The sequence below is a fragment of the Macrotis lagotis genome, chromosome X, assembly GCF_037893015.1.
Source record: "Macrotis lagotis isolate mMagLag1 chromosome X, bilby.v1.9.chrom.fasta, whole genome shotgun sequence".
In the NCBI taxonomy this organism is placed as follows: Eukaryota; Metazoa; Chordata; class Mammalia; order Peramelemorphia; family Peramelidae; genus Macrotis; species Macrotis lagotis.
Window position 1 is genome coordinate 632,277,543 of NC_133666.1, and position 243,793 is coordinate 632,521,335.

Sequence of the window (243,793 nt, forward strand, 5' to 3'; positions counted from 1 at the left end):
AAAGGAGGAATTAGAAGAAATCTTCTCTAAGTGACCTTCAAACAGTAGAAGAGATACATCCCATTCCCTTGAGTTCTTCTCTTCTTTTTACATCTTCAGTTGTCAAATGAGGCTTGAATGGCCAGTCGTCCCTATCTTGGTTACTCCCAGTTGGACTCACTCCAGCTGAATCAACACCGTTCCTAAAATATGGCACCCAGAACTGAACACAATACACCAGGTGCATTGCTCAGTCAGGAGACCCGGATGTACAGCACAGCATTGACAATTGGGTGACCTGAAATAAGTCTTTGCCTCTTTTGAACTCAGTTTTTTTGATCTGTAAAATGGGAGTCTTGATCAGACTTGTCTTCCATGAACTCATGAGGAAAGCATTTTTGTGAATCTTAAAGCACTAGAGAAAGGTCAGTTATTATTCTGGGACTCAATGATCTCCAAGGTCTCTCTTAGCTGTCGCTTCTGTGATCCTGTGATGCCCTTGCTTCCTTGGGTCTTCCCATTGCCCTTGGTCCAGTATAGTTTTCTATAGCACTGAAGTCACATGGTGGCTTTCCACAGCTGCCAGCCCTAGACAGCTCTGCCGGCTACAGGAAGCATCTATCTTTATGCTTCAGCATTAATGGGACCAAATCCTGTTGGAAATGAGCTGTTCTGTCCCAATAAATTGCAATTCTCTCTCTCTCTCTCTCTCTCTCTGTCTTTATTTCGCTCTTTCACTCTCTCTGTCAGTTTCTGTCTCAGTATCTGTCTTATGCTCTCTCTCTTTCTTCTTCTTCTTCTTCTTCTTCTTCTTCTTCTTCTTCTTCTTCTTCTCTGTCTTTCTGCCTCTCTATCTTTCTATCTCTTTCACTGTCTCTCTGTCTCTCTCTCTCCTACCATCCCTTTGTTCTCAGTCTTTAATTGCTTGGATCACAAAACCTGCCTCCTTTTCCTGGCCCTTTTTTCCATTTGTGCTTTGGCTAGACTATTTCCCCTGACAAAAATGAAACAAAGTAATGGAAATCTCAATCTGCATCCATAAAGGTCTAGTGACTACACAAAGAAGGGAATAGTTCTGATGTCTTGTGTCCTGGGAACACCCTACCTGAAGTACTGGATTCGATATTTTAAAAGGACATTATCATACTTGAACATGGAGTAGTCACTTAATTGATTCTTCTTTTTGAACCTCAGTTTTCCCATCTGTAAAATGTTAGGGTTATACTAGAGATATATGTATCCTTTTCCACTGCCATTCTTTGTTCTAAGATCCCTCCCATCTCTGCCATTGATTTTTGTGAGAAAAAAGATATCATGGGGAATGGAAGGAAATGGTCACTAGATATAAAAGTGATAGGTGATCATAAATTTAGAGAAAGAAGCAACTTCAAAGATCATCTAGTCTAATCCTCTCATTTAATAGATGAGGGAACTGAGGCTGAGAAAGAAGTTGTGACTTGCTCATGGTAACAAAAATACTAAAATGTCATAACCAGGATTTGAAACTTCCATCAACTCCAGACCCAGCATTCTATACATAGAGTCATGTTGTCATCTTTTTCTTCCTGACCCCAGAGAGGAAAAGGAAGAGCAAAGGATGGAAGTGATCATATGAGAATGTCCAAATAATGTGAACTGCCCAACAGTAGAATGTAATGCTTGGTGTTCCTACTGAGACCCAATGACCTTCCATCAGAGATGCTGCAGAGAGGATTTTGGTAGGGTAGGAGGCTGGACTAGATGACTTCTAAGGTCCCTTCTGCCTCTGGAACCCCTGAAATTCTCTAAGTTTGAGAAGACTGCCAGCAGGAGCCTGCTCTCTGGGGTGACCTCAAACTGCCTCCATCCCTAGCCTGCAGGGAAGTATATTTGTGAGTGTTGGGGCCGGGCGTGGGGGGAGTATGAATGAGTCCATTGGCCCACAAAATTCTTTCTACCAGTTCTAGCCCGGCAATTTCCTAGGCTTTTTATATGATTACAGACCAATTTCCCCGCGCCACTTTTCGAAAGCAGAAATAGAAACCGAGCTTCTGTACTAATCGAAAAGTATTTCTCCTGGTGGGACTGGAAGAGACACATACAAAAAGAACTGTTCAAGCATGTAATCTGCACCACAGAAAGCACACAGAGAGCTTCATCTCTTATCCATCTTAATGGCATCAGGTGGTGATATGACGTCCCTACCTCTCCCCACCATTGAATGCACAAAATCTGATAACCTTGAATCACCTTTGGAGTTGGAGGTTATTATGTTATTTGCCAAATCTTATCTCCCACCTACAAACCATTTTATTTCCAGGTAGCCAGAAAGCTTATCAGTTCTGGGGCACCCTAAATAATCAGGGGACATTATCTGATGTTAGGGGAGATAATGTTCCATGACACAGATCCCTGGGGCACTCTACTAGAGACCTTCCAAGTTGACATTGGATCATTTATAAATATGCCTTGGGTCTAACTAAAAAGGAGAGGATTGTATGATCATCTCTATAGTCCCTTGTCCCTCTAAGGTTCTGTGATATCCTTCCTTTATTGGGGTACCCTTCCTTTCCTAAAGGACCCTACTTTGGGTCCTCAGTTGTGGGCTAGGTCTGACTTAGGCCTCATAGTTTAAGGCTCAATATTGTAATGAAATGAGACACTAATAGGTCATTCAACAGTTTATAAAAGGAGACTTACTTGACCCCATAAAAGGAAGGACATTCATCAAAGATATTCAGTGAGGACACCATGTTGATTCAGCTTCCCAATGTTTGCTACAACAGCAATCTTAGGGAGTTCTACATTTTTTTTTGTATTCCAGAGAATAGAAAGAGGAATCAACAACCTGAGCCAGTCTCCTGAGTCAATCAAGTCTCAAGGTGAGTATCAATACCTCTTAAAGAAAAAATAACAACAAAAAACTATCCTAACCTGTGTGGTTAAGGCCTGAGGTAAAGCTACCCCAGATTATATGACAAGGCCCTCCACTCACTGGCAAAGGGATTCTAAAGGCCATTTAGAGGATCTTCTACCACTTAAGTGGTTTTTGAAGTTGTTAATGGACAACCTTGATGATACAAGAAAGCTGACCAAGAAAACCTTGGGAAAAGAAAACTAAAGCAAAGAAATTGTTTTAGCAAGATAATTCATCTCTGAAGGAAAGAGATTGAATATGTGAATATGAGAGAACAATGATCAGAAAGCCCAGGTGCTGGTTCTCTTGCTTTGGAAGGTCTGAATCCCAGATCTCAATGATTTGATCAGTGTGGCTGGTCCTGTTACAGTTCATAGGAGGTCTTCTGATACAAAGAAGTAACCATTAGCAAGAAAAATATTAGAAATAGTAGGTTGACAGTGAAGATAACTATCCTTCCACACAGATTCTAACTCTTATTATGGGTCAAGATCATCTGTTATAAGGTAACTAAGAGATGGGGCAGCTAGGTGGTACATTGGACTCCTAACCAGGTCTGAAATCAAGGACACCTTAGTTCAAAATCTGTTTCAGACATTTGCTAGCATATATTTCCTTGGGTAAGTCACTTCATCCTGTTTGCCTCAGTTTCCTCATCTACAAAATAAGGCACTCCAATATCTTTGACAAGAAAATCCTAAATGGAGTATAGAAAGTTGGATACAACTGAAAATAACTGAAGTACAAGTGATCTGTTCACTGGAGATGAAACCTTTAGTAATCTGACTCCCATCTCAACAGAGCTGTTATGAGAAGATAAATAATAGTTTGTATTTATATAATCTTTGAGATGATGCTTAAAACATCTCATTGAGTGCAAGGGCCATTATTACCTCCATTTTATGGATAAGAAATTGAGTAAGGTTAAGTAACTTGCCCCAGGATCATACCACAAATAAGAATCTAAGGTGGGTCTTGAACTTAGAATTAATCTGCTCTCCAAGAGGGTAATCTGCATAAAACACTTTGTAAATCTTTAAATGCAATGTAAATGTCAATCATTGTTCTATAACTTATAGCTTTGGAAACAGCCCTATGTCAGGTCATGTAAAGGAGCCAAGGGAAACCAGGGACTCTATCTCTAGAGACCCTTGGGCAGCTCCTGGCTTAATTGGAACTAGAGAGTAAGCTATAGAAGAACTGCTAAAACTATACAACACACCCCATGGGGCTAAGAGGCCTTGAGCAAATCATTTTCCTTCTCTAGACAAAAAAAATCATGAAAAGCATCAAATGAGTCTTAGGAGTTTAGAGGGGGAAAAACTATGGGAGGTAAGGCTTGAACTAGGCAATGTAGGAGAGAGAAGATTCAGATAGGAAAAAGGAGACTCTTCCTGTTACACAGCAGGAGCAATGGTGAGAAGTTAGTTCTGGGTCAATGGCTTTTACTCCTTCAAGACAAGAAAGTGAAATGAAAAAGAAAAAGAAAGTGAAATGGCCTGCCTTTTTGAAAGATAGTGAACTCCTTGTTACTAGAGGTATTCAAGAAGAGGCAAAATGATTGTCAAAGAGATTGTATTCTAATTAGTATGACACTTTTATTTATAGGTTTTTTTTCCTCTTTTCAACCTTGAATGACCCTGACACAGAAGGAAAATGGGTGGGTGAGGGAGGAATGGAGGGCAATGGAAAAATTGTTAAGATCATTTCCACAAACTTTTTTTCATGGAGAATGGTTGATTCATTACACTTGGATCCTAGAATCCCTGGGATGCTTACAAAGGAAGTAGAAATGGCATTAAGAAGAATAATGATGAAAAAAGCAGCAAGACTGGTCCAAGTTTACATGGAGAGATCTTTGCTGGAGTTGTTACCATGGAGAAGACATTGAGGGACTGATATATGAGTTAGAACTGAGGAAAGAGATGACACCAAAGATGTGGGGAAAAAAAAACCTCAAAACCTTATTAATACCCAAAGAAGATGCCCAAAAGACCAATAATACCAATCTATATGCCTGCTCTTCCATTTATGCACAATCTTCACCTGAATCAGCTATATAGGAATGGAGAACATCTTTGATGAAGTCTTAGTAGGAAACAAACAAGCCTTCACAAGTGTTTTTCCACAATGCACCACAACTTTCATCTCATAATGTACTAAAAAATGGAGGGATTATAAGACTCCGTTGTGTTTATTGTTTGTTGATTTTAAAAAAATTGACTCACATTATAGACTCTTTAATTTTTTAAATTCAATTTGTTTTTCAATTAGCATACATTTCTTTTTCTATCTCATTCTTCACCCTTCATCCAAAAAGAAAAACAAAAACAAAACATTTATAACAGATGTACAGTTAAGACAAATAATTCCCACATTAAATGTGTCCAAAAATATGACCCTTTGGAATGAGGTTGGTCATTAGGTTGATTAGAGGTCTTACATCATTTAAAGTTGCATGTTTTTACAATAATTCTGTTACTACGTACATTGTTTTCCTGATTCTTCACTCTGAATGAATTCATGTAAATTTTCCCAGGTTTCTCTGAAATGCTCTCCTTCATCATTTCTTAACAGTTCAATTCCATCATGTTCATATACCACACTTTGTTCAACCATTCCCCAGTTGGTGGTCACTTTCTTAGTCTCCAGTTCTCTGCCAACAAAAAAAGAGTATCATAAATATTTTTGTACATTTTTTTGATCTCTGTGTCAAAAAGGATACACAGTTTTATTACCTTTTGGGCATAATTCCAACTTTTTTTTCCAGAATGGTTGGACTAGTTCACAATTCCACCAGCAGTGCATTAATGTCCCAATTTTTCCATATCCCCTCCAGTATTTGTCATGTTAGTCAATCTAATAGATATGAGACTACCTCGAGCTATTTTTATTTTAATTTCTCTATTAATAGTGATTTAGAGAACTACTTTCTATGACTTTAACTATCTCTTTTTTCTTTTAAAAAACTCACTTTTCAAAGATTCACTATTTCTTTCTTCCATTCCTCCCACTATCACTAAGAAAGCAGAAAAACAAAATCTGTCACAAACTGGTATAATGAAGAAAAAAATCCTCACATTTCAGTGTCATATAGATTATAGATAACTTTGACTTGTTTTTCTGAAAATTACTTTTTCAAGTCCTTTGAACATTTCTCAACTGGAGAATGGCTCTTGTTTTTATAGATTTGGCTCAGTTCCATGCACATGTGTGGTGTGTGTGTGTGTGTGTGTGTGTGTGTGTGTGTGTGTGTGTGCAAAATAAGATCTTTATCAGCAAATCTTGCTGTAAATTTTCCCATTTCATGTTTTCTTTTTAATTTTGTCTGCAATAGTTTTATTTGTGCAAAAGTTTTTTAGTTTCATGCAATTAAAATTATCTATCTTATTTTGTATGATCTGGTATATCTCTTATTTGGTCATAAACTTTCCCTTATTTATAGATCTGATGTTTTTCGGTGCACGTTTAATTTACTTACAATATCACCCTGTACATTTAAATCATTCATACATTTTGACCTTCTTTAGGTATATAGTGTGAGATCAAACCCAGAATTTTTGACTCCAGGTCTAGTATTCACTATACTAACTATATCATGTTGCTTTAATATGTGCAAAAGACTGATCCTATACCAGTTCTATAAGGCAAATAATAAAAGCCACATTGTTCTCATTTTGGAGCTAAGGAAGTAAAGTCAGAAAAGTGGGCATTACTAGATAGGTATCAAAAACAAGACCCAAATCAGATGTACACTATGTTTTTTGGGTTTATGGAGCAGTGGGTACCAAATAACTTTTTGTGATCTTTATAGTTCTGAGTTTCTATGAGAGATAACCAGAACTTCCATCGGGACTGTCTAGTCATTCAGTCAACAAACATTTACTAAGAGCATACTCTGACCTAAGCACTGTGTTAAGTACTGGAGATGCAAAGAAAAGCAAAACAGTAGTCCCTGCTCTCAAGGAGCTCCCTCACAGTCTAATGAGGGTGCTGAACTTGTGGTTAAAGGACTTACATTTGAAAGTCATTTCTGGTACTTATTAACTCTGGTTGTGCAAAAGTCACCTCTCTCTAGACCTTAATTTTTTCCATCTTTCAAATAAAGGGGTTGAACTAGATACTTGGCATTCTTATGCTGAACTCCCAAAAGCAAAATATATCCAATAATTAGACCTGTTCCAAAGTGGGATGGGCTGCTTAGTAAGCTCTCCTTCGCTATCTCCTTTATCTGGTACTACATACCAAATCATGTACCTGTTGAGTTGTGGTTGTTGTTATTGTTGGTGTTTGTCCTTCATGACATCAGGGAGGTGATACCATGACATGCAAGTGAATTGGATTTAAGTGAGGGGGGACTGTGAAAAGTCACAAGCCTCACCTCCTCCAGAGCCACCTAGGTCCAGGCATGAAAACAAAAAGAACACAACAAGGTTAAAGGAGAGACAAGACACACATATCTAAAATAGATACAAGGTGATTGTAGCAGGGAACCCTAGCAGCTTGGGGAAAGGTTTCATATAAGAGATTTGAGCCTAGCTTTAAAAGGAAACTATGGCTTCTGTGAGGAGATGAGAAGGAAGTACATCAAAGGCCTGGAGACAGAAGATGAAGGAGCAGAAAGGAGGCCAGTTTTACTGGACAGAAGAGTGTGTGAAGGGTTGGAATAGACCTGGAAAGGCAGGTTTGATTCAAGGTTGTGATGGGCTTTAAATAGCAGACCAAGTAGTTTGTACTTGACCTTAGAGGTAAGAGGAAGTCGTTGGAGTTTATTGAGTAGGGAGGTGACATGACTGGACTGTACTTTAGGAAAATCACTTTTTGGCAGCTATATGGGGGAATGGAGTGGGGAAAGACTCTTTATCCCTTTCATGCCCTACCTTGTAGTATACAGGACGTCCCCAAAATCTTCATGCAGTTTTAAGATTTAGCAGCTTATAAGCTTTTTACTTGCTTTAAATTGCACTAAGATTTTAGGAATACCTAGAACTTATCTATATTTCATATTTCTCTTTGAAGACCATAATCTTTTTTTCAGATCTGAACCCAGGTCTTCCTGACTCCAGACCCATCTCTATCCACTGAGCCACCTAGCGACCTCTTTTCCCTTTTGTCCATCCCATCCCCTTTACAATATAGTCAACAGGAGTGATAGGTCCACTCAAAGTCACCCTGCAAATCAGCCCAAAGGTGGACTCCAATTGCCAGGATATTTCTCCTTTGGGTAAGTGTAAATATTTCCCTTTGAAACTTCAAACCCCTATTCTCATCTGCTGCCAGGGACCATAAAGAAAAAGCCTGATGCCTTTCCCTTAGAGCAGAACTTCAAATACTTAGAAGACCATAATCACATCTCTAAGTCTTTTCTTCTAAGTTAAAAATCCCTAAATTCCTTTCTTCTGTCCCCTACATCACAATCCCAAAGCCCTTTCTCTCCTGGTTGTCTTTCTCTGGACAATCTCTTGCTTATCAATATCATCCCTAAAATGTGGCATCCAGACCTGAATGTTTTATTCCCAATATGGTCCAATCAGGACAGGAAACAGCAAGATTATCACCTTCCTAGCCCTAAAGCTATTACTAGGACACTCTACCTCTCAGTAAAGATTAAGAATATATCATTTTGCTAGCTGTTACATCATAATTTAGACAGATGCATATTGAATTCATTAAAATTCCCAAATCTTTCTTCAGATAATTGTGACTATCTTACTACATCTTTTCTGTCTTGTGCTTATGATCTTGAATTTTTGAACCCTAGGATAAGACTTTACATTTATCCCTATTAAATTCAGTTTTGTTCAATTTGACCCACCATTCTAGCTTATTAAGCTCTTTGTGAATGATGATGCTATCCATTGTATTAGCTTACTCTTCTAGCTTTGTATCAACTGTAAACCTGTCCAAGTCATTGGTAAAAGAAAGTTGACCAGTACAGGGGCCAAGAACTGATCCCCATAAACTTCTTTTAAGCCTACCTCGACCTGAAGACTGTTCTTTGGGTCTAGTCATCAACAAGTACCTAGAGCATAAGGCCAACTCTGAAACAAAACTAAGCCCTCAAAACTGAGGACAACAAATGGTTTGCTAGTGCATAATTTCTTTGAAGGGACCTGAGAAATGTAGAAATTATTTTCCTATTCTCTTTTATTTTCATGATGTTCTTGTGAGTAAAATCTGGGTAAACTTTGAAGAATTAGAGAAATGGAAGATATTGGACCGTTTTTTGGAAATAGAATCACCGAATCTAGAGCTTCAAAAAACTTCCAATGGCAGTTGGTCCACACCAGATTGGAACAAGAATCTCTTTCAACAAATCCCTGTCAAAAAAATTGTTCAGGCTCTACCTGAACACTTTTAGTTGCAAAGGACTTCCTACTTTAGGACTGTTCATTTCAATTCCCCATTGTAGAAAAGGGTTTGGCTCCCCCTTCATTTCTCTTAGATTTTATCTAAGCATCTTTTCATCACTGTCCTGATTCTACCCCCTGGGGCCAAATATAACAATTGTAATCCCTCTTCCATCTACTTCAAACACTTGAAAGAGACTCTCATGGACTCCTTGAACCTGTTTTTTACAAGTTAAGCATCCCCAGTTCATTTAACTGATCCTCCTGTGGCCTGGCCTCAAAATCTCTTGCCATCTTGGTCTCCAGGCTTCTTAGGCATCCTGACTTGTCAACATCCTTCCTAAAAATATACTGCCAAGAACTGGACCTGGCATTTAATGCTATTGCCGAGAGTGATGAAGCCACTCTTTTATTAACTGAAGAGACCTCCTCTCTCTGCAGCACTGGAATACCCTAAGTTACTAAGAAATAGTCAGGGGTTGAGCAGCTATGACCCCCATCGCCTGACTCTAGGGAGGATGTCAGAGGAGACAATCAGGGAAGCTTGACTCCCAGACAGTCAGATTGTATAGATTCTCATCTGTCCCCTTTCAGGGCTTGGAGATTTGGGTAGCATTGATTTTCCACTTGGCTTGTGCTTTAACTTACTGTTCTGACTAGTTTAAGTGAAGAAGTGAATCCAGATGTTCTGCAGATCCATAAAGGTTGGGCCAATAATATTGAAAAAATCTATTAGCTAGACTGATGTGGGCAGGATGGTAACAACATAGAATTGCAAAATGTCAGAGTTAGAAAGGCCCTTAGGATGAGTCAATCAATGAGAATTTTTTAAACTTTTCTTATATGCCAAAGATTGTAAAGCACTGAGGATACAAAGAAAGGCTTGCAGTCTAAAGTGGGGGAATCAGGTAAATAAATGGGTACATACAAGATGTGTATAGATAGGTGAAGGGAATCTTGGAGGGAAAGGCTCTTTTTCTATGATAAAGGAGTGATGGGATGGATTTAAAAGATCTCCAGAAAATGATGGGATTTGGACTGAGTATTAAAAGAAATAAGGGAAATTAAAAGGCCAAGGTTGTAGGACATCTCAAGGAAGGAGGAAGTGAAAAGTGTGAGGAATAGCAAGGACAGTGATTGTACCATGGGTGGAAGAGAGTAAAGTATAAGAAGTCTGGAAAGGAAGGAAGTGGCCAGGTGATGAAAAGCTTTTAATCTCAGAGGAGTATGTATTTGATTCTGGAATTTTTTCTTCACCATGTTAACCATCGTTATCTCATTCAACTGATCTTTATATGGCAAAAGCTTGAAGTCTTTGAATACTGAGTCTGTGGAACCCTAAACCAAATATATAATATCCTAAAAATGGTCTATAGAAAAACCAACCCCTTTCTATTCCTAGATGCTATACTTCTCAATCTAACATCAAATAGATGTGGGGGTTTGGGGGGGGATGGAGTTGGCTCCTGTTCATATCACACTTGTGTTTGTTGACTCATATTTATCAGGTATTCACTATAACCCTGAAGCTATATCTCCCCCTTACCCTTTGTACTTCCAAAGTTGTTTTTTTCCCAACCCAAGGGTAAGACTTCTGGTCTATACTTATCAAATTCAACCTTATTATACTTGAGTAACCATTCTAACCTACTTAGGTCTTTGTGGAATGCCTTTTGTTACCTAATGTGTTAGATGTCCCTCCCAGTTATACCTTTCAACAAGTCATATTATATTAATCATATTTCCAAATTAGTCATATTGTGAAAGAAGAATCAGAACAAAAGGTAAAAGGTTTATGGAAGAAAAAAATAAAAAAGCAATAAAAAAGCGAAAACTGGATGCTTCACTTTGCATTCAGATTCCATAGTTCTTTCTCTGGATATGGATAGCATTTTCAATCATGAATGTTTTGTAATTGTTTTTGAACACTGGATTGCTGAGAAGAGCTAAATCTATCATATTTGATCATGGCACAATGTTGCTGTTACTATGTATAATGTTCTCCTGTATCTACCCACTTCACTCAGTATCAGTTCATGTAAGTCTTTCCAGATATTTCTGAAATCCTCCTGCTCATCATTTCATATAGTATAATAGTGTTCCATTTGTTTAGCCATTCCCCAATTGATGGACATCATCCCCTCAATTTCTAATTCTTTTTTTCCACCACCAAAAAAAAGCTGCTATAAATGATTTTTACATGTAGGTCCCTTTTCCTTTTTTAAGATTTCTTTGAGGGCAGCTAGGCGACAAAGTGGCTAGAACACTGGCCCTGGAATCAGAAGGACTTGAGTACAAATCCAGCCTCAGACATTTAATCATTACCTAGCTGTGTAACCTTGGGCAAGTCACTTAAACACCCCAAAATTTCTTTGAGATGCATGTCTCTTAGTGGTATTTCTGGATCTGATGCCATTGAAATTTTAGTAGAAAGCAAATGGTTAAATTCTGTGCCTTTCTATTGGAGACTATATCATGAGCTAAGCTGACCTTGTGAAAAGTAGATTATAGAAAAATGATGTTAACCTCATGGGAAAAGTTTGTTACCAGTCCCTGAGAACAGTTCTCCCTTATACCAGACCTTGAATTCATAGCAACCATCTGTGTACCTCTATATTCTGCCAACGACCAACTGGGAGGATCCTACAAGGACAGGGAAACAGAGGAAGGAGCCCAATCTAACAAACTGTTAGATCTTTGTTTCCCAAAATGAACCTTTGTTACCCCCTGAATACCCTGACATAATCCTCTTCACTACATCTGCACTGACCTTTATAACTTCACAACAAGTAGACCTTCCTTCCCCATACCCCTATATAAACTCTAGCCTTTTCCCCCTGCTAGTTCCTTATTCATAAGGCATAAAGCCCATATGCACAACCTTGCACTTGTAAAATAAATCTTATCTGTGAATAAAATAAATCTTATCACCCTGAATTGTGAGCTGTTGAAAAATTCTTACACTATTTGAACCCTAGCTCATCATCTGTGTCCCAAACTGCATTAGATCAAAGGGTATGCATCATTTTATAGCCCTTTTAGCTATAATTCAAATAATTGATAAACATATGAACCAAACTAGGTTTGTTTGATCATTGATCCTTGGGTCACTCAATTGGAGGCCTCCTTTCATGTTGGCACTGAACATTGAGAACTATTCTTTGGGTCTGGCTATTCAATCCATTTCAAATTCACCTAACCATATTATAATCTAGTCCATAACTTTTCCAAAAGAATTAAGATGAGAGATTTCTCAGATAGTTTGTTAAAATCTAGTTAAACTTTATAGCATTTTCTTCCAATCAAAAAAGTAATCTGGCATGCCCTGTTCTTGCTGATGTTTTGTAATAGTAATGCTAATTATATAGCACCCAATAATTAATAATAATACTAACTTTATTTTTACTTCTTTTTTCTGAATGTTCATTATCCCTTAAACAGTTTTATTGATGCCTTCTGTTTTTATATCACATTCCTTGCCCTATCCCCCTAAAACCTTCTATTTTAACTTTAAAAGTTAAGCAAAACCAAGGAATTCAGTAATCACCACAGACAGTGACAACCTGCATTCATAGTGTCTCATCTCTCTATGGAAAGGAGGAAATGATATTACATTATTTTTCCTCTGGTATAAGTTTATAGTTATCTTGTTATTATTATGTTCTAGAATATTTTTTCCAAGAGTCCAAGACAAACCTATAGTCTATAGGGTCCACTGTCATCTCTTTTTTGAAAATCAGGACATTTTATCTTTTCTTGCCCAGCTATATCTCTGTTCTTCCACAAGATCACCAACAGTAACTCAATAATCCATCTGCCTTTGGGGGGGCGTACCCCAGGGTATAGTTAGTTCACTTGTGCTTGATATTTGAACTTATCTAGGATTAGGGGAAAAGCTTGCTATCTCCCTTCTATACCTTATGATCTTGGTCCCTAAGTGATACCCAAGGCCGGAGGCTGCCTTAGAGGATCAGCACAGTGGTCCATACAAAAGGTAAAGATGGTCCAAACTAGATTGGACCTTGTATTTGTTAAGAAGCGAATAGGTAAGAAACAGTTTGAAGGCAGAATCAAGAAGACTTTGACAGCTAAGTAAAGTGTTGGAAATAGAGTCAGGATAAATCTGAGTTAAAATTCTTTACTAATTCTCTGTGACACTGGACAAGTCACTTTAACTTTTCTCACCCTCAGTTTCCACATTTTTAAAATATAAATAATAATAATAGCACTTGTATCAATGGTTGGGAGGAGCAAGTAGATAATCTGTGTAAAACATTATATAAATGCTGGTTAATTGTTGCCATTGTTTTTGGCAACTGATTAAGTCAAGGACTCCAAGATATGAGACTGGGTAGTTAAGATGATAGTAAGACTCAGTGCAGAAACAGGGAATTTTGGAGAAAGGATGGGTAGAAAGACAAAAGGGTAATTGTCATATTCCATCATTGATTCATGCAGTCTCTCAAATCTCCTAGGACATTGATTGGGAATGTTTTTAGAGTGATTCCTATCCAGGTACAGATTAGACCAAATGACTTTTGAATCTTATACTTATATGGATGGTCAGAGAGTGAGACCATCCTCTTTTTTAACTGATGGAAAAAAAGGAAAAGGGAAATGACTCACTCAGGGTCATATAGCCAGTGAATGGAAATGGAGGATTTCAAAGTCTTGTCTCCTGCCTACAAGTTCAAGACTCTTTTTTACATACTCTCTCTGGGCTTTGGATTTTTGTGTCTTTCTAGTTCTTACATTCTTTGATTCTTGGATTCATATAGTATGACTTGCATGTTTCACATAATCCCAAGAATGACCAAACAGAAAAGGGATTTTGACCTGATGAGAGAATAATGGCAAGTTGCTGAGCCCAGGGAAATCAAAGTGAAAGGTCAGAGGTGAGGATCAGAAAGTTGCACTGTAATGTCCTTCCTTTTGGTGATTTTACCCCAGAGTTGCCATTGTTCTTCCAAACTCCCAAGAATTATGGAATCATAGAATGTCAGAAATAAAATAGCCCTTAGTTGTCCTTTTATCAAACCCCAATACCTCCCACTCTCCAGAAGAGAAACTAAGGCATTTGAAAAATATAAGAGACTCAGATGAAGTTACATAGTCAGGATTCAAAAAAGGATCTTTTGACTCTCACTCAGTCCATCTCCCAAGCAGAGAGATGCAATGAAAATTGCACTTTTTCTGGACAGGACCTGGATTCAAATCTCATCTCTGGTGCTTACTATTCATATCACTCAATTTCTCATGGCCTCAGTTTCTTCACCTCTAAAATTTGGGGTCTGGATGAGTTAACCTCTGATATCCCTTCCAACTCTAGATCTCAGATTCTTTGACTATATATATATATATATATATATATATAGAGAGAGAGAGAGAGAGAGAGAGAGAGAGACAGACAGACAGACAGACAGACAGACAGACAGATAGACAAGATCTGATTTAGACTTTACACTCCTTAGGAAAAAACAGGATAATTCTTTTTCCACCAGTGAGCACAGCCTCAGGCTTTGCAAATGTTGCTGATTGCAGACTGTTTGTAGAGACTGTAACAGGCTACACTGTTCTCTCCAGTCATAGTTCACATCCCAACACAGCATCACTTCATCATTCCTTTGGAATTGGGATTCTGTCTTCCAGTGTTTCTGGGCTGAGGACAGCTATGCAATGACTGATAGTCTTCCAGTTAACTGAAGCCTTCCCACTTAGCACAGGTTTATGGAGTAAATAGATAGAGTAAAAGGTTTGACATCATAGACATGCTCCTCCTCCAGCAGCTGAAAAATTAGACAACCAGGTGAGGGGCTGGTGCTGATGGAGAGCTCCAGGCTAGGTACCGCTAGAGTTTGATTGAAATACTATCTAGAATGATTCCCTTGGCCACTTAGCCTTTCTTGAGCTTCTGTAAAATGGGGAGGATGTTTGTATTGCTGTAATTACAGTGTAGATGTAAGGAAAGTGCTGTATAAATCCTAACCGACTTCAGAATTGTGAATTAGGAGCTGGAGTCAGAAAGATCTGAATTTGAATTATGCTCTTCTTCCTCCCAGAAACTTATTAGTTGGTTGACTGAGAAAGCTACCTATCCTTTCTCATATTCAGTGTCTTCATCTGTAAAAAGAAGACAATAATAGTGTTTCCCTATCAGGATTGTTGTGAGGAGAAAATAATCTAGTGAAAGGACTTTGGAAAACTTTAAAATCTATATAAATGCTAGCTATTATCAATATTTGCTTAGTTCTCATTTTATTAAATGGGAAACTGAGGAGTGAGGAGGGGAAGGGATTTAATCCAAGGACACACAATAAGTAAATGGCAGAGGTGTAGTTAGACCCAGATCTCCCAACTTCTAATCCTCAACCCTTCCACGGCAGATTCCCACAAGTCTCTCTAGCCTGAGCTTCATTCTGTCCAACCATCTATAAAATGAGTATGCCAATCCCTACTTCCTAAGGATGTTTGCTGAACTGTCAGGATCCAGGGAGACAATTTCACGGACTGTCAGAGCTAGAAGGGACCTTAGAACATAGACTATAGAATACTGACAATGAAAGGAATTTACATAGAACATTGTAATTAGAAGAATTTTTTTTTTTGAGATTAAATCTCACTACCTGGCCTCAAATATGTACCAGCTGTGTGATCCTGGGAAATCACTTAGGTCTGTTTGCCTCAGTTTCCTCATTTGTAAAATGATCAAGAGAAGTAAATGTCAAACTACTCCATTATCTTTGCCAAGAAAACCCCAAATGGGGTCACATAGTTGGGCAGAACTGAAACAACAGAACAACATCAAGAACTCACTATCTTGCCTAGGCTAGGAGTACAGCAGTGATTGAGGAGCTTAATTGCAATTCTGATTGACATTTAACTTACTTCATTTGTCTTGGGTCAGTTCTCTACTTTCTTAGGTAGCCTGGTGATCCTCCACTCCTGGGGGGTTTATCATATAGGTACTGGACTTAATGTGAACACCAAATTGACTTGAATCCTGCAGCAGCTCCAAGCTCCTGAGTTCAAGGGATTCACCATCCTCAGTCTCCACAGCATCAGGGACTTACAGGCATTCATTTCCATGCCCAGCCAAAAGGAATCTAAGAATTCTGATTGGAGAAGGTAAGAGCTGGAAGATGTCTTAGCAGATGAGAGTTAGAAAGGACCTTCCGAACTACTGAGTCTAGCCCCCTCACTTTACCAAGGAGAAAACCGAAATCCACAGAAGTGAAATGATTTGGCCAAAGCCACCCAGGGGAGTCAATGACAGAGCCAGGTGTTACAGGCTCAATATCAATCCAAAGGGGTAATTGCCATGAGGAAGGACTAAGTGATGCCAAATGGAAGCCTCAATATAGTTGATCAGATCTGCTGCAGTGGACAATTGGACCCAGGATATGGAAAAGATGATGCCAACCCTCTTTTCTACATTAGATGTTTTAGCTAAGTGATCCTGGCCATAGTAATGTTTGGCTAGTGAATGATGTACACATCTGTAGACCAGTAAAAGCCAATTCTGAGAGCACACTCTCCCTTCCTATCCTGGTCCACTGAATTCCTATCTGTGATTTAAAATCCAAAAGCAATACCATCTTCTCCTGGATGCTTCCTATGATGCTCCAAGTCAATAATGACTATCCTTCTCAGTTCTCATTGTATTTTGTTCCAATATTCTTATTCTGTCAAAGTGTATATTGAACTTATCTGTGTTTGGGTCATAGATTTGATCTCTATAATGGTAGGAATATTTTCCAAAACTCTGTTCTGGAATCTCTTATCTTTTCCCATCTTCTTTCTTCAGTTGTCACCACTCTTTAGATAACTCCAAAATGTATATATCTAGTTCCAATGTTCCTGTATTTCCAATTGCTGATGGAAATCTCCACTTAACTGTTCTACCTACACATTAAATTCAATACATACACAACAGAATTCTTTTTGTCTTCCCCTAAATCCATCTATTCTCCAAATCTCCCTTCTCTATCAAACACCATTTCAGTCCCTCAAGGTTGTAGTTTAAAGCTATCCTGCAGTCTTTTCCCCTGCCTTATGCACCATATCCAATCAATTGCAAAGTCCTATGAATGACACTTTTATAATCTCCCCTTCCTTCTTTCTAGTCACAAAGTCACTACCAAAATCCAGGACCACGTCACCTCTGGAAGAGACTAAATTCTAACTGGTTTCCCAACCTCAGTGATTTCCATTCTTCACTCTATTCACTATACAAAAGGTCAATATAACTTTCCTAAAGTATATGACTATGAAACCAGATGGTTCAATGGATAGAGAACTGAATCTAGAGTTAGGAGGATCTGAGTTCAAATCTTGCTTCAGATTCTAGGTGACTCACTTAACTTTTGTTTTTCTCAGTTTCCTCATCTATAAAATTAGGATAATAATAATAGGCCCAATCTCCCAGGGCTGTTATGAGATCAAATGTGATCATATTTGTAAGGTACTTTGCATCAAGGTGCTCTAAAAATGCTAGTTACTATTACTAAAATCTTCAGTGATTCTCTGCCTGCCTCTGGAATAAAATACAAACTTCTCAGTCTAAGGTTTAAGACCTTCACAAGCTTTCTCTGAGCGATATTTTTAGATTTTTATGACATACAGGCAAATTGGTCAACTAACTATTCCTTAATTTAACATTCTATTTCCTACTTCCATTAATTTCACTAGCTGTTTCCTATGCCTATATAAGAGATTCCCTTCTCATCTTCTAGTTCAAAATTCTTACCTTCCTTCAGGCTCAAGTTGAGTTGCCATCTCATCTGGGGTGCTTTCTTTGATCTCACAGATATTAGTGCTCACTCTTTGCCTCCCTAAATATTCCTAGAAAACTTGGTCTGATCTTTCCCTTTACTTATCTTACACTTAGATGAGCCAATGTTATCCTTCAAATAGAATATAAACTCCATGAGAATAGGGAATATTTTGTACTTAACTCTGTATACCAAAATTTAGAGTGTTGACTTCACATATTAGGCAGATTTATAGGATTTCATTTGGTGAGTGCTATATCATTATATATTAAAAAAATATATCCTCATGTGAGAAAATCCAGGAACTGGGGACAGAGTAGGAGCATGGTGAAGAACATTTGTATAAATATCAATGGAAGAAGAAACAGATGTAATATTGTTATCTGAGTGTGTTACAGACCACCTGAACAGGGAAGAAAATAGCTGAGGATTTTGGAAAACTAATCACAAGCCTGGCATGATGGTATAATATGGTAGTGATGGGAGGGGGCAGGGTTTCAATTGTTGGAACTTTTGTTGCAGTTCTCTCAGCCCAAGGCAAAAGAGGTTTATAAATTTCCTTTTTACTTTGCCTAAATGATAATTTCGGTCTTCACAATATGGATGAAACAAAGAGGAGATTGGCTATTTGGGATCTGATTCCCGCAATAAAAGTTGTAAATGGTTTCTGGAGTAGGAATGATGGAAACCTTGATGGAATGTGCCAATCCAAGGCTGTGATGCTTTCCACAAAGTTTAATCGATCCGGAAGTAAAGAGTAGGGGCTTGTGTTCCATCTCTTCTGACCCAAATCCCCAGACTTCTTATCAGCACTTCTAGACAAATGAAATCAAGGAGACACTCTATCTCCTGATTCTGGGCATTTTCACTAACTGCCCTCCATGCTTGGAATGCTCTCCCTCCTCATCTCTGTCTCCTGCTTCTTTCCTAGCTTCTTTCAAGTTTCAGCTACAGTCCCACCTTATTAGGAAGCCTAACCTAATCCTCTTTAATTGTAGGGCTTTCCCCTCTAAGGTTATCTCCAATTGAACCTGTTTATATTTTGTTTGTATCTACTTGGTTGCATGTTGTCTTCCCCATGAGACTGTGAGCTCCTCGAGGGCAGGGATTGGTTTTTGCCTTTTCTTGTATCTCTGGAACTTAGGACCCATAGTAGATACTTCATAAACATTAATTTATTTCCTTCATTCTTCTCTGAGCTCCACCCTTGACTGTCTAGACTTCTTTCTCCACTAACCTCCTCATCCAGAAAGATCACTAGCAAGCTCCACTGGGCTGCCTTCCTCTCATGGCTCAGTTTCTATAATCACCATTTTAAAAATTCACCCAAGATCTATTCCTTATTCCTCTTCGACCTCCATTCCTGACTTTCTGGGCTTTTTCCTCTAACATGCCTCCTTAACCAGGAGGATCAATTCATATGTGCTCTTTTCCACCCCCTTCCTCTCTTTGCTTGCATTTTTATTCCCCCCTGCTTATCCCATTGCCAGCAAGCACATAATATGTGCTTAACAATATTAATTCAATAATAATATTGAATCAACTTGATGAAAGTCAAAAAAATTGACCTTGAATAGGGAAATTATAATAATAACAATAAACTTGTAGTAAACACAGAATCTATTTAATTAATGTTTATTGATCTAATTAAGCACCTAGTGTATGCAGATTCCTGTGCTAGGTACTGGGTCCGGTATAAAGTTTAGATAAGATATTGGCCCTACTCTCATGAGGTCTAATCTTATAGGGGAAGATTAGATACAAACTTGGATAATAATAATAATAATAATAATAATACATTAATGTTACTCTGAGGGTAGCAGGATGCAATAGAAAGAACTCTAGAACTCTGAATTTAGAGTTAGGAGTACTGAGTTCAAAATCTCAACTCTGGGGCTGCTAGATGGTGCAGTGGATAGAGCACTGGCCCTGGAGTCAGGAGTACCTGAGTTCAAATCCGGCCTCAGACACTTAATAATTACCTAGCTGTGTGGCCTTGGGCAAGCCACTTAACCCCATTTGCCCTGCAAAAAACCTAAAAAAAAAAACCCAAACAAAATCTCAACCCTGTCACTTAGCAGAAGCAGAGTTTCCTCAATCACTGGATTAGCTAAACTCTGAGGAAGATTGTTATTGATGGGAGAAGGCTGAATTGGGTAGGTCAAAGGAAAAAGAAGGAAAGAAAGGACAATTCCTGGGAACTTTGTTGGCAAAAGTAGAAAGGCAGAAGAGTGAAGGCTATGTTTAGGTGGAGAGTAATCCAGTTTGACTGGAATAAAATAGGATGTGAGGAGGTACCTAATATAAAGTGAATCCAGAAGAATAGCAGTCCTGTATGGGGATTGGAGGGGAGAGTCATGACTTGAAGACTAAATATTAGAACTTAAATCCCATTCAGTAGACAAGAGGTGATCACTGAAGAATCTTGAGCAGAGGAATGATCTATAAAACCTATGCAAAATGATAAGGACACCAAGAGATTATAGGTAACCAGAGTCCACCAAAAGAGAAAATCTCTGCTGATTGGAGTGGGTGGATGAAATATGTATGCTGGGGGTTTAGGGAACCGAGGCAAACTGCAATTGCATTTTGATTATATGTTTCTGAGGATCAGGTAGAAAAAGCAGTTCATCCATCCATCCGTCCATCCATCCATCCATCCATCCATCCATCCATCCATCCATCCATCCATCAAACTGTTCAACATTATTGCATACAGAACTCAAGGCCAGGCATTGGGGAAAATTCAAAATTTAGACAAGATTTGGTCCCTGATTCAAAGAAGTTCCTTATGAATAGTATATCTATGACTCTGACTTTATCCCAGGTCACATAGCTAAAAACTTAACTAAGTTTCAGAGTCAGATTTTTAATGCAAATCTTCAAACCTCCAAGTCCTCTAATTTTTTAGGACAGCTGTGACTACCTGTCTCCTTGAAGAACTTCCCAACTATTTTATAGAAACTTAGTAATCTATGAAGAATTTATTTTAACTCTTTAAAATTGTAGTCTTATAAAGATGTCTAGGGCATAGAGAAGGAATGAGGGCAATATACCTTCTTTTGTATATGGAGATGGGGGGCTATGGGTAAGGAATACTGTCAGAGTTGGTGAGTTGGGTAGTTTTCTGAACTGTTTTTTTTTCTTTTTTTAAACTTTTGTTTAAAAGGAGGGCAGATTGGATAGGGAATAGGGAAAGAGACATATACAGAAATTAAGGTGAAATGAAAACAAAATATTCCAATAAATTTTTTTCTAAAAGAAAGAGATTTAGGGCAATTTGGCTCAGCAGCTAGATTTGGAGTCAGAAGACTTACTTGAATCAGCCATGCTACTTGATACTTAATGATCTTGGGCAAGTCACTTCCCCCCCAATCCAGACCTTAATTTACTCATTTGGAAAATGAGATTAGCCTAGATCTCTAAGGTTTTTTGACCCTCTGATAATGTGTAAATTTATAAGGTGAAATAAAATTTAAAGTTAGTATCCTGAGTTGCAAAAGCATCTGGTTTTCATTTCGGGCTTCAGGTAATGCATTAAATTACCTAAAATGATTAAACTGTAAATATGTCCTGGACATCATAGCCCCAAATTTCCTTTCTGATTTTAGTGCAAATTGTTCTTTCCTAAATAGTCACACTGGACTAGTCTCCATTCTCCAGTCTTCTCAGCCTTCTTCTGTTTCCTTGCCGTTGCTCCCTTTTGGAGTTTCTGGCCCCAACCTATCATCCATCTTTTGAAGTTCCTCTGATTTCATCTCTTTTGTATCAGATACCTCCTTCTGGTTAATTTGTGCTTTCTCACTCCAAATTATTCATAGGCCTTTGTTTGGATGGCTCTTTGCCCAATGTTACCCTGAATTTTCAACATATTATGAGTGCAGTTTGCCATCCATGCAAAACTATAGCTTGTAAGCTTTCATTGATGAGTTTCTTTTACCAGACAATTGGAGGACAAGTTAGTACAAAGCAAAAGACATTTAATTAAATAGCATAAGGAAAAAAAATAAGAAAAAATTTCCCCAAATGTAGAAGACTCATGGAGTGAATGTTTTTAGCAGGGAACATAGGTGCAGCAATACATGTTCAGGGCAGCTTACACCTTTGACTGTACACAATTGACAACATTCTCTGGTAATGAAATTGAGTGAGTTACTTTGTTCATTAAGCTGTGTTCCTTGGTTTCTTTGTTTTCTTCACCACCATATGCCTACACTGCTGCTGCTATTCTCTGGTATAATCTATTCATCTCTGGCTATTAGTTGGATTCAAGAGAACGAATCCACCATCTTTTTACCTTGATAACCCCAAGGGTCATCTTACACTCTTTAATGACACAACCATTCCACCTTAACCAGCTGTACCCAGTCAGTTAGTTAGAAAAGTCTTTACATGATTTGCAATCTGCCTTTAGAATCGGTTTTTCCCCTCTCCTGCCTCTTTTGTCTCTTTCATTTTAGCTAATCATTGTCCATCTTCAGAGCTTATTCTAAGTACTCATTTAAATGGATGAACTGAGTTGACTAGGCTAGAATAGTGCTCTTTTTGATTATACATCTTTATCAGTAAATATTTATATTTTATATATATTTAATATATCTATACACACATGCATTTATACATATATACACTTGGAACACATTTCCAATTTACACATATATATTTATCAATTAAAGATTCTTTTACATATATGTGCCATTGCACTAATAATTATTGAATAGGGGACTGATATGATCAAAGAGTATTTTAGGAAGGTCATGTGGCAACTGTTCAGAGGGCAACTTGAAAATGAGGCAAGGACATGAATTAAGCTCTTCTACAATCAAACCAGCAAAGGGTTTCTTTATAGGATTAGAAAAAATAATATCAAACTATCTGGAGGAACAAAAGGCCAAGAATCTCAAGGGAAATAATGGGGAAAAGTGAGAAGAAAGGAAGCTCATCAGTTCTAAATCTCAAACTATTCTACAAAGTAGTAATCATCAATATGATTTGGTCCTTACTGGCAAATAAAAAAATTGTTAATAAGATATACAAGAAACAGAAGCAAATGAATATGATAGCAAACATAATAGCAAAATGTTCAACAAACTAACAATAGAGGAAAGTACTCACTCTATTAAAAATAACTGTTAAGAAGTCATTCCCCAATTCATAAATGTTCAAAAGATATGAGTAGGCACTTTTCAGATAAAGAAATTAAAACTTTCTATAGTCATGTGAAAATGCCATAAATTATCATTGATTAGAGAAATGCAAATTAAAACAATTCTGAGGTACCACCTCATACCTATCAACTTGGCCAATTTGTTTAAAAGGGAAAATGAAAAAAAAAACTGTTGAGAAAACTGGAAGACAGTCTGGTAAAAAACAGATTTAGACCAACATCTCAAAGAATTTTCTTAATATCAAAAGGAATACATGGTTTGGATATAAATGGCCATAACCTAAGAAACCAATAGAGAAGCAGAGATGGAGATGCTTTTCAGAGTTATGGATAGAGGAAAGAATACCAATCATTGAAATGATCATGATATAAAAATGGACAATTTTGATTCCATAAAATTGAAAGTCCTCTATACAAACAAAATTAATGTAGGTAAAATTAGAAGAGAAATAGTTAACTGGGAAAATAATAAAAAATAGGATTCTCCTATAAAGAAAAGTCTGATATTCAAAAATTATAGAAGACTGATTCAAAATACAAGAACAAGATTGGTTTCCTAAAAATAAATAGCAAAGGTTATGAACAGCTAGATCAAAAAAGGAGAAAATCTAAACAATCTATAAACATATGAGAAAATGCTTCAAATCACCAATAGTGAGAGAAATGCACATTAAAACAGCTCTGATGATCAAGAATGACAAAAAAGGGGAAATTATAATTGTTGGAGGAAATATGAGATAATAGGCTTTTGGTGGAGCTTGGAAATGGGTTAACCATTCTGAAAAGCAATGTGGAGATGAACTCAGAAAGTTATTAAATTGTGCATACTCTTTGATACCCCAGTTAGGCACATACTCAAAGGGCCTGTAGACAAAAGGGAGGTCATATATGTATACTTTTGTTCCAACTATAGTTAGAAATGAAAACTAAGGAGATATTCATCAATTACGGAAAGGATGAACAAATTATAGTATAGGAATGGAATAGAATATTATAGCAACATAAGAAACAGAAAGGATGCCTTTACCAAGACATGGGAAGATACACATAAACTGATGCAGAGTTAAATGAGCAGACGTATGGGGATCAATTTATATGACTACAGCACTGCAAAGAAAAATCATTTTGAAAAACTAAAGAATTCTAATCAATGTGAAAACTAATAAAAATTCCAGAAGACTTACAAGTTGTGCTATCAGTCCTCTGGCAGATGGACTTAAGATTTAGAATGTTATATTCATTTTCAAACCTGGCCAATGGGTGAATTTCTTTCCTATGTAAGGGCTTATTTGACCCAAGGGAAGTGCTTTTTTGTTGGTTTGTTTTTAAATTCAAGGTAGGAATTTGGAGACAATTAAATTTGGACAACAATTAAAATTAATAGATAGATGTTTGAACATTGTCTAAAAATGTACATATTTTTAAATCCTTAGATATTATCTAGATTCTGGTCCATCACTGTACAGAGTGGGACTATACCAGCACTGACAGAAGTATATTTAAGGGAGATCTTGGACTCTAAAACCTGAGTGATCTCTCCTCTAGTCTTCAGGAAAAATGTCAAGTTAGAGTTTTGAATATATCTATATCTATATCTCTATATTTATATGCATGTATGTAAATATGTGTATATGTGTGTATGTTCACCAAAACTCAAATATATTTGGTTGAGAATACAAGTCTGAGCTCTTAATAAAAGCTGTTTCTCTGATTGCTCAAGAGGGAGGGTAGCTTTTAACAACATCAACTTCTATTTATTGAAGACTTCCTAAGCTCTTTACAATTATTATCTCATTTGATCCTTACTACTACCCTGAGAAATAAGTGCTATTATTATACCCATTTTATAGTAAGGAAAACTAAGGCAAGCAGAAGTTAAATGACTTTGCCAGAATCACATAGCTATGAAGTATCTGAGACTGGATTTGAATTCCAAGCCCAGAGCTCTGTCCATTGTACACTTGCCAATTTAACCCCTTTCCCACCAAACATGGGTTACACAAAAACTTGAAACCTCTTTATCAAAGAAAGCAACTAACATAAATTGGAGGTTGTGTTGATTGCAATATACCCTTAATACCAAGTTTAGGTCATTTTCACAAAGATTTTATAGATATGAGAAAACAGTGGCATAGTGAAAAGAGCATGGGACTTGTTCATGAAGTCCAAAATGCAATACTGCTTCTCTATGGTGCTGTACAAGTCAGCTTCCTTATATATAAAATGAGAATGACCCATCTCATAGTATGTAGTGAAGAATAATTAATAAATGTAAAGCTCTTTACAAACATTAAAGTCAAACTAAGCTCTAGTTAGTTGTTACTATTATTGGTGTCTTCTTGATTCCCTTTTTTGAGTAATACTATTTTCCAGATTCTATTCATTCCTTCTGAATTTTCCTCACTCTGAGCTACATCATAAAATGTATCCCCCCCCCCCCGCCTTAAGTCTTTTAAAATTGAGCCCCATCCAATATGGTTTGTTTTGTAATTTTTTTTAGAATATACTTAGCTTGGTCCAATTTTTTTTTAACCAACTGCATCTTCTTAAATGCTGTTTCTTTTTTGTCATATAGTACATCAAGTATAAAGTGGTTGGAGTCCAAATGTGTTGATTTTGCTCTCAACAATGATGAAAATAGATCCATTGTAGAAACAATGACAAATCTGTTCCCATTTATCATTTATTTGTTGTTCGCTTTCCAGTTTCTTCTATAAGTGCTCTTGAGATGATCTGGCTTAGTCATGGCTCCTGCCAAGCTTTCTATAGATGTATTTTTGCTTTGTATATGAAGTTCTGACTTATAAACTCCTCCTATCCTTCAAAATGTAATACAAATGTGATTGTACTATAAACCAGTGATGTCCTTTGCATCTGTTGGATGCAAATCTAGTATTTGCTGGCTAAGACAATCTTAAGTCTTTGTTGTCTCTTTGTTAAACTAATTGATTGGACCCATGAACTTATTGGTAAGGAGACTCCAGGAAATGAAACTCTATTCACCAATGCAGATCATGCTTTTTTACAACATATTCTTGGGGTGGCTAGGTGGTGCAGTGGATAGGGCACTGACCCTGGAGTCAGGAGGATCTGAGTTCAAATGTGGCCTCAGACACAATAAGCATGGCCTTGGGCAAGTCACAACCCCATTGCCTTGCAAAAAAAAAAAACCCTAAAAAAACCCCATATTCTTAAGAGAGTTAACTGAGTGTTTGAGGGATGGTTCAGGATCATGCAGTCAATATATGTCAGAGGTGACATTTCACCCCAGGTTTTCTTGCCTCTGTGGCCAGTTTCCTATCCAGGATACTATGATGCCTCTCATCAGTGCACATGAACTGCTTATTCAGACTTCTGGGGAAATAGTAATTATCAAATTCTGTATGACCTTTATCCATTTCTTATTTTCCAGTGTCAATATTTTGTTTGAATAGTTCAGGTTGAAGCTATTATAATTTGATCCTGTACTATAGACAGCACTATTGTATTTCTCATTCTCCAGTATCAGTATTATCCTCAGTCTTTCCACATTTATCATACTTTCTTCTGATTCATGACTGGTTTTAACTGAATGCATATAGATAGTTGATTCTGAAGTGATTCCCATGTCAATAACTAGTCATCACTTTTCTGTTCTTACATCGTTGTCATAGTTTTGTAAGTGTGAGGTTGTATGTATGAGTCAGTCAACAAGCATTTATTAAGCTCTTATATACCAGAACTGTTCTCTATGCTTGAGGAAAGGCAAAAAAAAAACAACCCCAAAACAGGCCTTATCTTCGATGTTACCCTGTTACCTTCTAATCCTGTTTTTAGTTGGTCCCTACTGGATAGAATGTTGGGCTTGAAGTCATGAAACCCAAATCCCACTTATGGTAAGTAATTGAATAACCTTAGAGAAGAGATTTAATCTCTGAGCCTCAATTTCCTCATCTGTGAAAGGGAAATACTATTGTAATTCCTGCCTCAAGAGGGTTATTACAAAAGTCAATGGATATCATACAATGGAGACAACCTTGAAAACTCTAGACTCTAGGTCTTAGAGTGCTATATCTATGACGTAATAAGAGATTGTTATGGGAAAAAAGGATTCACAAAAACTATCATGAATTTATTTGAGGTCAAGAACTGTCTTACTTTTAATCTTTGTATCTCCATTGAATTGAAATTCCTTTATGTCTATCTGTCTTCTAGTTTGATTTCTCTCAAGAACCTCCCTACTGATATGGTCGTTCATTGAACCAAGATCTCCCCTTTAGAGATGGCCCTAGGAGATGCTGTGAGTCTCAACACCCTCTTCCTTCCTTCCTTTTGGGCTATCCCAGCACCGTTACCATGGAAGTAAATAGGGGCTATCCTTTTATTTTCTTTGTCTCTCAAGCTGCAAGGGTTAAGGGTGATGATGGTGAGCCTTTTCCCACTTGGCAAACTTGGCCTGCCCCCAGAAAAGCACCTGTTGGAGGACACCCCGGGGAGGGGGAGCAAATTGGGCAGCACCCTTTTTACCCACAACTCCATTTCTGGGAGCGCCTGTAGGTTTATATTTCTTCACAATAATCCAGGGAGGCCAGGGCTGCGGGCAGAAACCCCCCACCCTGGACAGTGTTGGCCACATGGGTAAGTGTAATGTGTGCGTGATTTTTTCTTTTTTTAAGTTTAAAACTAGGGGGCAGCTGGGTGGTGCAGCGGATGGAGGCGGGCCCTGGAGTCGGGACCTGAGTTGGAGCCTCAGACGCTTCCTGATGACCTAGCTGGGTGGCCTTGGGCAGCCCACTTAACCCTCCTGCCTTGTAAGAAATAAAAACCTAAAGAACAAGGATTGAAGCTAGCCCAAAGGGACGAGGGGAAAGCTGGTTCCAGGGCAACGAGGCCCGAGCCTGGGCAGCGGGGCGCTTCGCGGGCCCTCGCGCAGCGCCGGCACGTGCTCCCGCAGCCCCGCGCGGAGCACCACGTGCTGCCGAGCCCTTTAACTCCGAGGTCGGCCCCGTCGCCGCCACGTGACGGCAGCCGCCCTCGCCATTGGCTGCCGGGCAGGGGGCGGGGGCGGGCCGGCGGCGGGCGCCGCGCGGTGACGCAGCGCGGCCCGGCTCCTCCCCGCCCCGGGCTCCTTCCCCGCTCCCTCCCCGGAGCCGCGGAGCCCTCCCTGCCCCCAGCTCCTGGCCGGCGGCGGCGGCGGCAGCGGCGGCGGCGGAGGCAGCGGCTCTTGGAATGGAATGACATCACCGGCTGTGGGGAGCCGGAGCTGCTGGGAGAGCGCGAGCCGCAGTGTCTGTCCTCGCGCCGCCCGCGCGGTCCCCGCCAGCCCCGGCCGGCGCGCGCCCGGGAGAGCGCCGGGGCCGGACGGATCCCATGCTCCGCCGCCGCCTCTCCGCGCGAGGATGTGAGGGCGGCGGGAGCCGGGGGAGCCCAGCCCAGCGCGCCGCCAGGTACGGATGGGGAGCGCGGCCGGAGCCGGGTGGGGGCGGGGGAGGCCGCGGAGCCGCCGCGCCGCGGGGCAGATGCACGCGGGCATTGTGTGGCGGGGCCGGCAGCGGCGGCGGCGGGCGGCGGCGGGCAGCGGCGGCGCGGGGCCGGGCAGCGGCGGCGCGGGGCCGGGCAGCGGCGGCGCGGGGCCGGGCAGCGGCGGTGGTGGGGCCGGGCAGCGGGGCCGGGCAGCGGCGGCGGGGCCGGGCAGCGGGGCCGGGCAGCGGCGGCAGCGGCGGGGCCGGGCAGCGGCGGCGGCGCGGGGCCGGGCAGCGGCGGCGGCGCGGGGCCGGGCAGCGGCGGCGGCGCGGGGCCGGGCAGCGAGGATGCTCCGCCGGCCGGGAGCCCGGGGCGGGGGGCGGCCTGCCCTTCACCACACCCCTCTCCCCGACGGGGCTCCCCCGCACAAGCCGGGCGCCGCCGCGCGGGGGGCGCCCCGGACCCGCCTCTGGGAGTCCCCGCGCCGCGCGGCCCGGCCGGCCCGGGGGAGCGGACCCGGGTCTCGGCGCGGCCCCCGGGGGGCCGGGCCCCCGCCCCTGCCTCCCTCCGGGACCGCGGTCCGCGAGCTCCGCGCGGGGGGAGGGGCGGGGCGGGGGGCGAGGGCGGCGGCTGCCCCGCACGTGGCGCCCCCCCCCCCCCCGGCTGCGCGGCCCCTCTCGGCCCGGCGGGGGGCGAGGGGCGGGGCGGGCGGAGGACAGTGACGTCATCCCCCCCCCCCCCGCTCCGGCCGTCGGGCCCCGCGTTCCCACTGTGACCGGCGGGGGGGGGGGGGGGCGCGCCTGCGCAGTGCCCCCCGGACTGTCCCCCGAGCCCCTCCGAGGGCCGGGGGGCAGTGAAAGACGAGCGGCCGCCGGGAAGTGGGCAGCCCGGCCGGCCCTCCCTCAAGGCCGGTGCATCGTTGGGGGGCTGAGGGATCCCCGAACCCGGCCGCCCCTCGGCCCGCGGGGTTCCCCTTTCTGTGGGCTGGGGAGCTGTCCCCCCAGAGGGGGCGGCGGGGCTCCTGTAGCCCGAAGGAGCACAGCCTGGGAATTCATTAATTCATTCCTTCGGTAACTGGCTCGTCCTCAGCCCTGTCGGGGGTGCCGGCTGCTGGGGGGCCCGAGCTCCGGCCCCCCGGGGTAGGGGGGTCCCGGGGAGCCGCAACGACCACCCCTCGCATTGCAAAGAAAACACAAACGCAAGCTTGGCCCTAAGGGAGAGGAGGTGGAAGTGGCTCCTGTGAGGGTCCCCCGGGCTCCGGGGCATCTCCTGTTGCTGAATTACAGTCTTGGGAGCCCTCCTCGCCGCCCCCAGCTGTTGTTAGTGCCCAGTGAAAAAGGCACCTGGCCGGTTCCGGGGAGTGGGAGCCGGGCAGGGAGAAACGCGTGTGTTTTCTCCTTTTCCCTGAATTGTTCCCTTCACCCTTCTGGAAAAGCTGGCCGCTTGCCTCGGATGAGACGCCAGCTGCTTCTGCTCAGGGCCTTATTAATGGGTTGAGGGATTCGAGGCGACTCGGCATTTGCATTTCTCCCCCTCTCTCCCTTTCCCAGGGTCTGGTGTGGCTTCCTCTTCTGCCTCCCCCCACCATCTCGCCTTCTGGGTCTCTTGCTCTGCCAACTAGACCTTCATGGTTGCCGCTGGGGGTGCATTGGCAGCTTTGAAAAGGGAGTTTGTGGAGTGGGAATAGTAGGTTGGAGGGGAAGGCTGGGGCTGGGATGTGTCCTTGTCTGTGGTGGAGATATACAAAGGACTGGGTCTGCGCCTGCTGGCGAGGGCTTTCAAGTCAAAGGAGACCGCACCGCGCTCATTCTTTCATATTCGGGAGAATGATTTTTCTAAGCAAGAGGCTTGGATCGACTAAGAGATCCTTCAGTCCCAAAATGGACTCTGAAAACCTGATAAATGAAACAATCTTATCCTTCAGGATAGCCTAGATTCCCACCCTAATGTTATTTAGGGTCAATAGCGGAACATCAGATTTTGAATATGAAAGAGAATTTTGAGATTTTTCTAGTTAACTCCCCCTCCCTAATGTCACAGTTGAGGAAACTGAGGACTAACAAATTGACTTGCTCAAGGTCACCCAAACTTGTTCATCGCAGCGCTGTGAATCAAAGTCAGATACACCGCCTCCAAATTCAGCATTTTATCTATGAAACACCAAAGGAGAGGATTTCCCCTCCTGCCTTGACTTCCCCTCTTATTCTAGGAAGAAAGGACAATTAAAAGGGATCCGAAGTTTGACTTTCTGTGAAGACCTTAATTCATTTTCTTGAGTATTGAATGGGCAGGGTCTGAATTTCTTCCCCCGGTTAGCTGGCACAGCCAAAGGTCCTGGGTAGGTCTGGCTTCATAGCCTTGCGATGCTTTGCACTTAGTAGGCCCTTCAGAAATGTTTAGCTTCCGCTAACTTACTATTAACCCAGCATCCAAGAGGATGACAATGCACTTTTGGTGGGGGTGGAGATGGGAGGAGTTCCCCCCTCATGGGAATTTCCACCTGCCCTGCCTAACGATGGCTTAATCGTGTGGAGAATTGATATAATTGGGCACAATATGCACAGTGAGCCAGGAGCAAACAAGGTTGTGCCTGGAGAGATGCTACAACCTTAGTGAGCTAATGGGTCTTTTCCATCCCTTACCTCTCAGTCGATGACATCTGGGTGTCTGGGGAAATCACCGAGAGCTCCTGATGCCGTCATCCTGAAAAGTACCTTCTCCCCCCCCCCCCCCCCCCAACACTCTCTTTTTCTCTCTCTCTCACACACATATTCCTTGGGATCCCAGGAGTTTTCTAGGAGTGGAAATATTGACTCTTGGGCTCCAATCAGAGGTATGTGCTTCTAATCTGAAACTTTTGTTTCCACTCTGCAGGTCCAATGACCTGGATCTGTGGGGATGCTCCTCCATGAAAAGAGCAGCCTGTTCGCCGGGCCCACATGGGAGATGGGCCCTGGCAGCCCCTTGCCCCCCTCTTTCACTTTAATCTTCCCTCTCTTATTTGTCCAATAAGACATAAGATGGAGCTTCCATAGCTGTGTTTTGATCTTCAGTTTGATGCCAAGATTTTTGAGTGTCCTTTCTCAGCCCTCATTCTTCTCAACCCCACTGCAGCATTTTGAGCATCTCCTGGATATTTCTCATCCAATTTTCTGCTCTCTCGGTCCTCCTCCTCCTCCTCCTCTCTTTAATTCCTCTTCAGTCTCCTTTGCTGGCTCATTGGTGTCACATCCCCTCACCATGGATGTTTCCCAGAATTCTGTCTTGAACCCCCTTCTCTACTCTAGACTGCACGGATAGCTTATCAGATCCCTTGGGTTCATTTATGTCTAAGCAGATCATTCTCAGGTCTCCATATTCAGTCCTAGACTCTTCTGAGTTCTAGGCTCATATCCTTCTGTAACTGCTTTCTGTAACTCTCCGATCAGAGGTTCCGTAGACATCCCAAACTTGATTTCCCCCAAACTGAGCTCACTGTCCTTTGCCCACACCCTCCCCGCTTCCTGTCAAGGGCATCACCATCCTCCCATCATCTAGAGGTCCTCCCCAACTCCTCCACTACCTCAGCAAAACCTAACTGTTGCCGAGTCTGGCGGTTTCTGCCCTCTCAGCATCTCTTATGTAGGCACTCCTCGCCGCTTATGTAGCTGCCACCTTGGTACAGGCCTTTACCACCTCGTGCCTGGACTCCTGCAGGAGCCTGCTGGCACCTGGTCTCCCTGCCTCGGTCTGTGCTCATTCTAAGCCATGCTCAGCTCTCCTCAAGCTCCAGTGGCTCCCTGTTACCTCCAGAGTCCTATAGATAATCTTCTTTTCAGAATTTTTAAGCTCCATATTCTCTGTTTTTAACAACATTGGCTTACTTGCCATTCCTCAAACATGGTTGTCCCCATGCCTGGGATAGTCTCCTTCCCCATCTCAGCCTCCTGTTTTCCTGGAGGACTCAGTTCCAACCCAGCTTGGTTCTGCAGGAGACCTTTTTCCTCCTCTTCCCCAGCCTTCATGTTAGTTCTTTCCCCCCACTGGGGTTTTCCTTTTATGCTGAACAGATTTTGTTGTCTTCCCTTTAAGAGCTGGAGCAGTGAATAGATCTCTGCAGGCATAGTCAAGAAGATCTAAGTTCAAGTCCACTTTCTAATACTTAGTAGCTGTAGGCTGTTGTTGAGTTGTTTCAGTTGTGTCTGATTCTTTGTGATCCAATTTGAGGTTTCTTAGCAAAGCTATTGAAATGGTTTGACATTTTATAGATGAGTAAACTGAGGCAAACAGGGTGAAGTGACTTGCCCAGGGCCACACATCTAGGAAGGTCAGATTTGAAGGAGCCCCCTGACCAAAGGGCTCCACATGCCACTAGTTGTGTGACCCTGGGCTTAACTGCTCTCTGCCTCAGTTCTCATATCTGTAAGTACTTACCTCTCAGGGTTGTTGTGAGCCCCTTAATGAGATATTTGTAAAAAGAAACAATTATCATATTGCCTATTGTAAGCCAGTAGAAATGCTTCCTCCCTTCTCTTCCTCTTCCCTATTATTATATGTGTTCCCTGTGGAGGGTTGTACACTGACCTCAGAATCCCTCAGAGGGGCTGCCTCTTTTCTTTCCACATTGTCCTGGTTCTTTTTTTTTTTTTTTTGCTAGTTTTTGCAAGGTGATGGGGTTGTGACTTGCCTAAAGTTACACAGCTAAGTAAGCATTAAGTGTCTGAGGTCAGATTTGAGCTCAGTTCTTCCTGACTTCAGGGCTGGTGCTCTATCCACTGTACCACCTAATTGCCCCCAGGTCTCTTTTAAAAACAATTTTCCAAACAAATCTTTTACCTCCCATCCCCACCCCACCCCCACATTCCCATCTTTTCCTAGAAAGAACTTATCCAATGTTCACACAGTGCTTGGGGTTTGGGATTCCAAGCCCCAAGATGCCTTGGTGAGAGGCAGAGTTGCCCTCAAGCTTTGGACATTTAGATCTGACTTGGAAAAAAAATATTCAGGAAAAAAAATCAGGCCCCTTCTTCTGATTAATCTGCCCTTCACTCCCAGTGTAGCCTTCCTGTCCCTGGGCTTGGCTTCTTTCTGATTGATCCTTGTTCCAGGGGAATGTGCAGAATCTACATGGGCAAGCCCATTAGGTAGTTTTGGAATTGAGAGGTGGGACCAAATTGGCAATTAACTCCTTTTTCTTTTTTTGAGAAATTATTTGATTCTCTTCCCACCCCTTTGTGTGCTATAGTTACCAGATTCGTAAATGGTGGTGGGTATGCAAGGGGCAGCCAGATGGCACAGTGGGTAGAGCACCAGCACTGAGTTCAAAAGTGACCTAGTCTCTGTGATCCTGGGCAAGTCACTTAATTCTGCTTCACATCTGGGGCTACCTCCCACTCATCCTGATTCCTATCTGGCCACTGGACCCAGATGACTCTAGAAAAGAAAATGAGGCTGGTGACTTTACACAGTCCTCTCACTCACTTTTCACAGTCTCCTCACTCAGATCCAGTTCATGTGCATGTCATGGCATCATCTCCCTGATAACATGGTTTGATTTGAGAAAGACGGACAGACATCGTCATCATCATCATCATCATCATCATCATCATGGGTATGCAACTCACTTTGCTGGGAGTACAGGGGCTTGCTTTAAAATCTGGAAACTTTATATGTACGGTATGGGTTGTTACAGGCCAGACAAAGTATTACCAAACTGGAGGGAGGTGCTTGGGTCCCTTTGGGACAGTTGGGGATAGGAAATGATTTTTAAAGCAGAAATTGTCCTTAGAGTTGGAAATGAAATGTAGCCCCCCCTCCAATCCACTAACTGCAACCCAATCATTCACTTTTCTAGTGGACAAAAGTACTGAGACCCCTTCCAGGATGGCTCAGTGAGGGCAGCTGCTGCCCCAGGAGGTGTAGCTCTGGAAAGAGAGGTTTTGAAGACTCCCCCCCTTCTCTCTCACACGAAGTGAGCTGTAGGACAGTAAGTGGCCAATGCCAGTCATCCTACCAAGTACAACGTTTGGCTAAAAGGCAGAATCCAGAGACTGTACTCTCTGATTCTGTCCCCCCACCCACAAACACACACACACACACTCACCCAGTGGCAGACCAGAGAGCTGGAAGATGCTAAAAATAAAACCATATATACACACATCTACGTGTGGAGATACATATGTATATGTGGCTTTATTACACACACAGACACACACACTCCCTTCGCATATTTGGGGGATAATTGACAAAGCTTAATGTTTTCAGCTGAGAGCAATTTTCTCCTGACTGCATCAGACACAATTTACAGAATCCATCACAGTGACTTGAAAATATGAGGGCTACGGGTGTCAGCAGAACTTGGGGGCTCCCAGGCCCTTGAGCAGGTGAGTAGTTCTTGTTTGTAGCGACCTGGAGAGAAAGCCCCAAAGCAGGAGCAGCTGTTTCCAACCTGGAAGCAGTTCTCAGTCCGCAAAGACATGGGTGCTTTTTTTTTTTAACAGCTGGGGTGCCTACACCTGCTTTTCTCTGTTCCAACTCTTTGCAGAGAGTCAGGGTATGGTGGCTTTTATCAGAGGGCCCAGGTTAAAATAATTGCCCAACCCCCTACTTATTGTGTGGCCAGTGTTGTCTTACTTACCCCTCCCCCAACCAGCCCCCAGTGCTGCCTCTCCAGCTGGCTGGGCTGCAAGGTGCCCCTCCCTGTCCTCTCTGCTGCCCACCTAGACTCCAAGCATAGGGCTGGGGTGGGGGCTCCCTCCAGAGCATAGGAGTGAGAGCTAGACAGGCTGCATGCCAGGACAACATATTGGAACAGGGTGGAGAGAACTCCCCAGGCGGGGGGTGGGGGGGTGGGAGCTGGGCGCTGGGCTCTGGGCTTCTCGCTGGCCACCTGCCTGGCTCTCTCCCTCCTTACTTTCTGTCTTTATACTGAAGCTCTTTGTCAGCATCTCAAATTTGCTCTATATCATATAGAAGACAGCTTAAAGCCTTGGCTGGAAGGGACCTCAGAACATGGGATTTCTGAAACGCTAAGGAGCATTGGAAATGATCTTGTCCAGACTGAGGAGCACCGTGAGGGCTGAAGAGGGGAAATGACGTGTCCAGCAACAGGCTGCTAGTAGCATTCAGGGCTGTAAAACCAGGTCCTGTGGTTTCTGCCCAGGGCTGTTTACATTATGCTGTGTTGTCTAAGAAATCATTTTGGGGAGGGGGGGATCAATTGTAAGGGAGTTGTGACCTAAGTCCAGGATTTGATGTGGTCATGGTTGTCCTTGATGATAACTTTAAACTGAAATCTTATCTTTTTAGACATCAGGAATCATTTCTCTTAAGTAGCAATTCTTTGTTTTTGTTTTTTAGGCTTTTGCAAGGCAAACGGGGTTCAGTGGCTTGCCCAAGACCACACAGTTAGGTAATTTCTAAGTAGCAATTCTAAGCTGAATTTTCAGAGTTGAGGGGAGAGGAAAGAGATAAAATCCATAACCATACCTCCTATGACCCATGAGTGTTTGCAATAGAGTGGCCAGGACTTAAAGGAGCACATGCTGTCCCTAAAGAAAGAATCTGTGGGTGCTGGGGAAGATTCGTGTAGTTGTGTGTGCAAAGGGTTGGAGATGTGTATGGGGGTTTTTAAAATATATATATAATTTGAAGGTGTTAGTTCTGCTCATTTCCCCCTGCTGGTTTATTAAAAAAAGAAAAGTGGCTATTTGCTTTGAGAATAGGAATGAAAGACAGCAGACACAGAGGTGACTGCTAGGTGGTTACAAGAGGCGATTGGGTATCGGGTCTAGGGATACTAGACTCTTAGATTGGATTGATTGTTGAACAAGAAAATTCTAGAATTAGAGAACCTCAGAGCCATAAGAGAGACCATAGAGAATCTAGAGCCTTTACTTTATGGATGAAGACATTGGCGTTTATGGAAGAGACTTGATGCAGTTTATGCAGAGAGGTTTGTAGCAAAGCTCTGGAAGCTCTCAGGGCATCTTCCCTGGCTGGCTTCTTGATGTTTCTTGGCCCATCTGGTTCTGAAAAGGACTAGAGCATCTCTGAGAAATTCAGGCAGTGGGAAAAAGAATGCTTAGTACATTCTGGGAGGGGAAATTATTTTTTTGGGAAATGTTAACATTTTTCTTGTCTCTTGGCTGATATTTTCAGGAGTGTTGCAGAAGAAGTGTGTGGGGATTATGAAAAATCAATTGCTTTACACTTTTGGAAGGGTGCAAATTAAGGAGAGGATAAGAGTGACTAATTTGGCTGGACTTAGCTTTTACATCTTTTTCCTTCCCTGGACTTAGCCCAAAAAGGAGGGGCCAGGCCACCAGCAATGGGCTTAGAAATCTGAGATTATTGTGGACTCTGGTTCTGGTGATATGGTCATAACCTCTCCTCTTCCTCCCTCCCTTTCTCTACTCCCTGCTTGTCCTTAGCCACAGCTAGGCCCCTTGGTCAAATGCAATTCAGCTTAAACATTGATTGGAGTGATTTACCACTCTGCTGGCCCCTGATACCCTCAGTTGGAGAAGTCGAGAGATGTCCTGATTAGAGCCACCAAGGAAATGGACCTTCTTCCATCTTTAAGGAATTTTCTGTGGAACCTGATGTAGTATAAATGACTTCTTTGAGCTGAAGTTCATGTGTGGAATTTAGGCTAAAAAGATGGTGTTTCAGGATAGCAGACCTGGGACCTGGCCCTGGATGCTGCTACTGCTGTCCGTCATTGAGCCTCTGGGTGTGGGAGTGAGAGGACTCTGATGGACAGTGGGCCCTTGGCGCTCCCCTTTCCATTAGCAGAGAAGGTCGTGGTGAAGAGTGGAGAGAGTCCCTGGAGACTCTGTGACTGTGACTTCTCTAAGCCTCAGTTTCCTAATCAGTAAAACAGGGGCTATCCTTGTGGTGAGACAAGACCCTTGTCATCTTAAAAAGCAATTTGAGGTTTGGTTATTTAGGACCTGGGACTTCATCATTTTTAGAGAAGTGCTAGTGAAGAAGCTAATTAACTCCACCAGGACAAGAAGACTTAGGCTCCAGGCTCTGCTGCCACTCACTTGTTCCTGTTATAGGAGAGAGGAGGGGAGAAAGGAGGCACCTGGGGAGCTGATTGGAAAGCTGGAGCTGGTGGTAGCCATGTTGCTCCTATGATGTGATCATTATTGGTCTGTGCTCAGTTTGGTTTGGGAAAAAATTGGAATTGTAGATAGCAGATAGATACTTTATGACTTAAAAATGGATGGAATGTTGGGGGAGGGAATTTGGTAAGTCCTCAGTGCCTCATACAGGTAAGGGATTGTTTTATACTGTTCATGTATTTCTGATTTCAGTGGTTGCAGAGGTACCTGTCCTTAGGCACTCACTAAGGGTTAAATGACTTGCCCAGGGCAATATAGCCAATTTGTGTCTGGGTAGTTTAAAGTAGTGGGTAAAGATCCAGTTTACAGTCAGGCAGACCTGGGTTATGATTACAGTATTGGTATTAGTGTTAATGTTACTATCAACCTCATTTCCATTGGCCAGGTCTGTCATTTCCATTGGCCACAGTCTCTTTGACCGAGATGTGTGCTCTGTTATTTTGTCTACAGTTAATTAGTGGCTGACATACAACTGGAACCCAGGTATCCTTACTCCTTTCCAGTGCTGAGAGAAACAGTGGGAAAAAAAATGGAACAGGCAAGGGGTGAGGGTAGGTTACTGCCATGTTATAGTGTCTGTTTTTGTCTCGGAGGTTAGCTGTTTGAATTTGACTAGATCTGGGGCAGGTAGGTTCTCCTGTTAGATAAAAAGTGGCAAGCTTGATGAACACCTGGCATAGTCCTGGCAGCTCCCAGCCCAGTCTTTCTCATCATTACTGGCCTCATCAGGACAATTACACTGGTTTGTTAGAGAAGTCAAGACTCCTTTGTAGGAGCGAGCCCCCACCCCAGAGTCAGCGGTTTGGAGTGGTGCAATGACTGGAGTGTGCTGTTTGAAGGCCATATGAAATGTCACAGCAGAGATCTCTTTGGACTCTCAAAACTGGTGCTGGGGATTGGAACAGATCTTTGGCTTCTCAAGGAAGATAAGAAGTGTTTATTGAGGTACTTCAACCTCTGTGTCCCCTTCTTACTACATTTACAGTGGTAGCCTTTTAGGGGGTGAGTCTTGCATTCCATTGCTTACATGTCGAGGGTTGGAAGTGAGTTGAGACAATTGGTGTGGGGGGAGGATTGTTTTCATTGAACCCTGTGATCCTAGACTTAGAGCTTTTGTGAGAATGAGCTATACAAATGTTTATTGGAAAGACCTTCTTACTTAGAAGCAAGAGCTCTAGATTTCAGTCCCAGGCCTGGACAAAGTTCTTCACTTTGATGAGCCTCATCTTTCTCATCTGTAAAATTGGGGCCAGACTTGCCTTACAAGACTGATAAGAGGACAGGTACAATGGAAACCATCAGTGTGAACTGCTAGAATAATTGCCTCTTGGAAACCTGATCCTCAAGGAAAGCATATTTCAGAGAGCATTCGGGCACTCCTTTGAACCCTCCCTTAAGTCAAGAGTTCTTTTGTGTCTTGGGCTTCTTTGGCCAATTATGAGAATCCTCAGAATAGTGTTTTTAAGGGCATAAAATAAATAGGATTATCTAGGAAACCAATTGTAGTGAAATGTATTTTCTACATATCTGTCTCCATGTGTTTGTGTGTATGTGTATCTCCAAGGACCCTTCTTTTAAAGTCCAACTTAAATACCATTTCCTTGAAATTTTCCTGAGATCTATCCTCATGTAAGACTTCATTTGCATTTCTCTGTGGCATGTTTATGTAGGTGGTTCCCCTCCCTAGACGTGCACACACAAGACTGTTAAGTCCATGAAGGTAGGTCCTTGTCTAAACTCTGGACCTCCCCTCACATCTGACACATCACCCCATGCACAGACTCGGATTGTTGAAGCTAGAAAGACCCTCAGAGATACAGCCTTCCTTCTTTTTGACAGAGAAGAACTTTTCCAGAGGCACACGACCACATATGGAGCCGAGAATCCAAACCTGCTCTCCTGGCTTCATTTCTGGGTCCTTTTTTTTTTAAGCCATGCTACTCTACCTGTCACTTTGGCAGGCATGTGCCACAGACTTCAGGGCACTGGTGGCCTTTGGTGAGGCTTTGTTTCAACCTTGAGGTTACACTGAGAAAAAGTAGTTTTAAAGGAAATGCTCTTTTCTTTGTGAGACCATGTAAGATCCAGACTTAGTGAAAGAGTACACATTGACTGTCATTTAAATTCTTTTTTTCCCCACCTGACTATTCAACATGACTCTGTACTTGAGAAATAACCTTAAGTTAAAAGGCTGACCGAATCCTGCATAAGGGTAAGTAATACTTGACACTGGAAAGGGGGCAACAAGTAGCAGATAGTCCCCTTGAGCATCAATATGTATGGCTAATCTGGGGGCTAATTAGGCTATCATGACCACTTGGGCCTATCTGGGAGCAGTATGTAATTTAAAAATGGGCTGCATTTCGTAGATCCATCATGGAGCAGAGAGCTTATCATTCCTGTGGTCCAATTGATTATTGGAAATGGTTAATTGTCTTATGCCAGACTGATTTATAAATTAATGAATTTGCTGGCATGTTCATCTGCCACCTCCTTCCCTTGTGTAGAAAGGACCCATATTTCAGAAAGGAACAGAAGGGAGTAAATAGTCATCCACAGGAGAGTGGGAGCCACAAATTGAAATAACATTTTTATTTTGCTCAGCAAAGGCAGCCGTGTTAATCTCTCTGGAGCAGAGGGAAGGGACTCTGTGGATCACTATTAATGACCGAGGTATTTAAGACGATACTTTGCACCATGCCTGTGTGCTTCATCTTCATGATGGGTTGCCTTGTGACACCCTGTTGGACCAGGGAAATATATAGTTGTCCTAAATGTTGAGAAAGGACATCATGGAAGGTGTTGCTTTCTGGTTATAAGGATATTCAGCTGGACTCATTGTGCTCTGCTTTAAAGCTTTTTAAAGTAAAAGATGTAGAGGGGCCAAAAATCAGATTGGCCACAATTTAAGAAAAGTAACCCCTTCCTCCCCTGAGGTTTAAAATCCACCTTAGGGATCCATGAAATTTGTCAGTCTTTGTCAGTCTGGGAGTGTTCTGTGAAAGGCCCCAGCTTCTCCCATGCTTTCCACATTCCCTTGGATGCAGCAAAGTCTGGTGCTGCTCCTAAGTCTTCAGTATGCTTGATCATATACTGATTTCTTACAGGACCTGGCTAAATTATGATTGTCAGTTTGATGCTTTAGAATTTCCAAACCAAGAAAAATATGTCAGAGTCAGCCTTAGAGCTGGTGTTCCTTCTTAATTGGAATTAATGCTTCACCCCAGAGCCGACATTTGTCTTCTGCTGAGGAAGCTAACCCGGAGATTGTTCTAGGCTCCAGAGCCAAGGGGTATTTCTTACCCTTTTTTTGTGATGTGGATCTCTTTGCCATTCAGTCTGGTGAGGCCTAGGAACAAAGTCCATAATCATGTTTTTAAATAATTGAAGGAAATACTAAATTTCAGTTAGGTACTTTGAATTAAAGATTTTTTTTTCTCATTCAAGAGACCCCTGAAATCTACTCATAGCCCCTTGGGGGGTTAAGAATTTCTGTTAAGAAACTCATTCTAGGAGTTTAGGAATAGGGTTTTTTTGGTAAGCATCAGAATAGCTTTTTCCATCTTCTCTCAAATGGGGCCCTGGATGCTTCTCTGAAGAGGCAAATGTGCTATAGTTGAGCTTAGCCTTTGAGATCTGATTCTGATTCTGTAATATTCACAACTTGAATTTGACATTTAGACAAGCCACTCTGTGTTAGGCCTAGAGATACAAAGGAAACCCCCCCAAAATCCATCCCTACTCTCAAGGAATTTATACTCTAAAGGGGGATAAACATGTATCTCTCATCGATTTGAGAAAGGGAAGAGCACCAGCCACTAAGGACATCAAGAAAAGCTGCCTCGAGGAGGCTGCTTTGGAGAAGAACTGGGAAGGAGCAAAACCTTCTCAAGAGGCAGAGGCAAGGAGACAAAGACTTGGGAGATGGAGGATCTGAGGGACTGTGGACTAGTCCTCTGTAAAACAGGGATAATCCTCATCCTATGGACTCTGTGCTTCAGTCTTTATCTTGAGCAAAGCACTTTGTAAATAAATGTCTTCCTATCTTCAGGTCATCCCCATTCTAATGCATTTTCCACACAGCTACTTAGGTTGTCTTTCTTTTTGTTTGTTTTTGCAAGGCAAATGGAGTTAAGTGGCTTGCCCAAGGCCACACCGCTAGGTAATTAATTATTAAGTGTTTGAGACCGGATTTGAACCCAAGGTACTCCTGACTCCAGGGCTGGTGCTTTATCCACTGCACCACCTAGCCACCCTTAGGTTGTCTTTCTAAAGCAGTACCCAGCTGCTGTTACTCCCCTGTTGCAACCTTAGCCTGGCATCTGAGGACCTCCCCAATATGACTCCAGTCTACCTTTCCCAGATCTCTCCTCTTGCTTCCTTTAGCATGCCTTCACTCCAGCTAAACTGGACAACTCCTGTTCTTGATCTGCCCTCTTAAAAGTTCTTCCTTTTGAGGGAGGCTAGGACCTGAGTTCAAATCCGGCCTCAGACACTTAATAATTACCTAGCGGTGTGGCCTTGGGCAAGCCACTTAACCCCATTGCCTTGCAAAAAAAAAAGTTCTTTTTGCTTATGATATGCCCATGTCTGGAACGGACTTACTCCTGTCATCTCTGCCTTTTGAAAATCTTTCTTCCTACTTTCCTCCTTTAAGTCTCCCCTCAGCCTCCCCCTCCCTCTAGTCCTTTCTCTTTCCCTTCATTCCTCCCTCTTCTTTCACCTTCTCTTCCTTCCCCCATGAAACCTTTCCTGATCCCTCTCCCACAACTGACAGTGATAACTCTCTTGGCACTCCTACTCTCAGATTTCTTTTAGGACATTGCCAAGACCTTTATTAGAATGTGAGTTGGAAGGGATCTCAGAGGCTTCCAGTCAACATTTATTGACTACTGTGTGCTAGTCACTGGGATATGAAGACAAAAGTGGAGGGACTTTCCCTGGTCATACTGCTCTTAGTGCAAGAGCACTAAGGTCTGAGGCCACTTCTGATGCCTTTTCTGCTTGACCGCAGCATCCTCAAATGGGAGCTTTCAGGCTCTTGCAGATTTCCAGATTTCCTTCATCTCTTCCTGCAGGCCCAGCCAGTAAAGCTTCTTCCTTTTCAGAAGTGAACTGCTCCAGAGAGGTGCTTTTTGCACAGAAGCATTTTGGTCTCCACAGGGCCCTTCAAATTGAGGACAGAAAAGAAAGCCTACAAAGAAATTACCCCCCCCCCCCCAGCCCTGCTCTCCCTGTGCTTCAGTTCCTGCCAGGTGATCCAACTCTAGCAATTGGAAAGTGTAATTGTCCTGATTAGGCAGGTAATGATGGGGAAAGCCCTGGTTCGGAGCTGCTAGCCATTCCCACAGCTCATCAAGCTCATCTCAGTGGGGACCTCCTCATTTTGGAGCTGGTAAAGCCCCAAATGTTTGACCTTGGAGCTAAGGTGGGCAGGGGCCTGCTCAAGGTGCTTATCCTCCATCTGTTCCCCTTTCTCTCAGCACAGGCCTGAGAGGCAGGAGACCTGGGCTCTCATTTAGACTCTGGAATCTCTTTTTCTATGACATCTATTAAATAGGGATATGACTTGAATTACCTGCCTCCCTATGTTGCTGTGACAAAAGCCTATATACATCATCAATATTAGATAAATTTCTGTTTCATTTCAGCTTTGTCTCTATTTTGCTCTGTCCTTTGGGTACAAATCTCTACCTCTTTCCAGACCTCCATTTCCCATCTGGTAAAGGAGAGACTTGGACTGGAGCTTGTTGGGCCCTTCCAGGTTCATGTTTTGTGATTTCACGATAGCTTCTTTTTAAGGTTTGTTCTTGCTAGTTGGTTAGATACTTTTTATTATTCCAGTTTTATAGAGGAGAAAGCACTCTGATGAAGTGACTTGACTGATGACACTGTTGGGTAAGTCAGTGGCAGAGCTGGAATTCAAGACTAATTCTTTTGACCTTTCACTGTTTAACTTAACAGGTCAAACATTCTTTAAAGGGTTATCTTGAAAGCTTTCTATGGGGCTTGAGCCTGGGCATGTCATTGGAATCCTTCATTTTGTTGGCAGAGAACTGCCTCACAATCACGCATGATCCAAAGTGGATGGCCTTCCCAAAAGGTGTGTGTAGAGGGTGGGGAGGGAGCATCTTCAAACAGAGGTTGGATGACCACTCGCTATGTATGCATCCTTCCTCACAGGATGGACATGATAGCTCATAAAGTCTTCAAGTTCTGTGATTTTGTGATCTGGGAGAAAGTAGTGTTTTGTATGAGGAATTTCCTAGAGTGCACATTCTTTCTGGGGTCCAGAGGATGGTGGCTCTTCTCATGTGATCAGATGGACTTGGGAGGCCTGAGTTTCTAAGTATATAGTAGAGCTTCACCCTTGGAAAAGTTAAGCTTCTCATCAGAACAAAGTGTGATAGAGCCTCATCAGCTCCTTAGTCTTTTCTTGAAGCATAAAGAAATGAGGCCTGGGAGAGGCCTCTGGGTTCAGCTGAACAGTTAAAAGTGATGTGAAGTGGCAAACCACAAGGGCGTTGACTTCTGTCCTGACCCCTGGTGATTGCCACTCCAACAAAAAACAAGGATTTTCAGCAATCTTGTGCAAAAGTAACCAAGGGATAACATTAAGAACTAAAATAGAATATTAAGTCACACATACACAGATCATTAGAGGCATGAGAGCAGAGATAGAGATGGGGGAATTTTTTTGGTGATACTAATGATGAAGTTCCAAGCCCTCTTTTTGGGGGGACATTTCCCAGAGCACCATAAACAGCATTTTAAAACACTCTTCTATGGTCTTGATTAGGGGATATAGCCTAAGGAGATCTTCTTCACCGCTGCCCCCACCTTTTGAACAGCAGAGAGAATCCCAGAAAATACCAAAGTATTTTCTCTTTTTGTGTGTGGACAAGGACAATTTGTATTTGGCACTTTGGGGCTTCAGGTTTATCCTATATACAATAAGATTGGACTAGAAGAGCTCTAGGCACCTTTTCACTTATGATTTGTTGGTGGTGAATGTCTATATTATCTCTTTTGGCCTTTGATTGGCAGTCATATGCAGCTGGCTAGAGTGAAAGGCAACCAGTCAATAATAGTCAATATTAAGTGCCTACTATGTGCTCTCTCCTCTAGCTTTTCAGGGCACTGCTCTCTGCTAGTTCTTCTCCTGCCTGTCTTAATGGCTCCTCCCATCAGGCTGGTTCATAATCCAGGTCGTGTCCCATAACTGTAGAATTGTGACCCAGACTCTTCTTTCTCTACCCTCCTTCTCATGACAACCTCTTTGGCTCCCATGGATTTCATGATCTTCTCGAAGGATGACAAGACATATAAATCTAGATGTGACCCCAGGCTCCTTCTTATGCTTCAGCCCTGAATCACCAGTTGCCTGTTGGATATTTGAAACTGGATGTCCAAAGACATCTCAAACTCCATATATCCAAATAGCTTAGTAACTTCCTTTAAAACTCAACTCTCTTCCAAATTCCCTCATTTCTTTTAAAGAAACCACCATTCCCTAATCTCTGAGGTTCGTTATTTTGGTATTATCCTTGACTCTTTATTTTATATATTTAATTAATCACCAAATCTTGCCATTGTTACCTCTAAAACATTGTTCCACTCACAGCCACCATCTTTCTTCAGATCCTCACCACCTGGGTCATTGCAACAGCCTCCTTTCTGCCTTGAGTCCCTTCCCATTCCAGTGCACCCCACCCCACATACTGCCACCAAAACCAAAGTTGACCCTGTGACTCCTCCATCAACACCAGGGACTTTCTTTTGCATTCAGAATAAACTATAAACTACTCCATCTTTTCAAGATCCTGGCTGTGTATCCTGCTTTCCTCATTGGATAGTACTGCTCCTGGCTGAGAACACTTCAGCTCTCACCTCCATCTCACAGGGATTCCTTGCCTTCCTCCAGACATCCCTCAAGCCTTTCTTGATGTCCTCATCTCCCCTTTACTGAATTGCTCTGTATTTGTTTATTTTTTTATATTTGGCATATACTGAAATGTTCTTGCCTCCTCCATTAGAATATAAGTTCCCTAGGTGTAGGGAGGATTGTTCCTTACTCTATTTAGACCCTCCACAGCTCCCACCTGCCAGGCCCATAGAAAGGCACTTGATAAATGTGTGTTTGGTTGAGTCTGGGTGCTGCAGCAAGACCCCTAGGGTTCAGCATAAGAAAGGACACCTGTCCCAAGGTGAGCTCAGCTCTCTAGGTGAGGTGGGGAATGTCTCATCCCTGGCAGCATTCACGGGAAGGCTGGATGACCATTGTTGGGGATGTTTCAGATTCTGGTGTTGGGAGGGACTGGATGAAGTCACCTTTACCTAGATGGTTGCCTTTTCCAGCCCCCCCTCCTTTTTTGCGTGACAGAGTCGATGCCTGGAAAGCCTGAGCAATAGACCTAGGGCCAGAGTTTGCACCCACATTCTCTGACTCCAAATCCAGTGCTCTTACACTTTGTTCCATCTGCTTCCACTCTGAAATGCTATGGTCAGTGGTCAGTGGTGCCTGATTGATGTGCTGGGGGAAAAGCAATGGATTTGGTTTGAATCCTGGCTCAGCCACGCTGCATAGGGTGATCTTGGAGAAGTCACTTGCCTTCTCTTGGCCCAAGCTACTCATCTGGATAATGTATGGTTTGGATGAGGTCTCTCCAAGGTCCTTTCCAGCTCCATAATTCTCTTATCATTTTTTTTTCTAAAAACTCCCCTGCCTAGCCTATCTATGAGTGAATAGGTGGTCTGACTTGGGAAAACTGGGAACCAAGGAGGCTCTTGGTGGGGGGGGAGATTTCAGCTTCTTTTGGGTGGTTCCACACTGCAGGTCTTGGATTTTGTTTTTCTTCCCTCCACCAGCGAGCCAAAAGAAGTGAGGCTTCTTTGAGCCTCAGGGTTAGGATCACGCTGCCTTTTTTGTCTTGAAAGATATGGGTTTGAATACTGGTTCTTCTGACTTTGAGCAAGTCTCTTCCATTTTCCAATTTCCTCCTCTGCAAAATGGGTGATTCAACTATATGATTGCTAGGCTCTTTGAATATGGAATTATGGTATCAGCTAGCATGGGCCAAGGATTTTGCTTTTTAAAAATCTTTGTAACAGACCACAGAGATGCTCAGGACAGGGGTTTTGTGTTCTCTAGTGTTCAAAGGTAAAAACAGTCAAATGGCTTTCTGTAGGTCACACAAGTTAATGACAGACCTGGAGCTGGAGTCCAGATTTCCATAAAACCCCATTGGAACAGTAGGATCTCCCTAAGATTCATGGAGTTTCTACGACACATGGTGCTCTGGACTTCAGTTTCTATCAGTAAAATGTGGATACCTTTGAGCTATCTATTTTAGTGTTGTGATGAAGTTTCCTCTGTAAACTTTGGGTCACTATAAATGCTCACTTTGTCTTCTAAGAGATCTGACTAGGGCTGGATGGATAGCTGGGATGATGGGAAGAGATGGACAAGAAGGTACTCTCCTTTCCTCATTCTTCCTCCTCACTTAAATGGCTTAAGTATTTGTTGATCAGCTTGGTCATTTCATTCGAGACTTGCCTCTAAATTGCCCTGGAAAGTTATTTCTCCCTGAATTCAATTAATGAGCCTGTTAAAAACTATTTATTTTCCTTGACAGTTTGTTTACCAAGGAGAAGGAGATAAATGGGGCTAGAATCTCCCACTAGGAAAGCATGAGGAAAGACTGGCAAAGCCCATCACCCTCAGCTGTGGGAGCCCTGGTGTCTACTCTGAGAAATGGAGTGTTGGGCAAGGGGAGCGACCTCTGACAGTCGGCCTTCGGCTATGCCAGCTGCGCTTTGCAGCAGGAGCAGCCCTGGATTGGGAGGGTGCAGACTGAGTTTCAATGCCAACTCTGGACATGTGGTGGTCAGATCACCCTAGACGAATCACTAAATCACCTGAAGATTCAGTTTCCTTCTCTTTAAAATGAGGGAAGTGACATTGAAACAACTCTCAAGGGTTGTTGAGGAAAAGAGAGGGCAAACAGATCATTATAGTTTACTTAGGAAGGCTCACTCTTCAGGCCATCCTGCAGAGCACAGACTCATCTTCCTCAAATCCTGCTTTCTTTCTTTCCCTGTCCTGCTCAAATATTTTTAGGGATTCCTCAGTGTCCAAAGGATTTAGTCCAGACTCCCCAGCTTGACAGTTCTTGTCCTAGACTTTACCTCATTCAGCAAATATGTACCTGGAGGTCCTCCCTGGCAGACCCTTATGGCAGGACAGGGTTCTGCAGTCCTCTCTCTGCTCAGTGACCCATTCATGCCATGAAAGTACAGTGAGAACTTCAGTATTGAGTGCAAAGAAAATCATCTGGCAAAGTTGGTCTCAGGCTTTGGTCAAGTTGGCAGAACTGGCAGGTCTTTAATGGAAGAATAACTTGGTTCCCTGTCTGAGTTAGGATGGGGCTGCATTGGTCTTTGTTGGGAAAGGGGAGGAACAACACTCACATCACTCTTTGGGCCTCGGTTTTCTCTCCTCTAAAGTGGGGTGAAGTGAATGACATCCAAGTGCTGGGAGTTCCTGCAGCCACAATCTCCAGAAATACCCCTTTAAAAATAAAGTGAGCAGGGGAGGCTAGGTGGTTCAGTGGATAGAGCACTGGCCTTGGATTCGGGAGTACCTGAGTTCAAATGTGACCTCAGACACTTAATAATAATTACCTAGCTGTGTGGCCTTGGGCAAGCCACTTAACCCCATTGCCTTGCAAAAAAAAAAAAACCTAAAGAAAGAAGAAAAAAAATACAGTGAGCAAATGATTATTCTGGTGAATATATTCTTCCCACAGAACTTTCCTTCCCCCAAAGGGTTCATAGAGCTGCTGGGATTTTGTTTTTTGTTAAATTCAGTGTCAGATTTTTATTTTAAGTCTCAAGAAATCTAGCCTTTCTGAAGGGCCAATTTGTCATTTTTAGACAATCAGGATCAGAGTAATTATTTTTAGAATTCCTTGCCTGGTGCACCTTAGGTTATTTAAATGAGAGCCATTTGTAATCTGTGAATTTCACCCTTCATGGGGTTTGCCCTTTTCCCCTCCAGTGCAGTTAAGCCAAATAGGGCTAGAATCCCTCCTTTGAGTGGAGAATACTTCCCTCAGTGGGTGAACCTGTTTGCTGGGTGGCCTTGAGCCATCGATCTCCCTCTGTGTAAAATGGACCTCATTCTGTTCTTCCTAAAGCCTGGGAAATGAAATAGGTGACAACTCCCATATCTAGAGGGCTTCAGGGTGTATGACATGTCTTACAGTAACCCATTGAGGTCTGTGTATGATCAATATTGTCCCCATTTTACAGATAGGGAGCTCCAGGCCCAAGACAGGTGCTGACTTGCCTGAAGTCATTTGGGTAGTAAGTAATAACAAAACCAAGATTAGAACCCAGGCCCTGACTCAAACTGACTCAAACATTGATTGCACATATTACATTAATTTGATTTAATTAAACTAAATTAATGCACAATTCCCTGTATGGAGAGGGCCCCTTCCCTTCAGTAAATTTACATGAGTACATAGAAGCATGAGACGGTGGAGCTGGAAAGAGATCCTTAGATGTTAACAAGGCCCACCACCTTATTTTACCAAAATAAAAACTGAGTCCCAGAGAGGGAAAGGACTTGTCCAAGGTTATAAAGTATATTGGTGACAGGACTGAGTCCATTACCTCTGTAGTTTTAGCACGGGAGAGAAGGCTGTGGTCTCCAGGGGGTCCTTGGAAGCCAGCCCATAGCCGATGTGTACGGGGGGGGGGGGGGGGGGTTAGGGAACCAGGGCTTCCCCTCCCTGGGTCTCTGCTTTTCCTCTGTAAAAGAAAAGACTTGGCTGCTCTAGTCTGGACATTCTGAGATTCTGTGAGTCCAGAGGAAAGAGGCCATGATGTGGTGGGAGTTGGGAGTGGGCAGGAAATGCTTCCCAGAGGAGAGAGATGAAGTCTTTTTGTTCCTCAGTCACTTGAATGTCTCAGACTGTAATGTAACCTCTTTTCTTCCTGCTGACAGGTGATGATATGCCTTAAAATAAACCTCCTCACATCAGAAGGCCTCAGAAGCTAATTTTAAATGAACTTGTCTGCCTCAGGAAGTGAGGGGGCTGCAGAGCCTCGGGCCCCACAGGTGTTCGAGGGGAATCAAGGGCCAGAGGGAGGAAAAGCCTTGTGATTCTCCTAAGCCCAGTCCCCTGGGCCCTGGCCCACTCAGATCCCACAGTGACCCTTCCAGAAAGGGCCAGTGACTCCAATGCTCTTTCCTCTTTTGTAGGCCTCCTGTCCAGGAGGGCAGAAATCCCCACCTGAGGGATATTCAGATTAAAACCATGACTACTGCCAAACATCAGGGTGTTTTAAGCTTTACAGGGTGTAGTTTCTTATTTTTTTACTTGTATTTTCTTAATTTGACATTGTTAACAAACCTGTTATCCCCATTTTGCACATGAGGAAACCAAGCCTCAAAGAAATGAAGTGACTTTTCTGGGATGATATTTCTTTTGAGCACGAGAGATGGGATTCTTGACCACAACCTGCCTCAACATCCCCTTGACCACACTGTCTCTGACTTGTTGGCTTCTAGGGCTCAATGTACATCAGTTTTTTTATGTAGCATTTGGTACTTCTGCCAAGTAGAAGTAGTCAGACTTGTTTTGTCCACCTCACAAAGTGATGAGGAAAGTGCTTTGTGAACAGTCCTATAAAATGAGAGCTTTTTTATCCTTACAGCCTATTGGACAGTCATCTCTGCTTCCTGACAGTTCTCCTATGGGCTTTCTCTTGTGTGGTTTAACTTTTAATTTCTTGCCTCCCAAATTATCCTGCCCAACTCTCTAGGGCCACAATTTCCACAATTCTTCAGGGCCCTGGATGAGCTCTAGGGGGACTCTGCCCTGGTGGAGCTTGTGAGGTGATGGGGATGAGAGAGAATAAAGAGAATGTCCTCTTATGGTGAAGTTTAAAGTTTGCCTTACAACAACCCTGTGAGCAAAAAGTTCTTGTTCCCACTTTACCGATGAGGAAATGGAGGCTGAGAGGTTGGTTCTTGCCCAGAGTCACAGAGTTAGGAAGCATCCAAGGCTAGATCCTTGGCTGCAGGTCCAGGGTTTATCCCCTATGCCCAGTACTTTGGGATTCATTGGTTATGAATTGCTGGGTGAGTCCTCAAGTTGCTGATATCATGGTTGGGGGAAGGAGAAATCAAGGAAGTCCTTCTGGAAGGAATTTTTGAGTTGACTTAAGAAAATAGGAACTTAGCTGACAAAAAGGGAGAGGGTATCCCTGGACAGAGGCTGGTGGAGAAAACGTTTGGGCCAGAGGAGGGAATAGTGGAAAGCTGCAAAGGTAGGAGGATGCACTCTCTTCTGCTCCCCAAGGAGCCCAGCCTTGAATGCTGGGCAGAAGAGTGAACTTTGCTTGGGAAGCTGCTTCTGAGCAGAGGAGCTAACTCCCCAGTGCAGAAGGTTCTCTAATTATGCTGACATGGATTTGTCCTTTGATGCTCCTCCCTGCGGCCCTCCCAGATTGCGTTTTACTGTGGATTGTCATAAATGGCTCATGGTTCCATGGATCTGCGCCAGCAGGGAAGAGAAGAAAGTGGCAGGAAATCTGGTTTTCAGCTCTGGGTCCAGAAGACCTTGGGAAGTAATGATTGGTCCTTTTCTAAGATTTAGTGCCCTCCTCTTGGAGATGAGATAATGCTCATCCTTTTTTACCTCCTAGAGATGTTGTGAAGAAAGTCTTAATAAACCATGAAATGCTCTACAAGTGTGAGCTGCTCTTTGGACCTACACTATGAGGGTTGGAGCTGCCAGAAGGGAAGACGACCCTGATCTCATAGGACTGTCATTTAACACCTCTGTGTTAGAGGTGATTCAGCCTTGGGACCCCCTTCTCCCCAACATCTTCATTAGTTCTCCCCATCACAAAGATGTGTTCAATTAGATATAACTTCTCTTTCTACTTTCTTCTATTTTCCTGTTACTCCCAATTCTGTCCCTACTGTTATTGCCTTTTGGGGCTTGGTCAGGTTCTCTCACACAATCAACTGAAAGCTCCCTGAGAGCTCAGACCATGTCATAATGGTCTCTACATATCCAGTACTGCTACCCAGTGAAGTGAGCTTAGAAATCAGAAGACCCTGGGAACCCTGGGCCCTGAGGCAAGCCATGGAGTCCTAGGCAAAGCATTTGAAATAGCATTGTCTCTGTAGTACCTACTGCACGTGGGTGATGGAGGAAAAGAGTTTGTAAACATTGCTCTCTACCCAAGCCCAGTGTGTTTGGCTAAATGGTTATTGAGTGAATAGGAATCATGGAAAGATAAGATCTTAGAATTAGAAGAGACTTTAGAGATTATTTAGACCATTGCTTTTATTTTACAACTAAAGAATGAGCTCAGAGAGAAAGTGACTTCCTTTGGGTGACCTGGCAGCCTCCGGATAGAGTCTGCACAAAAATATTAACTCTTTTCCCACCACTCCCAAGCTGCTAATTTGTTTCCTTATCAATCATTAGTATCAGTCATCGGTAACATTAATCAAGTAATTACAAGTTTGCTAAACATCTAACATACAGTAGGTTCAGCTGAAAAGAGCCTCAAAAAGCATAGTCCAACACCCCTCATTTTATAAAAGGGGAAACAAAGACCTCGAACTCTTGCCTGGGACTCAAGTCCTGATCTCCTGATTTTCAGTCTACTTTCTGTGACCTCCTTCCCTTAATTCCTTCAGTGGCATTCTAACACTAGAAAAACAAAATATAACAGCTGAGATCTTTTGAGGAAGTCACAACATTACTGCACCTCTGTCTTCTTAACTATAGTAAGAGTAGATATAACTTGGCGGTCTCTAGTTCAAAATCTGAGTGCTTTGTGTGTTTAATGTGAACCTTGAGTTCTAGGAGCAGAGGGAGGTGAGAAATAGATGACAGACCAGAAAACTCCAAAATCAATCAGGAAAAGTTTTGAAAGGTTTTTTTTTTTACCTTAACCTTATCTCTTGAACCCCAGCTCAGATGAGAGCAGGGACAGACTATAAGGTGTAGGGAGGGTCAGGGTAGAATGAGTGGGAGACCTGTAACCAGCCCCTTTCATGGTTCTTGATGCAAGCTCATAGAAAATGAAGGCAGAGAGGAGACCTGAGCCCCGCTACCAGGGGTTCCACCTGGGAGAAAAGAGGAAATTATAGGCCAGTCAACTTGACATTGATATCTGGAAAGAAAGAAAAAAACCGGGACAAATGATCAAACAATCAATTTGCAAACACCTTGAAAATCACAGGGCAGTGGGTAATAACCTGGATGCCATTGTGAGCAGTGATCATGTCAGACCAATCTAATTTCCTTCTGTGACAGTGACAGGCAGAGTTGGGGGCAGGGGAGGGGAGGCCTTTGTCTCCTACGACATGTTCATAAAGACCTCTAGGAAGAAACATGGTTGAGGGCCGTCTGGCTAACACCAAGTGTAACACAGTATTAGCTCCAAGGTCCTGTCATGATGTGGTGGGTGCTCTGCATGGCCTTTGAGTCAGAGGACCTGGGATTGAATCCCAATGGGTTCACTTTTGTCTCAGTTTCTCTTCTCCTCTGAGGAATTGGACTAGAGGATCTCCAAAAGCCTGTCCAACCCTAGTCTTAGGATTCTTACCTAATTAGAAGTAATCTGATATGATTCCCTCATTTTATAAATAAGAAACTTGAAAATCTAGGAAGATCATGCAGCCGTTTTCAAATAATCCCCTCTTCCCTTATCCCACTTCACTGCTGCCAATGCTAACGGCTTCTTGCTACCTCTAGGTTAAAATAAACTAGTTTTTCTCTAGCTTTTAGAGCTCTGCATAGCCTGGCCCCTACCTCTCTTTGCAGCTTCATCCAGGTTAACTGCATCTACCCTTTATGAACAGCTTTTCCTCCTGCCTCCAAGACTTGGCACTGACTGACCCCATGCCGAGGATTCCTTCTCTCTTTTTGAACCTCTTAAAATTTCTTTTCCAATTACAGGCAGAGATAGTTTTCAATATTTATCATATTGCAAGCTTCTGAGTTCTGCATTTCTACCCCCCCTTCCCCCACTCCCTCCCCATGGCAGTGAACAATTTGATATAGGTTGTACATGTATGTTGTGTTTAAATAATATTTCCATATTAGTTGTATTGCAAAAGAAGAAGTAGAACTAAGGAGAAAAAAATATGAGAAAGAAAGAAAAAACAAAAGAAGTTTTAAAAAGTGAACGTAGTATGCTGTGCTCTGCATTCAAAATCCAGTTTCTTCTCTGGATGTGAATGGCATTTTTCTTAACAGGTCTCTCGGGATTATCCTTGACCACTGAACTGCTGAGAGATGTTGCTTCTGTTAGAGTTGACCATCTCACAATGTTACTATTTATGTGGACAGTCCTGGTTCTGTTCACTTTACTCAGCATCAGGTCATGCAAGTCTTTTCAGGCTTTTTCAAAATCTGCCCACTCATGATTTCTTATAGAAAAAATAATACTTACAGAAAAATAATATTCATTATACCATAGCTTATTCAACATTCCCCAGTTGGGTGGGCATTATAAGGAGTATTTCACAAATGCATTTTTTAACCTTAGTCTTACAATGTCTTTCTCCCTTTTAATTATTTTTATTTTTGCTTTGTTTGATATCAGGATTGCTACCCCTGCCTTTTTTTTTTTTTAACCTCAGCTGAGGTTAAAAGGCTCCAGGCTTTTACCTTTATCCTGTGTGCATCTCTCTGCTACAAATGTGTTTTTTGTAAACAACATATTGTAAGATTCTGGTTTTTAATCCACTCTGCTATCCAGCCCTCTTCCTTTTTCTTCTGACTTTCCCCTTTTATACTTTACTTTAAAACTCTTACTTTTAACTTCATCTTTACTCTTACTTTCTCCTTCCTTTTTATCAGCCTCATTTTCCCTTTTCTTTCCCCTTCCCCTCTACTTCCCTGTAGAATAAATTTCTAATCTCATTTGGGGATGTATGTTATTTCCTCTTTGAGCCAAATCTTTTGAGAGTAAGATTTATTTAGTGCTCATACCCTCCCTTCTTTCTCTTTACCATTATTAAGTAGTTTTTGGCTCATCATTTGGTGTTATTTATTCTCTAATGCCTTCTTCTCCTGGTATAAAACTCTTTTTCATGTCTTAATTGTTTTATACCTGTCTTGTACTACCCACACCCTTTCTCAAAGTATACTCCTTTTATCTCTTCTGTAGAAGTACAGTTCTCAAGAGTTGACTGTTGATAGGAAGTGATGACTTCATACCAACACTCTGTCCAAGTACCTTCCACTCAGTTGTCCCATTAGAAATACAACAATTCTCTAGACTCATAAGCATCATGAAATTGTAATTAATTTTACCCTCTTTATAATTACCCTCCCTTTAACTATTTCAATAGAAATACAAATAAATGTTTGGTCACATTGCAGTCAATTTCTTCCCATACCCTCTGTCTAATTATGCTCCTTTCATCTGTTCTAAGAGAAATACAGTTCTTAAGATTTAAAAGTATTGTCTTCCCATGTAAGGATGTAGACAATTTTGTCTTATTGACTAATATTTTCTTCTTCTTTCTTTACCTTTTTATGTATCTGTTGAGTCTTACATTTGAAGATCAACTTTTCTATTTAGTTCTGGTCTTATCCGGAAGTTCAGAAGTCCTCTATTTTGTTAAAAGTCCATCTTTTCCCCTAAAGAATATGCTGAATTTTGCAGGGTAGTTGATTCTTGGTTGTAATCCAAGTTTCTTTGTCCAGACCTTCCAGTCCTTTAATGTTGAAGTTGATGAGTCCTATGTAATCCTGACTGTGGCTCCCTGGTATTTAAATTGTTTCTTTTGGCTGCTTGTACCATTTTCTCCTTTATCTGGGAATTCTGAAATTTGACTATAATAACCTTAGAGTTTTTATTTTAGGGTCTCTTTGTAGGGATGATGAATTTTTTCAAGGATTATTTTATTTTCTTGTTCTAGAAAATTAGGGAAATTGTCCATGATAGTTTCCTATAAGACATTGTCCAAGCTTGTTTTTTGATCATGGCTTTCAGATAGACCAATAATTTGTAAATTATCTCTCTTGGATCTATTTTTCAGGTTGGTTGTTTTTCCTAAGAATACTATTTTCTTCTATTTTTTCAGCCTTTTGGTTTTGTTTAATGGAGTCTTGCTGTCCCATAGAGTCATTAGTTTCCATTTGTCCAATTCTAATTTTTAGGCTTTTATTTTCCTTAGTTAGCTTTTGTGTTTTCTTTTCCAGTTGGTTAATTTTTACTTTTAGAGGAGTTATTTTCCTCTTGCAGTTGGTTAATTTTAGTTTTTGTGAGTTATATTCCTTTTCCAATTAATTAATTTTACTTTTAGATGAGTTTCATTCCTTTTCCAGTTGGACAATTTTAGTTTTTGGTGAGTTACACTCCTTTACCAATTGGTTAATTTTATACTTCTTGATGAGTTCATTCATTTTCTAGCTGTTTATTTTTATTATTAGAGGAGTTATTTTCCTTTTCTAGTTGATCAATTTTAGTTTTTGATGGATGAGTTATATATTCGTTTTCCAGTTGGTCAGTTTTACTTTTTTTATTCCTTTTTCAGTTGGCAATTTTCACTTTTAAAGGAATTGAATGCTTTTTCCATTTGGTCAATTTTACTTTTAAAAAGTGTTTTCTTCAGTCAATTTTTCAGAATTCTCCTGAGTGACTCTCATTTATTTTTTCATTTTTTCTTATTGCTTTCTTCTTTGTTTCTTAAAATTCTTTTTGAGTTCTTCCAATAGGTCTTTTTGAATTTGTGACCTATGTGTAAACCCCTTTGAGGCTTCACATGGAGGCATTTTGTCACTGCTTTCCTATTCTGAGATGATGTTTTGATCATCTCTGACAGAATACTAGCTTTTCTATGGTTAACGCTTGTTTTTTGTCTTTTGGGTTTTTTTTGGGGGGGTGGCTCATTTTGATAGTTGAGTTCTGCTCCTAGGGAACAGTGGGTATAGCTCCAAGCTTTTTGTGCTGAGGTCTGGTCCCTGTTTTACCACTTATCTAGAATGTTGCCTATGTTTCTGTTGCTAGTGGTTTTTTAGGTACCCGACACAGTCCTGCCTGTTGCACCAGTGTTCCTGGGGCTTGAACTTTGTCTTCCAAACTGGGGTTGGGACCGTCACCACTGGCCTGCTGCACCTCTGGCCTGCTGCACCTCTGGCTTGCTGAACCTCTGGCTTGCTGAACCTGGACCTGAACTGTGCTGTGACTAAGGGCTGCCCACTTATGCTGGCCTATACTTTCCCTTTTACTCTGTGAGGCAGACCTTTATAAATCCTCCATAATATTTTGATTTTCACTACTGTTTATGTGTGTTTATAGTTTTAGGATCTGTTTAGAGATTTCATTTAAAATTGGTTCAAGAGAAGCTCTGAGAGCTTCCTGGCTTTGCACCATCATCATGGTTCCACCCTATAAGTCCACCAGCACTCTCCCTCTTCACCACCATCTCTTTCTTCTTGTCTTGCTCAGTCACCACCTTCTACAGTCTACACAAACCCTGTTCTGATCACCTCAAGTACCCTCCTTCCAAATGACCTTGTATTTAACTACTGGGTGTAGTTAACTTTCCAGTCTGTGTTTATTTTTATATGTATTCAGTGCTTCCCCATTAGAACATAAGCTCTTTGCAATTAGGAATCATTTTATTCTTGGTACTGGTATCTCTAGGACCCAGCCCAGAGCCTGGCACATAGTAAACCAATAATAATTATTTGTTGATTAATCATAGAGCCCTGGTTTGCTTCTTCTCCCTGCTTTCAGCATGTTCAGAATGCCCAATTAGAATCCACTCCTGCAAGGCAGAGAAGGAGACAGGGCTGGAAAGGACCTTGCTGGCCCTCAATCTACCTTTCAGATGCCTTTGATGCCCTAACACAACCCTTTGACTTCCAGTTCAACAAAAGAACTTAAATTTACAGGTATTTAGCAAGAATTGGTGCTAAGCTCTGACCTTCCCTTATTGGGAGAACAGAGACCCAACACAGGAGGGGGTCTCTGATCCTAGACCCTATTCTAACCTGATTCTTTTTATGACTGGTCAAGTCACTTGGCCTCTCTGGACCTGTTTCCTTGGAGCTGTTTTCTGCCCTGCTCCTAGCTACTTCAGTGGAGTATTGGACCATTTATCTGTGAAAATGGGTTGCTCTCTGCATCCGTGAAGGGAACTGCCTAAATCCCTTTGAGAACTTTTGAATATACACATGTAATGTGTATAATGCACATTTAGAACACACAGGTAGACTGAGTTTCTGTCCTAAGGATCATATGCAAAAGTGATTTATCTGCCTTAAGAATCTGACCTGAGATGAAAACCATTTATTATCACCTGAAGGAGAAGGTCATACTGAGGTACTCAAAGGTTATGCTAATACCTGCAGCCTCTGGCACATCTTACAAACCTGGAAAGATTTCGAGAAACAGCTGGCACAGAAAAGTATGTCTGTTGTCTGAAGACCAGCCCAGCTAGCTAAGTATAGAGAGGCACGTACCAGGGTTGGCTGGCAGGAGATAAATTTTGGCCACAGCAAATGATCCAAGTCAGAGTTGTTATGTTCTGCATTGGTTAAAGGCATATCTATATTGAGGAAATCCTTGAAGTCTTGCATTAGGAAGTCATGAATGGGGGTACCTGGCACGGGGAACTCATTTCTAAGGACATTATATTCCGTAAGTGAGGAGAATAGAGATAGTACCTTGGAGGAAGGGATTTAAATTTCCCCCAATAAATAAGTATACATTGAGCTCTGGCTGTTGAGGGCATTTCTCTCCAGACTCCTACCACTTCTTAAACAAGCCACGAAATGCCTTAGAAACCAACTCACTTCTTTCATTGGATAGGGAATAAAACTGAGACCTAAAGGGGAGGGAGAACTTGTTCAGAAAGTAAAAGGGCTAGAATCCAAGAGACCCAGAACCTCTGATCACCACCCTATGCTGTTTTTCAAAGCCGTCTCTCAGCTGCTAAGGTGTGGCATCTCTTAGGAAATCTCAGGTCTTTGGTAACCAACCATTCTGGGCTGTAATCCTTTTCATTTCTACCTGAGGGACTAGCAGAGTTGTCTCACCTAACTTTGAAGGGTTTATTTATCTATTCTCTCAGAAGGCATTCCATTTTCTTCTTCTATTGTATGTAGTCTGAGGTTGTGGCCTACCACATCATTTGGAACTCTGGGGTGTGCCCAGTATTCCCTTGGAGAAAGAAGGCCCTCAGAATCAGAAACCTTTTACCTTGGCATTGATTTGTGCCAATATGAATGGTCTCAGTTGCTGCTGAGTGTTGGGAATCCCAGTGAGACCTGGGAAAACTAAAGGCAAGTGAGAAGGTAGACTTGAATCTTTTCCTGAAGTCTGAGAGTTAGTTTGGGGTTTGTTTGGTTTTTGGTGGATTTTTATCTTCTGTCACATTCCTATGTGTTTGTCATAGCCTGAATTGAGTGAGTCCAACTTGAAAATTTTTTAATCTGATTGAAGGAGGATTTAGATATGTCCTTTGGGATTAATCACTGAATAATTCTTTGTTCTTGTATAGGTCTTCATCCTGTTCAAAACTCTTTCCCCTCTACAATTTCATCTGTCCCTTATACCACCCAGTGAGGATCAATAGAGAGATCATTATCTCCACTCAGTAGATGAAGAAGTAGAGACCCAGAGCAGGAAAATGACCTGTCCATAATTACACAGCAGAGCTGACAAACTCTGTGCAACAAGCTATTTCAAAGACTCATAGGATTCTGAGCTGAAGAGGCCCTGTAGATCATTCATCCAGCTTGTACTTGAGGAAATCAGAGCATAGAGGGGACTGGGATTTACCTCATGTTAGCCGGGCAGTAAGGGGCACATCTTCTCACTCCAAATTTGGTCTTGTTCTATACTCAATGAGTGATAATGACCTAAAACCTTAATTTTCTGTCCCCTTAGAAGCAGAGTCTTGAGCTAGGAAAGACTAGCGATTTAATTCTTGGAAAATGGAACACGATATTTCTTTTGCTCTCCCTTTGTTCAGTTAGTCATCAAATACCCCACTTTAAGTGTGTATTTTATGTAGAGGACTTATAGGAAGTAATCAGACCACAATCCTTGTTGACAGAGCACTTATACTCTACTAAGTTATAAGACACATATCACTAAAATAATACACAGTATACCTAACAGCATTAGAAGTGTAAGCAAAGTGTTGTATGACTGACCAGTGGAGATGCTTCTTGGAATGGGCAGCCAGATACCATCTAGGTCAAAATCCATGTTTTACAGCTAAGGAGACAGGCCCATGTTCATAGCAACGAGTTATTGAAGTGTTAAGAGTTCAGTTTTGAACTTAGAACTTTTGACCTCAGATCTAGTATTGTTCCCCCTACCTCATGCCTCCTATGAGCTGATCCTTAAAAGATGGGAGGGAATACAGCAGGTGAAAGAAAGGCCTCCAGGACATCCGAGGCTTAGGGAACAGCAAGTGAGGGCAGGAAGAATGATGTGTTTGGAGAACAGTTTGGCTGGAAGAAGAATTTCCTGGAAAAGCCTAGTAAAAGAGGAGGCTTCAGAGGTTGGGATACTGTCAGTTTGTGGAAGACCTTGAATTTTAAACAAAGATATTTGAACTTTTAAAGAAAAGCAGCAGAGAGTCCCTGATTATTTTTGAGCGGGGAGATGACATGTTCTTTTGTACTTCCTGTCTACCCCCCTCTTAGTCCTCTGACAAAGATCCACCTGAGAAAGAAGTAGAGGGAGAGCCAGCATTTGGGGGACTGAGCAGGGTTCTTGGGAAGCTTACTAGGAAGGGGAGGGCATCGGTGGGCAGAGAGTAGTGGAATGCACAGACCAGGGATGAGAGACAAGAGGGACTGCTGTTTGAGAGAAGTCAAAGAAAGTTCATGTTCAAAGAGACCCTCCAGATCTTCATGTCCAACCTGTTCACTTTACAGAAAAGTAAACTGAGTCCAGCATGGGGACCCGGCTTCCCTGAGGCTATGCAGCCGAGCAAGCCCTTCCCTAATCTGCTCTCTCAGTCTCCAGCTGCCAGTAAGCTTTCATATCACCTTTCTGCAAGTGTCCCTGAGTGTCTTTGTTCTGTGAGAAAGGAGTGATTTTAACCTGGGGTTCTTCAAAGTTCAGTTCTGGTATCTTTTTGTAAGAAAAGGGTTTCATTTCTGCCTCCCAGACTGTCCCTTCTCCGGTGGTGGCAGGATTATCCTAGTGCAGGCACAGATAAAAGAAAGGCTTCTGAACTGAAGCCAAAAGGCCTGAGTTTGAGTTCTTTCTGTTACTAGCTCAGTGACCTCGGGGAAGTCATTCAGCTTCCTAAGAGGCTGGCTGTAAGGAGAGGGCTTTGTAACCATTGCAGTGCCAGAAGGACCACGTGGTGCTTTCAGGCCTCTAAGTCCCCTTCTGGTGCCACCTCTAAGGAACACCCCCAGGAGGCTTTCCTCCACCCAACCCCAGGCCTCCATTTCCAGATTCTCCTTTAACAACAGAAAGGAGAGGGGGAGGAAAAGAATTATATACACATGAACGTATAAAAATTAGTTTAGGATGGTTGCCAAGAGCAGCTCAGAACGGCCAGGCATTGTGGGTAATTCATTGTAGATTTCCATAAAAGCCAGAGCTTGGAGCCCCAGCCTATGGGCCTTTTGTTTAAGATTCTAATGAATATATAATCTGCCCCTGCTCCAGAGGCCTTCCTGGCAGCTGCCACCCTGAGCCTGGGGTCTGCTTTCCTCTAGCCTCTTCTTCCTCTTGTTCAGTGTCCGCCCTGCCCTGCCAGGCTGGGGCATGAGCCTTTTCATCTTGAGATCAAATCAGGGGACAAGAACCAACATCACCCTTCAATGGGGCCCCATTTCCTGTAGGCTCCTACCCAAATTTCTTAATTCCAGCCTTTCATAGTCTGACCTCAACCTATCTTTTCATTCTTGTCCCATGTCTTCTCCTGCCCAGGAAGGCTAGTCTGCCTTTCTCACTCTCTGCTTTGCATCATTGCTTGCTCAAAGTGTCCCTACCATTTAAAACCCAGCTCAGTCTCACCTTCTTACAGTTTTCTTTGACATATCCATCCCCCTGGACCTCTCCCTCCTCTTAAAAACTGTCTCCATATCATTCAGCATATCAGTTTAATTTATGAAGATCGATTCAGCAAAGCCCTAGGCTGATCAGTAGGAATACAGTGATGAAAGTGACAGTCCCTGCCATTAGGGAGCTTACCACCTATAATGGGATGGGTGCCCCAACTTTTAATACACAAAGGAGAAAATAATCTGGGGTCCTAGGAGAAAATTCATCAAAATGCTTCAATAATTTTGAGAAAGGGAAAAATTTCCCTAGAGAATCAGAGCATTGAAGGATTTGTTTGCTGAAATGCCCTCTATTCTTCCTTCAGGCCCTCTTCCATCTCTTTTTCCTCCTTATACCTTTCTTTTTTTCTTTCTTTCCCCCCTTCTATTTTTCTCTTTTTCCCCTTTCTGCCTTTCTCCTTCCCCTCTCATATTTCTCTTCCCTCATTATCTTTATTTCTTTTTCTCTCATATTTCCCTGTCATCCCCTCTCCTCTCTCTCCTTTCATCTTGTCTCTCTTCTTCCCTCTCCCTCACCTCTTTCCTTTCCTGTCTCATTTTTCTTTCACTTCTCTCAGCTGTTTCCTTTCTTCTCTCATTTTTCTCCTTCTCTCTTTACTGTCTCTTTGCTTTCTCACTTGTCTTTCTCCTTCTCCCTCTTTTCTTTCTCCTTCCCCTCCCTTCTTTTTCCTATCTTTTCCTCCTTTCATTCACCCTCCCCCAAGTCCCCTAATCTTCCACCATCACTCCAATTTTATTTCACCAAATCCTTGCTTGGATATCTCCACTTGAAGTTCTGTCAGGAACTCAAACTCAACATGTCCAAAACAGAACTAATTTTCTTCCCCTCTAAACATTGACTTTCTCCAAGCTTCCCTACTTTTTCAAGGGGCCACCACCCTCTCACAGTTAATCAGTTCTGTGTCAATGTGTCCTCCACCTCATCCTCTTTCCTTCTTTCACATCCTACCCCTCCCTCCACCTACACCCAGTTAAATCTCTGGCCACCAAACTCTAGGGTAATTCTAATAGTCTCCTAATAGAGGCTTTTAGCCTCTCCCTTCTCCATAAGAGCTCTAACTATGTTACTCCCCTGCTCAGAAATCTTATCTCTGGGATCAAGTGCCCTCCACAACCTGGTTCTAGCTTTTCCTTCTCCAAAGGTTCTAGCCTTTTTCATATGATATTTAGCTCTTCCTCAGATTTACATTCCATCTCCTACTTCCCTGCCTTGGAGTGGCATGTTCACTTTGTCGCTCTTATCTCTGCTTCTCAGAAGCTTAACTGAGGTGCCATTCATTATTGGTCATTGTATGGCCCTTCATTAATTGAATGTGAATATATTAAGCTGCTTAATAAATTGAAGGTGACCTGCTGCAGTGAAGGCATTGTGTTGGGGCTGGGAATATAAAAACAAAACAAAAATACTAGTCCCTGTCCTCAAGGAGCTTGTAGTCTACTGGGAATGGATGGGATACAAGATTCATCCAGATAAGTGTAAGGTAATTATAAGAGGAGAGGTACATCAGAAAGGTTTCCTAGGAGCAGCTAGGTGGTGCAGTGAATAGAGCACCAGCCTTGGAGTCAGGAGGACCTGAGTTCAAATGTAGACTCAAACACTTAATAATTACCTAGCTGTATGGCCTTGGGCAAGCCACTTAACCCCATTACCTTGCAAAAGAAAAAAAAGAAAGGTAGGTTTCCCAGAGCAGAAGGCAATTAAATTAAACTTTTTAAAAGATGAAGGTCTAGTCAGTGGTGGGGGGAAGGGAGGGAATATATTCTAGGTAGGCATGAGGAAAGAGACACAATACCACACTAAAAACACAGCAAATAGCTTCGTCTGGTTGAAACCTAGAGTGTGAGGAGAAGGCAGCAGGGAGATGTCCAGACTCGGACACTAGGGAGTCCTCAAAGTTTTTGGAACAGGGGAATGGCATGGTCCTACTGGGGCTATGGTAATGTTGGCACTTGTGTGAGACTGGAGTGAGGCATTCTCTGTACCTTCTGTTGTTAGTCTCTTCTCGCTTCTTCAATCATCTTGTGTCCATGTTGTCTTCCTCATTAGAAGGTCCTCCAATTGTCCAGCTTCAGTAGACTAGAAGCTCCTTGAGGGCAGGATTTTTATTTGTATGGACAGCACTTCTCACACAGTGCATATTAAATCTATATTGAACTGAATTGGAACAAAAGATATTAGTTTATTGCAAATCATAGACCAGGAGACCTGAATGAGAGTGGCATGGAATTTCTTCATTCCCCAGAACTGGTTCCTAGGACTCTTTTCATATAGGGCTAGTGCCAGCTCTAGGCTGATGCTGGGGAGACTTTGACACCTCAGTCTTCTCCGAAAATCACTTCACTGCCTTGCCTCCTGCTAAAGCTATGGTACATAAGCCAACAAACCCAAAATATTCTTTGGGACAGAAGCAATGTCCTCTATGCCTACTCCCTTTGAGCGGGGCTGCTGATGGAAGGGTTAGACCCAGGTTTACTGATGAGTTTTACCAAGGGCAAGCACAGCTGCTCTCTGTATCTAAATTGCCTGGATTTTTGGAAATGAATGGTTTCATTTAAATCTTCTTGAAAAAATAATAAAATTATTCAGTATCATCAGCCCACCTTCATTATAGTTTACTGATAAGCATCCCTAATCAGGGAGTGATAGCTAATCTCTGCCAGCAGTTTCTGGAGACACACACACACACACACACACACACACACACACACACACACGATTACCTCTCTGTCTGACTCACAAAATGACAAAAGATTTGCATCTTTTCTGAAGCTGCTTCATTCATCTTTTCTCACAATCCTCTATTGCATATAACCACAATGACAACCCTGTTCCCCTCACCTAAAAACTTGTCCATCAAACAAAGAGGTCTTGGTGAAGGAAAGAGAGAGTTAGAAAGAAATCAAGTGATCTGGGTCAATTCTTTGACCTCTCTCATCCTTGGAAGTTTTCTAAAGAATAGAAAAGTGATGAACCAGCTTATTGACTCTGAGTCAGAGATCTGAGATACATGAGCAAAGATCTCTTTTACAACATCCTTGACAAGAAATCAGAGATACTTGGCAAGCAAACATCAGATGACATGGGGAGAGGGATAATGAGGTCGAGTTTGGTACCCAAGTGAATCCCACCCATTCTCTCTTTGAACAGCCTTCATTGCCTAGATGATTTTTCTTTGCTGCTGCTGCTGTTGTTGCTCCTTTGTTTTCGAAGATAATGACATCACAGGTTGATGTCTTGACTTGTGCATGAATTGGATTTTTCTTTATTTTGAGCTGAAATTTGCCTCCCTGAAATTTCCTTTCATTGTTCTGCCTAGTTCTTCCTTATATCTCTAAGAATAAGTTTAGTCTCTTTTCCCATAATAACAGCACTTCAGACATAAAGATAGCAATCATGTCCCCTCTAAGTCTTCTCTTCTCCAGGTTAAATATCCCTAATTCCATCCATCAGTTTTCTCATAGCATTGTCTCCAGGGCCCTCAGCATCTTGGTTTTCTTCCTCTAGATATACCCTAGCACATCAATTTCTTTCCTAAAAAGTGGTACCCAGAATTGAATACCATGCTCAAGATGTGGTCTGATTAAGATAAAGGACAATTGGATAATCTCATACTCGATTCTGAACTTTTTGGTTTTATTAATCATCAGGGGTGTTGGGGTTTTTTTTTTTTTTTGGTTTCCATGTTATGTGAGCTTGTAGCCCCTAAGAATCTCTAGATATTTTTCACATGAATTGTTTTCCAGAAATATCCCCCTATCCCCCTCCCACCCAATCATATACTTCTAGAGTTGGTTGTTTTGACTCCAAGTATGGAACTTTACATTTATCCTTATTTAGTTTTGACATGTGAGATTGGGTCCCATCATTCTGGCTTGTTGAGACCCTGTATAAATCCTGGTTTTGTCATCTATGGTATTAGCTATCCCTCCCAGCTTTATCCATTTCATAAATGAAAATGGTTTTTTTATCAATGGAAATGACACTTGAGAAGACACATTGCTATCTGCCTTGTTGCTGCAGCATGAGGGCCATGGGGCTACAGCTGGATCCCCTTACATATTTTGTCTCTCCTATGACAGTGTGTATTCCTTGACGGCAAGATCTTAATTTGATTTTTCTGTCTCCCCATCACTTACACAATGATTGGCACATAGTGAAGGATGCTTTTTCTTTTTCTTTTTTTCATAACCGCATACTTTGTTATTCTAGTATATCTTAATAGATAATAAATCTCTTAAAAATGCAATTTAGCCATGGCACACCTAAGTTGGTAATAATTTTGCTGCTCAATCCAAGTGACCAAGCATGTTAGTGATTAAAAAGATGAGTTTTCTTTCATTCATTCCCTGACATCTCTCTGGGACACGTTAGGCAGTTAACTGACTTCCTGGAATGTTAATCCACATTAATACCCTAGAATTTAGTTGTGGCCCAAACTGCTAACTAGTCCCATCCTCTTCCAATGCTGTTCCTTTTTCCCCCTAAATGCCAGAGCTGGAAGGAGCAATAAAATATTGTCCAATATGGAAAATACAGTAGACTATAGAATTTTTTAAAAAGCATAGTGTAATGTATAGTATTGGACTTTGGGAGTGGGGCAGGAAGTCCTTAGAACTAGGAAGACTTTAGATATCCAGTCCAGCTCTCTGATTTTTTTCCTTTTTCCTCTGACTGACTGCTCTTTTTCAGTCTCCTTTGTTAGAACTTTCCTTAGGACATTCCCATTAATGATCCCCAGGATCCTTATGCCCCTCTTCTCTCCCCCTCTCTACTTCTTCATTTGGTGATCTCATGAGCTCCCATGGACTCAGTGATCATTTGTGTTGATGATTCTTCTATCTTCTTATCCAACCCTAGCTTCTCTTCTGACCTCCAGTACCATCTCTAACTGCCTCTCAGACTTCTCCAACTGGATGTCCTGTAAAATTTTAAGCTGAATATATCTAAACAAACTCATTATCTTTAGAGTAGAGGGCACCACCATCCTCCTGGGCTACAGGCCCACAACCTCATCTAGGCTTGTCCACCTTAGAATGGCTCTCATCATTTCATGCCTGGGCTATTCCAGTAGCCTTCCTCAAGTCTTTCCCCACACCAGTCAGACTTCCATTCAATCTTATATTCCATTTCAAAATTGATCTTTAAGGATAAGACCAATGTGTTGCCCCTCCACCACTTAGAAAACTCAGGTGGCCCCCTCTCACTTCCACAATTCTGTTTGGCTTCCAGCCCCCTTCCACTTCTCTAGGCTTCTTCCCACTTTCTCCCCATCATAGACTCTGCAGCAACCCTTGTCTCCTGACCCCTTCTCCAGCCATGGACTCCATCTCTCAACTCAGCATGTTCACTGTTTGATCTCAAGGCCTGAAAAGCCCTCCTTCCTCATCTCCACTGCCTGGCTTTCCTGACTTCGTTTAAGTTCTAAAATCCTACCTACTCCAAGAATCCATTCTCGATCCCCCATCATTCTGGGTATGACTCTCAGTTTATCCTGTACTTGGCTTGTTTGCTCAAGGTATTGGCATGTTGTCTCTCCTATTAAATGGTGAGCTCCTGCAGAGCAGGGACTCTCATTGCCTTTCTTTGTTTCCTGAGGGCTTGGCTCCATTGCAGACTTAAAAAAGCCTTGACAGATGAGGACCTTGGGGCCCAGAGAGAGGAGGCAGCATGGTCCATAGTGACTTAACTTGGACCCAGAAAGACAGCAGGTCCAACTCGGTTTCCTGGAGGAGTAACTTTACCTCTCTGAGTCCCAGGTCCTTATATGTAAGTTGGAGATCTCACAGGGTTGTCTGGAGGATGGGTGAAGGGCTCTGCAAACCTGGATGTGAATGGATGGCTGGACAGGACCTCAAAATGGGACAGAGGTGCCAAGGGGAACCTCTCACTTAAGAGTTAAGGCAGCTAGGTGGCACAATGAATAAGGCACCAGCCCTGAAGTCAGGAAGACCTGAGTTCAAATATGTTCTCAGACACTTCATAATTGACCTTAGGCAAGTCACTTAACCCCATTACTTAAAGTAAAAAATGAAAACACAAACAAGAGTCAAGTAGCAGCTAGGAGTTGTTGGGGCTGAGACTCCCATAATTCTCCTTTCTTTTTCCCTTCTCCATACTTATCTTTTTTTTTCTTTTGACTGGAGAGGTTGTGCTTGCTCGAAGTTCAAAGGAGGATCTCCCTGGTCCATTTAGGGGGGCTCTCTGCCTCAGAAGAGTCTCAGCTTTCCTGTTCTAGTGATTGGAAACCAGGAGACCTGCCCACCGACTCACTGTATGATGACAGACAAGTTTCTTCCTGTGTTTGGACCTGTTTTTACATCTGTAAAATGGGATAATCCTTGACTTTTCTCCCTAGAATATTTTAGGGCTTGAAGGACAATGGCATACCAGTAGATTATATAAGTTCTATCTTGATTTGTTGGCTTCCCCAGTGTCTTTAGTTTGATTGACAGTTTTCACATTTGTTGAATTGAGTTTGGAAGGATTGTTGCCCTCGTTCTCCTTGGCTTCCAGGGTTACATCAGCTGGTGGTAGATAGAAAATGCCATGTTTAGGACGGAGATGCCTGGGTCCCTGGCCAAGAGGTTTCTTAGCTTTTATGACCAAATCACCATCCTCATTAACATCCCCTAGTATTTGTTAAATGCCTTTAGAAAACTAAAGAAAGAGTGCCTGTCTGGGGCTTAGAATTCTAGAATGTTCGACTGGTCGGGAGAGCAAAGGCCACCTAACCTTCCCCCTCCCTATTTATAAAAGCACAAGTCCAAGGCCAGAGAAGTTAAGGGAATGGCCCAATATCATAAAGCTAGCTCATGGGGAGCCAAGACCCTCACCAGTGTCACACCCTTCCCCCAGTGCAGGGTGCTCCTTAACTTAAGCACCACGTAAAATGAGTATTTCTTTATACAAAACAGAATAGGAAAAAGACAATTGTATGTGAAACTGCAAATCTTTCATGTGCTGCTTATCAAATATTGAAGCAGGTAACTTCCAAAGCCATCCGGCATGTCTGTTTGCTTCTTGTTTTTCTTCTATGCATTTTAAAACTGCTTTGGTGACTCCCTTTTCTTTTCCTTTTGGTACCTCCATTGCTAATCTCTCTTCTTATAAGCTTCCTTCTCCCTATCCACTGGAAAAAGAAAAAGAAAAACAAAATCCTTAGGGCAAATATATTTAGTCAAGAAAAACAAATTCTCCCATTGGTAGGGCTCATTCCTCAGCCTGCACACTCACTCTTATGTGGGAAGGGGCCAACTGATCCAGCCCCAACCTGATCAAGAATCCCATTCACAGGAGCCCCAGCAAGCCAATCATGCAGCCTCTGCTCTGAAGATTTCTAGAGCTAGGTGAACTCATGCATCCTTCCATGTTTGGGTCATTCTGGCTTTTAGCAAGTTTTTCCCTGCATCAAACTAAAATATCTCTCGCTGCAACTTGTATTGATTTTCTGAGAACCATCACACTTCCTCCCTTCCCTTCTCCCCAAGTCTTCTCTTTCTCCAGGTTGAAATCCTCAAGACTATTCCAAGGGGTAGGTCTCCAGCCCCTTGCAGACCTCCTGCTGCCTGTGTCCTGTTTGAGAATGAGGTGCCCTGCCCTGGAAAGGCTTCTATTCTTGGAGCAAGGAAATCTGAGTTTGACTCCTGTCTCAGCACCAACTAGCTATGGGATCATGATGAGAAAAGGGCCTCAACTTAGAGCTTCCACCTTCTCTGTCCTTCCTGTCTCACAGAGATATTGCAAGAATAAAGGATTTTAAAAATTTTGACACCCTTTAGACATTTCAGCTGTAGGTTCTAGTGGGGAAAGAAATGGATTCTGGAGTCAAGAGACCAAAGGCAGTTCACCACCTCAGCCACTTTTGTGTCTTGGACAAATTGGCTATCCACCTATACCCTTGATTTTCTCATCATCATTTAGGGGATAGGCCAAGTGATCCCTTCCAGCTCTAAAAATTCTATGAACTGTAAGTTCTTTATATCCCATTTTTTAATCTAATTCTTTAAGCCATCTTTCAGTTGAAGGGCAGAGAGGATAAAGTTGGAGCTCTGACTCTTCCCTTAGTTTTCCCACTCTGGAGAATGGAGAGTCAGTGACTTACAGGCAGGAAAGCAAGGACTTTTTTGTTGTTATTTTTAACGGAAACTCAAGGCTAGTCGTCAGTGAGCAAGCGTTAGTGATGTGTCCTCCAGAGAGAGAGAGAGAGAGAGAGCTGCCCTAGGTGGAATGGGAGCTGGAAATGCATTGTCCATTAAGCAGTCGTCTCCTGCAAATAGGAGATGGAAGACCTGGCTTCTGCCCAGTCTAGCCTCAGACGGGGGCTCAGGAGCCCAACCAACTGGAATTAAGAAAGAAGAGAAGCTCTATTTCTGTCTGGCCCCGTCTCCCCCCATGTTCAATATTTGATCATTCCAGAGTAGTGTGTCTCTCTAGGCTAAGCACCAAGGTCTGAGCCCACAGAACCTTGCTGCTGCCTGTCTCCCATGGAAGTTGGAGCCACTGTCCCCAACCATTCATCAAGCCTCAGCCTGTACCCTGAAACATCTTTATAATTGACATCTCTAGGAAGGATGGAAGAAAACATGATTTCTGACCTTGAGATCAGAGGACCAGGTGGACTCCAGAGCTCAAAAATAAATTGGCTCCCTTTAGGGAAATGAGGCAGTGGGCTCACTAGACGTGGTCCAGACTCTTTTCTCTCTAGTCCCAACTGTCCAGCTCACCAAGCGATATTCCTCCTGTACCTTGCTTCCTAATGACTCAAAGCATTTGACAAATACTACGATTGCCTTCTTAGACACAGAGGCAGGAAAATCATTAGGTTTGAAATCAAAAGGACTTGTATTCAAATTCTGTCTGTTATTCCCTGGGTAACCTTAGGTAACTATGTTCTCTGAACCTCAATTTCTTTTTTTTTGGTTTTTGTTTTGTTTTGTTTTTTTTAGGTTTTTGCAAGGCAAATGGGGTTAAGTGGCTTGCCCAAGGCCACACAGCTAGGTAATTATTAAGTGTCTGAGATCAGATTTGAACGCAGGTCCTCCTGACTCCAAGGCCGGTGATTTATCCACTGCGCCACCTAGCCACTCCTAAAATGAGGTTTTTGATTGAGACGATTCCATTTCAACAAACATGTTCAGCTGCTATATACAGAACACTGTTTATTAAGTGCTGGAGGAGAGGCAAACTCTAAAGACACAGAGAAGCAATACACAAAAGTGAACCAGATATATTAAAGAAATACAAATTAAGGTGCTTTGGGACATCTAAGGGGGAACGTCCTAAAGTGATCCCTGAGTTCACCAAGATTGCTAAGAGGCAATTAGGTGGTGCACTGAATGTAGTGCTGGACCAGAGTCAGGAAGATCCAGGTTCAGATTTGGCTTCAGACACTAGTTAATCCAGGTCAAGTCTGCCTCAGTTTCCTCATCTGTAAAGTGAGCTAGCTCCCACTGATGTGAGGATCAAAGGGGATAATAATGGTAAAGGGCTTATTCCAATGTGTGGTGCATAATGAAGGTGATGATGCTGCTGGCAATCCTATGGTTCCCTACAACTTCCTTAGACGTTCCCCTGTGTTGGAGATCTCCAGTTTAGGCAGACAGCTGGTGCTACAGATAGACCTAAGGATGGAGAAGACCACTTCTTTAGTGGAGAATTCCGCACACTTTAGAGTTCACCAGAGGCAGGGCATCCCCATCACCTTGCAGGAAGCATCCTTTAAAAGTGATTGGTACTCTGATGGAAAGAAGCATTTGTTTCTCAGATAAATGGTCTTCTGGTTGTAAAGAAATTTTCACAATGGCACGGGGGATGTACTAGGGCTAGGAAAATTTGGATATTCTTAATGCCCCTTGGAGACCAGCAGAGGGTGCCACCTCCCCTGCAGCTGCGGCCCTGCACATTACCCCTCCTACACCCCCACCCCACCCCACCCCACCCCCCCCCCCCCCCCCCGGTTCCTTGTCTCCAAAGAAGAAAGTTGGGTCTTCCTGATGGTACTAGCATCTGTTTTCAGATGAATTGGAGGGAGAAGCTTTCCCTCCTCTGGCTTTCCCCTCCCCATGCACAGCAAGGGCAAGGATAGGGGTTAAAGAGTAAGGGGATGAGGAATGGGGGGTGGAAACCAATAGAGAAAATGGAGGGAGGGAATTTGAAAGAAATACTCTAGGAGCCAGAGCAGCCTTTGGCCCAAGGTTGGCCTGGCTGCAGATGGTGGTCTGGCAATCCCTAAGGAAGCTCAGTTTAGCCAAACTTATATTTGTGTCCCTCCTTCCCCCATAGAAGGGGATCTTCTGAAGTCTCTTTCTAATGGCCCTGGCAGGGAAAGGAGGAGATTTAGCCCTGTTTCCTAGCAACAAGGATGGGGACTCGTGCTTTGTTTATATGTTTGGTGCCCCAGGAGAAGAGCTGGCTAGGGGTTGCAGATTGTCTTTCTCCCCTTTATTGCCAGCTCATCCTTCCCCCAGCAAGTTTTGATGGTGCTCTTCCTATGCGGTGAGGTCCTGGGAAACAGGACCCTGGATTCAAGTTCTCATTTTGCTGCTAAATTAAATCACTATGTGATGGAAACAAATAATAGGGTCCCAGGCTTGAAGAGCTGCCAGGGCCCTTTAAAGTCTTCTGGGTCAGACCTCTTGCTGGGCAATGTAGGGATTTACTTGGAGTTTCTTTCCATGGTCTCCATTTCCTCCACTATAAATAGACATACTTAGAGGGGAAGCAATTGGTTGCAAGGGGACTCAAGCTCTGTTTTGACTGCTTTTGTAACTTTGGATCAGATCACTTTCCCTGAGCCCTAGTTTCCTCAGGTGATACCTAAGTTCCTTCTGGCTCCACATCTTATTATCAAACTTTACTGTTGAGGCTAGAGAATAGAGGGTATTTAGGAAAAAAGTAGTGATCTATTCCAAAACCCTCATTTTATAAAGGAACAAGTAAACTGAAAACCAGAGAAAGTAATTTGTCAGGTCATACTGGTAGTAATTGGAAATGGTGAGAAGTGGCATTTATACAGCACGTTAAAGCTGTCTCATTTAATCTTCACAATCCTGAAAGGCAGTTGCTATTTTTCTCCCCATTTTACAGATGGGGAAACTGAGGCAAGGAGAGGTTAAGTGACTTGCTCAGAGTCACACAGTAAGTGTCTAAAGACAGATTTGAACTCAAATTAATTCCAAAACTCTATCCACTTCACCACCCAACTGCCTAAATCTAACAGTCCCAGACCTACTTTGTAGGGTTTCAGTCCTTCCACCAATTCCTCTCATAATTATGCAGTGCCAAAGGAAGGGACATGAGTCACCACCTCCATTCCATTCTTGTGGTAGCTCTTTAGCAGGCAGCTACACTGCTATCCCAATGAGGTGTCAAAGGCAGCCACAGGTAAGGGGGATGAACCCTTTGATGAACAATCAGCTGCTTGGCAGAGATGCCTAACTAGAGGATAAGGAGGGGTTGGCAGTGGCAGGTGGTGGGGAGAGATATATACCCTAGAAAAGGAAGGCTTTAAAGGGGTTCATCCTAGAGTCTTCTGGTGCCCAGTGGGATGCTATGTATCTCTGACTGGTTGGCTGGACATCTTTTTTTAAATTGATATTTTATTTTTTCAATTATATGTTAGGAAAGTTTTTCAACATTCATCCACATACATATGCATATTTTAAGCTACATAATTTCCTTTTACCCTCCCTTCTCTCCCCTCAGCTGTGAAGTTAGGCAAATATTATACATATACATTTCTGTTTAACATGCTTACAGATTTGTGGTTTTCAGTATGAGGAATTGGGATTAAAGGAAAAGAAAGAAAACCATGAGATAGGAAAGAAATATTTAAGAGAAATGTATAAAAATAGAATGTAGTGTTCATTCAGATTCTGCAGGTTATTTTTGTTTTGTTTTGTTTTTTCTTCCTCTGGATGAGAACAGCATTGCCCATAGCCAGTCTCCTAGGGTTGTCTTAGCTCTCTGAACTGCTGAGAGGAGCTGCATCCATCAAGGTTGATCAATTCACAATGTTGTTTATGTGTACCATGTTCTCTTGATTCTGCTCCTTTCACTCAGCATCAGTTCCTATAATTCATTCCATGCTTCTCTAGAGTCCAATGATTCTTGGTTTCTTATGGAACAATATTATTCCATAACATTCATATACCATAACTTGTTTATTGTCTGGACCTCTTGCTAAGTACCTGTAGTCTCCCACTGGCAGGATTGGGAGGAAGGGACTTGGCAAGCTGACTGCCTGGTCAGAATGCCTGCCTCCTAAAGAGTCATTGAGGAAGAGCAGAATGAGGAAGGCAGGGGTGGCCAAGGAGCCTACCAGGGAAGGTGAGGAGGAAGGTGGACCTGAGATTGAAGTGCAAGAACATAGATGCCACTCATAATGAAAAAGGGTAATTGGTAGCAATGTGGAAGTCCCTGGAAAGAACACTAAACAAGGCTTGATACCTGACTTTCTTAGTTGTCAGGACTTAGGAAAGTCACTTCTCCTCTCAGGGCCTCAGTTTCCCCATCTTCAAAATGGAGATAATACTTGTATTGGCTTGCAAGTTAAAGAAAGCATAAAGTGCTAGGTGAATGTAAAGTTCTATTATTAATATTCTGTCCCGGACTTGTGCCAGAATTGGGGTGGACCCAGCCCACAGTAAGCCTGTAGCTCTCACTCCAAGAAAAGAAACTCCTTACTCAGGGGGGTGGTTGTATTTTAAAATAACTATTTAATTTTCATTCTTTCAAGATCTCTAGAATTCTGTACAAATTAAGTCTATTTTTTTATTAAACAAAAAAAGGCCCTCTACTAAAATTCTTCTTTGTTGCCTCATCATAACTTAAATAAAGGTGACTTTGGATTCTTTCCAGTGGATTGAAAATTCTAGCAGGAAAATTCTAGGAGGCCTGTGTATATCTGTTTTACAAGGTTCCAGGGGTTACGAGTTCTAACCACCAAAACTTTGGCCATCAGACAATGAATTTTCTTTTGTCCATTACTGTCTATGAATATTTGGAAGGGAACTGCCAACTACATCAATAGAAGGAGCGTAGATAAAATGCCAGTCCTTGAAATAGTAAAGTTAAAAAAAAAAGCCCAAAGCAAAGACTCAGGATAATGGGCCTGTAGAAACCCCAACCACTTATTTTTTTTTTTTTTAGGTTTTTGCAAGGCAAGTGGGGTTAAGTGGCTTGCCCAAGGCCACACAGCTAGGTAATTATTAAGTGTCTTGAGACCGGATTTGAACCCAGGTCTTCCTGACTCCAAGGTGGGTGCTTCATCCGCTATGCCACCCCACCCCAACCACTTATAGACCTCACTCTCCACCTTCTCCCTGTATTCTTTTATGTAATTTTATATCAATTTTTAGTATCTATAGAGTAAGATAGGTTTGTGCTGATCAGAACTGAGGACAGACTGTAGATTTGTGTGTATATCTATCTGTCTGTCTGTCAATATATCTGTTTAGTTATCCAGTATCTTTTTTTTTTTTTGCAAGGTAGATGGGGTTAAGTGACTTGCCCAAGGCCACACAGCTAGGTAATTATTAAAGTGTCTGAGACTGGATTTGAACCCAGGTACTCCTGACTCCAGGGCCAGTGCTATCTCCCATAGAAATGGGATCATTTTATCATTAATGCCATTATCATCATCATTATCTTTTGGATTTTTTCTCCATGCTGATTGGGCAACCCTAGGAAGCTCTTCATCCTCTCAGGACCCCCAGGCAGTTCTCTAAGGTTAGTAATTGTCAAATTGTCTACATTAGTAGGCAGATTTTTGCCTACACAATGAAATCACAAATCTAAACACAAAATATTGTGATTAAAGGCTAGAAATAGGAGACTGCCTTGGCCCCCATAATACCTATTACATAACTATATCTTGTCCCTCCTAACTAATGCCTATTTCATGAATCAGCAATAGTTGCTCCATAAATGTTAGGGTCCGTGATGTTTCATAGGATATAGGACTAGAAGATTTAGGCCAACCCCTCCATTGCATTTCTCAGATAGGGAGAACTTACACTGCTGGTGATTCACAGAATCCATACTGGAATGTAGATCCTTTGGTTTCAGATCCACTCTTCTTAACTATATAGTTAAGTGAATTGAAATTTTCCAAATAAGAAATTTCCTTTTTCTTTTCCAGCCCAGCCTAGGAGGTAAGAGCTGTGTAGGAGAGCTGTGTAGGGTCCCACACCGGACTTGGCCCACATGCTGGCCCAGCATACCTGAAAGAAGGGATGGGTAAACTGAATTGGTATCACTCCACCACTCTCCTACCTCCACCCAAGGCCTCTTTAAGCCTGTTTGGCAAACGCCTCAGACTTGGCTGTCTGAATCCTTACAAGAAGCCTGTCTATCCCAGCTCCCTAACTCCACCCCTCCCCAAGGGCTCCCTTTTTTCTAACCATGGCTAGGGTAAGGGAAGTTAGAAGTCACCTCCCTACAGGGCTGGGCTGCCCAAGGCCATCTCAAGAAAGGCAAGCCCAAGTTTACTCCACAGGCATGGCTTTGAGCCAACCAAGCAAGTTTGAACAGCATTAACCCATTGGTAAGCCCTGAGGAACCATGCTCTACCCTTTCTCCTATTTCAGGGATTAAAGCTGGCCTTTTAAACCAGTCTCTGGGCAAGATTCAGGCTCAGAGCCAGAAGGGAACTTAGAGACCATTTATTCCAATCCTCTAGAATACAGTAAGGGAAATTCAGACCCAGAGACCTGCCTAATGTTATTGGATTTAGAGCCAAACTGAAAGTTCGAGATCATCTCGTACAATCCTCTCACTTTTCAGAGAAGGAATTGAAGTCTAGAGTAATCAAATGACTTGCCTATGGTCACCAGGTAAGTAATAGTTCCCTCTGACTCAGAATCCAGGGATTCCCCCACCCCAGTGTCCTGTTCCTAGTGGCTGTTTAATAAATGTTGGTATTGTTTTATCAGTTAGTATTGTTTTTTTAAGTATCTTTTTGGAGTAGCCAGGGAAAACTTTACCTAACAGACTATTCTTTAGCTAAGCCCTGAAGGACAGGTAGGATCTGGAAAAAGGGAAGAGGGAGGAGGGAAGGGCTTAGAATTTTAGATTTGAGGAGGACAAGAGCAGAACAATTTACCAGATTGGCCTTGGTCGGAATCAGATGGATAGCCTTTTTGAACTGGGTTCTGGAGGTCCTTCCTAGAAGTAGGGGTTAGGTGCTGGGGATGATGATTACAAGCATTTAATAAAGGTTTGAATTAAATAATTATTCTCACTTTTCTTTTGAGCTTTCTTCACAACAAATCTATTGTACATTGCAAACATTATCCCCATTATACAGATGAGGAAATTGAAACTCAGAATCTTGGCAATGAATTACTCAGGGTCACAAGTATCTGATCTAGGATTCAAGCCCAGATCTCCTGATATCACCTTGAATTCAAGAAAAAACTGGAAGACCCACTTGTCTTCCAAAGATCCCATTCTTCCTGGTTCTCAAATGAAATCCCTTCTTCTTCTAAGAGGTCAGAATAGGAAGTGTCAGAAAGAGAAAGTGTTAAAAGAACAGCAACTCCAAGCTTCCAGACATTGAGGCCTGGGCCAAGGAGTGGCCTTGCAAAGAACACCTGCTCCCTGGGGCACTCATTTATAGTACTGAAGAGAAAGAATAAATAATCTTAAAGTTCTCTCCAACTCTGTAGCTTTGTGTTTACAGCATGTTAGGGAGTCTTGGGTTGGCTGAAACCAGTGATGACTCTTCTCTCCCTCTTGAAGATCATCAGGCTACCTGGAAAAGGAGAGGAGACAACCTAGGGACCTTGTGCCCCAGGGAGGAAAGTTGAGTAAACAATTTACCCCCTTGTGTATGACCGCATGTCTGAGTGGAGAGAATGGGAAAACACACACACACTCATGTTGTCTAAAGTTTCAGGGTTTAAAACTTAAATGTTCTCCAAATGATAATCTTGGGAATGCTCTGGCTCTTCTAACACCTCTATGTGAGACCTGGGCTTGGTCCCAGCATTCGAGAGTTCCCTACTTTTGAAAGGGTCTGCCCTCCTGAGAGGGTCTGTCCTAATCCCAGGTGAATGTATAACTACCACATGAATCTCTCAGGAACTAGAGTCGTCTTCAGATTCCAGGGATAATGTGGGGAAGCTTTGTTTTGCCCCCTGAGCCACCTCCCTTGGGTTGCCTCCCTTCGGGAGAGGGAGGGAGGAGACTGTTGTTAAGATGCTGCTTTATAAATGTACATGTCCACCTCATCCATGACCTTCTCTTTCCTTCATGCTCTGTGTCAACAGTTGCCATGTCCTGGTGGTTCTCTTCCTCCAACATCCCTTGCCTCTTTCTCCTTTCTCCTCACACTGCCACCTTCTCAGTTCTAACTCCCATTGCTTCTCATCTATATTATTGTAACAGTCCCCAATTGGGGTCTTTCTGCCATCACTCCTTTTACAAGATGATCTTCCTAATGCATAGGTTTAATTCCTGCTCAGAACCCTTCCTGCTTTCTGTCTCAAGGCTCTCTACAATCTTATTCCAACCTATTCCACCCTTATCTCTCAGCCAGTCTGGCTCCCCATGCTTTCATAAAGCCCAGTCTTCATCCTTGCCTGGGGAAGTCCTCCTGGTCCTTAAGATTCAACTCAATGATACCCCCTCCAACAATCCTTACTTCATCTCCATCTCTAGTTAAATGTGTCTCCCTTCAAATCTTGGAGTATTCTGGATTCCCCCCTGACATATAAAACAAGATAGAAATTCCTAGAGGTCAGAATCTAGCTTGTTTTTTATTTTTGTGTGTCCCATGGTTAGACCAGGGCCTTGCATTTAATGAGTCCTTAATAAATGGAACTAAATATAAATTTTGGAACTGAATATAAATATATATTGTGCAACTGAATAGAAATATGTATATTGATGGTAACTCATTATCTACCCAGAGAGCTCATTACGTTTTAAAATAAAATTTTATTGATTTTTTTTTTTACTATATTTCCCAGTGTATTCCAGAGAGCCACAGCTTCATTAAATTGATCAAAGAATAAAAGGGGTAGGGGTTAGCAAAATTAACCACATCATCCAAAAAGCCCAACATGTCTATAGTGTTCCACACCCATAGCACCCCCTCCCTAACTCTGCCAAGAAGGAAAGGAGATACCTGCTTGTAACTTATTTGGGACCAAACAGCTTTAATTTCAGAGCATTCATCAGTCTCCCTTGATTTGTTTTTGCCCTTCTCTCCATCATTGTGTATGTTGTTTTCTGGCTTTGCTTTCTTCACTTTGCCTCAGTTCATATTATCCTTCCCATGCTGCTGGGTATTCCTATTCATTTTCTAAAGCATTGTGAACTCTACATTTTTGAGAGGTTTCAAAGCATTAGGAAGTTCTTCCATATCTAAAACTGCAATCTGCCTTCTAGGGAGTTTAGAATCTAGCTAGGGAGCTGAAAACAGCATAGGGGGAGAAATTAAATCACAAGATAGCCACCCAGGAGATGCCACAGAGATTACATGATTAAGTTCCAAAATAGCTCTGGCAGTAAGTGTTTGAGGAGTTCAGAGGACACCTCCCTGGGCTCAGAGTTGTGGGTGAGGGCCTCCTGAAGGAGAATGGCAACAAAATTAGTAAAATATATAAGCTATAGAGAAGTGAAGAGAGGAGGAGGAGGAGAAAAGACCTCTAGGCAGGGCAGAGCCGGGGGGGGGGGGGGGGGGGGGCGGTGCAGAGGGTGGTAGGGGGCAGAAAAAGAGCTCAGTTTGTGGGAGAAGGCAAGGAAGAGGCAAACCTGGCTGGGGCAGAGGATGGGAGAGAAGGGGGAGGGGAGTTTGATAGCTGGGCCTGATGACAAAGGATCTCCATCTCAAGGGCAAGAAGGTTCAGACTGAGATCTGGGCTCTTTCTTGCTTATTTAATAAATATCAGAGTTTAGGGATGCCTTTTGTTTTTAAACTAATTCACCAAAGCTTTCCTGGATTATTCTCTCTCCCTGTGGTCACTGGGAGAGAGATGAGAAGAATTGGTGGGATGGATACAACAAATTAGTTACCCTGTGGATCCTCAGCTCCCTTTGTAACCCACAGGGATATGTTAATAAAGCATCCTTCTCCCCTGAAGCCATTTGTTAAAGATGAGGGTAATGAGGGGGCAAAATGGAGCTCTTTCCCAGAGGATCAGCTTGTTCACCACGCCACTGTGGTTCTGCCTCCAAAGCTCCCTGGTAGGTCTGTCTTCTATCTGAGCCCCCAGTCCGCATGTGTATTTAGTCCCCTGAGCAGCAGGGCGAGGGCAGAGGGAGCCTCTCTGTGCCATAGTCCTTCCTATTCCTAGGTTCACCCCCTTGCCCTTGGACATATTGGCTCCTGGGGGATCTCCTCCTAGACTTGTCAGGAGGACCTGACTTCTGTTTTTTAGCTGTGTGATGCTAGGCAATGCCCCTAGTTAACTCTGAGCCTCAATTATCTCAGGAGAGGTTCCATAGTGGAATGGAGAGAGTTGGTCTTGGGAGTCAGGAAGACCCAGATGCAAATCCCACTTTTTATACATGCAAGCTGGGAGACCCTGAGCAAGTAGCTTGACCTCTCAGGGGCCCAGGCAGTTCTCTGAGATGGTTAGGTTGCATAGAATTTGCAACTTTGTCCAGACAGAGATGGGTCCTAACAAGGAACACCCAGTGCTTGTAAAATCATAGGTCTAATGGAGGGGGAAAGTAGAATCGCTGTATTCCTTCCACCTCCCTCACAGAGTTGTTGGAGGACAAGTACTTTTGTAAACCATAAAAGAGCTATAGGAATGGGAATTATTTTTATTAGATATACTGTCATCCTCAGCATCATCCCTTGCCTGCCTTCTCCACAGCTGTTCCACATCTTCACTTGATTTTCTTTTGCACCAACCTGATGAGAGAAGCTGGCTGTGCAATGGGAATTAAGATCCTGGACCTGGCTTATTTTATTATGCTTCTGGGAAGACTGATATCATCACCAAAAAACCTTCTGACCCAGGGGCCTGTCCCCCCTTCTTGGGCCATGGACCCTTTTGAAATATAATCTGGGGAAGCCTATAGATGTCTTTTATTTGGAACAATGTTTAAAAGTGCATAGGATTGCAAAGGACACCAATTATATTGAAATACAGTGATCATGATGTTTTTTTTAAATAAATTCATAGTTCTCAGGTTAAGAACTCCAGTTTTAACATGAAGAGACTTTGAGGAAATGTTTTCCCACAGGAAAAAATACTGTTCCCCGAGAAGACAATGAAAAGCACCTGTCTACTTGTGGTGTTACAATTCTATTCCTAGAATTCACAACTAGGTCACTGTGTCCCACTAACCATCTCTTCGTCAGTCTCCTCGATTTGTACTTCCCTCTCCTCATATTGCACCCCCCCCATTCATCATTCAGTTCTGTTTAATTCCCAGGTTATTCTTTGTCTTTTTAACCTAGTTATAAGACTTAAGTTCTGGTTAGCCCTTTGAAGTCTCAAAGCATGACCCCAGGATTCCTTGAGAACCTTCTGGGGAGTCTCTGAAGTCATGGCTTTCATAATAGTACTAAGGTATTATGTATAGCATACCTCATAAGAACTCTTTGGGGTCCTCAGGAACTTTGAAAAATGTAAAACACCTGCTTGGCGCTGGCCTCCTTGCTCTATCCACACACATACCTTGCCCCCCCCCCCCCACTCTGGGTGCTGACTCTAACATCCTCAGGACCTGGAATGGGAGTAGAGATGGAGACCCCAGATGGAAATTCAAGGAACACCTATGATTAGAGGGCATGATCTGAAAGTGGATCCAACAAAGGAGATAGAGGGATGATAAGACAGGTAGGAAAATACCCAGGAGAGATGCTAGGAAACCTAGAGAGAAGAGAGTGATCAACAGCGCCATAGACTGTAGAGAGATCCAGGAAAATGAGGAATGAAAAAAGGACGTTGGGTTGGCAACTCAAAGATCATTGACCTTTGGAGAGGGTGGAAATCCTTCTAGGAGAGGATCATCAGAATCAGTCTCCCTGGGATCTGATAATAATCCTTTTTTTCTCCACAAGGCAATACTGCCTGCCTCCTCCCAGAGAGAAGAGCTCTGAAGAGCTTTCTCTGACAGGAAGTCATTTCTTATATCTGGCTTAACCCCTTCCTGCTACTGTTTCTGATTGCTTCCTCCTGGGCCTCCAGCATAACAGAGAAGGGCAGCTCCCAAGTACCCTTTTAGTGGGCATCAGGGATCTTTAGAAAGTAGCACATAACCCCATTCTGGGCCTTCCTGGCAGTAAGATCCCCAAGACAAACTGGAAGGCGAGCTAAGGGAAGACTTGGACCATCTGGCCCCTATTAGTTATACAAGTCCTTCTATTAAATCCATTGTGGCCCCATTGCACTGTGAAATGGACTCTTAAATTCTAGGACAGGAGGATGTACACCACAGGGCTATAGGATATTAGAGCAGGAAGATGTCTACCTGCTCCAACCTGCTCATTTTGTAGATGGGGAAACTAAGGGTCAGAAAGGAGAATTGACTTGTAAATGGTAACAACCACCAGTATGGGAGAGAGCTCAGGCTCTCTGATGCCAGATCTCCTAGCACTATAAACAGGGCTGGCACAAGTCAGAATGTCTGGAAAGCTCAGCAGTGTCCACAGAGGATTGGTGGCTTCAGTGATGTCTTAAGAAGCCATTTTACTAAAGAAAGGGGATCCAAGAGCCCAGAAGGATTAAGAACAAAAGGAGCTTGGTGTCGCAGAAAGGGACCCAGAGTAGAATTCTGACTCAGACACTTTGAGTTGTGTGACCTCCCAGAGCTTCGGGGTCTTCCTCAGTCAAAAAAGGGGGTTTCACCAAAAAGGTCCTCCAGTCCTAAATCCGGAGCTTATATCCGCTAAAAGAAAAAAGAAGTTGGTCCCTGCCTTCCCAGTCTAATTGGTAAGATTAGACTAACTCATGACAATTTAGGAACAATAGCAGGCACTCTGTAATTAAGAACTAAATTGCATAGTTTGGGACTGTGAAGAGGCAAAGAGACAAAAGCAGAGGGGACTGGAGTTGTTGGGAAGGCTTTCTGGTAGAACTTGAGCTGGGCTTTGAAGGACTAGTTGCCTGGGGGAAGGGAGAGGCACAGTTTCTCTGGATTGGAAGAATGAGGTTTCATCAAGAATAGACCATGACAGTTTTAAGTCTCATTGCCTTTTCTGACAGAGTCACAAGATTGGTAGATCAGAGGAATTTCCAGACATAGTATGCCTAGGCTTCAGAGAAGCATTGAACGTAGGCCCTCAGGCAGTCCTTGTGATGGAGAGACACTGGCTTGAAGGATAATACAGTCAGGTGGACACAGAGTTAGTTAATGACTGGACCAGAAGAGGAGGCATTCATTCAGTTTTCAAGGTGGCTTTGGGGGAGGTTTGGAGTTGAATGACCCAGGAAACTTGCCTTTATCCTCTCAGTTGATGATGAATTTTTTTTTTTGTCCTTCGTTATCAAAGATGACTATGACATCAGGGAGGTGATGCCATGACAAGCATGTGATATGGATTCGAGTGAGGGGCTGCTGTGTTAAGTCACCAGCCTCACTTTCTCTTTCCGAGCCATCTGGGTCCAGTGGCCATTTATGAATCAGGATGACTGGAGATCCTCTCAGTTATCTGGATAAAGGCACATACACACACACGGTAGTATAGGCATATTGGCAGATGACTCAAAGGTGATAGGAATTATTCATTCACTGGATGACAGGCTCTTGATAGCCTAGATTTATGGGCTTGATTGTGAGGGGAAAATGTGTAAGGATAAATGCAAAGTTCTACACTTGGGTCCAAATCAGTCAGCTCTCACAGTACAAGATGGCAGGGTAGTAGCCAGGAGACAGCTCATGGGGAACAGGACTTCAGTGCAAAATGAATTAATTTTGTAATATAGAAATTAAAGAAGCCATTTCTTTCATGATTCTCATTAAAGACATAAGGTCCACAGTGAGGGAGGCTAAAGCCCCTCCATCTTGTGTCCTCCCCTAATCCAGATCCTGGAACTTGACTCTCCATCCTAAGCATCATCCTTTAGGAGGACCATTGACAAACTGGGACCTGGCCATATGACCATAGACTGGAGAGGGTGCCAAATAAAGGTCAAACAAAGGTTGTGTGTTTAACTTGGAGAAAAGATTTGGAGAGTAGAGATGAAAGTTGTTTTATGTTTTTGAAAGACTTTCTCATGTAGAAGAGGAATCAGAAAATCTTGTTTCTAGAAGAAGGAGACCTGGGAGTCGTGGTAGAAATTGAATCAAGGCAGATGTTAGTTACCTTTATGTGAGAGAAAGAGCCTAGTAGTAATAGCTATTACCAGGTGAATTCAGTTTCCCTGGAGGTAGTGGGTTCTTCGTTCCTGGAGGTTTTCAGAGGGAGGAGGCTAGTTAACTTGGACTGAGCTGTACTACTTGAAGAATAAGAACTCAAACTCACCTAATCATTCTGTCTAACCAGCCCCAGATCCTACTTCACATCCATCCATCTCAGACATCTTGCCATCTTTCCTTCCATTGCCACCCTCTCCCCACCTGCATCAGCACCAGACTTCCAGAAATCATGGCAGAATTTATCCATTTAGCCTTGCCCTGAGACTGAGCTGTTCTGACTGTGAGTGATTCACAAATGGTGATAGTCCAACAGTAGATGGTCTCCAGACAACTTGCCCTGGCTTTGGGCAAACTGACTCCAACTCTTCTCAATCAAATCAGTACCACCATTAAAAGGACCATATCAATCTATTGTCCTATGGCACTACTCACCATTTCTACAGCTCCCCTTCATGACCACTGCCCTTCACGTGTTCTTTTTCCTTATTAGTATTTGCCAGGAATCATTTCAGTTTTATATTTGTATCTTCAGGGTCTTAATATGTAGTTGCCAATTAAATCAATGCTTTTTCATTCATTTACTATAATTAGGATTCTTGGTCACATGAGTTGTTGGACCACTTATATTCTGAGATCACTTCAACCCCGCCAGGATTCTGTGACAATGTGATTCTTGTTCCAACTGGAAAAGACCTCAGAAAGTAGAATTTAGAACTAGAAGAAAACATAGCATATAGTATTAGAGAAGTAAGTTTTAAAAGGTAGAATGATTCTCTGGATCATGGCTCAAAATAAAGCAAAGACTGCCCTGTCCAAGATGGAAGATATCTAACAAGAATTTGTAAGGAATTTGATCAAAAGGTCTTTGAACTGAAAAAGAGAAGAGTGTTGATATGTATCTGTCAAATCAGATGCCTGGGATTCTCTTCCTCCTCACTGCCGCCTCCTGGGTACCCTGGATTCCTTCCAGACTCAGTTCCAAAGCTACCATAGGACACCCCTCCCCTCCATGATTGTCAGACTTCCCTCTGAGATGACCTTCCATTTACCCTCTGTATAGCCTGTATGCACCTGTATATGTCTTCCTCATTATAATGTGACATCTTGAAGATGGGCACTGAGCTTTTTTGCCTTTCTTTGTATCTCTAGCCTCCAGCACAGTGTCTGGTATATCCTAAAGCCCTTAATAAATTCTTGTTAACTGACTTAGCTACCAAAGGATTACTGCAGTATAGGAAGAAGACAAGCTGTAGGGATACCTTCAAGTTTGCATAATCCAAGAAGAGAGTGAGTAAAGAAAGCCATGGCGTTTAACATATATGCACAAGTGTGCAGGAATATGAATAATAGGACACATAAAAAGCCCTAAGATAAAGTTGCAAATTTTATCTCATGGGCACCACCAAGATTTGATTGGATAAGATCCGTGACTAGAATATGACTCTCAAAAGGTAAACTTTGTGAAATAGGAGGAGAAGGGGGGAGATTTGGAGTAGTATTGTAGTAAGAAAATATACTCATTTGTGAGATCATGTGACTAAGCGGATTGAGTGTGGGATTTGCAACCAAGTTATCTGAATAACTGCTGGAGTTTTCTTTAACAGATTATATTGCAATATTATATATGTATATTTTCATATATAAATATACATAGTGCTTCACACATATAATATTGTTTGCCCTAAACAGACAGCATAATCATTTCTAAATTCAACTTAATAATATCATGTTTCTAATGCTGAAAAAGCAAAGAAATTATATTCTAGACCTGATACCCATTAATAAAGAGGAATTGGTTGCCAAAGTTGTAATGCTGAGAACTTGGAGGGGAAATGACCTTTCCATCTATAAATTCATGAATAAGGAAGAGAGGACATTCAGACATGCTTCTCAGGTTTAAGGATGGCAAATTTCAAAGGGTTCTGAGAAAAGTTAAGAAGAATCTCCAGGCCTGAAATGCTATATGGGACACTAGCTCAGTCAGGGTGGGAAGTTTTCAATAATTAAATTTTGAAGATACCAAGAAAAACAATTCTGACAAAGAGGAAAAAGGAGTTTCTAAAGATAGTAAATTGGGGGGGGGAAAGCAACTCATTAACTGTTTAGATATTTTTAGCTATATGAACACAAAATGGATGCAAAAGCAGGTAACAGAGAATGAATCCATTACATGACCATATGGTCATGTAACAACCAACAGGAAGCCTAAACTCAGAAGTAGCTGAGCAAACAGATTTTGAGGGATTCTTTTTCAGCTGTATTGGGGAAGAGGGTGTCAAAAGAAGATTTGTAGTTTGGGATGGATGGAATGAAGATTGCTGGCACTGGAGAGAGGTCAAGCTGTTCAGTTCACAGTGCTTCTCTTTTCTTTGCCAAGGAGAATGAACATTGGACAGAACAAAGGACAGAACACAAATGACAAATAGAAACTTAAGGTCATAGCAAGAGAGTGCTAAGCTGCCCTTTGAGTTTAAGTCACCAGGTCTAGTGAGCAACATCCTAGGGTCCTGGGAAAGCTGGTGTGTTTGTGTGTGTGTGTGTGTGTGTGTGTGTGTGTGTGTGTGTGAGAGAGAGAGAGAGAGAGAGAGAGAGAGAGAGAGAGAGAGAGAAAGAGAAAGAGAATGAGAACCTCTAGTAGTGACCTTTGAAAGATTGGCACTAAGCCATTCTTGAGGTAAAGCAGTATTCTTTGGAGAAGTGCAGATGTCTTTTTTTTTTTCAAAAAAGGCAAGAGAATGGAATCTGTAGATTATGGGCCAGTGAGCACATATTCCTGACAGAATTCTAAAACTAATTATTAAAAAGGATTTTCAATAAACAACCAGGAAAAAAGAGTAGGCACATCAGCATTGTTTCATCAAGAGCAGACCATTTCAGATGAACATTTCCTTTTTAAACAAGGTGGTTAGACTAGTCGGTCAGGGGACCATTTTAGATATAATTTATCTTAGTGAAGCATCTGACAAGGTCTTATGGGAAAAGATGAAGATGTGTATTAGACAACAGTAAAATTAGGTGAATTTAGAACTAGTTGAATGACTAGACCCAAGAGTCATACATGGATCTAGGCCTGGAAGGAACTCTCTAGCAGAGTGCCCAAGGGATATTTGGCCTTTTGTTGTATTAAAAATGTATCAATAAAGGTGAGGGTGGCATGAATATCAGATTTGCAATTGACAGAAAACTGGAATGGTTAGCTATCTCAATGTCATAATCTTCATCCAAAAAGATATTACTAAACTGGAACAGAATGATATATACTCAATCTGGAAGAAACTCATTAGGAGTAAGTATGAAGCCATAGTCTTAGGTCCAAAATTTTAATTTCACAAGTTTTAGGTAGAAGAGGCATATCTGTACTGCAGTTCATCTAAAAATTACCAAAGGTTTTATTATACAGCAGGCTTAATATGAATCAACAATGTGATGTATCAGTAAAATAAAGTAATATGATCTCGGGTTACATTGAGAGGCATAAGGTTCAGAACTAGGAACATGATAGTCCTGCTGCTCTCTACCAAATCAAACCCTAGCTGAAATATTCAGTTGTAGGTGCCACATTTTAGAGTGGATATTAATATATTGGGGTGGGTTTAATGGAGAGCAGCTCATGTAGTATGAGAATTGATGGAAGACTAGGGATGTCCTTACTGAGCCAGAGGAACTACTGCTACTTGACTTACATTCCAAGGAATCAAAAACAAGAGAAAAGTTGAGATATAGATGTAAATATCCATATTTCACCCTTTCTTTGTGTTTATGTTTATATATATATGTATGTGTATATATATATATACATATATATATATATATATATATATATATATATATATAAAATCTATATATGTGTGTGTATGTGTAAGTAAAACATGAGATCAGTTGAATGGTACAGTGTATACAGTGCCAGACCCAGAATCAATCAGGAGGACCTGAGTTCAAATGTGGCTTCAGAGATTTACTAGCTGTGTGACCCTGGGCAAGCCACTAAACCCCATTTGCCTCAGTTTCCTCATCTGTAAAATGAACTGGAGACAGAAATGGCAAACCACTCCAATATCTTTTCCAAAAAACCCTAAATGGGGTCACAAAAAGTCAGATATGACTGATTGACAAAAATAAAGTTACATAATTATATCTGCAAATATTACATATATAATATAAATATATATGATTAATATATCCTATGACTAACCTTTATGTATACACATAACTTTCATACATTTTTTCTATGTAGGTATGTGTATGCATATATATGTATGTGTGCATATATATACATACATACACACACAAAACCACAAATCTTTAAAGTAGCACTTTTTGAAATCTTTAAAAAAAATTTATTTAAGGCAATGGGATTAAGTGACTTGCCCAAGGTCACACAGCTAGGCAATTATTAAGTGTCTGAAGTCACATTTGACCTCAGGTTCTCCTGACTCCAGGGCTGGAGCTCTATCCACTATGCCCACCTAGCTGCCCCCAAAGTAGCACTTTTTTTTATCAAAGAACTAGAAGGAAATTGGGTATCTATTAATTGGGATAAATGACTGAGTAAACTGCAACATGAAAATATGATAGAATATTATAGAGCCATAAAAATTATAATTATAAAGAACTCCGAGATATCTGTATGAACAAATTCAAGTGAATAGGCAAAACCAGAAGAGAAATTTACATATAAAGGAAAACAATGTTGAATGAGTTCAGAATTCTGTTTAATGCTGTAACCAGTCACAGCTTTCAGATGGTGAAATCTTCATTGTGTTTGTCAGCATAGAGGTGGTAGGCAATAGGTGCTGAATGAGGTGGACCTTTTTCAGACATGGCCAGTGTTTCATTGAATGAGGTTTGAATCTTGTTAAGAGAGAGATGGGTAGGGGAGAACAATTGTCAATGATATTAACAACAGAAAAGAAAAGCATCAACAAAACCTTTATTTTTTAAAAAGGGAACTTGAGCTGTTTAGCTTGGAGAAGAGGAGACTTGGGCAAAGGCAGGGATGTTGTGGGATGTGATTATTGTTTTGGAGTATTTAAAGGGCTTTCTCTAGATTAGAGCTTTCTGTTAGAGCAGAGGACAAGAGTAGGAGCCACAGGCTGCAAAAGAACCAGGTTAAGCTTTATCTAAGTATCAAGAATTAAAGACTGAATCACTCCAGGAGTTGGAAGGATGCCTTGGGGGTAAGTTCTCTCTTCAAGCCCTGGTAGAAGAAGAGCTTCTTGCTCCTATATAGATTGGACAGCCTCTGGACCCCATCCAGGGATGAAATCTCAATGATTCTGAAAAAGTTAGAGCTGGCAAAGGGGTGTAAAAATGACTCATGTCACCTCACTCCCACCACCCATTTTATAGATGAGGAAACTGAATAAGACCCAGAGAGGGGCTGTGACTTGCCTGTGGTAACACCATAAGGTGATAGGGGACAGATCTGGATTGGCAGGTCTCTGGACCCAGCTACAACCCCTGTACTTTCTCCTTTAGTGTATGTAGTCAGGTGAAAAATGAAAGAGGACTGTTCTTTGACCGAGTCCCCCAGCAAGGACCCAAATCAACCTGTCCTCAACCCAGTGCAGGTTCCTTCCTACTCCTTCTGTCCCAAGAATAGTTTCAATATAAAGGCACTGTCAAACTGATATTGCCCCCTCTCCTTCTTTCAAAGCAATGGAAAGGGTAACTTGGCTATTTTTTTTTCATCTGTTGATTTCCTCTAGTCATTTTCTCTTTGCTCAGATGATCAAACCTTGCCTGTATGAAGCCAATGCTCAATATGACTCCAGAACACTGGGGAAGGTGGTGGTTCTCATTTGGGATGGGGGTGGGAAGGACTTTGTTCTGGGCCTGTAGTCTCTGGACTGTCTCTTCTTGGTCTAATTATAGTTCCCTTGCCCTTCACCACCTCTCTGCTCATATCTCTCTGGACTCTGTTGAGTTCTGGTTGTCTGTCTTTGTACCTAAGGCTTCCTGTACATTAACCAGATCTGTCCCTGCACATAAGCCCTCATTTTCAGTGATTGAAGAGGAACCAGAAAGGTCTAGTGAGTCCCTTTTTGCCACTCTCCCATTACCCCCCCCCCCACACACACACACCCCTCTGTCACTAGCCTGTCATAGTTTCTGTAATGTAATTCCACAATCAACAATACACCTAAGAGTGACCTTACAATCATGGAATTTAATGTTGAAACAGTAGACACCTTTTATCCAGTGACTGCTTTGTCCTACTTGCTGTGTTAAGCTGTAGGGGAGAGAGAAACTTCAGATAACTGTCCCTGTCCTCATGAAGATTATAGATAGTCTGGTAGACCCCAGACATAAACTTGTAGTCTAATCTAGGCATTATAATATAGAATATCAATCACATAGGTACTTTAGAGGAGATGCAAAACAAAGTTCCATGTTAGAGATGAGGGGAAGATTGTTTCAGACAAGGGTGACCAGGGAAGCTTCCTGAAGGAGATGACACTAGTTGGATTTGAAAGGTTGAAAGAAAAGACAGAGGAAGGGCATTCTAAACCTAGAGGAGAAGAAGATAAACAGACACAAAGGAGTAAAAGCTTAGGTCGAAGAGAAGCCTATAGTCCAATCTAACTGGCGCTAACAGTCTGTTCAAGGAGTATTATAAAATAATCATAGAAAAATTAATTAGGGCTAAGTTCTATAGGCCCAAATACAGCTCTGTGGGCAAGAGAGAACTACCGAAGAGTTTTGAACAATGTAGAGATGTGAAAAAAATTGATTATATTTAATGGATAGGAAATGACTCATTATTGATGTGGGCGTCATTCCTGAATCAACTGCCTGTGTACAGTCAGACAACTAACTTGTTGAAGCAAAAATGAAAATGAATACAAAGTTTTAAAAAAAGAATAAAACTGCAAAAAAATGTAGTGTTAAAGAACTCCAACCCTAACCTATTATAAGTTATTTGTACCAAAAAAAGGAATGTGGACAGAGGAAGGGACATTGACACCGATGATATGATTTCATATAGAAGCTTACCTGCTATAAATCAGTTCCTGTAATGAGGAGAACAAAAAAGAGCCTAAAAAAACCACCTTACTCAACAAATGCTTGACCTGCCAAGTGGAAGACTATGGTAGCCAAGGGCAACACAGATCTGGAACATAAACATGTTTGTAAAACCTTACAGAGAATCGTTGACTTATAAAATAGAAGCAGTAGAGGATAAAATCATTTTAGAGGCAGCTCAGCAAAAGATCCAACTAGTAAAGTCATCCCAAGGACATTTAAAGATGACATTGGAAGAACACAACTGACCAAAGATGTCTGTAGATATTTTCAAAACAAACTTTTTTCACCAGCAATAATAATGAAACCATTCCTTTTATATTCTGACAGCATTTTCTCAGATATTTCTATGGAAGAGGTGGAAATAGCCCTGGAAAGACCAGAGAGAAGCAGCTGAACTAGACCTAGTGTGGATAGGAAAGGGCTGCTCTGTTGGGGATCCTATTGTGAGAGTGTCAGGGATCAATTCCCAAAGCTGACAGACAGGAATCTACAAAGTTTTCAGGAAAATTATTATGACAACTAGCCCTACCTCCAAAAAAAGGGCAACTATAAAAATAGTAATACTTATTAACTTATGCACCTGTTTTCCCATATAAAATTACAAAATTGTCCAGAGAGTAACCCTCATCTTCATCAAAGAAATCCTTGATTGGAACATTAAAAAACTTTATCCTATAGGGTACCATCACTGTCACCATTATACTTAGAATTTTTAATGGAAAAATAATTGATTTGGTAGCAAACAAAATTACACCTTAAAGTGGGCATGCTTTTTAATATTTTGATAAATGTATTTTTTTTAGGTTTTTGCAAGGCAAATGGGGTTAAGTGGCTTGCCCAAGGCCACACAGCTAGGCATGATAAATGTATTTCAATACAACTACTTTATTTTTTAATCCTATATATTTTATACATTTAACATCATTATTCTGAGAAGGGATCACTAAGTTTCACCAGACTACCAAAAAGTGCCTATAACATGTTATACATACACAAAAAGATTAACTTCTCCAACAAACTTATCCAAGATTCTTATACAAGATATAACTTTGTATGTATTCTATATACAACATATAACCACAGAGATAACCTTGTCCAGCTCTGAGATCATGAATATCAGATGAGGCCAACAACTAGGAGAAGTGTGCTCACCAAAGAGTTTGCCCCCACCATTGGAGAAAGTCAACATAGAGTCTAATCTGAAAAAGGATTTTTTACAGATGAGAACCCCTGAATGTCCCCATTTGTGAACATGGCATTGCATTGGGTGTATCAGGCTTCAGATCTATAAAACCTTTTGGATTAGCCCCAAAATAACTCAAGAGTTGGTCTAAAAAGGAAAAACCAAATGAAAGAAGAATGATTATTGTCCAGACCACCATATGGGTTTAGATGAAAAACCTATTTAGTTCATCCAACAAGACCTGTATCTTGAATAGATGCTGCTCAATGAGTAGAAACCAGAAGCGAAACAAAAGAAATTAGGTTTAATTGCCTTTGGGAAATTGTAAAGATCTTTAAATAGGCACAATTTCCCCCTAAAATAAAGACCCATACTCTTAATACTAGAATTTTTCTAGTCTATAGTCATGGAACAATATTGACTCTGAAGAACTGAAAATGAAGCTAATTTAGAAGGTTCTTGAAAGGTGTGCATGGCAAGTGTGAATAAGGTACCATACACTTTGAATAAAAGATTTATGAAGATGTGTAATGGATCTTTTTTGAAGAAAGATTTTATTTATTTTGAATTTTACAATTTTTCCCCTAATCTTGCTTCCCTCCCCCTACCCCGCCACAGAAGGCAACCCGTCAGTCTTTACATTGTTTCCATGGTATACATTGATCTAAGTTGAATGTGATGAGAGAGAAATCATATTCTTAAGGAAGAAAAATAAAATATAAGAAATAGCAAAATTAATGAGATAACAATTTTTTTTAAATAAAGGTAATAGTCTTTGGTCTTTGTTCAAACTCCACAATTGTTTCTCTGGATACAGATGGTATTCTCTATCGCAGACACCCCAAAATTGTCCCTGATTGTCGCACTGATGGAATGAGCAAGTCCATTAAGGTTGACTATCACCCCCATGTTGCTGTTAGAGTGTGTGTAAAGGATCTTAACAAGAAAGGATCATGTCCTAGTGTAATGGATCCAGTGCAGGAAAAGATCATGTCATCGTGTGAAGGATCATATCCAGAAAAGGGTTATATTCAAAAAGGATCATGTCTAGTGAAAAGATCATATCCAGAAAGGATAATGTCTTAGTGTGAAGGATCCTGTCCAGAAAGAATCACATTCTAGTGTGAAGGTTCATGTCCAGAAAGGATCATATACTAATGTAAAGGATCCTATCCAAAAATTAGGAATGAAAAAATAATCTGGTCTAAGGTTTTATGATGGAAATTGCTCTCTCCTAAGTTCCCCAATGATCTTTTTATTGCCCAATCTAATTTTTTTTTCAACATACCTCCTCAACCTCTCTGCTATATTTGGCACTATTGACCACCCCCTTCTCAGTCTCCTTTCCTGACTCATCATCTGGATCATGTCCCCTACTTGTAGGTGTTCCCTTGAGCTCTGCCCTAAGGCTCTTCTCTTCTCTTCCTCCCCTTTCTCTTCCTCCTCCTCCTCCTCTCTGCATCCTCTTCCTTTCTTCCTGCCTCTTGTATTAGCTACCTCCTTTCTGGCCATTCCTCTGTTCCTCACCCACACCACTCCAACCATGTTGGTTGTATTGTCTGACTACTCCTAGTACCAGGATGCTTGGCACATCACAGAGGCTTTTTAGAAATGCTTGTTGTTTAGAGAACGGGGATAGAAAATGCATGGATCACTTGGTGCTTCACTGATAAACTTGGGAGAAATCAGAGAAAACCCTCCAGTGCCTAGGGTGGGCCTCCTGGACTGACCCAAGGGGTGTACATGGGCCAGTTCCACAGGACTCTTTGGAGGGAATGCCTCTATCCAAGAGACCATTTTAATAGTCAAATGGTTTGGCAGATTTATGCCTGTGGAAAGTCGGTATAGTAGTATTTGAGGGATGGGAAAATAGATGACCTGGCAGACTCTTAATTGTTGATCAGGTGGACAGGTGTTGGGGAGGGTAGGCATGAAGTGGGATTCCAAGAGTACCTCATGGGAGGGCAGGTATCTAATGAGATGAGGACTGGGGGGAAGGCATTCTCTTATGGATCTTCTTTAGTGGACAATCTTCATCGTGCATTTCACTGGTTTCTGGGGGCAACTGAACCACCCTAAACCTGAGAGAAATGCAATGTATGACTGGAATGCCAGACTTTGGAAAATATTGATGCCTCCCTCCAAAGCTTTCCCTTTTTATTCCTACCCCCATTCTAACTTTCCAAAGGCCCAGACTCCTCTTACTGATAAGAGTACTGGGTATGGACACAGGAAATCCCAGTGAGTATTGATTGACTCTGTCACACTTTGGCCTTGGTTTCCCCATCTCTATCTTGGTTTCCCCACCTTTCTACCCTTTTGACAATAAGTGGCTCTGTGAGATTCTGGTGGGGGAGTGTTTGAACATGCCTCACTTCCTTGAGCTGGTTAAGATTCCTGGACCGCCCAGCCCAGGATCAAAAGGACCACACTAGGGGGCCCAAGGGGAGGTCATCTCCAAGGAGACCTGCAGATTGGACAGGCCAGAGTCCTGGCTCAGACTGAAGCAGCTCCTCTGTGTTCTTCTACAGCAGTGAAGTCAAAAGACCTCCCACGCCACAGGCAGCCTCCTCTGGGATCCCTTCCCTGCAGCGGGTCCCTCTCTCTGCCCTGCTCTAGAAAAAGTGGGAGGGAAAGAGGATGATTAAAAAATAACCCATTCCAATTGTAGAATGTTTTTGCCTCATCACAGTTCCTCTTCCATCTGTTAACAGCCTCAGGGAGGTGAGCTAGGCAGGTATGATTCCCATTTGATGGAGGAAGAGCCAGCCCAGAGAAGACACAGTTAGTGGGACAGTTTATAACCAAACCCTGATCTTCTGTGGGACAATGCAAAGTACACAGGACTGAGGACTTCTAATTTCATGGGGAGATGAGACACATTTGAAAAAGAGAATTTAACCATCCAAAGTTTGAAGAAGACCTGGGTTAAAAATCCCAATTCCAGTGCAGCTGAGTGGCACAGTGGATTGAGCACCAGCCCTGGAGTCAGGGGGACCTGAGTTCAAATCCAACCTCAGATACTTACCATATGACCCTAGACAAGTCATTTGATTTTAATTGCTTCCAAAATTAAAGAAAAATTAAGATCCCAATTCTGCTGGTCCTGGTTGACCCTTAGCAAATCACTTCCCTAAACTTTACCATCTTTTCCTCCTCTATATAATAGGAATAGCAACCCTTATAATACCTTGTCACAAGGATGTTGTGAGAAAACACTATGCTTTGTAAATTGAAAAATTACAGAAAGTCAGTTTACAGGATCATAAGATTTAGAACTGGAAGGGACCCTTGCTGTTCCCTAATGCAATCTCCCTTCCCTTCTATTTTGTAGATGAGAAAACTGAGGCCCACAGATATGTGGTGGAACCAATAGTCAAACCCAGAATCTCTAACATCTTATTTAGTGCTCTTATCCTTGTACCTCACTGCATCCTATTAGACATTCTCCAGGATCTCACAAGATAGAGAGCAAGGGAGGAATGAATGAATGAATGAATGGATTGATGATGATGGATCAGGTGTTTAATGTGAGCTAAGTACTAGCGCTTCCAATAGAAAAGGCAGACAGCCCCTGTTCTCCAGGAACCCTTCTTCTAATAAAACCTGGATACTTGGCCTCGTCTTGTGACCTTGTCTTTTAAAAAAATATTTTGATAACTGTATTTCAATATAATTGATTTTCTTCCTAATCCTGTTTTTTTTTCTATTTTATGCATTTTAAAAACTTGACTGGGAGTAGGGTCTATGGGCTTTGCCAGACTGCCAGCAAGGGCCAGATACTAAATACATAAGGAACCCCTGTAATAGGGAAGGCACTGCAGGAAGGGGCATGGCAGCCAGAGAGAATTGTTTTGATCAAGGAAGTTCATAGGGATAGTAAATATCTCTTTAGGGGAGTCCAGTGGCACACCTTTCCAGAAGCATTGGTAGTATGGATTTGATGACTATTCCCAGAACAAGGGATTAGAAAGTGTCTTTGAAGAGTGGCATTATTAATGGGATGCTACAAGCAGGGCATTCAGAGAGGAAGGATGGATGCGATGTGAAGCATGGTGGACTTGATCTGGGGGGGACTAATGAAGGGAGCTAGGGGAGCTTGCACTCACTCCCCAGTCAGGACAGTTGGTGGGGGGAGTTCCAAAACTGAGGGTCTGGGGACCAGAGTAGTCACTGGCTCAAGGAGGGTGGCCTAGAAGCAGTAGGGAAGGGGAGAGTCAGAAGGAGGGTGTTCAAGGGTCCTCCATGTATGGTGGGCCAGCCACCCAGCCAGGGAAGAAGCTAGAAGCACAAATGTTCTGGCAGAGTGATTATCAACATATTGGCCTTGGAAGAAAAGAAAGCATGGGGAACTGAGAATGGATTTGGAGTTTGGGTGGAGAGGAGTGGGTTGGTCTTTGGTAGGGAAGTGTTTTCTCCATACTATGAAAATATATCTTCAAAGTTCCCAGAGCCGAGCTCTGACATGCCTGTTCTGGCTTTGACCACTTTCTAGGCTGAGCCAGGCACTGCCCTGACAAGCTGCTGGCTGGAAGAGAGAGGAAGGTAGGCTAAGATTGAGACTGTGTGACCTTGAGTAAGTCACTTCTCTCTGGTCCTCAGTTTATTCTCTGTATAATGGAAGTATTAATATACTGCTTTTCCAGGATGGTTGTTTGGGAATGGGTTGGGGGAATGCCCTGCAAATGATCAAATAGCCACAACTAGTCAAATAAAGCACAGAAAAAAAAATGAGTAGTTAATTCTCTTCATTTTACCATTAGAGAAACTGAGGCTGGGCTCATAGGTCATAGCATGTTAAAGTTGGAAGGGGATATGTCTTAGAAGTCATATAATCCAACTCCTTCATTTTTCAAATGAGGAAATCAGAGCCCCAAGAAGGGTAGAGATTTGCCCACAATGATGTGGGCAGTAAGAGGGCTTTCCTTTCCCAGATTTTCCTAGGATTTGTTAGTCTTTTGCCCTTCCACTTTCTAACTTGGGTTGTATTTTGTGTTTTTTAGGGACATAAATTTGTTGAGATTGAGGTTTGTTGTTGGAGTTTTGTTCCACCTCTGACTCCCCATTTGACCCTTAAGTAAACTTTTTCTTCTAACTCCAAATCCAAGTGTTTAACTGACTCCTTTAAAAGGTCATTTGTCAAATCAGGACCAGGTCGGGATCCTGGTCTTCTGACTGACCAGTGATAACTTTAGGAAAGGAGAAAGTTGAGGAAGAAGCTTCCCCAGCCTTTAGATGGTATGGCTATTTTTCCCTTTGTTTCCTACCTGGGGAAAACAACCTAATGGTGCTGGCTTCCAAGGCATTTGGGGCTGAAACACTCAATCTTGATCAGGCTAAAGCCCCACTCAATCATATATTGAAAGCCCTGAATGGAGGAGAGTATATGTGTGGGGGGGGGGGGGGCGGTGAAGAGGCTGGGGAACGTGGCTTCTGGACCCCAGGGAAGGTAGGGACAGGGGAGGAGTGGGCCAGTGGTTTTCATGTTTCTCTTTCAGGCACAGAACAGATCTGTGGAAGGCAGGAGGCCAGCGTGAGAGTCTGAGTAAAAGCTCGCTCCCCACACCATAGCCAGGGCTAGATCTGATAAGTATTAATAACAAACTGACATTTGCATGACACTTTAATATCGATAAAGAACTTTGCCCTCATCTTGTTTGAAGTTGTATACAATGGGGGTAGTGTATCCCCATTTTACAGATGAGGAAATTGTAGCCCCAAGTGGTTAAAATAAGACAGAGGCAGAATTCAAACCCAAGCTGCCCCCTCACCCCAAGTCCAGCCCTCTTTCCACTACATTGCTGCTGCTCTAATCATAAATAGTAAATCCATGCCTCATCAAGGTCTGGAGAAGAAGCCTTGGGGCTCTTGGGGGTCATGACAGTGGAGCAGGGCTTCTACAAACTGTACTCACTTCAAAACGGGTGTGTGAGTGTATATGTCTTTCATCTGAGACCCTCAGGGATCTGTAGCCCATAGTCTGCTTTGGTAGGAGAGTATGGGCACTGTTAAAAGGAGAGCTTCTATAAGGATTAGCCTAAAAATGATACAAATGAAAATTTTAAAAAGCAATAGGATCATAGGATTTTGAGCCAGAAGCTGGAAAAGGAGACTTTTTTTCAAAACTATTTTGATCACTACTTCAGAATAGCCAGTTTCCATTATAATTCTATGTCTTTTATGCATTTAAAAACATTCTATAAAGGATCAAGTAGGCTTTCCCCAGTCTGCTCAAGGGGTACAAGTTGCAAAAAAAGTCAAAACAGATTTTGAAGGACATAGAAATTGCAAAACTTAATGGAAAAGCTTCTCTCAGCTTCTGTTTCTCTATTCCTTCAAAATTAAAGTGATTTCCCTACAAAGATCCATCAAAGTGGGCAGTGCAACCCTATTTGACATTTGTGGAAACTAAGGCTCAGAATCAGCTAGGAAATGATTGAGCCAGGATTCCAATCTGGGTCAGACTTTCTGTTAGGAAAAACTCCCTAGTCATCAATTGTTCATGAGGGAGGCAGATGCCTCTGGAGCTATTAGTCTCCCCAGCAGAAGCAGCGTGACCACTTGTTGAAAGTTGCAGCCTAGAATCATGTGACTCTAGGCTGGAAATGAGAATATCATTATTATTATTATTATTATTATTTTTATTATTATTATTATTATTTTTATTATTATTATTTTCATTTTGGGCCACCTGACTGCAGAGTATGGTTACTTTGACTACAGCCAAGTGACTAGACACACTAAATCACAAATGATGATAACAGCTAATAATGACTAAAATTTATAAAGCACCTATCTTGTGCCAAGCACTAGCAACTTTGGAAGGTAGGTACTGTTATTATTCCCATTTTACAGTTGAGGAAACTGAGGCAAATGAAAGTTAAATGACTTGTCACCCAGCCAAGGTCAGATTTGAACTTGTTTCCCTGACTCCAGGTCCAGTACACCATCCACTGCACCACCTAGCTGCCCCAAAATTGAAATATTTTTATAATATAATAAATATAGGAAAGGGATCTACATTTAGAGTCGGGGAATGGTGGCTAAAATCTAGTTCTTTTATTTTTCTACTTTGGTGAACTTCTCTCAGCCTTAATTTCCTTATCTGCAAAATAGGAATAACAGCAACTCCCCCTCCCCCAATCTCAGGGATATTCAAAGCATCAAATGAGATAAAGGTGCAAAGTGCTTTGCAAACCTTAAAGCGCTTTTAATTTATTTATTCTCCAGTCTCATTTGACAGCAGGTAAGACCCTGACTTACCTGGCCTCACGAAAGTGTGATCTAAGTGGCAAAACTAGTAGGAGTCAAAGCCCAGGTTTTCTGACTCCAGATTCAGTGGTTTTTCTACCCTCCCACATCTTTCCAAGTTTAAGTCAGAATCAGCTTTCCAACCTGGGTCAGACTTTCTGTTGGGAAAACTCTGGTTTTGTTAAGGACTCCAGCAACCGAAACCCCAAAAGGAGCCTCCTGTGGACTGAACCCCAGAACAACTCCCCTGTGCCAATGGGAGACAGAAAGGAGGAGGTGCAAACCCCAGGCCCTGCCCTCAGGGAAATTTCAGTCTGGCTCTTACACAGGAAACAATTAGAGACTAGTATAGAATAATACATAATTAAGTAGTAAATGATGTGCTGCTGTTGGTGAGGAGGGAGGGAGTGATCAGGGGAAGGGAGGCCCGGCAAAGCAGTCAAGGAAGGCTTCCTGGAAGCTATAAACCTACAAAAGAAAGAATCACAGAGTTTGGGAGTTAGAAGGGAACTCCTTAGCAACCATCCAGGTCAGCTTTCACCCATTTTTACATACTCAACAAGTGGTTTTTCTAGTCTCTGCTTGAAAATTTCTTCAAGCTAGTAAGGGGTGGACCCCTGCCTCCCAAGAGATCTGGGCTCAGCTGAGCTGCCTATCAGAAGGAGCTCTGAAAGCCTGGTTGGAGTTTCCCTTTCTATCCAGATGTTTACCTCAAGGGCTTTTGAACCCCAATTCAATTTACTACAATCTTCCATTTTTTCTTAGGTTATGTCTGTCCTTCTATAAACAATCCTTGGCCTGAAGAAATAGAGAGTCAGAGATATTTACTCCCAGGCCTATCTCCCATCCCAAATCCCTCTCACTTGACTGACAGGAGGAGGAGTAGAAAAGAAATGGATGGAAAGAAAGTACCACTGGACACAAAAGATCAGGGCTGGGGTGACCTTAGAACAGACTGTGTCAGAACATAGAATGCCCAGGCTGGAAGCTCTGGGCCTTGTAAACTGCTAGAACATCAGGACTGGAGGAAGCTGTGGATCATAGAATGTCGATGCAGGTCCTGAGAATAAAGAATGTCAAACCTGGGATTTGTTAGAGGAGATTGTTAGAGTCACAGAATGTTCTGGTAGAATGGAGGAAAAACCTCAGCACATAGTACCTGAAAGTGAAAACCCAGTGGGCTCTGGGAGCAAGGCTATACATGACCCGGGAGCCACTGATCACCCCCTTAGACAAGAGCCTTCATTCTATGAACCTCAGTTTCCTCCTTTGGACTGGACTTTTCAGCATTTTGGTAGAGTGGGCATGTCAAGAATGTTCAGGGACTTAGTCAACATTTACTAAGCCCCTGCTTTATATACTTTATACACTGCTAAGCCTAGCTTGGGGCAAAGAAAGGTAAAAGTTGGTGGCTACCCCTCACAGTCAAATGGAAGAGATGATGTGCAAAAAAACTATATATAAGCAAGGGATAAATTGGAAATAACAGAGAAAGCACTACAGTTCTCTTTTGGAGACAGTCAGTTAAGTCATTTGCCCAGGATCACACAAATAGAGTCTGAGGTAAATTTGAACTCGGGTCCTCCTGCATCCAGAACTGGTGCTCTAATCCACTATACTTAGCTGCCTGGGAAGTACTAGAATTAAGAGGGATCAAGGAAAGGCTTTCTGAATCCCCTAAAGGGATTTAAACTGGGACTTGTAGGAAGTTGGGGGAGGAGAACATTCCAGGTTTGGAGCACAGACCATGAACATGCCCAGAATTAGGACATGGAGTATTTTGTTCAAGGAACTGAAGCTAGTGTCATCAGATTGCAGAGTCCAGGGTGCTTTATAAGGTTAAAAAGACTAGAAAAGGAAGGAGGGGCCAGATTATGAAGAATTTTGAATACCAATATTTGATCCTAGAGATGATAGGGAGCCATCAGTTTCTTGACCAAGGGTGGAGGTAGAGAAGTTGGGGGTAGCAGTGATGACCTGGTCAGACCTCTAATTTAGGAACATTAATTTGTCAGCTGAGTGAGCAAGGATAGAATGGAATGGGGTGGGGGTGGGGTCGACTTGTGGCAGGAAGACTAACTAGCAGACTATTGGGTGATGAAACCCTGCCCCAACATGGCAGCAGTGTCCAAGGAGAAAAGGGAGCATTTTGTGAGAGAGGTAAAATAGACAGGTCTGTCCACAATTTGGATATGGTAGGAAGAGGGGGCAGAGAAGGATGGCACCAAGGTGGGTGATTGGGAGGATTGTATTGCCCTTAACAGTTAACAGGCAAGTTGGAGCAGGGTAGAGTGTGGAAGGAAAGAGAAGATTTTTTACTATAAAATGTCTATACTAGAGAACATCCAGTTCAAGATGTCTAGTAGGCAGTTGGAGATGACTTGAGGTCATCAGAGAGGTTAGGACTGTATAAATAGATTTACATCACCATCAAGATGATCAGTGAATATATAGGAGCTGGTGAGATCACCAGTTGAAACAGTAGAGAAGAAGAGGAAGCAGGACCAATGGGACACTGGGAGGTAGGGGCTCTGCTGGAGGAGTTCGATGGGTAGGAAGAGAGATATAATCAGAACCAGAAGCCCAGAGCTGCAATCCTGGCTTCACCGTTTCCTCCAGGTTCTGCTGAGCAAACCAGTTAGCCCATTTGTGCCTTGGATTCCCCATCTTTAATATAGGGGAAAGACTTGTACTCAATTGTGAGGAAAATACTTTTTAAAGCCTTTGGTTGGCATTTGAGTTGTTATTATCATTATTTTTGTCCTAGGCCCGAGTTCCCTACAAAAATCATAGGTCCAGACCAAAAATGAAAGCATTCCAAACCTATGAGGGCAAATGAATGAAGGAACTTTTTGGACCAGAGCTCACAGGTGTCCTTCCTAGTTCACCCTCCCTGCCATCACTGACCTTCTGCTTGCAAAGTTACCTTTTTATATTTAGCTCACACTTCCTCAGCTGTTCATTTTTTTGGGGGGGATATAAATAGCTGCAGGTGTCCCTGGCACTAATCGGGCTGTGTGTCTGTCTGTGCATCCTCAGCTCTGGCCTGCACAAGGGAGACATGTCAAATGCTTTGGAGACTGACCGACCTAGAGGTCCCTGAGCAGCAGGTTCCTAGTGTGAACCCCACTAGACCCTTATTTCCTTACTGGGCTGGCTTCCCTTAGACACCAAGTGGATCTGATCAGATATTTGGAAAGGCAGATCTGCCCCCCTGATATCCGCTGGACTATGGGGATATTTTCAAACCAAACTATTTTGTAGCCTTGACGTTTTGATTGGTTGCCAAGGCTCTGGGGTTTGGGAACTTCTCCTCCTCCCCTCCCTGTACATCCCCTCCTTCCTCCTCCCTCCCTCCCCACAGGATCGGATCGGATGTCAGACTGGCATGAACACTCCCATCTGTTTTCAATCTGGATACTTGCTTCCAGCTCTTGGGCGGCCCACTCCTCTCTCTCTCTCTCTCTCTCTCTCTCTCCCCCCACCCCCATACACAGACACACACCACTGCTCTCCAAAAGCACACTTGGCTCTCAAGCCGGACCCCTCCGAGCACTGTGCCCCTGAGGTGTGGGGACTCTGATGGGCAGCCAGGAGATAGGGGTGACAGGGATGAACTGGGACACCTAGTTATATCTGGCCCAAGGAGGGGGAGGATCAAGGCTGGAGTGGTCCCTGGCAATATGTCCACTTGTCTTTTTCTTCCTGCCTACACTGGCCATCTCAGGCCTTTGGCTCTGATATTCAGTTCATTAACCTTTTATTTATTAAGTGCTTTTTGCTTAGCTCAGCACCATATTCCTGGTGGGAATAAAAAGTTTAGGTTAAGTCCCGGTTCCTTCTCAGAATTCTCTCTCTAGCCAGTGAGATAAAACCCCAATACAGACTGATGAACTTAAATGATAATATTTAAGTTCACCGAGCCATTTTTTTTTTATTGCAATCAGTAGGTGTGGAACCAGATCCACAGTTGAGGTCAAAGTAGGGAGGGTCATTCCCGAGGGAGGACCATCAGGGCGGCGGCCCCACAGGTACGGGTCTGAATGGACTGCGGAGGCCGACTTGGCTCCCTTCTACCTGCCAGGCTTGGAGCGAGGGATGGGAGGTGGCCCGCCCCCTGTCCGCCCCCTGCCCGCAGGGGCTTCCGTAACGCCCCTCTGCCCATCTCACCGGCAGAACCCAGCCGCACCTGGGCGGTGCCAGGCCGCCGCGCACTGCCCGGGGTGCCAGGGCCCGGTGAAGCCGCCGCTCCCCGCGTCGGGCCAGGCTGGCCGTCCCCGCGTCGGGCCAGGGCATCTGTCATCCACAGACTGAACTCCTCAGGGCAGCCCTGCGGGACCCCCCGAAGCTTTACAACTAAGGGAACAAAGGGCCCCAGAGGCCGGGAGCCCCCTCCAAACACCCCCAGGCCACCCCCGGGGCCGGCGGGGTCCCAGCCCCAGCCCCAGCCCCAGTTGGGTGGAAGTCGGGGCGGAGCTTTCCTTGGAGGACTCCAGTCAGTCCCCCGCCTTCCTCTCCCAGAGTGGCCCCCTCTCCCGCTCGCTCCTCCCCCAGACTCCCACCCACAGCCCCCTTCCCCCGGCTCCTCTTCCGGCCCTGGACCTCCTCTCCCACCCCCACCCCCACCCCGGGGGACAACTCCCCTCCCCCTTCCTTTCCCCAGCTCCTCCCTCTCTTCTCTGCACCTCCAGACTCCATCTTCCCGCCCCCCGAACCCCCGGGGTGGCAGAAGGGAGCGTGCTGAAGCGAGCCCCCCAGTCCCGCCTCTGCCTGTGGCTGGCCCGGCCCCCGCGGCCCCCTCGGCCCCCCGCGGCCCCCTCGGCTGCCCTCTCCCCTCTCCCCGCTCCGCTCCGCGCTCTGGCTCTGCGGCCGCAGCTGCAGCGGGGCCGGCCCGGGGGCTCCGAGTTGGCGGCCAGTCTGGGACAGCCTCCCCCGGCCTCGCGGGCCCCGGCTCCCCAGGCCCTGCGGACGACCCCGATGGAGCAGATCTGGAAACCCATGGGTGCCTAGCGGGGGCCGGGAGCCGGGGCCAGGCCCCCCTCCCCATCCTCTGTTCCCCCAGCTGGAAAACTTTGGTCCCTGGCGCAGGGGTGAGTGAGGGCACGTTCCCCGACCTCCCCCCTCCTCCCCCTCCCCCGGGAGCCTGGATGCTGCGTGTGTTTGGGGGTGAGTGGAGGATCCATCTCTCCTGCCAGTGGGGGATGGGGGGCCCGGTGGGGGGGGCGTCTGCTCTGGCCTTTGTTCCCAAGGCTCCACGGGGGGTGGGGGCCCCAGGCTCGGGAACGAGCCGCCCTTCTTCAGTCTGCTGAACTCGAAGAGGAGAGCCAAGGGACTGACTTCTGGGCGAGCGATTCTTGGGGGGGGGCATGCCATCTTGTGGTCTTGGAGCCCCAGGGAGCTGGTGGAAGCAGTAGAAGGAGGAGGCAATGATTAGCAGGAATTTCTGACATCCTCCCCACCCCCACCCCACACATCTGCAGTCCCTGTGCCTGGGACCTGAAATCAGACTTGGTGAGGTACTGAAACCATTCCCAGGGACCTAGTTCTGGAGAAGAGCGTTGGAGAGTGGGAACTGGGGTCTGAGAGTTTGGGTGGGGGGGTGGCCAAGGATGGAACTGCTGGGGCTGCCCTTAGCCCCCCTCCCCTTCCCCCTCTCACCCACTTAAACAAAAAAAAAAACTTGAGTCAGGTTGAGTTTTCAAAGTGAGGATGAGTTATTTAATTTATTATTTTTGGACTCACTGGAAAGTTTGTGGGCAGTAACGGTTACATCCTCCCTCATATCCCCTCCCTTAACTTCTTTTTTCCTGCCTTTCTCCCGTCACAGGAATTCTGGAGAGTGGTTAGCCCTGGCAACCAAACCAGTGTCCCTCCCCCAGTTTCCCCCTTCTTTCCCCTCTGACCCCTTTCCCAATGTCCTCCTCCTCTCCCCTTTACACTCTCCATTTCCCCTCTCCTTTCCCAGTACCTTTTTCTTCCTTGTGCCCCCTTTAATTCTCCCTGGCACCAGTCCTTGATCTTGGCTGATCTTTTCCCCTCTTCACCCCCACCCCACATACCTTGTTTTTTCTTATAATCTCCCTCTTTACCCCCCTTACTTATTCCCTAGTGTCTCCAAACTCCTCTCAGCTCCCATCTCCTCAGTCTCTTCTTCATGGTATCCTGTCTTCTGCCTTTCCCCCAGTATATCCCCTCACTTTTCTCCAGGCAACAATAAGTTCACTTTGCCAAAAAAAGTTATTGTATCTTTTGTGTGCAGAGGGATAAAGTACAGTTTTCCATTCCTTCTTTTTAAGTTCCTTCTCTTTAAGTTCCTTCTCTTCTCTTCCCTCCCCTCTTCAGCCCACCTCTGGAGAACTCGCCCCTAACTAGCTGCAATAACCCCCTCCAAAGCCTATAAATGCTCAACCCCCTCCCATGTCTCTAATGCTCCATACTTTGATTTATGTTGTCCAGCCCTTAGAGCAGATGTGGATAACGCAAGATACATAATTTTGGTTCTACAGAGCAGGACAGCAACGCCAAGGGGGCCTTATTTAAAGTGAGTCATTAGCCTCTGACATTTGAACTCAGGACTTCACCAGATAGTTTCAGTCTTTCTCTGCTTCCAAAGAATACTTCACATTTCTTTAGTTCAGTAGGACCTGTCCCTCATGACTGAAGGGCTTGGAGGCATCTAAGCCAGCCCCTTCATTTTACTGATGTGAACCTGGGGCCTGGAGTGGGTAAGGAACTGCTCATTTTCGTGGGCTAGGCTTCAAACTCATATCTTTCTTACAGTGAAAACATCTCGTGCTGCCAGTCAAAAGAAATCTTGGTTTCACCACCTCCCCTTATCAACATTCTGGCAGTCTTTACTCTCATTTCCCCATAGACTTTGGCATTAGCAGACAGTGAAGGGGTTTATGCAAGTAAGTTTTCAAACATTGCTGTTGTCTTTTTATTTTAGGTTTTTTTGCAAGGCAAATGGGGTTAAGTGGCTTGCCCAAAGCCACACAGCTAGGTAATTACTGTCTGAGATCAGATCTGAACCCAGGTACTCCTGACTCCAAGGCCGGTGCTTTATCTACTACGCCACCTAACCACCCCATTGCTGTTGTCTTTTAAACAGGGACATCAGTTTTACTCATTTGTAAAATCAGAGCACTGGTGGAGTTGAGGCATCTGCTGGTTGGTTTGGCTATTTCAGCCACTGCTTTGTGTCTTAGAGAAAGAACCCTGAGCATATCCTAACTGTGGACCTAGGAATTGTTCCTGTTGCTGCTGCTGCCCCTGGGCGGTAGGCCTGCTTGGACACCTTCCCACCCTGTAGTTTGAGGAGGATGGTAGCAGAGGCCATGTATACCCCCAATCCCACTGGAGGTCTAGGTTTTTAGGCCTTTCCCCACCTACCCACCCAGGAAGGAAGGAAGGAAGCAAAGGACTGATGGAAAGAGGAAGGAATGGAATGGCGTGTGGGAGAGGAGTGTGCCAGTCTTAAATAGGACAGGATTCCAGAAGTAGACTCTATAGAGTCTGTGATTCAGGCAGATAAACTGTGGCCATCTTCCAGGACCTTAGAGATTATTTTGGCCAGTCCACTTATTTTACAGATGGAGAAACTGAGGCATGATTTGTATAAATCACAGAAAGCCAATGGCAGAGCCAGGCCTATAACTCACATCTCCTGGGCTCCTTGCCCAGCATCTGTCCTGATGCCTCCTACGTGTTTGTCTTCACAAGTTTCTAGCTCTTTAGAGCTGGAAGGGACCCATGAAATCGACTGGTCCAACCCCTCATTTTATAGGTGGGGAGACTGAGGCCCAGGAAGGGGAAGAAAAGACTTGCCCAGGCACACAAGATGATTGAGTAGCATAGTCAGGACTAGAACTTGAGTATTTTATTTTCCTTTTCATTTCATTTCCTTTTCTTTTTTTTTTTTCAATTACATGCAAAGATAGTTTTCAACATTCATCCTTTCGCAAACTTTTGAGTTCTACATTATTCTGCCACCCTCCCTTATCTTCCCTCTCCCCAAAACAGTAACAGTCTGATAGGTTATACGTATACAGTTGGGTTTAGCATTTCCATATTGGTCATGTTGAGAAGGGGGAATTAGAACTAAGGAGGAAAAAACCATGAGAAAGAAAGAAAAAAACATATATTTTTAAAAGTAAGCATATTCTGCTTTGCTCTGCATTCAGATGCCATAGTTTTTTCCTTTGGATATGATTGGCATTACTGTCCATAGCAGGTCTCTCAGGAATGTCCTTGATCTCTCAACTGCTGAGAGGAGCTGTATCCATCATAGTTGTTCATCTCACAATATTGCATTATTATGTACAGTGTTCTCCTGGTTCTGCTTGCTTCATCCAGCATCAGTTCAGGCAAGTCTTTCCAAGATTCTCTAACGTCCAACTGCTCGTGATTTCTTTTATGTTTGGTTTTTTTTTTTAGATTTTTTCAAGGCAATGGGGTTAAGTGACTTGCACAAGGCCACACGGCTAAGTAATTATTAAGTGTCTGAGGTCGGATTTGAACCCAGGTATTCCTGACTCCAAGGCTGGTGCTCTATTCAATGCACCACCTAGCCGCCCCCTGCTCATGATTTCTTACAGAATAATAGTACTCCATCACATTTATATACCAAAATTTGTTCAGCTATTCCCAATTTATGGGCATCTCTCACTTTTCAATTCTTTGCTACCACAAAAAGAGCTGGATATGAATATTTTTGTACAATATGAGTCTCTTCCTCTTTTTATGATCTCTTTGGTTTATAGACATAGTAATGGTGAACTACAGTATTTTTACACTTAATCTCTGCCTTCCCTGCTCAGCAACCCAGAGTTAGCTGGAAGGATAGGCCCTCCAGCCTTCCCCAAACCTTTGTTCTTCAATACGATCTTCTCTCACCTCCATGCCTTTGCACAAGCTTTCTTATCTCTGCCTAGAAGCCCAAACTCAACTCTGAAATTCCTTACATCATTCCCTTTCTCTCCCCTACCTATCATTCATATTTGCTTATCTAAATATGTGCTGAGTATATCCTTGAAACAACAGCCTGCTTTCCTTTTTGTCCTAGTACACAGTTGGTGCTTTGAATGAATTCATAGAATTTAGGACATTTCCACCTGGCACCCACCTCAGAGGGTGAATGAGAGGGGTTTGGAGGAGTGAGGGTTGGAGACCTCTTTTACAAGTGGAATGTGTGTTTGGAGAGAAAAGAGGCAGAAATTAATGATTCGAGGGAGTTTTGGGGGACTATGGGTTCACCCAGGCCCTCTCCTTGCCCAACCCAGCCCAGAGTCAGTCCTGAGCCTTCCACTTTCATTTCATCTAGATACTAAAGGGGTTGGGCCATGTAGTCCCTGGGTGCCTTTCAGGTCCAAGAGTTTTCCATTCTTAATGTTGGGGATGGGGAGATTAAGTCCTAGAAATCACCTGGGCTAGCCTCAATGGAGAGACCATTGAAGGCTTCCCATGCTAGGGAGCTCAGCCCCTCTTGAAGTAGCCCATTCCACCTTTTGACAGTTATGATTATTAGGAAAGTTCTTTTATGGAAATGAAATCAGCCCTTTTGTGAATTAACCCACTGGTGATTCAAGTTCTACCCCCTGAAGTTAGCAGAAAGTGGAAAGTAGGCTTTGATAGCCAGTGAATCACCCCTCTTCCAAGACTCACCACCCCTGATCCCTTTAGCTCCAGGGAGCCTCCTCTGAGCTCCTTCTGCCCTGCTTGCCTCTGTGTCCCCTTTGGTGCCTCTCCTTGTGGGGTTCTCAGATGTTCATGGGTCAGGGGCCAGACTTGGACCTCGGGCTTCCTGCCTCCCAGGCCAGGATGCTCTCCCCTGTGCCACTGTGCCTGTCCTTGAAAACCTGAATGTGATGTGTAAATAATCAGCCTTTGTCCACAGTCTGAGGTCATCCTCCTTTTTCATCCTGGAGGTCTTTAAACAAAGACTGAAGGAACCTTAGTTGGGGATGAACCAGACATCTTTGGTCATGTCCAGGCCAGGCTGTATGTAGATAAATTGGGAGATCCTGGAATTCCTATCTCAGATCCTTTCAAGTGCTGACCTTTAATGGAGGGCATATTCTAGAGGGGATTCCTGTTTGGATACAGGCTGGATTCCAGGGCTTCCAAGGACTTATCCCCCTCTCAGATGCTGTGATGCTGATCCATGATTGTGATTTTTCCTATCCAGGCTTCCTACTTGGCCTTGATGGTTGGATAGGATTTAGAAAGGGGGTGACAGGGTATTCCAGGACAAGGAACTTTCTGTTTTTAGGTTTTTGCAAGGCAAATGGGGTTAAGTGGCTTGCCCAAGGCCACACAGCTAGGTAATTATTAAGTGTCTAAGGTTGGATTTGAACTCAGGTACTCCTGACTCCAGGGCCAGTGCTTTATCCACTGTGACACCTAGCTGCCCCCAGAAGGAACTTTCTGAAGCAAAGGCAGGGGCTCAAGCAGGAATGAGTTTAACAAGTTTGTGGATGAGTGAAGGTTTAGGTTCGTCCAGAACAGAAGGAAACAAAAGATTTCCAAAAATTAGGGTCCAGCTGTGTCAAGGATCTTGAATTCTAGGAAAAGACAGAAGCCTACACACTTTGTCATAAACTCCCTCTGAGGGACAGGGGTGGCGGGCCATTGTTTTCCTAGACTGCACACTGGCCCAAGAGACTATGGAGCCCCCCATTTGGGGGGGAATAAGTTAGGCTATGGTGTTGAGGAATGGGGCTAGGAAGTGTTTATATCATTTTTTGTTTTGTTCTTCATTTAAGCCTGTGGTTTGCCCTCTGACTTTGGGCTCTGACTCACTCCTCACCACTCTCTCTCTCTCTCTGGGTGAGGAGAGCATGTTGGGCCTTGCGGATACACGTGCTCAGGACAGGGAACAGTGACTGAAAACTGGGAGCGATCCATTATCGTTTCCTGGATTCCTCCCCTGGCCTCGGGCAGAGTGGCTGGCCAGCTCCCAACAGCCCTTATGTGAAGCTGCCTGGAAGCAGGAGGACCCCCCGCCCCGCCCCGCTGACCATCTCCCTCCTCATGGAGTACCCTAGAGGTCTCTGACCACTTGGTAGGGATGAGACCCTTGGTCAAGTACAGCCAGACTAGACAGACTTGGAGATCTGGCCTCTTCCGGATACCCTCCCACCCCCATAATCCCAACTACTTAAAGTGTTATCTTGTATTTCTAGAGATTTTGTTTTTGATTTATAGGTGCATATAATGTTTCCCCTGATAGAATGTTAGCTCCTTGAGGGTAGTGAATGGCATAGTGGGAACTTCATCAATTCTAGAAGTTGCCTTTAGAAATTGTCTGGTGCATCACCCTGATTTTAGAGGTGAGGAAACAGAGGCTAGTCAAAGAAGTGATCTGTCCACAGTCACATAGTAATAGAGTCAGTCAGTTTGTGAATGAGAGACTGTACACACACACACACACACACACACACCAGTCATGTATAGAACAAATTAGAAAGGGGTGTGGACAGGTGAGTGGGGATCAAGAAGACTTCCTGGTGAAGGTGGGGCTAAAATTGAGCCCCCAGGGGGAAGGGGCTGGAAGAGAGAACAGAGGCTTGGAGGCATGATCCAGGCTGGTATATGTAGGATGAGCCCTGACTTTGGCCCATTAATCGTATGTCATTTTACATCCTTGTACAAGATTCCCCATAGAAGAATGCCAACTTAAGAGAAATACATAAGAGGAATGGGCCTGGGTATGTCCCCCCCTTTGAAGAAATAAGGAAAGTGGATGGCTTGGCTGTGCCCGCAGTCCTTAGATGCAACATTCGTCAGAAAGCAGGGAAAAGGGATTTTTTTATTAATTTAGAAACAACGATAATAGATTTTTTAAAAATTAATGGTAGTAAGATAGTTTCATGCCCTCCTGCTCTTGCTTACCCTCCCTTCTTGGTGGATGCACCACCGGCTATGGATGGGAGTAGAGTCATCGATTCAGAATTGGAGCAGATGTTCATTTGACTTAAGCCTAAGGAAGGCAGCAGGGAGCAAGAGTGGCCAACCCTTCCACCCTTTGAGGTACCTTTCCCTCCCATCAGCTGCTGTACATTAGATGCACAAATATACTTGCCCCCATTTAAGTAAATCCACTGTGCCATTGCTCAACCTAAAAAATGGATCCATTTAGAGACAGACAAGGGTTCCTTGCCAAAAAGAGCTCTTCCATTTTCCATTTCCTGCTTCCTTAAGATAACTGTTCCCCACCAGGTATTTTAAATAGCCCTTCGATTTATTATGATCCTCTTGATAAATTGAGATCTACCCACAGCTGGACTTATAGTCATTCAGCCTTAGAGACTTACTAGCTGTATGCTAGCTATGATTATTATTTAAGCCAGCTTCTAGCTCCAGAGTCAATGTTCATTGAATCTTCCTTCCAATTTAACCAGTTGGGTTTTTTTTTCTCAATCTACGTAGCAACATGATTGAGTACAAGGCCTGAAGTCAGGAAGACCTGACTTCAAAACCATTCTCAGACATTCAATAGCTGTGTTTTTCTGAGCAAGTCATTGTTTGCCTTAGTTTTCTCACCTGTAAAATGGGTTTAAAGGTTCTTGTTAGAATCAAATGAAATTAATGATCATAAAATGAAATGAAATTAATGATTGTAAAGCACTTAGCACAATGAATAGTAAATAATTTATAAATGTTAACTATAATTTTATTATTAATTTCTTTTTTTTTTTTTTTGACAAATCCTGCTTTACAAGTTCTAGGTTCTTAGGTAATGTGCCACAATAAAAAAGGAACTGGTCAGGAGAATTCGATTTAAATCCCACCTCTGGCCCTTCTACTCTGTGTACCAGTGACTTAATCCCCTCTTTTTCTAAGCTTCAGTTTCTTCATCAGCAAAATGGAAGTAATAGTACCTTTCATTGCTCATCTCCCATGGTTGTAAGAAAGCCCTCCTTGAACCTATTAAAGTGCCAGAGGAATGATGCTGCCCTTATTGCTGCTGCCACCTATGTGGATGGCCATGGACCATGGCGGGGGCAGGCTGGCTAGAGTCATGGTTCGCCAGGTTGGCGTACTGACTACAGGACTGAGATAGACTTAGAGGCCTGTGACTCAGCTTTACAGTGAGACTTCTAGCCTCTTTCCCACCCACTTTTGGCTTCAATTGTGTTGTAACTTTTTTTTGGGAGGGGGGGTTAATACTTCACATGACCTTAATGTTTCCATTACAATTGATTCTCTATTACAAGTAGAGTCTTTGGATAATGACCTCAAAGATTACTCCTGCAATAGCAGGAAGCATTGGGCTAAAATCCTGAATATGGAATGTCTGTAGAATTAGAGTCACAGAAAGGACTGACCCATTTGAGCTGTAGGGGTCCTTCATTCTTGCAACTAGTCTTGAGTCCTGGAACTTCAAACTCCTTAAGGTCTATATTCACATCACTAATGAAGAGTGAGGTCAAGACTGCGGATTTGGGTATTCATAGTACATGCTATAGGTGCTTTTGACTGGGGCAAGAGTAAAACCTAAGCTCTCTAGCTCCAGATTTAGGCCTTTCTCCTTAGCTGTCTGAGTTCTCAGAGAAGGGAAGAGATTCCCTCAGGGTTACCCATTGAGTTGTGGTAGATAGCAGACTAGAGCCTCCCCTGCCCCCACTCCTGACCCTTTCCATTATAGTGTTTAACACTGGAGCCCTTCTAACAGAATCAAGGCCCAGAGCCCCACCCGGCAAGGCTCTTATTCCTCATCTCCCCAGAATCCTCCATCCCATGCATGCTGAGAATGTCCTCCTGGCTCCGCTCAGATCACATCTGGAGGATTGCATTCACTTCCAAGACCCCAGAAAGGACATAGATTTCCAGCCAGGATGGGGAAAGGATCAAGAATCCTCTGAAAGACCTGGAGATGCTGTGTTGTGAAAGAAAAGACCACAGGGTTCATGTATTTGAAGTCTTGTCATGGAAAAGGGATTAGACCTATTCTCCTTGGCCTTAGAACTAGGGGTGCTTGGCAAATTTGCAGAGAGAAACCAATTTCAGTAGAGCTAAAGAAGCATGCCCCAACAAGGAAAGCCATCCAAAAGTGAAATGATATGCCTCATAAGGTAATGCGTTCCCCCATCCCAGAAAGTGTTGGTTTGGAGGCTAGAGGTGATTCCTGACCAGGTACCCATTCAGACTAAGGTACCCTTGGAATCACCTCCTCATACTACAATTTATCCAACCCTATAAGAAAGAACTGGCTCTTCTGAGTGCTTTATGGTTTACAGAAAGTTTTATTTGTGTGATATCACTGGAGTCTTACTGTAACCTGGTGAAGGAAGTAGTATAGATATTAGTGTCCCCATTTGACAAGTAGGGAAACTGAGGCACGAGCAGTGAAGTGACTTGCCCAAGGCCACTATATATAGTAAAGTTGGAACCTTGGTATTATGAGTTGAAATTCATTTTTATGACACAACAATAACAAGTTACTCCTTTTTTAGTTTCTTATTTTATTTTTTATTTTTAAATTTTTCACCCCAGTTCCATGCAAAAGCAAGTTTCAATATTTACTTCCAAAACTTTGCATTCCAAATTCTCTCCCTTCCTCCCACCCCAGTTACTCTTAAAATGACTCCCAGACCTTTTATACCACCATACTCCCACTTCCCCATTACCTGAGTTCTTCAGTGTTATTAAAGCTTATAAAATTATATTAACTTTATTGTATTCAAATTATAAAGAGGTGGTTGGGAAAGTCCTGCTTGAAGAGAACAAAGGGCTCCCTGGATAAAGTGACATTTTCAGGCCATGATAACAATAAGCATTAATGTTTGCAAACACAATTATTTAATTTGGTTTTCACAACAACCTGAAGTGGTGGGTGCTAATATTTTCTTATATTTGTAGATGGCGGACGGCAGTTGAGTAACTGGACCAGGATCACACAGTTAGGACATGTTGGAGATTGTATTTGAATCCAGAATTGACTTCAGGCACAGTGACGGTTAACTGTCAGGGAGCCCAGGCAAAAAACACAGAGTAAAGATCCATGATGGCTTTGAATCCACAGCCTTTAGTCATTGTCACCTCCAAGCATTTCCTGAGCCTCTGCTGTGGACCAGAGTCTTTACTAGACCTAGGGCTCTAGAGAGTTTTAAGATTTGATGCCTGTCTTGAATGTCTAGCAGAGGGTTGCTGGAGGAGAAAAGACTGACCATCCTTTTATCATCTGGCTTTGCAGCCCTACAAAGTGTATTCATTCTCTCTCTCCCCCCCTCCCTCCCTCCTTCCCTCCCTCCCTCCCGCTTCCCCTCTCTACTTTTCTCTTTCCCCCTCTCTTCTCCCCTTTCTGTGTATCTGTCTCTCATCTTCTCTTTCTGTGTCTCTCTCTGTGTCTCTGCCTCTATCTCTGTCTCTGTTTCTCTACCTACTCTTCCATCTCCTTCTCCAATTAGACTCTTCTTGAGGAAAGCCTGCTATGGGATCTTTTATCTCCCTAACTTTTATATGAAATTCCTGAGCCCTGAGAGGGCCATAGAGGGATGGATGGAAGAGAACCAAACCAGATTTTCCTGGAGGGATGAACAACACTAGGTCTAGAATCCATCCCGGGTCAGTGCATAGGAGCCAAAACGGACAGCCCCAGGTTAGAGGCTGGGAGCCCCAGGCTTCCATGGCAGCCCTGCCATGTCTCAGCTTCTGATCTTGGCAATGGTGATGTCCATGTGAACCAGCCATGGAGCTGTTGGGAGAGAAGGGAGCTTTCTAGCTCTGGGCTGTGGGGGCCACTTCTCATCTTATTGCCTTCTCTCTGCTGATTATCTCCAATTTATCCCATGTTAGCTTTTTGTACCTGGTTATTTGCCTACTGTCTCCCTATTACATTCCTTCAGGGTGGGAGCTGGTCTTTGCCTCTTTTTTGTACTCCTAGAGGGTGGGGGTGGGGGTCAAATATATGCTGTTTACCTCATAGGGCTATTTTAAGGATCAAATGAGATCTCTGTGTAAAGTGCTTGTAGGCCAGAAGAAACTAGATAAAAAATCACTTTAAAAACATTTCCTGCCCGCTCCCCTGGCTCTCCTCATGACACATTCTCAGTGGGTGAGATGCTCTCCTCTCCTCCCTACTCTATGCACCATCACCAAAAATCTTATTTCCAGGGTGGTGGTGGGGAGACACCAGAGGCTGTGACTCCTGGGAACCGGGTTCTTGTAGGAATGGCTCAGAAAAGATGAAAACCAACTAAGCCCTGAGCTCCCTGAAGTGTAGAGCAAAGCCAGAGGAGATTAAGGGCCTGGCCTGCTCTGTGAAGGAAAAGAGACTGGAGCAAAATGATGGAGCAGCCAGGTGCTTGTGGAGCAAATGAGTGTGACCACCCTGTGGCCAAACCACATGGCCACAGGCATTGGTACCAATGGACAAATGGATGGATGTCTGCATCCCCTCAAACAGTACCCTCTTATCAGGAGCATCAGATCAGGGCAGGAGGAGGACAACCCAATATGCCAGGTCTACTTGAAGAACAGTATTGGGCTGAGAAAAGGGGAAGTCAGGGTAGAGAGAGAAAACTCCCCCCTTCAGGGAACTAGTCTGCTGCTTCCCCCTATCCATTGTGCTCCATAATAGTGGTGGAGACAAAGAGGGGAGACAATGAAGTCTGCCCACCAGTCAAGAAAACCTTGGTTTGGAGCCCTGCTTCTGCCTTGATGTTACTGTATACCTTTAGGTGGGCCCCCATCTTTGCCCTCAGTTTCCTTACCTGTCAAATGGAGAGAATAATTTCTGTCCTTTAAATCTTATAGGGGCTCAGATTTTGGATCTAGAATTGAAAAAGACCTCAGAAACCACCTAACCCAACAACTTCATTTGCTTGATGAGTTGAGACCAGGAATGCTGAGGGATTTGTCCAAGATCATAAAGATGGAGGGATGGGGAAATCAGACTAGAGAACTGATAGGAAAGTGTTTTGGAGATATAAAATTTTGAATCATGGAGAGATAATGATAATACTGTGAGGGTCCAGAGGATCTGTCCATAGGACACCTTTCCCAGCCCTCAATTGCCAGTGCCATTTCCTAGCTTATATGCCCCTAGGTATTTGCATGTTATCTCCTCCTTTAGAATGTAAGCTCCTTGAGGATAGGGACCGTTTTTGCCTTTCTTTGTTTCTCCAACACACAGCAAAGGGCCTGGCAGACAGTTGGTGCTTAATAGCCGCTTATTGAGCAGTTGACCTTTGGAAGAAGAACAGGGTACAGAAGGGAGAGATTTTGTATTAGCAGCCCCTTTTTCACATCATTTCTTTAGTTTGGAGAGCAGTCATAAGAATAGCATAGGACTTGATAGAAGGGACCTTTGGAATCATCGGATCTCACTCCCTTCATTTTATAGATGAGCAAATTTGAGGCTAAGAGACATGAAATGACTTGCTCATGGTCTCCCAGAAAGGGTGACAAAACTTGAACCTGGTTCCTTTCACTTCATATCTAACGTTCTTGCCAGTGTTCTAAAATTGCCTTCTCCAAACACTTCCTTTTTCAGATAGAAAAGCTGCATTTCCAAGAAGGGAATATTTTACCCAAGATCACACATTCCATCAAGCCTGGAACCTAGGTCCTCTGAACTCTCAGTAAAATAATTTTTCCAGGATCCTACATGCTTTGCTGAGCCCTTGTCCTCTTCATATGTCCTGGGGAATAAGTACCTTCTCTTTTAAGGTCCCTCTCCCAGTCTTTCTGGCCCTCTGTAATATTTGGGACCAGTGGTATACCTCTTTTGGACCAGTGGCTGCCCTTTCCCAGATCTCCTGACTTGGGACTCATAGGACCTCTTTATTAACTAGAGGCAGCTAGGTGACTCAGTGGATAGAGTGCTAGACCTGGAGTCAGGAAGACCTGAGTTCAAATCTGCCCTCAGACACTCACTAACTATGTGACCCTGGGCAAATCATTTAACCTCTGTTTACCTTAGCCCACTGGAGAAGGAAATGGTAAACTACTCCAGTATCTTTGGCAAAAATCCATACAGGGTCAAAATGAGCCAGACATGACTGACTAAAGAACAACAAATCTGGCTAATTTTTGAGACTAGAGTCTCTCCCCTCCCAGTCCTGCTGGCCTTCAGTAATCTTTGGGACCAGTGGCTCCCCACCCCCAGTCCTTGCCTGCCAACTCAAGGTATGCCTTCCATGGGCAAGGATGGTATCTGCATCAAAACTGTGAGAGACTATTCCCAGCTTCATTTATTCCAAAAGTGATATCCCTTGTACTCAGTGGACCCTGAGTCATTCCAAGCTTCATTGCTAAGTGCTGGAACATCTTTGTGGCTGGGTGGGCCCTAGGGATTCCTGGTTTCCATCTAAGCTGAGGCACAGTATACTAAAGATCATAAACTTGGAGAGCACCAGAATAGGCAAAAGAAGACCTGAGTTCCAATCCCAACTCTGCCATTGATAATATGTGATCTTGAATGAGTCAGCTCTCACTCCCCATTGTGCTTTATTTCTTCCTCTGTAAAAGGCAATGCTGGGTGTCCTCCTCTCTCTAGAAAGTTAGCAAGAAATAGTGAACTATGCAGCCATTCTTCCTTTGAGACAAAGGATCTAGCTTCTATCCACCATGGGATCTGATAGAGCAGAGAAGCCAAAGGAAACATTGGGGAGATGAGGAAACCTTTGAACACACTGGTCCTTCTTGTCTGATTTCCCGGATCCTCCCTTGGGCCTGTTTTCATTCCTCTGGTACTGAAGGGACAGGGTCTAGTTGAAGAGATAAGATTTACCTACCAAAGTATTAAGCAACAATCCAAGATAACAATAGGTGAGATGGCTCATGGCCCTCTGTGCTCAAGGCCATGGAAGTTTAAAGATATTTGAAACTAGAGTAACTTAAGGAAAAGTGAGATTCCTAGACCCTTGTAGGGAGGTAGGGGAAAGGGCTTTTTGAAGGAAATAGCATTTAAGGTGGTCCCTGGAAGAACTGATTTGGCAGAATTGGGGTGAGGGGAGTGAGACAGGGATGGAAGAGTAGGTAAAGACAGTCTGAACAATGAAATAGCATTAGGGTTCTAGTCTCTTAGGTGGACGGCACCCTGGTTGTAATTCCACTACCACCTAAGCAAAAACTCCCTCAATTGCAACCATAACAAGAAATCATCCGCTCAACCCTTGCTTGGTGACTTCTTTTGATGGGGAGTTGCTCCCTCATGAGCTGCCCCATTCCACTTAAAGACTGCTTTGATTTTCCAAGCTAAAATATATCTCTCTACACCCTGCACCGCTCCCAATTCTGCCCTTGGAACACATCTAATCCTTCTTACTATCCTTCTTACCCTTAATAACCAGCCCTTTGGGTACTTAAAAGCCCTAGACCTTGGGGGCAGCACAGTGGATAGAGCACCGGCCCTGGACTCAGGAGGACCTGTGTTCAAATCTGGCCTCAGACACTTCATAATTACCTAGCTGTGTGACCTTGGGCAAGCCACTTAACCCCATTTGCCTTGTAAATGCAAAAACCTAAAAAAAAAAGCCCTAGACCTTAACTAGGCTGGAGAGGAGGAGACTGCCTGGACATCAGGATGAGAAAGTAGGAAATATAGGTTGGAACCAGCCTATGTAGTGCTTGCAGCACCCAGGCAGGCTGAAGAGGTGGAGCCTCTTCCTATGGGTCATGGTAGAAGTCATCAAAGCTAGGCATGAGGAGGATGCTTCAGGCCACCTATGCAGGGGGACCAGGTAGGGGGAGGCAGGCCACAATCAGGCATATTAGGAGATTGATCATAGCATTGTCATGAGCAGGAGGTAGAGATGAATATCACAAAGCAAAGAATCTTAAACCAGGATTCCCAGGAGATGAACCTAAGAATGTCTAGTTCAATTTCAGTTCCCTAGGTCAGATGGTTTTCTTTGATTCTTGAAGATTGAGGCAGGTAGGGAGCCTAGGAGATAGCACACTGAACTTGGAGTTAGAGAAATCTGAATTGAAATCCTGCCTCAGATGTTTATTAGTTGTATGACCCCAGGGCAAGCCATTTAATCCCTGTTTGCCTCAGTTTCCTAATTTGTAAAATGAGAAATAATAATAATGACAACTCCTTCCCAGAATTGTTATGTGGATCAAATGAGATATTATATGTGAAGCACCATAGGAATGTTCGCTGTTATTATTGTCAGAAATGGGAGTGGAAACTGAGAAAACCTTTAGGAACCAGAATCACTTGGGCAGTGATTGGGGAAGCAGTGATTAGCGAAGGAGGTGACTTCATCTGGTTTCTAAGTAATAGAATATCAGAATTGAAGCATGGAATTGTTGGAACTAGAAATATCTCTGAAAAAGAGAACACTGAAACTCAGTGGAGTAGGTTCTAATTTTATCCCATTTCAGACCTGAGGAAATAGAGTTTCAGGATGGTTGGGTGATGTCCCTAGGACCACACAATTAAAAAAGGTCCAAGACAAGGTTTGAAGCCAGATCTTCCAGACTCAAGCATTCTGTTAGCTGGGTGATCTTGGGAAAGTCAGTTTACCAATTTGGGGCCCTTATTTCTCTTTCTTTTGGGGACAGGTGGTTTGAACTGGGAGCTGGTTGAGAGGGATGGAAGGCTGAAGCCAGATGTGGGACTGGTGCCCATGCAGATATGTAAAGACCAGAGACAAGGGCAGTGAAGCAAGAGTCTGAACAATATTATTTAAAACACCCACTGGGATGGCTTCCCAGATGTTCTGCCCTTCCTCTTCTGATGGTAGGATGTTTTCTCTTGTTTTCTTTTTCTTGAAGTCCTGACTCTGGGGTCAGAAGGGCATCTAAGGAGTTTGTCCCATTCTCTGGAAGCTGACTGCCTGAGGTCCCAGTTTCCTGCCTCCCCTGGCCTCTGCAGGGTGCTAGAGAGAGCATTGTTCCAGAACTTCACCACCCCCCCCCACCCCCCCCACCCCCGTCCACCAGGAGGCCTAGCCCCAGAGATGCAGCCCTCTGCATTGGCAGGGGAATGGACTGTGAGCCTGTCAACTCTCCTTTCTCACTCCCAGCCTAGCCAACCAATAATTGGTTATTAAAAAGAATTGAATTAATCCTGGACACCTTTGACCTTTTACCCAGGTGTGACTAGAAGGGATATAATTAGACCTCGGTTACCCTCTCTGTCAAAGGATAAGATTGTACTAGACCTTCTAATAGAAACCAGCACCATTAAACTATACATAAGGTCCCAGGGGCCTATATATTGACTTAGAAAGACAAATTAAGGGGCGCCTAGGTGGCACAGTGGATAGAGCACCGGCCCTGGAGTCAGAAGTACCTGAGTTCAAATTTGGCCTCAGACACTTAATAATTACCTAGCTGTGTGGCCTTGGGCAAGCCACTTAACCCCATTGCCTTGCAAAAACTAGAAAAAGAAAAAAGACAAATTAATATTATCTTTTTTATTTATTTTGTCAAATGTACCCCAATTACATTTTAACCTGTTTTGAGTCACACTCGAGGAGTGTTATGTGGTGTTTGACACCTCTGAACTAAATTATCTCCATGTTCTCTTCCAACTTTACATCCTGGCACATAGTAGGTGCTTAATAAATGCTTATTGTTTTGTATATAGAGGGTGCTTAATAAATGCTTGCTGATTTGACTTGTCAAATTGTCAAAGTGTGCTTACAGTGTAATGGGGGAGGTAACATGCAAACAATCATGTATAAACTGTGTGTGTACAGAATAAACTAGGGGTAAAGAATTTAAACTGCAACTCAGAGGAAGCTCAGGAGGTCAGATGAGGAGGGGAGATCATTCCAGGCCTAGGGGACAATCAGGACAAAGGCAGGGAGCGGCCATGGCAGGGAGAGTCAGAGTGTCCCTAGAGCCTGGAGTCTGGAAAAATGGGAAGGGACCCAGCAGGATTGGATACTCAGCTCTGCAGGGCTTTTCTAGGGAAGAGGAAGCAGAGAGGGAAACTTCCTGCTGCTATCCTGGACATGATATTGGACTCAGGATCTGGTTTACATTCTGAATCTGCCAATGCTCTGCTCCATGTGACCCTGAGTAAGTCACTTCCATTCTCGGGGCCCTGGCTTCCTCAAGATGGCCCCTCGCTCCTTTCCCACTCTGCTCTTCTAGTCTGAAGAGAGCGGGTGACCTCTGAGGCTTCATCAAGAAGAAATAGGAGTAATGGGGATAAGTTACAGGGGTTACAATTGGGGCTAGAAATGAGGGGAAATCTCAACAATTCAAGCAATGCAGAAGTGGCAACTGATTAATGGAGGTAAGTGAATGCCACATCACTGTTGTTGGTTTTTGTTGTTGTATTTTCGGAGCAGTGTCCAGTTAAGTATCAAGTGTCTGAGACTGGATTTGAACTTGGGTCTTCCTTGCTCCAGGGCAGCAAAAGTCTGTTTTTAGCAAGGTTACTGTCCAGGACTGTGTTGGAGCTGAAAGTGGTGTCTGGCTCCCATCTGTAGTCTTTTTTTCCCCCCATCTGTATTCTTATACTTCCTTTGTCCAGTGAGGGCCTTGAACCGTTGCATGATCTCCAAGGCCCACCTAGTACTAACTCTGAATGGCCCCGACTACCATGTGACTTTTACCTGGGCTAGAAATGCAGGCAGGAGCATCATGTCAGATGATGTCTGAACATTTAATGGAGTGAGGTGAAAGGCCCAACTCCCACTGTGTCAAAGCCACCTCTGAGGTCACCCGCTGGAGTTCCTAAAACACTCTCCACCCCTGCCACTTTTTGGGCTGTGTATCATTCATCTGGTCATTTATTCACTCGGCAGAGGTTTCAGTGTCTAATGTCCAGAGCCCGATACTCTATCTTGTGGGCTTCTGGGGGGGGGGTGTCTCTGAGTGGGAGTTTTCCTTTGGGGGCTTCAGAGATGGATGGGAATCCAAGTGAATCAGGGGAATATCATTCGCAGCACAAAGAGAAGAGCAAATAAAGACTTGGAAGGTTGAGAGCTCAGGATGTGTGTTGGGGGCTGGGGGTAGAGGACATGGGTAGACAGTAGTCTGCAAGAGTTCAGGGGAATGAATAAGAGAGAAGACTTTGGGAAAGGAGAGTAGCACCAGATTGTAGAGAGCCTCCCCGTCACACAAGGGAGTTTGAAATTTACTCAGGAAAGAGGGAGCTATTGAAGATGTTTGAGCAAGAGTGTGGCAGTACTAGAAATGTCTGTGCATGGGAAAGATGATTCTGGTAGGCATAAGAAGGATGGATGGGAGAAGGAGGGAGATTAAAAGAAGACATGTTAGGGGACCCAAAATGAGGGGCTACATCAAGGTGGGAACAATGGAAATAGAGGAGAGGAAATGGATACCAAAGTTGTTGTTGTCATTGAAAGCCCCATCACCAAAGACATGGCAGCCTGAAGGAACAGGGCTGTCCCAGTCCTAAAGTCAAGTCCAGAGGGGAGCAGGTGTAGGAGGAAAGGTGTTCAGCTCCATTTGGAGGGCTGGGTTTGACCAGATTCCACTCCTGGCCATGGGAGTCTTTTGTACTCAATTGTCCTTTGGGGAGGGCAGGGGAGAGGGAGAGATTATACCTTCTCTGGCAAATGAGGGGGCTAGATGACCTCTGAAGAGCCTTTCAGCTCTGATGTGGTATGTGAGGATAGCTAGAAGCCACATGTAGCCCTGGCTCCATCCCTCTTCTCCCCGTACTCTCCAAAACACTGAAGGATTTCAGTATTCTGGGAATCAAATCCAACCCCTCATTTAACAGAAGAGGTAATTAAAGCTGAGAGTTTTAAGTGACTCTCCCAAAGTCCTTGGGTTCAGACCCCAGGTCCTCCCATTCCAAATCCAGAGCCCTGCTATTCCATCCTATGTTGCCTTCAGCCTTCTCCAGCTTTTCCCCTCCCTGCCTCATCTGGCCCTGGGCCTGGCCTGGCCATGCTGCCATGATATTTTTAGAGAAGATGGGGGTAGGGGGTGGAGAGGGCTGGGTCTTGACCCCAGAAACGCAGACTCTGTCATTATGTTTTTGGTCACCAAAATGACCTCTTTTTTGGGGGGGGGAGGGAGAAAATGACGGGGAGATTTCAGAGCCCTACCATTAGGGGACCATGAGATCTGAGAGGTGTCGGGAAGCTGACATCAGGGCCACCTGGCCCGGGCCCAGCAGAGACTATCTCCCATATTCTGTGGCTCACTCCCTTCCCTGCCACACCCCTCCCTCCTCTTCCCCTGTCATCTTGTGGTCTCTGGCTTCCCCTTTTGGGCTCTCTCTAGGTCACTGCCAGGGGTCAACAGCTGGAGAAGAGCTGGAGGAAGAGGTGTTGGGCCAAGCTAAGAGGACTTGGCTCCCACTGGGGTGGTGGGGCACAGGTTGTAGATGGCCCTCTGGAAAGCTTCAGCTGTGAGATGCAAGTGTCTTCCCTCCCTTGCCAGGCGATTGTGGTCTCCCCATCTATTAAGTGAGGAGAATGATCTCTGCCAATGGTCGTTGTAATAACTAACGCTTGTACACTATTTTATGGTTTGTCTCATTAGATTTTCACAGCAACACCATAGAATAAGAAAACTACTATTACGACTACCACCATGTTGCAGGGTAGAAGCCAGGTCTCAGAGAGGTTAAGTGAATTACCCTTGGTCACAGAGCTGAGAAGTATGAGGGGGCATAATTTGAATCCAAGCCTCCTCTGACCCCTAGCCAGGGCTTTTTCCATTGGACTGCTGAGTGTTGGGAGAATGAAATGAGATTATGGCTAGAAGAGCATGAAATGGTAAAAAGAATGCTAGACTTGAATTCAAATCCTGCCTCTGAGATGGAATAGCAAATTACTGCCCCACCCTGCAGTGAGTAGGGTGCTTCATGAGCCCTGGAGTATCAGAATAGAAAGCCTTTATTAATCCCCTACTAAGAACCAGACATTGGAGATACAGAAAAAGACAAAAGCCATCCTGTACCTTCAAGAAGCTCCCCACCTAATGGAGGGGACAGCTCCCCAATACCCTTGTACAAACACACTGTGGGATAAAGATTAAGGAGGTTGAGGCTCTGGCTGAGACCTGCAGGAAGCCAAGAGAGTGAATAGATGGTAGGGAAGAGGGAGGGCATCTAAGGGGGATCAGGAACAGCCAGGAGGCTGGTGTCACTAGATCATATAATCTGTGGACACGTGCTTTCGCAACATTGCTTTCAAGGAAGGATGGACTGAGGGGTGGGGAGACCCAGCAGCAGTCCAGACATGAAGTGGTGAGGGCTTATACCAGAGAGTGGCAGTGCCCAAGGAGAGAAGGAAGTATGTGTGAGAGATGTTACCATGGAAAAGTCAACCAGCCTTGGCAGCAGATTGGATGGGGATGTGGAGCAGGGTTAGAAGGAGGAACCAAGGATGACACTTGGACTGACACCCTCTACTCTGGCAGGATGATGGTGACCACTACAGTAATAGGAAAGTTAGGGGAAAGAAAGAGGATGAATTCCATTTTGGACATGTTTAGTTTAAGATGTCTGTAGGACTTCAAGTTGGAGATATCTAACAGAGTTTAAGATAGTAGAAGGATTAGGGCTGATGAGCAGATTTGAGAATCATCAGTTTAGAGATAGATGATCATTGAATCCTCTGGAGCTGATGAGGTCACCAAGTTCAGTTGTAAATAGAGAGAAGAGAAGGGGGACCAAGTCAGAGTCCTGGGGGATACCAATGGTTGGTGAGTGCAACTTGGATGAAGATCCAGCCATGGAGACCAAGAAGGAATAGTCAGATAGGCAAAAGGAAAATCAGGAGAGAGGTATTGGAGAAATCCAGAGAGAAAATCTATCAGGAAGAGGGTGATTGGCAGTGTCAGAAACTATAGAGGTCAAGAAGAATGAGGATTGAGAAAAGGGAGGGCTGTTGTTGGTCTGATGGATTATAAAGAGAATAGGGCTAGGCGGAGAGTACTTAGGTCATTGTCCACCATTTGCCCATGAGCCTTGGAGATGGAATCCTCTTTAAGCCCATTTTGCAGTTGATTTCTCTGTTCAGGCAAACTTGGTCAAGGCCACAGTCCTTAGAGGTTTCTCTTCAGGAGACCCTGGAAAATCCACCCAACCCTACATTGTTCTCCCATTATACCCCTTAGAGTCTGGACTACAGGCTAGGGCTAAATTATATTTAATCCCATATATTGCTATGCCTCTAGCCTTTGAGGATAGAACTCAAGGTTGCTGCTTCTCTCTCTCCCCTAGGCTGGGACCTTCCTTAAAGCAAGGGTGTGTAGCTCCTTCTCTGTCTCTTCTAGAACCACATTGGAGCCAAACCTGTAGTAGACTGGAGGGTTGGGGGGATTAGTAAGGTTTGGTCTCTGGCTAGTTGAACCTCAAAGCTCTGGGCAGCAGCCTGCTCAAGGATTGGGAAATGTAATTTCCCACTTCCCCCTCAGCCCCTGGCAGGAATCAGGGACCCTGTTTCTCTAAAGCATACAGAAGATAAAATAGTGGAAAACTAATTTTTTCATGCTCATTGGTGAGAAAGATTAAAATTATGCAAATGGATGTGGGTGGTGAGATAAGGGGATGCATATTCTCTGGCTGGATGCCAGTTTGCTAGCTTGAGGTAAAAGGAATGAGCAGACATACTGGGAATTCCAGGGGCCCAGGGCCAGGGATAGGGGCCCCAGGGCCAGGCCCAGCTCATAGATCCTGCACCTTAGGCATCCAGTGAGCTACAAGGGGAAGGGACACCAGTATCTCTTCAAGTCATTGACTGCTGGCTACTCAGCCCTGGGCAAGAAATGAGAGGATGGGATGGGGTGGGGGAATTGAGGGGTGTGGACAGGGTGGCAGCAGCAAGGAGAAGGTTGAAAGCAGGGGAAGGTAGGAAAATAGTGCAGTGTATGAGGGAGGGTTCCATGTGGGCAATCAGGAGACCTCACCTCTAGTCTCAGCCGTGCTCCTCACTTGCAGCTTATCTTAAGAGTGAGGTGCCTCCTGATGCTGTGATGCATCTGTGCTAAACCACCACTCAACCAGTTTATTTTGAAACTGAAAGCCAGAGAGTAGATAGAGAGAGGCAGGTTCATGGGAGTGAGTTAATGGGCTTTCTGAAGGGAGTTGGTTAGGAAGGGGATCCAGGCATGTTCCCCCTACCTTCCAGCTCACTTAGATACTTGGTCATCAGTGAGGATACTTCATCTATCAGCGTTGTTCACCCATTTATAGGAAATAAAAATCCAATAAGCAATGGGTTTAACATTTCTTCCTCCCACCTTTAGAAAGCATCCAGGAAAATTCTAAAATGTATATTAGTAAAGCTACAGATAGTGAACTTTTAAAAGGGTTGATCACTAAGAGCCAGCAAGGTTCATTATAAACAGGTCTTGCCAGACTAATCTCTTGTTCCTTTTTATTTCTTTTTGAGAGGTTGGTTAAAAGTCATCCTGTAGATAGAATATTCTTAGTTTAAGCCAAGGCTTCTTGGCCTTCGTTGTTGGCAGTCAGTCGAATGAAGCTGTTGGACCTTTTTGCAGAATAATGTTGTTAAAGACATAAAATAATGTGAAACTTCATTAAAATACTGTTAGTAAAAAACTTTTTTTTAAGTTCGTGGATTCCTGGTAAAGGAACCCTGATGTGTGGGTTGACAGACCTCACAGTCGCCTCGGGAACAAGATATGGGTTGGGTAGAGAGTACAATTGAATAGATTCAGAACAAATTGAATGACTAAACCAATAGTGAAAATGGACCAAAATAAATAAAAGTGGATAGTGGTCACCAGAGAAGTAACCCAGGAATCTTACCTTGATCCCAATCTGTTCAATGTTTTTGTGCATGATTTAGAGGAAATCATAGATGACATGCTCATCAAATTTGGAATGGACATGAAGCTGGGACGAAGAACTAATATACTAGATGACAGAATCAGTATTTGAAGAAAATCTCAACAGACTGGAAGTCTAATAAAGATATTAAAATAGAGATAGATATAAAATCCTAAATTTGGTTTGAAAATAATTGCAGAAGCATGCATACAATAGGCAGGGAGGACTCATGATTAGGCTATAATAGTGCAGATAAGACTTGGGAATTTTCAGTGGACTTTATGTTCAACATTTAAGATCAGCCATGTGTCACAGAAGCCAAGAGAAAACTGATACAGGAGACTGCCCCAAACACGGAGATGAGCATCCTTTGTCCTCCTTCTGCCCTGTGTGGATTACATCTGGAATACTAGGATTCCACTTTGAAGCCCATTCCAGGGCTCTCTCCCTTCTAGGAGAGAACTTTGGTAAATTGGAGCAAACACAGAGGATTGGGACCAAGATGGCAAAGTTTAGTGCAGGCCTTGCCATTTGAGGGTCAGTTAAAACAAGGGGGTGGGGGTGAAGAGAAAACTGGTGGAGGAGATGAGGGGGTGCATGGTTATTTGATTATTTGAAAGGTTTAAGATTTTTTTTCTCTTTGGTTTCATAGGACAGAACAAGGAACAATGGGTAGAAAGCAGCCAGGGATGATTTTGTTTTGATGTTAAGAAAAACTTCCTAACAGTTGAAGCTTCTCAGAAAGTAGAGAACTGCTCCTCCCTAGGGGTCTCCCAAGGGAAGGCTGCATGACCACTTGTTGGGGAGGCTCTAGAGAGGATTCCTGCCCTCTTCTGAGTTATGGGCCTTTGGGATCCCTCTCAACAACAGGATTCTGGGATTCTAAGCCTGGGTCTGGACTTCGGTGAGAGGTCTGGCTAGAGGTTTAGAATGAGGAGTCAGACACGTAGACGTGTGAGTGGGAGCCATGGCAACAGATGAGCTCACCAAGGGAGTGAGGATAGATGGAGAAAAGAAGAGGCAGCCCAAGTCCTGCCCACGTGGAGGGCTGGGAGGGGGGTGGCAAGGTCAGAAGCAGGACAAGGAAAGCTGGCAGTGGCCGGGGCCCCAGGCCAAGTGCCAAGCTTGTTTCCATTATCCCGACTGAGGGCCTAGCGCCTGCCCCAGCTTTGGAGACCTGCAACTATGGCCCAGCCTCAGTTTGAAGCTGTCTTGTATAGTTCTTCAAGCGTTTCCTGGGAGAATCTTGTCTCTCCAGTCAGATGACGAGTTGCTGGGGGGCAGGAACCTGGTCTGCTCCCTGCCCATCTGAGCAGAAGACGGGCCCCACAACAGGGGCTGGGTACACATTGTTGTTTAGGGCAGGGGCTATTAGGTGAGCAGCCAGCAGCCTCACCCCCACACCCCATGGGCTCCACCTGCTCTGCACCCAGCCTCTCTGTCCATCTGTCTGAGCATCTGTGTGGTGTTCTTCAGCAACTGTTCTGTGTTATGTTGAATTGTGGACTGTTCTCCATAGAGAAGGTGGACACCCCAGCCTCTCTGGCAGCAGGCTCCAAGTGGGGAGGGGGCAGTGAGGAAGCCAGCAGCCTAGAACCCAGCCCTCCAAGGTACCCACCATGCCAGTGAGGGAGCTAGCAAAGCTCTAGGCTCAGGCTGCCTAAGGCAAACTGCTATCTGTCTACCCACACCACCCCCAGCTCAGCTCAGTGTCCAAGAGGAGAGGCTGAATTATCAGTCCCATGGAGCTCAGGGCCATGACCTTGACCTCCTCCCCACAAGCAGAGGCTGTGAATCAGGTTCCTGAGGGAGGAGGTTATTCCCAGCTCTGTGTGGGATACTTCCCCATCCGCCTGGGCTGCAGGCTAGGAAGGGCAGAGTGAGACCCAAGGCCAGTCCCTGCCCTGCCCTGAGGGCTTGAGTGGGTCAGGCTAGGCTCCCTGACTCTGCAGATTGAGGGGTAGGAGATAGGGTGGGGCCTACCGACCACCAGACCCTGGATCCTCACCAACCACATTTTCTTTTTTAGTTTTGGGAAGTTCTCTTGGGGATTCTATCTCACCCTGCCCTGCCCTAGGTGCCCTACCCTGTGGTCTGGACCATGCCCCAGAGCCTTGGGGGCAGATCCCTGAAAGGCAGTCCTTTTGTCCTGCTCTGTTCAGATACCACTCTGTGTGTATGTCTTTATATGTCAGAGTCACTCATCTCTACCCAGACTTTGTCCCTTCCTGCCTCACCTATCACAGTAAGCCCCCATTTCAATCTCTTTTCCAGTCCTCCTTGCACAGGCAGCCAGAGTCCAAGCAGCATGGGTATGGGGAAAGGATGACCAGTTTGAAGTTGGAGGGCAGCATTTCTCTGTCCTTTATTCCCTTTGTGACTTGGAACAAGTTCATTTCCCATCTCTGGCTCAGCTTGTTGTCTCCTGTGTAAGGGGGGAGTTGGCAGCCCTAATCTGGGGTCCCTTCTGTGATCCTGTGATTCTGTGATCTGTGATCCTCAAACCCTCTAAAACCTGACCAGTGTGTGGAGTGGCAGAGTTTAGGAGCTGACCATAGCAGGGGAGAGAAGTCAGGGGCAGCTCCTGATGTATTTGTGCATCCCTTCTCCTCATCCATCCTGGGAGCTCCCCATTTTCCCCCATGGGCCCTGGCACAGGACTGAATGTACATTGGGTTTGAGGCCATGCCTCCTGCCCCCTTCTCCCACTACCCCCACATCCTTTCCTCCTTCTGACTCCTCCCTTATTATTTTTTTTTGGTTTTTTTTGCAGACGCTGCCCCGTCTGAAGGTCGGCTCAGGGTCTTGCAGCACAGGGGCTGAAGGGGCCCTTGCCTCTCCAAGTTGGAGGTCAGAGCTCACTGCCAAGGATGAGGCCCACCCATTGCCCTGGCATGTCCTTGGTCATCAGCCCCTTGGGTCTCTTTATGGCCCTGCTTCTGGGCTGTCTGGCTGAAGGTAAGTGACTTCTGGGTCCATTGTTCATACATTAGGAAATGTGGCTAGATTTGGGGTTGGCCTCAATTTTTCTTGTAGATTAGTAAAATAGTCCTTTTTGAGGGGATCGGGGGCTCCATGCTTTGAAAAAAAGAGATTTCTCATTTGTTCTTCTCTTTCTCTTCCTGGCTCTCCCCTCTATCCTGATTTCTTCCTTCATTTCCTCTCTTCTATCTTTCCCTTTTCCTTTCTTATATCATTTTCCCCATTTTTCTCTCATACACACTCTGTCTCTCTTTCTGTCTCTCTCCTTATCTCTCTCTGTCTCTCTGTCTCCTTATCTCTGTTTCTCTTTCTCTTGTTCTCTCTCTCTCCTTGGCTCTATCTCTCTCTGTCTCTCTCCCTCTCTTCTCCTCATCTCTGTTTCTCTTTCTCTCTGTCTGCATATCTGTCTCTCCTTATCTCTATCTCCTTGTCTCTTCCTCTCTCGTTCTCTCTCTCCTTGTCTCTGTCTCTGACTCTCTCTCTCTCTCTCTCTCAATCTGTTTCTCTTTCTCTCTGTCTCTGCATGTCTGTCTCTCCTTATCTTCATTTCTCTCTTTCTGTCTCTTCTCTCTCTTCTTGTCTCTGTTTCTCTCTTCTGTCCCTTTTCAGTGCAAGGCCCTTTCCCCAAGTTCCCTCACCCTGATAAGACAAGGCAGGAACCTTGACCATGGAGCCTAAAGCTATAGGAAGTCTGTGAAGCTCCATCAGTTCAAAATATGGATTCATGGATGTGTTTCACTGGAGGACTTATATGCAGGCTTTGGAGAAGTGGGGCTGGTAGACAGTGCAGAGAGATTCCTTTTCAGATATGGTTTGAACAAGATATCCTCTGGGTTTCCTTTCTGCCCTTAGCTTCTGCTCAACAAACTTTCAGTAACTTTCTAGTGTCTTCCAGGCCTGAGAAGTCCAGATACAGTTGAATTCTCAACCTCTGAGGCTCAGGAAATGATTAAATAAAAAGTGTCACACTTGAACCAGAGTCAGGAAGGGCTTGGATTTAAATCCTGCTTCAGAAATTGTTATGTGACCTTAGGCAAGTCTTTTAACCTTTTCTGGCCTCACTTTCCTCACCTGTAAAATGGAGAGAATAATAGCCCCTACCTTTCAGGGTTATTGTGAGACTCAAACAATATAGTATTTATATTGCACCTTGCAAACCTTAAAAATAAATGCCAGTTATTATTATTATTCTTAATTATAGTCATAGTAGTAATGGTAGCAGCAGCAGCAGTAGTAGTAGTAGCAGCAGCAGTTATAGTAGTAGTAGTAGTAGTAGTAGTAGTAGTAGTAGTAGTAGTAGTAGTAGTAGTAGTAGTAGTAGTAGTAGTAGTAGAGTAGTAGTAGTAATAGTAGTTATGGTAGTGGTGATGGTAATAATAGTAGCTTTACTATCTACTGTACATGGTTGTCCATAGATTAGAGGTTTAGGCCTGCCAGGGACCAGAGAGGTTGTCAAATTCAACTACCTCATTTTATAGACAATAAAACTGAGACTTGACTAGGGAAAGTGACTTTCCCAAGGTCACATGACTAAGGAGTCACAAAGCAGGTGTTAAGATTCAGGTCCTCTGCCTTCAAATCCAGCCCTCTTTCCACGGTGCCTCCTTCTATGGAGATCCAGGGAGATGATGCTATGTACATGTTTTCTGGGATTAATGTGTTGCCTCCCTGCTCAGGGGAAGGCTAGATGGTCATCTTAACCAATCAAATAAGAGCAGGATTGGCTGCCATCTGCCCCAAAATTCTCTTTTTCCTGGTAATTCCTCTCTTTCCCCCTTTGTCATCTTCTTCCACTGCCCCAACATAGTTATCATTGATAAGAAGCACATATGTGGTGGGTGCAGGTTGGCTGAAGTGTTACCAGCATGTGAGGGCATTGGCATTGAGAAATATGACTGGGAAAAGGGGTGGGCTAGCCACAGGCCAGTGTCAAACCTCAGCAGGCAGCACAGTGCCCAGGGAGGGCTCAGATGCAGAGAAAGTCTTCTTGTATGTACTCTGGTGAGATCTTCTGGGAAGGACCCATAGAGGGGCATGGCCAAGAAGAGGAGCTGTTGCTGTCTGCAGAGGTGAAGCAAGTGTCCCTAGCCTAAGATCCCAGGACCCCCAAAATATAAAATAGTGATATTACAGTACTTAAACATAGAGATTATCCATACCTTTGAGATCCCAAAGATCTTCACTTTGTGGATCGGAAAATCTGAATCTCTAAGAGGCCCAAGGTCACCAAGGGAGTCTGTGAAAAGCAGAGAGTAGAAAAACCAGGCTATCTAAGTTCCTAGACTACTAAGGTCTGGAAGGTGTTCTTTCCCTCCCTCCCCAACTACCCCTGCTGAGAAAGACTAGGGAAGGTCTTTGAGGAAAGCTGCAGATGTCAGGTGACCTGGGTTTTGATCCTGATGTTGACAGGTACAGGTTGCATGGTCCTGGACAACTCACCTCCCATCTGTGGAACTCATCTCTCTCTCTCTCTCTCTCTCTCTCTCTCTCTCTCTATATATATATATATATATATATATATATATATATATACACACACACACACACACACACACACACACACACACACCTTCCTATTTTTCCTATATTCCCTCCTCACTGGAGCTTCTCTGAAGAAAGAACCTTGTAAATACCAAACTGCAGATCATCTGGAGGGGCTCCTGCCAAGACCCTGTTCCAAAGAGGGGGGCTTCCTCTTGAGATCAGCTCTGCCTAGTGCATGGATGGGGAGGGTAGGGAAGGAGAGCAGTTTCCATTTCTCAATCTCTTCTAAGGAATGTTGGCTTTGTTGGGGAAGGGGAGTACAGGAGAGAAGGCAGGAGATCGTGCTGGGCCAGGGGTCTCAGCCTCAGGCTGGCACCTCATCTGGCAGAAACGTTTCTGATTGTGTTGATGGAGTCAGCAGGCAGCGTGAAATCGGGCCTTCAGAGGATGCCTGGGCGCTGGGTCCAGAGCAGCCTGAATAATTTATTGTCCTTTGAAGTTTGGAGAGAAATTTCAGCTGCCTTGGGGAGTGATTTCTTCCTCCCAGGACCAGACTAATTAGTAGAAACCAGGGTGGGTAGGTGGGTGAGTGGGTGTGATTTCATTTTCCATTTTCTATTCTCCAATTCTTAGCTTGGCAAAGTGGCCAGGGCCCTAGGCATCAGCTAGCCTAACTTCTTGACTTTGCAGATGGAGAATCTTGTTCCCAGAGAGGATCTGGGGAGCCTAGCTTTAAAAGTGGGTGATTCCTCTTCATTTTATAGTGAAGGTGAGCCGACTTGTCCAGGATCACCCAGGTAGATCTTGGCCTGAACCCAAGTCCACTACTTCTCTCTCCCCATCCCTACTCCTCCCATCCCTACCCCTGCCATTCTCGTCCCAACCCCCACCCTTGAAACATGATTCTCCTGGCCCCTTCTCGGGGAAGCCTTCCCTAATAAACCTCTGCCTAATCAGCAGACACCTGCAGCCCATGCAAACAACATGCCGCCAGAGCTTTGCACGGGGAGAACTGTTAGCTCTGTGATCTGGAAGAGGGGCTTAGTCTGTGGGCTTCCATTTCAGCATCCTCTGTAAAATAAGGGACTGGGCCAGATGATAGGAACTCCCATTTTTATTGTTCTTTCTATATCATCCCCCAGAGAGGAAGTTGCTACAATGATTATATCTCTTATAGAAATTATAAAACTGACAATCAGACAGGTTTAAGGGACTTGTAGCCACATGCGTTGAGCTAGAAGTGGAGCCCAGGTCCCCTGCTCCAAATTCAGAAACCTTTCCTCTGACCAGCTTGGCTGTATCCCTCACAGCTCCCAAACCAGCCCCACAAAGGATGGTCTGTGGACATCTCAAGTTCAGCATGCCCCAATAGAACGCAACTCTTTCCCTTTGCAAAATTCTTCATTTCAGTGAAGGATGGGCATTCCCCATTTTTGCCTTCCTTCCCCCAGGCTCATGCACTCAGCATCCTCTTCACTCACTCCAGAACTTGCCAATGTTTCTTGTTTGTGTCCCCCTTTTTTTCTACTCACACCCCACAACCGTATACCAGGCTCCCATCACTTCATTCCTGGACTATTGTAGTCACCATAAAACTGGCCTCACTGCCTCAAGTCTTCCCTCATTCAAAGGGAATTTTTCTCAATCTCTGGTCTGACCATATCATCTGCCCAGGCTGCTCATTTCAGAATTCCTGAAGCAGCTTGGAGACTCCATCTCCCACCACCAGCCTTCCCGCTGCCCACAATGCTCTTCCTCTTCACCTTCCTCTTTCAGAATTCCCCCTTTCTCTTCCAAGGAATAACTCAGGGGCCATGTAGTCTACAGATCCTTCCCTGATTTCTTCCAGGGTTCCTGCCTGCACTCGCCTCAGGTTACCCCCTCCCCAAGTATCTTAGTATTTGTACCACCACACCATGCCCTCCAATAGAATTCTGTCTCTTGGAATTCCCAGTATCTCCTGTTGAATTGAAATGCATGAGGAAACTGAGTCCTAGTAAAGGGAGTTGTCACAGGTCACTCTGCTTATAAGTGCCAGAGCTGACATTGGAGCCTTGGTCCTTTGCCTTGAAATCTGATGTTACTTCTCCAGCAGCTTTGAGCCCTTCAGAATCATTCATGTTCTTCCTGAGTCAGGGGAGGTGGGGTGGGTTGGACTTGCCACTCCAGAATAAAAGCCTCACCATGCCCTCCCCCCACCCAATTACCACTAATGGACTCTTTGCTGGGAATGAGCTGCCAGCTTGGAGAAGTCCCTGTCAGAGAAATGGGCAGTGATTCACTCCCATGCCTGCATGTGCTTTTGGATGGGGGTGATGGGGCCAGGGTGGCGGGCGGCAGTGGCCTTTTAATTCAGAATATGTTCTTCCCTCTCTTGCCCAAAGAGCAGGCTGGATCTGGGTATTTTTGTTTGTAGCCTGGCATCGTGGCGGGCCCTGCATCTCCTGGTGTTTCCATGGTGATGGCGCCCAGGGCCCCACCCCCACCCCCCGGCCTCAGCACTCTGCTCCCAGGAGGGGAGGTAAATTATAGATGTGCTTGGCTCTCCCTCTCTTCCTCCCTCCCTTCCTGGCCCCTCTTTACTCTTCACTCTCCCTTTAGAATCCTAGACCCTGGAGTCTGAATGGGATTTTTGCTATCATCTCTTCCAGAGGACACTGAAACCCAGAAGCAAAGAATTGACCCAAGATGACAAAAGCATCTCTCCAGCCACCTCCCCCCCCCAATTTTCAGCCTTTTCTCCCATTCTTTCCATAACCCCTGACCTCTTTCCCCCCTTCCTCACCACCTTCCATCCCTTTCCCTTTGTCCATTCTCTCTTTCTTTTTCCCCTTCATATTCCTTTCTCTTCCCAATTCTCTTTGCTCCCCCTCTTCAGGCTATTCCTGATGGGTCAGGGAGGAAGAGGGAGGACAGGAACAACTTTGTCAAAGAAGAGATTAAAAATTTCCAGGAAAAAATCAGATTCTTGGGGGGAACAGCAGGAAGTCTATTGAAAATCCCAATGCATTGGCTCTGACCATAAAGCCATCTGGGGTCCAAGATGGTCTCATGCAGAGTTCTAGCCCAGAGTGTGAGGGAACTGGGAGATGCTGAATTCTTTTCTGTTTGAGTAGTGTTCCAGCCAGGACTGCCTTCCCTCACCTTCCTATGACTGGGCAAGCATTCCCCCTCCCCACCCCAGGAGCCCTTGGAGCCCTCCCCAATCTACTCACACTCTGCCTCTCTAGCCTTTCTCATTGTGTAGTCTATCCTCTGTCCAGATTGATCTCCTCTCAGCCCTCAGATGAATCCCTTCAGCCCTGTGCCCTTCATCTACAATGCCTTCCCTTCCTTCCTGCTCTTTGCTTGTTGGATTTCTGCCAGGACATTCATACCCATCTCCAAGCCCCCTCCTCCTGCAGCCTTTCTCTTTCCCCCACCCAGCTCTCCCCAGCACTCGATTTTACACCGTTCTTATGTGCTTATCATACAATATTGCTTATTATAGAGTTATCTGTGTTTGTGTCATCCTCCGGCTAGGCTTTGAGCGCCACAAGAGCAGGGCCAGTCCTTATCTAAACCTTGTATCTCCTCCAGAACCAACAGAGTGCTATGTACACAGAATCATTGAGATTGCAGTGTGGGAAGCAGTTTAGGAGCACATGTAGTCCAACCTGAACCTGCACAAACAGCCCTTGCACAGGGTCCCTGCCAACAGCCAGCCTTTGCTTCAGTTCTTCCAATGCTGGGGAGCCTACCCTGCTCCTTTGCAGCAGGTGCCTATCACTGCTGGTCCTGCCCTCCAGGGCCAAACAAAACAAATCCAATCTCTCCTCTCTATGATGGCCTTTTAGATACTCAAAGAGATCTACAACATCTTCCCTGGCCCCCAAGTCTTTTCATCACCCCCAGGTCCCTTTAGCCCATCATCCTTCTATGTTGTGACTTCAAGGCCCTGTATCATTCAGGTTGCCCTTCTCTGAACACTCTTTTGCTTGCTGGCATCCTTTCCTTGAATTTGGTACCCACAGAGTCTTAGGGGAGTAACCCTTGCCATCCTAGCTCTGGAGGCTACACCTCCTGAATTAATGCAGTTTGCATTACACATTACACTGTTGAAAGAAATTTTCAGAAGAATGGCTTTCTAGCTACATGTCTTTAATCTCAGACTTATGAAGTTGATTTTTTTAAGAGTCCCAAATGTGAGACTCAACATTTGTTCCTCAAAAATTTTTACTTTATTAGATTCAGCCCCAAGTTCTAGCCTGAGCATTTTTTTTAGATCCCAACTCTTATCATCAAATGAACTAGCTCTCCTTCTTAGCTTTGTGCCATATGCATATTTGATAAGTATGTCATCTATGTCTTTATCCAAGACATTGATTTAAAATGCCTAGCAGAACAGGGCCAAGGACGGGTCCCTGGGGCACTCCACCAGGGATCAGGGATTGCCTTCCAAGCTGCCATCTTTGGGTTTGGCTACTCATCCCCATCCCGAACCCTCCTCCCTGTCCTGTTGTCACCCCCTTTTGGCTTAGAGAACAGGGAGCGAGTTTGTCAAATGCTTTGCTAGGGAAACTACAGCTGCAGAATTCCTCTTATCTACCAGTCTAGAGACCGGGTCAGGAATGGCTTGGCAGGCACTGGGCTCTTTGTGATGACTGTAGCCCTTCTTTTAATCACATGCTCTAGAATTTTACCAGGCATCAAAGTCAAGATCACTGACCCAGAGTAAAAGACTTTAATCTCTTCAGTTTGGAGGTTGTTTTTGTTTGTTTGTTTTTTGAAAGCCAGAGCAGCATTTGCCTTTCTCCAGTCCTGCAGCACCTCCCTCATTCTCTACAATCTTTCAGAGATCATTGATAGTGACTCAGCAGTCCCATTTTCGAGTTCTTTTAGTACTGGAGAATGGAGGGTCCTCTGAGCCAAATGATTTGGACTCATTTCTGTCAGGGAAATGTTCTCTTGTTATGTCCATACTTATATTGGGAATTACCAACCCCCCCCCCCCCCCCAGTTCTTCATTTCTATTCTGACCTTTCCAATTAAAAAAAAAAAAAAGCTTTCTCTTTGTTAGAAAATGCAGATGCAAAATGAGAGTTGAGTATTTCTGGCTCCTCTCTGTCTGTTATCATCCCATATGCTCACCCATCCCACCTCCAGAGATGATCCCATCCCTTCTTTGATCCTTTTCTTTTTCTCAAAATAGTACTGCCTTCCCCACTCAAAAAAAAAACCCTTATTAAGCACAGCAGTTGCTTTATAAATAATGGTTGAATGAATGAATCTATTAAATAAATGATCGATTCTCCCCAAAATACAAGGAATCATTAAACAGTAGAAAAAGTCTTGACCTGTGACTCAGTAGACATTGGTTTTAACCTTGGCTCTTCAACTACCTTGGTTGCGTGACTTTGGGCAAGTTATTTACATTCTCTGGGTCTCAGTTCCCTATCTATAAAATGAAAGGGAACATTAGAAAATTTTATCTTTGAACCCCATTTCCATTTTATTCTAGAATTCTAAAGACAGAATCTATCAAGTACCATTAGAAGGGTACAGGCAGGTAAAGATGTAGAGGGTCAGGGTCCCCTTTGGTTTATATGGGAAGGCTTTCATTTATAAGGGAAAGGGGTTGCATTCTAATAGAGATGATAGATTGATCAATATATACATATATGCATGTATGAATACATATATAGAAAGAATGTATGTGGTCATATTAGAGAAACATAAGATAGTGGGGGGCTGGGAGAATAAACATTTACCTAGCCCCACTTTTTAGCAAGACTTGGAAGATAGGGAAGATGTAGGTGGACATAGAAAAGAACTTCAAATATCTTTGGATCCAAACCCGTCCCCAAAGTGGAAATCCATCATACAGGAATTCCCAGCAAGTCATCTATCCTTTGCACATGAACCCCTGCAATGTTGGGGCCCATTCCACTCTGGGAGTCTTCTAAGTATGAGAATGTTGTTTACTTTTCTAAGACCCTAAATCTGCCTCTCCAAAGCTGTTTTCTGGGATCAAAAAAAAAAAGTTTCATTCTTTTTTTTCAGATGCCCTCTTCTGAATGCTTAAAGACAGCTATCATACTCCCCCAGTCTTCTTGTCTTGGTCTAAATATTCTAATCATTTAAAACTTAATTTATGAAATAGTCTCTAGTAGAGCCCCGGATTTGAAATTAGAAAGACCTAGGTTTGAATTGTGTCCCAGATACTAGCAGTGGGGATCTGGGCAAACCATGTATCCTCACTTTACTCATCTATAAAATGGGATCCTCCCCTCATGGAATTGTTAGGAGGATCAAATGAGATATGCAAAGTGCTTAAGGTGCCCTTAAAATTTTATTATTATTATTATTATTATTATTATTATTATTATTATTATTATTATTATTATTATTATTATTACTATCATCACCCTTGACTTTAGAGACTCCAGAGCCCTGCCTTCATTTCATAGGGAAAGGGCATCTTGCTTTGCTGACCATCTATTTCATTGGGTATACCCAGGAGGAAAAAGAAGGCATTCAGGGAGAAATGGAGGTGGGCGTACATGTTGAGATCAGTGAGGAGGCCTCCCCTTCTGTTTTCCTTGTACTCTGTGGAGACAGGCCTGGGGTCTGCTTATAGTGGGTTTCAGAATTTTAGGTCTCGTGTTGACTGTCCTCTCCTGGTCCTTGTACCTGGACCCTTTGCTACTTTACCAGGTAACATCCAGGCTAGTGGAGAGACCCCACAAACTGGTTGTAGAGTCCTGGTCATTGACTAGAGGGGGACAAGAGATGAGCCCCTTAGTTCCCCAGCTGGTCCAAGCAGCCACAGGGTGATGGAAAAGGGAGGGGAGGTCACCCATAAGGAGAAAGAAGGGATTGTTTTTATCATCGTTGTTTTTGACTTTGTGGCATCCTGGGGGCTGATTCCCTCAAGAAGGCTGGGGTTTCAGAAGCCACATTCCTCACCCACAGCTTGAGCTCCCTAGAAGAATCTGTTGACATCATCCAAACTGGTCTTACCACAGAGGTTTGGCCCTGGTCTGGCCTGTTTATGGGTTGTTTCTGAAGGTACATATGCAGCATGGGTCATGAAATTCAGAGTTGGGAAAGGTCCTTCAGGATCCTCTCGCTTCATTGTATAGATGGCAAAACTGAGATCCAGAGAAGGGAAAAGACTTGCCTGAGGTCATATATAAGGAGTAATAATACTAACAACCCCTCCAGCTTAGTGATTATAGGGAGCATTTGCCTCAAAACAGCCCTGAGAAGGGCAGTTAGATGGTACAGGGGATAGAGCACCAACCCTGGAGTCAGGAGTACCTGAGTTCAAATCTGGCCTCGACACTTAATAATTACCTAGCTATGTGGCCTTGGGCAAGCCACTTAACCCCATTGCCTTGCAAAAAACCTAAAAAAAAAAAAAAACATCCCTGAGAGGTGAGAAGTGGTTGAATTGTTGAACCTACTTTACAGGTAAAAGAACTAAGGGATGGAGGCAACCAGGTAGTGCAGTGAATTAGAGCACCAGTCATGGAGTCAGAAAGACCTGAGTTCAAATTTGACCTCAGACATTTAATAATTGCCTAGCTGTGTAATCTTGGGCAAATCATTTAACCCCATTGCCTTGCAAAAACAAAAAAAAGAACTAAAGGATGGGACCTAAGGTCAAGTCCAGAGTCCTGATTCTAAGCCCCCTCTTTTTCCCCTACCCCCCCATCTCTTGAGAGTTGATTGAGAGTGATTCATTGGGTACTTCTCAAGCCACTCTGTTAGGCCACACTGGGAATTGAGGGTTTGGAAGAGTTGGAGGAACAAGAGAAGGCATGACCCCCAGCCTCAGCTCACTGTCTGGGTGGGGGGCCAAGAGCAGACCCACAAAATTCAGAATCATGTCAAGTGGTAGAAATGAGGGAAGCAGAGCAGTAAAGATCATGGAGAGATTCAGTGGAAGGGAATCCTAGAGGGCGTTTTGGGTGAAGGGATACCTGAGCTGAGCCTTTGAATTTAGGAGAAGATTTAGAGAAGACTGAGGTCACTGCATTCATGTAAGAGGAATGGGTTTGGTAATTGTCCATAAGCACCCTGGTTTGGTGGAGCCTGAGGAAGATGACTGAGAGGGCCAGAGAACATAGTATGGGCCTCCTTGGGGGGTTAGACTGAGGTGCTAACATCTGATACAATTGGCAGCAGAGAGCCATGGCACTTGAACTGGAAAGTGAGGATAGAAGTGAACATGAACAAAATAGTCCAGGAGTATGAGAATGGAGGAGGGGGAGAGTGGACAGTTATATGAGAACAATGCATCAGGGAGTTAGGAAACCTGGGTTTGATTCCAACTTTTCCACCCTCTCACCATGTGACCTTGAGCAAAGTTATTCCCTTCTCTGGTCCTGCTTCCTCACCTATAAAATTGAGCCTCAGACACTCTCTTTCTTTTTTTTAAATTTTATTTAAGGCAATGGGGTTAAGTGACTTGCTCAAGGTCACACAGCTAGGCAATTATTAAGTGTCTGAGCTCAGATTTGAACTCCAATTCTCCTGACTCCTGAGCCAGTGCTCTATCCATCTATGCCATCTAGCTGGCCCTCTGCTATCTCTTTTCAGTTGTGATATCTCATGGTCCTGTGCACACTGAGCCTCACTATCCCAGATTGTCTTCTTGCTACCTGTCCCATCCATCTCCAAAGAACCATCACCACTCCCTCCTTCCCTTTCCATAAGTAAGTTTCTAAAATGGCCTTTAAGGTTGAGTTTTAAAAAATCAACTTTGTAAGTACAAGATGGGTCAAGTGTGGGCCCACAACAAATCATCTTAAAAAGCCCTGTGGGTTTGGTAGACTATAAGCTCGAATGCCAGCTATCAGTTTTTTATTTTAAGTTCTCAGACCCTAGGTTAAGAACCTCTGAACTAGAGAGACATGAGGGTCTTGCCTAGAAAGCTTATGGGTAAGGAGAAGATTTGTGTTAGGAGTTCCAGAAACTTTTTCCAGGAAGAAATAGGGTACCAAATTCAGAATCAAATCTAGGTTTAAATCATTCTGCCACTGGCTCCCTGATTGACACTAAGAGAGTCTTGGATGTCTCTGGGCCTCAGTTCCACTCCAAAACATGAGGTTATTGGATGGGCCTTTCATCTGCACCTTTTTGTGACTCTGGCACTGGCTCTTCTCCCCCTCCCAGCAGTGCCGTGGTCAGCCTGAGGGCTGACTTGGGCCCCTTGCTGTGGAACAGTAAAGGGGGGGTGGGGCTTGAATGCATGACCAACCGAGCAGATCCTTGGTTTCAGCTCCTGGGGCCTGTCAGCTCCAATCTGCCTAGCCCAGCTTGGTCCTGGGTCTGCCACTCTCCTTACCCTCCTGTCTTTCCCAGGTCCTCCCCAGGGCCTCACTGTCTTCAGCCTCTAGGATTTTGCCCCCTCTCATCTGACCTGTCTCCTTTTACTACTATCTGTCAGATTTTTGCTTTCTGTCTCCCCAAACCTTGGCCTCCAGTTCTTAATGCATCCCTCCACCCCCTTTCTTCCTGCTTGGTTTTGTATCATTCACCTGGTCATGGCTTTTGACTCCAAATCCAAAGCTTGTTACCCCACATTAGGCTGCTTCTCTTTATTGATGGGATTCCATTGAATGAGACCTCTTTCCCAAGGGTCAGAGCCTGACCCTTCCACCAAATCTGTAGGAGAGAGTGAGAGAAGTCCCAGAAGAGAAAGGGGGAGAACAAGAAGGGAATGTCAATGGAGGAGAGGAGAGGGGAAGAAAGAGAAGAAAATGGAAGAGATAAAGAGATAAAGAAAGAGAAAATAGAGGACTCAAATAAGGAGAATTAGGAAAGAAAAGTGATAGGAGAGAGGTGGAGATGGAGGAAAAGAGGGGCAGCTGCAAAGACTTTCTAGAGCAGATCTAGGTGTCTCACTCCCATGTTACCAACAAAACATCTACTCTGCACGTCAAGCACGTGAGAACTCCAAGACCCCAGAAATGGGGCTTTACACCCGTAAAAGAACAAAGGCTGTAGACCCAGTCATGATAATTTCCTAATGCCATCCTCCCCCTCAATGAGGGAATGCTTTTTTTCCCCCCTGAATGCTACCATCTTGTTTCCTGGGAGAGGGGATCAGATAGTACCAGCCTATTTCTGACCTTTCAGGGAATAAGGCTAGACTGAACAGAGTCATGGAATGACACAGCTGGGAGAAACACCGTGTCATAGAATGTCTGGACTAGGAGACCTCTAAGGACTAGGAAAGCATCAGTTCCAATGCTTCATTTTACAGATCAGGAAATTGAGGTTCCAAGAAGGGATATGAATGACTTCCTCAGGGTCCCCCAACAAATCTAGGAGTGGAACCCCAGATTTTTGAGACTGTGGGCAGAGCTCTTTGTCCTGCTCTGCCTGTGAGTGTAAGCAGGAGGTCTGGGAAATGGCCCAATCCCCTCCAAGTCAGACTGTTGCTCAGCAACCCAGCACAACACCTTAGGGCAGAAGGGGGCACTGAATTCCTGGGAGCTGAGGTGCTCACAAGCCAAGGGCAAAGTTCCCAGGTGCTACTCCATGGAGCTAGGCCTCTCCAACAATCCCACAGCCCCTTTCCCCTTTGTATTTGCATCATTTCGGCAATCTTCCCAACAGCTCCTGAAGGATCCAGATCTGGGCCTTGAGCCTTCCTGCTCAGGTCAGCTTCTCAGAGTGGCACTTGGAGCAGAGACAGGGGAGGAAGGGGAAGGGATGAGCACTTCTACAGTAGTGCTGTGTGCTAAGCCCTTCTCTCAATAGCCCTGGCAGTGAGATGCTCCTTATTTTATAGAAGAGGAAACTGAGACTGGATTTGAATTCAGGTCTCCTGACTCCAGCCCCTGTACCACCCAGCTTCCTCAAGAGTACGGTAGAGACCTGGTAGTTTATAAAGGACAATCTGCCTTCCAAAAGCATGTTCCAGGACACCACAGATTCTGGCAGGATCCGCCAAGTGGGAGAAGCTCACAGCATGGGCCTGGGTCTGAATGATCTGTTTGGCATCCAAAGACCAGTCTAAGTGAGAGGAGGCTTTCCCTCCAGCAGGCTGACCACCAGGGGAGGATTTTTTTTTTGTTTTTTGGCAGCCGCACTTGTGAGACAGCCCAGCTCATTCTCCTCACCTGTCTACCCAGGCATATTCTAGACCTGATTTCTTCCTCTATATCTCTCATCTACAGTTCTGTCTCTCCATGTGCACTGCCATCACCGAAGTACTGGCTGCCATCACCTCTGCTGCCCCATCACCTCCTACCTGGTCACCCTTCTCATAGCTTCTGCCATCTAATGGCCTCCCTCTGCCTACACCTCCCTCTGCCTACACCCATATCCTCAGGAAATCCTCCAGGGTCTTTTACCTCTAGAAGAATTATAAAACTTCCGGTGGCATTGAAAGCTTCTTACAGCTTGGTTCCTCAGGACATTTCTAATCTTAAGGTCTTCTTCCCCTTATCTACTCTGTGCTGCAGTCATACAGGCCCATTTGCTCTTCTCACATGCAGCATTCTTTCTCCCACCTCCATGTCTTTGCACCAGCTTTCCCCCATACCTGGAAGTATTGCCATCCTCATCTCCAAGTCTTCATTTCCCTAGGCACCATTTCCTCCCCAAGGCCTTTCTTGCCCTCTTGCCACCAATTGCTAGTATCCTTTCCTCTCAAGTTACCTCTTATCTATGATGTATGCATTCAGGTATATGCCCATGGACAAACATTTTTGTTTCCCGAATTTGACTGTAATCTCCTTGAAGTCAGGAGCCATTTTTGCTCTTTTTTTCTTTGTATCCCCAACACTCAGGACATCAGAGATAACAATGATCTTGCCCTAGGCTGCCCCCACAGTGTTTTACGCAAACTCAAGTGAGGTGATATATGTAAAATGTTTTGACTATCTTGTGAAAACGGGTTTTCCTTGTGTTAGCTCAGGGTCAGGAGCCCTTGGATCTGAGACCCTCCTCCAGCATATACCAACTGCATACCTTGAACAACCCTCCTAGTTCCTCATCTTTCAAGCTCTCTAAGCTAAGAAAAATATTATTGTTGAGATACAAATCCAGAATAACAATAACTAGCCTTTATACGGCACTTTAAGGTTCGCAGCGCACCTCCTCTGATACTATCGCCTGGGGAGTGGTTATTTTTAGTTTGTGGCTGAGGACCCTGAGGCAGGTAGAGGTTAAATGACTTGTCCAGGGTCACAGAGCTCGTACATGTTCGAGACTAGATTTGAACTCAGTCTCTCTCCATCACTCTACCTGCAGTTAATGCTAGGCAATCAGAAGCAAGTATAAAAGAAAGTCTCCCAGTCTCCAGCTGAGAGGACTTGAACCTTTATAAATTTCTGGTCCAATTCCTTCACTAAAGTTCTTCAAGCTTCTATGTGGCCCATGATCTGGTTCAGGTGAGGTATCCAGACTTCCTCCTGGTTCCAGATGAATCCTAGAAGCCCTCCTACAGATAGTGAGAGTAGCCTCAGAAGTAGGAGTCTGTTCCACAGCCCCAATCAGCTCCCTGTCTGCTGGCCATAGCCCTAGAGTCCTGCTTTTACAACATAAAGCTTCATGATATTGGAGGCAAAGACCTTGACCTGGAGGCAGAGAACCAGGTTTTGTATACTGCTTACTATCCAGGCGGCTTGGGTAAGCTGCTTCTCCTCTCTCTGGGTCTCAACTTCCACAACTGTAAAATGGGAGGTAGGATTAAACTGGATGATCTGGGACATCTTCCAGTTTAAAAATCTCCTGATCCCAAGTTAGGGTATTTTTTCAGCACTGTGATTCTTTAGACTGTCTCTTAGCTGTGCACATTGAGATGGATTTGAGGATGTAGTCAGAATCAGGAGCCCAGAACCATCTTGAGGTGATGCCCTCTAGGACCACACTCCCCACTCCTCCCCAGACCCAGTCCAGACCTAAGATAGCTGACCTATTTTCAGTTTCTCCAAGAGGCCTCATATGGTAAGAATCTAGTAGCCTAGTTCAAGGTTCTAACTCGGTAGAAAGAGAGGTCAAAGTCACATAGCTACTACTTATTGGAACTAGACTTTGAACTTGACTGCTTACTGATCATGTGAGCTAAAATTTGCAAACTTAGCAAACTCTCTAATGGTTAGTGATTATCCTGGCACCAGATCCTACTCTCTGGCCATTACCCTAGGCTTGCCCTCAACAAGAATCAGATCTGGGTTAAAACTTGAGTTTATTGGCTGGATGAGCCTGTTTTCTCTCCTGCAAGGGGGTGCAGCAGTACCTGTACCTCCCTCACTTTGTAAGGGGAATACTTTGTGAACTAACTTTAAAGAGGGAGAAAAATATGGTTCATTAGGTAGTTCTTCTACTTGAATATTCCATTTTAAAGAGAATTCTAGAATGTTAGGCCAGGACAAGTCATGGAACCTCTCTGGGTCTCAGTTTCCTCATCTGTAAAGACAGCCTCTGAGGTCCCCTCTGGTTCTAGTTCTCTGATCCCAGAACAAATAAATCATAGATCTTAGAATAGGTTATTCATCATTTATATCAAAGACTATCTCAGGACAACAAAGGGCCAAGGTACATTGAAAGTATTTTTCACTTTGTTGGTTCATATAATCCCCACCCAGACACCCAGGAATGTGCTTGGTATTCCCTGTGGAGTGAGAACAATTCTCCCCTGTAAGCCAAAAGTTGACAAAAGTGTAGGAGAGCAGCTTATTAAAAGAAGGGTGTTCAACCCTAGATCCCAGAAACATGTGGAAATCCCTAGAGTGCTCTGGAGTCCTGAGGGTGAGGCCTCCCCTGGCAGAGTAGGCTCTGCCTTCATCCAGGCATGATCCCTTAGGCCTCCATGCACCTTCTGTAGTCATCCTCTCCTTGTGATCACCTAAGCTTTTGGCTCAAACTCTTTCTCCTCTGTGTCCTCTTCATTATCTCACATTTACCAGCCTCACCCAGAAGCATGCACCAAACCTTCAGGTGGAAATACTTCTGCTTTTGAGTAATGGTAAAATAAAGGACAAGGGAAGAACAAATAATCCATCACTAGTTGAAACTGTCAGCCAGAAAGGACCTTAGAACACAGAAGGTCAGAGCTGGGATGGTCCTTAGAATACAGGATGTTAAAACTGGGAGGGCTGGAAGGGCCCTTAGAACATAGATTGTCAGGGCTCGGAGGACCCTCAGAATGTAGATTGTCAGGGCTGGGAGGGCCATTAGAACACAGAAAGTCGGGAGCTGGCAGGGCCCCCAGAGAACATTCTTAGTTCAGCCCTTAGGGAGGAAACAGAACACCAGAGAAGTCTGAGGACAGTGGTGACCAAAGTCAAGAACAGTAGACCCCAGGTATCCAGAATCTCCCCACAGGTCTTGATACCCCTTCCTGCCTTGTAGCACATCCGATTCTGATCTAAGACCCCTTCCGAAGCACCCTGGCCATACTTGCCATGCTTGGTTCCCTGCACCCTGTGTCTGGGAACTCCTCCCTGCTAGCTCTTTTCCCATTAACTTAAGAGGCCATCGGTTCCTGTTCAGAAAATCCTCTTCCCCTCCCTCCTAGACTAGTAAGAAGGAGGAGGTGGGGTGAGGGGGGAAGCTGCTGGCAAGAGGCAAATGATCATTTCTGGCTCCAGGAGTTTCTAATGTAAGTGCTGATAACCTTTTCCCAGGATGGTGCATCGACCTCTAAATATAGATCTAGATATTTGTAAAACTAATGCCTGGGCCCATGGGGCCAGGTAGAGGGGGGCAAAGACTGGATGGAGCTGGCAGTCTTACCTCTCTGATCTAGGAGAGCTGGGCAGAGCCAAGTGCCTCTGTCTATTTGGTCTTCCTCCTCTACTGAGTCTGGGAGTCCCTGGGACTGCTGGGAGGGGGGAGAAGGCCTGACCTAGCCAAGCCCTCCAGTCTACAATACAAATCTTCAGCCCATAGCATCATCCTCTCATCCTGGACTAGCCCTTCTATCCATGAGGGAGATCCTGTAAACCCACCACTACCATCACCCGAGCCTAGTTCCGGACAGGATCCCCTATTTCACATTTATGAGAGCCCCACTGCCCAGAGAACAGAAGGCAATGTTATGGTCTGGATGATTTTATTGGAACACAGCCATGCCCCGCCAGTTTAAATATTTCTGTAAATTCTTGGCTAACTGGATTAGAGGGAATTGAGCTGAACTCATCTAATCTAGATCGATCGTAACCAAGGCTGGAGGCGGAGGTGTGGGAACTTGGTTTTCTGGGACAGGGTTGAGTAGATTGGGTGCAGTGGAAAGACCCCTAGTTTTGGTAGCTGAGAATTGGGTTCAGATCCTGTGTGCCTCTTGGGGCCTCAGTTTCCTCATTAATAAAACTAAGGCACTGGACCAGATAACCCCCATGATCTCTTCCCTCTCTGAATCATGTGTTTTTAGGACTTTGCCCTAGATGTCCCCAAGCTCACTTCTTTCATTTAAGCTCTTTCCCTCAATTCACCCAGTACCCATTGAATGCTGCTATGCTGTAGTGAGCTTTGATCTCAGTGCTGGTCATGCCACCCAGATCCCTTCTCTCCACTGCAGGCACACACGCACACATATAATCTTATACTTTATCTCTCTCTCTCTCTCTCTCTCTCTCTCTCTCTCTCTCTCTCTCTCTCTCTCTCTCTCTCTCTCTCTCTCTCTCTGACACACACACACACACACACAGAGCTTTTTCCCTCCTGCTCTCTGAGGGTACCATAGAAAATGGTCAGTAGGGCCTTTCCAGCTCAGAATATCTTTCTGGAACTTCTGGCCCTACTAGATACAGGGCTGGGAAAGAATGCCCAAAGCTAATGGAGTCCAGAATAGATGGAAATGGCAGGGACAGGTCCTGGAGGTGGTTTAACAAGTTCAAAGGGAAGGAACTCTTAATTCAGCAAACATATATAAAGAGGCCCTGTCTCAGTGGGTCCTGTCCTAGGTGAATTGTGGAAAAGTACCTGTAGAGTGTAAACTGATTGATGGCAGGCATTGCTTTGGCTGGACCCTCTCTCCATGACTCCTAAAGCAGCACCTGCCTTAGTTCACACTTAGATCAACAATGCTGAGTCAGAACCAGGATGGAGAGTTCCCATTGCTCTGCATAGATTTGAGGAAGGTGAGAGCACTTCTCTCAGGAGATGGGAGGAAAGGGTTTTTTTTGGGGGGGGGGGTGGAAGAGAGGAAAGAGACTGAGCAAGATTCTGAACCAAGCCTTAAGTAGAAAGGATTTCAGCAGCGAGAGATGAGACAGCCTAGTTCCAAAACTGGAAGGAACCTCAGAAGTTGTATTGTCCACTTTGCTGAGATCTCAGGAAGATCCCACAATTCAAACCCCTTTCCTCTGATTCCTGGAACAGGGCTCCTGGGGTACATTCCAAGCATGCAGGTAGCAGCTGATAATGTCCCTCATGAAACATGAGGATCATGACCAGACAAGGGAAGCCACAAGATGCCTTTGGTTTTTCCCATAACTTTGGGGATGTGCCAAAGGCAGGTAGTGTCTAGACCCATGGCGGCAGTGATCCCCGTGCATGTCAGACTTCATCTGCATATCACATTCAGTTTGGAGTGCCATGTTTGAAGAAGACCTTATGTGGCAAAAGGATCAGAGACCAGAGGGTAGGAAGATTGGTCAGTGGCAATTCATAAGATTTAGAGATCTTAAGAGATCGTCTAGTCCATCTCCCAGTTTTTCAAAGTGAAAAACCAAGGACTAGAGAAGAAGATAACCTGGTTGAAATGACTCACGTTTAAATTCTTCCTCAGACTCTCCCAAGCTGTGTGATCCTGAGAAAACCAGTGAACATCTCTCAGCCTTAGTTTCTTTATCCGAAAAATAGGGGAAATAACAACCATCAATTCCTAAGATAGTTGTGGGGGTCGGACAAGATGCATTTGCAAAGTCTTGTGTAACCCTGAAAGCACTATAGAAATGTTGAGCATTGTAATTATTATTATCCTTATTATTGAATGCTTAGTTTGGTGAAGGCTTCATGGGGGGCCTGTGATGGCAGTGGTCAGGGGCACTGCCCTGAATGGTGTAGAATATGAGAACTAATCAAAAGTGGAATGGATTGCCTTGTGGGCACTGAGCTCCCTATCCCTAGAGGAGTTCAATCAGAGATTTGCTGGCCACTTTGCCAAGGATGCTATGCAGAGGTGAGTTTAACTACAAATTGGACTAGTCACATTCTGAGATTGCTCCCAACTCTAGGACCATGTGATCTTGCTGAAATGTGAACTTCCTGGGTCCCAAAGAGAGACCCCTCCCCAGGAGGGAGGAGCTAGATCTGTTTCTGCATGTGGCGTGATGCATAGTTTTCTAGAGCATCTGCATCACCCTGCCCATCTGCATGTGTCCAGCCAGGCCCAGCCTCAGTCCAGCCCAGATTCCATTACATTAACCCCCTTTGCGCCCACCAGGTCTTTGAGACCCCAAGCAAGGTGCAAAGTTCTGGCTCTGGCATCAGCATTCCTGAGTTCTTGTGCCAGTTCAGCAGCTCACTACCTGTATGACTCTGGGCAGGTCCCTGTGCTGATCTCTCTTGTGTAAATTGAGGCATTAGTCCTAACGGATTTCTAAAGTCCCTCTATTCTTGTGTTATTATTGAATAGCCCTCATCTCAGAGGTTGCCTCTTTCCTTTCCTACAGAACCCCCCAGATTCATCAAGGAGCCCCGGGATCAGATTGGGGTTTCAGGTGGTGTGGCTTCCTTTGTTTGTCAGGCCACTGGAGACCCCAAGCCACGGGTGACTTGGAACAAGAAAGGCAAGAAGGTGAACTCGCAGCGATTTGAGGTAAGGAAGCATCTTCCCACCTCCCACCTCCCTACTGTCTCCAGCTTCAGCCCACTAAAAAGCTGGCAATCTAATACATAAGTACAACCCCCCCACCTACACATCCCCCTAAACATATCTGTATACATCCTCTCCCTCTCTCTCTCACACACATACACACACACACACACACACACTCTCTTTCTCTCCACTCACATTCTTGCTCTCCAACACATATGCACATAGCCAGACAATTTCAATCCCTAATGCACCCAAAGGTCACACCTGTGGGCCTCCATAGAGAAGAGCTCATGCAACTTTTTCATGACCCCAAACTCCCCCCCCCCCCCCAGGCTATCTGAGTTTGACCCCACACAGAGATTATACTAAAATGGGGCTTAGGTTCTCAAAGTGAGCCTTACTCTGAATTTAGATCCCCATTGAAAGACATAAGTGCATTCTGTAGACATTCACCCTGGTGATGGCTAGCATTTCCCACTTCTCCCTATCCTTCCTCCCTGGAAACCCTTCCTTACAATAGGAGAAGGAAGAAGGAAAGGGGGAACCAGGAACAATCCTTACCGTGCCCTAAATTTAATCATTCTTGAACCTTGCCTGTGATCTCAATTCAAAAAATGAATCAGCTGAGTAGAATACTTTTGAAATTGTCATCCCTTTATTCTTTCCAGCTGTTTATCCATCTGTATCCTGCCACTACCTCCCCAGATAAGCCTTTATTCAGACATAAATGCACATCCATTATCACATACACCCCTGTATAGATATACTTATTAGTCATGCCCCCACATCAGTACAGTCTTACATAAACATAGTTCCAGCTATTCACCTTTATATATGCATATATTCTTTTACATACATACATTTACATACATGAATACATACATTTATATACATATATACATACACACTCAAAAGTATGTATTCACATATAAACACACACTGTGAAAAAAGACACCCAACCTCCCTCACAGATTCAGATATTCATCCTTATAAAGGATATACATAGACCCTTGATGCCCAGAGAAACACATCCCTGTACATCTAGAGAGAGGGTTAGGGACCAGACCTGTGACTTCATTGACTTAGGGTCTGCACCTCTCAATGCAACTTGTAATCTCAGAAAGCTGTCTGAAAAACAAGTAAAATGAATTGCCAAAAATCACCAAGGAAATATCAGAGATGGGATTTGAACCCAGATTTTCCTGGAGCTAAACTGTTCACTTTCTCTGTTCACTATTCCATATTCTAACACACGTGTGTACACTCACACATATACATATTCTCTTATAGGTCAGTTCCAAAATCTTCTTTCCTACTAAACAAAGATACACATATATATTCTATGCACATATATATGTATATATGTGTGTGTACATATACACACATCCCATTATATATAAAATTTGTAGGCATACACCCCTTCACATATTTACAAGTGTATACTTTACCATGTCACTTCACTACTGTGTGCCTTAGTTAACATATCTGTAAAATGGGGATAGCAATGGTGACTACTGCCTAAGGTTGTGGGGATATAATGAGATGATATTTATAAAGTGCTATGTAAATGCCAGCTGTTACAATTATTATTATTCTACTATTATACAAATATATTATTCACCCGCTTATCCACAGTTATATCCTCTTGTACTTGGCTCTACAAATATAACCATAGGACCTCGTGCCAGCTCATATAGAACACATATCCCAATGTACCCCCCTATCTTCTGCATCATATCTTCCCTTTGTCACCATAGGTCCCTGAATCTCAGTCACATTACCATTGGCAAAAAGAGAGAAGAAAGCATGTACTTGCAGTCCCCACTAGGCTGGAGGCTCCAAAGAGGGTTGGGGTGAGGTAATTCAACTGAGGACCCGGATGCTCATCCACTCCTTTTCTCCCTGTCAGACTATCGAGTTTGATGAGAGTGCTGGTGCAGTGCTTCGGATCCAACCCCTGAGGACACCCCGAGATGAGAATGTGTATGAATGTGTGGCACAAAATCCCATCGGGGAGATCACCGTGCATGCTAAGCTCACTGTCCTCCGAGGTACTGGAAGCCCCAGTTTTGGTCTGGTTAAGAGCAGGGTCCTCACTTCAGTATAGCCTTCCTATTGGGCTCCAATTGGAACAAGAGAGAGAGGTGTGGTGTGGGGGGAGGGGAAGGGTATCTACCTCCACAGTGGCCTTTTTGCCAGTCTAGAATCAATAGATTTGGAGTCAGGGGACCTAAATACAAATCCTTTAGGCAAGTTACTAAAGTTCTGGTGCCTTAGTTTCACTCTCTCTAAAATGAGGTAGTTGGACTAGATAATCTCTGAAGGCCCTTACAGCTCCAAATCTTATGATCCCATGAGTCTGCGAGTAATTAGAGCAGGCCTTAGTGTATACTTGGCCCTGTACTCTGTTGGACTCACAAGGTAGGAGGGAGGTTGCCTCTCTACCTTTGAGGAGCTCAGCATCTAGGTGGGGAGAAGATAAGGGTTCTAGCGCCTTGATGAGCCTCATTTTCCCCATTTGTAAAGGATGTAAAATATTGTCCAACTTGACCTTCCTTATTTGTACAGTTTGGGTAGGGGCACGAGGAGGACAAAGAAGAAACAAAAACTGCCTAAGTCCTCCTCTGGTGTCCCCTGATGACATGAGAAATAGCCTGGGCTCTAAAGACCATTCTCTGTCTGTCCTGAACCAGTCTTAAGTCATCTGGGGAGAGACTCAGCACACAGTGATGGGGGTATTTGGCCAGAGCCACCCTCTGAGACTCTCTACAAAACTGGGCGGGGGCTACATATCTAAGTGGTGAAGAAAATGCCCATATCAATCAAATCACATATCCATTTCCAGAACACTGTAAGATTTATAAAATATCTTCCTCCCAACAACTCGTGATCCCTGTGTTACAGATTAGGAAACTGAGGTTTAAAGAGACTTGCCCACAGTCATACAACTAGTTGGGTTCAGAGCAGAAATTCATACCCTTCATATCTTAGATGGCAAAGTGGAGAGATCTGAATTCAAATCTAACTTCAGATACTTTACCAACTGCCTGCCTCAGTTGTTTCATTTGTAAACTGGAGTTGATCTTGGCACCTTCCTCCCAGGATTGTTTGGAGGATGATCTTTGTAAAATCTCTTAGCCCCACAGTAGGCCTTCTATAAGTGTTTCTTTTCTTTTCTTCCTTCCCTTCTCCAGGCCCAAGACACTCTCCAGCCCCCCATATGTAGACCTCAGTCCTCTAGGGTGAGGAACTCGTTAAGATTTCAGCAGGGAGTAACGAACCTACCAGAAAGAACGAATGGTTTTCGAGCACTTTAGCAACACCCATTTGCTTACCTGCCCATTAATGTGCTCGTTACAAATAATTATCTTTTCATTACAGTAGGTCCAGCAGGACTACTGCGTGACTGCACTTCATTAGTATTGCTGGAGTTCCTGAGTGTATTGGAAAATAACACAATTGCCTTTCTCTCTAACCCTAATTCTCTTCTCAGCTTTGACAGCAACCCGGGCCAGGCCCCCCTACAGGTAGGCAGCCAGTCCAAGCCATCCAATTGGCCTGAGATAACCCTTGCTCAGCTGGAGAACTAAAATCACCTTCCCCTTCACCTAGCTTTTTCCAGGCTCCACCACCCCACTGCACTCCCTTGATTACCTAAGGCAGGATGACACTAGCAGTCTGTCGGTTGATCAGTAGGGGAAAGATTTGACCCAGATGTACCTGAAAGGCCCTGGATCTGGGGTACAGGAAAGGAGTAGGTGGAGATTTGCTGTCTATAGGGCCAAAGAAGCTCCATGGAGCCTTGGAGTTAAAGGGTCTGGACTGGCTTCTAGGCTCCCCCCGCCCCACTTAACTCTCTGTGTTATTATGGAAAAGTCACCTCTCCTTCCTGGATCCCAGGTTACATCTATAAACAAAGGGGGATGACCCCTTCTTGGTCCTGGGAATGGCCACTGACCAGAATAGGGGAAGAGTTTCTTGAGGCATCACAGGAAGGGGAAAGTTCCCACCCAGCCCCCTCTCCTTATCTTCTGGGCTGGATTCCTCAGAGGCTTAGGAGTCAGCCAGACTAGCACAGGCTGTTTCTTCCCTGGACCCTGACCCATCTGGACCCTGATCCAAGCAATGATTGGTTCCTGGTACCAGAGAGAGGGAGGGAAATGGGGATCTGGAGGAAACAGCTCCTCCACCCTCCCCTTGCAGCCCAAGGCAGACTCCTCTCCCATCCCCTGCCAGTGACTCCTTCCCCAGAGATAGGCACACAGTGACCTTTGTGCAGCTTTCATGAAACATGGGCCTGCTCCTTGAGGCCCTGATTTCACTGTCAGAACCTGGAGAGTTAAAAGGACAAACTCTGAATCCATTAACTTCCTCCGTCACAGAGAGAGGCAGGCAGACAGAGACCAAGGAGGGAAGCAGGGCTTCCCTCCCAGTCTTCCCATCCTGGGCTGGCTCCTTGGTTCTTCCTCTTCTCCTTCCAGTCCTTCTCAGGAACACCCTGGATTTCCATTTGCCCTTCTTTGGGCATGTACAGACTCACAAGATTTCAGAGTGACAGGACCTTCATTTTAAATGCTCCCTCATTTTATAGACGAGGAAACTGAGGACCCAGTGTCTCCTCCCCGCTGGCCAAGCTCATCTGTCTGCAGAAAGCTGACAGTGCTCTGTCACCTTCCCCTTTCTCTTGATCCTCATGTCCATAAATATACATGTGAGTGAGCTAGAACAGAAAACACACACTCCCTTTTGCTTTTAATTATTAAACAGCTGTGCCCACTGCGGGGAAGGAGCAGCAGTGCCACCCGCAGCCTCCTCTCTCCTTCCTGGGACCAGAGAGAGCCTGAGGATAGTCTCCCCTCTGGCGGGTGATCTGCTTTGGGCAAGGGCTGGTGGTAGAGGTTCCAGGCCTGGCAGTCTAGCACAGAGCCCTTTTTAAGGCCAGGTGCCCTTTGGTCTCTCTTTAGAAGCAGAGTTGGAAGAGTCACCCTTCATCTCAAAGTCAAACCATTGAAGATCTCTGCTGTTGCTCCTTGGAAGCAAAAGAATATCGTAAGAATTTGAGTACTAAAGGACCTCACGGCTTATCTTGTCAAACCCCTTTGTTTTATAAGCAGGGAAACTGAGCCACAGAGAGGGGAAAGGATTTGTTGCTAGTCAGGGGTAGACCTGGTATTTGAGCCCATGACTCCTCATTCCCCTCTACTGTGCTATTGTGACTTCTTCCACCCACCATTTAGGTGGGTGACTTTGGGGATATATGGTCAGCACCCTCAGAAACCAACCAATAGACCCTGGTGAGATACTTGGTACCACCAAATCTGCCCCTGCAAAAACTGGACTTCCCTTAGGCCTTTTCTTCTTGGAGAAGTATGTTAGAAATAGGTTGAATGAATTAGCACCTCATCTTATCCATTTTTTTTTCAAACCAGATTTGTAATTTCATTAGGATAGGGAGATCTCATCCCTGAGCAGAAATCTCTTCTCTGGTGTTGGAGAATTCGCTACCCCTTAAAGGAGCCCCATTTAGGGACAGCTTTCATTGGGAGGACATTTTTCCTTACATCAAGCTGAGATGTGTCTTCAAATAACTTCTTCCTCTTGGTCCTAATTCTGCCTAATCCTATTTCCCCCATGACAACCCTTCAAACAATTTAAGACATTGTCATGTTCTATAACTCCCAACCAAATTATCTATATATGAAACATCTTCAATTCCTTCAACGGATGATCATCTAAAGTGGCTTCAAATCCCCTCACCCTTCTTATCGACCTCTTCTAATATACTCCAGCTTGTCAATATCGCCCTCCCCCCAAAATGTGGCACCCAGAATGGAAAGCAGCATTCCAGATGGAGTCATCAGGTCAGAGAAATGCAGGATTTTTTCTTTTCTGGGTTTCTCACTTCTCATCATAAAGCCCAAGACTGTATTTGGCTCTTTTTATCATCATGTTATCTTGTTGACTCATGTAGCCCACTAAGACCATCAGATCTCCTTTCCCCATGAACTGTTTTTAGTACAACTGGTACCTGATTCAGGTATTCCCTTCGAAGTGTTTCTGACCAGTGGTCATTCAGCCTCAGTGAGCATTTCCTCCTTTTCCAAAAAATTACCTTTCCTGACCAGGGAAGATCATGCTATTTAGTACTTAATCATAGTTTGTCTTGTCACCTTCAGTATCGCTTCACTCTGAGCTCCATAATGGGATGGTAAATTCCCTGGAGATGGGGCACTGGTTCCTCCCCCTCTGCTTCCTCTGCTCTTAGCTAGGCATCAGGAAAGGCTTAGTCATGGAAAAGGTTGGAACTGAAGGACTAGTTGCTGCACATTATTCAAAGGAACCTCATCACCTGTGGAAAGGAAGGGCAGGATTTCTTTGTCCGGATGGAAAGGAACGGGAGTGTCTGAACTGAGTGCCAATTTGTGATGCTTGGAGACACTTTCTCTACTGATCTGATCCTCAAATCTGATCACGCCTCTTGCCGTTGTTGTTTTAATTAAACTCCGAGGAATTCTGCAGAATGTGCTGCAAGATGAACATTTTTGTTTAATTAGAAACACTCAGTAATAATAGTTGTACGAGGCCTCCCCCAACACACACACACACACATAAGCACACACACATGCACGTGTGCTCACACGCACACACACACACACACACACACACACACACACAGTGCCAATCAAGAGGGCAATTCTCCTCAAGGATTAATTGGCTGATGAAATTGATGAGCCCCCAGTGGAAGGCAAGGGACTGCCAGCCTAGCAGTTGTTGGTTGTGATGTCATCAGGAGCCAATCAGAGCCAGAGTGACTCTGAGAGCACATTTGTTATCTACTTTTTGGGTCAAGGGGTGAGAACTCTCCCCACACCTGCCCCCATGGATACATAATCTATCTTATGTCCAGCCCTTCTACTTTCCCTGGGCTTGTTTTCCCTAAATTCCTAGAAACTGTTGGAGAATAGTTATCTCAGTGAGAGCCAGGACCTGGTTGGTGTGATGCTTGGGTCCTGACACTCCCTGCCCACCATATCCTCCAGCCCAACTGAGCTTTGTGTTACTCACACAGATCCCAGTACCCAGCATGGGATGGTTGTGAATGATGCCAGACCCTTCACTATAGTAGCCACACATGAGAGCTTCCCCCCCCTTTTTTGTCCCTAGAGCCCTACCCCCTTGCCATCCAGTATTCCCATTTGTTTCATTTATTTAAGGTTAAGTGACTTGCCCAAGGTCACACAACTAGGCAATTATTAAGTGTCTGAGGCCAGATTTGAACTCAGGTCCTCCTAATTCCAGGACCGGCGCTCTATCTACTGCCCCACCTAACTGCCCCCCAGTATTATCATTTGTAACAAAAACTGCACCATCTCCCTTCTCCTGGCTTGGAGGGTACTTAGGGCTGAGAGGGCTTGGCCAGAGGAACCTCCCTATGGCCTCATCCTTCTTTAGATGCTCCAGGAGAAAAGAGTACAACTCCAATCTGTACTGATCCTCACTGTTGTCTCACATCTTGCCCTCGGTTTTTTTGGGAGGTAGAAGACGCAAAGTATTGAGCCCCTCCCTGACCAGTAATCAGCCTCCACTGAGAGCTGCCAGTGATAGACAACCTCATTGCCTCCTAGGGCTGCCTGTTGCCACTTTGGTGCAGTTTTGATCATTAGGATGACTTCCTTCCTCTGAGCCAAAGCCTGATCCTCTCTTGTCTCCCTTCTAAAGCCAAACAGAAGAAGAACCTCTTTTCCATCTGTTAGCCCCCTCCATACTTGAAGTCCTTTATCACATTCATGCTAAGCTTCCTTAGTTCCTTCGACCAGTCCTCCACTGGCAGCATCCTTGCTCCCACCACCATTTTGGTCACCTTCCTCTGGAGGCTCTCTCTAGCTTCATGGGGCCTTCCTAAGATGTTGACCCCACAATCAAAGATAATGCAGTTGACTCCAAGGCTTGTTGAACTCACTCATGGGGAACCGAATCAATAAACATTCACATGTGGTGCAGACAAAGCTAAGAAGAGCTCAAAGAAAGGGAGAGGAGACATTGAATTAAGCCCCTACACTGTCCTAGCACTCTCTAAGCATTTTACAATTGATCCTCATAACAGTCATATGATATTCTCGCCCATTTAAAACTGAAAGGAACTTGAAATCATCACTCCTGTCCCCTCATTTTACAGGGGAAGAAAGTTCCAAGACAAGACCAAGTGACTTGCCCAAAGTCACTTAGCTAATAAATGGTAGATTTAAGGAAACCAAGCCTAGGTTTTGTCCCTAAGCTCGAAGCCTGGGAGGAGGGTAAGAGAGAACCCAGGGACTACAATGTAGATGTTGGCAGCAGCAAATTTCCCCAGTTTGTCTTCTGTTCATCTCTCCAGAGGGACAAGGGCAAGTACTGTGGCCTCTGGCAGTTACTTCTAAAGAGGAAAAGTCAGCCCTGGACCATTGATGTAGTACAGTTGTAGCCCTGGGCTCCTAAAGGACCCTGTTCTCCAACCCTCAGGCACCATCCAGGACTTGGGAATGAAAGCTGTGTTCACCATGTCCAGCTTGAGAGGGTATTTTGGGGATCAGAGGCTGTAGAGCATGAAGGGACCTTGGAGAGCGCCTAGTCTAATCTGCTCCTTCCAAAGGCTCATCCTGGTTCTGTGACTTGCCCAAAGGCAAAGTAGTGAGTCGCTAAGCAAGGAAACCTGGAGGTTTTATTGCTGAGCAGCTAAGCTAACATGAGGGATGGCGACAACATGGGCATCCGAATCTCCTTCCCAGTATGCAGCAGCCTCCTGGGAGAGGCCCCAGGCTTCAGTTGCCCCATCTGGGAAATGAGGGTAATGGTCCCTCCCCACTCCCCCACCAACACATGCACACGCACAGGCACTCACACAATGAGATTCACTCCAGATGGTCTGGTAATATCTGTGTCAGCTATGGCAGTGGCTGTTGATAATGAGTGCTCATGGCTTAGTCATCTGCAACTCTCTTTGTACAATACCCTTATAGAAGGGTTTCTGTTCTTCAGGGGTCTTAGCTATCTGGGAGGCTGTGACAGAGAGAGTGCTCTAGGGGGAACACTGGCTTCAGCCTGGATTTGACAAGGGATGGGCTTGAGGGATAGAGGGAGGAGGGTGAAAAGGTGAAAAGAATCAGATTTCAGAGCAAGGAGGGCCCTTAGTACCCAGAATGTCAGAGCTAGGGACCCTTAGAACATACCATGTCAGAGATAGAGGAGACCTTACTCCATAGAATGTCATGGTTAGAAAGTCTCTTAGGAAACAACATAAAACATCATAGCTAGACTAACATTCATTAGGGATGACCAGAGAGGAGAAGAAGCTTGCTTAGACCATCCACATGCCCCGGGTTGGTCTCCTCTGCCTCCTTCAGTGAATTGACCTGGGTTGCCTCCCTAGATGCAGGCTGCTCCCTCTCCCCCCCTCCTCCTTCCACATACTCCTGGCCCTCTGAATTAGGCCACTGAGCCTATTGACACAGTTTAGGAAGCTCTGAATGGCAGAAGCCCAGCAGTCAGTGGTCCCACCTCATTGCCTGCTCAGAATTGCTTTCCAGAGGCTTCTGACAGTTGATTGAGGCCACCAGCCTCAGGAGGAGCCCTCCCTCATCCCCTATATTTGTATCTGTTGTCTCATTTGGTCCTCATTGCACTCCTGGGAAGGGTGGTGGGCCAAGGATTAACCCCTTTGGACAGATGAGGAATCGGGCCCAAAGAGCATCAATGACTTGCCCAAGCTGAACCAGAGAGTGAGTTTCAGAACTGGGTCTAGAACCTTATCACCTGACTCCTGGTCCATTTTAACTCTTGAGTCTTCACCTGCTCATATTCACAGTTAGAGGGAACTGTCAATAAAGGTAAATGATTCACCTGAAGCCCTCTGGTCCGTCAATGAAGAGTAGGTACTCATCTCTCCATCCCTTTCACCACCTCAAACAATGGAACAGGCAGAGGGGGGAGGGCAAAAAGTGGGGTGAATTTGGTGTGGGATGGTGCTTCTGCTCCAAACACCCCTCTCACCGCCACCACCACTGGCTTACTCTCTTCACAGAGGACCAGTTGCCTCCTGGCTTTCCCAACATTGATATGGGCCCCCAGCTGAAGGTGGTAGAGCGTACAAGGACTGCCACCATGCTCTGTGCAGCCAGTGGAAACCCAGACCCTGAAATCACCTGGTTCAAAGACTTCCTACCAGTGGACCCAAGCACCAGCAATGGCAGGATCAAGCAGCTGAGATCAGGTAAGGATTTGGTCAGAGAAAGGGGAGGGAAAAGGAGGAGGAGTACAGGGGTACAGTGCCATCCTGGGCAAGCTGGCTGTCTGCCTCAAAAAGCTGCCTGACTACCCTTACATTCTAAAGGACAGGTGAGCATGTTGGTCTTCTCTCCAGCCCTTTCTGATACAAGTCAGAGGCTTCCACAGATACCCAGCATTATGGGAGCAGGCCACAGGCTCAGGGCATCCTCCAGGGTCTTGATGCAGAGGGAGTAGAAGGCCTGGTCTGAACCTGGGTGAGGGCAAGCCGTGGCTTCTGGCTTCTCCAGTGGCCCCTGGGGTCATCCCAACCAGAATTCCTCCCCTGACAGCTGTGTGTATCTGCTCAGCGCCTGGGCTCTGTTTGTCTTCCCCCATCTGTTCGTCCATCTGTCCACCGGACCACGTGCTTGTTGGGCGTAGTGTTGCTTCTCTACGTGTCCGTGTTTGTAGCTGTTTTCTTTCTCATGAGTTCCCCAAGTATCACTTATGCATGTGTGTTCATACAGTATACACAGCAATATAGGCATCCCTGCATATCCCCCCATAGAGCCCCAGATATGTCTGTATACACACAGACAGGTGTCTAGGTGGCCTCACTGCCAGCCCCAGCCTGAGGACATATGTGAGTGTCTACACACACAACTGTTGGCATATATGATGCCACATAGTTGACTCATGTTCTCACACACATGTATATCTATGTCTCTGGGCTGTGTAGTTTTCTTGCAGAACGCTACCAACAAAATCCTCCCTAGATGCTACTGTTGTTCAGTTTAGAGAGAACACTTCACGCATGGACACACAAGTGCTTCATCTGGCTTCTCTTCTTTCTCAGTCTCCCTCTCCAAGCTCACCTATTAAGCTGTGATCAGAGAATGCCGATGCTCATTTGTGCTTGTCCCAGATTTTCCCCCTTGGCTGACCAGATGGAAGGAGCTGGGCTTCTTTAGAGCCCCTTTCCCCTATTCTGGACCTCAGAGTAGAAACCTCCTAGAAGACCCCTGAAATTAAGAAGAGAACTTCCCTTAAGAATCAGGAGGTGAAATGAGGCGAGACCCTTTAGGATCTCTTTTGTTGGGTGGTTATATGAGCTGAGTTTCTGTCTTTAGAGATGTCCTAACAGCATATGAGGCTGCTGGTACCTGCCTTGTTGGGGTTGTCTCCTCCAAATCAAACCCAACTTCATGGTCCTCAAACCTAACTCCCTGTCCTATGGGGGAGACTGGCTTTCTGCAAAAAATCTTTTTCCTCACCACAGCTCAGGTGGGAATGAGGACCCCAGATACCCCAATACCTATCTGAATTCAGTAGCTGACATGCCCCTTTCTTCAGGAGAAGTTGCTGGTGGGGACTCAACTTCTGATCATTAGTATTATCCCAAAGAGGAATAGACTGACTCAAAAGCTAGTGAGTTCCCCACTCTATAGGTGGAGGCTAGGTGACTACTCATTAATACTAGGAAGAAGGGATTGCTCTTCAGGGCCTAAGCTAGGTGTCCCTTCCAGATCTGAAATTCTGAAGTATTAGAAAGGCTTGGACCAAGAGTGCAGAACAAGGGAGCACGATGGGGAGGTGGGATGGGAGTTGGATTGGGCAGGTTTGAGTTCAATCTAAGGGAAAATTGCCTTGCAATCAGAGATGCCCCCAAGGTTCATTCAGATCTGTGACAGGTGGCAGAGGATGTGTCAGAGTATTGCATTTGGACTATGGGTGGAATGGACTGACCAGGCCCAGAATCCCCCAATGGATGACATCCTCAGAGTCTTGACAGTTTCCAGAGACAAGGGTTCTACCTGGGGGAGGATTTTATCTCCTCTTCTGTGAGTCAGCAGTGGTTGGATCTGGGAAGGAACCAAGGCCAGAAAAGCCATCATCACACTTAGGGGCTGCTACTGTCTGAATAACCCACTTAACAAACTCACTGTTTTCTTTTCTGATTCACTATTTGAAACGTTCAGAGACCTTTGGTAAGTCTGTTTGATCAAGCAAGTTAAACAGCTAACGTCCTTCCTGACCCCAGAACTAATGACCACCCTAACAGCTTTAGACACAGCATGATTACTAACCCTCACTAGGAGTCCTCTGTCCCTCAGAACGACCTGTCCTCGGGGGCACCCAAGGCCAGAGCCTCAGAAAAGGGAGAAGGAAAGAGAAAGGAGACTGGGGATAGCTGCCTTTGGGGCAAGAAAGGGTGGCCTTACTATCCTATCCCTGCCCCTGGAGAAGAAAGGAGTGGAGAGTTTCACATCTAAAAAGATTAGAAGGAGCTGGTATTGCTTGGAGTTAATACCCCCTGATAAATACAAATGGAGCCCCATTTACATTGTATTTAATACTATGACCAGCCAGGTGATAAGCCTCTGCCAGGATGACACCTCTCCTCCCACCACTACCACTCTGGCTTATCTGAACCTGTCAGAGATTACTGTCCCCCAGCAGGGCCTTTGTTGGCCTTGAAGACGCTGTCCAAGGGTCTTCTCATTTGAAGAAATAAAACAGGAGCTCAAGGAGTGAATCTTTTGTTAATAATGACATAATGCCCATTTCTGTCTTTCTTTGAAAACTAACAATCCATACAGTGACCCTGGGAGATAGTATTATTGACCCCATTTTACAGATAAGGAAACTGAGGCTCATAGAAAGTAAGTGACTTACCCACTGTCCCATGACTAGAAAGCGTCAGATTCAGGTCTCCCGCCTCCAAGGTCACACCATGCTGTCTCCTACAGTGGTTCACTGCTGTGACCAGGGAGGAAGTGAGTGGGGAATTATAATGGTGCCACTCAAGAGGGAGAAATTACTTGTGACTGGAGAATGTTGGAGTGGAAAGAACAATTGGTCCTGGAATGAAGTCACCAAGGGAAGAGTCCCAGCCTCTTGACATAACAACAATGTGGCTTTCGGCAAGTCTCTTTCCCTCTCTGGACCTCAGTTTCCCCATCTGTTAAAATGAGGGAATTGGACTGGATATCTCAAGTCTATTTCAGCTCTAATATTGTACAATTGTGTGATGTGCTTGGCCTAGCAAAATGTGGGAGTTGTCTCTAACCCCTGCCCACCATTCCTGAGGCAAAGCAGCTTGCTGTCACCAAATTCCACCCCCCTCACTTGATCCCTGTCAAAGAGGATTTATATTTTAATGGGGGACTCTTGGGCACTGAAAAGTTTTCCAGATACCAAGAAATGAATCTGTAACAGAGGAATTGAAACTTCTTAAAGTCAGAGAATAGATCAACATGGCTCAAATCCTAGACCAACAACTCCCTGGAGGACTTCAGTTCATCCAAAAGGCAAGAGAAGAGAGATGACTCTGAGAGCCTTTCCCCTCAAGATTAAAGAGCCCTGGAGAACTGGGTTCTAGTTTCAGTTTGCCATTGACTCATTGAATGATCTTGGATAAATCCTGCTCCTTTCTCTGAGACTCAGTTTCTGTCTATAAAATGAAGAAGTGGGACAGATTGCTAAGATTCTTTATTCCTATAGTATTCCCTGAACCTGAAGACCTCTGACCTGAAAGCCAGGAGATCTAGCTTCTAATATCCCTGCTGATTGTGTGACCTCTCTGAGCCTCATTTTCCCCATCTGTAAAATAAGGGAAATCTCGGAGGATACTTCCTGCTCTGACATTGTGAGCCTCACTCCCTCCTGCTCTGTCCCTCCTCCTCCTTCATCCTTCTGGGAGGGCAGTCTATGCACAAAATAGGCATTGGTACATGTTTTCTACTTACTATGGAGAAGGCCCTCTGCCTCCTGAATCCCCCATGCTCTGCTTAACCCACAGTGGGCTGTTCTTCCCCTTCCCCTGTCTCTCATCCCTCTCCAGATCCCCAGCAGGTTGGGCCTCAGCTGGTATTAATGGAGAAGAGGCAAAACCAGACTGGTCTCCAATATTCAGCCCTGGCATCTGCCTCTCAGGAAGAACAAATCAAGAAGAAACCTGATTTGGGCTCATGGATCCCTCTATCTTTGAGAGTATTTAGACCCCCAAACCTGAGCTGCGATGGAAAAAGAAAATAATGGAGAGAATGTCTATAGGAGACCAGCCCCTTGAAGATAAGACTTTTCTCAGTCCCTGCCTCCCCTAACCAAGAAGCAGTGGAATAGTGGGGAAAAAAGCAATAGATTTGGCCGTGTTAAAAGCTTTAAGTTTGAAACACAGTTGTATGACCTTGAACAGGTCAGTTCCATCTCTGAGCCTCAGTTTCTTCATCTTTAAAATGAAGAGGCTGATCTACAAGATGTCTCCTGGTTTTTAACAGTCTCTAGAGTTAGGCGTGAAACTCTGGTCTCCTTCCTCTCACCCCAAGGACACCTGCCTTTGTTCCCCCTCCTCCAGCTCTCCTGGTGGTAGAATAATTGGCTTATTCTTGAGGAAAGGGAGCAGAATATTGGAGATCTCCAGAAGAGGCAGGTCTCTGTCCCCTGCTCCTTCCCTCTTTTCACCCCAGTCCCTCTACCCCTGCCTGAGACCCTATCTTACTTGACAGACAGATGTCCGTCTCTCAGTTGGCCAGTTTGAACTCTTCTCCTTTTCCCTTGGGGAGCTAAAAGGAGTCCCCCCCAAGACTGTGTCGCTCCCCCTGTAGTGGGTCTCCAACCCACTCTGTTCCTCTCTCTTCCCCAGAATCTCCCTCTTGCCCGAGCCCTACCCTTCCCCAAGACTGTCCCGATGAACCCTGCCCCCACCCCTGTGTGTAATCCCAAACCCAAAAGCTAATCCTAGTGCTTCATTAACCTGGAGGGAGTGAGCTCCTGACCCCCACCCTCCATCTGTTCCTCATCTAACCGAGTTTCCTAACACCCTTCCAGCTAATCTAACCATGCCTAATGTCCTCACCTCCCTACTTCCCAGTCCCAGAGAACAAGGGATGCCTGATGATGCTTAGGCAGTGGCTCCCTTGTACCCTCTCTTCTGAAGACAGCCTTTGCTGACCGGCAGTTCCCCACCGGTGTTTTGAGTCTGTGGTGGGTGGGAATTTCCTGACCTGTTGACTGTATTTCCAGGAAAGGGGTTTGAGGGAGCGCCTGGGCCAGCCCAGAGAAGGCTGCCATAGTGTTCTATGGGCATGAGGAGGGGGAGGGGAGACGGCTTCTGCATTCATAGCCTCCCTCCAATGCCCAACCAAGAACTGGGAAACAGGCCTTCCTGACCAGTTTAGCTCTTTTATAAGGGCAACAAAAATCCCTCCTCTACCTTTCCCCATTGTTCAGTTTTCTAAGAGCCTGCTTGAAAAGATGCTGACTTGAAATAGCAAGCCCATCTTTCAGCCTTTAGTCCTGTACTTACTGGCTGTGTGACCTTAGACAAGTCACTTCCCTTTCTGGGACTCAAGTTTCCTCATCTATAAAATGGATGCTCACTCTCCCAAGGGAAGCAGAAGGGGGCTTTGGAAGGAAAGATGCTCCAACATTATAATTCCATTGTGTGCATCCCCCCTCCCTGTGGGTTCATTTCCCAGAGTAGGAAAAAAGGAGACAAGGCAGAGTTGGTACCAGTGATAAAGCCCTGACACACAAACTTGGTTGCAGAGGGCCTCCCAATCCTCCCTCCCTCCCTCCATATGCTTCATTCTTCTGTTAGCTAATGAGGTGGCAGTCTCTAGGGGTAGTGGCCAGAGTAGGCAGGTCTGATGGGAGCAGTAGCAGCAGCAGAGGGGTTCACACATAGTATCAAGGGCAGAAACTGTCCTGAATATTCAAGGGCCAGAATTCAAGTATTATCTCAGCCGTTGACTTTCCCTGACTTTGACCAAGTCCCTTCCCCTTTATGGGTCTTACTCTTCCCCTCTGTAAAATGGGATGGTTAAAGTCAATGACCTCTATGATCCTGATCAGCTTTGAGCTTTCCCAGGTGGACACACAGGCATGGTGGGAGAAGACCTCCAAGTTCTTGCCCTTGAAGTTTAGGAGGTGAAGGAGAGACACAGGGAATAATTCAGTTGGTGAAACAAAGGCCAGGCTGCGGTCAACAGTCCCCTACTGTGTTCCATTCCTGAGCTTAGTAATGATGACTCCCAAAATTAAAAGCATCAGAGACCTTACCTGCCAGGGCAGCCTACAAGGGAATCAGAGAGAATGTTCAGGAAACAACTTGGGATGTGGAAGTGAAGAGGCCAAACTCTAGTAACTTATCCAAGGTCACCTGGCCAACCTAGACTTCAGTTTGTTGAATGAGGCTCCACATAAAAAGAAAATGGCACTACCTATGGAGTCAGGAGATCTGAGTCTAAAGACTATTTCTGCCACCTAGGATCCTGGGCAAGTCATTTAATCTGAACCTCTGTTTCCTCGTCTGTAAAATGAGAGGGTGGGACTATGCGATCTTGATGGTCCCTTCCAACTCTAAATCTAAAACCCATGTCATCCTCTGATCAGATGATCTCTAAGGCCTCTTCCCACTCCAAATCATGTGGACCTAGTTGAGAAATTTGACTAATAGACAAATAATTATGCTACCAGAGTGTGTATAGAGGGCAAAGAAAACACGGAGACAGAATGTCTAGGAAAATTTGAGAAGAGATCACTAAAATCTGCATGGAGGAGGCAGTACTAGAACTGAGTCTTAAGGGAAGACAAATAGGTCAATAGGCAGAGATGAGAGAGTGTACGGATATTGGGCACAGCCTGGGCAAATGTGCAGAAGTAGGAGATGGCAGGATGAGATGGGGGACCTTCCAGTAGAGAGAAGGCAAGGGTCAGAGAGGACTTGAGTCCCAATGCATATAAACCACTGGATGTTTAGTCACCGAGAGAGAGAGCAGACAAACAGACAGACAGACAGAGACAGGCAGGTTGGACAGCTCCTTCTTCCCACTGGCTCTCTTCTCTTCCATGGGGTCCTTTTTCAGCTGGCTGGCCAGATGTTTCTGTTTTTCACTTGACTCTCTTTGCTTCCCTTACAGAAAGTACTCCGATCCGAGGTAAGAGGCTTCCCACTCACCCACTCACTCACTCACTCACCCACCCACCCACTCACTCACCCACCCACCTGTCCCCGGCTCCTCCCTCCACACACTCCTCAGCTCCCAGCCTCCTGCCTCCTGTTGAGGGTTCCAGCCTGAGCTAGGGCAGCCTTTCGCTGGCTCCCCCTTCCCCACGTGCCACACCCCTCCTCCTCTGCCCTCCCTCCCCTGCCCCTAGCCTGCCCTCTTGTGTCTGTGCTCTTTTGTCTCTGTTTCAATGTTGGTCTTTGTTTGTCTGGGTTCACAGGGGCTGGGAATGACTTTTCAGGTCTTTCCACTAAGTCTGCAGATGATCCGGCCTCATAAAAGGGGCAAAAGAGAACGGGGACTGCCCACCCATGGGGAATGTGATGTGGGATATTGGCAGGAAGACTGGGGAGGTTGGGGTTCCAAGCGACATTTTGCTATTTACTACCCTCCAGACCTATATTTCCTCAGTGATGAAAAAGGGGGAACTGGAGCAGCTTATTGTTGAGGTCCCTTCCAGATCTAGGTCTTCTAATGATATAGTAGTCAGAGAAGGGACAGTTCCCCATCCTACCCATATATACATAGACACATACATCATAGATACACAATGCTACATATATACATAGGGATATATTTATATGCATGCTCACAATACATGCATATATTACATACTTCCATAAATACACACTCAGTCAAGTGATCCAGGTTCTCATCTTGACCCCATCTCAAATCCCCACCACACAACAGACCCTTTCTCTCTAGGACTCAACCAGAAAATGAGGAATTTGGACTAGATGGTCCCTGAAGCTCTAAGAATCTCTCCCCACCCCACCCTGCCCCCCCATGAGTCACAGTTCTTGGCACAGTCAAGCAGAACTGTGCACAGCTTCAAAGGACACTTCTGCATCTACTCCCAAATTCCCCCATGGAGATGGAGTGGCCTTTGAGTAGAGAAGGGCAGACCCTGAATAGAGCTGCAGCGTCTCTGTTCTCTTGCCCCCACTCCACCCCCACCATATTCTCATCCACACGCACACAGAGTCTGTCCTCAGCCTCAGGGAGGGAACAGAACCAGGCCATGCCATCCTGAGGGTAGTCCAGTGTGATCCAATGCTAGGAGGTGGATTGGCAGCTGGGGACTTGTCCCTCCCATACCCACAGACCCAGCCCAGAAGCAGCCAAATAGGGGCATGAGTTATGGTCTATGAAAAGAGCCCTGGATTTGGGGTCAGAGAACATGAGTTTGAATCTTGTCTTTTAATTCAGTTCATTAAACAAATACTTAGGGGCTCCCTAGCTGGCAGGCACTGTACTAGATGGCAGTGCTAAGAAAATGAAGCCATCTCCAGAACCTGATTCTTAAAACTTAACTTTCTGGATGTCTGCTGTAAAAGGAGGCTGTTCTCCAGGGTCCCTACCCATCTTTAGTCAGGGGTTCCTGGCCTGGGTGCTCAGACTTAGACCTCAAGGACAGGACTGTGTGTCCAGTTCATTGGAAATGGAGAGAGGTAGAGATCTTGAGGGGAGCATACAAGGAGAGAGGGAAGACAGAAGAGTTCTACATTCACCCTCCTAAGCCCATTTCCCTAGATAGCCTTTCCCTGAGTTTTTCAAGAGAGAAATTAGGGGAATGGAGGGCATCAATAGGAACAAGATGAAATCTCCAACAGAGAGAGAGATCTGAATTGAGATTAGATTTGAGATATGTCCCTTCTTCCACTTGCCTCAAATACTCAAGCCTCTGAGAATAGCAGACCAGGGACTAGCCCCTGATCATCCACTGACCTGACCTGTAACCCTGGGCAAAGCTCCTCTCATCTCTGAGCCTTAGTTCCCCCTTCTGGAAGTGAAAGTGCTTTGAAAAGTCTGAAGCACTCTAGAAAGTGGGGTGCCCAGACATTAATTCTTTAGCCTAGGTCTCCATCCCACTAGAAGCAAGTCTGTGGCAAGAACATCAGGTCCCTCCCTGGCTAAACATAAGTCCTTCCCAGCCATGGCCTCAGCAGGGAGGGACAAGTAGCTAACCAGTCCTTAGGACAGAGTTGAATTCATTTCAATAAAATATTTATCAAATACCTACTGGATCTGGTTGGGGAGGAAATGCAAAGCTTAGCCATCCTCTTGGACAGTCCATGGAGCTCACTATCACATTAGTTGATAATTAATATACAGGTGCAGCACTGTGGTTAGTAGGTCCAAGAGGAGTGTAACCATTTCAGTTGGGGTTTAAATTGAAAAGGACCAAAAAGAACATTCCATCTATAGGAGTCTCTGAACCCAGTTATAGAGGCAGAGTTCCAGATGTTCCAAGGACAGAGAACTGCCCTGTTTGACTGGAGCAGCAGAGCACCCCCAGGATTTAGGGGGCTTGAATAGACAAGAATATGGCCAGACCTTTGCTTTAGAAAGACCAGTGTGGTCACTCACTGAATGATGCATCAGAAGGAAGAGAGCAGAGACTGGATAGAGTCTGTTGATATAGTTGAGTTGGGTAGCAATCAGGACCATCCTATAGTGGAACCAGTGGGTCTGCTAGACCCTTCAGGCTTAGTAAAGAGATAGCTCTGAGGCTCTAATCCTGGGAAACTAGAAGAGTCCAAATGCATTAGGTCCTTGTAGGCTCTCACCATGGTCACTGTAAGAAAGCCCAGATCAAAGAAATGCTGAAACTTGATCCAGCCCCCACCATTCCTAAGGTACAACCCAAGGAGCCCATTTACACTTGAGACAAGATGACTTCTCTCCAAGAAGCTAGCAACTCTTATCTGTATTTTTTTAAAGGCCTAAGGAGAAGTAAAATAAGTAGGCAATGGGGCAGTTTCACCCATTTGTGATCCTTAAGTGAGATATTTGGAGGCAGAAGGAACATTTTCCCTACCTTCAGCAGCTGCCCAATTAACCTTCTTGTCAGACCATCCTCTATTACAGGTATTTTTCCAAACCCCTTTGTAAAGTTCAGATCCATTTTTATTTTTCTTAAGTACCTGCAAAATGAAGGTATGTGACATTCAAACACATTTGTGGAAATTCATATACATTTTCATTGACTCCTTCCTAGGAGTGAATTTAATTAGGTCGATGAAATTCAGACACATTTGTTTAAATTCAGACCCGTGGATGGCATGGTCTCATCCAAGAGAGACCAACATCAAACAAACAAGTGAAAAATAGCTATGGGAGTAAAATTTACTGTTCTTCCATGCTCTGAAAGGACAGACCTTAGGTTTCTGACTTGTGCACCTTCAAATCTGGCTGGGGAGATGGGGGTCCACCACAGCAAAATATAGCAGGCAAAACAGGACAATGTTAGAGGGGTGTGGATACAACAGACTTCCTGTGGGTGGGATACCACAGCTTGAGCATCTGCTGGGACCCAGATCCTACCTTCAAGGAGCTTATAATCTTTGGAAAGATAAAGTTTCTCCCTCTCCAAATATGGATTAAGTGCCTACTGGTGCCCAGGCATCTGCTAGATAAGGGGTCCAAGAACAAAGACTGAAACAATTCCTCCTCCCAAAGGATCTTCTGTTCTAAAAGGGAAAACAAGTGCAAATGTAGTGTATGCAGAATAAATATAAAGAGACTACATTAAAGGGGGCACTATGATAGGCAATGATCCCATTCTGCAGTTCCTCTACTTGTTCCCTGGGGTCTCAGTAAGTCTAAATGTCCTTGTGCTTGGTCAGATGCTGGCCTCATCAGAAGGAAGGCTATAGGATGCTGCCCAGCCCACCAATGTCTTAGTCATATGGTCAAACCCCTTTAATGAGTACAGTAGAGGATAGTAGTAGATGATCTTTGGGGGTCTGTCATAGCTAACTGGGAGCTTCAGGAGGGGGTGTGACCCTATACTAGGGGTAACTGGGCCAGAATGTGTGGTTCAGACCGCAGGTGTTAACTCAAGTGCTCTTGGAGGCCTGGGCTAAGCCGAAGACCGGCCTCGGGAGATCCAGAGCCGGAGTGGCCCCCACCCCAGTACTGACTGCCTCTGGTCCTTTTCTTCCCACCTCACCCCCCACCCTACCCAGGTGCCCTGCAGATCGAGAGCAGCGAGGAGACAGACCAAGGAAAATATGAATGTGTGGCCAGCAACAGCGCGGGAGTGCGCTACTCATCCCCTGCTAACCTTTACGTGAGAGGTAGGGAGCGCGTCGTCCCGAAATTTAGGGCACAGCCTCTTCCCCACTCCCCAAACCCTGTACCCTCCGGGTTCTCCCCGGCTCCCGCAGACCCGAGCAAGAGATCTAGAAGTTGGGGCTGGAGTTGGAAAATGGCAGAGAAGCAGGATGCTACCAGCTGGGTAGGTGGATGGCAGGGGAAAGTGAGCGTCAAGAAGAGAGAGAAACACGCAGGGTCAAGACCCCAAGATATAGCCTTCCTGCACATCACCTTCATCCTCCCTAAAATGACTGAGTGGCATCAGGGTGGGCCTGAGAAGCAGGACACCTGAGGGATAGTCCCAGCCCTGCCACCCTGCAGACCTGGGGCAAGCTGCTTCACCTGTCTTGGCCTCAGGAACCCTTGAGTGAGTTGATAGAAGAGCTGGCTTCTAGTTGACCTTCACCACCAGCTCTGACCCTTGGCAAGGGCTGCCTGTCCCCCAGGTGAGGATCCCTTAGCTAGACTAGACCTGAGGGCCCAAGAGCAGTGGACTCAGTCGGACATACAGTGGGAGAGGGCACGTGGTATAGGGAGCTCTTCTTAAATTGGAGAGTCATGCCCTGGATGAGGCAGAGGCAGCCCCTCTCCCAGCCCAGCAGGAGGGATTCTGGGAGGGAAGCCAGGAGCAGGAGGGCGGGAGTGATCTGTCTTGGGCCTGCAGGGCAGGGGGAGCCCGCAGGTCTCCACCCCCTCTCCCCACCCGTGCTCCTTAGTCAGCTTCCCATGGTGTATTGTGCTGCAAGCTCTCCCCACCCCACCCCCCTCATTGTCTGGGCTGGCTTTGCTTTCTGGGCCTCCCCTCCTCCACCTCCAACCCTGTCCACTCCCACCCTGGGCCTCAGGAGAACTACTGCCAGGGACAGACGTGGCTCCCTCTCCAGTTAGTCAGGAGTGAGGTCAAGGGAGAGTCTAGGAAGGAGCCACCAGCCTTGGAAGCTGATCCTCCCCCTGCCCCACTGCTGCTCCCAGGGCTAGACCCAGAGGTAGGCACTGGGGTCCCTGTTGGCTAAGCCATTCAAAGGCAACAGTGACTGATAATAGCTTAGTTTGTATCCACCTGCCCAGAATCTATTTTTACCTAAAAACTTAAGTTTACTAAAAGGAAGCTCTAATGGTGGCATTTCAAGTGTCCTAAGGATGGAGGGGAAATAGCTTTGAAATTACACCCACCTGGTCTACCTGTGCCTAAAGCCAGTCTGTTCCAGGCCTTTTTTTTTTTTTCACTTATCTGTTATCCAGAAAAACACCAGGAAAGTGTAAAGATGCTCTGCCTGTCCACAATCTATCCTGGCTTAGGCTCCCTGTCTCATCCCCAAAACCTCTTCCCAATGGTCAGAGACTCTGCCCAACCCCACCCCCACCCTCAGGCTACCTTCAGTGGCCCAGGTCTTCCCCTTCTGAGTCCTCAGGTCTTACACCCTTGTTAATCTCCTTAAAGGTCTTGATATTCTTTCTATGATTATTTTTTTTTAAGGCAATGGTGTTAAGTGACTTACTTGCCCAAGGTCATACAGCTAGGCAATTATTAAGTGTCTGATGTCGAATTTGAACTTGGGTCCTCCTGACTCCAGGGCCAGTGCTCTACGCACTGCGCCACCTAGCTGCCCCGAGATCTAATTATTAACTGAGGGAGCTAGGAAAAATGACTTCTAAAAGTCCCTTCTCACTGTATAAATGCTATGATAAATTTATGAATTGAGAAGAAATCTCCCCCTACTCTCTTCCTCCCAAAGCATCTTCTCAAGACTATAGACAAAAAAAAAGTTGCCCTCTCCTCCAAACATATCACAGATTCTTTTCTTTCCCCCTCTTCCCCTCCATGAGTACATTTGACTGTAGGTGACCAGTGGGGGACCCTATGTGAGTGAAAAGTGAAGGTGGGTTGGATAGCTCTAAAGCTTTGAATATGACCAGATGAAGCTTCCCTCCCAGGACACTTAAAATAGCCATCACAGTGCCCATTGAGTTTTCCCATGCTTATCAGCAGTGGCTGGTTGCCCTCCCTAACCTTCTGTCTCTCTAAATGCTTGGGTAAAGCTTTGTAAGTTTTGAGGTCTCCAGACACTGCCCCCACCACTCTCCCTACCAGTTAAGCAGCAGCCCCAACAGGCGGGTAGGGGGGTGGGCTGGGAATTTGGGGGGTGGTCAGTGGAGTGGGCAGGGGAGGGATTCCGGGGGGGAGTGGGTGGGTGGGGGTGGCCAAGGGGAGGCATTTAGACCTCCAGGGCCTTGTCTCCTTAGCTCCCCAAGGTGCCCCCTTGGCTCCTCCCCCTCCGGGGACCAGGGGCAGGGGAGGCCGGGGCTAGTGGTGGCAGCTAAATCCTGTCACCTCCCCAGGCCTAGACCTGGAACTCGGATACTTGAAAATGTCAAAAGACAAAACCACCAAGGTAGAGATAGAGTCGGTCTCAGGGGCAAATCGCAGAAGCTGTTTGGCTTTTTTTTACTTTGGAAGTTTTTGTTTTTATTTTCGAGAACAAGCAAAGAACGGTTGCAGCTAACAGCCTTGGGAAGGCCTCTTTTACTCTCTCTGTGTTTCCCCTTATTTTTTCTCTTCTCCTCATGTCATTGTGTTCCGCATCAAACCCCCTTAACATCCCTCAGAGCTACGAGAAGGTTGGTGTGTTTTTTTCTTTTTTACGTTCTCTACCCACATTTTTACATTCTTAAGACAAACAAACAAACCAAAAAAAATCAATCAATCAATCAATCAATCAATTAAAAAATTTAAATAAGAGCGAAAAAGCAAGAGAAAATGTTTCCGATGCGCCCGGCCCGCCGGGCGGGTCACTACCCGCGACGCCCTGCATTGTGAGCGCCTTTCTGCATCCCGTTGGTAATGTCGTTGCTGAATTTTTGCACTCTACGTCGTCATGGTAACTTGGCGTTTGGGCCACTGGGCCTGATGCATGATGGGAGAATGTCACTCTCTTCTCTGCATGCCACTTCCGTTGATTTGATCCGTTGGGTTCAAGACGCCTTCTGAGTGTTTGGTCTATTCTGTTCCTTTATTTTTTTCTGTTCTGTCAGTTTTCTCTTATGTTGTTTTTTTTTTTAAACCAAATTGTTACTTTATTTTATTTTATCCCCTAAAAAAATTCTGTCTTTGGTTTGGTTTTTGTTGTCTTTTCTTTGCTTTTGTTTCCCGGTTGCGCTGTGTGGGCATTATTTTCCAGCAAGTTGTACAGAAAGCCAGTGTTCCTGCCTCCCCCCAAACCCAGCCTGACCCCTTGCCCCTCAATGGGTAACACACAGGAAAGGGGTTACCCAGCTGGAATACCTGCCCAAAACATGGGATTGGGAGGACAGGGAGAGCCGTGGCAGGGAGCAGCACCCAGTCTCTCCTGTGTTCCCAGAAGTCATCTTGCCCCTTCCCAGAGTTGGAACCTCAGCCCAGAGCAGTCCCCTCTCCTCCCCCCTGAGCTCAGTCAATCCACAAATGCTTTACCTAAGGGTCACTTAATCCAACAGTTAATCCACAACCACTTTACTAAGGGCCAGGTACTGCTTACTCTGACTGCCACCAGTTTTTTAGGGGAAGTAGCTCCGTCTGAGCCCCATCTGCCTGTCCCACACAGAATCCTAGAGATACTGCATTATCAGCATCCAAACAGCACCAGGCTTCTTACTTCAAGTGTAAATCCCTTAATCACAATGAGTCTCAACTTCTCTGCAAGTGAGAGGGTCAGCCTAGATGACCTCCAAAGTCTCTTCCAGAGCTAACACTATGTTCCCTCTCTTCCTGGGGCCTCATTTCCTTCCTTTACAAAATGAGTTGGAAGGGTCATATTGTCCCGATGGGCCTTTTCAGATCTAAGGTTCCATAATCTTTATCATTTCACTGGGAACATATTAGTCCCATCACTGCAGTGCTTTGTGGTTTGCAAAGCACTTTCCCTCCCAAAGCACTTTCCAGGTTGTCAGATGGAGAAACTGAGACTTGGGAAGATGAAGTGATTCGCATAGTTAGGATCCCCTGATTTGCCTGTCCAGTATTAAAAATAAAATGACACAAGACACTGTGAAATTGTGAAAGAAACACCTTCTTTTGGCCTGTCTCCCAGTGAATGACATAGCATCAAATGAGTCTTAATTAGTATAGGGACATATTGTGGTGTAGGTGAAGCTAGTAGAGCCTACCTGGGCCCTGGACCCATTGAGAGGTCAGCATCTGTCCCGCCTGGAGACTGAGCTGATAGTAGCATCAGGTGACCCTGATAGGGGGACAGATTGTATCTGGCCTCAGGCTTGAAGCATTCATTATATAGCCTTTTCCTCAGAACAGACCCAGGGAGATGCAGGTATTATTCTGGGGTGTCTTGAGCCTAAACTTAGAGCTGGACAGCCCAAGAAGCCATCTAACCACCCCACACACACACATACACACACACACACATTTATCAGGGGAAGAGATTGAGACCCAGAAGAGGTCAGAGATTGGCCTCAAAGGTTACATAAGCAGTAAGAGGCAAACTCTGGATTTGAACCCAAATTTTCTGGCTCAGAATTCAGCATTCCCTTCACTGTACCTTCCTGCCCTCAGGATAGCTCCTCTTTTCCTGAGAAAGATTAGAGAACGTTGTCTTCCATACTGTAGGGTCTAGGTTCCCCAAGGAGCCCCAGGGGAGTGGCTTGTTGTGTGGTGGCACCATAACCAAACTGAAGATCAAAGTCCTCCCCTGTGTGGCCTTAGGAGAGCCCCATCCCCATCCTGGACTTCCTTCTCCTCTGTAACTTGGAATGACCAGGTAGGGTTATCTCCAAGGGCCCTCCCAGTCCTTAATTCAGTGCTCTTTTGAGTCTTCAAGTTAAGCTAAGGAATAGAGATCTCAAATTCCTCCTCTTCCATGCCCTGAGCTGAGGCTTCTCCTCAAAATAAATGGGAAGTTAGGCAAACCAGTGAGAACTGTGTCCACTGGCAAAGTGGGGACGCTGGTAGAGCAAGAGGAGCTTGCTGTCACCCCTTCTCTGGAGCTCAGCCCTGCAGGACAGCTTGTCTTTCCATAAATGGCCTGGGAAAATTTCAAATCACACCCAGGACAGTCACTTCCTGAGTGTTCTTGACTTTAGCCATAGGTGATTTCTTGAGAAATCCAAGAACAGTTATAACAATCCTCTCTCTCTCTCTCTCTCTCTCTCTCTCTCTCTCTCTCTCTCTCTCTCTCTCTCTCCCCCTCTCTCTCCCCCCTCTCCCCCCCTCCCCCTCTCTCTCCCTCTCCTTTCCATCTCACCATCCAACACCAAGATGCTGACCATTTCAAACCCCTGTCTCTACCTTCTCCATCCCTTCTTCCTCATACCAACCCAACCCCACACACTTTGCCATTGGACAGCAGAGCACTCTTAGAGAAGTCACCAAAGCCACACCTTGGTTGGTTCCCTATTACCTGTGAGTTCATTTTTGTGAGCCCCTGATTGCATCCCTGCTGTCACCCCCACTCAGCCATGCCCCACAGAGAAGGCAGACTCAGATGGCTTTAGCCATCCTTCCACCCTTCCCCTCTTTTCGCCTAAGATGAGCTGAAGCCCTGATGGAGACTGGCCAGGAAAGCTTCCCCTTCACAGCTATAGGACTCTTGGGTTGTTAAGGGGATTGAGAGCTACTGCCTTCTCATTAGTAACACACTGTAGCTGCCAGGATGCCCAGCAGACTGGATTCGATTTTCACAGAATCAGAGAATTTGAGAATTAGAAGATGCTCAGGGCAACCTCATCCAGGCCTTATATTGTCTTGGAACCTGGCCCTTAAGACTGGGAGGTTCCTAAGAGACAGGGGAACTCTACCATCTCTCACACATGCAGAGAGTCACTTGAAGATAGAACACTGGGCTGAATCTTTTTTTTTATTTATTTTAAGGCAATGGGATTAAGTGACTTGTCCAAGGTCACACAGTTAGGCAGTTATTAAGTGTCTGAGGTTGGATTTGAACTCAGGTCCTCCTGACTCCAAGGTTGGTGCTCTATCCACTGCACCGCCTAGCTGCCCACATTTTGGGGGTTTTTTCCCCAACTGTCCAAACACAGGAATAGGGCAGGTGACAAACTGTTGTCCCATAGGAGGTCCTGAGGTTTTTAGCTGACTAGTCATCAGATGACTGTTGAGCCTGATGTCCCATCCTGCAGCTTGTGGTCATCAACTCTAGGCCCATCACATTTCCAGAGGAGGGTGATGAGATAAGCAAAGGGACTGGCACTCTCATCATAAGAGGCAACAGAGGATAATTGGCCTGGGGAAGGAACAGTATATTAAGGTGAGCACAACAGTTCTGGCTTCAAGAATTTAAAAAGTTGAATGAGGAAGGAGAGTTGAGGCTTATCCTGCAGAACTAGGCTCACAAGAGAGAAAGTGGGAATCTGACTTGATAGAGCATTCTCCTAAAGTGAAATGGCTATGGACTCCCTGGTGAGCTAGTGAGGTCCCCATCCCTGGAGGTTTGGGAAAATTGAACGACCACCTGTCACACATTTTATTAGAAAGAATTCCTGCTCAGATGCAAATAGGAATAGCTGACCAGAGAGTTTCATTCTAAGTCTGAGATTCTCTACCCTTCCTAATTGAAGGGATAATCTCTGGATTGGGACTTCTTCTAATTTGGGGGTTCAGAGCTAGAGGTTCCAGATATCCTCCTTCCCTGGTGGGCTGACCTGACCCTATCCGTGCCCAGATTAGGAAACCCCAAAGTAGCCCTGCCTTCTAGCAAACATCAAGCTGAGAAAAAGAAAGTGAAATTTGACAAAAATGAGGGGGAGAGGGGCATTATAAATGGTTTTCACTCATCTTCTCTCTTTTCCAACCTTACCATCCAACACCAAGATGCTGACCATTTCAAACCCCTGTTTGGAGAGAGGTGCAAGTCAGAACTTTGGGTTCATAGACCCCCCCTCCCCCAAAGTCTTTATCTCTGGAGTTCAAGAGAAGACCCTCTCAAGGCCATAGTTGAAAAAGCTTCAAATTTGGTGTCATAAGACCTAAGATTAATGACTAGTTGTGTATGTATCTTTGCACACAATTCATGACTTTTCTCTGAACCTCAATTTCCCCATTTATAAAATGAATAGGTTTGAGTAAATTATTTCTAAGGTCCTTTACAGTTTATCAGTCTCTGCCCCATGATACATGGAGGGGATAGTAAAGACAGTGAGCCTCTGAGAGTTGAGGGAACTTGAAAGGAGATAGGAGAAAGGGATGAGTACAAGGGGAGCAACTATGGGGACTCAGATGACTTGACTTTAGGTCCTGCCTCCTCCATTTATTTTTTCCCTGTGCAGTCTAAAGGAAGTCACTTTCCCAATGTGACCTGATTTTCCATCTGTGAAATTAGAAGAGAGTGGACTAAATGGTCACCAAAGTCCATTCCGACTCCACAAACCCATAGCTCTATAACTTGGGTGACATCATCTCCCTGATGTCATGGACTTCTTTGAGAATGAAGGACAAACAGCATCATCATCATCATCATCATCATAAATGTTAGAACAAAAAGAAATAGACCCCCTATTAGAAAAGGTATTGAATTTAGCCAAAATTTAGACCAGATTCAGCAAGAAAGGGGCAGCTAGGTGGTACAGTGGATAAAACATCAAGCTTGGAGTCAGAAAGACCCGAGTTCAAATGTGGCCATAGACACTAGCAGTGTGACCCTGGGCAAGTTTTTACTCTGCCTCAGTTTCCTCATCTGTAATATGAATTAGAGAAGGAAATGGTAGACCACTCCAGTATCCCTGCTGAGAAACCCAAATAGGTTCCCAAAGAGTCAGACACAACTGAACAAACAGCAGCAAGGAATGGGGAGGTAGCTTAGGTTAGATAATGTCCAAACCTTGAGAGATCCAATCAACACGCCTGCCTCCTCTGAACAGCCCTCAAAAGCCAATTAAAAACAATTTTAGACAATCTCTGCTGTTAGATACAAAACCCAGACATCTCTCAGAGAAAACTTGGCTTCAGATGACCTCATTGAGTAGAATGAGTTTAGGATACTAAAGTCATAACTCCCTACCCCCATCCCTACCTGATCATCTCTTCCCTGCCAGCAAATAAACCTGGGAGTTCTTGACCTTTTTAGATGAAAATTACTCTTGTCAATCCCCCCCACACACACATACACACACATGCACACTGGACCCTGGAGCTCAGAACCCACAGATAGTATGGTAAGGAAGGACCTATGCCCACTCTACCCCCAGAAAATTGCTTGAATCTTCTGGGTCCTCAGCCCCTAGGGATCCCTACCCTTCCTCCTATCTCCCCAACTCTCAGAATGTAGGCTCTGAGCGAGGGAGAGGATCATGGGACAGAGAGCCCCCCACCCTTCCTCTCTCCTTCTCTTGTCCCCTTACATCTCAAGACCTTCTCTCTGCTCCAACTCCTGGACCCCCCCCCCCCCTTCTCTGCCCAGGCTGTGTATCTGTGGGATTTCTCAAGAACACAATGCCCAAGGCTCCTACAGGAACACTGTGCTGTACTGACCCCGGACTCTCTTGCCTGCCTGTATCTCATTCCTTGCACTGCTGTTGTCTCTGTTGTAGAGGGGGGAGGGGAGGGAATTAGATTACACCTTGTCAGAATCAAAGCAGAATCCCCCCACCCCCAGAAGCACACATCTGGTCTTCAGCAGGATGGGAGTGAGGCGGATTGGAATTCAACTAAGATTGAGATTCTTTGAATCTCTGTCTGGTTTAATTTTTTTTTTCTTTTTTTTACAAAAACCTACTAGCAAACAAAGGGAAGACATTTGGGAACTCCCAAAGCAATAAAGACTTTTAAAACCACCACCACTACCACCATCATCACCACCCAGGGTCAAGTTAAAAGGCATCTGCTACCACATCCCCCTTGACCCAGTCGCTGATGGGCCTGGATCCATCCATTCTGACTTTGACTCTGGGATGGAGGTAGCTGGGGAAGTGGGGTGGGTCATGGAACAAGTAGAGAAATAAGGGGCTGGGAGGGCCAATGGGATCCTCCTCTGGGGGTCAAGGTGAGGGGAGAGGTACAAAGTCAGAACTTTGGGTTCCAATCTCAGATGTGAGCCTGAGAAAGGGCAGGGCCTGGAAATGGGCAGTGGGGGCAGTGCTGGCCCCCATGGCCCGACCCAGACAGGTGTAATCTAAGTTTCACTAATCCTCTAGAGGCTGTTCATTACCTTGATGTCCATGCTCCTTCCCCCCATCCACATTTTGGAGTCAGATGGAGCAGCTCCTCTCTCCCCAAAATGGCTAGTACTGTCCGCCTTCTCACCCCATTGGAGCAGTGGCTTGCTGAATGTTGAGATGTTAACACTGATTTCGTTCCTAGTGCTTCAACCAAATCACTTCACCTTTTGATTTCTCCCTCTCCCCTCCCCAACCCCTCACCCCTCTTCCCTTTCCGTTCCCCTTCCCCCTTCCCTCCCCCCTTTTGGTCTGGTTTGGTTTCCTCGCTCTTCTTTTTTTGGGGGGGTCTCTTCCTATTGCTTTGACCGGTTTTGAGTTGGTTTTCATGTGAATCGGGGTTTGAAGCGACAGGTTCTCTCACCACCACCTCCTCCCCCCTTTCCGGCCCACCTCCTGCCCTCCTTCACCCCAGTGGGTTCCCCCACCGGGACGCTGGTTAATCGGTGAAGGATTGGAAAAGCCGGAGCCAGCCGGATCCCTCCCCGGGAGCATGCTGAGGACAGAGGCTGGTGTTGCCAAATTAACCCGCCTGGACCCTCCAGTCAGGTCGGTAACCGTGGGTGTGGTTCCTGCGGGACCCTCTCAGCCCCGTGGGCCCCACACCTGCCTTCCTCTCTAACCCACACCTCAATTTCTGCAGCTGGGGGCAATGATGTTGGGTGGGTCAATGATGGGTTGAGCCTAGACTTGGCAGAACACAGCCTCGGCCACCCCACCACCATTCATTTCCTGGGACCCCACCATTGGCTCAGCAGTCTCCACCCAGACATCAGCTTGGTGCAGAAGGGATTAAGGATCCTCCTTGGATGCTGCAACCTATCCAGGTCTCAGAGTGGTCCCTAGAAGGGCAGGACTTCTAAGGAATGCAGTCCCCCTTGCATGAGTCAGGGACGCTTTCCAGTTAACTTTCATGAAGCCCAATGGAGCAAATATTTATTAAGCTCCTTCAGTGTTCAGGACCTGTGATGGCCACTGGATGTTGCCACCTGAACCGGCAGTTTATTCAGATAATGACTTTCGTTCATGTAGGCTCTTGGCCCTTCAGAATGGCCACTTGTTAAGAGTTATTTATTTATTGAAGGTTTGTGCCTTGCCAGCTTCCAGAAACCTTTCGGTTTCTAGATATTTTGAGCATAGTTTAAGATACAATGTATCTAGAGAGAAAGCTGAACAGAGTCTATTAGGCAAAAAAAGATGAGACTTGCCACCTGGCAAAATAGAGCTCACTTGGGTTCAAATCTGTTGCTCACTATTCGTTCTTCCTCATTTTCTTCATCTTTCAACAAACTTGGGGAAGAGCAGACTAGATGGTCTCTGTTCTGGGCCAGGGACTCTTTCACCCTTTTTTGTGTCCTTGAATCCTTTTGGCCTACAAGGCTCAGGAGGATCATTTCCTAAAAGCCTCTTTGAATGAGCTAATTCTAATGTGAACTCTAGGCTAGCCATAGAAAAGAGATGCTTCCACTCAGGCCCAGTCACCAGGCTCCTTGCCTCAGTTCCACTGTCTGGTCTACTCTCTGAACCTAGCCCAAAATGAGACCTGGGGGGGAGGTATCCTCTGCTAGCCCCTGGAGAGGCCCCGGTGGCTACCCCTCACCCCCTCCAGCTGATTTCACTGTTGCTCCCAAGTCCAGAGTCTTCCCACAGGATTCTGGTCCAGGACGTTTGAGTTCCTATCATTGGAGTCCTCCACCCCATCCCCTCCTGCCCAGAGATATTAAGGAATTGTACTTTTCTTGATCTGGTGCTCTTCCTACATCTTTTAAATCATTTGAATCCAGACCTGGGCTCTAGGGAAAAGCGTTTGGATTTGGGAGGACCTGGGCTCCTATCCCAGCTTTGCCATCCACTGTGACCTTTAGAAAAATCACTCCCATTGACTGAATCTGTTTCCCCATCTAGATATCCTGGATGATCTCTAAAGTACCTTACTGCTGGCTCTAATTCCTAGTATTCCTGCCTTCATTCTTAGGGCTGGAGTAAGGACTAGCTGTGGGTAACAAAGAGCCACCCAGACAGATCCCTGGTTTTTGTGGGTGTTGGGGAACATGCTGAGGCCTGGGTTTGTTTGCCTAGCTTTTTCTCCAGGAAGATCCTGCCTGTCCTGTGCACAACTACTAACAGCTTTCCAATTCCCCAGTCTCAATTCCTTCTTCTCATTCAGGCAGGGGGTTTTCTCTCCCAGAGGCAGCCCCCCCCCCACTTTTGCCTGTTCTCCTCCAATCCTAGAGTCACAGATGGAAAAGAATGCTTTTCTGGGGTCCCAACATTAAGTCCAAAAAAATTGGTCCCTGCTAGCCTGTCATTGTAGGCCTTCCTCGCCCCTGGGCAGTTACAGGCCCAGGGCCAGCCCGGGGCCTAGGCTTGTGTTCTGCCAGGGGGGCCCCCTCCCCAGGGAAGTAGCAGCCCTTTTTCCTTTCAGACCCCGATTTTCAGCACCCACACACCCATCCGATATGCTTTCTCTTAGTTTTTTTTTAGTCAATTCTGTTTTTTGTCTTTGATTAATTAATCCTCAGTTTGAATTTCCTGTCGTGTCTGTTTCCATGACAACCAGCGTTCGCATCTCACCTGCTGGTGTTTGTGTGTTGCTGTGGATGCTCTATGCTGACTGGACTCTGTCCAGTGGCGTTCCCTCATTTCTCTCCTCCAGAAAGTTACATATCTCCTTTCCGCACCGCATCTTCCCCATCCCCTTCACCACCCCCCTGAAAGATTCGTCCTGCCCTGACACCTCCACTCCATCTGCATGCCCTTCTCTTGGGTTCCATTTAAACTTTCTCTCCATCTTGTCTCCGGTGTGACTCTCTGGGCTTTCGTGGGACTCTGTTTTCTGAAACACTGGTAGCTTCCTGCCTGGCAGGGCTTCCTGGGCCTCCTCCTCTCTTTCCCACAGGGACTTCCGTCCACTTGGGACCCTGAGCCTCCCATCCCCTTCTCATGCCTCCAGCAGCTATGGGTCCCCTCCTCCTTAAAAGATGAGACCATGGAGGCTCAAGAACTGAGATGGGGAAGCTTTAAAATCCAGATTCTCAAGTCCCCAATGTTCAGCTGAGAGTTCCTGAGGGTGACCCATGATCACCGCTCCCTGGAACCAGAGAGGAAGGGAGGGTTGTATACTTCCTGACCTCCACGAATTCAACCTCCCCCCAACCCCACTTCTCAAGAGGGGCATAGAAGATAGGAGCTTTTGGCTTTGACTTCAATAGAAACAAGTCCCAAAGGCCCCCATTTGGTAGAGGCCATTTGGTCCACACTCCTGCTTTTGGGTGGGAATGCATTCCACCCCATATCCAGGATGTAAAAACTGGAGGAATAACAGTACCATTGACCTGAAATCAGGAGCCCTTGAGTTCTCGGGTTTCAGTAAACACGTGTATAATGGCAATGATAAGATATTAGGTGCCTGAATATGGATCTGGATGACAATAAAAGTGATGGGGAGAGAAGAGTATCCTGTGAAGGTTCCTCCAGATCTTATAATGATGATACCCAAGGACCTTATAGAGGAATCCAAGCTTCACAATTCCCATTTTATGGATAAGGAAACTTAAGGCTTGAAGAGTAAGATGATTTGATCATGGTCATCATATGGTTAGTATGTTTTGGAACCTGGATTCAAACCCACACCTCCAAACTGAGCTCTCCTTACTCTACCATGCTACTGGCTGCAGGTGTGGCAATTTTTTTGACTGCCTACTTAGCAAGCCTCCCCAGAGGGCAAGAATTCTTCCAAAAAATTTACCCTGGATCTTCTGTGCTGCAGCTTAAGCCTCTCCCTGAGAGAAAAGATTTTTACATCTCCTGGCTTCCCAGGAGGATTTGTACCAACCTGATAAGAGTGGGAAAGAATACAGCATTGGAGAGTTAGAAGACCTGAGTTTGGATGCCAGCTCTGCTATGTAGGCCCAAGCAAACCTCTTCCTCTCATTGGCCCTTTGTTTCCTCATCTATAAATTGAGGGAGTTGGATGAGATGGTCCCTCTTAAGATGACTTTTCAATCTAAATCAAAATCCCATGATCCTTTACCTCTCACCAAAAAGTCCCTATGGGGTATTGAGCAGAGGGTAGGCTTCTCTATCAGGATGTCCAAAGGAGGGGACTGCCGCCTTCAGAAAACAGAGACCCCGAAACCCACCCTCCGCCTTCATGTTCTACTGGGTAAGGTCCGAAGGCTGCATCCACTTCTCAGCTAAGGAGATGCATAGAACATGTCACTGTCTTCTCAACGTCCAAAGTCCATCACCCTTGTTTATGATTATGATTATTCTTCTCTTTATTATTATTATTATTAATTATTCTATTTATTATTCCGCCAGGGCTGTGATGTGACAATGTGACATGCCACATTGTCTCACATCAGCTAGAATAAGAGTATGCAGCATTGAAGTGGGTTCCCCCTCCCCTCCCCTTCTCTCTTTTTCTCCTCTTTCCTGCTCTCTTTTTCTCTGTCTGTCTTTTCTGTCTCCAGTTCCCACCTGGGCATATGCTAGTGGCCCCCAAGATATCTTCCTCTGCATTTTTATCTCTCCCTCTCTGTCCGTTTCTCTCTCTCTCTCTCTCTCTCTCTCTCTCTCTCTCTCTCTCTCTCTCTCTCTCTCTCTCCCCTTCCCTATGTCTCTGTCTCTGTCTCTCTTCCTTTCTTGACCTATTTTGCATGATGTTTGTGACTCTGAAAGCTGCATCTATCGATGGAACCTTGTCAGATCTTCAAGAGGCTTTGTTAGGGTTTCTATACCCGAAAACCACAAAAATTTCATTAGAGTTTCTCATCTTTTCCTCTCGGTCCCCGGGTAAGGTTGGGAGGAAGGGTCAGGGCAGGCTCCCCTAAGACATCACCTCCCCACTGACAGGATAGCCAGATAGTATTGACATCTCCCCAGCCATTCTTTTTATTTACCCTCACCTTTTAGAGAGTAACATAACCTTGAGATTCCTTCCTCCATTTCCCACCTCAGTCCCCAAGGTTCAGACACCAAAACTTCCTTTGCTGTTCACAGCAGTGTGTACACACACACACACACACACACCCCACCACCATCACCATCACCACCACCACCACCACCACTACCACCACCACTACCACTACCACCCCTTAGGCACTTGTTTTCCTGGTTTCTCCAGTCTCTTTGGAAGTACAAACTAGGACTGGATTCTCCCAGAACCCAAGTCAGAAGTAGAGAATTCACATCCCCTCCACCCCCACCCTGGACCCTAAGAAGCACTGTCTGTTTAGGGAGAGGGAAGCCGGATCTGTCAGTAAAGATGAGAAATGACTGATAAATTTTTGTGTCACTATCTGTGCTGTGATGGGTCTACCCTTGATCAATGGAGCCCTGTTGCTATGAAATATCGCTTTGTGTCTATGATATATATATATATATTGTTTGTGAAGTATATTATTTTGATATTATTATTTATTTGTGTTTAATTTTTGTTCCTTTAATTTTTTTTGTTTTGTTTTTTAAAAAACTCAAGGGGGGAGGAAAGAGCCCATTTTGTATTGAAATTGTTTTCCCCTGTTTTTCTTTTTTTCTTTCCTTCTTTCTTTCTTTCTTTTCCTTTCTGTTCTTTTTTTGTTTTGTTTTCCTGTTTCCTCCCCTTGTGCATCTGGCCCCATCCCCCCGATCCCCAGTACGCCGGGTGGCCCCCCGTTTCTCCATCCTGCCTGTCAGCCACGAGATCATGCCTGGAGGCAACGTCAACATCACCTGTGTGGCCGTGGGCTCCCCCATGCCCTATGTCAAGTGGATGCAAGGGGCTGAGGACCTGACCCCAGAGGATGACATGCCTGTTGGACGCAATGTCCTGGAGCTCACTGATGTCAAAGACTCAGCCAACTATACATGTGTGGCCATGTCCAGCCTGGGCGTCATCGAAGCTGTGGCACAGATCACAGTGAAGTGTAAGTGACCAGATCAGAATTACCCCCTGGCAATGGTCCACTGGTTCTGTCCTTGCCACTGATCTGCTCCGTGACCTCAGATAAGCCAATCCTTCAACATCAGTTTCTCCATGTGAGAAATGATCATAATAAAATACCAACTACAAGATTGGTTTGAAACACCAGAGAAGGGCTTCTCCCTCTTTGGAACCTCTAAACCTTTCTTCAGCAAGCTCAAACTAAGTCTTGAGTGACCTAAACTCCCCTTTCCACCCTCCACCCACTTCTGACAGCTCTCCAGGCTGGGTAGAGAGCCATTAGAATTCATGTCAATTTATTAAACATACATTAATCACCTAGTGGGTGCAGAGCACTGTCCTTGGTGCTGGAAGTAGCTGTAAGGCTTAATTAAGACCTGGCCACTGCCCTCACTGGGTTTGCAGTCCTTTGGGGCAGAGGAGGCTACTCTTGGTGTTTAATTTCCTGTTTTGTAGTGTATGATCTCAGAGAAGTGTGAAACAGGGCCATTTTAGGGGTGGAAGTGAGAGGAGAGGGGATCAGGGAAGACCTGAGATGTGGGTACCGTGTTGTAAAGGAGGGGAGTGTCCCTCAGATGTCAATGCAAGGAATCAGTGGGGAGCCACTGAAGTTTTTTGATCATTAGATCTCTCTCCTTTGCCATATTCTCTTGGTTCATATTTAGAGTGCTTTGCTCACAATAGGTGATTGGTTGTTGGTTGACTGATTGATCTCTCCTGCTCCCCAGCCCTCCCCAAGGCCCCTGGAACCCCAGTAGTGACAGAGAATACGGCCACCAGCATCACCATCACATGGGACTCAGGCAACCCTGACCCCGTGTCCTATTATGTCATTGAATACAAGTCCAAGAGCCAAGATGGCCCTTATCAGATCAAAGAAGACATCACCACCACACGCTACAGCATTGGGGGCCTCAGCCCCAACTCGGAGTATGAGATTTGGGTGTCGGCCGTCAACACCATAGGGCAGGGCCCTCCCAGCGAGTCAGTAGTGACCCGGACTGGGGAACAGGCCCCAGCCAGTGCTCCCCGAAATGTGCAGGGCCGTATGCTCAGTGCCACCACCATGATCATCCAGTGGGAGGAGCCTGTGGAACCCAATGGCCTGATTCGTGGCTACCGTGTCTACTACACAATGGAGCCTGACCACCCTGTGGGGAATTGGCAGAAACACAACGTGGATGACAGTCTCCTGACTACCGTGGGCAGCCTGTTAGAGGATGAGACCTACACTGTCCGAGTCCTGGCCTTCACCTCTGTGGGTGATGGACCTCTCTCAGATCCCATCCAGGTCAAAACACAGCAAGGAGGTAAGTCACCAACTGGATGAACCATTCCCCACTATCCCCTCCCTCCTGTCATCTTCAAGGTTGGGTCTGAAATTGGGATACAAGCCATGGATTTGGAGCCATTACCTAAGCTCAGATCCTACTTCTGAAACCATGAGCATCTTGGGCAAGAATCCTCACCTCCCTAAAATGAGAGGGTCAAACTCGAGATGTTTGCTAATGACCCTTCCGACTATAAAACCTGTGATCCTGTGGGGCAGTTTGGAGTAGGCCTCTCTGTCCATTCTTGTCTTTTTTTTCTCATCTCCCTTAACTTTTGGTCATCCCTGACTTGCCAGTGCCTGGACAGCCCATGAACTTCCGGGCAGAAGCTAAGTCGGAAACTAGCATCAGTTTGACTTGGAGTGCCCCTCGGCAGGAGAGTATAGTGATGTATGAGCTACTCTACCGGGAAGAAGATCATGACAAAGAGGTATACTACCCTGGAGGATGTGGGATTGGGAAGGATGGGATAGGAAAAGTGGGGCAATACTCACCTTGCCAGGTCAGGCTAGGGGAGTGTCACTGCCTCAGGAAACCAACACCTTAGAGATATCTCAGAGCTCTCTGTCTCTTTTTCACTCTCCTTTTCTCTTCCTTCCTCTTCATTCTTTCGTTCCCCTCTCTCTCTCATTTTCTCTCTCCTCCCTCTTTCTGTTCCCCTTCCTTCCTTTCCCCCTCTTCCTCCTTCTCACCTTCCCTCTTCCTTTCTCACTGTTCTACCCTCTTTTCTTTTTTGTCTCCTTATCTACTCTTTGTTCTCTTTCTCCCTCTGCATTTCCCCTCCTTTTTACTTCCTCTTTCTTCCTTTCTTCCCTCTTCTTCCTTCTCTCCTTCCCTCTTCCTTTCTCATTGTTCTTCCCTCTTTTCATTTTTGTTTTCCTATCTCCTCTTTGCTCTTTCTCCCTCTGCATTCTCCCTGTTTTTTTCCTTCCTTATTCTTCCCTCCCTCCTCTTCTTCCTTCTCACTCCCCTGCCACCCCTCCCCTCATCTCTCTTGCCCTTTGCAATCCTAGGTAGGGAAGAACTTTGGCCCTACAACCTGGTTTGTGGTAGACGACCTGAAGCCCAACACGGAATACACCTTCCGCCTGGCAGCCCGCTCAGCCCAAGGTCTGGGGGCCTTCACCTCGGAGGTCAGGCAGCGCACTCTCCAGTCTAGTAGGTGTCTCTCCTGTCCTGGCCCTACTGTGAGGGAGGGGAGCCAGGCAGGGCCCCCCCTCCCAGCCCCATCCACTCGCCCATCCCAGAGACCCTTGGGCCTGTGGAATGGTCCCAACTTCATGGGGAGAGGAGGAAGAAAGGACCAGTCGTCAGGGTCAGAGGGGAGCTATCAGAGTGGGTTGGGGGAGGGCATCACAGCAGAGTCACCCTATCCCCCTACCCAGGCTCTCCTGGAGCACTGGGGACTGCAGGATATAAGAGAACTCTTCCCTGCCCTCAAAGCCCCTGCCTTAGTCCAGTTTCTGAGCTTGGAGCATAGCAGATGTTCTTGTGCAGACTTTTGGCATGAAAATTAGTACACCTGGGTCTAGTCTCTCCTTTGCTATTAACTAACAGCGTAACCTTAACAAGTCCCATTTCTTCTGGGGGATTTATTTTTCCCAGCTTCAAAATGAAAGAAGGTGAAGGGGAGTGTGGGGAAGAAGTTGGACATGCACTAACTGGTCTTCCAAGTTCCCTCTAGTTCTGTGACTCCAAAGTATGTCCCAAGGTGGGGGTGGCCACATGAAGCCCTGTGGCCCTAAGGCTTGGGGAGGGCTGGGCAGGAGCCCATTTCTGGCCCTGGGTGGTCCTGTCACCACTAAGAGATTTAAGAAACTGAGGCAGCCCAGGGGAGTGGAGGGATCCCTGGCTCTGAAGTCTCTAACCTGCCATCGCTTGTTAGCAGCAGTAGAACCTTGGGCTCCAGCCAGAGCTGGTTTTCCCCAGGGTCTGGGTGTGGACCCAGGACCCTCCAGGTTCCAGCAGAGGCAGCCCAGCTATTTAGTTTAATGGATTGTGGGCCATAGTCTTGTATTCAACACCACCATCACATCCTGGGATCCGCCTCACTGCCCAAGTGTTGCTGGTCTCGTGGTTCCCCGGGGTTCCCTTCTCCTCCCATCTCTTCTCATACCACTGGGTTACAGTGTAGGCCCTGGACTGTGTGTGATCAAGAACAAGTCCAGGCACAGCTGGGCCATCCTGGCCAAAGGCCTCCTCTCTACTGGGCCCCGGCTCCATTTCCCCATGTTGGGGAGGGGAACAGCCGTCAGGCAGGACTCTCAGCTGATCAATTGGCAAGCTTTTATTTTATCACCTCCTGTGGCTCAGTCATTATCATTATTATAAGCAGGTTTTATCGAGCACCATAAGGTTAGCAAAACAATGTACATGGAGTATCTCAATGGATCCTCACAATGACCCTATGAGGATGGTCCTTGGAGCATATCCATTTGACAGATGGTTTGCCCAGGTTCACACAGCACCCTCTCCTAGGAGGTCCAGACACCCAGATGAGATGGTCCCTTTCTCAGGGAATCTTTGGTAGAGAAGGGACAACATGGGAGGGGGGGTGTAAACACACACACGTTCACAATACACACACATACATGCATTCACATACATACACACATACTCACACATCTTCACATACTCACATACACACACCCTCAAACACACACATACACCCTTGCACACCCTCACACATACACGCTCTCTCACTCTCACAGATAAACGCATGTCATAAAGTAGTTTAGGATGGATGTGACCAGTATCTTAGAACTTTTTAAGATCCTTTAGGATGCTGGTGTAGTTTAATGCAAAGGGTGGGTGGGGAAGGGAGCCAGGAGAGAGAGAAAATAAATATTGGTTATTAAAAAAAAAAAACTAAAAAGAGAAAGAGTATAAGATGTGACATTGGAAGACCTGGGATCAGATCCTGCCATTTTGGATCCCTCTTCTTCCTCTCTCTACCTCTACAAGGTTCCAAAACTTAAGATAGTCTGGGTCAGTGGAAAGGGTTCTTGATTCAGAGTCAGATGCCCCGCACATGTGAAGAATGTCCCCATTTCCTTCCTTGTAACATGAATGGTTTGCCATGATATTATCTGAGGCCCCTTGGCCTCTCCATCCTTTGATCCTGCCCTGACCAGGGTCAGTCTCAAGCTCAACTGGGCCAGGGCAGAGACGGCACAGCCCCAGGAATCTGGGAGAAGCTGACATCAATCTGCAAAACTGGGAAGCAGGTTGGAGGAGTCTCTGGGGTGTCTGGTTCTAGGGACTAGAAACTGACCCTAGGGTCACAAGAACAGATTGATTTAAGTACCACTATTTGGAATCAAGAGGCCTGGGCCCGATTCTGGTTCTGCAAATATCCCTCTTGGCTTCTTGGCTGTCTAGTTGGTACAGAACCTGGAGAGGATAAGACTCAAGTTCAAATCCAGGCTTGGGTGCTTCCATACTGTGTGGACCTGGCCAAGTCACTTAGCTTCAATGACCTTTTCCAAAGGAGAGGACAATGAATCCCCCCTCCCCAGATTTGTTACGAGGTCCAAACGAGGAAATAGTTACAAAGCTCTTTGCTAGCCTTAAGCACTATCATTGCTGCTGCTATCATTCTCAGCCCTGCTGGCTGCACACAGCCTGTCTCTCACCCCTGTCCCCTCCGACCATTCAGCCATCTGCCCACCCTCCCTCGGTTTGCTCACACTTGCTTTCTGCCCCCTCCCCACGAAGTCCATCCTCTCCCCCCCTCTGCTCTCACCCCCTCGCTCACCTCCTCATCCCCCACCTTGGCAGAGGGTGTCCCTCCTAAGCTTTCCTCTCTCTGCCTCTCCCCACCCCATCTCTCCGACGTGCAGTTCTCACCCCAGCATCCTTTCCTTCCTTCGTTCAATCCATTAAACTAAAGGTAAAGTATCTCCTGTCTTTCTGGAATTTTTAAACTCTTCAAGTACCAGAGACACACCTGTAGTCATCAGCGCCGACCCCCATCCTCACACGCGGTACTCCTGGGCTGGTCAATACAGGGGTGGCCAGGGCAGCAGTGAGGGGTCCGTCGGTGCCTGCCTCATGGGAGCCCAGAGGAGTTGGAGCCACTGGTGCCGGAGGCCTGGGGCACTACAGGCTTGTTCTCCAACCCCACTGCCCCGAGTTGGGGTTTCCTTCCCTCTCCTCCCCTGTCTCCTCCCCCTCCCCCCTTCTCCCCCAGCCGATTCCTGGAGCCTCATAGGATGCGCCGAGTCTATGGTACTTAAAGGTTTAAAAACGTGGTTCCGTCCGAGGTCAGTAAGGGCCATCCTTGTGGCTTGGGCAGTCAACTTTGAACCTGTAAAAGATGCATTTCAGGTGAGTACGGGCTGGGCTCAAGCAGATTCACAAATACAGCTCACCCTGCGTGCTCCCCAGATGGTGGCGGGTTTCCACATACAGTAGAAGGCTCGCTAGACCAGGAGGCCTAGGCTCCCATATTCTGTCCCGAGGCCTGCAGCTTCCTAGCGGTATGAGATGAACTGGATTCAAATTTAGCCTCTGCTCCTTATTGCCTCTGTGACCCTGAGCAAGTCACTTCCCCTGTATAATCTCAGTTTTTTCCCCTCTATAAAATAAAGGGGCTGCTACAATTTCAGGCCCCTTCCTTTCTAAGCCTCAGTTTCCCCATCCATAAAACAAGGGGAACTATACAAAATGAGTCTTTTAAGTTCTCTACTCAAACCTTCGATAGTGTCCTCAGTTCCTTTTCCAAATGTCTGACTCTAGGACCTTGAGCAAGCCCCTTGCCCCACCTCCCTATGAGCTCCAGTTTCCCCATCTGTAAAATGAGGAGGGCTGAGCTAGATGTTCCCTGCCAATGCTCATGTCCTGTGAGATGTCGAATGTGGTGTGTCCACATCAGGATGATGACTAACAAGCACTCTTGGGCCCATTCCCCAACAGTCACGCAGGTTGGGCTGGGTTGTGAAGGAAACTGGCAATGCCCTGAGCTGCCCCCAGGAAGTAGCCTCAGCCTGCTTGGCACTCAGGGTCCATTTCTGAGCAGCTAACTGTCCGTTCTCTCCTATGGGCCCTTGGCCTAGGGGGCGGACCAGGAAGGGAGGAAGATTCTTCCCTTCTTCCTTTCCTTCCCCCAATCTCACCCCTGCCTCACTACCCCATGATTGTCAGGAGGCCAGACCCTGAACAGAAGACCCTGCCTGCTCTCTGGGTTGGGGGATGAGGCTGGGCCCTCCTGGATCAGAGCGGGTGAGTGAGTGGGTCCAAGGATTGGGCACAGTGAGTCTGAGGACAGGAAGGCCAGGCATGTCACAATGGGGCTCAGCCCCCTTAGGCCCGGATGGCAAGGGTAGGTGGAGGCCAGACCTTCTTGGCAGTGGGTTTCTGAAAAAACAACTCCTTGGGGCACCCAAGACGACTTGTTTTTCCCACCCTAGTAAATGCACTTCAATGCCCCCGAAGCCAGAAAGGTTGACCTTTTGGAAAGCTGGGGTTCACTATTACCTCTAGCAAGTCCCTTCGTCTCTCTGGATTTCACCTATTCCCTTTGTCAAAGAGAAAGTAAAATAGATGGTCCCCAAGCTTTCCCCTGATACTAAGTCCTATGACCAAGCTCATGGACAGGTAGTGGGAAGGGAAACTGCAGATCCCAAGCCCTCCCCTCCACCCACTACTCTCCAAGGGACCGACCTCTGTAACAGTCTTCATGATTGGGTCATCTAGCTCCTATCCAAATCTTTCTAATGATGGGGAGCTCATTACCTACCAAAGTAATTCCTTCCACTTTGGGAAGTTTTCACTGTAAGAAAGTGGCATGGCACCACTCCCCACCCACCCTACCCCTATTGTTCCTAATTCTGCCCTCCAGGGCCCAGCAGACCTATTAGGACTATGTCCCCATATTGAACCCTTCTCAGGGAAGCCTTTGCACACTCATCTCTGGGTTTTCCCGATGCCCAGCAGGGGGGTGAAGTTTGGCCCCAAGCAGAGCTCTGCCTAGAGCCATCTGGCCTCTGGAGACCCATCACGAGCTCGGTCTGGCCTCCTAGCTCAGTTTCTGTCCTTCCCTCGTAAGAAAGTCTTTATAAATTAGCAGTTGAAGAGTGGAAGGTACGTACCCAGACTGGGAGTTTTCTGGAAGGCGCTCGTTCTATCTGTCCGTCTTTCTTTCTTTATTACAATTACGATTATTATTATTATTATTATTGCCATTGTCTGTTTTATTATGATTTGGTTTTTTTTCCTCTTTTTAGCTCAATCCTTCATTTCCTCAAACACTTTGGTTTGTTTCCATCTGCCACAGTTCCTTGAATTTGTTCTTAAGTTTCTTTGGTTGCTTTTGGTTGGGATTCCTAGCCAGGAGTTTGGGGAGATGGAGGAGTCCCAGATTTTTTATTCTGGACAAGTCTGTGTTAAAAAAAGCATCCTCTATTTCTACACATGTTCTAGGCAAGGTAGAAGAGGTCTCTAAATGTCTTGCTACAGGCAAGTCTAGGGAAGGGTTCTAAGCATCTTGCTTGAAGCAAAGCTAGAAAATTATAGGAGATATCTTGCTTCAAAAGGAAAAGGAAAGAGGTGGCTAGGTGGCGCAGTGGATAAAGCACCAGCCCTGGAGTCAAGAGTACCTGGGTTCAAATCTGGTCTCAGACACTTAATAATTACCTAGCTGTGTGGCCTTGGGCAAGCCACTTAACCCCATTTGCCTTGCAAAAAAAAAAAAAAAGAGGAAAAGGAAAAGCAGTCTAAGTCTCTTACTCTCCAGGGAAATCTGTAAAAAGATTCAAAGTATCTCACTTCGCTCCTCTCCCTTTTGGTGCCGTAACACAGCATATGAGGCAAGGTGTGTTTTCAGGTGAGGCTAGTAGAATGTTCCATCTGCCTCAAAATATGTTAAGATTGGGAAGAAATTCTAGGTATCCCCTTCCAGAAGAAAAAAAAAAAAAACTAGAGAGGAGATCCAGGCATCTTGCTCCTAATACAACAGGGGTTCTGCAGGGGTTCTGCTAAGTCACTTCAAGAAGGGTTAGAGAAGGGTTCTAGATCATTGCTCTAGACATGCCTTAAAGAAGATTTTTAAATGACTTATTCAAAACAAGGGTGTGGGGATGTATTAGCTGACTCCATTCAAATGAGTCTGGTAAAAAGATTCTAGGTATATTGCTCTAGGGGAAGCTAGAAGTTTAGGTGACTCATTTTTCTGAAGGATGAGAAGAGATCTGGGCATATCATTTCAGGAAAGACAGAGAAAGGGCTTGGAGTATCTAATTCCAACTAAAGCTGGAGAAATAATTCTAGGATTATTCATTTGCATCTGGGAAAGGATTCTAAATTTCTCTTTCAAGTTGAGGCTAGAGGAGCTTTCTAAGTGATGTTCTTAAGTGATTCTGGGATTAGTGAATCACTTAGTTCCTCAGAATTGAAGAAGGGTTCTAGGTATGTCATTCCAGATGCCTTCCTCCAGATAAAATTGAATAAGTTTGTGTGTATCTATTCTCAAGTGATGCTGGGATGGGTTCTAGGTATCTTGTTCCAGGCAAGACTGGGAATGCCAAAATGCCTTCTATATTAGGTTAGGAATGTTCTAAGTATTTCACTATATGTGAGACTTGAAAATGGGTTCTAGATGTCTTGTTCCAAGGAAGGCCAGAGACAATATATAGTTAGTTATCTTGGTCCAGCAAAACTGAGAAGAATTCTAAATTTCTCACTTCATGTGAGGAATTGGGAGGGTTCTAGGCATTTTGTTCCATATTATGACAAAAGGATTGATGACTCTCTTCAGGTGAGAATAGAATTGATCCCAGATGTCTCACTCCAGGTGAAGCTAGAGAAGGATCCTGGGTATCTTTCTCCATCTCCTTCCAATCAGTTCCCCCTGAAGGCTCCAGTTCCAAGATGTAAAACAATAGGAGTCTTTTCCACCAACTTGGAGTCATCCCCTTGGATCTCCATTTTGGATCACTATTTTTCCAGTCCATCAGAGGAAGGCTCTGTCTCTTCTGCCTTTTCCAGGCCCCTGGAGGCGTTAACTCAGAGATCTTCCTCCAGAGGGAGATAAAACTCTTGGCTAGTATCCCCCATGTTGTCTGCCAGATTTCTGTGTGGTTCCTCGGGCAGGGCTGGTCTCATTCCTGACCCTCCACCCAGGGTCCATTCCAGTGCATCTGGGCTTTTCATTTCAGAGCTGAGTTTGTTTGTTTGTTTTTTCCATACACATTTTATTTCATTTTGGGTTTGTTTTATTTCTGTTTGTTTTGTTATCATCTTCTTTTTTTTTTTTATCTTTCCCATCTTTTGTTTCCCCCTTCCCTTGCCCCCTCCCTTCCCTCCCTCCCCCTCCCCCCCCACAATTCTCCCCCTTCAATAGAACCGTCCGCCCCCCCTCAAGACGTAAAATGCGTCAGCACCAGATCCACGGCCATTCTGGTAAGTTGGCGCCCGCCGCCCGCCGAGAGCCAAAATGGTGACCTAGCGGGCTACAGCGTGCGCTACCGAGCCCTGGACTCTGAGGACCCGCATCCCCGGGAGGTGAAGCAGATCCCCCCCAGCACCACACAGATCCTCCTGGAGTCCCTGGAGAAGTGGACTGAATACCGCATCACCGCGGTGGCCCACACAGCCGTGGGACCAGGGCCCGAGAGCTCGCCCATCATCATCCGCACCGATGAAGACGGTAAATATCCCCCAGGGACCCGGGGGTGGGGTGGGGGGCCAACTGATGTGCCCTGAACCCCAGCACCTGCTCCCCCAATGAGACCTGGGTCCAGTGACCAGGGCTGGGGTTGGGGGTTCCTTCTAGCAGGCACCCACATATTGCTACAGGGGGAAGCAAGAATGTAAGTAACTGGGGGATGGAAAGGTCCACTGTGGCCAAGGTCCAGCCAGTTTCTGAAGAGTGACCCAAACCTAGTTCCTCACCTCATTTATTTTTTGAAAATTTTAAATTATGGTCCAAATCTGCCAGTACCAGCCATGTGAGTCAGAACCCCACTCTAGGCCCTATTTTTCACTTCTATAAAATGAGGGTCTTGAACTAATCCCTTTTATATAATCACAATATTTCATATTTTACCTCATATAATCACATGTGATTCTGAGAAGTCCCACATTGAGAGTAAGGAGACCAGGAATGAGTTCCTGCCCCACCACTCACTCTTACATGACCGAGCAGCTCCTTTTCTGTCCTCATGCTGGGCCTCAGTTTCCCAGTCTGTCATTGGTATGATAATAATACATGCCCTGCCTTCCCCTTAAGGTGATGGCACTAAGGAGATTATGCATGGGGGAAATGGTGGTTGGTTTGTTCCCCCCCCAAAGAAGGAGTCTGTTCTGTGCAAAGATGAGGGGTGGGTGTTCTTGCTGCTCCAGATGATTCCTGGCATTACTTCATCCCGTGCCAACTGCCCCCCCTGAGGGGCTACCTACCCAAGGACAGCTGTGAGTGGACCTTGATCCTTCCAGGCCCCCTTCACAGCCTCGGGGAGGCAGGAGGAGGGAGAGAACCTCAAGGCCCATTCAGTCAACTTGTGGGTAGTAAAGACACCAAGTGGACTCCAGACATTCTTGATAGTCCTGATCAGTGCTCAGCCCAGTCTGGGAATGTGAGCACCCTGGAGATGCCTTAACTCTGCGACAGACCGAGGCACCTTTAGAGGGACAGAGCCTCGCCTTGTCCAGCAGTCTGGAATCTCCCCCCCCCACAAAGCAAGTGCTTCCCTGATGAACCAGGAGGACCCATGTCCACATCTTAGTTCTGCCACCAATGTGGCCCTGTTTTTCTGACTCCCATCACATGCACAAGGGAGGGAACCTGTCATGATTTCCAGGGTTCCTGCTGGCTCTAACTCTCCAAGCCCGACTCCCACTTTTCAGAGGGGCAGTGCTGGCACACCCTCTGCAGGGTTAGCTGTGTAGGGGTTCAGGGTCCAGAGCCCCCAGACCCAGCCCCCACCTGCCCATGTTCAGAGCCCCAGTGAACTCCGCGGCTGGTGGGTGGCGGCCAGGGGTCTAGCTGGTGCTAACCTTGGACCACGCCCCTCCCTCCCCTCCCCCCCCTCCTCCCCCCTTCCTGTCTCCCTATCCCTCCAGTGCCTAGTGCGCCCCCTCGGAAGGTGGAAGTGGAGGTGCTCAACTCCACAGCCATCAGGGTGCTGTGGCGCTCCCCTGTCCCCAGCCGGCAACATGGACAGATCCGCGGCTACCAGGTCCACTATGTCCGCATGGAGAATGGCGAGGCCAAGGGGCTGCCCCAGATCAAAGACGTCATGCTGGCTGATGCCCAGGTGGGTGAGCATGGAGTGGGAGGGATGGGGCAAGCTAGGACAGGACCAGGGCTCTGAGCTCCCAGACCCACACCACCTCCTCCTCCTCTCCAGTCCCTTTCTTCACTCCAGCTCCTTATCTCCTCTAGCTAGGATAGATGCCTCTTCCTGGCCTCCCCTTCCTCCTCCCATCTGGCTCCACTCTGCCCTCCATCCCTTCTCTCTCTCTCTCTCTCTCTCTCTCTCTCTCTCTCTCTCTCTCTCTCTCTCTCCTTTGCCCTGGGTCTTCCTGGGGTTTTCTGTCTGTCTCCCCCCACTTTTCTTTCCTCTTCTCTTCTCCCTGTGGCTTCCTGGCCTTCTTGTAGTCTCACCTTCACTCCTCTCTCCTTCTCTGCCCAGTGGGAAACAGATGATACAGCTGAATACGTGAGTACACCTTCTCCTGATGCCCGACCCCTGCCCCTGTGCCGTGCCGTGCCGTGCTTCTCCCCTTCAAAAAACGTGGTCTCTGCACGCCTCCTTGCACGCTTCCCTCCTCCACCTGTTGTGCCTCCCTCTTTCCCACCCCCAGCCCCACAGGAGGGCTTCTTCCCAGGGCTTAGAGGACAGGGTGTCATTTCCCTTGCAAGAGTCAGGAAAGGCAGGGCTCAACTGGGGTCTGGAGACCTGGACTTCAAGTCTGGCCTCTTCCCCTGCCATGGCTTGGGAATAGGAAGGCCTAGGTTTGAGCACTGGCTCTGCCTCCTCCCACCTGCGGGGACACTGGCTGACCTTCCACAAAACTCATTTTTCTGCTCTGTAAAATGAGGTGCTCTAGGTGGCCTCCCAGGGCTGCCACTCCATTTTTAAGGGCCTCCCCAGTTCTCACATTCTGGGTTCTATGGGCTCTCCCAACTCTGACTCTATTCTCTAAGAATCTTCTCAGCTCTGACATCCTGTGTTCTAAGGGCCCTCTCAGTTTTGACACCCTTTGTTCTAAAGACCCTCCCAGCTCTACCATTCTGTGTTTTAAGGTTCCTCCCAGCTCTACCATTCTGTGTTCTAAGGGCCCTCCCTGACCTTCTGTGTTCTTTTTTTAAAAAATGTATTTATTTGAGGCAATGGGGTTAAGTGACTTGTCCAAGGTCACACAGCTAAGCAATTATTAAGTGACTGATATCAGATTTGAACTCAGGTCCTCCTGACTCCAGGGCGGGTGTTCTATCCATTGTGCCACCTAGCTGCCTCTAGACCTTCTGTGTTCAAAGGGCCCTCCCAGTTCTGCCATTCTCTGTTCTAAGGGTCTTCCCAGTTCCGACATGGGTTCTAAGGGCCCTCCCAGCACCACTGTTCCATATTTGAAGGCTCTTCCTGATATTCTCAGTTCTGACATTCTTTGTTCTAAGGACTCTCCATCATGTTCTTATAGTCTACGTTCAGTGTTCTAAGACTCCTCTCAATTCTAATATCCTCCATTCTAAAGTCCCTCCCAATCTTTGCATTTTGTGTTTCAAGACCCCTCCCAGCACTAACTTCTATGTTCTAATGTTCCTTCTAATTCTGACATTCTATGAACTAAGGGCTCCCTCACCTCTGAGACATTCACTATCCAATGATCTCTTCTAGCTTTAATATTCACTTTAGTATTGGACTCCATACACATATTAATATTCTTGCTTTATTAATGTCCTCACGCCTCTGACAGTCTTTGTTCTATGTCTAAGGTCCCTCCCAGCACTGACATCCTGAGTTCTAAGGTCCCTCTCAGTTCTGACAGTCTAGTTCTATGTTCCAAGGTCCTTTCTCATTCTGACATTTGAAGGGTTGCAGTCCCATGGTCCTAATTCTGTGCTAAGGAGACAAGAGGAGGAGGAGAGGGATGATGATATCTCTGCTTCTATAATGCTTCCCAGCTTACAGACACCCTGAAGAAGGGGGATGGATGCCCATTTTAGAGAAGGGATGCTGAGGATGCGGGAGAGGAAGTGCCTCAGGAATAGTTCACACCTATTGCAGAACTTGAGATCTTGCCAAGGCCTTTCTTCACAACAGTTCCCTGGATCCTACAGGACCTGGGTTCAAATCCAGATCCTGCCTTCTATTACTGGGTGACTTTGAGCATGTTACTTTTCTACTTTTCTTTAGTGGACAGAGCACCAGACATGATATCAGAAAGATCCAAGTTCAAATACCACCTCAGGCAATTAGCTGGTTACCGTGAGCAAATCACTTAATTTCTCAGACTTAGTTTCCTCTTCTGCAAAATGGGAATAAGATTGGTACCTCCCCAGGGTTGTTGTGAGAATCAAATGAAATAATATTTACAGACACTTTACAAGTCTTAATATTCCATAAATGCTACCTGCTATTGTCGTCATCATCATTATTATTATGGTTATTATCATTATCCTTATTATTATCTAGGAGATTTCAGTTAGATAATTCTGGTTTTGTTTTTCATTGCCCAGACTCTTGCTACAAGCCAGGAAGGTTTACGGTGACCACATCAACCAAGGTCTCAAGGGTCTGTCACAAGCTATGGGTTTCCAAAATCCTCCAATAACGAAACTTAGCATTGTGGGATTTGAAACTGGAAGGATGCTTTGAGATCATCTCTCTCCCCCATCATTTTACAGGGGAGAAACTTAGGCCTTCTCCACTCTACTCCCCACCCCACCTCCAGCATCTTGTTAAGGTTAGAGAAGCTGAAGTCACTTGGGTAGTGAGTGGCCAAGCTGAGATCTAAGCCCATGGTTATTGATTGCCAGCCCAGGGCTCCTTCCACAATATGACGATGCTATGTGTCATCTGCTGAGATGCAATGGCAGGAAGAGCCCTGGAGTAGGAGCCTTGATTCTGATCCTAGCAGAGCCTGTGGACCTCCAGCAGTCTGTCCTCATCTGTAAAATAAGCCAATGGACTGAGTTCCTGGAAACTCTCAGACCCCAGGGGTTTGCCTCAGATCCCTGCCTCCCTCAGAGGTCACAGAGAGTTTCCTCCTAAATGGGCTTTTGAGGGACATAAGCCCCTCACACCCCTAGACTGCAGTGTCCCCCCATCAGGAAAGGCTCAAGTCCAAGGCCAGTTCAGCTCTGACACACTCCATTTTGGTGTGAGCTTGATATTGGCTCAACCTCATTTCCCTAGAGGGGAAAACCAGGCATCAGGATGTAGACCATCGATAAACTGCCCCCCCCTTGCAACCTAATCTCTTTTGCCCAAAAGAATCCCCCACAGGCTCTTTTTGACAGGATGCTTCCCTTCCAAGTTAATATAATTAAAGATTCCAAAGGATATGGACTGTTCTGATGGGGCAAGAAGAAAGAGGGTTGAGATGCAGCATAGTTAGGAAGTGGAGGAGGTCTGGCCCTTTGAGACTCTAGGGGAATCCCTGTCTGTGTATTCCCTGCCCCAATCTCATGCAATTCCCATCTTCCTTGTTCAATATAGGCCAGGCATCCTCAAAGTGAAAGAGCTGAGGCCAGCTCCAGAAAGACCCAGGCATCCTTAAGCAAGCAAGCGTGCATGCATACATATGCATGTGTGTATATATATATATCCATGAGGATGGATGGATATATGCACATTCAGGCTGCTGAAGTCCAGGGTCCAGGCCTGCGTGGGTTAATACCCACCAAAATCTCTCCTCCAAAGATCAGACTCTTTGTCCATATAGAGAAAGTGCAAGAGGTAATCAGAGGTAGAGGAACAGATATTCTAATCCTAGCTGTAACATTAACCTCCTGTGAGACTTCTGTTTCCCCAGGAGTAAAATGGAAGGGTTTCCCCATTGGTCTCTTAGGGTCCTTCTAGCTCCAGTGGTCTGTGCTTATGTAGAATATGAGGATTTTCCCAGAAGCTGGGAGGACTGAGAGGCTAAGGGAAGACCAGCCAGAGTCCCTGAAGCCAGGAGCAAGGGGCTGAGGTTTGTTGAGGTGGTGCCCTAGGCTAGGACAGCATCTCTGAGGCAATTCAAGGCGGGGTAGAGCAGCCCATCCTGCCCTCCTACATAAAGGTGGGGCTGTGTACAGATGAGAAGGTGCCTTTTGGCTTCTGTTTCCAGATTGTGTGAATGTGTGTGAGTGGAAGAACATCCTCATCTTCAAGGGATGTGCAGGAGCTGCCAGGAGGTAGACAGACTTTAGAGAAAGGATCCACGTGTGTGAGGTGGGCAGGAATTCGTTCATTCTGTAAACCTTTGTTGAGCACCTGCTTTATCAAGCCCTAGACCGAGATGCTGTGGGGGCCAGAACAACAGTATGGGACAGGCAGAGACCATAGGACTTAAGGTCAGGGTCCCTGGCTGTGGGATTTGGGTCAAATCCCAGGCATCCCTAGCCTTCAGTTTCCTAATCTGTAAAATGAAGGAGGTAGACAAGAGTTTTAAAGAGCTCTTCCCACTCAGACAATCTGTGAGATGTTAAGAGTCTGGTAGGGGTCCATAGATATAGCTACAAAATCATGCAGACTAAGAGAATATGGAGGATGGAAGATGGAGAGAGAACAAGAGAATAAAAATGAGAGAGAGAGAGAGAGAGAGAGACTGGGAGGGGAAGAGAGAGAACACTATACCAAACCTTCAGTATTTGGAGTGGGGGTGGATAAGATAGAGAGGGGTTTCTAGGTGGATGAAGGAGGTTCAGAGGACATCTATTTGTAAGAAAGGAAGAGATTTGAAAAATCTTCATGAAAGGAAAATTTAGGTGTGTGTATTTGAAGGAATCTAGAATCCCAGAGCTGGAAGGTTCCTAGATGCCAGCCAACTAGCCCCCTGCCTTCCTGAACCAGAATAATTCCCCTCTGCAACATAATTGACAAGTGGAGGTATCATCCAGTCTTGGCCTATTTCAGTGAGAGGAGACCCATTCTACGTTGGGAGAGCTGGCCTCAGCTCTTTCAGTCCATGTTGGCCTCTTTTGTGATATCTACCCACTAGAGCCAAGCAGAATAAAGCTAATTCCCCTTCCACATGATGGCTCTTGAGATTTCTGGAAACAGCTTCTCCAGGTTAAAACATCATTTGTTCCTCCAACTTGGACATTCTGTTGTCCTCCAAATGCTGTCCAGCATATCAAAGCATGGCCTCCAGAATCAAGCAGAGCCTTCCAGTAGCATGCAGGCTTCTTGTGGCCAGGCCTGCTTTCCCTTTTGTCTTGTTATCTGAAGAGCCTAACCCTGGGGTCCACATGTCAGTTGATTTGAGTTTTTGCAATGTGTTGAGGGTAGAGTACAATGAGACCATTATCTTTCTAGGTTGAGATACCATGCTTCATTTTACACCTCCTATAGCACTGTTGGCTCATATTGAGTTGGCTGTCCACTAAGCCTCTCCTCCCTCCTCCCAATCTTTTCAGAAGAACTGCTCTCGAGCCATGTCCCTCTCACCTTGCATATGTAAAAATTGTTTTTTCTTGAATCCAAATCAAAAACTTTAAATTTCATATGTTTAGGCTGGACTCAAAATTTCTAATCCATCAAGTTCCTCTGTGATGCTGATACTGTCTTCCAGTCCTTTTGCTTGCCCTCTTAAGCTAAGTGACATCCATAATTTAATAAACACATGAGCTGTATCTTTATTCAAATAATTGGTCAAAATATAAATAGCACAAGACCAAGAATAAATATCTGAGGAATTGTGCTAGGCATCCCTCTTCAGGCCTTTAATAACTAACCTTTGGGTCCAATCATTCAGCCAGTTCCAAATCTACCTAATCTTATGATCCATTCCATCTCAATCCAACATCACATTAAAGATGGTCAAATGCTTTGCTAAAATCTAGGTAAACTCTATATATGGCATTCCCTTGACCCACTAGCCTAGTGACCTCACAAATAAAAAAAGTTAGTTGAAATGAATTATTTTTAATGAAACTGCTGACTGTTTCTAAGAATTAGAGCTATCCCTAGGGGAAAATGGGTAATGATTTTTTTTTCTCACTGGAAGTCTTCTAACCACTCAACAATTTTGTTGTAGAGGAAGGGAGATTCTTGTTCAGACATGGTTATGACTGAATGGCCTCCCGAGAATCCTCCTGACTTTGATGTTCTGTAGTGCCTTGTTCACTGCTTCCCTTTCTAAATATTCACTGGCCATCCTTTTAATGGTTCATTCTAGAATTTTGCCAGGAATCCAAGCCAAAAAAAAGTATAGGACTTGCTGGTCCCATTCTCTTCCTTTCTTCCTTTTTTTTTTAAATTTGACATTTTATGAAGTTCAATTTAGTTTTCATCCACATTGACTATCTGTAAGTTTTTGAAAGTAGTGACAGGCACATAAGTAACCAATGTATACAGCTTGTCTGGTGAATCTTCATCGTCATTGCATTTTCTGGACAAATGCACTTGGATACAGTATGGAATATCCCTTATTCCTTTGGCCCAAACAGCTTTGTTGAGGTTGGCGTCAACACATACATCTAGAGTCCCCATTTCTTTCCTGGCAGATATGTAAATTTCCTTTAGAGCCTGAGAAGTTCACTTTTTGAAGCCTGCCCCATGAATCCTCTTGTGAATGTTGATGGTGTACTTTTTGGTCACCATCTCCTTGGTGACAGAATTTCCCTTCTTTTTCTCTTCACCTTTCTTTGCAAGAACCATCTTGCTGGGGACCAGGTCCCATTCTCTTCCCTTCTTTGAAAATCAGGGCCACATTTGTTCTTCTTTTGTCCTGTAATACCTTACTTGTTTTCCACAGTCTTTTTAAAGACCACTTAGAGTGACAACATTCACCACATTAGCCAGTCCTTTCAGTTCTCAGGAATACAGTTCTTCTGCAACCAGTGGCCCTGCTTATCTCAAGTAATAAACTCCCTATAGTCATTTTTTGTTCTGTCCCCTAGAGACCAAAGATCATTTTCCTTGTCAGAGATGAACAGAAGCAAATTATGAGCTCATTAGCTCTGCCTTCTCGTATATCTGTTATCATGGTCCAACAATTCCATGACTTCTTTGCCCCTCCTTTCTTCCTAATGTAACTTTTTCTTCCTTAGTTTTCTTTTCCCCCAGTCTTAACTCATCCAGAGATTTATCGCCTCTGACACCCTTCTCACAGGAACAGGCTATATGCTTTTTGCAGTTTATCCTCTATGACTTGCCCTTGTTTCTATCTTCTATTCCTGTCTTTTTATTTTTAGCTTCATCATGATTTCTTCATAGCATATATCTTGAAATTTTTAAATTTTATTTTATTTTCGAATCTGCATTCTTCCCCCCCCCTTAATTTTCTCCCCTTCCCCTACTTTGAGAAAGCAAGGAAAGCAAAACTCCTGTTATAAACATATAGAATCAAGCAAAATCCTCAATTGGCCATGTTACCCCTAAAATATGTTTCTTTCTGCACTTTGAGTCTCTCACCTTTCTGTCTAGAAGTTGTCAGCATATTTCAGTGAACTGTGGTAGGTTATTTATGAGTCTTTTTCAGATCTAAGCTAGTTGGTGAGTTTTGTGCATCTAGATTGACCTTTTAGCCAACATCTCCCCCTGTCCTTTTCTAGGACATTTTTCAATTTGATATGCCATACAGAACTGTAAGTGCTCCAATAGACTGGCTGTTTCAGGTGAGAGAAGACAGAGGATGCCTCAACAGTATACCAGACATTGTGTTCTGATCAATTCCAGCCATTTTAAAAGATGGTGATAGAAAACAAACCAAAAAAGGAGGACCCTCTGCTCCCCTGTTCTTGAAAACATTAGGGTCTTCCCTATGAGTTCCATCATTGCTTTTCTTTGGGGAATGAGGAGAAAGCATAAATGTATCTTTCTACATAAGAAAATAATCACTATCAAGATAAAAGGATTACAGAGCCAAAAAAAACAAAGAAAGGGAGGGAAGACCCAAAGGGTTGGACATCAGTCACTTGAATCAATAAACTTTGTACCTAAGGAAAGAATACTGCATTTGTGTTTTAAAATTTTAACATCCTCAAAATGGAATTCTTTTAAAACCTACTTAAAAGAATATTTCTATATCAGAAAATTACCCCCTAAAAATAAGCATCATGTTAAAAATAGACACTGCCCTTCGTGCCTCCTCTTTATTTTCCTTTTCTTATTCCTGAGAGCTTTCCATCTCTCCAAACTAATAGGCCTTATAGAATTTTAGTCCATAGGATTCTACCTGCCCTTTCTCTGTACTCTTAGAAATTTACTCTCTCAAAATCTGGGGTTCATATGTCTGGAAGTCTTGTTTTCTTCACCTTCTCCAACACAATTCCTAAGACAGGGTTTTCTTAAGGTGCCTGTTGTGTCCATGGTCCAAAAACACTGTTCCAGCTTCTTGGTATGAATAGAAACCATTAGAGCAATTTTCCTCACTGGGGCCTTCTAGGCTAAAGAATTAATTCAAGCAAAGAAATCATGAGTTTCTGTGATATGAAGAGAATTCCAGCAGATTATCTACGTGACTAAAGCCCCTGTTTCCTACTTCATGGTGTCTCTGTGACGGGCTTGTGATCTGTTTGCCAAGCTTCTCATTTCTTTCATCTTTCTGTCCAAGTGTTGTATTGCCAGTGTCTTTCCTGTTTCTGCCACCATTTAGCTTTCCTATGTGATCCATGATTCCCCCACTCTACTTCCCAGTCTTTCCTCACAAGATTAGATCTTCTCCTACCCATTGCCATGGGCCTCCTTCCCCTTTCCTTAATTTTATTACTTTTACATAAGGGAGCCGCTCTTCCCTAGCCATGCTTCCAGTATGGCGAGCCTCCCAAGTTTCAGTAATACTTATGAATGATTTGGAAGAGAGATTCTGTGTAAGAGAGGTTTAGTGGGTAAATTTATGAGAAAGATTAGAAGGTTATGTGTGAGACAGTTTTGTAAGGGAGTGTTTAAGAGGAATTTGTAAGTAGTTTATACGAAGGATTATATATGAGAAAGAATGATTTCATTCTTTGTATTCGGACACAAATTTGACTCAGGACACAGACCATGGAAAACACTAAATCCATGCCTGTTGTCGATTGATTAGATTAGAATTGTATTGATTAGAAAGGATAAATATGTATAAGAAGGGAAAATTTGAAGGGCATATCTATACAAAAGAAATTTGGAAAGGACTTGGAGTTATACAGGAGATTTGAACAGTGCATATGAGGGAGCAGAGTAGGAGATTAAAGAAAGACTTGGAGCAGGTGTCTGCATGTACTATAATAGGAATGTGCCCCCACCTTTCTCTGACCTGGTCATCTCTCCCACTACATGCCCCCAGCCTTGGGTGGGGGCTGCACGGATGTCCTGGGATATTCTGGGATCCTTTCCAAGCCATGGGGCCACTGACGCCTCCTCTCCCTTGGACTCTTCCCTTGATAGGAGATGGTCATCGATAAGCTGCAGCCTGAGACCTCATACTCTGTCACTGTGGCAGCCTACACTATGAAAGGTGATGGAGCACGCAGCAAACCCAAGCTGGTGGTGACCAAGGGAACAGGTGAGAGGCTTGCCCCAGGGGAGCACCCTAGAAAGGTTGGGCAGTTATCATGGGAGGATACCTGGCCATGGAGGGAAAGACCCAAGACTGAATCTGGGTCTTATTACCTACATGATTGTAGGCAAACAAACCCCTTTACTTATTTGAAGCTCAGGATTTTCTTCTGCAAAATAGAAAAGTAGAAGTGGCATAATGTGGTGGAGAGACAACTGGCCTTGAGTGTAGGGTCTGTCTCTTGACATTTACCACCCACCCGGGGAATCCTGGTCAAGCCATGGAAGGTGCCCAACCCAAGGCCAGGCCTTGGTAAAGCGAGCTTCTTCATCACAGCTTCCCAGCACAATGAAATCACAGCTTTAGTCCAGAATGGAGAAACAGGGCAACGAGCGTCTGGGGTTCCATCCCAACAGCTGGGGGGGGGGGGTGTCAGGGGATGAAGATTTTTGATGTGTGATTTGCCTGGGAGCAATTCTTAATCCAACATCCCATACAAGAGGGAGTAAATGGGGAGAGAAGAGAGGCAGAGAGACTGGGAAGAGAGAAGCAAGAGCAGAGGATATTCTGTACCAATTCAGCTTCAGCACTCCCCCCTGATCCCCAGTGTGTTTGTGACCCCAGACAACCCACACAGACTTTGTGGCTCTTCTGTGGCTCTGAGGTGACCACAGGAAAAGGAGGACTTGACCTCCCCCTAGGGAGAGGAAAAAGGAGATGAGGATGGTCCCCATGACCAGACCAGCCCCACCTCCCTTCTCCTGGTTTCCTCCAGGGTGAATCTTAGCCCGGCTGGAGGCTCTTTGGAAGGAAGGGCATCAGACCAGGAGAGAGCTTGGAGCTTTGGGTGGGATGAGGGGAAAGTGAGATCCCAGACCATCAAGGCCCCATGGACAGTGACAAAGTCAGATTGGAATCTAGGTGGGCACTCTTTCCCTCATCTCTCTCATTATGTGGGAGTCAATCAAGTTAGGGTGTTTCCCTCTAAAATCCCCCTATATTTCCCCAAAATCAGTTCCCCCAGCCTACAGTGGCTGTTTTAGAACAAGTCTCACCACTAGCCTCTTATCTCTGCCAGGCTGCTGCCGTCTGCCCTCCACTCAGGGCTAGTAGCTCCATTCATTTAAATTCTATAATAGATTCCCATTTTCTTCTTTCGTGTCCAAAGCAATTGAGAAATAAAACACTTCCCTCCCACCCTCAAATTATGTTTGTTGTACAAATGTAGTCCTTCCCAGCCCCGCTGATTAGGGGAATATGAGGACAATCTCTCCTCTCCACCCCCAAACCACAGAGGTAATGATCATGTTTTCTCCATAATTGCATTGTTCTTCCCAAGGAGGATTCCCCCTACAGCCTGACTGGGGGAGGGTCTCCCAGGACATTTGTGCAGACTGGGGTCCCTGACAGGCAGGCCATACCAGCTGCCCAAATTGCTAGGGTCATCCTGCTCTGCCTCCCCAGCCCCAGGCGCTTCATCCATCTGCCGGTCCTCCAACTGCAAATCCAGTGTGTTCTCCCCTGCTCTGTGACTTAAGAAGGTTATTCAGCAAGCCTCAGTTTCCCTATTAGAAAATGGAGGCAGTAAGCCTTAAACCACCAACCTCACCAGATTGGTGGGATGAAAAAAAACAGGAGTTGACCTGATTGTTTCATATTTTCCTGTCTTTCAGTCCTGGGCAAGCCCAGTCTCTCCATACACCAGACCCTGGACAACAGCTTACAGGTGCGCTGGGAGCCAGCTCCAGGGTCCAAGGGCCAGGTCCTGGGCTACCGGCTGCAGTTTGGCCGGAAGGATGTGTCCCCCTTAGCCACCCTGGAGTTCCCAGCCTCGGAGGACCAATATACAGCCACCAGCATCCACAAAGGGGCCACGTACGTGTTCAGACTGGCTGCCAAGAGCCGGGCGGGCTTCGGGGAGGAGGCGGCCCAGGAGCTCAGCATCCCTGAGGACGTGCCGCAGGGCTACCCACACATCCTGGAGGCTGGCAACGTGTCGGCAGCCTCGGTGCAGTTCCGCTGGCTGCCCCCCGTGCCAGCCGAGAGGAACGGGGCCATCGTCAAGTACACCGTGGCCTTCCGAGAGGCCGGCTCGGCGGGGCCACCCGTGGAGACGGAGCTTCCCGCGTCACCGGATAACTCGTTCACCTTGCGAGGCCTCAAGCCCAACACAGCCTATGATGTTAAAATCCGGGCCCACACGAGTCAGGGCCCTGGGCCCTACAGCCCCACTGTCCGCTATCGGACATTCCTCCCGGACCAAGGTAGGACTTAGCACTTCTCCTGCCCTCCTCTCTGGCGGGGGCTGGTGTTGGAAGCAGTGAGCCACTCACCCCTGCCCCCCCCAGGCCTCGACAGCAGCGAAGACCTTCCTCCTCTTCCTCTTCCTCCTCTTCCTCCTCCTCTTCCTCTTCCCCTCCTCCAGACCCCTCCCCACCCCAGCCCACCTTGTTCAGGTAAGTCTGCTGGTTTTTGGTGTTTTCTTCCTTCCTTCTCAATGATGCTCTCGGAGCTGAGTTCAGACACACCCAGCCGGCACCCAGGTGGGGCGAGGCCTCACGACAGGTGGGAAGCGCCTTTCTCTACCCGCTCCGCGCTGTGGGGGCAGCGCCTCGCCCACCCGTGCCCTCTGTCTGCCCCCTTGCTCCGCTCCTCCTCTTCCTCTGTCTCTTTGCCCTCGTCCGCTTCTCCCCCATCCACGCCGTTCAGCCCTGGGCTCTTGATTCTTCAGGGCTAGGTAGAAAAGTCCAACCTCAGCTGGTAGGCAAGGAGCAGGATAGCTCGAAGCGTGAGAGCCGAACCTGGGACGAGCAGGCAACAGGGACGACTGGGCTTCCTTCTCTCCCCAAGGCCACGGGCCCTGCCAGCCCCGAACCCTGCTCCCTCCCTGGCCCTCACTGCCTTCTCCTGTCTCTCTCTATCTTCTCCCACCGCTCCCTGCTGTGGCTCCTCCGGTGACGTGTAGTCTCGCCCAAGAACTTCAAGGTGAAGATGGTGATGAAGACCTCGGTCCTGCTGAGCTGGGAATTTCCTGAGAATTACAACTCCCACACCCCCTACAAGGTGCGGGCAAAAATGAAGACACACATACACACTGCACGCCACATCCAGGGGCACATGCACAGACATACTTGCACCTGCACAGATCCGTCGCTATATACACATGTAATGTGCGTCAAGCACTCTGGCCCCTGGGGTGGACGGTGTCAGAGCCAAGGTCCCACCTGTCCATCAGGTGTTGTCCCTCCAAGAGGAGAGCCCAGAGGACCACACCTGGCCAGCTCACTATTGGGGGCCACCTCCTTGGCTGGCAGCCCCTGGATTGTTGGACCCCAAGGTGGGCTAGGGAAGCCCTCAGCCCAGGCTCACAGAGGAAGGAGGGATGCTTGAGGGTAGATCTGAGGTTTGGTTGAGGAGGGCTTCAATCCTTGGAGTCAGGCTGAGAGACTGAGTCAGGCTGAGAGGGAGCAGCCAGGCCGGCTCTAACCTCCCTCCTCCCTCCCATTCCCAGATCCAGTACAATGGGCTCAACATTGATGTGGATGGCCGCACCACCAAGAAACTCATCACCAACCTCAAGCCAAGCACCTTCTACAATTTTGTGCTGACCAACCGCGGCAACAGCATGGGCGGGCTGCAGCAGACCGTGGCTGCCTGGACAGCCTTCAACATGCTGAGCTCCAAGCCCGTCATCACCCACAAGCCCGAGGCCGATGGTCGTGTGCTAGTGCAGCTTCCCGATGGCCAGAGTCCAGTGCCTGTCCAGTACGTGGATCTCCTTCCCCCACTGGCTTCCTCTACCACACTAGAGGAGCAAGAGGGTGTGGGGAACCAGGGTGGGAATGTGGGAGACTTCACTACCCCCCTGCCTTCACATGGCCTGGCCTCCTCCCCAGGAAAGTCTCCAAGGGGAAAAGCTTTGGGGGTTTCCCAGCCTCCAGGACTTCCTGGCTACAGAAGGCTACCTGGGAAGTCTGCCCTGACTCTGGGAATCAGACAGGCCCAGAGCTCAGAGGTCCAGCTGCCCCCCCCAGGCACTCTCTGTGAGGGACCCTCCCTCTCCCCTCCCAGGCTCTCTCTGTGGGGGACTCTCACTCTCTGCCCTCCCAGGTGCTCTCTGTGGGGAACCCTCCCTCTCCCCCCAAGACACTCTCTGTGGGGGACCCTCCCTCTCCCCTCCAAGGCTCTCTCTGTGGGGGACTCTCATTCTCTCTCCTCCCAGGCTTTCTCTGTAGGAGACCCTCACTCTCTCCCCTTCCAGGCACTCTCTCTGGGGGACCCTCACTCTCTCCCCTCCCAGGCTCTCTCTGTGGAGGACCCTCACTCTCCCCCTACCCCTGCTTCTTTCCCCACACAGAAGCTACTTTATTGTGGTGGTGCCATTGCGGAAGTACAGGGGGGCCCAGTTCCTGAACCCCCCAGCAAGCCCAGAGGATATGGACCTAGAAGAGGTGAGGGAAAGTGCTTAGGGCTGGAGTCATGGACCCCACTTCTAGGGGTAGGGAATGGGGCGCAATCCTGGAGGCTGAGCTGATCAGGGAAGGCCTCTTGGAGGAGGCAGCAGAGGCCCTGGTGTCAGCATCCATCTGCATTCTTCCCTAGCTGATTCAGGACATCTCAAGGTTGCACCGGCGGAGCCTACGCCATTCCCGCCAGCTAGACTCTCCCAAGCCCTACATAGCTGCCCGCTTCTACTCTCTGCCCTCGCGCTTCGAGCTGGGTGACCAGAGACACTACAGCGGCTTTGACAACAAAGCCCTCGAAGCCGGCCAGAGATACGTCTTCTTTGTCCTGGCAGTGCTACAGAAGACAGAACCTGTGAGCCCCTGCCATGCTTTCTGCCTCCTTCCCAACCCAAGCTCACCCTCTCCCCTTTCCCCTGCTCTCCACTCCTTTTCTGGGCTGGTTGTGATAAGAGGACTGTGGCTACCCTGGCCAATCTGGCCAGGATGCTACCTGGCTGGATGACCTTGACTGAACCTCTGTCTGCCTCAGTTTCCTCATCAGTAAAATGTAGATAATCTACCTTCCTCCCAGGGTGATTGTGAGGATCAAACTGATGATCATTATTAGCCATAATTACTATACCTGGCTCATAGTAATGCTACAGTTGTGATTACTATTAATTATTCTAGTTTTCCCTGTTCCCAGGCAGGTTGGGAAAGGTGTCAGTAGAGGAAGAGTCAGGAATATCTGAGTCCCCCAAGCACTCCCCAGTGACTCTGCATGTATCATAGAACCCTCAGTTTCTCTTGTCTTGGCAGTAGATAGAATTCTTCAATTCTGGTTCCCCCCAACCAGGAACACTGAGGCTACAAATGACAGACAAGGACATGCCCTGTACATCCTGCTCCCTTTCTGGGGAACGTCTTTACCCCATTTTCTTGTGTTACCCTAGAGAAGCAGCTAGCCTTCTATCCATCCCTGCCTCTCCCAAGTGCTTCATTATTGAGGTAGCTTTAGAGAGCCTAGAAAAGCTCTGTGACCCTAAGAGCCCTAAGCTTGTATTCCAGGGACCAGGGTCCTTAGCCCAGCCCAGGCAGCCAGGTGACCCTGGAGCAGGTTGACTCTTTGAAGTCTCAGATTCCTCTCTGTAAGTGGATGTAAGAATACCTGCATCCTCTACCTTCCTAATGTTATTATTGCAAAGAAAGAAATTGTATAAACTTTGAAATGTGAGCTTTCATTATCTTTATCATCCCCTTCTGAGGAGGACCAGTATAATGGTTTCTGTTTCACAGCAGGCTGAGGTTCAAGAGCAAGTGATTGGTTCAAGGGTCCTGGTTCTATTATTTTAGTTTCCTCAGATCAGATCTTTTGAGACCAAAGCCAGGATTTATATTCCCCATGAAGCCCTGGGAGTTGTGGAGGGTGGAGATGAGGAAGAAAGGGAGAGCCCTGGGATCCCAAGGGAAGACTGCAGGCAAGAAGGCTGACCATCCCATGAAAACCACTTTATCCTTCCTGCAGACATTTGCTGCCAGCCCTTTCTCCAATCCCATCCAACTGGACAATCCTGACCCACAGCCCATCATCGATGGGGAGGAGGGCCTCATCTGGGTCATTGGGCCCGTTCTGGCCGTAGTCTTCATCATCTGCATCGTCATTGCCATCCTGCTGTATAAGAAGTAAGCCCCTCCCCCTGTACCCACAAATGTCAAGGCAGAGAAAGCTTGACCCCAGTCTCACTGTATGACCAGGGACAGGGGCACCCACTCTCTCTCCCAGGAAAACTAGGCCACAGATTTCTTGTTTGCAAATTGAGTAAGTCTGCCTAGGCAGTCTAGAACCACTTCCAGTTCTAAAAACTGGACCTCAGCATGAGCCCAGCCCTGACTGTGGTCACTCTGAAGGGAAGAAGCAAACCTACTCTTGGAGAGTGTGCAGATGGGAGCAGACCCTGACCCTTAGCTGAAGGGGCTGTGAGTCTGAGAGATAAGAGGAAGGGGAGACCAAATTTCCATCCTCAGGGGCTTGCTCTCTGGTTGGAGAGACCGGTAGAAGGTGGTATTCTCTCAACTGGGCAGCACCCTCAGCCAGGGCCAGTGAGGTCTAAAGGAGGGAGATATTTCTGAGGGGTCAGGGAAGGCTTATCAGAGCTGGGCCCCAGAGGGGAATGTAAGTATTACAAGATCTGAAGCACTGTCCTATGGAAGTGACACAAGAATTTTTCTCCTTGGCCACCAAGGTCAGGACTAGGGTGATAGAGTGTGGATGGAAGCAAGGAGTAGATTTGATCTCCATGTAAAGACTAGCTGCCCAGAGGCAGAGTGGGCATTCCTCAGCATGCAGAAGCAGTGTGACCCATTTATTAGAGATCCTAGAGCTGAGATTCCTGCTCAGCAGCAGACAGGGCTTCCTGCCTCCAGGGCCCTGGCAGGCTCAGGGGTTTGCTGATTCTGTGAGATAGAGGATGAGGCAGGCCCAGGCCTGGCTCTGGAATGAGGGCTCAGAATCATGGAAGAGGAAGAGGCTGTGGAGACTGGGCCCCAGATGGAAGGGTCACTGTGAGAGGTAGAAGATCCCTCTGGGCATTGGGGGAGCCAGAAAGCTGGTCAACAAATCCTGGGTCTTGACGGATGGGGACTGGGAGTATTGGGTTGTAGACCCTCAGGAAAGAACAAGATACACCCAAGAGCCTATGAGGCACTCATTTAGGACAGGGCAGATTGGAGGGGACTTAGGGTTACAAATAGAGAACCATCCTGACCCCTGATCATCTTCCGGCCCCTGCCTCTTGGTCGTCCAGCCTGCCCCACCCCTCTTCCTAATGGTGTCTCTTTTCCACTTCCATTTGCTGCTTCTTGGAAAAGCAAACCTGATAGGTAAGAGCCAGACATCTATCCCACCCATCCACCCTAAGACCCCTTCTTTGGCAGCCTGTGGACCCCAGATAAGAGGAGCCCTCTTGGGGAATAATTGGAGGGGGAATAAATATGATCTCCACCACCCCAGGCACCTCCAGTGACTCCCCCCCACCAAGAAAGGCTGGTGCCCCCTTGGGCTTAATGGAGCAGTGAGAACTAACATGTTAGTCCCTTCCCTCCTCCCAGGCCAGCCCCCCTTCAGAATATGTGCACCAAAGACAGGAAATCTCTTACATCACATCAAGACCAGAAAAAGAATTCTGGAGTCAGGAGACCCAGGCCCTGGCCCTAATCCCACTCAGCACCCCAGTTCCCCATGGAACTTGAGGCAGGGCCTCTTCTCATCTATAAAATGAGGTGGTTGGACAAACTGACATGTCATTTCCCTTCCATCTGTAATGCTATGCTTTTGTGATCCTCCCACCCTCCCAGGCCAGAGTTTCCCCATCCATCCATCAGTGATAAAGGGATGAGATGAGACATTAATTGAGAAGGGGCTTTGGAAAGATCACTCCCAAAGCACCAGTTGATTGTATGACCAAGCCTTATCTTCCAAATCCTACCTGAGACATAGACTGCCTCCATCCGCCCCATCTTCTAAAGGCAAGGGGAGGAATGATGCTCTCCTGCACTCCCAGCCACAGGGCTGCCCCTCATGCTCAGGCAGACACATGCCCCCTTCACTGATGCATGAACAAGCACACTCAGAGACTGACGTTCAGATAGACCCACAAGTGCAGCCTTAGGTTCACATTCATGAACTCTCGTTTCCCTGTCCCTTGAAGCAAACGGAAGGACTCGGAACCACGCACCAAATGTCTGCTGAACAACGCTGACCTTGCCCCCCACCACCCGAAGGATCCCGTGGAAATGAGGCGCATCAACTTCCAGACCCCAGGTACCCCTGGGCCCTTCCCACCATCCTCCCCTTCCACTCAGCAGACCCCTGACCCCTGGTCTCTCCAACGGGGCAGGCAAGCAGGCAATGCCTAGGCCAACATCTCTCTGGGCTTCAAAAGGCCCAAATAGAGGGTGCCCTGGAGGGATGGGGAGGGGTCTGCCAGCTGTGGACAATCCCTATAATACTCCTGTTTAATAGAGATTACTCATTGACTCCTTGCTGAGTGTCCCCATGTGTACTGGGCCTCACCAGCACCCCAGGGCATGTCTTCCCAGGTGTGTAGATGACCACTCTCTAGAGAACCCTGGCAGTTTTTGACTGCTGAGTTGGGTTTTGTCTTTTTTTTAAATGAACATGTTACTGGTTGCTATTGACCTTCTTAGAGATTCCAGGCACTCCTGAAGGTCTTTGACAAGTGAATTCTAGTTTCTCCTCTTCCATTCCCCATCTTAGGGTTTGCTATTGGCTTCTTTGGAGAAGAATTTCATTGTGATTTTTGATGGGCTGAGAGTCCCTAGGAAAGTCATCAGTTTGTGAACAGAAGAGTCGACACAGGGGCCTCTCCCAGCCCCTGGTGTGACCGTGGTGCTACCTCCCACCCTTGTCCACATGCACATGTTCACCAGCAGTCTTCCTCTTACCTAAACACTCCTCCCAGCTACCCCTACCCACCCCACTTAGCTGCCCCCAAGGGATGAGCTAGGAAAATTTAGAAAAGTCCTTCATGATGTGGGGAGGAGAGTGTGGCAGTCTTGTTTCTGGCTGTCTGTTCTTGTTCAGTGATGTCCCACACTGAGTCCGTCCCGTCCTGTCTCCCATTTCTGTCCTAGTCATCGGTGCAGGCCTGCCTGCACAGGTAGAGACCCCAAACCACCCCACTGTCCTGTCAGTTCAGGGAACAATCAAACAAACTGCTTAGTGTCCCATTGACCAAAACCCTGTAGACAGGACCCCTTGATCCTGTCACTGAGACAGAGCTTAATAGACATCTAGGGTGTGGTATCAGTGTCATTGGTGAAGGTTGTATGGGGCTAATGTCCAACAGCAGGTAAGGAAGGTCGGCAACATAACCAGCAGGGTCCTGATCAGAGCCGGCCTGAGGACTCAGGAGTCCTAGCTCAGTTCCCAGTCCCCAGTAGCCACTCTCTGACTTGGGCTGAGAGGCCATCTGGGAGGAGAAGTTTGTTCTTGATCCTGGGGCCGCAGGGGAGCCAGGATAGGTTCTTGGACCTTGTCATTGGGTCTTCATCCACAGCATAGATTCTTGGGTGGGTCTCTTGGTTCTCTTTTCCTTCCCTCAGGTGAACAGAGGTGGGGAAGGAGGGGGACTCAGTGAACAGAGCCTCTCCCATCAGCACAAAGACTGACTTTGCCTTACCTCTTAAATTTCTGTTGCTCTTTTTCTTTTGTTTGATTAGCATGACATTTAAATGGGGGGGTGGGGGTAAGAGGGACAGAGACAGAGACACACAGGGAAGAGAGAAAGAGAGAGAGAATGAGAGTGAGAGAGAGAGAGAGAGAGAGAGAGAGAGAGAGAGAGAGGGCAAAGGAGAAACGTTCCTGCATTTTTGTTTATTTATTGTTTACTGTTTTCTGCAGATTCTGGCCTCAGCAGCCCCCTCAGTGACCCCGAGTTTCACTTTGAAAGTTAGTTCCTGTGTCTTTCTGTTCCCGTGGGGGTCATTTTTTTTTCTGTTGGTTTTCTTTGGTTACTCCTCCCCAGTTCTGTTGGCTTCTTCCCTTTCTGTTCGTCCCTGCGCTCGCTCTGTATCCTGCAGGCCCTGCATCTCATCCCCACCTCCCCTCCACCCCACCCCCATCCCTGGGCCACCCGGCCCTGCCCAGAGCAGCGCTCCTGGTTTTACAGGGGGAGGCACGGGGGCTGGGGAGAGGAGACCAAAGCCAGAAGTTCCAGGCTCCAGGGATGTGAGGAGGCCTCCCTGTCCGTCTCCATCTTTATCTCTTTCTGTCTCTGATTCTCTCTCTTTCACCCTCTCTCTAGCTCTCTCTCTCTCTCTCTCTCTCTCTCTCTCTCTCTCTCTGTATCTTCCTCCTCCACTTCTCTCTGTCTCCTCTCTTTCTCTCTCTCTGTCACTCTCCCCCTCCTCACTCTTCTTTTCTCTCCCCTTTCTCTCCTTCCTCTTTTCTTCCTTCTCTCCTCTCCTCTTCCTTTCCTTACCTCTTTCCTTTGCCCCCTGCCTTCTCTTTTGCCCCTTTCCCTTTCCTCTCCCTTTGTCTCTCTCCTCAACTTGCCCTCTCCTCCCTCCTTCCCATTCCTTGCTTTCCTCTATGCTTTCTCTCTTCCTTCTTTTTCTCCCTCCCCCCCCTTCTCTGGAGCCTCTTAGTCTGATAGAAGGAAGTCTCTCTGCTGACAGTGTCCTCCCTTCCCTTCCCTCACCTACCCCATAGTTTAGATGTTCTCACAAGTCCTGATAAGTGAGTTTGTACTAGATAAAGATACCTTATTGTGTATGTGAATGTGTGTGTGTGTGTGTGTGTGTGTGTGTGTGTGTGTGTTCACTTAATCTGTAGATGGCTATGGTATGCTTGTAGCAAATCCTTAAAATTTATATTGATCTGGTCTTTGAGCCCAGCTGAGTGTAGATAGGGGCTTTATGTTTGACTCTGTATATCTGTGGACACCCATAGCCGAGGACACACACGGGCAGGACCATCCATTTGATGATGAGCTTTGGAAGTGTGTGCATAAATGTTGAAACTGTGTCCTGTGTGTATGTATGTGTGTATATTGACATATATGATTGTGTGTTTAGGTTTATCATGTATAGTAGGAGCATAGAGAGGTAGATACTATGTTTGTGAGTAGAGATGTATGAAAGTCTGTGTGTCTTTTTAACAATAAACACTTTTTAGACACTTCCTGGGGACCAAACTGTCTGCTAGACCCGGAGATATAAAACATTCCCTTCTGAACAAACAGCTTGCATTCTAATAGGAGATAGAGAACAACAAAGTCGAAAATGACAGCAGGCAACCAGAAAGCATTTATTAAGCACCTACTTTTATTAAGCACCTTTGATCCACTGGGTAGGAGATGGATTGGAGCAGAGAAGAGATTTGAGGCAGAGGGAGCAACTAGGAGGCCTTGGCAATGATCTGGGGAAGGGTGACGAGGACCCAACTTAAGGGGGAGTCCGTGTGAGTAGAGATAAGGAGCTAGGCTGTAGAGACAAGTTTGGGTGACTGATGGAGATGCAGGGTCAGGGAGGAGTCTAGGGCAATGCTACAGACGGGATCATCAGAAGAAAAGATGATGACGCCTTCAGCAGAAATAAGGGAGAGTACAAGGTGAGACAACAGTGAGAAGTCTCTGAGGAGGAAAAACAAAATCACTTGGAGCCAGGAGGCAGAGAGCATGGAAGCCTTCTTGGAGGAGGAGGAGGCTTGGGTAGCCTTGATGAGGAGGGGAAGACTTAGGGTCACGAGGGTTAGCCTCACAGATAGATCCATGAGCACAAGAGATGATAGCAGAAGAAGGGGTAAGAAGAAGGAGTAAGACAATGGAGAGGCTGTTTGGATGACAGATATCCTTCAGTTCCAAGCTAAAAAGTTTGCCTTTGACTCTGGCATCAATGGAGAGCCACCAGAGGTTTTTTTGAGCAAGGATGTGAGGAGTATGGCCCACATATATCTTAGGAAGACTAGATTGGCAGTTGTGGGGTGGATGGAGTCAGGGAGACCAGTTAAAAAGTTGCTGTGCCAGTCTAGGTGAATAGTAACAAGGGCATGAATGATGGGCCAGTCACGGCAATGAAGAGAAAGGAATCAGTACCCTGAAGGTAGAATGATGGGACTTGGCATCAGATGAGATGTTGGTAGTAAGGAAGAGGAACGAGTCTAGGCCAGCCAGCCTTCCCTGAAGAACTGGAAGGATGGTGGTGGTGGCAGAGGCAGTGGTGGAGCATCCTGGAGGAGGGAAGCAGGTATGAGGGGCAGGAGCAGCTATGAGTTCAGTCTGGAACATGGGGCTATGTTGGATTTGAGGTATTATAGTCGTGGGGAGGGGGCAACCCTGGAGTGATCCGCAGGTGATGGCTGTGGGAATTCAGAAGAGAGATTATGGGAAATGGTATCGATTTGGGATTCATCTGTGCTTTGGGTAATTACAGAACAGAAAAAGATAGAGGAGGAAAAGAAAAGATGACCTGGAAGACCCTTGGTCTTAATCAGGAACCAGGGTTTGAGAGATTTTATTTGTGAGTGTGTGTATATATACAAACATGCATAAACATGTAGATGTCATTGTGATATATATACACACAAACACATTCATACATATATTTCTGATATATACACATATTCTATCTATATATGTATGGCAGTATATGTTTGTGAATAAGCACATACGTATATGGAAGTAGGATCATGAGTATATGCATAGGGTGTCTTTGCCTTTACACATGGGGAATGAATGAATGAATAAAGGAAAAGTCATTTGTTAGTAGTAATAATAGCATTAAGTGACTTGCCCAGGGCTACACAGCTAGTAAGTGTCTGAGGCTGGGTTTGAGCTCCATCCATCGTCCCATGCAGTGGTCCCTCTGTTCTCTTTTTATCCTCACAACAACCCTACCTGAGAAGTAGCTGCTATTGCCCCCATTTTACAGTTGGGAAAACTGAGGTAGACAGAATAAGTTACTTACCCAGGATCACCCAGCTCAGGTCTGAGACCAAAGTTATTTGGTACATGGATTAAGCAGTTATGGAAACATGGGGCCATTTCCTCAAGGAGCTTAGATTCTGACAAGGATGAATGCAGGAGGAGAAGCAGAGCAGACATAGCTGACTGGCAAGGCTCCTCTTCTTCTGTGGAGGGACCCAGACACAGATGCTGCAATGGCTGGGGGAGTGGCACCGATGGCGAGAGGCCGACTGGATGACAGAGGAAGTGTGCATAGCCTTTGCTAAAGATGCATGGCCTATGTGCATGTGGACCTGGAGGTGGTCGTGTGTAGATTAAATCACCCACCCATGTGCCTTATCGCTGTAAAACCTTTGATGATTATCTGTCCACACATTTAGCAGATCTTTCCAGTAAACATGAGAGAACAGACAGGATTTCAAACAATCTTCCACAATAGCCACATTTTATAGTAATACAATTGACTGAATCAGAGGAGCAGAGATGCAAGATCCAGGTGGGTTTGTTAGTTGTTGGTTACTAAAAACAATAACAGCCACACCCCAGAGAGTGGAAAGCATCCTTAAAAGTGCCTTCAGTCTAATGGGAAAAGTGGAAGATGCATAGAGGCAGATGGGATTTAAGGTCAGGAGAACTTTCTAGTATTGAAGGCTGTTTGAAAAGTCAAACTCAAGGCCTCAGGAAAGTTCCCCCTTCCTGGAGTCCCTCTAGCACAAGCTCATCCTTTTTGAGGGCAAGTGGTCTTCAGGGTCCAGTTTGTACCAGAGGCCCTGGGCTCCCTTCTGTGACCGTCTGATCCCCATCTTTCAGTGGGTTTGGACTCTGAACCTGGTACAGAATGGAAGAGAAGAGGGATAGAGGAAGGACCCCAGGAAGGAAGCTGTGCAGTGCTTCCAGCCTTCCCACCTTGGACAAGTCACTCAGCTCTCTCATTGTCCCAAACAACTTTCAGATAATAAGATGCAAAGGAGGTACCGACTTTCATTGATGGAGGGAAGTTCCTCATACCATTGAAATCACAGAGCCAGTCTGTCCCGCAGACTCACTCTCTCTCTCTCTCTCTCTCTCTCTCTCTCTCTCTCTCTCTCTCTCTCTCCTCTCTCCTCTCTCACTCTCTCTCACACACACACACACATATGTATGTATGTATGTATGTATATATATATGTGTGTGTGTGTGTGTGTGTGTAAAGGCTTGTGATTAGAATGTTGCATGTACATACAGGTAGGAATACAGGCATGAATGACCGTGATCATGTGGGAGGGGGTGTTTGTGTTTGTGAGGAATCATGGACCCCTCTGAGTTACATATATATGGGAGAATGTACATGCATATGACATCTGGGCTTCTGTATATCCTCGTGAGGTGCTGGGGACCATAGATTGACGTGTAGAATGGTTTATAGGGATATGATTGTATAAATGGGGTTTCTATAGAAACAATAAGTGATGGTATTTGGAGGCCTCTGTTTATATGTGTGTTTGTGTTTGTGTCCAGATATACAAATGGATACTTGCCAATGTGGGGACAAATAGGCGTGTAAATATGTGTAATACAAATATATGGGGAGGAGTATGTCTGATTCTATACACACACACACACACACACACACACACACACCTACAGACTTATCCTCTCTGTGTCTCTGCTTTTCCCTTCAAACCTCCCTTTCTCTGCCTGCCCCCCCACCCTGATCCACCCCACCTTATTCTCTCATCAGCTTCCACCTTCATTTAGACCCAGGTCAGTCCCTGAACTCTGGCATCACTGATCTACCTAAAATTATGCCCTGATAAAAACCATTTCCACAACTGCACACTCACAAGTGTCTGGATTCTTAGACATCACCAAAGCCCTACTCTCCTACATGGGCTGTCATTCACTTCAGCCTCTGAAGGACAGGAACTGCCTGGCTCCTGTCTTTGCATCCCTAGCCCCTCACCAAGTACTTGGCTCTAGTAAAGAATGACTGTTGGGTTGAATTGCTTTAGGACAATTAAGGCTGAATGATTTGATCCAAGTCATAGAAAGGAGGTAGGTCACCCAGTGAGGGTTTCACAACCGCTGATCTTGAGCTCTTTCCCTCTGTGCTCTCCAGAGACAAAGCCCAACTGGGGATGGGGATATGCATCCTAGCCTAGTCATGGTTCTGGGTGAGAAGGCCTGGGCTTAGCCCCTGCAGGACTCAGGGTTGGACCTGGCAGTGCCCCTCCCCTTCTTAGAATCCCTCTGGAAAACAGAGGGTCAAAAGATCCCTTCCTCTCTGAATCCCATGAGCCTCTTCCTCTCTAATCCCTCCCAACCCTTCCAGCTGGGACATCTTGGCCATTACCCCAGGTGCCCTTCTTCTTCTACTAGAAAGGAATATCCTTTGGCCCCTCTCCATCTCTCAAGGGTCTGTGTCTTCTCAGACTCAACCTCCAGTCCAGCTGAGGCCCCAGCAGCTCCTACCTCCTGGCCCTTGCTAGCACAGGGGGTTGGGTTGTAGACCCCAATATCCATGTCCTCTCATATCCTTCTCCCTGGTCTGACACTGTCCTGAGTCCCAGGGGATACTTGGCCATGAGTAGTTGATCCCTTTGAGGACTGAGGACTGAGGAATCCTTTTGAGGGATTCCCTCAGGGGAATCCCTCCTTTCAAAAACAAAGGTGTCAATAAGGTAGCAGCCGGGACCCTCATGCTCCAAACCTGATAGTCCACAGGAGCCTTGAGTCAGGAAGATGGGAGATGCCAGCTCTGTGGCCCTGGCCAAGTCACTTAATCTCTGATTGCCTCAGTTTCCGCAGCTGTAGAATGACAGCACCTACCTGTCAGGGTTATGAGGATCAAATGAGATTTCTGAAGTGCATATCCCAGTGTCTGGAGTACAGTAGGTGCTTGATAAATGCTTATTCCCTGTTGCCACCTCTAATTACCTTCCCCTTTCAACCCCCCATACATACCCAGCGAAAGCTTCCTGGGAAGGAGTGGGCAGATAAATGCAGGTGGAGGCTCCTCTACATAGTCTCTGGAAGAAAATTGGCCATTACAAACCAGAGCAGTTTGTGAACTGCAATTCCCTTTTCAGAAGGTTGACCCTTTCTATGACATTACTCTAGGTGGCTTCGTGCCCCACCCTGGTGCTGCCCATAAGATACTAAGTCACTGCAAGACTCTGGCTCAGGTTCCCCCTCTTCACGTAAGAGTGGCCTAGTGGTCCCAGGGTTCCCTCCAGATCTCTATCTATGATCCTGTGGTCTCCAAGTTCACCTAATATAGAACATGGCACCATCTTCCCTCCATTCTTCACCCACAACAGTCACATCTGCCTCCATTGTCTCCTTGGGGTAAAGAGTTGACACTGGGCTCCCAAAGCCTGTGCCACCATGAGTCAGCTGTAGAAAGAGCATTCTATCTAGTCAAGACCTGAGTTCAAATTTGGGTTCTTCTCTTGGTGTGTGACATTGTTCAAAAATCTTTTTTTTTTTTTAGGTTCATGCAAGGCAAATGGGGTTAAATGGCTTGCCCAAGGCCACACAGCTAGGTAATTATTAAGTGTCTGAGACCGGATTTGAACCCAGGTATTCCTGACTCCAGGGCCGGTACTTTATCCACTGTGCCACCTAGCTGCCCCTTGTTCAAAAATCTTAAAACCTCCCTGGGCCTCATGTGTCTTCTCTGAAAAATGGCCCTTCCAGCACTCAATCTATATGGGGTTCTAGGCTTGAGTCTTTAAATACAACTGGGTAAACAGAATTGATTCTGTCATTCAGGGACCAGCCTACCCAGCTAACCATGGAAAGGCTTATCCCTATTAAGAGGTTTCATTTTTTTTTTCTATCCACCACATCTGTTAAGGGGACAGACTCAGTGTTGGTGGAGCAAGCATTCACAGAGCCTTTGAGGAATCCAAGTATGATACTCTGCTACTTCTTCCCTGGGTGACCTTGGCCAAACAAGTCACTTAACCTCCTGGGGCTATTTCCTCATTTGTAAAATGACCTGGGCCAGAGGGAAGTGGACAACAGGATCCCTTCCGGCCCTAGGACTGTCCATGATCTTATAAGCCCCATTTATAAAACCTCTTGGACTTAGTAACGTGCTTATTAGGTAGAGTGCAAGAATCACCATCTCCACTTTACAGGTCAGACAGTGAGTTGCAAAGAGCACAGTGACTTGCCCATGGTCACACAGATAAGTGAGTCTGAGCTGAAATTCCAGTCCAGCCTCTTCTCTGGACTCCTAGCCTAGCACTTGTGCCACTGTGGTGTAAATGCCTCCTTTTACAGACCCATGTCCCTGAAGACATCAGCCACCTTCCAGTGTGGACAGCTGTGAGAGCCACAGCTGACCCCCTCTGAGTAGGGGGGAGCGGGGTAATTCTTCCTTCCCTGGTCAGATGGAGCTTGGGAAGACCAACCACATCTTTCATCCATACATTCGCACATTCTCCCCCAAGCTTTCCCTTCTCAGAACTACCTCCCTCTCTCCCCCACACAGTGCCTTCTCCCCAAAGAGGGATCTGTCTTTCTCCCTAATGATGACTCTTCAGGAAAATAGAGATCAATGGTCAAAAGAGAAGGAAGGATCGTCCTAAAATAGGAATTGATCTTCCCCCAAGTGGATCAATGTTTCCAACAAATTAGATTAAGCTTCCCAAAACAAGAATTGGGCCACAGAGGGGAGGAGGAGAATGAGTCTTTGAAAGCAGAGGCTGGCGGCCTACCTCAATCCTTGTCTCAGATACCTTGGAGCTCCCTGTGGGGCCTTCTCCCACCTGGTCTCCCAACTTAAGCATTCCTGGGCACTAGCAGGTCTTCATCTGTCCCCCACAAAGAACATTCTCACCCCTTTGTGTCACAGCAGATGGATCAATCCTTGCCCTCCTATTTGTGTGACATTGGCCTTTCTCTCTGAGCCTCAGTTTCTCCTTCTGGACAATACCCTCCATTTTTCTTCGGTCTCCTTTCCTGTTCTGAGTCATATGATGCTGTGACCTTGGGGTGGGGGTTGGGGGAGCATCTGGTCTACTTGTGGCCACCTATACGATGGGAAAAGGAGGGAAGGGTAGGGGAGGAATAATCCTAAGCCCTCACATTAACATCTGTTAAGTGTTTGAAAGCATCTTCCCCCCATTCAAATGGCTTATCCTCTTCATGGATGGTAGGTAGATGATATCACTCCCACTTTACAGGTGAGAGAATTGAGGCCCAGAGATCCAAGATCACACAACAAATTGGGGACAGAACTAGACCTCAAATCCAAGACTGTCTCCCAGCCTAGGGAGTTCCTTGTCCCCTACCAATGGACCCCAGGTTGAAAAGACAGGAGGGCTTTGGCTACACTTGATGCCTACCTACCCTGTTGTCTGTCTCATTGTCCCCTCAGGACAGGAGTGAAGGGGGGAGGAAGAGAGTGTATACTGTAAAACTAGGGAGCAGCGCTTGCTTTGCCCGCTCTTTCCAGCTGATCACGCTCCCACCACCCCTCGCTTCACCATGACATATCGTCGGGCTCGAAATTCTCAGCCGTCACCCTCATCCCCCACCCCCACCCTGGTAGGCTCCAAAGGTGATGGGGTGAGCCATGGCCTAAAGGGGAGATGGGGCATCCTGCAAGGACCCCCAGGCAGAAAGTGCACATACTCAGTAACAGGATGCGTCCTTGAGGTGGGTCCCTGGACCCACTGGCAGGGAGGGCATTGCTCTAGAGTGGGGAGGGAAATGCCAAGTCATCCATACTCTACAGTGGAAGCAGTGGAGTAAGTGAGGCAGCCAGCCAAGGTCCTGACCTCTCAGAGCTCAGACTAGGATCAGGGATCATAACTGAGATGACTTTTCTTACATTGCTAAACCCACAAGACCTTCCCAAACCTCTACTAGCTGGAATATTGAGTTTTAGCCCTTCCAGGTCCAAGTTGCCAAGGAATTCTTATAAGTCCAAATACTCTAGTCCCTAGCCAGAATTTTCAAGAACCAAACAAGTCCCATGAAAGCTGTTCATTGCCTGGCCCCACCTGTGGTCACACAGACCATAGATTAAAAACCCATCTCTCAGAGGGAGGGGACAAAGCTGAGAATGGATCTTCTGATGCTCTCCATCCACCAGGTGGATGGACTTTGGGAGACACCCCTAGCCTGAGTCATATGCCAGGCAGGGAGGAACCCAAGGGTGACAAAGCCAGCTTCCCCAGAGACCTACCATCTTGCCCATTTGCATGTCCTTCTACATCTGTGCCCACCTCCGACATCTCTCCCCGCTCTGTAACGGTTGGGTATGTGGGGTCAGCTCCTTCCCTCCCAGTTCACATGGACTAGAACCTCTTAGGAAACAAGAACCGTCAGTAATCTCTTCCCTCCCTCCCTCTCTCCCCACCTCCTCCTGATCACCCCCAATCTAGGGGCTGTGGTTGGCAGAGGAGACCACCTCTCTCCCCCTGACCCTTTCCCCTCCCAGGACATTAATTTCGAGCCCTGCCTGCCTTCTCTCTTCTAACTGCCGCCCTTCCATTGCAGAACTCACATTGTAGAGCCTCCCCTCACCCCCATCGTCCCCACTTCATGCATCCCTTGGGTTGGGCCGGGGTCTACCCCGGCCCCCCACAGGCCATGACCACCCTCTCTTCCCGCCCCTACCTGGCGGGTTTGCTCTCCCCAACCAGGTATGCTCAGCCACCCTCCAATCCCCATCACCGAGATGGCTGAGCACACAGAGCATCTCAAAGCCAATGACAACCTGAAGTTATCCCAGGAGTATGAGGTAAGTAACTGCAGAACCTTCCACACTCCATCCACCCCTCACGCACATGCACCTGGGCTAGGCCTCTTCACTATAGCCACCTACCATGGTGGAGAGAGCACAGGATTTGGAATCAGGACTTGAGTTGTAAGCATACCACTGAAACTTATTTGTGAAAGGAGTTGACCTCCTGTGGGGTGGATTTGACTTCCAAGGGAACTGTGATCTGAGGACCCTCTCTATGAATAAAGCAGACCTTGGCACTGCCAGAGCTGAACCAAAAGGTAGAGAGGGCCAGGGGTGGTCAGGGGAACTCCTACAGGAGGAATCACAGCCTGGGCATTGTGTGGTGCCCAGGGGGAAGATGGGCACAGCAGAGGCAAATGCCTCCATCTTGGCATTGGCACATGGGAAGTGCCTTCACTTGGAGTCAGGGACTTTTGGGTCTGAAATCCAGGCCTCTCACTGACTGGCCACAAGGATCAGTTAGGGATCCTCATCTGTAAAATGAGGGGGTTGGGCCAGCTAGTCTATCCAAGCTGTTCCACTTCTCTCGTTTGGTTCTCTCACATGGAACATGGAACAAGGACCACCTTTGACTGCTTTCTCCTAAGCATCCCTCCACCTTCACCTCTAGCAGCCTCACCAACAATAGCAACCCTGAACAGCCCTGTGTTTGATGCTCTTCTCACTTCCCTTTTTCTTTATTCTGTCCAATCTGTCTTCTTCCTATCCCTCTCCTCTGTCTCTTCCTTTTTGCTCCCTTTATCTTCTTCTCTTTTCTTTTCCTGTCTCTATCTCTTCCCTTTTCCTTTTCCCTCCTTTTTTCTTCTCTTTCTCCCTCTTCTACTCACTTTCCTCATTCTATACCCTTTATTCCCCCTCTTCTCCCTTTTTTCCTTGTCTCTTTTGATTCTCTCCCTATTCCCTCTCCTTATCTCCCCCCCCACCTCTGTCTCTCTTCTCTTTCCACCATCCCTCCTCCTTTTTCCCCTCCCTTCTTCCCCACTATTCTGGATCTCCCTTTATCCCCATCTCTCTCTCTTCTCCTCTATCCTTCCTCCTCTTCATTTCTCACTTCTCCCCTGCTCTTCTGGATCTCTCTTTCTCCCCCACCTGTCTCTTCTCTCCTCTCTTCACCATCCCTCTCTTTTCTATCTCTCCTCCACTTTTCTGGATCTCCCTTTCTTCCCTGTATCTGTCTTTTTTTTCATCCTGCAGTCCATTGACCCTGGACAGCAATTCACATGGGAACACTCTAACCTGGAGGTGAACAAACCGAAGAATCGTTATGCCAATGTCATTGCTTATGACCACTCCCGAGTCATCCTTCTCCCCATGGAAGGTAAGAGGCCCTCTCTTCTGAACTCCCAAGGACCCCTGGGAGGCACATTAGACAGGGATTAGCCTGCCAGCTTCTCAGATAGGAAAGCTTAGGCCAAGAGAAAAGGTAAGACAGATATCCTTGGGTCATACCCTGAATTAGTACCAGAACTCAGCCCCTGACTCCCAACCCAGGACTCTCCACCAGACCTTGAAAATCCAGCTTTGGCCACACTGTAGCTCAGTGAGACAGTTGGGAGGAGGAGGTTTCATCAACTCTCCATAAACCGGAATGAGAGAGAGAGAGAGAGAGAGAGAAACCCACCCCACAGGAAGCTAAAATAGTCTGTAGGCCTTCTGTGTTCCATCCTGACTGTCCCCTAATGTAATGGGCTACCTTAAGAGGTTAGTGAGCCTCCCATGACTGGGTATCTTCAAGCACAGGCTGGATGAGGTATGGGTTAGCCTCTGTCCTCCCTGAGGTCTCTGTCCCAGTCCCTGGATTCTGTGGCTCTTTTCCTAGACAGCCCCCCATTACAGAACTGATAGGAGCTGGGGATCCATCTCTCCCTTAGCTGAGCTAACCAAAGCCCCTGTGACAGCCCAGCCTAGGGCTTGCCTGGGTAGGGGACAAAGGGACAGGAGCAGACCACTCGCGCCCTTCCCTGAGTAGTCTCCGGGTGAGATCTGTTCTGAGGGTGTGGGTGTGTGCTCAGCCCTAAGTGACCACAGAGTCCAGGATGGAGAAGCTCAGAGAATGGAGAAAGCCCTGGGGGACGGGGCAGTCAGGGGCAGTGACCGGGAAGAGCAGAAAAGCCTGCCTGCTCCTTCTGGAGTCTGAAGGGTGAGGCCAGAGAGGGCGAGTATGGAAAGAGCCAACTTGGCAGGCCCAATGGTCCCACTCTTCGTCCCTGCCCACCCTCTCCCCCGGATCAGCCCTGGGGGACAGACCCTGCCCAGAACCATCTTTGTCTACTGGGTGGGGATCCAAGGAGCAGTTCCTGAGGAAGGAGAATCCCCCATCTGGCACTAAAAAGTATAATGCAGCTCACAGCCACAAAGTCCCAAAAGTCCAAGCGAGGCACCCTTCCCCCACCTAGAATATACCAGCCCCCTCTACAGACTGCCTTTCATGGCCCTAGGGCCAAATGGGAGAAATGGGATATGGGGAGAGGATGGCCTTCAGAGTCCAGGGTCATGTCAAGCTCTACCCAACTACATCCTACTGAAGGACAGTCCAGGTCTCAGCCTGGGGGACCCTATCAGTCCCACACTTCCAGAGGAGGAGCCCTGTGGTTCCTTCCCTGAGAGACACCTTCACTTCAGAGTCCCCCATCTGGAGATGGCCTGGCAGCCCCTCAGAATCCCTTCATTCTCTCCATCTTAGGTATTGTGGGCAGCGATTACATCAACGCCAACTACATTGATGGCTACCGGAAGCAAAACGCATACATCGCTACTCAGGGGCCTCTGCCTGAGACCTTTGGAGACTTCTGGCGCATGGTGTGGGAGCAACGCTCCGCCACTGTGGTCATGATGACCAAACTGGAGGAGAAGTCACGGGTAAGGAAAAGTCAGGTTCGGTGAAGGGGAAACTGAGGCACTCAGGATGATTGTGATTACCAGGTGCCAAATTCTGGCCTCATGCCAAGGGGAGCTGCCTTTCCCAGCCTAGGCTTTCATAGCCAGCATCATTGGCAGGCTGCCATGAAAATGCCCAGGGTCCCAACCCAAGGGCTGGACTGCATCTGGGTCCCATCTTCCCTCAGGGGATAGAATGAACTCCCAGGAGCCTCAAGGGCTGATGCCCAGGCTGGGAGTCCTTCACTGTGACACTGACTTTGGCCTTCCTCCCCCCTCCCCAGATCAAGTGTGACCAGTATTGGCCTGGCCGGGGCACAGAGACATACGGTGTGATCCAGGTTACCCTGCTAGACACGATCGAGCTGGCGACCTTCTGCGTCCGGACCTTCTCTCTCCACAAGGTGCTGTGTCCCCTGCTCTGAGGAGCAAGCCAGGGAGAGGGTGGCCTTGGAAGAGAGGGATTCAAGAAGTGTCTAAGGGAGGGAGGTTGGTGCTTCAGAATGGGTTTGCCCTCAAGGTCCTGACACCTCTCAGCCCTGGGACCCTGGCCTCTGCACCCCACCTCTGGCCTCACCCCTAGTGCTGTGTCATACTGGGGTTTGTGGGGGACCCTAGGGATGGAGAAGCCTCAGTCCTGCCCTTCTGGCTACAGAGGTCAGCCTCACATGTTGGGGAAGAGGAGGCAGCTTCCTTGCTCAGCTTGGGGATCCGACCCTGGAGGAGTCAGGCCTGTAGGTGGGAAGGGAATTACAGAAGGATCATGCCGAAGGTGTGAGAATGGACAGGACTGGTGTTGGAGGCCAGGGAGAAACCCTGGATGCCACAGCTGTAGCCCCTCCCCCCCCCCCAGAATGGGATGGGAGTGGAGCTTAGAGAGAGAAGGAAGATGAGATCTAGGCAGAGGAATTTGAACTTTTTCTCAAAGAAGTAGGGAGCCACCTAAGGCTCTATTCTAAGGCTTTAGAATAGAGGAGTGATGAGGGCAGAGCTTCCTGTTAGGAAGTGGTATCCAGGAAACATTAGAGAAGATGGAGGGACCTGAGGGGCCTATGCCATGGGGTCATCTGCCCACTAGCCTGCCCCGTGTCTCCACAGAATGGTTCCAGCGAGAAGCGTGAAGTCCGCCAGTTCCAGTTCACAGCGTGGCCAGACCATGGTGTCCCTGAGTACCCAACGCCCTTCCTGGCTTTCTTGAGAAGAGTGAAGACCTGCAACCCTCCAGACGCAGGCCCCATTGTGGTGCACTGCAGGTACAGTTACCCTTGACCATCCCCAACCTCCAAGCCTGGCCACTGGGCAGTGGGAGGCCCCTGGAACCAGGCAAGGCTCTTGTCTGTACCTGCTTATTCAGGCACTTGAGGAACAGCTGCTGACATGGCATGTCCCTTCCTCACCCTCTCTGGGCTTTCTGACCAGGACTCCTGGGTTGGGATCCCCATCCCTGACATCTGCTTGCCAGCTTCACATCCTTTCCCTCATCCCTTCAGGGATGATGCCCACATCTGCCCCACCCGCTTGTGGTAGGAGAAGGTGCTTGGGCGCTGGGACCCCAGGATGAGTCCTTGTCCATCTGCTCTCCATCTCCACAGTGCGGGCGTAGGCCGAACAGGCTGCTTCATCGTCATAGACGCCATGCTGGAACGCATCAAGCCCGAGAAAACCGTGGACATCTATGGACACGTGACCCTCATGCGCTCCCAGCGTAACTACATGGTCCAGACTGAGGACCAGTATAGCTTCATCCATGATGCCCTTCTGGAAGCTGTTGCCTGTGGCAACACTGAGGTTCCTGCCCGCAACCTCTACTCTTACATTCAGAAGCTGGCCCAAGTGGAGACTGGCGAACATGTCACGGGCATGGAGTTGGAGTTCAAGGTGGGAAGCTGGGGGCTGACCTGGGTAGGGCAGGGGGTGGAGCAGGAGCCCCCAGAGCTGGTGCAGTTCTGGAGCAAAGGGTCAGTCGTGGAAGGTGACTGACCAGCTCCTGGGGTGGGGTCCTAGGAGCAGCTCTGCCAATTCCTGCTATCAGAGCATGAGCCGGACCATAGGTGCCCATCTGTAAAATGAGAAGAGCAAATTAGAGTTCTCCAGGGCCCTTGCACCTTCATGAGAGGCAGCTGCTTCCGCAGGGGCCTTGCAGGGACAGCAAGCCTAGCCCACCCCAGGCCTGGCCTCTCCCTTCCTCCCATCAGGTCTCAGGTTTAGAACATAAAGGGGGAAAAAACCTGACTACAACACACTCAGAGGGAAAGAGGTGATATTTGGAGAGCAGAGACGAATCTAGAAGGGTCAGACGGTGCTGAGAGTCTGAAATCTGGCCAAGGAAGCCCTGAACACCAAGGCCCCGTTTGCCATCTTTCCCACATTTCTGCCTCCAGAGTGAGGAGAAAGGGGAAACTGGGGGATCTTGCTGATCAAGGGGAAATCCAAGATGCCTACCCAGACCTAACCTGCCTCCTTTCCCTCTGCCCTTTCCCAGAGGCTGGCCAACTCCAAAGCCCACACATCCCGCTTCATCAGTGCCAACCTTCCCTGTAACAAGTTCAAGAACCGCCTGGTGAACATCATGCCGTATGAGAGCACCCGTGTGTGCCTGCAGCCCATCCGCGGGGTGGAGGGTTCTGACTATATCAATGCCAGCTTCATCGATGGCTATCGGTATGTGGGCTGGAGCTGGGCTGGGGAGGTTGCTCGATGTCCCTTCTCTGGGGCCTCGGTTTATCTGACCCGGCTTCTCACAGTCCCATGTTGTGTTCCCTTCCTCACCAACTCTCCTCCAAAGATAGTCAACTTCCTTAAGGAGAAGATAGCTTCTCTGCACAGGCAGATGGACCTAGGAGTCCAGAAGTGGGTGGATCAAGGGAGGCCCTGCTTTACGTAGAGCAGTCACTCCCTCCCCTTCTTTGCCAACCTGAAAAGAGACAGCAAATGTTCTTGGGCCTAAAGATGGGAGACCCCCCCCCCGACTTAAAGTCTGTGCCCTGTCTAGGACTTGCAAGCCTTTGAGCCTCATCCCTTAGTTTCCCTTTCTGTACAAGAAGAGAACTAGACTCATTGATCTCCGTTGGTAAGACAATGGAGCAGCAACTCAGGGCCCTGAAACCTCTGGAGAAGCATAAGGCCTCTCTCAGCGAACCCCTCTTACTCACAGGCAGCAGAAGGCCTACATTGCCACACAGGGACCACTGGCAGAGACCACCGAGGACTTTTGGCGGATGCTATGGGAGAACAACTCCACCATCGTGGTGATGCTCACCAAACTGCGGGAGATGGGTCGGGTAAGTGAGGGATGGCATACCTGCTTCCCACCATTTATTCACCAAATAACCTGAGAACCAAGCCTTGCCTTAAGGGGAACCCTCTGAGATCCGGGAAGTCCTCTGAAAGTGTGTCTCAGGCAGTGACCTTCTCATGACTCCTAAGGGAAGGGACAGGAGTGGGGGAAGCTCTTGAAGCCTTACAGGCTTCTTACAGAAGGGGCAACCCCAGGAAGGAGGGGATGAGATGTGCTCGCTCCATGTGCTGAGGACAGGGCAGAAGGAGACAGCCTGCGGTCAGTAGCTATTCTCTCTCTGGCCACTCTGGTCCCCTGCTCCCCCAGCTCCCCACAGACACATGTGTCCCCTGCCTGGGACAGCAGACCTGACAGGCAATCCCATTCTCCTTGCACCAGGAGAAGTGTCACCAGTACTGGCCGGCGGAACGGTCAGCACGCTACCAGTACTTTGTGGTGGACCCCATGGCTGAGTACAACATGCCCCAGTACATCCTGCGTGAGTTCAAAGTCACCGACGCCCGGGTGAGTATATCACCTGTCCCAGGGGGCAGCTGGTGGGAGGGGGTCAAATCCAGGCTATGTGTGCAGCGGTGGAACACTTCAGGAGCAGTCACCCATCCCCTTCGCTCAGGTGAGGTCTGGGCATCTGCAGTGGAGGCCAGGCCCAGAGAAAGTAGGGAAACAGTTGATCTCTACGTTGGTGGGCAGGGAACAGTCCTGAGGATGGGCTACCTCCCCTCAGGGTCCAATCAGAGTCCAGTCTGACAGCATCGGCCCACATGTTGGGGAGTGCGCTGACCTGGAATTGAGTGGTGGCGCTGAAGCCTTGTTCTCCCTCGTTTCCCCTCTCCTGAACTCCCCCTTACTGAGCCCTACTTTGTTCATCTGTAAAATAGAAGTGCCAACTAGAAAATTGCTACAGCAATACAAGTTTTTGTGAGATAGACCAAAAAAAAAATGATGCAGACCAGAAAAGGGGGGGGAAGGGGAAAGCCTTTATTTAGCACTTGCTGTATAGCAGGTACTGTACAAATATCTCATTTGACCCTCACAAAATCCCTGGGAAGTAGGGACCATTATTATCCCCATTTTACAGTTGAGAAAATGAGACACAGAGGTTAAGTGACTTACCCAGTATCACACAGCTGTTAGTATCTGAGGCCAAATTTGAACAAAGATCTTTCTGACTCCAGACCTCAGATTCTGTCCATGACACCACCAGAGTAATAGCAGCCACAAGGAAGGTAGACTTGACTGGTCCAGTCCTGGGAGAAGGTTCCTGGAATATGAACCCAATCAAAGAAAGGGAGGGGCTTACCTATGTCACGAGAGCTCTGGGACCCCTAAGAAATCCAGTGCTTGTTGTAGAAGGCAGGTCCATGTAGGGGAGCAGGGGGGGAGGTAAGCACAGAGTGGGAGCCTGAGGCCACGTGTGGTCAGGCTCAGGGGCCGGCAGCTGCCCTGCTTCTCCTGGGAGGAAGATGACACTTAAGAAGGTGGTGATGTCCAGTAGCTGACAGTAGGTGTGTTGAGCAGGAGATGACATCAGTGAAGTCACAGGTCAAGAATAGATGAAGAAGCATTTATTAAGCATCCATTGTATGCCAGACAAAAGAAAGGGTGTCCATCCCTGCCCTCAAAGAGCTTAAATTATAACATATAGCGTTAGAGTACAGGGCTGGAGAGGTATAGACTGTGTGGTCTGGTGTGGGCAGAATGCCACCAAAACTCACCTCTCAGAGCCTGGGCTCCTGGGGAAGAGGCTGAGGGCCAGCGGGAGGAAGAGGGGGAAGAGGACCAGAACATAGGGGTCATGGCTTGGCAGTGGCTACTAAGCAATGGACAGTGAATGATGGTGGCGCTAGAATAATGGAAGGAGATGGGGATGGTTTGACAATGAGTGGAGGAAGACAGGATAAGATGGTACCAATTCTTCCCTCTCCCATCCTGTCCTCTGCCACCCACACTCCCTTTATTACTGCCTGCCTGGCCCATTGCCATAGAGGGCCTCCTGGAGGGTCCCCCAGATTTTCTGGTCTCCTCTCCTTCATCCCATCCTACACATATAGATGTGGTTATGTCACTCCTGCCTCTAAATCATTAGGAACCCCCTCTTTTCTCAGTGGGGTACATATCCCTTTTCCCAGCATTCAAGACCCTCCACAGTCTGAGGCCTTCTACACTCACCAAGCTTCTCTATCTCCAGCACTTCCTTATGCAAGAAGGTCACTTAACCCCTGTCTGCCTCATATCCTCAACTGAAAAATGGAGATAATAATGGTCCCTACCTCCCAGGGGTTTTGTAAGGGTCAAATGAGATAATATTTGCACAGCACCTGGTATACAGCAAGTGCTAAATAGATGCTTTGCCCTTCCCCTCTTTCTGGTCTGCATTTTTTTTTTGTTCATCTCACAGACAGAGAGAGACAGAATTAATATACAGCAAGCACTGAATCCATTAGTTTTGAGCGAGCAGACAAAGAGCTGCAGTAACCCTTAACTTGGACCTGTCTTCCTCTCCCCAGGATGGCCAGTCCCGGACCGTCCGCCAGTTCCAGTTCACAGACTGGCCAGAGCAAGGTGTGCCAAAGTCAGGGGAGGGCTTCATCGACTTCATCGGCCAAGTGCACAAAACCAAGGAGCAGTTTGGCCAGGATGGGCCCATCTCTGTCCACTGCAGGTAGGCCACAGGGCAGGAGCAGGGCAGACAGTCCTGGGGGGTGAGCTGTGTCAACCCCGGCCACCTGACTGTGGTGAGAGCTGGGGTTGTGCTCATAAAAGGAGACATTCCTCCCTCCATGGTCCATGATCACAGCCTCCCTTCTCTGTGTCTCCTCGCCCACCTCCCACTTTGTTCATCTGTCCTTGAGCATCTCTTCCCTTCTTCCCATCTCTCTTCCAAATGCGTCTTCATCTTCCTAGTCCAACCCTTAGGGGTCCCTAGGGTTTTCTCCATCCCTGGGTTCCTTGGCTTTCAGTAAATCTTCCCATACTACTATTGAATATAAAAGGAAATAAATTTGAGTGTCTCAGACGTACACATGTGAGGAATAAAATAGATTACATTTTTCAAAAAAAAAAACCCTCTATTCAGTTCATGACTACAGGATTTAGTATCATAATGTTCTTAGAGATTTATCAGAACACAGCCAAATAAATTAGTTGATTTTATTTTCTCAGGATAGTTTTTGAAAGTGATAGCCCCATATCATGCCCAGTGTCCAGTTTGTTTCCTGCCTGGGATCTGATTAAAAGTAGGAATGAGAGTCTTGATTCTCCAAGATAAGTTGTTATAAATGTGAATGAAGCCTGGTGAGCATGTTGAGGAAAGATGGGGCGTGCTTCCACAAGAGGACACCAAAAATTCTGTAACTACTGATTGGAAATCAATTGGATGCTTACTGGGACTGTGGAGATCAATGAGCTCATCTTTCCCAGGGTCATTGTCACAGATTTTTTTTTCCAAGTCAATGTGAAAAAGATTTCCTATCCAATTTTCATTCATCCACAGCTCTCCGAAGCTCCTTCCTTTTCCACCTGGCCACTTCCCCTCAGTGTCTCTCTCCAATCCACAAATTTGTTCACTAACAATAGTACTTTTGTAATATTGCAAGGGACTGACAGTTACTTCCCAGATATTCCTCACATTCCCCTCTTAACAAACTTCTTGTACCTCCAGGGGGAAGCGCACCCCTCTCTACACTCTCCTGTGGCCTCCCCTCCTCTCTGCCCATCTGTGCCCCTTGCCAGGGTGGGGACGTTTCCTCTGTAGGAAGCCAAAGCTCAGGGTCAGCAGGAAGGCTTGAAGATTTTTTGCCCCGCATCCTGTTGGTTCTGTCTGGGCTCCATTCCTCCTCTCTGTCTCCACCCCAGCCTAGGACAAGCAGTCCTCCTTCCAAACCCACTTTGCCTGGACTCCCCTCCACTCGCTTCCTCCTTGGTTTCCCGCCACTCTTACTGGCCAGTGGTCAGCAGACACACGCCTGTGGGTGTGAGAAGTAAAACCAAAGAGGAATGTGAGGAGTTGATGTTCTACTGGGGAGGCATAGGAGGGAGATCCCTGCAATTATGGCAATAGAAATAAGGACCAGGTAAACCATGGAGGCTTCCAATCCTGCCTCAACCTCTTCCCGACAGCCTATCTCAGGCGCCTCCTTGAGAGCTCTCTTCAACTGTAAAATGAGGGCATTGGACTCTGGGGTCATCTGTGGCCTTCTCATGATTTGTCCCTCCTGCCTGGTGACTCCAGGGTCTGGCTTCCCCCATCCTGATTTGTGCATCTCTTCTCTACATTGGCGTGCTTGGCCATCTGGGCAGCCTGTGCTTCTCCACCACTCTCCCCCATCAGTCCCCTGAGGCCCCTTCCCTTGGCTTGCACTTCTCTAAATGCAGATCCTCCCACTAGACTAAGCTCCATGAGATGTTATATGAACGTTGTGTCCTACTTAATAATAATAATAATAAAGATTTATTTGGTCCCTTTCTCCCCTCCTCCTTCCCTGTCTCTCCTCCTCTTCCACTCTTCTCCCTGGTCCATAGTCATTTCCTCCCCTCTCTCTGCTGCTGGAATAGGAGCTGCCCCCAATGGAAGTGGGGTTTGAGGGATCCCCAAATGGGAGTCAGGGAAAGGGGAGCCAGGCCAGCTATGGGCTTGTGGCTATGTCTAAAGAGCTGAATTCGAATCTTGGCTCCCCCCTCTTCTAAATTTGTATGACCTTTGAGTCTTCCACTCTGAGTCTCAGTAAAGTAAGGGTGTTGGACGACATTCGGGGTTCTGACCTTGGGGTCAGAGGTTTCCAGGAAACTTGAATGGGGGAAAAAAACGACATCTTTGCTTTCACTCACCTCCAACTGCAATTCTGAACCCAGACAGCAACCCACAGGGGCATCAGTCATGTCTGTGACTTTGTCACCAAGAGAAATCTCAGATTTCTTCCTGTCCTGATGTAGTTCTTGCAGACAGCTAGCAATTTTCACTCATCCCTACTTCAGAATGATCATTGTCAGGAACCCTTCCACTCCATCCACTGGGACCACAGTCTTCCCATCTTCAGACTCTCACGGGTTGTTATGGGCAGCTGTTAAGGTCCATTAGGCCCTTCTCTCTCTGACTTTGTGAACCTGTTATTCTTCCCCACTGTGTATAGCGCTGGCGTGGGCAGGACCGGGGTCTTCATCACGCTTAGCATCGTCCTGGAGAGGATGCGCTACGAGGGAGTGGTGGACATCTTCCAGACGGTGAAGATGCTGAGGACACAACGGCCAGCCATGGTGCAGACAGAGGTGAGGGTCCACGGGGCCGGGCTTCAGAAAGCCCCCCAGCCCTTTAAGCCTGTCAACCGTAGGACAGGAGGCAGGCATGGCTCCGGCCTCATCAGAGGTATCAGGGAAGGAGAGGAGGGAACTCACATAGAGCTTTACAAATATCATCTCATTTGGTCCTCACAACAACCTTGGGAGTAGGTCCTATTTTACAGTTGAGGAAACTGAGACAGAAGGGAAGTGACTCACGCAGGGTCACACAGCTAGTAAGTGTCTGAAGCTGAATTTGAACTTGGGTCTTCCTGAGCCCAGACCCAGGACAGACTTCAACCATGCTGTTTGGCCTTTCGGGTATGGGTCCCATGTTTCTGTGGAAGCCAGACAAGAGCCCATCCCTCCTCTCCTGGAGCTTTGTGGCTGCCTCCAACTCATGGTCAGCCTTCTATGGCCCCCAGTCTTCTCCAGGCTGAATACCTCACTTTCTTCCTTCAGATCCCCTTCACCCCTCTGAGTTTCAGTTACCTCAATTGTAAAATGAGGAGATGTGGGAATTGGTGTCCACAGAGTTAGGATTCGAACCCAGACCCACTGACTCCAAATGCTGCGTCCTTTCTCCCCTGTGGTGGGGGCTGGGGGGGGGGGGTGCTGTGCAACAGTCAGTGACGTGACCTTCCTCCCCCGGCTCCAGGATGAGTACCAGTTCTGCTACCAGGCCGCCCTGGAGTACCTTGGAAGCTTTGACCACTATGCAACATAAAAAGCCATCCCTCCCCGTACGGACTCCACGGACCACTGGACGTCGCGGACGCTCCCCCTTCCCTCAGCGGAAGGGGCCTCGAACTGATTACCACAAACTGAACCCAACAAGTACCTTTTAATTTGGACACCACAGCGGGGAGCGTGGGGAGGGTGGGCAGCCCGGCGCGGGGTCCTCGCCTTGGGACCTCCACAGCATGAACTCCAGGAGCGGATGAGAGGCTCGGGAGCCAGGGCTGGGCTGAGCCACGGGGCTCGTTACCTCAAGTCACCCTGCCTCCCCCCCAGCCCCCCACTCCGGGGAGGGGCACAGTTGCTTGGGGCCCATCCGGAAGAGTTTAGTTTCTTTGTTCATCTGGTTGGCCATTTTTAGGGGAAGTCTCCCCACCACTCCCACACGCAGAGCCCCCAGCCGCAGCCCTGAGCCAATGACCACATTGATGAAATGCCTCCTATGTACAGAGCTGGGGAGGAACAGAGTCGCCAAGACCCAGTCCCTGGGGGAGCTCCCCCAGGATAGGGAGGGGAGGCTGCTCGGGAGGTCCCCACAACCAGGACCCAGCTGGGGATGCTGGCGCCAGTTCACCTTTTGAATACTTGGAACATTCCTCATTTCTTTTTTGATTCCAAAAAAAATGTTATTTCTGGAAAGATGGAGAAAAAGACAAAGGGGGAGGGCGCAGCCTGGCAAGGAGCTTTCCTGCCCGTTGGATTTTGGAGGGTGAGGGACGGGGAGGGGGGTGAGGCTGAGGAACCACCAAGACCGGCCCTTTGGGCCCCCTCCTTGTCTCTTCTCTCCCACCCACACCATGGGCTCAGCGAAGAGATGGTCGTAGATTCATAAGATTCAGACTAGAAGAGACCTTAGAAATTGTAGGATCCATCGCTTTACAGGTGAGGAAACTGAGGCCGGGACTTGCCGTAGGCCACCTAGGCAGAGTCTGAATTTGAACCTGGAAGCCCCCCCCAGGTTCTCCTCGCACCCACCACTGTCCCCAACCCTCGGGATGAGCTGGAGGTCTCCTCACAGGACTTCCACTGGGCAGCCTCTGCCTAGCCTCCCCCCCCAGCCGACGGACCATCAGGAAGAGCGGCGCCTTGGCCCTGCGCTGTGAGCGGCTTTCTCTAAAGTATCTCTGTAACTGTAACCAGTGACATTACCGTTTTTTTTTTAAATAGTGTATTTTTTCCTTTTTTTAAAAAAAACAACTGACAGAATATGAGTCAATGAATTTAAAAGAAAATTTGCTTATTCATATTACGTTCAAAGACAGTCTATTTTTTCACGGTAGAAACGTTCTGTGTCCTGGCTGTGATCCTATCCCAGATTCCGTGCGAATTGCTACTTCTACATATGCTTTTCTACCATTGGAAAGGTTCGACTCGCTCATGTAAGAATGAACTGTCCTTGTTTTGTTTGGAAATTCAATCTCAAACATATCAGGCATCGCTCCTGGTGCAGGGGGGCCGGTGGAAGGTCCCTTCCTTCTCTGAGCTCCCCCGCCAGGACCAGGTGCCCACTGCGGGTGGGAGGGACAGACCGTCCCACCCTGGAAGCCCCTTCCCCTCCCCTCCCTGAGGCTGCCCCTGGTCACCCGCCAGACATCCTCTGTGAACCACCTCCTCAATGGCCGGCGGAGCCCAGGAATGCCAAACAGGGGCGAAAGGAAGCTCAGCCCCTGCCCGGGCTGCCCCCGGGCACCTCTCCCTCTCCCCTGCGCTCTGCTCAACTGTGGGGATGATAGATGCTTTGGGATGGGGGCCCCAGCTGGACCCTGGGGGGTGGGGTGCCCCCACACACACACACACCGACAGCCCGCCTCCTGCACCGACCAGGGAGGGCCTGGCCCTCCCCGCCCCGGCCAAAGAGGCCATGTGAACATGCCCCCAAACGTTGACCGTCCACAGCCAGGACTTGACTGGGGGGGTGGGGAGAAAAGTAAATGCCAACGAGACCAGTTTTTTCTCTTTGTACGAGAGCAGAGACGCTATCCGTTTCCCACTGTTACTTCAAACTGAAACTGTAAGTGGTTTTCCTGCCACTGTGTATGTAGATATATCGACTTTGTATTAAAGGAAGATTGTCTGAAAGCCAGGTCTACAGGTGCCTCCTTTGTCACAGAAGCTGTGGGAGTGGGCCCCGGGGGGAGCTAGGAATAGGAGGAATGAGGGGCCACAGATCTCCATGGCCCTGGAGGGTTTTTCAGGCTACTTGCATTTTATGAACCTGGTTGTTGCTCACAACACCCTGGTTTACAGATGTGGAAACTGAGGTCCAGAGAGGGGAAGTAATTTTGCCGAGGGCCACCCAGGTAGGTTATTAGGCAGCATGGCTGGGCTCCCATCCCAGGGTTCCTGACTCCCCAAGTCTGACCTCTCCAGCTGTCCTCCCACCGGGCTACAAAGTGCATTGCCAGGCCTGGCTCTGTGGGCCGGGAGCCTTCAACTGGACCCAGGAGGGACAGAGCTGGGGCTAGCTGGAGAGCTATCTCCTCCCCCTCATGGAGAGAAATCTCAACCTTTCCAAGGGAGTCGGGGAGTGGGAGAGAGAGGGATGACCAGAGGAGGAGGGGGCGGGGGAAGCAGCCCAAATACCCCTGTGGCAGGCGGGGTCTTTGACCTTCGGGAGCTCTGGTCGAGTGGAGACCCTGAGTAAATCAAGGATAGTGAGGGTGCCAATCCCACAGCTCCTTGTTCAAAAAGCATTTTCTTCATCACAACCACATTGGGGAAGAAAGGAACAGAATAGAAATGAGTAAATCAACTTTCCATAAAGCCTAGGTATTAGACCCTGGGGATCCAGACCAAAGCAGCCCTGCCCTCAAGGAGTTTGTGTTCTAGTGAGCAGAGGGGAAATCTCACACATACACACACACACATGTGCACGCACACACATGCACACATTCACATTCACACATGCTTGCAAATTCAGGCACATGCTCATGTGCATGCATGCACATGTTGAGGAAGGAGGTATCTCTGCGTGGTGAGAAGCCAGGAGCAGAATGATTTCCTGGACAGCCCCTGGAGGCTGAACCTCCAAAGGAAATCAGTGGAGGCTATGGTGAAATGGAAGCTTCACCCCAAGTTGGGGGTAGCATTTAATCAAGAATGCTTCAAATGTAGACCTTGTGAAAAACAGTTTCAAGTGGGTAGGGGGTAAATGTGAAATAAGGCTGGAAAGCTACATCTGAGGCAGGTGGTGGAAGGCTTCCCACACTAGACTGAGAAGTTGGTATTTTATCTGGAGGCAACACAGAAGCAGAGGTTTAGGGAGGAAAGTATCCCCCTGCCCTGCAGAGCTGTGGCTCAGAGATGCTTGGGGTGGCCTCCAGAAGGAGGGAGGTAGAGAAGGGCCCAGGTTGGAGGTTCTTTGGATATTGTAGGAGAGAACTATTGTGGGGGCCTGGAGAGAGGGGAGAGAGAGAGAGAGAGAGAGAGAGAGAGAGAGAGAGAGAGAGAGAGAGAGAGAGAGAGAGAGAGAGAGAGAGAGGTGAGATTGTCATCCCCATTTTAAAGATGAGGAAACCAAGGCCCGAGATGGTGCAGGGCTCCTCAGCTGGCCAGGGATGACTTTCAAGTCATCAAGAATATTGATCAAACTCCTGCTATGAGTTCTCTCCATTGGGCCCAGAATATTCTTTGTTGGGAGAGACAGCAGACAGGGAGGATATTCCCATGGTGAAGGTTCAGAGATAGTGGAAGATAGTAGACTGACAAGATCTGTCACGATCAAATTAGGGTCACTAGGCAGACCCTGGAAGGGCTGGGCCCTCCTCTTGGTGGACAGTTCTAGGAACAGACAAAACCAAGGACCCTGAGAAGAGAGGGCACCATCCTTGGCCACTGTCCATCCAATCCCTGGGCCTCAAGCAATATTCCAACTAATACTCTGCAAACATTGACTGGGCTCCCAAAGATGAGGGTAGAGATGAGACTGAACATGGGGAATGGCCCTCACAGAGATACTCCTCTCCAAAGTCTGATGATGATCCCATTGTATTAAAATAGAAAAAGAGGAAA

At 45.9% G+C, this 243,793-nt stretch overlaps 1 protein-coding gene and 1 pseudogene across 17 annotated transcripts; one reads left to right on the forward strand and one right to left on the reverse strand.

Annotated features, from left to right (window-relative positions):
- The first annotated feature begins 28,281 nt into the window (after window positions 1-28,281).
- Window positions 28,282-241,861, forward strand: PTPRS (protein tyrosine phosphatase receptor type S). 17 transcript variants are annotated; one of them, XM_074203905.1, is made up of 36 exons: window positions 28,282-28,589; window positions 34,075-34,195; window positions 130,062-130,246; window positions 150,376-150,521; window positions 152,431-152,572; window positions 160,579-160,767; window positions 167,687-167,704; window positions 171,745-171,855; window positions 186,670-186,939; window positions 187,685-188,266; window positions 188,584-188,717; window positions 189,301-189,445; window positions 196,629-196,934; window positions 198,350-198,543; window positions 198,922-198,948; window positions 207,808-207,925; window positions 209,593-210,183; window positions 210,885-210,982; window positions 211,431-211,684; window positions 212,277-212,370; window positions 212,522-212,737; window positions 213,890-214,047; window positions 216,072-216,184; window positions 217,787-217,834; window positions 227,492-227,589; window positions 228,790-228,913; window positions 230,279-230,454; window positions 230,757-230,876; window positions 231,571-231,725; window positions 232,065-232,350; window positions 232,955-233,133; window positions 233,627-233,753; window positions 234,149-234,274; window positions 236,278-236,432; window positions 238,900-239,035; window positions 239,703-241,861. In XM_074203905.1, exons 3-36 carry the CDS (start codon window positions 130,159-130,161, stop codon window positions 239,769-239,771), a joined length of 5,793 nt encoding a protein of 1,930 aa, XP_074060006.1. In that variant the 5' UTR covers window positions 28,282-28,589; window positions 34,075-34,195; window positions 130,062-130,158; the 3' UTR covers window positions 239,772-241,861. The 17 variants fall into 17 exon arrangements, with proteins under 17 accessions (XP_074060006.1, XP_074060005.1, XP_074060008.1 ...); XM_074203904.1 differs by lacking the exon at window positions 34,075-34,195; XM_074203907.1 differs by lacking the exon at window positions 28,282-28,589 and having other exon boundaries at window positions 31,425-34,195.
- Window positions 204,721-205,098, reverse strand: LOC141500592 (large ribosomal subunit protein eL31-like; annotated as a pseudogene).
- Window positions 241,862-243,793: the final 1,932 nt, after the last annotated feature.

What these genes read in the sequence shown, in the direction of transcription:
- PTPRS (XM_074203905.1), top strand. Translation starts at nt 130,159, where the DNA reads ATGAGGCCCACCCATTGCCCTGGCATGTCCTTGGTCATCAGCCCCTTG. An exon ending in CATCCTTCTCCCCATGGAAG is followed by an intron (nt 228,914 to 230,278) that starts GTAAGAGGCCCT and finishes TCTCCATCTTAG; the next exon opens with GTATTGTGGGCAGCGATTAC. An exon ending in GCATGGAGTTGGAGTTCAAG is followed by an intron (nt 232,351 to 232,954) that starts GTGGGAAGCTGG and finishes GCCCTTTCCCAG; the next exon opens with AGGCTGGCCAACTCCAAAGC.